Consider the following 286,517-nt stretch of genomic DNA (forward strand, 5'->3'; position numbering starts at 1 on the left):
CAGGTGATGTGGCTCAGGTTCTTGGGTCCCTGCCCCGGCTATCGCAGGCATTTGGGGAGTGAATCTCTCTCTCTCTCAAATAAATGTTTACAGATATGTATATATACATATACACGTGTGTGTGTATGTGCAAACTTGTTTAGGTATTCTGAAATATCAGACATCAAACTTAACAATGACTACCTTTTGAGAGGAACATATATTTAGACTTTTTATTTTATATTCTTCCATAACCTTTGAAATTTCATACCTTGCATATCTTTTTTTAAAAAATTATTTATTTAGAGCCGGCACCGCGGCTCACTAGGCTAATCCTCCGCCTTGCAGCGCCGGCACACTGGGTTCTAGTCCCGGTCGGGGCGCCGGATTCTGTCCCGGTTGCCCCTCTTCCAGTCCAGCTCTCTGCTGTGGCCAGGGAGTGCAGTGGAGGATGGCCCAGGTGCTTGGGCCCTGCACCCCATGGGAGACCAGGATAAGTACCTGGCTCCTGCCATCGGATCAACGCGGTGTGCTGGTTGCAGCGTGCCGGCCACGGCAGCCATTGGAGGGTGAACCAACGGCAAAAAAAGGAAGACCTTTCTCTCTGTCTCTCTCTCTCACTGTCCACTCTGCCTGTCAAAAAAAAAAATATTTATTTAGTTGAAAGTCAGAGTTACAGAGAGAGAGGGAGGGATACACACACACACACACACACATACACACGGATCTTCAATCTGCTGGTTCACTCCCCAGATGGTTACATCAGCCAGGGCTGGGCCGGGCCAAAGCCCATGATCTCCCATGAGAACACAGGGGCCCAAGAACTTGGACCATCTTCTGTTGCTTTTCCCAGGTGCATTAGCAGGGAGCTGGATTGGAAGCGGAGCAGCTGGGACTGTAACCAGCGCCCATATGAGATGCCGGCATCACAAGTGGCAGCTTTATCTGCTACATCACAATGCCTGCCGTCATATCTTACTTTTATAATAACAAAAAATAGTTTTAAGAAATTAACTCTCAGGGGCCAGTCCCATGGCTCACTTGGTTAATCCTCTGCCTGCAGTGCCAGCATCCCAGATGGACGCCGGTTCTGGTCCCGGTTGCTCCTCTTCCAGTCCAGCTCTCTGCTGTGGCCCGGGGAAGGCAGTGGAGGATGGGCAGGTGCTTGGGCCTTGCACCCACGTGGGAGACCAGGAGGAAGCACCCGGTTCCTGGCTTTGGATCGCCGTAGCAGCCATTTGGGGGGTGAACCAACGGAGGAAAGACCTTTCCCTCTGTCTCTCTCTCTCTCTCACTGTCTAACTCTATCTGTCAAATAAATTTTTAAAAAAATTAACTCTCAACACTGGCTAAGAGGATGCAGCTAAGTCCCCGTCACTCTCCTTTCACAGCCAAGCCTCCAGCTGCCTCCTCCTGAGCCTCCTGGTCTTCTCCATTTCCTTCACAACCAAACGCACTCTGATTTTAAAGTTCGCCTTCCTCTACAATGGCTCTCCCTAAGACGGCCTGTGACTTCCTCCAGCCTCAGCGCACACTCCTCTCCTCGGCTCTTTCTCTCCCTGACCCCTCTGCGGCACTGGATGCTGCTCACGGCTCCTCTGAAACCCTTCGCCCTTTCGTTTTCCATCCTGCCCTCTGTTTCTGTTTTAATGTTCTTTTGAGAGGCAGAGGGACAGAGAACGAGCTCCCGTCAACGCCCCGAATGCCTGCAATGGCTGGGGCTGTGCCTGGGCTGACGTCTGGAGCTGGGATTTCAATCCAGATCTCCCACACACGTGGCAGGAACCCACTTACTTCCCCGTGTGGGCTGCAAGTGTCCACTGGTGTCTTAACCGCTAGGTTAAATGGCCCGGCCCACCTGGGCGTCCTTTGACCTCATTGAGTGTTCTTTGGTTCTTTCTCGGGGTCCTTTCGCTGTCTGGAATCTCCCAGTTAGCCGGGCCTACAGCCCTGGGCTGCTTCTGCTCCTTTGCTTCTGTGTGCCACACGCACTCCTTCATACGGGCTCATTCACACCATGCGTCCTGGCCCCAGATCTTCGTTTCCGGCTCTTTCGCCTGAGCTCCAATCCAATTTCTCTAACTTCTCAGTAGCCAGCTCCACCTGCAGAACTCACAGGCATCTCAAATGCTTCTGTCCCAAACCCAAACTCATCTCTAAGCGAAAACACTTCTTCCTATTCTCCTTGGTCTAGCAGACCTAGCTTGGTCTGTCACGTGGACCCCAGCTGGCAACCTGAGAAAAGCCCCTGTTTTCTATCCCCCACAACTAAATGGACACCAGAAGTCATTCTATTTGCTAAAAATCTCAGCAATCTGTCCACACGCCGGCATCTTCCCGCCTTCATCATTCTTTTTTTTTTTTTTTTTTTTTTTTTTTTTGACAGGTAGAGTTGTAGACAGAGAGAGAGACAGAGAGAAAGATCCCCCCCGCAACTGGTCCACCCCCCAAACCGCTGCCACAGCTAGCGCACTGCGCTGATCCGAAGCCAGGAGCCAGGTGCTTCCTCCTGGTCTCCCATGCGGGTGCAGGGCCCAAGCACTTGGGCCATCCTCCACTGCACTCCCCGGCCACATCAGAGAGCTGGACTGGAAGAGGAGCAACCGGGACCAGAACCCGGTGCCCATATGAGATGCCAGTGCTGCAGGCGGAGGACTAACCTAGTGAGCCATGGCGCTGGCCCCGCTTTCATCATTCTTGACCCGGACTACAGCACACGGATCTGAGTCTGACGCCCTGCAAAACGGTCGGAAATATCCTCACTGCTCTTTCTCACTTCAAGCCCGAATTCTTCTTTTTTAAAAGATTTATTCTTATTTGTTTATTTGAAAGGCAAAGTGACAGAGAGAGAGAGACAGAGATCATCCATGCTCTGGTTTATTTCCGAAATGACCACAAGGGCTGAGGGGCTGGGATAGACTGAAACCAGGAGCCAGGAACTCCGTATGTGTCTCCCACTCGGGTGGCAGATGCACTACAGTTTGGGTTACCCTAATCACCAGCGCTGGCTTCCCCCACCGTGCCACAACACTGGCCCCGAGTCTGTCTTCTTCTACTCAGTTGACACAGCAATGTAACACAAATTCTAATCACTCAGTCTCTGCTCAAAATCTCAATTTTTTTTCCTTACCGTTGTAAGATAAAATCCAAACTCCTTGGCCAGCACCGTGGCTCACTAGGCTAATCCTCCGCCTTCAGCGCCGGCACCCCGAGTTCTAGTCCCGGTCAGGACGCCGGATTCTGTCCCGGTTGCTCCTCTTCCAGTCCAGCTCTCTGCTGTGGCCCGGGAGGCCAGTGGAGGATGGCCCAAGTGCTTGGGCCCTGCACCCACATGGGAGACCAGGGGGAGGCACCTGGCTCCTGGCTTCGGATCAGCGCAGCGCACCAACCATAGCGGCCATTTGGGGGGTGAGCCAACGGAAGGAAGACCTTTCTCTCTGTCTCTCTCTCTCTGTTTAACTCTGCCTGTCAAAAAAAAAAAAAAAAAAAAAACCAAACCCTCAGTTTTTTTCCTTACCATTCAAAGTCCAAACTCCTTAATATGACCTAGCCAGTCACCTTCCGACACCTATCCACACGTACTGTACATTCTAATAACACTGAAGTACTTCTTTGCTTCTCAAGACTCCAGGCTTTTTTGTGTTTCTGGGAAAGTTTGTGGCATAGCACCTTTGGATCTCCAGCTCTAAGGGAGCATCTGTTACAAAGTAGGTGCTGGCTAAACGATTAAAGGACAAAAACATCCAAAAGCGTGGAGGTTGCATGTAAGGACACCAGCCAGAAGACTACTATGAGAGCACAGCTTAGAGGTAATGAGAAGAGAAGGAAAGAAAATCTTTTAGTGCAATATTTCCTCCAAGCTTTACTAGTGGAAACAATGGCAACCAGATAATAATTATCCCCGTCAGTTTTTTTCTCTTTGAAAAATATGAACTTTTGGTCACTGGTACAATTTCAAATGGAGACAACTGATTTTAACTAAAGTGTTATAAAATAAAATAAAAGCCCTGCACATAGCATTGTCAGAATCCCCTGACATACTAAACCCGGTGGGTAGGAATCCCAAGGTTCAACAGTGCAGCCAGGAAGGGTCATTTATTCTTCAAACATCCCCTGGGCTGGTGTGCATACTGCTGGCCCAGAGGACTCAGAGATAAGTGATCCTCAGTTCCTGTCCTCAAAGAGCCCATGGTCCAAAAAGCATCCACCACTTGCCCTTGAGCAGAACTACACCAAAGCCTTTATTGAAAGCCTATGCTAGGGTTAGTATTTAAAGTGCTTGCAGGAGCCCACGCTGTGGCATAACAGATTAAGGCTCCACTTGTGACGCCTGCATCCCATACCGGCAACGTTCAAGTCCCAGCTGCTCCTCTTCTGATCCAGCTCTCTGCTGATGCACCTGGAAAAAGCAGAGGAAGATGGCCTAAGTGCTTGGGTCCCTGCACTCCCCTGGGAGACCTGGAAGAAGCTTCTGGCTCCTGGCTTTGGCCTGGCCCAGCCCTGGCCGTTGTAGCCATTTGGGAAGTGAACTAACAGATGGAAGACCTCTCTCTCTCTCTGTAGTTCTGTAAGTAAGTAAGTAAGTACGTAAGTAAAGTGTTTGTAGTCACAGATCTGGCTCACAATACCGAATTCTTTTGAACACCATCACTCTTACTTTGAGGACACTGTTTTTTTTTTTGTTGTTTTGTTTTGTTTTGACAGGCAGAGTTAGACAGAGAGAGAGAAAAGTCTTCCTTCCATTGGTTTACCCCCCAAATGGCCGCTACGACTGGCACGCTGCGCCGATCCAAAGCCAGGAGCCAGGTGCTTCCTCCTGGTCTCCCATGCGGGTGCAGGGCCCAAGCACCTGGGCCATCCTCCACTGCCTTCCCAGGCCACAGCAGAGAGCTGGACGGGAAGAGGAGCAATTGCGACAGAATCCGGCGCCTCAACTGGGACTAGAACCCGGGGTGCCGGCGCTGCAGGCGGAGGATTAGCCAAGTGAGCCACGGCACCGGCTGAGGACACTGTTCTTTGGGACAGTGTTCTAATGCAGTATATCAATTTGGAGCCCCTTTTGGAGAAAGGAATTTGAGAGGTGGCATTTTTGCCTACTGAATAAGGGAATTCCTGGGCAGAAAATGCTTCCATCAGAATGAGAGAGAAGACACTTAATTTAGATCATGTATTCTTCATAATAATTCTACAAAGCTGCAATTAATATCTTTATATTAAAATTTGTTTATTTGAGGAGCTGGTGTTGTGGCATAGAGGGTTAAGTCGACACCTGCAATGCCAGCATCCCATATGGGAGCCAGTTTGTGCCCTGCTGCTCCACTTCAGATCAAGGTCCCTGCTAATGGCCTGGGGAAAAGCAGCGGAAGATGGCCCAAGTGCTTGGGGCTGACTCCTGGCTTTGGCCTGGCCCAGCCTGGCTGTTGCAGCCATCTGGGGAGTGAACCAGTGGATAGAAGATCTCTCTCTTTCTCAGCACTTTCAAGTAAATAAGTAAATCTTTTTAAAAATTATTTATTTGAATTGCAGAGAGAGAGACAGAAAGAGAGAGAGAAAGCTGCCATTTACTGGTTTACTCCCTAAATGCCTGCAATACCCAAGGTACTGTGTGATAGGCTAAAGCTAGGACCCTGGAACTCAGTCTGGGTCTCCCACATGGGTGGCAGGGACCCAAGTAATTGAGTTATCACCTGCTGCCTCCCAGGGTGCACATAAGCAGGAAGCTGGAATGGAAAGTGAAGCCAGGACTTGAACCCAGGTGCTCCGCACAAGATAGAGGCATCCCAAGTAGCATCTTAACCACAGCACCAAATGCCCACCCCTAATTTCCTTATTTTGGCAAATTAGGGAACTGAGGCATAATGGGGCGAGGTGTCTGATTCAAAGTCAGATAGCTAAAATTATTGGACCTGCAAATCAAGCCCATGTATGTTCCACCACAATGTTGGTTTGCAACAAGGAATCTTTCCAGAGGAGAGGAAAAGGGAGCAAACACCTAGAGGTCTCTTTACATTAGAAATGATATATGAATTTGCAGAAATGGGCAAAACTTAAGGTTCCCTTCTTCAAAGTTTCCTGTGTCATTTGGAAAAAAAATAAAATATGTGCAATTTTTATTAGGTTGGCCAAGTTCAAGAAAGTTAAAAACTCCTCTTTGGAAAGGTGTGCAGAAAAAGGCACTCTGGCCACACTGGGCACAGTTCGGCAACATGTATCATAACTACAAACGTGCGTGTACGTACCTTTTGACTCAGCAATTCCACTTCTAGAAATCTATACTACAGATATATTTGCACTTTTGCAAAATGATATGCATTCAAGGTTATGCATCGCAGCATTATTTGAAACACAATAGGCTGGGAGCAAATCAAGTGCCTACCAAGAGAGAACTAGTTAAATTCCACCACACTTGTTCCATACAGACCCAAGAATAAGGAAACCATCTACCAAAAGGAGTGTACTCCAAGGTGCACTAAGTGAAACAAGAGAGCGATCCGGGAAATGGGTTTGATGTGCCTTCACTCATGGGAAAACTCCTAGATGACTTTCTTGCTTAGCCATGGACTGTCCTTGGAAACACACACAACATACCTCAGGCCCCTCTTTAGGAAAAGGGAAGGTACAACTTGGGGAGAGTCATATTAGACACTCAGGAAAAACACACTGAAGTAAAAAGTAAAACCTAAAAACCCAAAATAAAGAGATTGCATGCAGTTTCATGAGTACCGGTCGGATAGTGGAAGTTCACCAGCATGGTCAGTGGATCCCCGTGGCAGACCCTAATGAGTTCTGGTCCTGCTCAGTACTGGCTGTGAGGACCTGGACATTACTCTCAGCCTCAGTTTCCCCATCCACACAATCAGAATGATCCCAGAGGACTGGTGGAAATTGAGTGCGCACAAGGCCCTTAGGCTCACAGAAAGCACTCGGCAAATGTCAGTTGTGATGGCTATTCCTGCCCTAAAAGCTCCCACGATAAGCCAAACTCTGACTTGCGGCTCTGGATCCGGTTGAAGGCAAAGGAACAAACCCGAGGATGACTCAAGTTGTTTTTCTACCCACGAGACTGCACCTGGGGACTGCGACAGCCTCCAAAGACATTCTGCCTCTTCGCTGCTGCCCCCCGACCTGCTCCCACCTGTGCTCAACAAAGTGTGCTTGAAGTGAGGGGTTACTCCGAACCCGGCCGCTGTCCTCTGGAGTGGAGGGCGGGAAGAAATTCTGTTGACACAGTTACATAAAGCCTGTCACTCAGTCCCCTGCCCATTACCTCCGCAGACCGTTATGCATATTAAAAGGGGAGGGGGCGGCAAATACAAAAGAAAAATAGCCGAGAGAGAGTGAGAGAGGGAGCAAATCACGATGCTGGAGGGAATCCACGTGGTCGCCAATCTGTAACTGATCAGGGCAGCTACACTGGAGTCCAAGCCCCAGCGCCTCGCGCTCCGTACGCTGCAATGGAGAAATCGCCCACATCGAGGTGCCTCTGGCCTTCGCGGGGTCTCGGGGCTGCCGACACTCCCACCCTTTCTGCACCTAGTAAACCACGCCACGTAACAACGGAATCTGGTTCTTGTGCGCGTCGTGCGTGCGCTTTGCAAGCCATCTGGGCCCCATCCTGCGCGGTTGGAACGATGATCGATCCGGGACGAGTTGGGGGAGTTGGGGCTGGCTTGCCTGCGTCTCCTCCCTTCCTCCGCTGCCCTCCACCTCCCACCCCACCGTCCGCCCTGCCCGAATGTTTCGCCGGTGGAGAGACGCAGGCTTTCAGCACCCGGAGGCCGTGGACCTTCTCTGGAGGCGTGCAGTGCCCCCTCCGGAGGGCCAGAGCCGAGTGCAACCTGCTCACCACGACCCTCCCCCCTCCTTCGCAAACTCGCCGCCCCGGGGCTGTAACAACACAGGCAGTGCGTTGTACCGGTGCGGGAGTCCGGGGAGGCTGCGTGACCTTCCAGCGAACTCCACCTCGGCTGGAGGGGGGCGGGGGTGGGGAGGGGGACGAAGGCTGCCCCGGGGCCTGCAGGCTGAGTATCGATCCCCCAGCCTCAGTCAACCCAAGTTCTCCTGGCACAAACGCCTCCCTCCCCTCGCCGCTCTCCCAGCCTTGCAGGCTTCCAGCGCCTCGCTGGAGGAGCCCTCCCCTCTCTCCCGCAATAAAGTAAACCCGGTGGATATTCAGTCCCCTCCCGAGCCCTCCTCCTTGCTTCCCCCTCCCCCTCCCTCCGCGGGCTAACCCCGCGCGCAGAGCTCGCCGCCGGCGGGCCTCTTCCACCCAGTGTATCATAATGCCCAGCGCGCTCCTCCCTCCCCCTCTCTTAATCAGAAACGTGCTCGCGAGCCCCCTCCCTCTGCGCGCATACATTAGGGTCTGCTTTGCATGCAGCGGCAGGCCGCGACCGGAGGCAGAAGGGGCGGGGGCGCTTTTGCCCGCCTCTTCCCTCCAGGCCCCGTTAGCCACCCAGCTTCAGCTTCGTTGTAACGCCGCGTCGTTAGCGGAGCACGCCGCGGCCCCTGTGCCCGGGCCGGAGACGCGCAACCCACCTCTCCGCAGAAGGGCACGAAAGCCAGAGGCCCCTCGGCCCCGAGCGCACAGTAGGGCGAGGAGGTGGCGGGAGACCTGCCACTCGGGGTGTGCGTTTCGGAGGAGAGCTCCAGCATGAAAATGGGAGGGGCCCCTCCTTTATTTTTTAAAGCGCGTTCCTTGAGGGCCTTTCTATTTTGCATATAGTAAACTGGGCAACGCTTCTGTTTTGCATGTAGTACAATAAGGGCTCTTTTATTCTAGAGGCGTTCGATCCGGGCTAGACCCGCTCGTATCCGCGCCCCGAGGCGGAGGAGAAGGCTCGCTCCTCCCCGACCCAGCAGCCGCCTCATACTGGAAGCCGCTCTCCTGGGCGGTTCGATTCCCAGCGCGTCCCGGGAACGTGTGTAATCGGCCTCCGGGCTCTCGAGGTTGCAGGCGGCCCGGCTCCCTCCGCCTCCATCCTCCCCGTAGCCCTCGCCCCCTCCCCCTCTCCCCGGAACCCGCGCTCCTCTCCCGGCTCCTGGGCTTCCTTCCCCCCTCCTTTTCCCTAGCAATGCCGCTCCCGGAGGGCGGGGCATGCAGTTATCCAGGTTGCGGGGCGGGCGAGCGGGCGGGCGGCCGCGGCCCGGGCCTCTGGATGCAGTAGCAGCGGCCCGGCGTCAGAGGCGTAGGCCCGAGGCCTGTATACAGATTGCGGGGCCGGCGGGCGCGGCCCGGCGCTCTGCATAGCGGCCGGCCGGGCGCAGGCCGCCGGGCGGCGCCGAGCGGGTTAGGCAGGTTCCGGGGCCCTCCGCCCCCCCTCCGCCTCCCCGCCCCCCTGTGTTGTCGCCTCTCCCTCTCGCTGCTTCACTTCACGGGGCGAACATGGCGCACAGCTGTCGGTGGCGCTTCCCCGCCCGACCCGGGACCACCGGGGGCGGCGGCGGCGGGGGGCGCCGGGGCCTAGGGGGCGCCCCGCGGCAACGCGTCCCGGCCCTGCTGCTTCCCCCCGGGCCCCCGGTCGGCGGCGGCGGCCCCGGGGCGCCCCCCTCCCCCCCGGCTGTGGCGGCCGCGGCGGCGGCGGCGGCGGCGGCGGCGGGAAGCAGCGGGGCTGGGGTTCCAGGGGGAGCGGCCGCCGCCTCAGCAGCCTCCTCGTCGTCCGCCTCGTCTTCGTCTTCGTCATCGTCTTCAGCCTCCTCAGGGCCGGCCCTGCTCCGGGTGGGCCCGGGCTTCGACGCGGCGCTGCAGGTCTCGGCCGCCATCGGCACCAACCTGCGCCGGTTCCGGGCGGTGTTTGGGGAGAGCGGCGGGGGAGGCGGCAGCGGAGAGGTAAGGGGGCGAGGAACCCCCAGGTCCGGGGTCTCGACCCTCCGCGGAGCCCCCTCCCCTCCCCCATCCGGGCTTGAGGAGCATCCCGATTCTGGGACCATCCTGAGGTCCCTGACCCGGGGCGAATGGCCCTCCCATCTTGGGACCCTCCTCCCCCCCCCACCCCTCCGTACGGGGCTGCAGACCTCCCCCCCCCCGGGCGACCCCTCCCCGGGGTTTGGACCCATCTGGCGAAGGGCGTTTGGACCCCCTCCCCCTGACCCTTCCCCAGACCCCTTGGCACAGACCCCCTCGCCGGGGTTTCCCATCCCGGGACTGAACCCCTCCTCCCTTTCACAGATTACCTCATCCGAGCAAGATTCCTCCCTCCCTCCCTGCTAGAGACCTGATCCCGCCACATCCCCGCCTCCCTCCCTGGGCAGATGTGTTACTCCTGGGGCAGTTTCCCTGTCGGGCATCCCTCGGGTGATGGCCTCTTCCAGGGCCACGTTCTTGGCCTGGCCCTTGGGGACCGATGTCCTTTCTGGTACCTTGCTGGCGCACACCTGACGACCCCTCCGCGGCCCGTCCCCGGGGCCGGGTCCCTACCTTGCCGGCCACTCCCCCTTCCTCCACCCCCGCCCCCAGCCCACCCCGCACCCCGGCCCGCCCTGCCCCACCGGGGGAAGTCGCCTTTCCGCTCCACCTGGCCTCCCCTCACCTCCTCTCCCTCTCAAGATAACGGCGATCTCGCACAGCAGTCTCCCCCCCACCCCACCCCTGGCCTGCAGGGCTGCAGTTCCTAGCCTGTGGGTAGCAGGACTTCTGTACCTTCGCTCCAGCCTGTCCCTCTTTAGAGAGAAGGGTTAGTGGCTTCTCGGAGGGGGGAACAGCCCACGGTCCCCGAGGTGTAGAGGAGAGCAGTTTTCCACCCGTGCCCTGGAGGGGAGGCAGGCGTCCCCGCCAGCCCTGGGGAGGGGACCCCTGAGCGGGGAGGTGTTTGTGGGGGGACCTGGGCAGGGTCCTCCCAGGGGAAGCAGCTGCTCTGCTACCCCACCCACTGCGCCGGAGAGCACGCAGTGTCCAACCCCGGCTCCCTCCTTCTCCTCTCGTCATTTCTCTATTGATCCACCTTTTCCTAGGCCAATCCTGGGGCGGGGGGCGGGAGGGGAAGCTGGGTTGGGGGTGAGGAGTAGATAGGGACAGTTTTACTTTAGTGTGGCGGTGGCGGCGGCGGCGGCGGCGGCGGCAGCGGCGGCGGCGGTGGTGGTGGTGGTGGTGGCATTGGCGGCGGCGGCGGTGGTGGTTGCTTTGGGTTGGAAGCAAAAGGAGGATTATGAGGCAAAGTTATTCCTTAGAAGGAGGAGCTGGGGTTCTCGCCCTGATTCTCACAAGGGGACCCAAGGTGGGTGAAGGGTCAGAGCTTTGCCCTTCCCCACTAGTACTGGGGCGACAACCGGGATGCTTTGATGAGCACCCTTCAGCCCCCTTCAGCCAAAAGCAAAGTTGCCCTGGGAAGGGAAGTTGAGTTCAGGTTCAGCCGTGGCGTTGCGCATTTGTTTTCCATTGGATGCAGAAGGGGGAGTCTGAATCCTGGGGGCGGGGGTGAGGCTGGAATGGGGGGATGCTAGGAGGAGGAAGAGCAGCTGCTAGGGGCTGAAGCGGAGGGGGGTAAGGGGTTGCAGCTCTGGAGTGCTCTTGATTGAAACAGAAAGGGAAAGATAACAACCAGCCGTTTCCTGCGTGCTCTGCCGTTGGTGCACACAAAATATCCTGGGCAAACCCCTTGTCCCCTGTTGTGCCCCACACCCCTTTAGATTTACCCAAAGATCCTGGGAAGATGGGGAGGGAGGAGATCCCAGGGACCCTGGCCCCTCCTCTCAAGGAGCTGGCATTTTTGAGTTGTTAGTCTTCCTGCCTCCCCCCCACCTCCCTTTTTTTTAAATGGTTTCTAAGACAGCCTGATCAGGAGACTGACGACAACCCGCCTTCTGACAGAGCAAGGAGGACGCGATGGGGGCGTGTTCCCTGCTAGATAGCTAGCTGCAGCGGCCCCTTTCCCTGCCTCTCTGCTCTCTCTCCACCTCCTTTTCCCAGCCTTCAGAAGGCAGCTGCAGTCAGCAGGGTTGTTTGAGACTATTTTGTTGGTTGCTGTAGATTGTTATTTTTTTTTGAAAGGCCAATTCTGTATTTTTTAAGCTAACAACACAGATCCCATGTAGTTGGAGAACCAAAGGCCTCATACATGACAAAAAGACTGAACCGTTCAGGTTACTTGCATGGAGTTGGTGCTTAAATGTGAGTTGATTTTGCTTTTTTAAAAGATACAGCAGCAAAAAAAATAATAAAATAAAATAAGTAGACTTACTGACATTTCATTTACCTGCTTATTTTCAAAATTGAGACTTGCCTGGTTATATGTAGAATTTTGGTCCCATGTATATTTGAGTATGATAAAGTCTATTAGGAGAAGTTCGTCTATGTTAAGGGGATTCTAAGAAGCATTCTCTTCCTGTTCAGCATGCTTATGTGTTTTGTATTAAAGGACCCCAAGGGTTCATGTGTCAAATGTTGTTATCACATATTCAGAAGCAAAGTTTTATCCTGAGAGCTTCCAATCACAGCTTTTCAAGAGACTGGTTAGAAAGAGAGCCACCTGGGTTCAGGGACCTAATGTCTGGGCACCAGAATATTTAATCTGTTGGTCTTTGACAAATCACCTTTAACGTTGCAATCAGGTGCTAACATTTTCTTACCCACTGGCACTATGAGAGGATTGTAAATTAGTGTTTTATTTTGCTCAACAGTAATCTATAATGTCAGGGAGTTGCAGTTATTTGAAATAAGACCACATTAATAATAAGAGTTAGCTTTTTTTTCTTTAAAACTTCTGCCTAAACACTAATTGCTATTTCATTATGAGAAGAGTAGTTGACGCCTTCCTTTTTTTTTTTTTTTGAACTGGGCTTGAATCAGTTGTTGTTCCTTTGGTAACTTTCTAGTCCGTGGTAGTTTGAAGCAGTCTAGTATGGATTGATGGTATGCTATTGTTAGTGCTAATCCAGAGCAATAATCTCATCTAACTTGGTTGTTTTCAGTGTAGAAACCAAGCATTTTTGTTACCTAAGGTTACAAATCAGTGATAAAGTTTCAAGAGGAAGTTTAGGGCTCACCCCAAGCAGACACAGAATTCTAGGGGTTGCTTCTTAGAACTCGCAGTTCTGTATCAGGTCTTGTCTGGATCCACGGAGAAGGCTTTGATGACCCAGAGTGATTCTGACCTTTTGGAATTCTGGCTTCCTTTAAGTGAATGACAATCAGTTCTCCATAGCAGAAACCCAACTTAATCCTTTTAAAACTAGGTGACAGGACTTCCAGATCACGTCCGTTTGAGCTCGGTTATCCATAGGAAGATTTTCATTACTGTTGGTTCCTAACTTCACTTGTCTGAGTAAAAACTACATGTAAGAGTTCATCATGACTTTCTAGGGATGGGACTATTTTAGAACATACGTAGGAGTTGGTGGTCTCTCATTTGGGCTTTCTGTTGGACAAGAAGAATTGAAGCTTTGTTGTGTTGCACTCTATCAGGAATCACAGCAGCGCAGTTCTTACCTACCTCTGGCCTTCACTCCTGAGTTGTCAGTTTCCCATTTTTCTGGGGATTGCCGTGAAGAATTTCATGTTGCTGTACTTTGTGCTCTAAACATAACAGAGCAGCATCTTTGTTGACTAGAATCTGGACTATTTTAGCATAAACCCCAGAAGCAGTTCATTTATCTGTTTATTAATTCATTATCCAGTTACCTTCCCTATTCCCTCACAAAATGTTAAAAGCAAAATTTCCATCCCAATCCTAACATAGCAGACTTCAATTAGGTCTAGACTGAAGCTGAATTAAAACATTGATGTGTGTGTGTTTTCATTTGAAATTGCAGTGTTGTTCATGGGGACTGAGGCAAGCATTTGAGTTGGGTTTAGAAAAGATATTAGTCCTGAAGCCAAAAGGAAGGTGGACAATGTCTGTGATCTTTTTTTTCCCCAGTGCTCACTGGGCAGCCTGATCAGGAGACTGATCAGACTGATCCAGAGAGTGGGAGTTGCTCCTTCACTGTCTTCACAGCTAATCCTCAGCTTGGCAGGAGGAGAGTGCGGTGGAGTGTAAGAAGCCTTGGAGTAGAAGTCTACAGGCATGGGCTCTTAGCTTTGTCACTTAGGAGACATTGGGCAATTCACTTTTTTCTTTTTTTATTAAGATTTATTTATTTGAAAGGCAGAGTTACAGAGAGGCAAAAGCAGAGAGAAAGAGAGGTCCTCCATCCACTAGTTCACTCTATAAGTGGCTGCAACAGTGAAGTTGGGCAGATCCGAAGCCAGGAGCTTCTTCCAGGTCTCCCACGTGGGTGCAGGGGCCCAAGCACTTGGGCCATCTTCTACTGCTTCCCCAGGCCACAGCAGAGAGCTGGATCGGAAGTGGAGAATCCAGGACTCAAACCAGCTCCCACATGGGATGATGCCGGCATACAGGTGGCAGCTTAACCGCTACGCAACAGTGCCGGCCCAGGCAATTCGCTTTTAACCTTACATTTCTGATCTGTAAAACACAGAGTGAACTAAATAGCTCATGTATCTTTTCTGTCCTAGTACTCCTGATTTCTGTCTATGACATTAATATTTTGGTTGGGGTCATAATTTCTTATTCTTAGTTCAAGAGTCAGGGTCAGTGAACCTACTTGGTGGTTGAGAGTTGGTGGGGAAGAAGCAGAGAGACCCAATGAGAGAGACACAGAGAGAGTTCCCATCCTTTGAGTCACTCCCCAGGTAACTACAACACCCCATCTGGCTCTAACTGGAAACCAGAAACTCAGTCCAGGTCTCCCACAGAGATAGCAGGAACCCAATCACGTGGCCATCCCTGCTGCATTAGCAGGAAGCTAGAGTCAGGAGGGGAGCCAGGTGTCAAACCCAGGCCAGCCAGTGTGGGATGCAGCTCTCTGACAGTCATGCTAAATGCTGCTGCCTAATGATTTTTAATATCAAATTGTATATTTGCCCAATTAACTATATTATTATTAGGAGGAGGATTTTTAACTTGGTGGGAAAGTTTTCATTGTATGTGGGGGGGGGGGCAAAAGGAGTTTATTGAGATAATTCATTTGTAAGAAAAATGGAGATAAAATTGTAAACATACTTCTGAGAACTTGTAGAACCCAAGCATTATCTGGTGTTCAGAGGCTGTCTTTTTTTTCTTTGTTTAAGATTTATTTACTTATTTGAAAGGCAGAGTTACAGAGAGAGCAAGCGAGCGAGGGAGCGCACAAGCATGTCCATCTTCTGGTTCACTCCCCAAATGGCAAGAGCTGAGTCAGTCCAAAGCCAGGAGCTTCTTCCGGGTCTCTCACATGGGTGCAGGGGCCCAAGCATTTTTGGCCATCTACTACTGTTTTCCTACTGCTTTTTCCTAGGCACAGTAGCAGGGAGCTGGGTTAGAAGTAGAGCAGCCAGGACTCCAAGGGATGCCCGTATGGGATGCCAGCAGCAAAGGCAGCAACTTAGCCCGCTATGCCACAGCGCTGGGCCCCCAGAGGTTGTCTTGTTTGGATAAATTTGTTTTCATTGTAGTGGATTCCTGATTATCTAAAAGTCAGTATAGGTGGTATATTCCTTTAGGTGTGTGAGCTTATAAGTGAGAAGAAAAATTCAATATACCAGTGTATCTGTAAGTCCAAAGTGATAGTACCCACTTTGCAGGAAATAGTATGTTCTGACATGAATTTTGGTTTGTGCTGAGCATTAGAAATCCAATCTCCAGAACTTTTTTGATTTCTCACTGGAAATCATTGACATGTCTCCTCCATCTTCCTCTTCATTTAATTATCTTAAGGCACTTGTTCTTGGAAGAAGTCATCATTCACAGAATAGTGGTTTACCTTCTGATTGAAACTTGAAAGAAAATACTCCCTTCTTGACTTAATTCCCATCCCTTTGCTCCTTGGCACTGCCCTTCCATTGAGCAGCTGTGCAGACTCTATACGGATTGCGTCTCTTGCCCTGTGGCTGGAGGGGGTGGCAACGGAGCTTTGCTTGCTCTGAGGCATAACAGGCTGCAATGCCTCTTTTGGAGACTGGCTGTGTCTTAATTGTAGGTCTCCTAATTAAGATCTCTTTGTGCCTGCCCACATTCCACTAGTGTTGGCACAGAACTTCAGCTTCCTTCTAGCACTTAACTGAAGGCCTTCAGTCAGGCCTTTTGTGAATATCTTGTCTCTTTCCATTCTTCCTCTGCCAAGGTAGAGAGCCCAGTGGCACGGTCCTTTGAGCAACTGGGAAGCTTTGTGACTATCATTACTTTGGGAGGAATTTACTTGAGGGTTGCCTGCATGGGACCTTCCTTTGTTTGCATATGTTATTTTCAGGGATTAAGAAAGGTTAAATTACTAATGAGCCTGGCATGATGTACCTACATTTTAATCAGATTCTTAACCCTGTAGGCACTACTAGGAAAGAGGATGCTAAAGAGTTCACTGTTACAAGGCGTTTGGTTGGATCTTATCTAGACTGGCTTATGAAGCTTGATGAGTACCATCTTATCTTGGAGTAAATCACAGTCGTGATTTTTGTGCACTGATAGGTTGCAAAGATAAAAAATCAAGTGGAATTATTGATTATTCCTAAATTGTCTCAGATTTCCAAGCCAACGGAATGAAATTTAGTTTTGGGATTAGAATTTCTTGATTAGAAAAGACTTCAGAAGTTTCTAGAAATTGTTAATTAAGAATACTCTTGTAGGCTCCAGTATTTCTCGAGAAGTTCAGGAATTGGTTAGGCTTCTACAGTAGTGTCAGAACAAGATAGGATAATTTTTCAGGCAAAAGTAGTTAGCTTTAGTTTCCACTGTGTAAGTCCTCAGAAGGTAGCCTGGCCTTTAACAGGGCTCCAGGTGGCCTCTGAGAAGGAATTTGGGCTTTTATGAAGAAGAACCTTCACCTGGTCCCCGATGGTTTCATTGATCACATCAGTGTGAGGCAGGCCGACAAAGGGCTATTTTTGGTTGTTGTTATTGTCATTTCATTGTTGTGAAGAAGGCCTGAAAGAAGGAAGTACAGGATCTTTTATGGCACGCATTAAATAAAGCTGCAGGCCTGCGCTCTCATACCTGAGTGGGTGGTTTTATGGCCTAATTCTCTAATTGCTGGCATTTATGACAGTGTGGATGCTACTGGCCCTGTGGCTGAGTTAGATGATGCTGGGAATAGAGAGAGAGAAAGAGAGTCCTTTTGTTAGCCTTTTCATTTTCCCCCTCAATAAGGTCTCTGGGAAAGCCCTAAAGAAAAGCACAGACACTTGGACGACAGGAATGGCTTCCCATAAAGTGGTTCTTTATGTTTTTAAAAAAGAGGAGCTCCTTTTCTTGACCTGTCCAAAGAAATCCATACCACCACTGTTAAATATTTCAATGAGCTTTTTACCTTGTCAGGTTACACACCAGGGGAAGCCAGCCATGAGGCTATAGCTGCTGCCAGATGCTTCTAAAGACCAAGACACTGGAAAGAAGAATTTTGTTGTGTGATTTGTAGTCGTTGTGGATGACATAAATCCCCTTGAAGGATTAGTATGAAACCGGGAGGCGCAACTTGATCTGACTTTTTAGATGTTGAATATTCCACCCCGATGAGTGTTAGGTTTAAGGAAACAATTAACAAAGATATAAATGTAAGAGTTAGTTGGCAATTTTCTGTGCAGCATATCAAAATTCCCCTTTCTTTGAAATGAGTAGTTGTTTTTCTATTTGACAAAAAGACTGAAGGGATTTCCCCAGCTGTCTTACCTTTAATTATCACCACAGCAATACCTTGTGAGGTACCAGTGGGTAGGATATATTCCATTGGCATTTATTTCAGGAGCTGGAGTTTCTTACATATATTTTATGTATTTTCTTGTGTTTCTGTCTTTGTGTTTTGTTGGAATGTTTGAGTGTAGATGTTTTGATGTCATTCAGCTGTGACCCTTTCTAACATTCACACTGCTAGAGAAAGAGAGAAAGATCCAACCCTTATTATCCATGCTTTGTTGAAGCTTCGTTGTTTCATTCTCGTTTTACAACATCAAAGTAATTGTGGCTTTCTGTCTTGAATTAGAAGAGTAATATTCCTTGTGAGGGGTGCTTTTGGAGATTTTTTATTAGACTCTCCTTTATACTATTTCAGTTCTGAAAACTAGGGAGAAGTTAAGCACTTGTCCATGGTAAATATCTTATTCCTAGATGAAGAAATATTTACATCTGCCTATTTTCAACTATTTGTTGTTCATCCATGAGTATTGACTGATTTTTAGATCAAGCACAACATTGTCCCTAGATTATTGCCTTTAATTATAAGCAGTAAAACCTTGTGAGTAACATCTCTTTAAAGCTTAGCTAATGAGGAAATCCTCTTGTAATCTCTCCAGCTAGGCTCTTTTATTTGTGCATATATAAATGCCTTCACAGACGAGAAGGAGAGTCTCGTAATCTAATATGTGATAGTGTGAGATGGTAGAGCAGGGCAATGAAGGGCTGTAAGACCATGAGCTCTGAATTTAGACTGTTTGGGTTTAGTTCTTAGCTCAGCCATTTATTAGCTAACTGGTTTTAGAAAAGTTTTTTAACCTCTCCATGCCTCAGGTTCTTCATTTGTAAATTAAGGGTAATCATGCTTCAAAAGATTATTGTGGGGCCGGGGTTGTGGCATAGCTGGGGTAAAGCCAGTATCCCATTTGAGCTCAGGTTCAAGTCCTGGCCACTCCACTTCCAATCCAACTTTCTATTAATGCTCCTGGGAAAGCAGTGGGAGATGGCCCAAGGACATGGGCCTCTGCTACCCATGTAGGAGACCCAGATGAAGTTCCTGGCTCCTGGCTTCAGTTTGGCCCAGGCCAGGACCTTGTGGCCATTTTGGGTGTGAACCAGAAGATGGCAGATCTCTGTCCCTTTCTCTCTCTCTCTCTCTCTCTCTCTCTCTCTCTATATATATATATATATATATATAACTCTTTCTTTCAAATAAACAAACAAATCTTTAAAAAGATTATTGTGAGGCTTGAGATCATGCATGCATAGTGCTTAACACTTAGCCTGGCACACGGGTAGAAGCCTTGATTGCTATTAGAACTGAGAAATTGAAAGGGCACATGTACTGTAATCTTTTCTTTCTCATCACTAAGATAACAGTGTTTTTTTTTTATTATTACTTTGAGATATGTGTGTATACTTTTGCACATGTATTTTAGAATGTTCTTGATTTTGGTCTGGGCATCAAGTTCATCAATAGGCTAAATGGAACCAAACTGAAGGCCAAATACCTATTTTGGTAACTATGGATACCAGTGGCATCCAACTAAAACATGATTAGAGGTGAGGCAAAAAAGGGCTAAAAAGCTCCTTAAACAGGACAATAAATAGGCAGGTAGGGAACCAAGAAATCCAGTGCCACCATGAGTCAGATAATTATCAGGCTAAGGCAGTTAGCTATATTGGGGTTACTACCCTTGGTCTCTATGCCTAATGGTCCTAATCTTTTTATTTTAATCTTTACATTTTTAAAAAAGGTTTATTTATTTATTTGAAAGGCAGAGTTATATAGAGAGAAGGAGAAGGAGAGGCAGAGGCAGAAGCAGAGAAAGAGAGAGAGAGAGAGGTCTTCCATCTGCTGGTTCACTCCCCAATTGGCCACAATGGCTAGAGCTGTGCTGATCCGCAGCCAGGAGCCAGGAGCTTCCTCTAGGTCTTCCCACGCTGGTGCAGGGGCCCAAGCACTTGGGCCATCTTCTGCTGTTTTCCCAGGTCATAGCAGAGAGCTGGATTGGAAGCAGAGCAGCCGGGATTTGAACCTGTACCCATATGGGATGCCAGCACTGCAGGTGGCAGCTTTACCTGCTGCGCCACAGTGCTGGCCCCTAACCTTTACATTTTTAAAAAAATCATTTTGATTTTACTCGAGAGACAAATGGAGAGAGAGAGTCCACATCCACTAGTTTACTCCCCCAAAACCAGGAGCCCGGAACAATCTGGTCTACCACCTGGATGGCAGGGACTCAAGTACTGGAGCCATCATCTGCTGCCTCCCGGGATGGGCACCAGCAGAAGGCTGGATGGGAAGCAGACCAGCTGGGACTCTGGCATTCTGAAATGGGATACGGGCATCCCAAGGGGCAACGTAACCACTGTGCCAAGTGCCCACCCCTCTGATTTGTGTAAGTGTTAAGTACTTGGTGATGCCTTAAAGCAACTTGGAGGCTCTTCAGGATTCTTGGCCTCCAGGTTCAGATCCATTCATCTATACTTGGTAACCATTTGACATTTGTTCTCAAGTTTCAGCTTGGACTGAATAAGTGTTGGTCTACAGAAACCAGTGCAATTAACAATATAATTATAGAAGAAATACTAAGTTGCACGCTGCAAGTTCTGGGGTTTTGAACTTAACTTGAAAAATAAAATAACCACAAGTAGAATGGTCACAGACAGAAATTTAAGAATAACTAATAGAGGGCAGTATGCTTAAGGAGGAAAAATACTGCTTACATTTAAAAAAAAGATTTATTTATTTATTTTAAAAGCAGAGTTACAAAGAGAGAGAGGAAGAGACACACACAGAGAGAGGTCTTCCATCTACTGGTTTACTCCCCAAATGGCCAGGGCAGCTGCAGCTGGGCCAGTCTGAAGCCAGGAGCCAGAAGCTTCTTCTGGGTCTTTTTAAAAACAAGGTTTGTTGCTGCCAGCATTGTGGCATAGCAGGTAAAGCTGCTGCCTTCAATGCCAGCGTACTACGTGGGTGCCAGTTTGAGTCCCGGCTGCTTCCTGCTAATGTACCTGGGAAAGCAGTGGAAGATGGCCTAAGTGATTGGGCCCCTGCACCCACGTAGGAGACCCGGATAAAGCTCCTGGCTCTTGGCTTCAGACTGGCCCAGCCCTGGCTGTTGTGCCCAACTAGGGAGTGAAACAGTGGATGGAGGATCTTTCTCTCTCCCTTCTCTCTCTAGCTCTGCCTTTCAAATAAATAAATAAATCTTTAAAAAATAAATTAAAAGCAAGGTTTGTTAAAATACTCAACACACCATGTTTTGCAGATGAAAAAACTGAGACATGGACAAGTTAGTTTTCCCTAAGCCATACGGCTATTGAGTGGTAGAGCTAGTATTCAAATCTGAACCTCCATCTGTTGGAAAATTCATTCTTACCCTCTGTATTGTGTTATCTTTTTTTTTTTGACAGGCAGGGTGGACAGTGAGAGAGAGAGAGAGAAAGGTCTTCCTTTTTTCCGTTGGTTCACCCTCCAATGGCTGCTGCGGCCATCGCGCTATGGCCGGCGCACCGCGCTGACCCAAAGCCAGGAGCCAGGTGTTTCTTCTGGTCTCCCATGCGGGTGCAAGGCCCAAGGACTTGGGCCATCCTCCACTGCACTCCCGGGCCACAGCAGAGAGCTGGCCTGGAAGAGGAGCAACCGGAACAGAATCCGGCGCCCTGACCGGGACTAGAACCCGGGGTGCCGGTGCCGCAGGCGGAGGATTAGCCTAGTGAGCCGCGGCCTGTGTTATCTTTCAATCCTTTCTCCTCCTACTCCAATCCAGTTGATTTCTGAGTCTCATCCACTATACTGTTGTAACGTGTCTTTAATCTTTCCCTGCTTTTCTGTTTCTACCATCCAAGTTTAAATGTTCATTGCCTTTGCATGTATTCTTACAGTAATCTGCTAATAGATCTCTTTACCTTCCTCTTCACCCTACAGTGTTGCCAATGGCTTTCTTACATGTAGATGTGATTCTGTGACTGTATATTCCTGAAACCCTTTGTTTTCTCACTGATATGAAGACATAAAATTCTCAGTTCTTCATAATCTAGCGGGCCTACATTTCTATGTTTTGAACCTTATCTCCTGAATGCATGGTCTAACTTACGTTATTTAGCCACATTGGACTATTGAACTGTTAGGTATTCTCCATAGTCTTTGTGGACCTGCCTTTTTTACCTTTGCTAGCACTTCCCCTTTGTCTTTAACATCTTCCCATCTTTACCTGGCTCAGGCTTTCTCATTTTTTATAGCTCATTTCAGATCCCCAGCTCTCAACTCTTCACGAATCTTTCACAGATAACTACTATTATTTGAAACTCAACTTCTCTCCTGTTTCTTACTGTACTTTATACTTTATCCTTAAAGAACTTACCCCAGGATACCTTTTGCTGTATTTTTAATATCTCTCCCTCATTTGGTTCTGTTTCCCTAAAGACATGGGCTGTTTCTAAGTCATCTCTCTTTTTTTTTTTTTTTAACAAAAAAGATTATTTATTTATTTGAAAGACAGATTTAGAGAGAGAAGAAAAGACAGAGAAATCTTCCATCTGCTGATTCACTCCACAAATGGCCAGGGGCCAGGAACCCCATCCGGGTTTCCCACGTGGATGGCAGGAGCCAAAGCACTTGTGCCATCTTCTGTTGCTTTTCCAGGCACGTTAGCAGGGAGCTGGGTTGAAAGTTGAGCAGTTGGGACCCTCAAATCTGTGCTCGTGAGATTTTGGCATGCAAGGCAGTGGCTTAACCCCCTGTGCCAAAACAGTGGTCCCCACCATTTATTTTTTGTTTTTAAGGATTTATTTGTTTGTTTGAAAGGCAGAGTTACTGAGAAACAGAGGCAGGGGATGGGGCATCTTCCATCCAGTGGCTGACTCCCCAGATGCCACAACAGCTGGAGCCGCACAATCTGGAGCCAGGAGCTTCTTCCAGGTCTCCCATGTGGGTGCAGGAGCCCAAGAACTTGGGCCATCCTCCACTGCTTTCCCAGGCCATAGCAGAGAGCTGGATCCAAAGTGGAACCACTGGGACCAGAATCGGCACCCACATGGGATGCTGGCACTTCAGGCAGTGGCTTTACCTGCTATGTCACAGCACCAGCTCCGTCACCATTTATTGTTACATGGACTTTTCTTATAGAAGGGGATTAGTGAATGGTGAATTGAAAATTTGATATATATATACCCCTTTTAGGAATAGTCTGCAAAAACATTGTGTAAGTTATGAGAACCTATACAATACTAATAGCAGGGTAATTTTAACAATTATTTTTCTTTTAATTTTGAGAGGCAAGGAGAGAGAACAAGAGTAAGAGAGAGAGAGCTCCCATCCACTGGTTCAATTTCAAAATACCTATAACAGCTAGGGCTGGGTCCAGCTAAAGCTGGGAGTCAAGAGCTCAATCTAGGTCTCTGCTGTGGTAGCAGGGGACCCAGCCACTTAAGCCTTTACCTGCTGTCCCCCAGAATGCACATTACCAGGACATTGGAATTGGAAGCAGAGCCAGGACTTGAATCCAACCACTATGATGTAATACACAGGCATTTTACTTATTTATTATTTAGTTTTATTTATTTATTTGAAAGGCAGAGTTACAGAGACAGAGAGATCTTCCATCTGCTGGTTCACTCCCCAGATGGCTACCATGGCCACTTCTGAGCCAATGCAAAACCAGGAGTCAGGAGCTTCTTTCAAGTCTCCACATGAGTGCAGGGGCCCAGATACTTGGGCCATCTTCTGCTGCTTTCCCAGGCGCGTTAGCAAGGAGCTGGATTGGAAGTAAAGCAGCTGGGACTTGAACCACTGCCCATATGGGCTGTGGCACTGGCTTTACTCTTCAAATGCCTGCAATAGCTAGGACTAGACCAGAATGAAACCAGGAGCCAGTGACTTCATCTGGATTTCCCACATAGATGGCAGGGGCCCAGTCCCTTGAGCTGCCTCCCACGATGCAGGTTAGCAGGAAGTTGGAATCAGGAGCAGAACTGGCGCTTGAACCAGGCACTCAGTTATGGAATATAGGCAGTATCTTCACTCGCCACCCTAATTCATTTTTTAAAAATACTAAGCTAAATTAAGTGTGGCAAAGGAGCCACACCAGGAGCTTAAGGGCCAGCACCAGGAGTTTTTGTAAAGGTACTGATTATGGTTGTGAAAGTGACATTAAGAGAGATCCTGATGGGATTATCTTTTGTGTGGGTAATGTTTAGCTCTGATCATCCCCTTCCTTGAGTGTTGTTTCCATTTCCAGGTTCCTCAGCTTAAAAGGGATGAGGAGGCCCTGGAGGCAGTTCTGAGGAGATTGAAAAGATGGTTGTATGACTGGAAGTCAGTCCCATGAGGAAAGGTTGGGAATGAAAGATTAAGAGACAACTTAGAACTCTTCAGAAACCGTGAATGGATCCATGATTAGGAATGGTGACGAGCTGTTCTCCAAAGCACCACTGATAACTGGAGTAAGAGCAGACAGGTTTAAACTGCAGTATGGGGTAGTTGTGTAAGGAACTTGTTGCTACTGATGGTTGTCATTATAGTAATGGTATAGTTACCAAAGTAATTTTATCATCTTCTGTGGATGTGAATTTTTGAAGTCCAGTCCTGCCTGTGTATGTATAAAGTTACCTCTCAAGCTGCCCTCCCCTTCCTAATCAATAAACACAGTCTTACCCAGTTCCTTCAGGGTGTAGATCATCTCTTGTACTTTTTACTATTTCCCAAGGGATCCTAGGGCCACACTGGCTCCTTAAGAAGTATGTGGTTTTAATTTTCAATTTATGGCAATCATTAATTTTTAGTAGTAAGCTTCCAGAGAAGTGTCTATGAAATCATCATTTTTGTAGTGGTTTTATAGGAGAATAAAAATGTAAGTGGAGCTAAGAGAGAAATCTTAAATAGCAAAACAAGGGAAAACAGTAGATGTGGTTTCAATATAGGAAGCAAATCAATATAGATAGCTTTTATGCTCATTTCCAGTTGTAAAGATGTACACTTCAGAATGTCCCTTACATGTGCATGCGCTATAATAAATGCTTATAATTTCACAATCTAAGTTTGCTTCATGTGAATTAGTATTAGGAAGGCTCTGACCCTTGGCTTTTGAGGCTGTGTGGAGGGCTTGCATCACTCAGAATGAAACTTTTTTAGATATGTTGGGTTGCAGAAAGCATTTCCTGTACAGTCATAATGAAAACTGTGAATTGGGATTATTCATATAGATTACCAAAAGTCTGGGCAGAGTTGATACTAACATCAGCCAGTTTTCCTACCAGCTCTTAGCTCCAAAACCTTGATTGGGTTATTCTGTTCAAGTTAGGACTTGAATTCAGTACTAGAATTTTGAATTCACTCTTTTGAATCAGTAAGTATGTTTATTTAAGGTTGGTTACATATATTGAATACTTTCTGAGTTTCATATAGTAAGTGGTGTCCACTTTTAACCAAACAGTCTCAGAAAATGACTGGAGTTCTTCAGTGGAGCTGGATGGCTGATGAATTCTGCTGGTGGTGGCAAAGTGAAGGGCAGTTTGACTCCCCGATTGTAAAATTGGTGTCATTTGAGAAACTGAGAATTGGACATAGAACAGACTCATACTTTTCCTGTAACTTTTAATTGCTAGTAATTGAGGTATAAATTCATAAAGCAGGAGATTATAAAAGTAAAGAATAATTATCTTATGATTCTTTATTCTACTTGAGAGACTCTAATGATAGAGTAATAAAAAAATACCAGGGACTTTTTTAAAAAACAAAATAGGTTAATGCCACCTAATGTGGGCTTCTCAGAATGTGATGGCAAACTTCCAGATATGATGTGATAGTCAGAAGAGACCAATTAGTTTTTCAGAACATTAGCATAAAATTTCCCAACTCATGTGTCTGGAAATTAATCCCTAAAAAATAATAGGTGAGAATTGTGTAGGTTGAGTTGGTAACTGTTGTTTTTGTCAAGGAGAATGTTTGCTTTTGTCACCTAACTTTATGTTGCTCCTTCAGAAAACTTACAATATGGAGAGGTAACCCTGGTTACTTTTTGAGGGCAGAAGCTGGATTCCTCAGTGTTGCTGCAGTTGCTGTTGGTCATTCAGCAGCCCAGCTCCCCAGAAGGAAGGACACGGACTGACTTTTGCACCAGGATGAGAACAAGCTGGAAGAGAAAAATCAAAGTTTCCTGTAGAAATTTGTAGTTGAAAGAGTACATAGCTCAGAATTAAGTTGTCTGCTTAAAGTTGGCATCCAGGGGGCCAAAACCTCTTGTAATAAAAAGAATCATCTCTGAAAACAAAGTGAACGTTTCATTTTTCTAGCCTAGTCAAATAGACCTGGTCATCTTGTGATCCTTCCTTGTTAGGCAAAGAATAAACCCTGTGATTGCTGTGATTAACTTAGTTTTCTACACTTGTATCAGTTAAATGGGCTTATTTCTCCTGCGTCAGCAAGTAGATAATCCAGGCCACACTTGGAATCTGAGCAGTCTGGAAATACACCTTTCCTGATTTTTTTTTTTTTAAGATTTTCTTTTATTTGGGGAACTGCCAAGAATCTGAGCGGCTTGCTATCAGATGTAGTACACTTGGTTTGGCTGTTTTGTTTTCTTTTAAAGACACATGAGCTGCCTCATGTTTTGACCTCTTTTTCTGAAGCAGGATGGGTGGAGCTCACCTGTCTCACTTGTTTAATTGTTTTGCGAATCTTTAGCTTCTTGCTCTTTTGACGCAGAGTGGGGATGAGGGACACTACATGTAATTACAGAGTGGGTAGCATTTGTGTTTCTTAGGTGACAGTTGCTAGGGAGAATTGACTTAAATATTTGAAAACTGTACTTCATTCTTTGAGTGAAAACTTTCTGTTGGTATTCGGGAACATTGTGTTATTTATTGTCTTTGCACACTTTAATCCTAGGTGACCTTTTTCTGTTAACATTTCTCAATATCACACAGGGCTCATATTTTTTTTTTAAGATTTTTATTTTTTATTTATTTGAAAGGCAGAGTGAGAGAGAGAGAGAGAGAGAGAGAGAGGTCTTTCATCTACTGATTCACTCCCCAGATGGCCACAATGGCTGGAACTGCACTGATCCAAAGCCAGGAGCCAGGAGCTTCCTCTGGGTCTCCCATGAGGGTGGGACTTGGGCCATCTTCCACTGCTTTCCCAGGTCACAGCAGAGAGCTGGATCAGAAGTGGAGCAGCCAGGACTCAAACCGGCACCCATATAGGATGCTGGCACTGCAGACAGTGGCCTTACCCACTATGCCACAGCACCAGCCCTAGAGGGCTTAAATCTCTTCCTATCTGTTATACACTCAAACAACCATTGTTCTCGTCAATGCACCAGTAACCAAAGAGAATCTGCCCTTGCCCTTGTCCTGACAAACAGTTCACAAGAGAATATGATATCAGTTCAATAACTGAATACATCTCTTTTATTTTTTTTAAAAGATTTATTTGAAAGTCAGAGTTATACAGAGAGTGAAGGAGAGGCAGAGAGAGAGAAAGAGAGAGAGACAGAGAAGTCTTCCATCTGCTGGTTCACTCCCCCAATTGGCCGCAACAACTTGAGTTGTGCCCATCCAGGGCCAGGAGCTTCATCTGTGTCTCCCACATGGGTTGTCTTTCCCAGACCATAGGAGAGAGCCGGATCTGAAGTGGAGAGGTTGGGACTTGAACTGGCACTAGAGGTGGCGGCTTTACCTGCTGCTCCACTGCGTCGGCCCCGATATATCTCCTTTTTTAAAAAGGATTTTATTGTTACTATATTCTCCATATTGAACTCTTTTTTATATGTTTACTTTAATTTTCACCTACTTTAAAGGCAGAGTAATAGAGAGGAGAAAAGAGAAAGATCTTAAACATCCACAGTGGTCAGGGCTGGGCCGAGCTAAAGCCAGGAGCCAGGAACTCCATCCATGTTTCCTGTGTGGGTGGCAGGGGTCCAAACACTTGAGTCATCAACTGCTGCCTCCCAGAATGCATTAGCGGGAAGCTGGATCAGATGCAGAGTAGCCAGGACTCAATCCCAGGCACTCCAGCATGCAGGTGTCCCAAATGCTGGCTTAGCCCACTGTGCCACAATGTCCAGCCCTTAATACTTTTCTGGACTGACTGACTGGATTTCAGTAGTCCTCTTGGCTTAAGTTTGCCTGTTGGTGTCTTTTATTTGGCTATGCTTGAATATGTTTTTTTTCTTATTGATACTACAACATCATGTGTTTTTAAAGATTTATTTATTTATTTGAAAGGCTTAGAGAAATCTTTCATCTGCTGGTTCACTTCCCCAAATGACCATAACAGCCAGATCTGGGCTAGGCGGAGACCTAGAGCCTGGAACTCCATCCTGGTTTCCAACATGGGTGGCAGAGGCACAAGCACTTGGACCATCTTCCACTCATTCCCAGGCTCATTAGGACTCCAGCTGGCACTCTGAGATGGGAACCTGCTGAGCCACAATACCGGCCCCCAACAGCATTATTTTCATATTCCACTTTTAGAAACGATTTACAGATATTGCTATGCTCTCTTTTATTACAAATGATGAAAAAGTGCCTGCGAAGAGGCTCATCTTCCTAAATGGTAATGATAAATATAGCACTCTATAAAGTAAGAGATCAACAGAGATTATGAAATCTTAATTCATTTCTCAAAGAATATCTTTTATGTTCCAGGCTGATGTCCAAGTGCTGGAGCTTTAGCATTGGACACATACCTTCCCTCTTGGTACTTACTATCTAATTTCTTTTTAATGAGCTTAGCTTAAATTGTAACGTGAGTAAAAGAACTACAATTATAGTACTTTGCAAGACACTTTGGAAATTGATAATTTGAAGTTTGAAACTATCAAAACTAATATTAACAGAATCATCCTTGGGAATAATTCAGCTACTATTCTTCATTTACTGATACACAAATTCTTGAGAGTCAATTGTATTATACCAAGTATAATAAATGATTCAGGAGGATTTAAATATGCTCCAAGTACTTAATAGCTTTTCCCTTCCTGTTAAAAGGGAATTTGGGTACTATTACATCCTGTGCCATATTCTACAGTCAAGGAAGTGCCCCTCTCCTGTTTAAGGCTGGCCTCTATCTGAGCTCTGGTACTCATCCCTCTTCTACTCAAGACTGTACCTGCGGTTATCCGCTCTCTCATACCTGCTGGGTCAGCAGATTCCCACACTGGATTGGCCTTTCATATAAAACTGTCTATCTTCATATGACCTTTTTTTTTTAAATAAAGATGTTTTGTGTTTTTTAAAGATTTATTTATTTGAAAGGCAGAGTTATAGAGAAAGTGAGAAAAGGAGAAACACGTCTTCTATCTACTGATTCATTCCCCAAATGGCCACAACAGCCAGGAGGTGGGCCAAGCCAACGCCAGGAGCCAGGAACTTCGTCTGGGTCTCCCGCATGGGTGGCATGCACTTGGGTCATCTTCCACTGCTTTCCTAGGCACACCAGAAGGGAGCTGGATTGGAAGTGGAGTAGCCAGAACTTGAACTGCTGCCCATATGGGATGCTGAAATTGAAGGTGGCAGTTTTACCCAGTATGCCACAATGCTGGCTTCATAAAGTTTTTTTTTTTTAATATTTTTTTCAAGATTACTTTTTTATTTATTTGAAAGGCAGAGTTACGGAGAAAGAGGGATCTTCAATCCAGTGGTTCACTCCTCAAATGTCCGCAAACAGCCAGGGCTGTGCCAGGCCAAAGCCAGGAGACTAGAGCTTCTTCCAAGTCTCCGACATGGGTGGCAGGGACCTGAGCACTTGGACCATCCTCCACTGCTTTCCCAGGTGCATTAGTAGGGACCTGGATCTGAAGTGGAGCAGCTGGGTCTCGAACTGGTACCCATGTGGGATACCAGCATTACAGCCGGCAGTGTAACCTGCTTTGCCACCAGTACTAGCCCCATGAACTTCCTTTTATAAAACCCTTGACCCCATGTCCTCCTCCAGCTAACTGATATGTTGCTCTCTTTCACAACAAAACCCCTTGAAGGTGCTGTATGTAATTGCTGCCTCTACTTTCTAACTTCTCCTCTCCTCAACCACTCCAATTGGGCTTTTATCCTGAGAACCCCACTGAAATAGCTCTCATCAAGGTCTTCAAGGAGCTCTGTCTTGCCAGGGTGAATACATAATTCTCAATCTTCATCCTCTTAAACTGTTTGACAGCATTTCAACTAGATGACCACTCCCTTCCTAGGCACTCTTTCCTTGGATTCTCTAACACTGCTCACCTGTTTTTCTTAAATCATTGGTTATTAATTTTCAGTATTCCATATGACCTCCCTCTGCATAACTCCCCTAAATGTAGGGGCCACTCAGGATGGCTGCCTTCTCTGTCCATGTACTACTCTTCCGAGGTGATCTCATCTAGGTCACGTCTGTATGCTGGGGACTACATTTTTGACTGTTACAAAACCCTTCTTGGGGTTCTAGATTTCTGTAACTAACTGCCTACCTGACGTTTCCATTTGGATAGTCCTGAAAGTGGCTAACATTTGTTGGATGTTATTGAGGGCCAGGCTGTTTTGAGCACTTCATATATATATTTTCTCACCTAATCTTCATGACCACCTTTTGAGGTATCACTACGATTCCTATTCTATAGGCAAGGAAATAGATATGCATTGAAGCAGTTGGCTAACCAATAAATACCCCACATTTAACCATGTCCAAAAAGTCTAGATTTTCCCCCTCAATCCTTTTCTATTCCTGGCTTATTTCAGAATGATTCTACTATGTTTCCAGTTGTTCAGGGATACAATTTAAGAGTTACCCTTCATTTTTTTTTCCCCACATCCCAAATCATATCCATCAGCAAATTATGTCTGTGTCTGATCCAAAATATGCCCTAAATCCAACTTCCTCTCAATAACTGCTCCATCAAAACCCCTCAGTAATCCATTATAATCTCGTGGCTGGACTACTCTCATCCCTTTCGCTGTGCTCTTACCTCACTAAAGTTTCTTCTTCACACGGCAACTCTGAATTCTTCACTTTATGCCATCAGTGTCTGCCCCTCCTGCTGGAGCACGTCCAGACCCCTTATTGTGGCCCACAAAGCCAGCGTGGCCCCTGGTCATACCTGCTTTTTTAGCATCACCTCTTCCCATTTTCGTTCATTCTGCTGCAGAGCTAAGCTGGCCTTGTTCTGTCGCACACACTGTGCTTGTGGTATCTCTAGGCCTGTGCACTCATTGTCAGGCTAGGACACTAGTCCACCATGGTCTTTATATATATATGGCTTTTTCTCAGTTAAGTCTAGCCATGTTTATCAAGTTTTTTTCTACAAGGGGCCAGATGGTCTCTGTTGCAGCTGCTTGACTCTGGAGTGCAAAGCAAGCAGGGATAATAGGCAAACTAATGAGTGCGGCTGTGTTCCAATAAAACTTTATTCTGGATGCTGAGTTTTGAATTCCATATACTTTTAAAAATATTATTTATTTATTTGAAAGTGAAATAGAATGCTCCCATCCTCTGGCCCACTCCCCAAGTACATACAGTACTCCACAGCTGGATCCAAAGCCAGAGTTGTGAAGTCAATCCAGGTCTCCCTGTGTGGCAGAAACCCAGTTACTCAAGGCATCACTGCTGCCTCGCAGTGTCTACGTCAGCAGGAAGCTGGAGTCGGGAAGGGAGCCAAGCATCAAATCCAGGTACTCTAGAGTGGGACATAGGCATCTAAACTGCTAACCAATTTTTCAATCATTTAAAAATGGCAAGAACTATTTTTATCTTAATTCATGAACCAAACAAAACAGGTGATGGACCAGATTTGTCCTGTGGCCCTAAGTTTGCCAATACTTGGTAAACTGTCTCCTCAGAGAAGCCTTTCCTGACCCTAATGAATGCACCCCCACAGCTAACCCCCAGGGGCCCTTACTGGCCGTGTGACTTTTTATCATGTGTTCATTTTCTAGTCTCTTTTCACTAGATTCCTCATGGGTCAGAAATTTTGTCAGTTCTTTTTTTTTTTTTAAAGATTTATTTTATTTTTTTGGAAGTCAAGAGTTAAAGAGAGAGAGAGAGAGAGAGAGAGAGGTCTTCTATTTGCTGGTTCACTCTCCAATTGGCCGCAATGGCCAAAGCTGCGCTGATCTGAAGCCAGGACTCAGGAGCTTCTTCCAGGTCTCCCACACGGGTGTAAGGGTCCAAGGACCTGGGCCATCTTCTGCTGTTTTCCCAGGCCCTAGCAGAGAGCTGGTTTGGAAGTAGAGCAGCCCGGTCTCAAACCAGCATCCATATGGATGTCGGCATTGCAAGCGGCAGCTTTACCTGTTATGCCACAACACCAGCCCCTCTGCTGTCCACTTTTTCAGTCTCTTTCCTATATGCTATTTCCAGGATAAACTTCAAACATAATTATGCCTTATCCACATTTGAGAATCAATGGTAGCTACCTGTTGTTGATTAAATCAGCTTTGGGGTAGATGTTGGCTTCACCTGGGAACACCCACATCCCATATCAGAGTGCCTGGTTTGAGTCCTGGCTACTCCACTTTCCATCCAGCTTCCTGCTAATGCATCCTGAGAGGCAGCAGGTGATTGTTCGAGTGTTTGAGTCCCTGCCGCCCAAGTGGGAGACCTGGACTGACTTCTAGACTTCTGGCCCAGCCCCAGCTGTTGTGGGCGTTTGGGGTTTGAGCCAGTAGAAGGATGATATCTTTCCATCTTTCAGATAAAGTGAAAATAAATAAATAAATACTTGTGAAATATTAACAAGGTTCTGATATTGCATCTGTCTTTTGTTTTTGTCCTGCTGTGGTTACCCCTTTTCTATTAAATCAGTTCTTACTAAACCTAGCGGCTGATTTTGAGAGGCAGAAAGAACTGTCTTCCTGTGGCTCACTCCTCAAATGCCTGTGACAGCTGGTACTATGCCAAACTGAAGCCAGGATCTAGAACCCAGTCTAGATCTCTTACCCAACCACTTGAGCCATCATCTGTTGCCTCCCAAGGTTCGCATTAGCAAGAAGATAGAAACAGCAGTGGAGCCAGGACTCAAATCCAGGCACTCCTCTATGTGATGCTGGCATCCCAAGTGATGTCTTAACATGTGTGCCAAATGCCTTCCCAGGGAGCCAGTGTTGTGGCATACTGGGTAAAGCTGCTGCCTGTGATGCTGGCATGCCATATGGGCACTGGTGCAAGTCCCGGCTGCTCCACTTCTGATCCAGCTCCTTGCTAATGGCCTGGGAAAAGCAGCAGAAGATGGCCCAAGTACTTGGGCCCCTGCCACCATGTGGGAAATCCAGAAGAAGCTCCTGGCTCCTGGATATAGCCTGGCCCAGCCCTGGCCATTATGACCATCTGGGAAATGAACCAGCAGTTGGAAGATATCTTTCTCTGTATCTCCCTCTCTGTGTAATTCTGACTTGAAAAATAAACAAACGAATCTTTAAAAAATGCATTCCCTGTGTTTCTCCTCATTCTTAATGAGCCACTGTTCATCGCCTTCTTCATTATTATTTCCTTCAGAGCTCTGTTCTTTTATTTAAAAAATGTTTTAAGCTTTATTTATTGGAAAGAAGAGAGAAAGAGAGAATTCCTCCATTCACTAGTTCACTCCCAAAATGCCTGTAAGCTGGGGCTGGGCATGGCCAATGCCAGGATCCAAGAACTCTGTGGGTGACAAGAGGCCCAGCACCCATGAGCCATCCCCTGCTGCCTCCCAGGGTGTGCACAGCAGGAAGCTGGAATTGGGAGCAGAGCTGGTACTTGAAGCCAGGCCCTCCAATACGGAATGCGGGTGTTTCAAGTTTCATCTTAACTGCTGCATCAATTGCCCATTCCCAGAGAAATTTCTGAGCCTACTCTGCCTGTAAGCTTTTCTACAGCTAAATCTGTGCTTAGCCCCTTTTGCCCAGAGAATTCCTTTCCATTGTGCTTTGTTTCATTTCCTCCCAATGCAGTCCTCACCACCACCACCACCCCATCCCTTTTCCATTTATTTTTTTTTTATTTTTATTTTATTTTTTTGACAGGCAGAGTGGACAGTGAGAAAGAGAGAGACAGAGAGAAAGGTCTTCCTTTGCCATTGGTTCACCCTCCAATGGCCACCGTGGCCGGCGCACCGTGCTGATCCGAAGGCAGGAGCCAGGTGCTTCTCCAGGTCTCCCGTGGGGTGCAGGGCCCAAGCACTTGGGCCATCCTCCACTGTACTCCCTGGCCACAGCAGAGAGCTGGCCTGGAAGAGGGGCAACCGGGACAGAATCCGGTGCCCTGACCGGGACTAGAACCCGGTGTGCCGGCGCCGCAAGGCAGAGGATTAGCCTAGTGAGCTGCAGCGCCGGCTTTTTTTTTTTTTTTTTTTTCCCTTTTCCATTTATTACCCCTTTGATTTTTAGGAGTTTTAGTTTCTTCTACTCTGCTGTTATATTCCCCTTCAGCATAAAAAAAGTCAACTCCAAAAATAATCCTTCCAAACTGGTATTTTCCTGCCTTGTGCCCTATATCTCCTTCCTCGTATAACTTTTTCTGAAGAGTACTCTAAACATATATTTTCATTTTCCCACTTTTTAAAAAAGATGTATTTATTTATTTGAAAGTCAGAGATACACAGAGAAGGAGAGGTAGAGAGAGGAGGTCTTCCATCCACTGGTTCACTACCCAATTGGCCACAACTGCCAGAGCTGCTCCGATCCAAAGCCAAGAGCCAGGAACTTCTTCTGGGTCTCCCACATGGGTGCAGGGGTCCAAGGACTCGGGCCATTTTCTACTGCTTTCCCAGGCCATAGCAGAGAGCTGGATTGGAAGTAGAACAGCCAGGACTTCAACCTGCGGCCATATGGGATGCCGGTACTGCAGGCGACGGCTTCACCCTCTACCCCACAGTGCCAGCCCCCCTTTTCCCACTTTCTAATCACACCTCAGTTTGGCTCCTCCTGCGTCTAACACTGGATTGAAATTAGCCTTGGTAATGGCATAGGTGGCTAAGTTAGAGGCCACTCTTGGATGTTTCGTCTTCCCTTGACTGTTTTGTGCTGTCCATGCGTGATCTTGCTCTGGCCGCTCCACCGCCAGCTCCTCCTTGGCTTCTCTTCCCCTGTACTTTGCTAAGTGTAGGTATTCCTCAGCGCAGTGCCATTAGCCTTCCTGTTTTATTTGTATTCTCTCCCAGGGTGATTGCGTTCATATATTCACAGAATCAGATGTGTTTTCTCCAGATCATTCTATGGACAACTTGGATAGACATTTTCAATTGAAATGTCTAAAGTGATTTCCCTTCCTATTCCTACAAACCTGTGTGTTTTCTGTATCCCCAGTCTTGGTAAATACCATCATGAACGAAATCAGCCCAAGCTGGATACCTGCAAGTATTTGATTGGATCCACTCACTTAACCCTCAATATCCAAACCTTGTCTGTGTTGTTCCCTAAGTATCTGTGGAATCTACCCCTTTCCCTCATTCCCTACAGCCACTGGAGTCATTTTACGATGTTCTAATTTTAAAGGCAGTCTCTGCTTCACTGCTGTCACAGGGATCTTTAGAAAAGCCCAATCTAGTCATGCCTGTCTCCCACCCTCCAAGGGTCGTCATTGTGCGGTAGCCTTCGGGATCAGGTCTGCACTTCCCTAGGGATGAACTTCCAACCTAGGAAGGCATGGTGGTCTTTTGTGATTACCGCCTGCCTCCTTTCCCAAGCAGCCGGGGCCTCGGCCCTTCAGAACTGTGTGTAGTCTCCCTCCGTGCCGTGTCCTGTGCCTGTGTTCTCTCTGCTTGCACCCTGACACCCAGCTTTACCATCCTTCAAAAGCCAGGTCCAGTTTTCAGGCCGTCTGCAGTGGCTCTCCTGGCTATCTCTTTGACTGTGATAGTTGCCTTTCCACATTCCTCACGTGTGTTCCCCCGGGTACTCTCATTCTACTCATCTGTTTTGACAGACCAGCAGCCATTGAAGAAAGACATTGCTTTTTGTATCTGTCTTCATCTCTTAACCTGGTAATAGCCTCACTTGTATTTTAATGAATGAGTGAATTGGTTTAGTCTGAATCTCTCAACCTGTAGCATTCTCCTGAAGCACTTTTCTGAAATCTTTTTAAGAAGTATTTTTGGTGGCGCTGTGGCTCACTTGGCTAATCCTCTGCCTGTGGCGCCAGCACCCCGGCTTCTAGTCCCAGTTGGGGCGCTGGATTCTGTCCCGGTTGCTCCTCTTCCAGTCCAGCTCTCTGCTGTGGTCCGGAAGGGCAGAGGAGGAAGGCTCAAGTTCTTGGGCTCCTACACCTGCATGGGAGACCTGGAGGAAGTACCTGGCTCCTGGCTTCAGATTGGCGCAGCACTGGCCGTAGCGGCCATTAGGGGAGTGAACCTACAGAAGGAAGACCTTTCTCTCTCTCTCTCACTGTCTATAACTCTGTTTCTCTCTCTCTCTCTCTCTCACTGTCTGACTGCCTGGCAAAAAAATTAAAAAAAAAAATAAGTATTTTTAATTGACAGATTATAATTGTGCATATTCCTGGGACTTAATGTGATGTTTTGGTGTATATACTGTAGAAGGATTCAATCAAGCTAATTAACATATCTATCACCTTGCCAACTTATCATTTTTTGGTGCTGAGAATGTTAAAAATTTATTTTTAGCAGTTTTATTTCAGTTTTTAAGAAGATTTATTTTTTTATTTGAAAGAGTTACACAGAGAGAAGGAGAGGCAGAGAGAAGTCTCATCTGCTGGTTTACTCCTCAACTGGCTGCAATAGCCAGAGCCATGCTGATCCAAAACCAGGAGCCAGGAGCTTCCTCCAGGTCTCCCACATGGGTACAGGGTCCCAAGGACTTGGGCCATCTTCTACTGCTTTCCCAGGCCATAGCAGAGAGCTGGATAGGAAGTGGAGCAGCTGGGACTCTAACTGGCGCCCATATGGGATGCCAGCACCACAAGTGGCCGCTTTACCAGCTACACCAGGCCCCCAGTTTTTTTTTTTTAAGATTTTTTTTTTGAAAGGCAGAGTTACAAAAAGAGGAGGAGGAGAGAGAGTAAGAGAGATCTTCCATCTGCTAGTTCACTCCCCAGATGGCCACAATGGCCAGGATTAGGCTAGGCTGAAGCCAGGAACCAGGAGCTTCATCTGGGTCTCCTACATGGGTGAAGGGGTCCAAGCACTTGGGCCTTCTTCCACTGCTTTCCCAGGTGCATTAGCAGGGAGCTGGATTGGAATTAGAACAGCCAGGACATGAACCAGTGCCCATGTGGGATGCTGGCATTGCAGGCATCAGCGTCACCCACTAGGTCACAACGATGGCCCCAGCATTCAAGTTTTTGATGATAGCCATTCTTTTTTTATTTTTATTTTTTTAAGATTTATTTATTTATTTGAAAGTCAGAGTTACACAGAGAGGAGAGGCAGAAAGAGAGGTCCTCCATCTGATGATTGACTCCCCAGTTGGCCACAACAGCCAGAGTTGCGCCGATCTGAAGCCAGGAGCCAGGAGCTTCTTCCAGTCTACTACATGGGTGCAGGAGCCCAAACCCTTGGGCCATCTTCTACTGCTTTCCCAGGCCATAGCAAAGAGCTGGATTGGAAGTGGAGCAGCCAGGTCTCAAATCGGCACCCTTATGGCATGCCAGCGCTTCAGGCCAGGGCGTTAACCCACTGTGCCATAGCTTTTTTTTTTTTTTTAATATTTATTTATTTGAAAGGCAGAGTCAGAGAGAGAGAGAGGTCTTTCATCTACTGGTTCACTCCCCAAATAGCTGCAACAGCCGTAGCTGCGCTGATCAGAAGCCAGGCACTAGGAACTTCCTCCAGGTCTCCCACGTGGGTGCAGGGGCATCTTCCACTGCTTTTCCAGGCTTATTAGCAGGGAATTGGATCAGAAGCAGAGCAGCTGGGACTTGAACCTGCATGTGTATGGGATGCCAGCACTGCAGGCGGCGGCTTTATGGTGGCTATACCACAGCGCTGACCACTGATAATAGTATTCTAACAGGTGTAAGGTGTTATCCCGTAGTGGTTTTAGTTTGCTCTCTCTAAGTGTTCTTAAAAGGAAGAATCATTTTGCCTCATTCTTTGGAGTCTACTAGTATTTGCTACTACAATGCTATTACAATAGGTATTTAATATTTTTAAGTAGTTAGTGTATTACATTCCCTTTATTTTCATTATACGGACATTTATTGCATGCCAATTTATGCCAGATACTAGGAATACAAATATGAATAAGGGAACTGTCTCTATCTTCAAACAGTACACATGTAAGGAAGGAAACAACCGTGTAAATACATTTTTTAAAAAATCTCTTAGCCAAATTATGTGTGCCTGTCTTTAAAATGCAACATCAAGACCTTGGTATCTTAGACTTTGTTGCAGTAGACACAAGGGAAATGTGCCAGCAGAAGTGATGGTGATGGATAACTGGAATAAATTCCCAAAGGGGATGTGTCACGTTTTTTTAACTCTAGTTGCCAAGGTGCACAATTTGCTTCCTGGCTGTTTCTTTGACTTTAGTTGTTCTTAGTAGTTGATTCATTGAAATTAGTGTTATGATTGAAAGAATCTGAATTTTTTAACTCTCAAGACTTCAGGTTTTAGAGGCAGAAGCATGCTAAGATACGGTTGCTAAAGGGTATTCTTGAGTTACCTACCACTTAATTAAGTACTCCGAGGAGCTTTGAAGTCTCTTACTAGAAGAGAAAAGAGAAGGACCTGAGCAGTCATCCTGGGCTTGTTCATCTAAGGCCAGCAGTGGCCGGGCTTGTTAATAGAGGCAGCTTCGAAGTAGTTTTGAACTCCCACCTTGGCCTGGCAGTTGAAGAACGCTAGGTGGGTGAGTTTTCCTCTGACTATGATAAATTAGGAAGGATCTAAGGGAGGAACTAAAAGCTGTGCATCTCATTTATTTATTGTTTCTTTGAAAAGCTGAGAGACAGGCCGGCGCCATGGCTCACTTGGTTAAACCTATGGCGCCGGGATCCCATATGGGCGCCAGGTTCTAGTCCCAGTTGCTCCTCTTCCAGTCCAGCTCTCTGCTGTGGCCCAGGAAGGCAGTGGAGGATGGCCCGGATGCTTGGGACCCTGCACCCACATGGGAGACCAGGAGGAAGCACCTGGCTCCTGGCTTCAGATTGGTGCAGCGCGCCGGCTGTAGCAGCCATTTGTGGGGGTGTACCAACGGAAGGAAGACCTTTCTCTCTGTCTCTCACTAACTCTGTCAAATAAATTAAAAAAAAAAAAAAAAGCTGAGAGACAAAGAGAGAAAGATATGCCATCCACTGGCTCACTCCTCAAATACCTGGAACAGCTGGGGCTAGGCCAAGCCAAAGCCAGAAGCCAGGAACTCAATTCAGATCTTCCATGTGGGTAGCAGGGATCCAAATACTGAGCCATCACTTGTTGCCTCCCAAAGTGCACACTGGCAGGAAGCTTGAATTGGGAGTAGAGCCAGGACTTGAACCTAGACACTCCAATATGGGATGTGGGTGTCTTAACCCCTATGCCCAACGCCAGTCCTGTGTATTTTAGCTGAAATAGGGAGGAAAGAGTGCTGAGGTTTATCAGCTGAAAATTTATCAGATCAGTGGCATAGGAACTGTTGGCACATCTAATCACTGCAGATGAGTTAGATCTCAGGTACCTAAATTAACCCTGGAATGGTATCTGATGACAATAATGAGGGATGGAAAAATATATTGCCATCCTTTGGAGCTTGGAAATTTTTTGAATATTTCTCCATTAATCAAATAATAATGTAGGAAGAAAAAGGAACTATTCTAAAATTTAAGCAAATTTTTAATTGCAAATTATGAATTACATAGTATTTTATCCTTTAGTGACATTTTCATGAGAGTGTTGGTTTTTGAAAGGAGAACTGGGGGCTGGCAGTATGGCACAGTGGGTTAACACCTGGCCTGAAGCACCGGCATCCTACATGGACGCCGGTTCTAGCCCTGGCTGCTCCACTTCCCGTCCAGCTCCCTGCTATGGCCTGAGAAAGCAGTAGAAGATGGCCCAAGTCCTTGGGCCCCTGCACCCATGTGGGAGACCTGGAGGAAGCTCCTGGCTCCTGGCTTCGGATGGGCACAGCTCTGGCCAAGTGGGGAGTGAGCCATCAGATGGAGGACCTCTCTCTCTCTCTCTCTCTCTCTCTCTCTCTCTCTCTCTCTTTCTCTCTCTCTCTGCCTCTCCTCTCTGTGTAACTCTGACTTTCAAATAAATAAATAAATCTTTAAAAAAAAAAAGCCAGTTTCACAGCCCTTGTCTTTTCTCTTGAAGGACAGTACTTTAAAAAAAAGAAAGAAAGAAAGAAAAAGAAAGAAAGGAAGGCTGAAGTTGTGCACCTGCCTGCCTTTGCCTTAGACTCTTAGGAGCAGAAATCATATCTTTCTCTATTTTGCATCTGAACCATATAGCCCTGGACAAGCATGTGAATGTTTTTAGAATGAACAACTAAATGAAACATTGCTGTGTTTAAAAAGTTGTTGTAGCACATAGTTTGCAATATAGAATTTCATATTTTTTCTAAAATGTTTTCATTATCTTTTATTTGTAACATTATTGTTTTTAATGCTTATTTTGGGTTCATTTAGTTCTCTTGTGAGAAAATATTCCTATTGCTTCAACACTTACAAATATAATTAGCCACCAAGAAAATAAAATTCTTCCACTAAAATAAAAATTCAGGGGGCCCGTGTTGAGGTGCAGCAGGATAAACCAGCACTTGTGCCAGCACCTGTGTTGGAGTACTGCTGCTCCATTTCCGATCTAGCTCCTCCTGGTGCAGCTGGGAGGACAGTGAATGATGCCACAAGTGCTTGGACCCCTGCCACCCACATAGTTCAGCCCTGACCCAGCCTCTGCTGTTGTGACCATCTGGGGAGTGAGCCAGCAGATGGAAGACCTCTCTCTCTCTCTTTCTTTGTCATTCTTTCAGATAAATAAGTAAACAAATATTTTAAAAATAAAACAAATTCTATATGTTAAGATATTTATGAATAAAGTAAATTTACTAAAGGTATGCTTCAAAGTTTTCAAAATATTTGTTACCCTAGAGTTATGGGTAGGGGTAATAAAGAAATTCTACATGTTTATTATTTTGTAATTAGATTTCACTTAGGAATTGACATTAGGTAGCTTAATTTGCTCTCTTTATCACTGGAAGCCAAATATAATTTAAAACTGTTTTACAGAGCTTCACTTGGCAAAGGCATTTTCTTATCTTTGGAGGTAAGAAAATGCTCAAATCTTGGCATTCTAGTCTCCAGGACATCGTTGTGTGGAAGGAGCAGCCTTCATGGCTCTTGCCCATGCTCTGCCTTGGAATGCTGCGCTCACCAGAGAAGGCCATGTGATGAATGTCTATCTGGGCCCAGTTCCCAGGAGCCTTGGGTCATGTGTGTCATGTCTTCTGTACCGCCTCTCTTCAGGGCTGTCCAGGCTTATGATGCCACGGTGCCAAACATGGATTTAATTGCAGTTCCTTTTGTTGTCTTTTTGTAGATATATTGCTTCCATCTTTTGATTTCGAGGCAAGTCTGAATCCTTGTGAAGTCAACACGGTCACCCTGTTTGCATCCTCTAAGGACCCCATGTGTTTAAAGAGCTGATGGGGCCAGCTGAGGAGCCTGTGGCTGATGATGGTGCAGTGTGTAGATGACAGTGCAGTGTGTAGATGACAGTGCAGTGTGTAGATGACGGTGCAGTGTGTAGATGGCAGTGCAGTGTGTAGATGACAAGGCAGTGTGTAGATGATGGTGCAGTGTGTAGATGACAGTGCAGTGTGTAGATGACGGTTCAGTGTGTAGATGATGGTGCAGTGTGTAGATGACAGTGCAGTGTGTAGATGATGGTGTAGTGTGTAGATGACGGTGCAGTGTGTAGATGACGGTGCAGTGTGTAGATGACAGTGCAGTGTGTAGATGACGGTGCAGTGTGTAGACGGTAGTGTAGTGTGTAGATGACGGTGCAGTGTGTAGATGACGGTGCAGTGTGTAGATGATGGTGCAGTGTGTAGATGACGGTGCAGTGTGTAGATGACAGTGCAGTGTGTAAAACAAGCAGCACTTTTTCTGCAGCTCACTCTTGCAGTATTCTCTTCCAGTGCTTTCTCGACTTGGCTTCCTTTAGATTTTTTTTTTCTACATCGCTTTCATAGAATTAGAAATTCAGAGTTAGAAGACTAGAGCCGTGTAATAGAACAATGACATCTTTTGTTTCTGGCTAAGCTGTCTGGGTCTTTAAACAATGGGAACTTATATTTTAAAGTGTGCTTCAATAAGTCAACCCATATCTCAAGTGTAAAGAAACACGTTGGGTGGAAGTGTAATCCTTGTTGACCGCCAATTGTTTTTCTTTCTTTATTCCAAAAAAAAAAAAAAAAAAAACAAAAAAAAAAACACACACACACAAAAAAAACAAAAAACCACACACACAGAAGAAAAGCAAGAAGAAAAGCAAGTTCGTACTTCCTGTCCCCTGGGAAAGTACTTGGACTCTTTACGTTGTTGCTGGACAGCTCGGTGCTGCTGTGCTGTTTTGAAGTATACTGCAGGAAGGAGTGTATGCACAGTGATGTTCTGTGAAAGTCTGAGAGTAGAAAGAAACCCATTAAGGTTGCTGATAATGAACAAAGTGGTGTGGGTCTCTTATATTTCTTTTGAAGATCAATAACTTTTCTTCATCTATTGGTTACCTGTTAGTTATTGTAAGTATAGTTGGTTTGAACTGTCTGTTACTACAACACCTGGAGTACAAGTTCCTGCATTTAATAATGTAGTCCCCTGGTAAGTGCTGGAAAATCTCCAGATGTCTTCAAAAAAGTATAGATTAGCCAGTTGTTCAGTGCAGATAATACAAGAAGAGAATGAATTAGAAACTTGAGGCCGGCGCCGCGGCTCAATAGGCTAATCCTCCACCTAGCAGCGCCGGCACACTGGGTTCTAGTCCCGGTTGGGGCGCCCGATTCTGTCCCAGTTGCCCCTCTTCCAGGCCAGCTCTCTGCTGTGGCCCGGGAGTGCAGTGGAGGATGGCCCAAGTGCTTGGGCCCTGCACCCCATGAGAGACCAGGATAAGTACCTGGCTCCTGCCTTCGGATCAGCGTGGTACGCCGGCCGCAGCGCGCCGGCTGCGGTGGCCATTGGAGGGTGAACCAACGGCAAAAGGAAGACCTTTCTCTCTGTCTCTCTCTCTCTCACTGTCCACTCTGCCTGTCAAAAAACAAAAACAAAAACAAAACAAAACTTGAAGGATCTGAAAATGGCTATCATGTTGCCTTAATAGTGGCTGAAAGAATGGCAATTTTTCTACGATAAATGATTTATTTGGTTCTTTCAGGTATTTCTTTATAGTTTTAAGTTACAGCTATTAAGATAGGAAGATCATTTGGCCTTTCGGAGCTCAGTCTCTTCAACCACAATAAGATCCACTGTATGTGTGTTGCCTAATAGTTTTCCAAGTGATTCTGCATAAATCATTTCATTTACTCTTCACGATGTTCCAGTAAATAAACAGAGAAATAAATGACCCAAGTTACGTAGCCTGAGAGTGCTGGGCAGAACTGAAACCCTACATGAGCTCTTCTACCCGCTGCTGGTGTCACTGACATCACAACTGACAAATGACAGGAATGGACCGCGCCCACCCCCCCCAATTCTAAAATTCTATGATTTGGGGGATTTGAGTGTTTTGTTTTTCTTTCAGCACTTGAGGTAATTAGGCAATGGCCTAATTTATTTCTCAAAATATGTTTTTGAGTTACTTTTTTAAACATTTTTTTGGCTGAAAGTATATTTTTTAAAATTTACAATATGGAATTTCCATTATTGTGTAAGATTTGGGATTAATTTGGCTCTTGTAAGTTTTGGTTTCTTTTTTGGTAATGTTGCAGTCTACAAGTGTCAACCTTGAGAGTCATTTCAGAAATGTATTTTGGGTCAAGTTTCACAATGTCCTAGGCTATGTCCTGACTTAAGAAGAAGAGAAAAGTTTTTCTTTTCTTTTTAAGAACTACTTATTTATTTGAAAGGCAGAGTGACAGAAGAGACAGAGAGATCTTCCATCTGCTGGTTCACTTCCCAAATGGCCCCAGCAACTGGGGCTGGGCCAGGCTGAAGCCAGAAGCCAGGAACTCCATCCAGGTCTCCACATGGGCAATAGGGGCCAAGCTTTTGAGCCACCTTCTGCTGCTTTCTCAGACACATTAACTGGATCAGAAGCAGAGCACCCAGGACTCGAACCACACTCCAGTAATGCCAGCTTTGCAAGCAGAGGCTTAAACTACTGTACCAAAATGCTATGCCTCCCCCCTTTTAAATGTTTTAATTTATTTTATTTATTTGATAGGCTGAGCAACAGATAGTTATGTTCACAATAAGGATTTTAATTTTTTAAGGTAAAATAATTTAAAGTTTTATTTTAAACGTGGTGATGATGGAGCCGGTACTGTGGCACACAGCAGGTTAAGCTACCAACTGCAACACCAGCATCCCATATGGGCGCCAGATCGTGTCCCAGCTGCTCCATTTCTGATCCAGCTCCCTGCTAATGTGCCTGGGAAAATAGTGGAAGGTTGCCCAAATACTTGGGCCCCTGCACACTCATGTGGGAGACCTGGAAGAAGCTCCTGGCTCCTGACTTCGGCCTAGCCATTGGGGAGTGAACCAGTAGGTGGAATATCTCTTGCTCTCTGTCTCTTTCTCTCTCTGTAACTCTGCCTTTCCAATAAAATAACTAAATCTTTTAAAAAATAGTAAATTTAGTGTTGAAAGAAGAAACTGTAAAAAATTTACATCCTTTAGTTTATATTCCTTAAACTTAGATTTAACACATTCTTAGCATTGTAATCCATTTTTTAATAAATCTCTTTAAAGTGAATTTCAGCTTTTTCTTAAGTAGTTCAACATTTCAATCTTAATAATGTCAGAACAGAAATTTTTTTAGATTTTAGTAAGAAGTATCAGTTGCATAGCTTGCCAAGGCTTGAACCCAAAATTGTGCTCCTTAAAGACATTCACATTTAGGAGATGATGTTACCAATTTGTCTACATCATGACATGTATCATTTAATATATTCCTGGTTGAAAGTGGTTAAACATTTGACAGCCAACTGACTGGGCAGACGGCTGTGTAGCAGAGAAGCCACCATTTTGTCCGCTCCATGCACTGTTAGATCCTGAGTGGAAAGTTAATGGACTGTGATCATGGGACCTTAGTTCGAGACTTTTCAGTGGAAGCTGGAGGTACAGGAAGGTCTGTTCATCACTCCTTGATTTGTTTTTGTTTTCTGTGGAGTTTGTTTCTGACATCTGAAATTCTCTCGCTGTCTCTCTGGGAAGAACTCAGCCTCAGGAATCAGTGAATGTCTCATAGTCAGTCTGTTTCCGTAGGTGGTCTAGCTTGAGAACTTGAGCAACGTAGATTCAGTGACTCCTTAGCATATTTTTAAAGGGCAGGTTAAAAGTTAGAGGTAAGGAAAAGTCTGGCTTTTTGTCTCTTGCAAGTATAAATGAAAATGAGATGTTGCTGTAAGTTCCTAGTGACAGGATTTCCCCCTGCATGTGGTCAGTCCTTGGTCCCTCTCACAAATGCTGCTGCCCACCATTAAGTCTCTTATCACAGGGCGTTTTAAAACAGTGCCATAAAATGCACGTTGAGAATCTCTGGATCTCAAATGTACAGAAATCACACCTAAATGTCAATTCCTGAGTTAAGGAACTGACGATTATGGCACTTTCAGTCTCTGTTAATATTTAGTAGGTAAGAGATTATGATGTTATTTATGTTATTCCTTATGTGTCTGTAGAGTGAAATACTTACTGAAAAGTGTTTGTTTTGTTTTATTGGGGCTGTATATTTCTATCATTATACTGATTGCTTACCTGAATTAAAGTCACCCTTTAATTGTTTTGGGCTGTATCTATCGTTTGAGATTCAGGACTGTCCCCTGGGTGTTATGCACCGAAGATGACTTTTCAGTGCATTGTCCAGTGACTGCCAGCTCCTGTTTGTCTGAAATGAAGCTGCATGGCTGGGCCCATTTCATTTAATTATTGGTTATTTTCTAGTATCCATTTGAATGATTAATAAAATAGAGGTTAATTTTCAAAATTCGTTTGTGCCTCCTCTGGGTGTTTCTTTGGGATATGTTCACATTCATGTTTTTGCTTCTGATTTTAAAATAATTTTCCTTTGTTGTAGGATGAGCAGTTCTTAGGTTTTGGCTCAGATGAAGAAGTCAGAGTGCGAAGCCCCACAAGGTCTCCTTCAGGTATGGCCGATTAAGCACACGGTGCCTTTCAGTTTTGTTTGTTAGGAGAGTGTGGCTTCCCCGTGCCGTCTTTGCATGTCAAGGGTGACCTACAATACTGGAGATAGGACATGGCTTGTGACCTAGATGTCTTTATGTGACACTTCTCTGTCAGGCCACATTTGCTTTATTCTTTAGTATGCTTCTTCTGGGAGGTACCTGGGGCATGGGAGGTAAGTTTCCAAGGAATGATTTGGAAACCAGGCAGGCAAACTAAAGACCACCTGTTTGGAGCATCCTCAGATTCATGTATGCCTTTGGGAATAATTTAGCTTTTGTTTCTCACAGATGAAATTTAATCTACTGTTATCAAAGAACTAAAGATAAAGTATTAGCACTATATGAAACCGTTTCACCTGATCCTTGAAAGGCTGTGCTAAAGAACAAAAAACATTACATGACATGTTTCCATTTATTAGCAGTAGTTGTCATTGTTCCCACAACAGAATATCTAAAAATTCTAGATTTTTAAGGAAGATTTATTTATTTATTTGAAAGTCAGAGTTTTTTGAGGGGGATCTTCCTCCTACTGTTTTACTCCCCAGATGGCCGCAATGGCCAGGGCTGGGCCAGGCAGGAGCCAAGAGCCAGGAACTTTATCTGAGTCTCCCACACAGATGGCAGGGACCTACATATACTTGAGCTATAGTCTATTGCTTTTCCCAAGCCATTAGCAAGGAGCTGGATCAGAAGTTTGAAGCAGCAGGACATGAACCATTGTCCCTGTGGGACACTAGCATCAGTGGTGGCAGCTTTACTCATTATGTCAGAGCGCCAGCCCTTAGAAATTTTAGACTTACAAGCAGTTTCCTAAGAGAAGGTTCTTGGGACTGGCACTGTGGCATAGCTGACAAAGCTGCCAGCTGCTGTGCCAGCATCCCATAAGGGTGCCAGTTTGAGTCCTGACTGCTCCACTTCACATCCAGCAGCCTGCTAATGTGCCTGGGAAAACAGCAGAAGATGGCCCAAGTCCTTGGGCCCCTACACTCATGTAGGGGACCCTGAAGCTCCAGGCTCCTAGCTTTGGATCAGCTCACCTCTGGCCATTGTGGCCATTTGGGGAGTGAACCTATATGGATGAAAGATCTCTCTCTCTACCTCTCTGTAACTCTGCTTTTCAAATAAATAAATAATCTTCTTTTTTAAAGAGAAGATTCTCAGCAGAAATAATATTTAGTGGCTTGCAGAAATCAGTACTCTGTAGGAGAAAGCTGAAGACCCTTGGATGAGAAATACATTCCCCAACTTCACTGCCATCCTGACTTCTGATACAGTTTTTGGCTTCATGTGGATAGACACTGTAGTTAAATGTGATGTTAGCATCTGGGTCTCATTTAAGAGTCAGCATATGTTGTACAGTAATCTAATTCAAACAACCAAGTTGATAGTTTTCTCAAGTGCTGGTGGCATTGCCATTTCAGTGGGAAGGTAGTATCCAGTGGTTAGCCAGTTATCAGTATTATTTACACAGTAGCAATATTTTCTCTTTCTCTCTCTTTTTAAAATTATGTATTTGAAAGTCAGAGTTACAGAGAGAGAGAGTGAGTGAGAGAGAGAGAGAGAGAGATCTTACATCCGCTGGTTCACTCCCCAGGTGGATGCAACAGCCAAGATTAGGCCAGGCCAAAGCCAGGAGCTTTATCCGCATGTCCCACATGGATGGTAGAGGTCCAAGCACTTGGGCCATATCCTGCTGCTTTTCTCAGGTCATTAACAGGAAGCTGGATCACAAGTGGAGAAGCTAGGAAGCAAATCAGCACCCATGTGGGATGCTGGTGCCGTAGGAAGTAGCTTCACATGCTATACCACAACGCCAGCCCCAGGAGCAATATTCTCTTTAAGATGTGATGAAATGTTAAAAATTCATATTAGGAAAGGGATTTGTGGCATCATCTGGCCTAGTCCTTCATTTACAGTTGACAGAGTAGGCCTAGAAAGTACATGATGAACAACTATTTATAACCAGTTGGTGAGTCCTTTGGATGTGCTGTGGATTAGGGAAGTCAGCAGCAGAGCGGACAGTACTCTCTGCTGAGCTGTTTCTATTTTTCTACTTATCTATGTAAAGCTTCTTTGGAAAGTAAGATAGACGAGAGTTTCAGAATTGATAAAGCTTTCTGAGTGGTCAGGTTCAAGTCTACCACATTTATATAGAATCTTATGTACTTCTGGGCAGGAGTTTTATTTTGTTAATCCACAACTCTTTCATGATGGTTTCCTCTTTTCTCTTGGCTGTCAGTCTACCTTGAATGTTGTCTTGTTTTCTAAAAAGCTATCTGGATATGACTCATTATTTAGGAAATGAAACAGTTTCTCTCATGTCTGTTAATCCATTATCTTTGTTTTGGTTAACATGCTTGTATATTGAGAATGGACTTGTGAATCCTTAACTTAAGGGAAATCTCATAAGTTAATTTGTGAGGAATGCATTTATATTTAGAAAACTCAACAGTAAGACCTTTGTTGATTTCTGTTCTGTTAGAAAGTGGTTCTATAGTGAAAGTGTTCATTATAATGGCATAAATCTCTTTTGGTGCCTATTATGGGAGGTTTTAGACTTAGAAGAATGTTGTCATATAAAACATGCAAAGTCAAGAAGGAAGAGGAGATATGATAAAATTGGCAACTCTTAATACATTTTTAAGAATACAGGTTTATGTAAGTATTAGAGATATTCTCTTTCTCATATCCCTTGGTAAGTAGCAAATTGAGCTAATTTATGAATCAGCAAATTCCTTTTATTCAGAATGAAAGAAATCTGATTTAATAAGTTGTTGGTTTGCTGTTGACGTTATTTAAGGTTAAATCTTTTTGTAACTTGTGACTAACTAGTTAAAGAACTCCAAATAGGAGAGTAGATTAATAGACACCTCCTTATGTCTCTTCACTGGTTTGTTTTCAAATGCCTCAGAGTTCAGACCTTATTCTGACATCTCATGAGTGAATGTTTTTTATTCAGTAAAACTTTATTGGTTTACCTTGGCAAAATAGACAGCAAATATAGGACTCTGAGTACCCAGGGGCTTTTTCCTATGAAAGTGCATTGTTGATTGACGAACACCTTCTTCAAATTCATTTGAAACCAAAATTCTGAATTGAAAACATGGTGTGACTTCTTTGAAACGTGTTCTTTAATGTTGGGCTTAGTGGCTAGGACATGGAGAGGTGTTACAAATTTCTTTTTTCCTTACAATTCTTTTAAATTTAGGGAAAAATATTTCTTGCTCTCCTAAAGTTGTAGGAAAATCAGTTTTATAGATTAATTGTTCAGTTGAAAACCTCTCATTATTATCTTGATGTTTGCATCAAAAAATAATTAAATGTTCTTTCAGGTGAAATTTTTTTTTTTTACTTCTTTGAGGCAGCTTTTTTTGGTGAAAAGAAACTAAGCACAATTAAGGTATTTGATTGGCTCAATAGACCCAAGTTGAGTTCAGTACAAAATGGCCTGTACTAAATGATATTCAGCTTAGTTAAGACCTGCACTGCACGGCTAAATATATGCTCTTCATTGTTTAATTTCTATACGCAGTTAAAACTAGTCCTCGAAAACCTCGCGGGAGACCTAGAAGTGGCTCTGACCGAAATTCAGCTATCCTCTCAGACTCATCTGTGTTTTCCCCTCTCAATAAACCAGAGACCAAATCTGGAGATAAGATCAAGAAGAAAGATTCCAAAAGCATAGAAAAGAAGCGAGGAAGACCTCCCACTTTCACTGGAGTAAAAATCAAAATAACACACGGAAAGGACATTGCAGAGTTACCAAAGGAAAGCAAAGAAGAGAGCCTGAAAACAATCAAACGGACGCCTTCTGCCACATTTCAGCAAGCCACAAAGATAAAAAAATTAAGAGCAGGTAAACTCTCTCCTCTCAAGTCTAAGTTTAAGACAGGGAAGCTTCAAATAGGAAGGAAGGGGGTCCAAATTGTCCGGCGGCGAGGAAGGCCCCCGTCAACAGAAAGGATAAAGACCCCTTCGGGTCTCCTCATTAATTCTGAACTGGAAAAGCCCCAGAAGGTCCGCAAAGACAAAGAAGGAACACCTCCGCTCGCCAGAGAGGACAAGGCGGTGGTCAGGCAGAGCCCTCGAAGGATTAAGCCAGTCAGGATTATTCCTTCTTCCAAAAGGACAGATGCAACAATTGCTAAGCAACTCCTGCAGAGGGCAAAAAAAGGGGCTCAAAAGAAAATTGAAAAAGAAGCAGCTCAGCTGCAAGGAAGAAAGGTGAAGACGCAGGTCAAGAACATTCGGCAGTTCATCATGCCAGTCGTCAGCGCCATCTCCTCACGCATCATCAAAACGCCTCGGCGGTTCATCGAGGATGAGGATTACGACCCTCCAATTAAAATCGCCCGACTGGAGTCTACACCCAACAGCAGGTTCAGCGCCACGTCCTGTGGATCTTCTGAGAAATCCAGCGCAGCTTCTCAGCACTCCTCTCAGGTGTCTTCAGACTCCTCCCGATCCAGCAGCCCCAGCGTCGATACCTCCACGGATTCTCAGGCCTCTGAGGAGATCCAGGGTCTTCCCGAAGAGCGGAGTGAGACCCCTGAAGTCCATACTCCACTGCCCATTTCCCAGTCCCCAGAAACCGAGAGCAACGACAGGAGGAGCCGAAGGTATTCGGTCTCGGAGAGGAGCTTCGGATCTAGAGCCACTAAAAAGCTGTCAACTCTACAAAGTGCCCCCCAGCAGCAGACCTCCTCCTCGCCCCCTCCCCCGCTGCTTACTCCACCCCCGCCACTGCAGCCGGCCCCCAGCATCTCTGACCACACACCGTGGCTCATGCCTCCAACAATCCCCTTAGCCTCACCGTTTTTGCCTGCTTCTGCTGCGCCCATGCAAGGGAAGCGAAAATCTATTTTGCGAGAACCAACATTTAGGTGGACTTCTTTGAAGCATTCTAGGTCAGAGCCGCAGTACTTTTCCTCAGCAAAGTATGCCAAAGAAGGGCTTATCCGCAAACCAATATTTGATAACTTCCGACCCCCTCCACTCACTCCCGAGGATGTCGGCTTCGCGTCTGGTTTTTCTGCATCTGGTACTGCTGCCTCAGCCCGACTGTTTTCGCCACTCCATTCCGGAACAAGGTTTGATATGCACAAAAGGAGCCCTCTTCTGAGAGCTCCAAGATTTACTCCAAGCGAGGCTCACTCTAGAATATTTGAGTCTGTAACCTTGCCTAGTAATCGAACTTCTGCTGGAACATCTTCTTCAGGAGTATCTAATAGAAAAAGGAAAAGAAAAGTGTTTAGTCCTATTCGATCTGAACCAAGATCTCCTTCTCACTCCATGAGGACAAGAAGTGGAAGGCTTAGCACTTCTGAGCTGTCACCTCTCACTCCCCCATCTTCTGTCTCTTCCTCGTTGAGCATTTCTGTTAGTCCTCTTGCCACTAGTGCCTTAAACCCGACTTTTACTTTTCCTTCTCATTCCCTGACTCAGTCTGGGGAATCTGCAGAGAAAAACCAGAGACCAAGGAAGCAGACTAGTGCTCCAGCAGAGCCATTCTCGTCAAGTAGTCCCACTCCTCTCTTCCCTTGGTTCACCCCAGGCTCTCAGACTGAAAGAGGGAGGAATAAAGACAAGGCCCCCGAGGAGCTGTCCAAAGATCGAGATGCTGACAAGAGCGTGGAGAAGGACAAGAGTAGAGAGAGAGACCGGGAGAGAGAAAAAGAGAATAAGCGGGAGTCAAGGAAAGAGAAGAGGAAGAAGGGGTCCGAGATTCAGAGTAGCTCTGCTTTGTATGCAGTGGGCAGGGTTTCCAAAGAGAAGGCTGCTGGTGAAGATGTTGGCACCTCCTCTTCTGCCAAAAAGGCCACAGGGCGGAAGAAGTCTTCATCACTCGATTCTGGGACTGATATTGCTGCTGTGACTCTTGGGGATACAACAGCTGTCAAAACCAAAATACTTATAAAGAAAGGGAGAGGAAATCTGGAAAAAAACAACTTGGACCTCGGCCCAACTGCCCCATCCCTGGAGAAGGAGAAAACCCTCTGCCTTTCCACTCCTTCCTCTAGCACTGTTAAACATTCCACTTCCTCCATAGGCTCCATGTTGGCTCAGGCAGACAAGCTTCCAATGACTGACAAGAGGGTTGCCAGCCTGCTAAAAAAGGCCAAAGCCCAGCTCTGCAAGATCGAGAAGAGTAAGAGTCTTAAGCAAACTGACCAGCCCAAAGCACAGGTACTCTCTTCCAACTTGCCTGTTAAAATCAACAGCTTATCAGACTCCTTCGATGAGCAAGTTTTAGGCTAAGCGTTTCAGTTACACTCAGTTATGGGAATCAGGAGAAGCCTGGTGAGGTGGTGCTATTAGCAGTGAGCCCTCAAGGACCGCTAGGGTTTTAGTGGATACATGTGAGTAAAGGGACAGGTGTGGCTGGAGCTGGGAAAGCATGAGCGTATGTGAGGAACAGTAGATAGCTGGACTGACCCACATGAGAGTGGTGAACCAAGGCCAAAAGGTGCACTGGGACCTTACTTACAGAGAATGCCAAGTAGTTTGAACCTCATGGCTTTGGAGTAGTGGAATCCAACTTCATTTTGAAGATACATTTTTATAGTCAAATCGTTTTTCTATCCCTGGTGAAACAGAAAACTGGAGGGGAGCATTCTCTTCCTCCTCTGAGTAGTGAGTGATCAGAGAGCAACCGATGCTAGTTGTTTGAAGAATACAGATGAGAAGCACTTAACCTTAAGCAGAACAGAAAAGCTATAAAATTGAGTTTGTTACAATGATGCCGGAGAGTTACAGAGAGAGAGAGAAACAGACAGAGATCTTCCATCCCCTGGTTTACTCCCCAGATGGCTGCAATGGCTGGTGCTGGGCCAAGCCGAAGCCAGGAGTCAGGAGCTTCTTCCAGGTCTCCCGCGTGGGTGGCAGGGGCCCACATACTCGGGCTATCATCCACTGCTTTCCCAGGTGCATTAGCAAGGAGCTGGATTGGACAGCAGCCAGGATGCAAACCTGTGCCCATATGGGATGCTGGCATTTCAAGCAGTGGCTTTACCTACTACTCCATGACAATGGCCCCTTGAATTTTTTAAAAAGATTCATTTATTTACTTGAAAGGCAGCATTACAGAGAGAGGGAGAGACAGACAGACAAATCTTCCATCTGCTGATTCACTCCCCAAGTGGCCGCAACTGCCAAGGCTGAGATAGGACGAATCCAGGAGCCAGTAGCTTCACACGGGCCTCCCACGTAGGTGCAGGGGCCGAAGTACTTGGACCGTCCTTCACTACTTTCCCAGGCACATTAGCAGGGAGCTGGATCAGAAGTAGGCAGCTGGGACTCTGACCGATGCCTATATGGGATGCTGGTGTTGGAGACAGTAGCTTAACCTGCTATGCCACAACACAGGCCCCTGCAGCTTGAATTTTGAGGGGAATTTTAAAGAAGTAGTGTAATTAAGAATAGAAGTTTAGTTGATTCTGTTTTTTGACTAGAGGGCTTTTTTGCTGCCAATTTTAAGACACAGAAGTAATTGACTTCTGTGTTATCGATCTGACTTATGATTCTATATCATGAGAATTGACCAAGCACACCTTGGTTTCATTCAATCGTATTTCTAACATATGTGGTTGTTATTGTTTGCTTTTTGGCTTGCCTGGTATGCAGGGTCAAGAAAGTGATTCATCAGAGACCTCTGTACGAGGTCCCCGTATTAAACACGTATGCAGAAGAGCTGCTGTTGCCCTTGGCCGAAAACGAGCTGTGTTTCCTGACGACATGCCCACCCTGAGTGCCTTACCTTGGGAAGAACGGGAGAAGATTTTGTCTTCCATGGGGAATGATGGTAAGTCGGGGGTCAGCCTTGGAGTCTGAGCAGACCTCTGGTTTGTTTGCTGATCATTCTGGAGGTGCCAACTAGGCACTTCATGGTTCGTCCAGGTCTTCCATAAAACATGGTGAGAGAGGATTAAATGCCTGAGGATTTTATTAGAGGAAGTGCCTGAGAATGAAAACGGGGACATGGCCAGGAAAGACTGGGGAGCTGTGGGACTGTGGTGTGAGTCTGGTTACTCCCGTGAAGGGGAGTAGGAAGGAAGGTTGGGGGAAGCCTTCCTTAGACTGCCATGAGGTGTATTGGAGGAGCCTTGTGTCTCCTGGGGTCGGCCTACCTTACTGTCCCTGCCGCACTGACTCGCTGCCCTAAAACAGCCCGTGGTAAGAATGGCCTGTCTGCATTGCTGGGTTTCAGAGCACAGCAGCAAGATCCTTGGTCAGTTGCACTTCCTGGAGTTGGACTGCTGTGAGGCACATTTTCATGGCTGCCATGTAGTTCTTTTTCTTTTTTCTTTTCTTTATCTCTCTCTCTCTCTCTCTCTCTTTTTTAAGATTTATCTTATTTATTTGAAAGGCAGAGTTACAGAGAGAGAGGGGGAGAGACAGTTAGAGAGACAGTGACCCATCTGTTGGTTCACTCCCCAGATGGTTGCAATGGCAAGGGCTGGGCCAGGCTGAAGCCTAGAGCTTCTTCCAGGTCTTCCACATGGGTTAACAGGGGCCCAAGCACTTGGGCCATCCTACACTGCTTTCTCAGGCACGTTAGCAAGGAGCTGGATCAGAAGTGGGGCAGCCAGGCCTCCAGCCAGTATCCATATGGGATGCCAGCATTACAGATGGAAGCTTAACCTGTTTTGCCACAGCGCTGGCCCCTGCCATGTAGTTCTTAAATGCTAGGTCGCTACTCGTGATGAATTGAGAGATTTACAAGCTTTAAATTCATATTCTTGAACTTGGTTTATACTGTTTGGTTTTCAAATTTGGATTTGAGCTTTCGTCATGACTGAGGTTATAGGCATTTTTAAACATTTAAATAGTTCTTTGAAACATATGCTGAATTCAACATATAAATATTTTCATTATAATGTATTCCATTTTTGGAGTCCCAATTAAAATGAGGTTTGAATGAATCTAGTGATGTGAAGGGATTAGCTGCTCCTTCAGAACTAATGGCACCTTTCCCTAACAGACAAGTCATCGATTGCTGGCTCAGAAGATGCTGAACCTCTTGCTCCCCCCATCAAACCGATTAAGCCTGTCACCAGAAACAAGGCACCTCAGGAACCTCCGGTAAAGAAAGGACGGCGATCGAGGCGGTGTGGGCAGTGTCCTGGCTGCCAGGTGCCTGAGGACTGTGGTGTTTGCACTAATTGCTTAGACAAGCCCAAGTTTGGTGGCCGTAACATAAAGAAGCAGTGCTGCAAGTGAGTGGTGTTGACCTCTCAACCTGGAGGTTGCTTATTTACCCCTGGTTTGTTGCAGAGATGCATCAGGAAGCTGAATGTGGTCATATCAGATCGCCTTTGAGTTGCACGATCAGCTGTAGGGTTGGATTCCATGATGTGACTGGATGTGGGTTGTGCTGAAGTAAGAATTGCTCTTGGGCAACACTTTCTAATTGAACATTCTGTGATCATGAACATGCACTATGTATGCCCAGTTTAGTATGGCAGCCGTTAGCCACATGTGGCACATGGTTAGTGCAACTAAGGAACTACGCCCTGTGTTTAATTTTAATTAACTTAAATAGCCACAGGTGACTAGTGACTACCATGTCAGTGCCATTCTAGAGCAGTTCTCCCTAAAACTTGACCATTGTGGGCATAACATTTCTTTACTCCTGCCTTTATGGCACTCAGGAGTCATTTGAGCCTGTCTTATGTAAATCTCCATGTTCTCTGACTTCTTAGACTATTTTCATGCTTATGGAATTTTTTGATATGAAATTTTTTTATTGCTCTACATTTCCCCCTTTTTAAATCAGTATTTGAGCAGGATTTTTTAAAGATTTATTTATTTGAAAGGCAGAGAGACAGAGAGAGAGATCTTCTATCCGCTGGGTCACTCCTCAAATGGCCACAATAGCCAGAGCTGGGCAGACGCAAAGCCAGGAACCAGGAGCTTCCTGCAGGTCTTCCACTTGGGTGGCAGGGGTCCAAGCACTTGAGCCATCTTCTGCTGCTTTCCCAGGCCATTAGCAGGGAGCTGGATTAGTAGTGGAGCAGCTGGGACTCAAACTGGTGCCCATATGGGATGCCCACATTGAAGGTGGCAGCTTTACCCACTATGCCATAGTGCTGGCTCCAAACATGCTTTTTTTAAAAAAAAAAAAAAAAAGTTTATGAATTTTTTTATTTGAAATACAGAGAGAGCAAAAGAGAGAAAAGAGAGACATATAGACAGACAGAGATCTTCCATCTGTTGGTTCATTTCCCAAATGTCTGCAAGAGCTGGGGCCGGGCCAAACCAAAGCCAGGAGCCTGGAATTCAGTCTGGGTCTTCCATATGGTGACAGTGACCCAAGTACACAGGTCTTTATCTGCAGCCTCCCGAGGTGCACATTTGTAGGAAACTAGAATCAGAAGTGGAGCCAGGACTTGAACTAGACACTCCAGTTTGGGATGTTGGTGTCCCAAGTGGCGTCTTAACCACTGCCTCAAACACTTACCCGCTATGGGTGTAGTTTCTGCCACATGGAAAGATTTGTATAAAATGGATCAGGAGAGTTACAGAAACAGAAATTTTGGTGGGTGAGCATTTCGCAAAGTGCTGGCACAAGGAATAGATATTATCCATGGATATCTGCTGAATGAATGAATGAATAAATGATGCTCGTTAATAAAAAGCTTAATTGGGAGAAGTACTGCATTATTTACTTCAGTGGAGACAATTTCCAGGAGATGATAAGTAGTTCTGTGCTTTGTTTTGACTGGGCCTTAAGCAAGAATCTTATTATCCCATATAGGTACGTGATGGCAAGCTAAAATTGCATTAAATGTAAGGGTTGATGTGGTGAAATTTTAGACTTCAAATTAAATTTGAGTTTCACTAAATTTAAATTAAGGGGTGAAGTATTCGTGTATCAGAGCCATGAGACCCACCTACCTGTAGCATTATATTGATAGACAAATGCCTTACTGGCTAATTGTAGTCTATTTTATGATTATAAATGTTATAAGGACCACAAGATTTATTGAGTGATCATTTTGTGTGCAGTGCTAGTCAGTATTAGGTTATAAGAAATTTGAGTCCCATTTCAAAATAATTTGATATTTGTTCCTTCTAGATCCTCAGGGTGGGTAAAATTGCTGCTTTCAGGATCTGAAGGTTCAGATTTAACCTGAGTAATGAGCAGACTTTTTCAGCTGTCAAAATGAACCTGAATAAAAAATTCACTGATTCTTGCAGACAAATGACCACTTGTTTCAATTGCTTCTCTTGCAAATGTAACTTACATGGCTTATTCTTTGTTGTCATAGGATGAGGAAATGTCAGAATCTACAATGGATGCCTTCCAAAGCCTACCTTCAAAAGCAAGCTAAAGGTAGTGTTGCTAAAAAGGGTCTCACTCCAAATGCTCCCTGTGTTAATGCAGTATAGTCACAAACATAGTAAAGAAGAATACTAGTTTTTTAAGTATTGCTGTTTCCGGCGAGTTTGTGGTGGTTGAAGCTGGGTGATGGGTGCATAAGGGTTCATTTGACTACTCCCTGTATTTTGGGTTATGTTTTAAAATTTATGTAGTAATTAAAATGTATTTAAGAATTATAGTCTATGGTCCACTCCCCAGAGCAATAGAAGTGTGCGTGTTTCCTCTGACCAACTTAACATTAACTGTTTTGAGCCTTTCAATGCCAGCTTTAACTGCAGGGAACTGAGAATAAGGTTATGTTACATTTCTATGCATCTATTTTATTTTACTTTTTAAAGATTTATTTATTTGTTTGAAAGGCAGAGTGCTTTCAGCTGGTTCACTCCCTAAATAGCCACAGTAGCCAGGATTGGGCCAGGCTGAAGCAAGGAACTCCATCTGGGTCCCCCAAGTACTGGAGCCATCATCCGCTGCCTTCCCAGGCGCGTTAGCGAGAAGCTGGATCAGAAGTGGTGTAGCTGCAACTCGACCTGGTGCTCCAAACAGGATGTCACTGTTGTAGGTGGCAGCTTACCTCACTGCGCCACAATGCCAGCCCCAAACATCTATTTTATTTTTTTAAAATATTTATTTATTTATTTGAAAGTCAGAGTTACACAGAGAGAGGAGAGGCAGAGAGAGAGAGAGGTATTCCACCCGATGGTTCACTCCCCAGATGGCCACAACGGCTGGAGCTGCGCCGATCCGAAGCCAGGAGCCAGGAGTTTTCTTCTGGGTCTCCCAAGTGGGTGCAGGGGCCTAAGGGCTTGGGCCATCTTCTACTGCTTTCCCAGGCCGTAGCAGAGAGCTGGATAGGAAGTGGAGCAGCCAGGACCCAAACCATTGCCCATATGGGATGCTGACGCTTCAGGCCAAGGCGTTAACCCGCTGTGCCACAGCGCCGGCCCCCAAAAATCTATTTTAAATTAAAAAAAAATTGTCCTCCCTAATAGAAGACCTTGTTTTTTTCCTCCTAGCTGTGAAAAAGAAAGAGAAAAAGTCCAAGACCAGTGAAAAGAAAGAGAGCAAAGAGAGCAGTGTTGTGAAGAGCGTGGTGGACTCTAGTCAGAAGCCTACCCCACCAGCAAGAGAGGATCCTGCCCCAAAGAAAAGCAGCAGTGAGCCCGCTCCACGGAAGCCGGTCGAGGAGAAGAGTGAAGAAGGGAATGCCTCGGCGCCAGGGCCCGAATCCAAACAAGGCACCACTCCAGCTTCCAGAAAGTCCAGCAAACAGGTCTCCCAGCCAGCACCCGTCATCCCTCCTCAGCCACCCAGCACAGGACCACCGAGAAAAGAAGTTCCCAAGACCACTCCAAGCGAGCCCAAGAAGAAGCAGCCTCCACCACCAGAATCAGGTGAGTAGCAAGGAAGACACGGAGGAGCGGCTGAGCCACAAGTGCTAGCAAAGAGGCGCTGATGGCTCGGATGGCGTTTGGAAACCAGAACTGGGGGATCTTAAGTCTTCGGCTCCAGAAATTAGCTGCCTTTTGTATAATAATAAAGAAATGGAAGATTTTTTTTAGAACCAGTTACATTGGAGAGATTGTCTTCATTTTTCCTTTGAAATCCAGGGTGTCTCTCATAGGCTCGTCACTCATAACGTAGCTGTTGCCAGCATCTGACCGCAATCTGCTTTGAATTCTTTAGGTCCAGAGCAAAGCAAGCAGAAAAAAGTGGCTCCCCGCCCTAGTATCCCTGTGAAACAGAAACCAAAAGAAAAGGTGAGGACAGATTTGTTTCTCTGCCACCTCTTGGGCACGTGTGCTATTCCATCCTTGACATGGATGTGACTGAGCAAAACTGCATTCCTTCTTCTACGTAGATAGCAGTGGGATTTCTTGAAATGAATAAACTTTAGGGTTAGCCTTTAGCCCTTGTCTTTTTTTGGTCTCTTTCCCTTGTTGCCCCACAGGTTCTAGCCTAGGAATCTGCTTGTTCTGCAGGCCCCTTGGCATAGTTGGGTTTTGTTTTACTTCACAGTATTTGTAAAAATTGCCTTTCCCTGTGTCCACTATTTTTATTTGTTATGGATAGAAGGAGAGAGCTGATGTAAGGATCTTCTGAAGATGACTGTTCTGTTTCTATGGGCCACTTACGTTGGAAACAAGGTTTTCGGGTCTATTAATGAGATTTGTCCTTTGCATTACACATTGCAAATGTGATGGCCTGTCGGCTGTGCTTTGTTCTGTAACCGTCTTATGTCTCCTTAGGAAAAACCGCCTCCCATCAGTAAGCAGGAGAATGCCAGCACTTTGAACATCCTCAACACTCTGTCCAATGGCACTAGTTCTAAGCAGAAAGTCCCAGCAGATGGAGTCCACAGGATCAGGGTGGATTTTAAGGTAAATGTGTTCAGTGATCAATCACACGGTGCGAGGGAAAATGGAATCAAAAGATGAGCTCATTTTACCACAAATACACTTTGAAATCCTCCCATAGTTTTTCCATAATATAAACTTTCCATGAACTTTTTGAAGACCCTTTGTACATGGACTTTAAATAACGAAAATGCTGTGACCAAAGGTGTTGAAGGAAGAAGTCAGCACCAGCCGGGTCGTGTCTGAGGGTGATGGCAGCAGGTGGGTTCAGGCCAGGAGAGCCTCTGCCAGGGCTGTGAAGTCAGTGAGTGTGAGTGGCTGGAGCCGCAGCTCTGCCGGCCACCGCGTGCACGATCTGAGGAAATTATTCTTTCACATGGGAGCAATCAAACCAGGATGTCGGGAAACTCAATCTCAGTATCTCTGCAATACATGTAATAGGAATTGAACCTGTCTGTGAATCTCTCCATAGTTTGTGTCTGAGTTTAAAATTTTTAGAAGCAGTTATTTCTGGTTTCATTGAATACTCCTCTTGACGTTCTGGTGTTACTCTAATTTTATACTTTCCATCCTTATTTTCAATCCAAGGTTGTATCATTTTAAAACTTGCCTGAGTGACCTTTCTCTCTCCCTGCAGGAGGATTGTGAAGCAGACAACGTGTGGGAGATGGGAGGCTTGGGAATCCTGACCTCTGTTCCTATAACACCCAGGGTGGTTTGCTTTCTCTGTGCCAGTAGTGGGCATGTAGAGGTAAGGCATCCTGCATCTTCGTACCCAAGGAGGGCTGGTGATAGATTCCTTTGTTGAGGAAGAAATAAATTATTATGTTCTGTTGGTATTTAGCAGGTACTATCCCGTTTAAACCAGCTAAGGAAATGTTTTTGATGTTTTAGAGATTTCAGGAAGAAGTCTGCTTATTTGAGTAGCAAAGCTATTGCATGAGGAAAGGGTGATAGTCTGGGGCTGTGTTGAGGTGCAGCAGGTTAAGCCACCACCTACACATGGGCATCCACATGAGTGCTGTGGGAGTCCTGACTGCTCCACTTCCGATCCAGCTCCCTGCTATGGCCTGGGAAAGCAGCAGAGGAGCCCAAGTGCTTGGGCCCCTGCACCCATGTGGGAGACCCAGATGGAGTTCCTGGCTCCTGGCTTCAGCCTGGCCCAGTCCCAACCAATGTGGCCATTTGGGGAGTGAACCAGGAGATGGAAGATCTCTCTCTTTCTCTGTCTCTCCCTTTCTGTCTGTAACTCTACCTTTCAAATAAGTCAAATACACCTTTAAAAAAAGAAAGGTTTAATAGTTTTACCTCTTAAGGTCAGTCTTTATTAAAGACGTGATTTTTCTGTTAGCTGTCTGGTCACAGGAGGAGTGAGAGTGGTCTGCAATAAGAGACGCCATGCATGGCCCCTGGTCTGTAAAGAGCTCTTGGCAATTAATGAGAAAGAAAGAAATGATTGGCAGTAAAAAATTTTAAAAAGCAGAGGACAGAAGTAGATAATCCACAGAATGAGAAATAAAAGCATAGCAGTGGGGGCAGGGGCTATAAAGCCCGCAATTGACAGAAAACTAGAAATTAAATCATGATAAAAGGGATTATTCAGAAATGAGGACTTTCTGTTGGCTGAAATATCGATTAGTTACAATCTTTCTTTCTGAGGGGGTGGTTTGAAAATATGTGCTTCCCTTTAACATGCGTATAACCCCTACCTCACCAGTGACACTCCAGGTGTTTATTTAAGTATATTATTGGATACATTGGTATATATTTGTATCTAAAAAAGGTTTATTTCCATATTGTTCATGATAATATAAAATAGGAAACAACAAAAAAGTCCAATCAGAAGAGGTCTTGCTTAAAATAATACAAGAAATAACTATAATGACAAATATGAAGTCCTAAATATAATATACATGATATCAACATGGAGCGATATCTGTAATAAAGCACTGAGTGAAAAAGCAGGTTGCAAAGTAGTCTGTAGAGGTAAGCGTTGAAGCAGCAGGTGAAGCCCCTCCTTGGGATGCTCACATCCCTTTGAGTCCCTGAGTTCAGGTGCCCCCTTCGCCTCGTCCTCACGCACACTCTGGAAGGCAGCAGATCATAGTTCAAGTACTTGAGTCCTTGCCATCCATGTGGGAGACCCTGAATGAGTTCTGGGCTCCTGTCTTCTGCCTGGCCCCACTCTGGCTGTCGGGGGTGTTTGGGGAGTGATCTCTGTCTCTCTCTTTCTTTCTCTATCATTCTATCTTTCAAATAAAAGTAAATAAATAAACATTTAAAAATATTTTATAAAGCCAAAATAATATATAAAACAGAATCTCATTTTTTGTTTAAATACATGTTTTAAAATGTAATGTAGAGAAAACATGGAAGGAGTCACAGTAAAATATGAAGAGTGTGATTAGAATATGAGTGACTTTTGTTTTCTCTGTTTATCTTTTCTATTTTTTGAAGTATGGGCCACCTTATCAATGAGGAAAAAAAAAGGTAGCACAATTTTAAATAGGAAGCAGCGATTTGCCATTCATGAGGAATGCATCCAAAGACCTTTGTAATTCTCAAATTCCTGAGTACTTCCTTAGCTTATTATTTATATGGAGAATACCCAAGGTTGGGTTGAAATCATGTTGTTAATCAGTGAGACTCACATACTTGTTGATTTAAATTATGCATTAGCAAAATTACAAATTACTACTTGGTATTTATTCTTTGAGCAACTATTTTCCATTTTAAAATGTTTGTTTATTTAAGAGATGACAGATCTCCCATCCAGTGACCCACTCCCCAAATGCCTGAATGTCCAGGGCTGGCCCAGGCCAAAGCCGGGAGCCCTGAACACAAGCCAGGTCTCTCACAAGTGTCAGGAAATCAGCCACTTGAGCTGTCATCATTGCCTCCTGGGGTCTGCACATCAGCAGGAAACTGGAGTCAGGAGCTGGAGTAGTCATTGATCCCAGGCATTCCGATATGGGACAGGGGCATCCCAACCAGTCACCCAACACTAGGCTAAACACTCACCACACAAGTATGTTCTTAGTGCCTTAAAGTTGATATGCTAGTATTTTGATACATTATTATTATCTGAGTGAAAAGAGCAGGTTACAAAAAGGTATCTAGGGGCAAGTATTGTGAAGCAGCAGGTTAAACCGTGACTTGGGATGCTCGCATCCTTTATCAGAGTACCCGGGTTCAAGTCCCACCTCCGTTTCCAATCCTTATGGAGCTTTCTTAGGATTGGCCAGTTGTCCCAGTGATATCTTTATGGCATAAGAAATCTCTGGGTTGTCTTCTTGTGTCTTTGAAAATCCTGTATCAACATGAAAATATTTTTAAAACCAGCACTTACAGGGATTGACATTTGGTGCAGCAGTTAAGACACTGCTTAGGCTCTCCACACCCCCTGTCGTAGGCCAGGGTTTGAGTACCGGCCCTGCATCCAGTTCCAGCCTCCTGCTAATGCTGCCCTGGGAGGCAGCAGGTGATTACGCAGCTGTATGGGTCTCTGACATCCACATGGGAGACCCAGATTGAGTTCCAGACTCTTGGCTTTGGCCTGACCCAGCCCTGGATATCACAGGTATTTGGGGGTAAGCCAGAAGATGAAAAAAATCTCAATCTGTCTCCCTTTCAAATAGGTGAAAGGCAAATAAATTTAAAAAATTTTTTTAAATCAGAGCTTAGAATTGTTTAGCAAATTGTAGAAAACTTTCACAGTTCTCCCTTATTTGCATCTTCTGTTTCACTCCCCAAATGCCCACAATAGCTGGGTTTTGACCAGGCTGAAACCAGGACTTAATCCAGGCCTCCCACATGGGTCTCCATAGGGTGACTGGGACCTAAGGATTTGAGCTATCACCTCCTGCCTCCCCGTATGTACATCAGCAAGAACCTGGAACTGGAAGCAGAACTGGGAGACCAACCCAAGCACTCTGATAGGAGAGGCAGGTGTTCCAAGTGGCATCCTAACCTCTCACTAAACGCCTGCCTTCCTGGATATCTAGTGAATTAAATGTGTACCTGCGAACTCCTAAAACACAAGGTGTATAACTAGGGTAGAGTTGATCGTTCTTCCTACACATCATGTGATGCCCTTCTCCACTCCCATCTTTTCACTTCAGTTTGTGTATTGCCAAGTCTGTTGTGAGCCCTTCCACAAGTTCTGTTTAGAGGAGAACGAGCGCCCTCTGGAGGACCAGCTGGAAAATTGGTGTTGTCGCCGCTGCAAGTTCTGTCACGTCTGTGGGAGGCAGCATCAGGCTACCAAGGTACCAGCCACCTGGCGCGTTAGTCTCCATCTCCATTTCTGACTGCAGTGTAGAGTTTTGCATCTCTGTTCTTTTCTCTATTGACTTAGTCTCTTTTCACTACTTGCGTGTAATCAGCTGCCTACTTTTGTGCTTTAATTTTGGTTATACAAGCAGAAAATATGACATGAGACAAAATTGCAGGTCTGGGTGGTAAGAATACTTCCCACTGAGTGCCTTGCCTTTGGAGGCTCTGTGCTTTGACTGGGGCTGCACAGCCTAACAGGAAATGTGAACTGCTTTAGGGGTTGCTGTTCTTTCTTGAAGAGAAACATGAGATGCGTACAAAGTAGCTGGTGTGGAGCAGGGTGAAGTGGTGCCAACCTGTATGCCATTGTATTTTCTTGCAGCAGCTGCTGGAGTGTAATAAGTGCCGAAACAGCTATCACCCTGAGTGCCTGGGACCAAACTACCCCACCAAACCCACCAAGAAAAAGAAAGTTTGGGTGAGTGCCCGGTTATGCTGACTTGAAGAGAATGGTCCTGAGACGGCTGGGCTGGTGTATGTGGCAATAGGGATAGCCTTGCTTTCTGACGTCAGAGTAACAACTTTGTCTCATTGTGAGGAAAATTCACCACATTAAAGAAGTCAAATCCAGAACTGCATTGTGGTTGAGACTTTTTTAAAAATAAGAGAAGATACCAAAAGCAGATTCCTATTGAGTTTTTCTCCTCTCCCAGATCTGTACCAAATGTGTGCGCTGCAAGAGCTGTGGATCCACAACTCCAGGCAAAGGGTGGGACGCACAGTGGTCTCATGATTTCTCACTGTGCCACGACTGTGCCAAACTCTTCGCTAAAGGTATTCCCCAAAGCCACTTGGATCGGTTGACAGAGGTTGCCGTGGTACTGCGAGGGTGAACTGTGCAGTGCAGTAGAATGAAGGAGAAAGACTCACTCACTGTCCAAGAACGCCGTTTCAACGCGTTTACTATGTGCCTGCCCTGCCCTTTTCTTTGCACAGAAAACTTTGCAAATAGAAATAAAGATTTGTTTTTATTAGCTTGTGGGAAGAATTAAGGGAACTTCTTTAGTATGGCTCCCTGCAAAGAAATGCCGTAGGCGAGTAGAAGCGGAGTGTGGCACACACACATTTGGCTGTTCCAGGAATGATTTCACATGCTACTCGAGCTTCTTACGTTATGCTAGAAAAAGGATGATAGCTAATACATTAAACCGCTATTTTATTGACATAAGATACAATCATATCTTAAGATTTTTAAAAATTTCTTTTGAATGTTCTCAAAGATAGAGTTCGCTCTTCCGTCCTTTTCCCATTATGTTTATAATCTGCTTCGTGACCTTTTCTAAGTGGGTCTGAAGAGGAGAACTAGTGGCCCAGCAGAATCTCTTCGGGGAGGATGCTAGGAGCTTGGCACAATCTTTATACTTGGCTGCACCGCTGTGAACACTCCTTAGTAGACTGGTGCTGGCGTTCATGAGTCCAGGAGAGTGTAGATGCTGGATCAGACTGGCGCATGCACGGAAGTCAGGGGTTCGGAAAGCATTGGTGTGTGAGCCAAGCGCTGCTGCAAGCTTTGCTTTGCTTCCAGGAAACTTCTGCCCGCTCTGTGACAAGTGCTACGATGACGATGACTATGAGAGTAAGATGATGCAATGTGGCAAGTGTGATCGCTGGGTCCATTCCAAATGTGAGAATCTTTCAGGTACAGAAGGTTGGAGTCTTTTTATTACAGTTTCTTTCTCCCTTGCTACTCCTGCTTTGATAGCCCCTAGAGCACTAGAAACCTAAAATGATGGAAGTCTTTTCAAATGTTTTCTTGGCCTGTAGAATAAGTGACATTGAGTTATGTGCATGCTCACTTATCCAGAATACATCCTTTTATTTAAATTGGTACTGTAACCTATCAGTTCTCCAATAGCCAAATCCTGCATTAGTGTTTAATAGTGTCCCTTTTGGAGATGAGTATGTGTGATATCCTGCAGGATATTAGAAGCTTAATATGGTTCTTAGCATGCAGCTTCTTATAGTGATTGAATGGAGTAGTTACCTCCTCTCCTACCCCACCCCACCCCCCCTTCTTGGAGGCCCTCCTCATGGTAGATTTTTCTTTTCTTAGATGAGATGTATGAGATTCTATCCAACCTGCCAGAAAGCGTGGCCTACACTTGCGTGAACTGTACCGAGCGGCACCCTGCAGAGTGGCGGCTGGCCCTGGAGAAGGAGCTGCAGCTCTCTTTGAAGCAGGTTCTGACGGCCTTGTTGAACTCTCGGACCACCAGTCACTTGCTGCGCTATCGGCAGGTAGGCCGCGGCGCACCTTGTTTCCTGAGAGCTTGTCCCTGGGTGTTTTTACCAGGTGATGGGGTTGGGGAGAGAAGCGTTTGTTTCATTTTGCGTCCTTCTTCGTTAAGTTTCGTAGAGTCATTTTGGCCATAACCACTAGGAAAATATTTACAGGCAAGAATGGGACCTTCTTTGGAATAAGAAAGCTAAGAAAGGAAGGGCCAGTGTCTTTAAAGGCCCAGCTGTTACAAGAAACTTGGACTTTATGTTCTGAAGGTGAGGGGAGCCAGTGCAGAGAATAAGATGGTCCGAATTGCCTTTTTTGGCCCCCCCAAAAAAATTATTCTGATCTCAGTGGAGGGGAAGGTTCAGAAAGACTTGAGCCTAGAAGCCAGCGCAATAGTGAGGAGGCCATTACAGTAACCAACTTGAAACCACTGGTTGCTGTCTGTAAGTTGTGAGCTGTGCACCCCTGAAGTACACACTGGGGAATATGAAGTATGGTGTTGGAATGGCCGCTTGATAGCTTAATCCCAAAGCCAGGCTGCTGTTTTATCTTCGCAGAGCTGCATTTTTTGAATAGGAAAACTAGCTGCTATCTCTGTTGTACTCAAAAGCAACCGGACACAGTGCCGATTCCCTCACATCAGGTTTGGAAGTCAGCAAACAGAACTCCTAAGTTAGCCTGGCCAAGCTACTAGAGGACAGACTTGTTGGACTCTCCTTTTCTATTGGACAAATGTTTATTTTCATACTCTTTGAGTGTTATGCATTGAATACTTCACATTAATTTTCATAGAATTTGCATGGAATCCTCATTTTCAGTGTTAGATAAAAGAAACATATCTTTCCTGGCGACAGGCTGCCAAGCCTCCGGACTTAAATCCTGAGACGGAGGAGAGTATTCCTTCCCGCAGCTCCCCTGAAGGACCTGACCCACCAGTTCTCACGGAGGTCAGCAAGCAGGATGAGCAGCAGCCTTTAGATCTGGAAGGGGTCAAGAGGAAAATGGACCAGGGCAACTACATGTCTGTGGTATGTCCCCGTAGTGTATGCCAGCGTTTTGAGCACCAAGTTAGCTTCCTTGGATCTTTGGAGAATGAAGTTGGGTAGAAGTCAGCTGAGAAATCATTTGCATGGAATGCCGTGTGCCTTCAGATACCTAGAAATATGTGTTATGTTAGCTCCGTGTTTCAGAAGAAGGGTTATGATATGGTAATTTCTTAAAGTGGTTCTTTTATTTAGATTTCATCTGAGTTCTCTGAAAATTATTTTATATTAAGAGGAAGTACAGAAAAATTGCTTATGGGTTAATTGGTTTTCCCCTTCTGCAATCAGATCTGAATAATTATTCATAGGCAAATGGATGCCTTTTAATCTTATGATTTTGAGAATGTAAAGGAAATGCTCCTATATTAATGCTCTCATGGTCCATAGTTGCTATTTAGTTGTTTATTCATTTTAATTCAAATAAAAAATTGTGAGCCTAATTGGGTAGCTTACCATGATACAGCTAATTTGTTTGCATTCTTGCCTTGTTAGCCTAGCATCTCTTGATTGCCACAAGTTAATTGTGAACTGAATCCCAAAGGCCTCAGCCAAAAAGAAATTATACTGTATTAAAATAGAGTGTAAGTTTTCTATTAGATCTGTGTGCTGAATGATTGAGGAAGAAAGAGGAAGTAGTTTTGAGAGCATTCTGTTTCATGAATAATTAATGTTTTGTTTTTTATATAGTTGGAGTTCAGTGATGATATTGTGAAGATCATTCAAGCAGCCATTAATTCAGATGGAGGGCAGCCAGAGATTAAAAAAGCCAACAGCATGGTCAAGTCCTTCTTTATTCGGGTGAATACTATTAATAGCTCATGTCTTTAATGCTTACCTGTGGATAGTTAACCTCTGAATGCAACAGATTTGTTCTCTTCTGCTTTTGCTTTGCCCTATGTATAACAAACACATGATTAATTTGTTCCTCCAGTTTTTTAGCAGGAAGTTGATGAGGTTGCCAGAGTGGATTTCTATGTGGTTTCCAAATGAGTGTTCACATGTTGACATTTTATTTTTTTGTTTGTTTGTTTTTCTTTTAGCAAATGGAACGTGTTTTCCCTTGGTTCAGTGTCAAAAAGTCCAGGTTTTGGGAGCCAAATAAAGTATCAAGCAAGTAAGTAAATTCAGTATTATTATTTTTTCCTTCTTGTTGACTGGAAATATGAGAGGTTTCCTATTCTAGATGGAGATTTCCTAAGAGATTTTAATATAAAAAATGAATCCATTGAAACTCCTTTTCAGTGCTAGTTTAGACACAACATGTAGTGTTGCTGAAGGCTGTTGCCTTTTTTCCCCTTATCTGTTTGCTATGTTTCAGAGAACCTGGTTTTAACAAGTGTGTAAGACTTGTGATGTAGCTATGTGGCAGCCTTTTTGTAGTTGTTTTATATTTTACTTAGTTCAAATGATGCTTTCTCCTGCTCTTGATTCTCCATATTTAACCTTTAATTTATCTCCCAGTAAATTCTTTTGAGTTTTAATAGAGTTATTTTTTGTTTCTGGAAGTTTAACCTAGACTCATATGAGATTATATATTTTTTAAATATTAAAGTCCTGTGTACTTAAGCAGTTTTCAAATTTTGTGATTTGTTCTTACATTCTGTGAATGGCCTGTGCATGGGATCCAGAATGATGACATCAAGAATTTGATTGTTTTGTGCAGTTCTAGGTATATTGTAGGAGTCCAATAAATACTTGTTGAATCGATTGTTTCCAGCAGTGGGATGTTACCAAACGCAGTGCTTCCACCTTCACTTGACCATAATTATGCTCAGTGGCAGGAGCGAGAGGAGAACAGCCACACTGAGCAGCCTCCTTTAATGAAGAAAATCATTCCAGCTCCTAAACCCAAAGGGCCTGGAGAGCCAGACTCACCGACGCCGCTACATCCTCCGACACCTCCGACTCTGAGTAAGGCACCGAGCTGAAAGACTCGTTCTCCATTTTCCTCTAGATGCAAATGACTGGCCTTGTGGATCTAAAATACACTTAGACATTGAAAAGAAATTTTCAGGTCATCCTAAAATGTAATGAAGTCATTATTTTTGCTTCCCTGGGGATATTAAGAAAGACTTGATATAAGTACCCCTGAGGATTGTTACATAGATGGTGAGATAACTTTGAGCACTTTTTGCAAGAGTTTGTCTTATAGGCTATAGGCTATTTCCTCTTGGAAATGAGACATAATACTGCCAGTTTTAACTGTATATCTTTTGGGTTCCAAGGTGCCGATAGGAGTCGAGAAGATAGTCCAGAGCTGAACCCACCCCCAGGCATAGAAGATAATAGACAGTGTGCGTTATGTTTGATGTATGGTGATGACAGTGCTAATGTAAGTACTTGGGGATACAGGACCCAGTTACCAGATGTCTCAGCTGAACTGTTTTGTCCTTTGTGTCTCTGCATGATGACTGGTGGCCGTTTATTTAACAAATTGTCACTTCGTTAATGACGCTTGAAGGTTATTATAAGCGGTTTAATTTATTTAAAAGGTGACCTGTTGGGAGCAGGTATTTAGCCTAGCAGGTAAGACGTTCTCATCCCACATCAGAAACATGAGAGTTTCTCAGGCATGGAAAGCCAGACATTGTGGCAAAAAAAAAAAAACAAAAAAAAAAAAACAAACACCTAAATGAAAGATCTCTGTGAGTGAGATCCCAGCGGAAAGAAGGGGGCATCAAAGAAGGAGGTTCCTTTCTCTGAAGGGAGGACAGAACTTCCACTTTGATTATGGCCTTGTCTAAATCCGGTCGGAGTTTGTGAACTCAAGAGGTTTCCATAGCCTTGGCAGCTCATGACAAGAGCCTTGGGTGATCACTGATGTCATAAATAAGAGTGTCAATTGTTAAATCAACAACAGGAGTCACTGTGCACTTACTTCCCATGTAGGATCTCTGTCCTTAATGTGTTGTACAATACGAATTAACAGTAAAACTAGTCTTCAAACAGTGCTTTATACTTCGTGTATCTGTGTGGGTTCAAACTGTTGAAATGTTTACTCAGTATATACTAAGTTGATCTTCTATATTTAAAGATACTTAAAAGTGAATCTTGATGAAGAATGGGATGGGAGAGGGAGTAGAAGATGGGATGGTTTGTGGGTGGGAGGGAGGTTATGGGGGGAAAACCGCTATAATCCAAAAGTTGTACTTTTGAAATTTATATTTATTAAATAAAAGTTTAAAAAAATAGCTGGGGTTGAGTCCCAGGTCCAACTTCCTGCTAATGCAGATCCTGAGAGGCAGCAGGTAATGGCCCAAATAATTGTGTTCCTGATTGCATTCCTGACTCCCAGCACTGGCCATTGTGAGCATTTGGGGAGTGAACCAGTGGATAGAGGTATTTCTCTGTCTCTCAAATGATAAGGAAAAAAAAATTTTAAGTGATATATCTGAAATTAACCTAGTGATATGTAACAATTTTTACTGGAAGTTCCTCTAAAAAATTTGGTGAAAGTCAGCAAAATAAGCCGTGTATTAGGTAGCTTGTGTTTCATGGAGGATAGCAGAATGGTTAGAAGCCACAGTTGTGACAGGCTGCCTGGATTCATTTCTCTGCTTTACTGCCTACTCATTGACCTTGGCAAGTAACTTCACCTCCCTGACCCACAGTCTAACCTTTGAAATGAAGATACTACTTCAGGATGGTATGAAAATTAAATGAAATGATGCATGTAAAGCTTTGGGTTAGTGCCTGGCACATAGTAAGCTCACAATGTTTTTTTTAAAGTTTCTGAATGAACCTGACAGAGTTAGCTTTGAAATACAGTTTTGAGGAAGCAAGTATGCATTTTTAGGAACTTAACACATATTTTTTATTGCCTAGACTTATAAAATATTCCTAGTTAATGGAAAAAGTAATCAAGAAAAGATGGAAGTGGAAACTAAAGTTAAAAATGAATTGTGCTTTGTATGTGTATTGCTAAATCAAAGATCATGGTTGCTTTCTTGCGGTCTTTTTTTCCCAAAGTAATGTGGTTTTACTGGGGATAGAGCAAATGTCAGAACAGAAGGGACAGATAGAGAGCACCCAGTCACTTGGACTGGGGAAAGCAAGGTTCATGGTTAAATGGAGAGAACCCACCTGGCTGGCCCGGCGGGCGGCTCAGTGGAGAGCCGAGAGCTGAGTGCCCTGAAGTTGTTTTGACTGAGGTAAACTAATACTGAGGAAAACCTCCTTTGGTGTTAAATTCTGTCAAGAAACAGAATTTCCTTATTGCCTAGGATGCTGGCCGTTTGCTATACATTGGCCAAAATGAGTGGACACACGTCAATTGTGCTCTGTGGTCGGCGGAAGTGTTTGAAGATGATGATGGATCCTTAAAGAATGTGCACATGGCTGTGATCAGGGGCAAGCAGCTGGTAAGCACCCAGGGCTGGTGTGAGAGCGAGACGCACTCCGTGCTTGGGCACAGAGTCAGCGCCACTCACAGGCAGATGGCCCTTCTGACTCTCAGAGGAGGGTTGCACAAGAAACAGAAAGCAAGGTGTTATGTGATCTGTGAGCTAACTCATGTGTGTGAGAACAGTGTTTGCTTATTCAGGGACTTGGAGTGTGCCGTCTCAGAGGTCTTGGTGTAGTCCACACCCTGAGGTTCCCCAGGGTGAACACATGTGGTTCTGTACCTGAAGAGGGAGCGTGGAGAGTGGCAGCTGAGAGGAATCAGGAAAGGCAGGAAAGAGAATTTTGAGAACTACAAAGCAGGGGAAAGCGATAGCACAAGCAAACGAAAAAGTGGCACAGACTGAGCAATGGAAGGGAGTTGTATGGAGAGCAGTCATGCAGGGGTAACTGAGGGAGACGTGAATCGCGACAGGTGTGTCATCAGTCGAGTCTAATAACTCGAGAACCTCGCCATTTCAGCTAGAACAGAGTTGTTTCTGGATGTGACAACTTCCTCTCAAGGCGATATTTTTAACCATTGACCTTCAGAGTTTCATCATTTCTAGATTGTACAGCTTAAGGAAAAAATGTTTGGTACAAGTTTTAGATCAACTTGTAATACTTCAGTTTGATAGTTCCAGGGCCCTGTGGATAATGGGAAATTCCGGAGGCTTTGGGGCTCCAAGCATTTCTCTGGAATTCAGCAGATTACCAATTAACAAATGAACTGCAAGAAACCAAAGTGGGGTGATTCTGTAGAGGAAGAGGTGCATGTCTTACAGCACATAAAAGTCTGAATGGAACTCTGCTCTCTCTGGGTTTTTAGAGATGTGAATTCTGCCAGAAGCCAGGAGCCACCGTGGGTTGCTGTCTCACATCTTGCACCAGCAACTATCATTTCATGTGCTCCCGAGCCAAGAACTGTGTCTTTCTGGATGATAAAAAAGTGTATTGCCAACGACATCGGGATCTGATCAAAGGCGAGGTAAGAGCTTTAGTTGTCTTTTTTTTTTCCCTTAATAATAGACTTTAATTTTTTTAGAGCAATTTTAGGTTCACAGCAAAATTAAGAGGGAAGGTATAGAGATTTCCCATTTACCCCCCTCCCCAGCATGTACACAACCTTCCCCCATATCAGCATCCCCTTCTGGTAACAACCACATTGGTGCATCCTTATCACCAGAGTCTATGGTGTAGATTAGGGTTCACTCTTGCGGTTGTGTATTGTTGTGTTGTGTAACAGCCTGTGTCCGCCATGGCAGCATCCTTATGAGTATTTTCATTGCCCTGGATGTCCTCGGTGTGGACAGAAGGCATCTCTCGGTGTTCTACCCATTCATTCTCCCCAACCCTGGGCAACTGCTGGTCTCGTTGCTGTCTTCACAGTCTTGCCACCTCCAAGATTTCTGAGTACTTGAAGTCATACAGTACATAGTCTTTTTGGACTTGCTTCACCTACCCAGAAATACACATTTACGTTTACCTCCAAGTCTTTCCATGCTTTGTTTATTAGCCTTTTGAGTTTTCTGGGAATTTAGGAGACAAAAGACTGAATAATAGCAAGATGGTAAACTGTGTTTTGCCTTCCTACTAGGTGTCCCTAGAATCACTTCCTCTAGTGAGAAATTAAAACAGAATGGTAATTTTAAGATATGCCTTGTGCTTTTCCTCTGAGAGCCAGTACCGTGAACATAAAGTACAAAGCGACAGCCTGTTGACAGCTGTCTTGGGTTTTTATTTAAGGTGGTTCCTGAGAATGGATTTGAAGTTTTTAGAAGAGTGTTTGTGGACTTTGAAGGAATCAGCTTGAGAAGGAAGTTTCTCAATGGCTTGGAACCAGAAAATATCCACATGATGATTGGTATGCCGTAGGCGCGGGGCATGGGGCAGGCTGTCTGCGTCACCGGGCCCCTCTCTAGCCCTCGGCTATCAAACAACCTTCCTCGTAGTCTCCTCTGATCACTTCTTCTTTCCTTGGTCAGGCTCTATGACGATTGACTGCTTGGGACTTCTGAATGATCTCTCTGACTGTGAAGATAAGCTCTTTCCTATTGGATATCAGTAAGTAGCAAGACGCAGCCCCTGCTGCGTGCGCACCCTAAAGCAATGTGCAGATCAGTAATGTAGAGGCACCCTTGTTAGCTACTTTTAACTGCTAAAAAGTAGTCAAATAAAAGTAATAAGCAGTAGTTTTTTGCTAGTTCCCTGGTTCATTAGCTTGTAGATTGGGACTAAATCAGCATTTCTGTATCAAGTAAATCCTGTTATAAAAGAAAAGTGTATCTGGCATAATTTCAGAATCATTTCCAAATAAAATCTAAATAGAAAACACACTCTCTTAAGATGCCTTTCAATTCCATTCATCTGGATACAAAAGTCCAGATTTCTTTTCTTTTCTCTTCTTTTAAGATTTATTGATTGATTTGAAAAGCAGAGTTGCAGAGAGAGAGACAGAATCTTCCATCCACCCATTCACTCCTAGATGGCTGTAATGGCCAAGGCTGGGATGGGAAAGAGCTAGGAGTCTGGAAATACATCCAGCTCTCCCATGTGGGTGACAGGGAGGGGCCCAGGTACTTCCACTGCTTTCACAGACACATTAGCAGGAGGGGTAGATCTGAAGTGGAACAACCAGGACTCGAACCAGTGCTCATACGGTTCTCCGGCATTGCAGGTGGCAACTTAACTTGCTGTCCCACCGCACCAGCCTCCAAATTGTTTTTATGGCTCAAACACCTCGTGCCCTGTCCTAAGTTTTATATCTTAAAGCTACTTCTGAAAATATGAATCTCCATAAAAACTTTAAAATGTCAAATACATGGGCCAGCATTGTGGCATAGCAGGTTAAATCACTGCCTGCAATGTCAGCATCTCATGGGTGCTGGTTTGAGACCAGGCTGCTCCACTTCTGATCCAGCTGCCTACTGATGCACCTGGGAAAGCAGCGGAAGATGGCCCAAGTACTTGGGCCCCTGCACGCACATGGGAGACCTGGAAGAAGCTCTAGATTCCTGGCTTCGGCCTGGCATTGCCCTGGTCATTGTGGCTATTTGGGGAGTGAACCAGCAGATAGAAGACCTCTCTCTCTCTCTCTCTCTCTTTCTCTCCTTCTCTCCTTCTCTCTCTGTAACTGCCTTTCAAATAAAAGTAAATCCTTTTTAAAAAAAAAATCTAAAAAGCTGACAATAAAAGTAAAAATTCTCCTCCCTCTCCCCCTTTGCAGTATATACCCTGAGTATTTCTGCACGCCATCTTTGATGTGGCAGTCTGTGCTGCGCATTTAACCAGTCGCCCTTTGCACGCCATGGGTTCCACAGCATTTGGCAGAGTCGAAGCAGTTACACTTCCCTTGTCTCCTGGGGCTTTCCTCCCAAAGGAAACAGCTCAGGTTTGCCCTTTCCTTTATGTTAGGGCCTCATTTTGTACATGGTAGTCCCTGTCTGAAGGCCAATTTCTTGTAGCAGTTAGTATCTTTTTTTCTCTAGGTTTTAGGATATTTTGCTATTTTTTGCATTTTACTCTGTTTGCATATGATGCAGGATTGCAGGATTTTTTTTAAAGGCTAGGAAACACCAAGGACTTCAGAAAGGTTGGAGCACATTCTCTAAATCAAGGAGACCAGGGAACCCAGGATGAGACCAGATTTTGGTGAACTTTAGTTTCTGTGTCCTCTCACTTGTAGTGATGTTGTCCGATCTGTGTGCAGGTGTTCCAGGGTGTACTGGAGCACCACGGATGCCCGCAAGCGCTGTGTGTACACGTGCAAGATAGTGGAGTGCCGCCCCCCGCTCGTGGAACCAGACATCAACAGCACCGTTGAGCACGATGAAAACAGGACCATAGCCCACAGCCCCGCGTCGTCTACAGGTTAGTCTGCACTAGGGTGGGACCGGAACTCAATCTTTGGAAGGACACTGGATTGAAAGATGGGAGAGAAGTCATTTACTTGAAAGGTTTTGTTTGAGTCTAGTTTGGCATTTACCTAATAGCTGGCTTGTTATTGGTTCTTTGGTTTGATTTTAATTGGACTTTTTTGGTGAAGAGTTTTTATTCCCTACCACAGAAAGTTCATCTAAAGAGAGTCAAAACACAGTGGAAAATATAAGTCCTCCGTCACCAGACCGACCTGCACACTCGCAAGCCTCTGGCTCCTGTTACTATCATGTAATCTCCAAAGTCCCCAGGATTCGAGCACCCAGTTACTCTCCAACACAGAGATCCCCCGGCTGCCGGCCGTTGCCTTCTGCAGGTAAAGGACGTCATTCACCTACTTGACCCAAGAAAGGCAGCCTAAAGGTTAATATGTAATTCTTTCAGTCAACTTTATCTCTTGCTAACTTGAAAGCATAGATTTTCAGTTATCTGTGAATATCTGTAGTTAAGACATTGAAACCAATGACTTCCACGCATTTGTTTCATCTGCGATAGACTTGATTCTGTTCTCTCTCGTTCAGGAAGTCCTACCCCAACAACTCATGAAATCGTCACGGTGGGTGATCCTTTACTCTCCTCTGGACTTCGAAGCATTGGCTCCAGGCGTCACAGTACTTCCTCCTTGTCACCCCAGCGATCCAAACTCCGCATCATGTCTCCCATGCGAGCCGGGAACACTTACTCCAGGAATAGTGCTTCCTCGGTCTCCAGCACGGGGACCGCTGCAGACCTCGGGTCCAGTGCCAAGGCAGCTGACCATGTCTTAGGGTCACTGAACTCAAGCACTAATTTGGGGCCAAACACGCCCTCTTCAAATTTGCAAAGGACAGTAGTTACTGTGGGTACTAAAACCAGTCCCTTGGATGGAGCTTCACCGTTAGAAGTGAAGCATCCCAGTGCTTCAGACGTGACGTCCAAGAGCTCCTCTTTAAAAGGAGAGAAGACCAAAGTGCTGAGTTCCAAGAATTCAGAGGGATGTGCACACAACATGGCTTACCCAGGGATTCCTAAACTGGCCCCGCAGGTTCATAACACCATATCTGGAGAACTGAATGTTAACAAAGTCAGCACTTTTGCCGAACCCTCTTCAGTGCCATTTTCTTCTAAAGAGGCCCTCTCCTTCTCACAGCTACATTCAAGAGGGCAAAGGAATGATAGAGACCAACACACAGATTCTACTCAGTCAGCAAACCCCTCCCCAGATGACAGTAATGATGTCAAAACCTTGAAGCTTTCTGGAATGGGCAACAGATCATCTGTTTCCAGTGAACATGTGGGGTCCAGTTCCAGAGACAGGAGACAGAAAGGGAAAAAATCTTGCAAAGAAACTTTCAAAGAAAAGCACTCCAGTAAGTCGTTTTTGGAACCTGGTCAGGTGACAACTGATGAGGAAGGAAATCTAAAGCCAGAGTTTGCTGATGAGGTTTTGACTCCTGAGTTTATGGGGCCTCGGCCATGTAACAATGTTTCTGCTGAGAAAATTGGAGAGAAAGTCCTTTCTATCCCAGGAGTTCCCAAAGCTTCATCCATGCAAGTAGAAGGACCTGCCAAAGAGTTACAGGCACCCCGGAAACGCACAGTCAAAGTAACACTGACACCTCTGAAAATGGAAAGTGAGAATCAGTCCAAAAACACCTTGAAAGACGGTAGTCCTGCTTCCCCTTTGCAAAGAGAGTCAGCATCTCCCACAGAGCCACTTGCAGCCTCTGAAAGTCCAGGAGATGGCCCAGTGGCCCAGCCAAGCCCCAACAATACCTTATCTCAGGATTCTCAGAGTAACAACTATCAGAATCTTCCAGTACAGGACAGAAACCTCATGCTTCCAGACGGTCCCAAGCCTCAGGAGGATGGCTCCTTCAAGAGGAGGTACCCCCGCCGCAGTGCCCGCGCCCGATCTAACATGTTCTTTGGGCTCACTCCACTCTATGGAGTAAGATCCTATGGCGAGGAAGACATTCCGTTCTACAGCAGCTCGGTGGGGAAGAAACGAGGCAAGAGATCAGCCGAAGGACAGGTGGACGGGGCCGATGACCTAAGCACTTCAGATGAGGACGACTTATACTATTACAACTTCACCAGGACGGTGATTTCATCAGGTGGAGAGGAGCGGCTGGCGTCCCATAATTTATTCCGAGAGGAGGAGCAGTGCGATCTTCCAAAGATTTCACAGTTGGATGGTGTTGATGACGGGACGGAGAGTGATACTAGTGTTACAGCTACGACAAGGAAAAGCAGCCAGATTCCGAAAAGAAGCGGGAAAGAAAATGGAACCGAGAACTTAAAGATTGACCAACCCGAAGATGCTGGAGAAAAAGAACATGTCATCAAGGGTTCCGTTGGCCACAAAAATGAGCCCAAGATGGATAACTGCCACTCAGTCAGTCGAGTTAAAACCCAGGGCCAGGATTCCTTGGAAGCCCAGCTCAGCTCACTGGAGTCAAGCCGCAGAGTCCACACAAGCACCCCATCAGACAAAAATTTACTGGACACCTATAATACTGAGCTGCTCAAGTCCGACTCGGACAATAACAATAGCGACGACTGCGGCAACATCCTGCCTTCAGACATCATGGACTTTGTGCTGAAGAACACTCCGTCCATGCAGGCTCTGGGGGAGAGCCCAGAGTCGTCTTCGTCAGAACTCCTGAATCTTGGCGAAGGGCTGGGCCTCGACAGTAATCGCGAAAAGGACATGGGTCTTTTTGAAGTCTTTTCCCAGCAGCTGCCAACGACGGAACCCGTGGACAGTAGTGTCTCCTCCTCCATCTCGGCGGAGGAGCAGTTTGAGTTGCCTTTGGAGTTACCATCTGACCTCTCTGTCCTGACCACCCGGAGTCCCACTGTCCCTAGCCAGAATCCCAGCAGGCTAGCGGTAATGTCAGACTCAGGGGAGAAGAGAGTGACCATCACAGAAAAGTCCGTAGCCTCCTCTGAAGGTGAGCCGGCACTGCTGAGCCCAGGGGTGGAGCCTACTCCCGAAGGCCACATGACTCCTGATCACTTTATCCAAGGACACATGGATGCAGACCACATCTCCAGCCCCCCTTGCGGTTCTGTGGAGCAAGGTCATGGCAACAATCAGGATTTAACTAGAAACAGTAGCACCCCTGGCCTACAGGTACCTGTTTCCCCTACTGTTCCCATCCAGAACCAGAAGTATGTGCCCAATTCTACTGATAGTCCTGGCCCATCTCAGATTTCTAACGCAGCTGTCCAGACCACTCCACCCCACCTGAAACCAGCCACTGAGAAACTCATTGTTGTTAACCAGAACATGCAACCACTTTATGTTCTCCAAACTCTTCCAAATGGAGTGACCCAAAAGATTCAGTTGACCTCTTCTGTTAGCTCTACACCCAGTGTGATGGAGACAAATACTTCAGTACTGGGGCCCATGGGAAGTGGTCTCACCCTAACCACAGGACTAAATCCAAGCTTGTCAACTTCTCAATCTCTGTTCCCTCCTCCTAGCAAAGGATTGCTCCCCATGCCTCATCACCAGCACTTACATTCCTTCCCTGCAGCTACCCAAAGTAGCTTCCCACCCAGCATCAGCAGTTCTCCTTCAGGCCTCCTCATTGGGGTTCAGCCTCCTCCAGATCCCCAACTTTTGGTTTCAGAAGCCAGCCAGAGGACAGACCTCAGTACCACAGTAGCCACTCCATCCTCTGGACTCAAGAAAAGACCCATATCTCGTCTGCAGACCCGAAAGAATAAAAAACTTGCACCCTCTAGTACCCCTTCAAACATTGCCCCCTCCGATGTGGTTTCTAATATGACACTGATTAACTTCACACCCTCCCAGCTTTCAAATCATCCCAACCTGGTAGATTTGGGCTCACTTAATACTTCATCTCACCGAACCGTCCCCAACATCATAAAAAGGTCTAAATCTGGCATCATGTATTTTGAACAGGCACCCCTGTTACCACAGAGTGTGGGAGGAACTGCTGCCACGGCGGCGGGCACATCAACCATAAGCCAGGATGCCGGCCACCTCACGTCGGGGCCTGCCTCTGGCTTGGCCTCCAGTTCCTCCGTCTTGAACGTTGTATCCATGCAAACCACAACTGCCCCTACCAGTAGCACATCAGTTCCAGGACATGTCACCTTAACCAATCCCAGGTTGCTTGGGACCCCCGATATTGGCTCAATAAGCAATCTTTTAATCAAAGCTAGCCAGCAGAACCTGGGAAGTCAGGACCAGCCTATGACTTTAGCACCGAATTCAGGAGTATTTTCCCAGCTGGGGACGTCGCAGACTCCCTCCAGTGCTGCCGTGCCAGCAGCATCGAGCATCTGTGTGCTCCCCTCGACGCAGACCGCAGGCGCAACAGCTGCTTCACCCTCTGGGGACGCCGAAGAACACTATCGGCTTCAGCACGTGAACCAGCTCCTTGCCGGCAAAGCAGGGCTTCTCTCTTCCCAGCGTGACCTTGATTCTGCTTCAGGGACCCAGGCGTCCAGCTTCACCCAGACAGCGGATGCTCCCAACAGTGTGGGACTGGAGCAGAACAAGGCTCTGTCCTCAGCTATGCAAGCCAGCTCAGCCAGCTCAGCCTCTCCCGGAGGCTCTCCACCCTCTGGACAGCAGTCAGCAAGCCCCTCAGGGCCAGCTCCCACTAAACCCAAACCAAAAATCAAACGGATTCAGCTGCCTCTGGACAAAGGGACTGGCAAGAAGCACAAAGTTTCCCATTTGCGGACCAGTTCTTCTGAAGCACACATTCCAGACCAAGAAGCCAACACAGCACCCCTGGCCTCTGTCACAGGGTGAGCAAGGCAGACGGTAGCTCTGCTGGGGCAGGGGGCTGCAGGCTCTGCTTGAGAGGCTGCTGTCCTTTTTGGGAGGGACCATCCTCTGTTCAATTTGCATTTAGGGAATTTGGGGGGGTTGACTTTGATTTTTCTTTTTTTTCCTCCCAGTGGTGATCTATGAAGCAAAATTTAGTTCCATCCATGAGCAGGTTATCTCAGATAGAACCACACTTTAAAAAAAAAAAAAAGATCTATTCACTTGAAAGAATTACAGAGAGAGAGAGAGATCTTCCATCTCTTGGTTCCCTCCCCAAATGGCCACAATGGCTAGGGCTGGACCAGGCCAAAACAGGCGCCTGGAACTCCATCCAGGTCTCCCACATGGGCTGTAGGGGCCCAAGGACTTGGAGCCATTCTCCGCTTCTTTCCCAGATGCATTAGCAAGGAGCTGGATTGGAAGTAGATTGACCAGGACTTGAACCAGCGCTCATATGGATGCTGGCATTGCAGGCAGCAGCTTAACCCACTGTGCCACAACACTGGCCCCAGAACCACACTTCTAATTACTCTTTGCTCTGATTTCAAATGGTGCTGCTGTTTGCTCCTTTTGTTTATTTGTGGAGGTTTTGTTGTTGAGCCTCAGGATCCCAGGGAGTGACTGTTTCCATTTGGAGGGCAAAGCTCCTTGTTGTGAATCCCTTTGAGTCCTTTTTAAACACTTTGACACTGAAGTATAACATGCATGAAGTATAACACTTAAAACACACCAGTGAATCTTTGCAGATATATGCACTCATGTAACCACTGTTCGGACCAAAATACAGGAACATTTCTGGCAGTACAGTAGGCTCCTTGTGCTTTCTACCATTATTCTGGCTTTTATGACTGTTGGTTAGTTTGACAGCTCGCGGATTTGATCAGGTCCTGGCAGAGTCCTGTAGGCCGACCTGCGCGTGCACGTGGCAGTGAGTTTCTGTTGAAACGACACAAATGACTGTGTTGCAGGACTCCAGGAGCCGAGGCCGAGCAGCAGGGCACAGCCAGTGTGGAGGAGCCATCACAAAAGGAGTGTGGGCAGCCCACAGGGTAAGCTGGAGGATTAGCTCTCCGAGAGGAAGCCCTCACTTGCATCCACCTGATTTACAAAACCCTTCCTGACTTGCAGTGATTTTTGTTGTATTGCCAAAGCTTTCTAAATGGAAGTCATACAGGCTTTGGGGGGAGCTAGCACAGAGCTCTTTAAATAATAGGTAACGGCTCCCCGTTGGTGTCGCTCTGCTCCCCACAGGTGACTTGCTCAGAGTGTATTGGATCTGTACAGATAGACATTAAGAGAAACACTGCTGCATGCACTGTCTGCACTTGGCTTTTTCACCTATCGTGTGCTCTCGGGAGCGTCTTCCTATGCCAGTGCCTGGAGACGCCCTGCACTTTCAATGGCTGCCTGCAGGATTAGGCGTGGGTCTGTAGGAATTTATTTAACTAGTTGGTTTGATGTCAGTCGGTACACATTTGGGTTGTTTTAGCATTTAAGTGAAAGTTGATGGTGACTTTACAGGTTCAAGCAATTTACTTTTATTTAATAAAACCACCTCACTTCCATAGGAACTGTGTAGAACTGCTTTTGACAAGTGTCCTTTCATTCTCTCCTAATACTAAGAGTATGAGGGCACAGTCTACAGCTTCAGGAGCAGAAACTTAAATGTCACTTTTTCGGGAAAGAATCGCATAAAGATGGCTTTATTTTATGCGCCATAGTACAGTAGTGTGGTGGTGGCCGTCCAGCAGGTGCTGCACAAAGCACCGTGTGGCCGCAGTCTGGCGCTGGCTTTATGTAAGTGGCACAGCTGCGTGGCAGATCCCAGGGAGGTTCAAGGTCTGAGTGGGAGAACCAGCTGGTGCCGCGTCTCACGCTTGGGTTTTTGTTTGTTTCATTCAGGCAAGTGGCTGCTCTTCCAGAGGCTCAGGCCGCACAAAATCCAGCAGCAAACGAGCAAGAAAATACAGGTATGTGAGTGAGTAACGGGTTCGAATCAGAGAATTTCAAAGCTAAAAGTGCTATCAGAATCACCAACTTCACCTCCTGATTTTCTAGATTACACACACACGCACACACACACTCGTGCATGCACACACACACACACAGTCTGAGCTCCAAGGTTGTTGAGACTCAGGGCACCTCTCTGCTGGTGTGGGGCTTGCCCACTGTGTGCTCGGGGACCGGCTGCCAGTTGAAGGACAGAACAGTGCGTTAGATACTCTGCTGTTCTAATGGCAGCGAGACTGAAATAGCCAGTGACAGCCTGGCTTCATCCGTCAGTTTTACTAAAAGAAACCAAGAATCGTTTTCATTTTCATCAGGTACTCAGATTTTGGTTACAACACCAAAATCTGCAGGGCACTTTCTGTCTCTCCTAATAAATCTGATCAGGAAACAGCTGATGACTTCAAAATTAAGAGAGCTCTGGATAAAAGCCTTGCCCAGCTCTGTAGAGGGGACATCCCAAAAGAGAGTAATCGGGTAAAGAAATGCTTCGGCCCAGGATCTGGGATGTTCCCATAGGTGCTGAGCTGCCAGCTCCTCGGAGGGGTGGCATGTCTGCTTATGTAAGACAGCAGTGAGGGACGGTGATTGGTAGTGCCGGCTCCGGAGCCAGATGGCTTGGAACCCTCTAGCATCACATGTATTGGCTGAATGAACTTGGCCTGAGTTACCTCTGTCTGTCTCAGTTTCCTCATCTTTAAAACAGAGATTACGGGGCAGGCATTTGGCCTAGTTGTTAAGTCACCAGTTAGGATGGATGCCTGTGTCCCAGCTGCTAACTCTGGCTTCCTGCTAATGCAGACCCTGGGAGCCAGTGGTGATGGCTCAAGTAATTGGGTTCCTGCCACCCGTGTGGGAGACCTGGATTGAGTTCCCAGCTCCTGGCTTCAGCCTGGCCGATTCCTGGCCATTGCAATATTTGGGGAGTAAACCAGTGGATGGGAGTTCTCTCCGTCTCTCTCCCTCTGCCTTTCAAATAAGTAAAGCATTTGAAAAATAAATTATGCTAATCCACGGTTCAGCCAACTTAAAAATTTTTAATAAATAAAATGGAGATAATAACTACTACACTGGCTTGTTGTAAGGTTTATAGGAGTTAATTTATCTGAAGTTCCTATGAGAGTGTCTCATAGACATACTAAGTGCTTCATACAAATTACTACTTCTCTCCCACCCACCCACCCACCCACCCTGTTGAGGGCCTTTATTTATTGAAAAACTACCAAATTGTTACAACAGAAACTGCCATAGACACAGCCTAACTTTGTGTGCAAGGAAATGCCCTATGAGCCTCTCCAGCTATGGCTTAGAGCAGGCTCTGTGAGCCTCAGTTTTGCTCTCTGTCAGTGGAATAAAAACGCCAACTACAGAATGGCCTGGGGCCTGGTGATGGTAAGCACAGAGGACTCTGCACACAGGTGCGCAAGAAGCTGTGTTAGTGCAACCACTTTGGCGCTGGTCTTCCCCCTTACAGAGCCTAAGACAGCGGAAGACGAGGAAAGCAATTTCAGCTCTCCACTGATGCTGTGGCTGCAGCAGGAACAAAAGCGGAAGGAAAGCATTGCTGAGAAAAAGCCCAAGAAAGGCCTCGTTTTTGAAATTTCCAGTGATGATGGCTTTCAGATCTGTGCAGAGAGTATAGAAGGTGAGTGGGTTCGCGGAGGCCCCGCTCCAGCTCCACGGCGCTCTCCCTCAGGCTGATCGAGCTGGCCAGTTTTCTGAAGCTGGACACACGGAGGGTACTTGGGAAGAATATACATTTTCCTATCCCTGAGACATTTGTCTTGTTGGAGAACCATCCATCACTTGTGTGAAAGGTTAGTCATAAGCATCGTAGGTTTTAGATGGTTTTAGAACTCTGCTAAGTTCTCCCTCCAGCCTTGTCTCTGCCACTTCCTTGTGTCCCATCAAGTCCGTGCTCTCCCTCCTGGGTGCCTTCACCCACATTCCTCCCTCTGCCTGGAGTCCTCTCCCTGCCTCCTGCCCGCACCTCCAACCTGGGAAACTCCAGCTGCCCCTTCAAGATCCAGCTCAGAGAGGCCGCTGCTGTGGCGCAGTAGGTTAAGCCTCCACCTGCAGCGCTGACATTCCATTTGGGCACCAGTTTGAGTCCTGGGTGCTCAAAGGCCAATCCAGCTCCCTGCTAATGGCCTGGGAAGGCAGTGGAAGATGACCCAAATACTTAGACCCGTGTGGGAGACCCGGAAGAAGTTCCTGGCTTCTGGTTCTGGATCACCCCAGCTCTGGCCGTTGTGGCCGTTTTGGGGATGAACCAGAAGATGGAAGATTCTCTGTCTCTCTCTCTCCCTCTATCTGTAACTCTGCTTCGCAAGTTAAAAAATAAATCTTAAAAAAAAAAAAAAAAAGGCAGCCCAGAAGAATTTCTTGACCTTCTGAGGCAGAGGAGCACTCCCCTCCCCTCTTTCAAATCTTCCTTCTTTCAGGTGTTCTGCATAGCCCACAATTTGCTTTAGGAATGTTTTGACTTCTGTGTCCCATTCAATAGTGAACTCTTTAAGGGCTGGCATTGTACTCTCTTGTTCATCTCTATCCCAAGCTTGCTGGTGTTCATTAATCCTTGAAGGACTAGTCCATGTTCTCCAGGCTGTAGTTACTGTACAGTTCAGCAGAGAGAAAGGTCACTGTGGCTGCATTATGGATGTCCAAAAAACCTCCGAAGGTTAATAGTGTAGACATCCTATCAAAGGAGATATGAGAATTTGAGTTGGGCAGAGAGGAATAGGGAAGGCTTTCTAAAAAGAAGGAATAAGCAAGGTTGGAAAGACTGGATTGCATTGCTGAGGTTTGGAATAATGTCAGGTGGGAAGGTGAAATCCTCATCAGACAGTAATGAAAGAAAAAATTGGAAAGGTGGATTAGGCATAGATTTTGAAGGGCTTTCAGGGCCAAGCCACAAGGCCTCTCAAAATTTGGAGGAGTAGAATAAAAGCAGGATTTTAAGGGCCGCATTCTGGTGCAACAGGTTAGGCTGCAGCTTGTGACCCCAGCGTCCCATACGTGTGCCAGTTCAAGTTCCAGCTGCCACACTTCCAGTGGAAGATGGCCCTAGAGCTTGGGACCTGCTCCCCTGTGGGAGACTTGAATGGAGTTCCAGGCTCCTGGCTTCAACCTGGCCCAGCTCCAGCTGTTGCAGCCATATGAGGAATCAACCAGTCAGTGGAAGATCTCTCTTTTTCTCTCTCCATGTCCCCCTCTCTCTGTAACTCTGCCTTTCAAATAAATAAATAAAATCTTAAAAAAAAAAAAACAAACAGAATTTCAGGAAGCTTAATGTAGTAGTACCCTTTAAGAAAAATTGAACTAGGGCCAGTTCTGTGGCGTAGTGGGCTAAGCCTCTGCCTGCAGTACCGGCATCCCATGTGGGCTCTGGTTCTTGTCCCAGCTACTCGTCTTCTGATCCAGCTCCCTGCTAATGCAGCTGGGAAAGCAGTAGAAGATATCCGAACTGCTTGGGCACCTGCATCCATGTAGAAGACCCAAAAGAAGCTCCTGACTCCTGGCTTTTACCCGGCCAAGCTCCAGCCATTGTGGCCACTTAGGGAGTGAACCAGCGGATGGAAGATGTCTCTCTGTCTCTCCTTCCCTCTCTTTGTAACTCTGCCTTTCAAATAAATAAATATTTTTAATGAAAATTTATTTATTTATTTGAAAGGCAGAATTAGAGAAGGAAAGAGATTTTTATCTGCTGATCACTTCCCAAGTGGGCACAACAGCTGGGACCGGGCCAGGCCAGAGCCAGGATCCAGGAGCTTCATCTGGACCTCCCATGCGGGTGGCAGGGCCCAGGACTTGGGCCGTCTTTGCTGCTTTCCCAGGTGCATTAGCAGAGAGCTGGATAGGAAGTGGAGCAGCTGGGACTCAAACAGGTGCCCAGATGGGATGTGGTGTTGCAGGCAGCAATTCAACCTGCTGCCCACAATTCCAGTCACGTGTCTTCCTCTCTTTTAAAGGGACTATAAAAATCTCCTAGCCCCGCTCCTTACTTTTACGATCTCCCCCAGAGTCCTGGCTAAATCGATAACACAAGTACCGTTTGGGTTAGGAGTACAGGGTGTAGGTTTGCGGCCCAGACCCCCAGCAGGGGATGGGAGTGCTTCAGGGTTTCAGCGGCACAAATCTCCTTATTGCTCCTGTCTCCTCCAACAGCCTTGTGCCTTCCAGACTCTCGCTTATGCCCTGAATTGATGAAACTGAGGAAAACAACACAGCCTTGTCGTAGGAGGGTGTGTGTTTGCGCATGGGGATTCCAAACACAGTGCTTCCGCACACCGGGTTTGAGAGATATCTGCACGAATGTTTTCCTGCCCACAGTTTTCTCTTCTCCCCTTACAGATGCCTGGAAGTCACTGACAGATAAAGTCCAGGAAGCGCGATCCAATGCCCGCCTCAAGCAGCTCTCGTTTGCAGGTAAAGGCTGGAGCTGTGATTTTGCGCCGCCTCGGGATGTTAGGGTAACTTGTTAGTCTAAGCCACAGAGAAGACTCTACCAAAAAAAGTTCTTTCTAAAAATAATAGTATTATCAGAGCTTTGATTCATAATTCATATACCATATAGTCCATGGTTTGAAACACACAATTCAGGGGTTTTTAATATCTTCGCAGAGTTGTGCCACCCACCTTTTAATTCCAGAGCAGTTTTTGTATTTGTTACCCCTAACAGAAGCCCACACGCATTACCAGTCATTCCCCATCCCTAGCTCCTTGCAACCACAAATCTACTTTCTTTGTCTGTGGGTTTGCCTATCCTGGACATTCCTTATAAATCATACAATATGTGGCCTTTTGTAACTGGCTTTTTTCACTCAACCTAATGTTTTCAAGGTTACTTGAAAATTGTAAAATTGCATTAATTCTTTTTCCTTTTTATTGCCAAACATTACTCCATTGTGTCAACATATCACGTACTGCTTGTGCATTCACCAGCTGATCAGTATTTTGTTTTTTTTCTAGTCTTTGTTACAAATAATTGCTGTGAAGTTTTGATGTAGACATGGGTTCATTGCTCTCGGGTGTATGTCTAGGAGTGCAAGTGCTGTGTCGCTTGGTAACTCTGTTCAACCTTTCCAGGAACTGCCAGAGTGTTTTTAGTTCAAAGTGGCTGCTCCCTTTCACATTCCCAGCAATGTATGAAGGTTCCAGTTTCTCCGTATTCTTGCCAACACTTCTTACTGGCTTTTTTACTACGGACATCTTAGTGAATGTGAAATAGTGTCTCACTGCGGTTTTGTTATACCTTCTTTTTCTATTTTTACTTATTTATTTGAGAGACAGAGAGCTCCCATCTAGGGGTTCACTCCCCACGTACTCTCAAGGGCTGGAGGTCAGGCAGGTACATATATTACTACTACAGCCGTCTCGGAGAGCAATGGAGCTGTAGCTCTCGGAATTTTCAGATCACATGCCTTTCCGTTCAACAGTTACACTTTTAAAATATTATCCTAGAGGTAGTCACAAAGTCATACATTGAACAAAAGTTCATTACCACATGTGGTAACAAAACACCTGGAAGCAACCCAAATGCTCCTCACTGGGGGAACTTAGAGAGAAGTGCGGAGTGAAGTCATTGAGAAGGCACGTTACAGCCACGTGCATCTGATGTGACCATGAGTCCCCGCGGTGTTTCTGCACCACAACCGTAATGATGGCTGCCTCTGAGAAGTGGACCTGGGCGTTAGAATGGGCAGCTTTTGTTTATTGATGTGTATTTGTCTATATTTATGGGGCACAGTACAGTAATTTGAAACATGTATACAATGTATAACCAGGATAATTAGCATTTCCGGCTACCCGAGCATTAATCTTTTCTATGTGTTGAGAACCTTTGGATTCTTTTAGTTACTTTGAAATATATCCTAGATTATTGTAGACTATCGTTACTTTACCAGGCTGTAGAACACCAGAACCAATTCCTTCTATCTAACTATACAGAATAGGCGACTTTTACTTTACTTCTCTGTAGTGTTTCTGCGAGTATGTATTTATTTCATTTATAAGTTTAAAAGAACTAATTCAAATATATTCTTTTTTAAAAAAAGTTATTTATTTATTTATTTATTTGAGAGGCAGAGTTACAGAGAGAGACAGAGAAAAGGGTCTTCCATCTGCTGGTTCCTCCTCAGATGGCCCCAATGCCCAGAGCTGGATCAGTACGAAGCCAGGAGCTTCTTCCAGTCTCCCATGCAGGTGCAGGGGCCCAAGCACTTGGGCCATTTTCTACTGCTTTCCCAAGCCATAGGCAAAGTGCTGGATCGGAAGAAGAGCAGCCGGGACATGAATCAGCACCCATATGGGATGCCGGCACTGCAGGCAGAGGCTTAGCCTACTACACCACAGCACCAGCCTCAATATATTCAATTTTTAGCAGAACAGTTGGCAAATGCATTTTTTTCTAAAGCTAGTGGCTAGTGTTCTCTGGGCTTCCCTGCCTCTTCCCCTCTCGTGCTGCCCAATCCCTGGGCTTGCACAGCCCCCCTCCCATGTGCTCACATCACACACAGTGGTTCATCCCCAACTGCTCTCCTACCAGAGTCCAGAGCAAACCAACTCCAGAACCCTCATCCTTCACATCCTATTGATTCGACACCCAAAGTATGAGTTCTATCCCTTTCTCCTCTTTTCTTCCTCAGGCCTAGCCCTGTAATATTAAAAAGCCACTTAAGTAGTCCTAGCATATCTCCTGGGTCGCCAGAGATACCCAAGAGCTTCTTACTATTGCCTACTAGTTGTGGAAGAAAGTCTCAACCCTTAAGTGTTTGTTGTTGGTAAATGTTTATTGAACACCTGTAATATGCCTGACACCATGTTAAACACTCAGCATGGAGTGGGCATTGGCACGGTGGTTAAGACATAGCTTGGGATGTCTGGGTTCAAGTCCCAGTTTCACTTCTGATTCCAACTTTCTGCTAATATGAACCCTGGGAGGCAGCAAATGATGGCTTAAATACTTGGATCCCTGCCACCTGTGTGGAAGACTGAGCTTGAGTTCCTGGCTTCTGGATTTAGCCTGGCACAACCTGGCCTTTGTGGGCATTTTGGGAGTGAATCAGTGGATGGAAGATACCTCCCTCCCTCTCTTTCTCTGTGTGTGTGTGTGTCTCCGTCTCTCCCTCTGTCTGCCTTTCAAAATAACAAAGCACTCAGGATGTAATCACTGAGTAGAAGCAGACTGGACCCTGCATCTCTGAGGTTTCCAGTAGGTGGATCTTTTTCCAGGACCAGATCATATTTAGCCTGACTTCATCTATCTGGCCCCAGCGCTCACCACTTTCCTCAAGATTGCTTTTTCTGCAGCTGCAGCGCACTATTTATTATTCCAGATCCAAGTCCTAAAGTGCAGCCCACAGATATGAACTGAGATCTCTGGGTTCAGAAGAAGAAAGGTGAATTTTTCACGTGCACCGCCGAGTAAGCATCTTCGCTTATTTCACACGTGTGTCCACATTAGCATCCCGTGGTTCACACAGGAACTGTGTCTTCTCTCAGAATCCTGAATTCCTTTCTAGACCCTGCTCAACATCACCTCTTTTCTTTAGTGCTTTTGACTGAAATTCTCCCCTGTGTCTACAGAAACCCCAAGCTTAACAGGTTTAAACAGTGAGATAATTCATCATTTAGCATGACAGGAAGTCCAGAGGTAGGACAGACACCTGGATTGATTTATGTGGGAATTCTCAGTGTCCTCAAAGACCTGAATTCTTTCCCTCTTTTCCCTCTGTTCTCCAGGAGATAGCTTCACGTTCAAGCTAATAGCAAATGGCTGCCATACTCCCCAGGGTCACATTCTGCCACCGCGTTGTTCAGAGAACAGGCAGGGCTTTTATCAGGCACAATTGGACGCCTCACATATCGTAGACCAGATGAAGCCCCATGTCCGTTTTAAGCTAGTCACCAGCAAGGGGACCAGAATCCCCAGGAATGGCTGAGACTGATCTGGGATGGAAGGGATGCTGGAGGTTCATGACAACGACCTCCCTGTTCCCCAGTCCAAAGCGGGTCAGTGTCCATCTCCAGTGCTTCCTTGTCCTTGCCCACGCACCCTTGTGTTCATATGGGTATTATGAGGAAGGTAACACGGGGAAGTGACACAGAGAGTGATAATGGTAGGTTGTTCATGGCGGGGAACCTCTTTTAGACGAGGCAGTCCAGAAGAGGAGCCTCCTGATGCCATGACATCGGAGCTTCGACTTGAGTGATGGTGAGAAGAAGCCTCGTGTACAGACCTAGAGCGGAAGTTCCCCCTGCAGAGGAAACAGTCCCAAGTGGGAATGCCTTTGTTGTGCTGGCTTAGTCTGTCTCTTCCATGGAACGGAAATTCCGTAAACACAGGAGCCCTGGGGTGGGTGCTGTGAGCTCAGCTTTGTGAGCTTTGCCTTCCTGTTAGCAACACAATACCTCATCTCACTGTCAGCCCTTCAGTGAATGTAGAACATTCAGCCTGCATATTGAGATGAACCGAGAGAATGTACGTGAAAATTCCTATGTTTTGCAGTGTTTTTCTACCCAAGAATCCACAACAGTGTAGAAAAATTCTTGGAGAAAAATCACTGTTCTTTAGAAAAAAAAGTTACTGCTATTGCCTTACGTAGCTTCAGCTCTTGCATTGTAGACTGATGTTAAGACTTTAGTGTTCTGATTGTACCAGAAGTTATGCTCCTAAGAATGTTGCCTATGTAAAGACTTAACCTTACTGTTTGCCATTGAAACCAAATTAACTCTTAGAAATTCTCTAAATGAAACAAAAACTCGGCATCTAATTGCAACTTTTCTCCTTTAACAAAAAAATTAGCCAAGACAAACAAAAACTTAAAATATGGACAAGCCGCCACCACCACCGTGGAGCAGCAGGAGTCCCACCCCCTCGAGGCAGCTGCTGTTGATGCTGAAGCGCAGCACTGCGCCACTCCCCGCTGGCGGCCACGCCTCACTACCCAGGTGCCTTTGCTCCCACAGGTGTCAATGGTTTGAGGATGCTGGGGATTCTCCACGATGCAGTTGTGTTCCTGATTGAGCAGCTCTCTGGTGCCAAGCACTGTCGGAATTACAAATTCCGTTTCCACAAACCAGAGGAGGCCAATGAACCTCCCTTGAACCCTCATGGCTCAGCCAGGGCTGAAGTCCACCTGAGGCAAGTTGCATTCTTTTCTGTAAGGAGTTCGGGGCTCTGGTTTTATTATTTAATGTTACAGTTATTTTCCCACATAACCATTGAGATTTCTAATGCTAATGCCATCATTCTTTACTGCCTTAAAGCATTTCGCTAAATGGGTTTTAATCTTTTGGCTCCAGGAAGTCAGCATTTGACATGTTTAACTTCCTGGCTTCCAAACATCGGCAGCCTCCTGAATACAACCCCAATGATGAGGAAGAGGAGGAAGTGCAGCTGAAGTCAGCCCGGTGAGTCTGCCGTGGGTGGGACCATTTCCTCCTGAACCAGGCTTTCCTAACACTTTGCAAGACCAACATACAGTCTAAGTAAGCAGCAGTGGCCAGCTGGTAAAGAGAGGAATAGAAGTTAGAGAGGAAAAGTTCAAGTAACTGGAAAATGCATATTTTCTTTAATAGTCTGTGGGCTTTGGGCATCCACCAGAGTCATCACAGGCAGAGAGCACTAGACAGGTAAATTCGCATATTAAAACTGGGCCGTGGGGCCAGTGCTGTGGCGCAATGGGTTAACGCCCTGGCCTGAAGCACCGGCATCCCATATGGGCGCCAGCTCAAGACCTGGCTGCTCCGCTTCCAATCCAGCTCTCTGCTATGGCCTGGGAAGGCAGTAGAGGGTGGCCTAAGTCCATGGGACCCTGCACCCGCGTGGGAGACCCGGAGGAAGCTCCTGGCTCCTGGCTTCGGATCAGCGCTACTCCAGCCGTTGTGGCTAATTGGGGTGTGAACCAGCAGATGGAAGACCTCTCTCTCTCTCTCTTTTTCTCTGCCTCTCTCTGTGTAACTCTAACTTTCAAATAAACAAATAAATCTTAAAAAAAAAAAAATGAAAGAAAAGAAAAGAAAAACTGGGCCGTGCAGCAGGCATCGTGGCACAGCAGCAAGTTAAGCCACTGTTTGGGATGCCTGGGGCCAAGCTCCACCTCCACTTGCAATCCAACTTCCTCCTATTGTGCCTGGGAGGTAGCAGATGATGGCCTAAGTCCTTGGGTCCCTGTTGTCCGTGTGGAGACCCGGGTTGAATTCTTGGTTCCTAGCTTGGGAGTGGACTAGCAGATAGAAGATCTCTCTCTCTCTTTCTCTGTGTATTCCCATTTCTCTGTCACTGCCTCTCAAATAAGTAATAATTAATGAATAAAACTTTTTAAAATGGGCCTCACTGTATAAGGCACTTGTTATGATTGGAATTGAACAAAGAGTGTATTCATATTCCCTGGAAGCCTTCAATCCAAGACTCAAAGCTTTATTTCCTGAATGGAATTCATCAATACTATGTTTCGTCTCTTAGGAGGGCAACTAGCATGGATCTGCCAATGCCCATGCGTTTCCGGCACTTAAAAAAGACTTCTAAGGAAGCGGTTGGTGTCTACAGGTATGGCTAAAATTCTAGAAAGAATTCTAGAAAGTTAATGCATTTCCAAAATAATATGGAACCATATGCTGGAGTGACCTCCGTCAGTCACTCAGGTTTTTATAGAAGTTACTCCTTAAACCTGATATCTCGGGACTCTTCCAACTCCTTATGTTGAACAAGTAAACATTAAATATTGGTAATTCTTGTGAGCTACAGAGGGAAGAAATCTTCTGTCTTTGGCCATTTGTTAGAACAATGAATATATACAAGCCAGGTGTGTCCAAATTTTTTTTCCCCTCAGTAGTCTGTCCATCTGGGAAAACAGCAGACTTGGGGAATGTGTCACTTATTCTGTATTCACACAGTTGCACTTGCCAAGTTTATGCCTCATCCCGCTTCCGTCTTTACGTCCCAGGTCTCCCATTCACGGCCGCGGGCTTTTCTGTAAGAGAAACATTGATGCAGGAGAGATGGTGATTGAGTATGCCGGCAACGTCATCCGCTCCATCCAGACCGACAAGCGAGAGAAGTATTACGACAGCAAGGTGGGCCTCCCACTGCCGCCCTCCCAGCTCTTCTGTTCGCTGTAGAAAGGGGCCATCAACCCTCAGTATGAGTCCCAGATCCGAAAGAAATAGCCTGTGCATCGATGCAAAGACTTCCTGGCTTTTTTTTTACATTTTCACCTCTTTGACATTTTTAATGGGACCAGTGAAAGTCTGGAATCCAGTCGGAGGATTAGTACACAAAGATGCCCTTGGAAGGTTTGTCTGAGTGATTCCCAGGATCGGAAGTGCACAGCTCCCATGTTTTAGGTGTCTCTTTCCTGCAGAGCCATTAAGGAACTACAGTCTAGTGCTTGTACTCTGGGCATTCCTCATGGAGACGTCCTGAGAGATGGGAATTGGGAGACACCTGGAGGTTTTACTGGAAGAAACTGTGTTCACCCGTGGTCAGAGGTGACATCAGGAGGAGGCTGGGACTCGGGCTCACTAGGCCTGGGCTCTGAGAAGTAACCAGTTCTTGTTTCTGTGCAGGGCATCGGCTGCTACATGTTCCGCATCGACGACTCGGAGGTGGTGGACGCCACCATGCACGGAAACGCTGCCCGCTTCATCAACCACTCGTGCGAGCCCAACTGCTACTCTCGGGTCATCAACATCGACGGGCAGAAGCACATTGTCATCTTCGCCATGCGCAAGATCTACCGAGGGGAGGAGCTCACCTACGACTACAAGTTCCCCATTGAGGACGCCAGCAACAAGCTGCCCTGCAACTGTGGCGCCAAGAAATGCCGCAAGTTCCTCAACTGAGGCTGCTCCGGCCCCCGGCGCCAGAGCGCCAGGACCTACAGCCAGCCACGGCAGCGAGGAGCTCCAGGATGGACTGAGTGGGCACCACCGAGGGGCCTGAGCGCCCTGCCGCCCCATAGTCGCGCTGTACGAGAGCTGGCAGTCCTGGAGAGAGAGGAGGTGTCGAAGAAAAGATCCACGATCAGCCTTCTCCTGGGGCCCCTCTGGGAGATGGGGTCCTGAGCAGACTCGCCTGGGAGGAGCCTAGGGAGGGGTAGTTACGTGGGGAGCCTGGGCCCACGCTCTCCCCGGAGAGAAATGGCTAGCCTCGCCTCAGCCCTTTCCCGCGCTGCAGGGGGCTAGGCTCTGTTGGACGCCTGCTGGGCCGCCAGCCAGGCGCCGCCCTGGGCCGCCTGGGAGCAAGCAGAGAAGCTCTGGCGGTTTTCCCTGCCCTCCTCCACGTGGTTGGGAAGCAGAATTCCCAGCACCTCTGGTGTCCAAAGGCTGTCTTGGGGTTGTTGCCAATTCCTTTGCAAATACTGAGCCCTGGGCTGTAAGGGGGAGTGTCACCCCAGCGCCTTGTCTCAGCCAATCCTCTCCCTGACAGTAGGAGCCGCTGCCCTCTCTCGGTCCTCCCTTCACTCGGCCTCCTTCCTCTGCCCTGTCCTCCATCCCACTGCTTTCCCATTCTTCTTTCTGGGCGGTAGGGGGTGGGCTCCCTGCTCAAGGGCACTGCCTGCTGGGCATAGGATGTGCCGTCAGAAAGTCCCCTGACCTTGGGAGCACTCCAGGTGGGGAGGTGGACAGGAGCCAGTGGCCATAACCAGACAGAATTTGGAGTCATGTCCGTGAAGCTCCTGTGAGAGTTCTGGGGAAGTATATGTAGCATGATTTTTTTTAGAAGAAGAAAAAGATTATTTAAATAGGATTTGAATCATGCCACACCCAGAATATCACCACCGGGATGCGCCCTGGGCCCCGTTCCTAGGCCAGGTTCCTTTCTTTGCCCCTTGCCAAGACATAGGAAGACTCCATTCATAAACGGTCAGTGTCCGGTTGAAGGCAGAACACTAATCTGATTTCAAGGCCCTAAACTTGGGGACTAGACCACCCTGTGTGGAGGGGACTCTGCCGCCTGTGCGCGATCCATGGATAAAGTCAATTCCATGACACTACTGCCCTGGTGACTCCCTGGGACGCGGTCAGAACAGCAGCAAACGTTTCTTCTCTCCCTTCCCCCGAGACAGTGTCCTGAACCTGTTAAATTAAGTCATTGGATTTTACTCTGTTCTGTTTACAGTTTACTATTTAAGGTTTTATAAATGTAAATATATTTTGTATATTTTTCTATGAGAAGCACTTCATAGGGAGAAGCACTTATGACAAGGCTATTTTTTAAAACCGCGGTATTATCCTAATTTAAAAGAAGATCGGTTTTTAATAATTTTTTATTTTCATAGGATGAAGTTAGAGAAAATACTCAGCTGTACACACAAAGTCTGGTTTCCCTGCCCGACCCCTCCCCCTGGAAGGTGTCCTCTCCGTCGTTTCACGTGTAGCTAGTCTGTGCCCGTCCGCTCTTTGACAATACACGGAGAAGGAAGGCCACCCAGCTGCACTGGGCCACTCCCCTCCTTCCCCGTGGAGGCTCCTCCCAAGGCTGCAGTATAGGACCCGGCTACAGCACTTCCTGCTCCTCCTCCCTCTCCTCCTCCTCCTCCTCCCAGAACTGTCTCCCTCCTCTCCTGCTCGGCCCCAGAGCGGCGGGAGGTGATGCGCACCTTCCTCAGCTCTCCTCCGGCAGAGTCCGCAGCCGCCCCGTGGACGGCACCTGCCAGCCTCCATCGCCATCTGCCTCTTTAGGTCGCCTCCTTTCCGTCCCCTCCGCCCACCACGCCCTCCTTCCTGCAAAGCACCCGCTGATCCCCGCGTGCCCTCTTTGGGGCAGCCCGTTGAAACTGAAGCACAGTCTGACCACTCACGATAAAGCAGATCTGCCTCCGCCTCCGCCACAGGGCTCAGAGCAGTGTAGTCCAAGGAGAGGGTGGGGCGCCCTTTCCTCGCCGCGGGAAGTCATGCCTAGGGAAGTCTAGCAAAGCAATACGACTCGGCCCAGCACTCTCTGCCCCCAGGACTCGTGGCTCTGCTGTGCCTTCCATCCTGGGCTCCTTTGCTTCTGTGACCTTAAGAACTTTCGCCTGGTGGCTTTGCTGGAACATTGTCACTGTGTCCACTGTCATGCAGGGAGCCCAGCACTGTGGCCAGGATGGCAGAGGCTTCCTCGTCACCATGGAGAAGTGCCAGCAGGGGACTGGGGAAAGCACTCGACCCAGACCTCCCCTCCCCGTCCTGTTGCCCGTGAACAAGACGCAGTGGCCCGAGGGGCTCCACTCGTGTCTGCTTTCCTTTATTATTGCACTGTGTGAGGTTTTTTTGTAAATCCTTGTATTCCTATTTTTTTTAAAGAAAAAAAAAACTTAAGCTGCGTTTGTTACTGAAACGATTAATGCACTGATGGGTCATGAATTCACCTTGAGAAAGACCCAAGGCCAGTCAGGGGTGGGGGGAACTCAGCTAAATAGACCTAGTGACTGCCCTCCTAGGCCGCGCTGTACTGTGAGCCCCCCCTCGTTCTCTTCCTCCAACCCCGAACCCCGAGGACAGGGGAGGAACCACATCTGTCCTTCTCCTGCCAGCAGCAGCTGGTTTGCCTTGCCTTTCCACCCCCGACCATCAACCACAGAAATGAGAAATTGCTCTTTCAGCTCAGCCTTGAGTCCATTGCCAAAAATTTCAGCACACCTGCCAGCAACTTGGGGGATGAGCTAAGGCTTCCCCCCGCAGAGGGGAAGAAGGCAAGGATGGCGTAGCTGTCTCCAGAACGTGTCTGAGTCTGTTTGGAAAGTGACCGAGGAATCCCCGCACAAAAGTGCAGACGGAGGAATCGCGGTGGGTCGTTCCCAAGAATCCCCCAAGGGGCATCCCAGATCCCTAAGGAGTAACAGCTGCAAACCTGGTCAGTTCTCAGTGAGAGCCAGCTCACGTTCGCTTTGCTGCTAGAACCTGTTGTGGCTGCATTTCCTGGTGGCCAGTGACAACTGCGTGACCAGAAGAGCTGCGTGGCGCCGCCGCCCCTTCGGCCGGAACCCGGTCCCTTGGCTCCCTCCGTGGCTGCCCACCACCCCAGCACAGCCCCTCCTGTTTTTAGACCAATAACAAGAGTTAAGGGGGAAGCCTTGGCAGCTAGAAGTTCTCAACCAAGACTCCTTGGCCGGGACCCAGTCCACCACCCTGCTCACCTCCGTCTCACCCCCGGCCAATGCAGTGAGCACCATGCAGCAACCTTGATTCAAAAACAAACAAACAAACAAAAACAAAAAAAGAAAAAAAAAGAAAAAATGCAACAACACACGAAAAACAAAAAAAAAATCTTTTAATGAATGTATCTTTCTAAAGGACTGGCGTTCAATCAAATATCTGAAAATACTAAAGGTCAAAACCTTGTCAGATGTTAACTTTTAAGTTTGATTTGGGATTTTTCTTTTTAATCGAGATCAAGTTGTCCTTGTTTTTGTTTTAAAGGAAAAGCGGGTCATCGCAAAGGGCTGGGTGTCATTCTGTGTTTCATTCCCTTCATTTTAAAGCAATACAAGGGTATTGAGCAGATGGTTCTGATACCAGTCAAGTCTCTCACTCTGAAAACTTGCAACCTTTTCTGTTTGTTTTGGTTTTCAAATAAATATAAATATGATATATATAGGAACTAATATAGTAATGTACCATGTAACAAAGCCTAGTTCAGTCCATGGCTTCTAATTCTCTTAACACTATAGATAAGGATTGTGTTCCAGTTGCTAGTAGCGGCAGGAAAATGTCAGGCTAGCCTTCCTCTGGTCCCCGAGACGGGGGACTCAGACCACAGGGGGATGGGAAGCGAGGCCGTCCCCGGGACCAGAGAGAGATGCAGAAATGGTGTCACCTGGATTTTTTTCTGCCCTTGAATGTTGCCAGTCGGTACCTGTATCCTTGTTTCTGTTTCTGCCATGAATGTCGGGGTTTCCACCTGCACTTAGGGGACAGTTGTGTTCTGTGCTTTCCTGGTGTCCTGCTCTGAGGTAACTCTAGTTCTGTCTCTCAACCAAGAAAACAGACTCGTGCTGTTTCTTTCCTTGAACTTTACCAGTCTCTCTAGTAAACACAGGTAGCTGAATAATCGTTTCAAGAGCTCAACAGATGACAAGCTTCTTTTCTAGAAATAAGACATTTCTTGACAACTTTATCATGTATAACAGATCTTTTGTTTTGTTATTTTTTTCCTTGTGTTCTTCCAAGCTTCTGGTTAGAGAAAAAGAGAAAAAAAAAAAAGGGCAAATGTGTCTAAAGTCCATCAGTGTTAACTCCCTGTGACAGGGACGAAGGAGAATACTTTAATAGTTCAAAAAATAATAATGCTGAAAGCTCTCTACGAAAGACTGAATGTAAAAGTAAACGTGTACATACTTGTAAAAAAAAGGAGTTTTTAAACATGTTTATTTTCTATGCACTTTTTTTTATTTAAGTGATAGTTTAATTAATAAACATGTCAAGTTTATTGCTGCACAAGGTTGAGCTTCCTTTTGGCTTGGGGGGGGCGTGGCCTGTGGCCTGGTTACTCAAGCACCTTCCCATTCTTTTAAGATGGTAACTCCAGGCTGGCTGTTCTAGCCGCATTCTGTCCCCTTACCCACTGGAGACGGATGCCCAGGACCTAACGAGTTTAGTGTTCTCAACTGTGAATACTTAATGCATAATCAAACCAAATCATTCCGGCTGGGTGACAGGCCGCAGCGCGCTGTGCTCTGCCCCACCTTAAGGCTGGAGCGGATTTGTTTGTTCTGTGTTGGGAAAGGAGGGCAGTGGGGAAAGAACTGTAAATATTCTGCCTAGCCAGGGTCGCTGACCCCAGGCCGGAGGGGTTGAGCTCAAGCCACAAAGAGGTTGTCCCAGGAAAGCGGCTGCCTGCTGCCTGCTGCCTGCTGCCGGCTCCGCCCCAGCCCGGCTTCTCTCCCCTCCTGGGAGTTTGGAGTTGAGCACCATGGCGACTCCGAATGATCGCGCCGTGCTGCAGGCCATCTTCAACCCCAACACCCCGTTTGGAGATGTTGTGGGGTTGGACCCGGAAGAAGACGCAGAGGAGGAGGAAGCCGATGAAGGTGAGCATTTGGCCTTGGACAGTGGCTCTGCACATGGGCTAGTGCACACAGAGCTTGTTCCATGACCCCGGGATTACGGCTGAGCTTGGAACCTGAGGGCTCGGCTGATCCTTAGTATGCCTGGTGACAAGGATGTGACAAAGACCGCCAGTCTGTCCGGCCTGCTCCATGGACTGTGCTAATACCTCTGCTGTAACAGAGAACATGACCCCCTGCAGAACGGCCGATGGAAACAGGGCAGGGGGTGGCTGAGCGGGCATGCGGGCAGACGCATCTGCCACGCACTGAGCGGACTTGGCTCACTGGCTTTTCCACTGCCCCTCATGGAGGTGTTTTTTTGTTTGTTTTGTTTTTGACAGGAGAGTAGACAATGACAGAGAGAGAGACAGAGAAAAAGGTCTTCCTTTGCCATTGGTTCACCCTCCAATGGCCGCCACGGCTGGCGCGCTGCCGCCTGCGCACCGCGCTGATCCGATGGCAGGAGCCAGGTGCTTTTCCTGGTCTCCCATGGGGTGCAGGACCCAAGCACCTGGGCCATCCTCCACTGCACTCCTGGCCACAGCAGAGAGCTAGCCTGGAAGAGGGGCAACCAGGACAGAATCCGGTGCCCCGACTGGGACTAGAACCCGGTGTGCCAGCGCTGCTAGGCGGAGGATTAGCCTAGTGAGCCACGGCGCCGGCCCCCTCATGGAGTTTTGATGCCCTTTGTTTCTGGTTAGGAAGCCCAAGCTTTATGGGGACTTTAGGCTGAAAGGCTCAGGGGTAGATCCGAGCTGATCCTTAGGCTCTGGTCAGGGCGGTCACAGTGCCCCCCCTTTAATATTTTGTTTATTTATTTATTTGAGAGGTAGAGTGCAGAGAGAGAGAGAGAGAGATCTTCCATCTGCTGGCTCACTCCCCAAATGGCCGCCAATGGTTGAGGCTGGGTCAGGCCAAAGCCAGGAGCTTCTTCTGGGTCTCCCACGTGTTGGGCAGAAGCTTTGTGTAGGACAAGTAGGAGAGTGAAACAAGCTAAAGAGCCACAGACCTGTGTTCAAACCCAAGCTCTGCAACTTAGGGGCTGTGCGACCTTGAGTGCTTAAACTACAAGTTAAGGAACTGGGGATGGGAGCCCCTTGGCAATGAATCGGGGGCCAACCAAGACCTGCCCCCAGGTTTCTTTGGAACTCGGGCAATGCCAGCTCCCAACCATGATGACCTCAGCTCCCCAAACTGCAACTGACCCCTTCTGTGACCCACACCCAGACAGCCTTGGCTCAGGTCGCCCTGAGATGCGTTTTCTTCTTGGTCCTGATCGCACCTGTCCCCTCTGGGCAGACAGAGGTTTCCCTCAAGCACAGCTGGAGCAGTCCAAGGCCCTGGAGCTGCAGGGGGTGATGGCAGCCGAGGCTGGGGACCTGGGCACAGCCCTGGAGAGGTTTGACCAAGCCATCCACCTGCTGCCTGAGCGAGCCTCAGCCTACAACAACCGAGCCCAGGCCCGGCGACTCCAAGGAGACGTGGCAGGTGAGCAGCGGTGAAGCCCGGAGCTCCTGCAGAAGGGGTTCCCAGAGGGCACTGCCCAGAGACCGGGGGGGGGGGGCTGGGCTTGGGGGCGTGGGGAGCTCAGGCAGCAGGTGGCAGGCCAGCGGGCAGAGCGGGCACTGGGACAGCGGCGTAGCAGGCTTGAGAGGGGTCAGCAGGGGCCCTGTCCCTGAAAGGCAGGTTTGGAAGGATGAGGAGTTGGCTGGGTCAGCAGGAGAAAGTAGAGTCTGCGGAGGACCAGAAGGCAGGCACAGGGGCAGGGTGGCTGGAGCAGGCAGTGTGGACAGACGCCCAAGCTACGCCTGCAGAAAGACTAGGGAGTGCCAGCCCGTGACTGCCCTGTGTCTTGTTGAAACCATGGGGGATCACGAGGGTTTTACAAGGAGTAGCTGGATTGCACCTGCTGTTCTCAGGTCACTCGGGCTGAAGTGGGGACACGGAGACACAGGGGACTGTGCTGGGGACCAGAGTCCAGGCTGATGCAAGGTGTTACCACAGAAGCCTGGGAGGGAACAGCAGAATGGGTAGGACTAGCAGTGGTGGTGGGACTCCAGGCTGGAGTTCACGCTCCTTTCTGGGAATAATGGAGACCTGAGGCCCTTCTGCAGGCGCCACTGTTCCAGGCAGCCGGGGACAAGCCGCTGACTGAAACCCCGTAGAGAAGCAAGGTGATTCCTCCGGGAGGCCCTGGGCTCCTCCAGTCCAGCAATCCCGGAGCTTCTGGGCAGTGTGGGTGGGGCGGGGAGCACAGCTCCTGCTGGGGGAAGGCGGCCTTGCTCCAGGATAGTGCTGGAGCGCCCCAAGGGATCCAGACCGGAAGTGAACTGAGGCGAAGACAGGGAGGAAGCTGTCGGGGATCTTACTGAAGACCTCCGCAGAGGCCCACCTCAAGTACTGTACAGGAAACACGGAAGATCCAGGAGACAATGGAAGAATGAGGAGAGGCCATCAGTGCAGACCATAGGGAACAGAGAACTTCTAAGGCATGGAAGGGGGGAAAAAAAAAAAAAACCCTGAAAAGGAAAAGAATGAAAAGCTGACTTTACTGCATTTGCAAGGACTGTGCAGCTAAGCATAATTTTAAAAAAATTACTTATTTATTTGAAAGGCAGAGTTGGAGTGAGAGATCTTTCATCTGCCGTTTCAGCTCCCCGGATGGCCTTAATCAGAGTCAGGAACACCACCAGAGTTTCCACGTGGGTGCAGGGTCACAAGCCCTTGGTTCATCCTCTCCTGCTTTCCTAGGCGCATTGGCAGGCAGCTGGATCGGAAGAGGGGCAGGCAGGACCAGTGCCCATAGAGGCTACTGGCGACCCAAGCAGCGGCTTAACCCGCTGTGCCCCAGCCCTACGTATAACCTGGTTAACTGAGATTCAGGATGAGTCACGTGGAACACAGTAAAAGCATAACTATTAAGGGGAATGGCCTGCCGCCACCTGCAGGGGCAGCGGGGCAGGGTCTTTCCCGCAACGTGCGTGTCTCGGTGTGTTCGTGGTGGACAGTCAGCGGAGCGCGGCGAGGCCTGACCTTTGGTCCCAGCTCCGCCTCTAAGCGGCTGTGCAGCCCAGTCTGCATCCGTGAAAGGGGAACCACGGCCCGCACCTCCATGGGCAAACCCGCGCGTGCAAATGGCCCGGCTCGGCGCCTCAGGGACCCGCACGGCCTGCGGCGCCGGGCTTAGCCGCGGAGGCGCGGGGGACCGGGCACCGGGCATCCCCGCGCGCCGCTGACCCCGCCCGCCCGGCCTCTCCCGCAGGCGCCCTGGACGACCTGGAGCGCGCCTTGGCGCTGAGCGGCGGCCGGGGCCGCGCCGCCCGCCAGGGCTTCGTGCAGCGTGGGCTGCTGGCGCGACTGCAGGGCCGGGACGACGACGCCCGCGGGGACTTCGAGCGGGCGGCGCGGCTGGGCAGCCCCTTCGCGCGGCGCCAGCTGGTGCTGCTCAACCCCTACGCCGCTCTGTGCAACCGCATGCTGGCCGACATGATGGGGCAGCTGCGCGGCGCCCCGAACCAATAAAGCTGCCGGGCTCACCGACTCCGCCTGCTTCTGCGTCGAGCCCACGCGCCACGCACAGGGGCAGGGACGCTCGGGGGAGCGCGGCAAGGAGGCCCGCCCGGGGCCGGCCACCACCTGCCTGGGGAGGGAGGGCCCGTGGCGCCCGCGGTCGGGCATTGATTGGCCCTGCCTGGCCGGCCCCCGCCCTTGCCGCGGACTGCGGCGCCCTTCAGACCTGAGCAGTCGCTCGGGCTGCGCTCGGGGCGGCAGCCAGGTGAGCGGTCCGGGAGTGGGCGGGGCGGAGGGAGCACGCTGCGGCGACCCCCGCGCCTGCGATTTTCCCGGCTCGGCTCCAATCCACCCCAGGAACCAGGATTGGGAAAGGTGGGATGGGGAATGGGGCAGGAGGGAGGTCCGGGCCGGGGGGAAGGCGAGTCCTCTGGGGGTGACGTTCGTGTGCGCTTGTGTGCGTCCGATTGCTCTCGCTGCTTCTGTAAGCTTGCAGGTGTGTGCGGTTTGTACCCCTGGAGTCAGTGCTGGATCCTGCTCCCACGCGCGTCCGGGCACCTGCTGGGTGTGTGTTTGTGCGTGTGTGAGTGCATTGTGGCTTCGGGCTCTATTGTGGGCTATTCTGCATTTGTGTTTCCATGCCTGGTTCCTGGAGAGTGAATTCCTGGAGGAACTGCTGGGCCCGTCAGCTCCCACCTGGCTCACAGCGCGGCTCGCCCCTTCTCTCAGCAGTCCGGGGCCCTGGCAGGGCCATGGCGCTGCCCCCAGGCCCAGCTGCCCTCCTGCACTCACTGCTGCTCGTGCCGGGCCTCCTGAGCTCAGGTACTCACCCTTTTCGTTCTTTGGCAGAGCGCTTCTGGGGGCCAGAGCCCCCTCGCTGCGTGCACGATGCCCTGGGTGCCCACTCCAAGCCCTGGGCTCCGGGCTAGGTTTCCCTCTCTCACCTGCCATGGGTCCAGCCAGTCCCTTGAGAGAACCCCGGTGCCCTGTCCCCCAGCCTGCAGTCCCTCTGCAACTGGACTCGGCCTGGTCAAAGAACAGTATGGAGCCTCCCTAGAGGCCCCCTGCTTTGTTCCAGGTCAGGGGGAGTTGGCACCACAGATCGATGGTCAGACCTGGGCGGAGCGGGCACTTCGGGAGAATGAGCGCCACTCCTTCACCTGCCGGGTGGCAGGGGGCCCTGGCACCCCCCAGCTGGCTTGGTACCTGGATGGGCAGCTGCAGGAGGCCAGCACGTCAAGGCTGCTGAGCGTGGGTGGGGAGGCCTTCTCCGGAGGGACCAGCACTTTCACTGTCACTGCCCAGCGGGCCCAGCACGAGCTCAACTGCTCCCTGCAGGACCCAGGCAGCGGCCGGCCAGCCAACGCCTCTGTCATCCTCAACGTGCAGTGTGAGTGCCCCCGGGGTGGGGTGCGTCCTCTGCCCGGGGACCCCCAGCAGCCCCCAGCAAGACACTTAACAAACGTTGCAGCACTTTGCAAGGATTAACTCACTTTGTCCTCGTGGTCGTCTGAGAAGTGAGGCACCAAGGGGTTGAGCAGTGAGTCCAAGTCATACCCCTGGTGAGAAGCAGAGCCACCATTCAAATCCAGACTCTTGTAATCACGCTGGACACCACTAGGAAATGCTGCTTCCCCAGCACACTTGGGCCCCTGCTTCTGTGTCCCCTGAGGAGAGTCTAGGGCCCTGGACTTGGGAAGAAAGGGCTGGGAAGATGAGGGGCCGTGGTGACACCATATTGTTCTCTGCTTCACCCAGTTAAGCCAGAGATCACCCAGGTTGGGGCCAAGTACCCGGAAAATGAGGGCTCAGGCCTCTTAGTTGTCCTGTTTGCCCTGGTGCGTGCCAACCCACCTGCCAATGTCACCTGGATCGACCAGGATGGGCCGGTGACTGTCAACACCTCCGACTTCCTGGTGCTAGACGCCCAGAACTACCCCTGGCTCACCAACCACACCGTGCAGCTGCAGCTCCGCAGCCTGCCGCACAACCTCTCGGTGGTGGCCAGCAACGATGTGGGAGTCACCAGTGCCTCGCTCCCGGCGCCCGGTGAGCATTGCCAGCAACTGGCCCAGCGTAGCCTCAGGTGGGCGCAGGGACCATAGCACAGACATGGGAGGACTTGTTGCTTTGGGGAGGTTAGGGGGTGAGCTGTCCCTGGCCACCTTGGGCAAGGAGGGGGCAGAGAAATATTGAGGGCATCCTGGGGGTGGGGGCACTGCCTACTTGGAACCTAACCAGGACACAACCTGCAGGGCTCCTGGCCACCCGGGTGGAAGTGCCACTGCTGGGCATCGTCGTGGCTGGGGGGCTTGCCCTGGGCACCCTAGTGGGGTTCAGCACCTTGGTGGCGTGCCTGGTCTGCAGGAAAGAGAAGACCAAAGGTAGGGCCGGGGGCACTGGTGGCCGAGGGTGGCTGTGGGTAGCAGCCAGAGCTGCGAGTGGGGCTGGGCAGGGCTCTTCCAGAGTGTGGCCGGGGTAAGACAGCGTGCACCCCTGCACACCAGGTGGCAGGGGCAGGCACTGGGAGCCCCATCTCTGCTGGGCATTTGAGGCCTCTGTTCTGAGGTCCCGGCTCTGAAAGGGCAGGGGTGGAGCCCGGCGTGGGGGGGTGCACTGGCAGTCACGGCCTGGTTTCTTTCTCCTCAGGCCCCTCCCGGCGCCCATCTCTGATCTCTAGGTAACTCTCCCTGGGGCTGGGTGGACGGATGGTTTGGACCTGGAGGCAGGTGGGGACCGGAGCCCGGGCTGCTGGTGCCAGCACGCACTGAAGCCTCCGTCTGCCCTGTAGTGACTCCAACAACCTGAAACTCAACAACGTGCGCCTGCCGCGGGAGAACATGTCCCTCCCGTCCAACCTGCAGCTCAACGACCTCACTCCGGATTGCAGAGGTACGCCCAGCCCTCCTCTCCCCCTGCCCCTGCTGCTCCTGCTTTAAAAGCATCAGAAGTGCTTGGGAGACAGAGGGAGAGCTTGCTACCCAGTGGGGCTCGGCCCCATCAGGCACGCACCTCATCCTGGCACCACCCTCTCTGTCATCCAGCAGGGAAACCAGCAGACCAGCAGATGGCTCAGAATAGCAGCCGGCCAGAGCTTCTGGACCCAGAGCCCGGCGGCCTCCTCACCAGCCGAGGTACTGGGGAGGGAGGGGCCTGCTGCTGCCTCTCTGCTCCCCTCCCGTGCTTATCCTGAGTACCAGGGGCAGAGAGGCCCCCAAGGATCGAGGGTCCCTGATTGTCCCCCCTCCCCAGGCTTCATCCGCCTCCCAATGCTGGGCTACATCTATCGAGTGTCCAGCGTGAGCAGCGATGAGATCTGGCTCTGAGCTGAGGATGGGACAAGTGCCCTCCTGGCCCCGCTGCACCCTCCCACTCCTGCTCCAAGGCATCCCGGGCCTGGCCACGCCACCGCCACTTGGCTGCCTCCTGGCTGCTGTGCCCTCTGATGCGTTTCACTGGGCCCTGACACACAGGGGCACAGATGTCCTCTTGCCTGAGCCCTTGTGCTCACTCAGGCTGGGGACTGCACGAGATGGCTGGGCCCAGGCAGGGGGGGCTCTTCCGTCAGGTGGGTTCCCTCGTCACTCGGCATCCAGGTGTGGCGTGGCCTGCAAGGCCCCCGTCCCGTTCCTCCTCTGCACCTGTACAGTAGGCATGGGGCTGCCTGCGTGGGGGGACAGGGAGGGCCCTGCACGTTCTGGACCTTCCTGTGCTATGTAGCTTTGTTCCCTCAGGGAAATGTAGGACCCCCCCCCCCCCAGCTGCCCAGCCCATCTGCCCTCCACACAGGAGCCGGCCCCTGGCCCCGGGGCCCTGGCCAAGCACAGCCTGGTCCCTTTTGCTGCACACCTCTCTGTCCTCTGTCCCCTTGCCCTGCCTCCTCCCGGGCATCAAAGATTATACACTGGACTTACTCCACGGGGCCCTAGACGACCCCAAAGGCCTGGCCCCTGGCAGTGCCAGTGCCTGGTGTTAGCACAAGTCAGGGTAGAAGGAGGAGGTGACAAGTCCGTGGCACTCAGGACAGCATGTAGCTATGCATCACTTTTACAGTGTTGGCACTTTAAGCACAGCCCCCAGGGAAGGGGGTGAGCGAGGGCCCCAGAGCCCCGAGTTTGACCTCTCTGGCATTCACTGTGAGCGACTGAGGCTCAGGATCGATGGTGGCTTTCTCTCTCTGCATGTCTTCCCCTTGGTGGGACCCTGGCCCCGGCCACGCCCTGGCTGCCCCACCCTCTGCACTTTAGGGGCTGGTCCCCACAGGCACAGAACGCAGTGGTGCCAGCAGTTCCGGGGGTTGTGGAGAGAGAGGGAGCCCACAAACCCCCCAAAGCAACCTAAGAATGCTGTAAAAAGCAACGTGGTGACGACAGGAGAGCACCAGGTGCAGTGTGTTTCTCCCCTGTTGAGGTCTTATTTTATAATTTTTCCCATGTTACTGCCTAGGACAGTGCGAAGCACAAAGTAAATTCAATAAACTTGACTGAACGGAGTTCCATGTCTTTGCTTCATTTCTTCAAATGCCTTCTAAATGAAATCTCTGAATCACACAGTGGAGAAAATAGCGAGCACCCACGCACCCACGCTCGGCTCTGTTCCATCAACCTGCGCCCACGTGGGAGGCCGTCGCCGCGGGCGGAGCATCAGCCTACTGCACAGCGCCGGCCCCACAATCCTTATTTTAAATACGGCCCCTTCCTTCTGTCCTCAGAGGTGCTCCTGCCCAGAGCCTCCGCGGTCAGAGCTGTCCATCTTCTGTTGGGGCAAGGAGGTAGGTGGGGAAGTTTCTGGGACCCCACTCCGTCCACAGAATCACCAGGCCTGCTCTCAGCCGCGCACGGCACACCTGCCGTCAGAAACGCCTGGCACTTTCCATTCCTGGCACTTTCTAGGGTTCCGGTGTCCAGCAGCTTCCGTTCTGGGCTCTCTCCTCCACGGTTTCAGAGTTCTTCTCTGCTTCCCCAACTGCCCACCCCAAATCAGTTACTCTTGTCCACATTCCAAAATTATGTTGCTTATATAGTCGGTGGTCATTTTCTTCTGTCATCTGTCCTAACTGGTTTATGGTTTTTTTAAAACAAAAATTCTTGAGACAGGCATAATGGCACAGCAGGTTAAGCTGCTGCTTGAAATGTTGGCATTTAATATCTGAGTGCCAGTTCAAGTCCCAGCTGCTCTGATTCCAATCCACTTCCCTGCTAACGTGCCTGGAAAAGCAGCAGAGGATGGCCCAAGTGCTTGGATCCCTGCCACCCACTTGGGAGACTTTAGCCAAGTTCCATGTCCCTGGCTTTGGCCTGACCCAGCCCTGGCTGTTGCAGTCACTTGGGGAATAAACCAGCAGATGAAAAAGCTTTCTCTATTTTAAAATATTTATTTATTCTCAAAAGAGTCACAGAGATAGAGGGAGAGACCCTTCATCCTCTAGTTCACTCCTCAGATGGCCACAGCAGCCAGCCATGGGCCAGGCCGAAGCCAGGAGCCTCTTCCAGGTCTCCCACATAGATGCAGGGGCCCAAGCGCTTGGGCTGTTTTACACTGCTTTCCCAGGCACATTAGCAGGGAGCTGGATCGGAAGTGGAGCAGCCGGGACTTGAACTGGTGCCCATGTGGGATGCCAGCGTCGCAGGTGGTGTATGCCACAGTGCCAGCCCCGGGACAGCTCTTAAACTCTCCCTCTCTGTTACTCTGCCTTTCAAAAAATTAAAACTCTTACGTGTCATTTTTTTTTTTAGTAAGATTAAAGGAAGGCGTAAAGATGTAACTACTTGGGCTTGACTTTTGTTGTAGAAGTGTTAAGGACCTCGGATCAGCAGAGACGGGGAGGGACATTTCCAACACGAAAAACAGCCTCCATAAAGGCTGAGTCAGAAGAGAACTCCCAAGCCCTGTTTGGAGTGTGGCAAGCAGCTGGGTTTTGCGGTCCACATCTGGGAACTGTGGACGTGAGGGTCTTGGGGTGGAGACAGAGCAGCCAAATGGAAAATCTAAAGAGCCACGCTGCAGATTTACGCTTGGTGGCACTTCATCTTCTCACGTATCTGTTACCCTCGGAAGAGCCGAAGAGGTGAGCTGGTGTTCATTCTGTTTGACAGCTGGGTTAAGGAGGCAGAGAAGGTAACTGACCTCTCCCAGGGCGCAGGGCAGGCAGCCAGGAGGGAGCAGCTGGAGCTGGGGGACAGCGGAGACTGGAAGCAGTGGCTCAGGCCAGGGTGGAGAGCAGAAGGGATACTCAAAAGCCCAGGCACAGCCAGGAGCTCAGACAGGAAGTGCAGCTCACCCGCGCTATTCGCAGTCTCTGGGCGTGGATTCAGCCACGTAACACTTCGTGTAATCCCCAGGTCACCCCTCGCAGGGTTTGGGATGTGCTTCAGAGCAGGGAGAACCTGGAGTCACTAGGGCCGGCACTGTGGTGGGGCAGGTACAGCCACTGCCTGTGACGCTGGCACCCAGATGGGGGTCGGTTCAGTCCCTAGCTCTCCCTCCCTCTCTCTGTAACTGTACTTTTCAAATAAATAAACTCTAAAAAAAATCAAAGAAGAAGCAGTGCAGTTTCAGGTTTCCTGACCAGAGTTTGCTTTAACTCCAAAACATGCCCCAAATCCGTCGGTCTCTCCAACTTCCGCCCTGACCCCAGCCACAGCCACCTGCCTGGATTCCTGCAACAGCGAGGCGGGGAGCGCACAGCCAGACGGGGCCTGCCGGAGGCCGGCATTCTCTGGACAGGGACCCCGAGCAAAACGGGTCCCTCCACGCCCGCTCTGGGGTGGCCTCCGTGGGCAAAGCTGGTTGATGACACTGCCTGCACGTGACCTCATTATTACCAGGCCACCTTCTTTGCCTCCGCCTTCTGCTCCAACAGCCTTTTCTCTTTCATTTCAAAGAAAAGCAGGAAACAACAACAGGTAGGGTATTTTATTTAGAAAATCTTTGTCAGTGAACTTGAAGGTAATTGCATTCCTATCCCAGACAAAGTATCTTTTTAAGCTTTCCTCCCAGCCCGAGCTCCACGGATCCCTCAGCAAATTCCAGTTCTTCTCGTCCCGTCTCCGCAGCGGTGAAGCTGCGCACCGCCCCAGGAAGGCAGCCTGTGGGCCGGCCGTGCCCTCGCTGCCCGGGAAGCGGCTCAGCTGAAGGCCGGTGTCTCGGCATCCCCGGCTTGGGAGGTGGAGTTGGAGGGAGGGGTGAATGCTTTCTTGCCCTCAGCGAGAGCCTTAAAATGCTGTGAGGAAAGAGAGGGAAGTTAGGGTACGCACATAGTTGCTGCATTTTAGCAAGAACCAACCTCTCGCAAACCCGTCAGCTCCTATTGTCTCCTAATTCTGCTTCCAAAACAGCATCCTGCTGGTGGCTGTGTAAAGCGCCCCGAGGGCTGAGCGTCTGGCCCAGCAGCTGTTCAGCCACAGTCTGGGACATGCGCACCCCACATCAGGGAGTCTGCGGTCCAGTCCCAGCTTCCTGCTGGTGAGCCCTGCGGGCAGCAATGATGGCTCAAGTGCTTAGGTCCCCGCCACCGCCATGGGAGACCTGGATGGGACTGAGTTCCTGGCTTCGGCCTGGCCCATCCCTGACCGGTGTGGGTATGTGGGGAGTGAACCAGCAGATGGAAGATCTCCATCAGTGAATCTGTCGCTCGGCTTCTCCAATGAAAATAAATAAATACAGATTCACAGACGAGGCCTCTTTTACCTCCTCCCTGCTTCCACTCAGGAGGCCCTTGGTTCTGCTGTGAGAACACAGTCCTCCAGAGACCCTCCCCCAGCTTCCCGAGGCGCACACCCTCCACCCTCCCCCTCCCCCACTGCTCTCGGAAGGGCAGTGGGAACTGCAGACAGAGCCCTGGGACACGGCCGCAGTGATCGCAGGGGACCACGGTGGGCTCCATGCCTGGCCCACCTGTGAATTCTTGAACTCCGAGTAGAGGGAAAAGAGCAGGTGCAGGGACTGAATCCGGCTCTTGTAGACAGGGATGTCCAGGATGGCTAAAACAGACAAAGAAACAAATAAACACACTTCCTAGAAACAGAAGCAAACAAACTCGGGGGTGACAGGCATGTGCGTGTGTCCCCAGCCAGCAGCCACGTGCACCCAGGCATCACCCTTGAGTGCTGGCTCAACTGGAGGCAGTACCCACGCCCACGGCCTATCAAAAGCCTGGCCAGGATCTGTGCAGGGGCGGGGAGCGGGAGAGCACTCACCACAGATCATGTCGATGTACTCCGCCAGGCTGCAGTCGATCTCGGCCGTGGGCAGGCTCACCTGCACGGGGCGAGGGTTCAATCAGAAGTCAAAAGGCTCAAGTCCCAGGGCTCCTAGCCTGAACCGTGTCCCCCAACCCCGGCCCCCCGATTCTGTGTTGATTGCATCACAGAATGTGAGTGTATGCGGAGAGATCACTGAGTGACCCTGAGACCATCAGTGCCGTCCGAACGGTGGTCTCACCGCAAGCGGCGTCCAGGGCAGACACACACTGAGGACGACCACGTGAAGAAGGGAAATGGCCAAGCAGAGAGGCCTCAGGGAACCAGCCCTGCCCACAACTTGACCTTGCACTCCTGGCCTGCGGCACTTCACACAGCAGCCATGGCCAACTCATTCCACACGCTTCCCCTGCCCCCAGGGAGGCAGAACTGGTCACACTCAGTGACTACCGGAGTGGCGGGTGACCCGTCAGACCAAAGGGTTTGGTAACTAAACTAGACGGCCGTGTTGTCTTCCTGTGTGGATCTGTGAAGAAGTGGCTGGCTATGGCCAAGGAATTACTTGATGTTGTAATCCCTAATGGTCCTGAGACCCCCGTGGGGACAGAGAAAACAGACATGGCGTCGTACCCCGGTGACAGGCAAAACAAGTCACATGGCAAGTTTAAAACTGCAGCCTTCATAAAACTTTTTCTCTCTCCACCAAAAACAGTGCATACAGTTCTGAAATTTGCTTACCTGCTTTTTTCCCAATTTAACCATGTACCACTGCTGTCTGTTAATACTGCCAAAATAATCCCTGCCATGGTTCCCTGGCACAGTATTCACTGAGGGATGTCCTGTAATCTAGCTGTCCAGTCCCCTAGTCACACTTTTAAAGTGTCATGAAGAAAGCCATTGTTTCTTCAAGAAACTACTAAAAACTGTCTTCATGGAGCCTACATTTTAGCAGGGAGAAAAAAGCCACCGAGGTATAGATAGCATAGTAGAACATAAGGTTTGGGGCCAGCACTGTGGCGTAGGGGGTAAAGCTGCCACCTATGGTGCCAGCATCCCATATGGGCACTGGTTCTAGTCCCATCTGCTCCACTTCCAATCCAGCTCTCTGCTATGGCCTGGGAAAGCAGTGGAGGATGGCCCAAGTCCTTGAGCCCTGCACCCACATGGGAGACCTGGGGGAGGCTCCTGGCTTTGGATCAGCCCAGCTCCGGTCATTGTGGCATTTGGGGAGTGAACCAACAGATGGTTCTGCCTCTGCCTCTGCCTCTCTGTAACTCTACCTAAATAAATAAATCTTTAAAAAATAAAAAAATAAAATATAAATAAATTAATAAAATAAAAGAAGTACATATGTTCACCAAAAGATATGTTAGAATGTTCCTGGGACTGGTGCTGTGGCGTAGCAGGTAAAGCCGCCAGCTGCAGTGTCGGCATCCCATATGGGCACCAGTTCAAGTCCCGGCTGCTCCACTTCCGATCCAGCTCTCTGCTATGACCTGGGAAAGCAGTAGAAGATGGCCCAAGCCCTTGGGCCCCTGCACCCACGTGGGAGACCCGGAAGAAGCTCCTGGCTCCTGCCTTCAGATCGGCGCAGCTACAGCCATTGCAACTAATTGGAAAGTGAACCAGCGGATGGAAGACCCCTCTCTCTCTCTCTCTCTCTCTTTGCCTCTCCTCTCCGTGTGTAACTCTTTCAAGTAAATAAATAAATCTTAAAAAACAAAAAATGAATGTCCTAGTTGCACTATTGTTACAACCAAAAACTAGAAACTTCCCACATGCCATCATAGTATGGGTAAATTGTTAAGTATTCATATGATAAAATGCTATATAGAAACAAGAACAAATGAACAATCACACAGAAAAATATAGACAAATATCCCAAAATACTGGGCTAAAGAGGACACCAAAGCGTGATTAAGTTGAAATAATATAGGGGTTGGCATTGTGGCACAGCAAGTTAAACTGTCACTGCAATGCCTGCAGACCATATAGGAGCCCGGGTTCAAATCTCAGCTGCTCCACTTCTGAGCCACTTCCCTGCTGATATCCATGGGAAGGCAGCAGAAGATTGTCTGAGGGCTTGGGCCCCTGCACCCACGTGGGAGAGCAGAATGGAGTTCCTGGCTCCTGGTTTCAGCCAGCACTGGTTGTTGTGGGCATCTGGGGAGTGGGCCAGTGTGGGGAGCAGCCCGGACTGGACTGAGTTACTAGAATTAAGACTTATTCTATGCATCTGCTCTCCCACAATATGGCGTTGGGAGAGAAGTAAACAGCTTCCGCACAGCTGCCTCCAGTTCAACCAATAAACTGTAGGACTTGCTCCTGATTGGAGAGCAGCGTACTCGGCGTGTGGGCAGCCGAGTTGGGATTGGCGGAGGAGGACTATAAAGGAGGAGAGAGACGGCATGCACCAGGAACATCTAAGGGGAACATCTGAGGGAACACCCGTGCAGCCCCCGAGAGAGCCGGCCGGCGGTGTGCCGCTCCCCTGCGGAAGTGGGGAATGTGGCCAGGGGGAACTGCCCTTCCACGGAGGTGGAAGGGATAGTAGCCAACCCGGGAGGAACCAGCAGCAAACCCGGGGAGGGCCGAGCAGACAGAAAGAACAGCGCAGGGTCCTGTGTCGTTCCTCCACGAAGAGGGGGAGCGACATAATGGTGCCGTGACTCGGATATGAAGCCTAGGCAGGGTTCAGTGTTGCTCCTCCACGAAGAGGGGGAGCGACATAATGGTGCCGTGACTCGGATATGAAGCCTAGGCAGGGTTCAGTGTTGCTCCTCCACGAAGAGGGGGAGCGACATAATGGTGCCGTGACTCGGATAGGAAACTTAGGACGGATATGAAACTTAGGAGGGAAGAAACGGGAAGAAGTGGAAAATATCGGAGAGAGAGACTAGCAAACAGCCTAGGGAAAAGCCGGACGAAAGAGGTGCCGGAAGAAGCTATTGAAAGCCTAGGCATAGACTCAGTTACGGACTACGGGGGGAAGCTGGGAGAAATCTCTAAGGTCGAAAGCGAAAGTGAAAGCTAGAACAAACAGACTCGGACGCGGACTGTGGGGAGAGGCCAGGAGAAATGAGGGAGGAATATTGTTGGAAGAAAGCTTGGGGAAACATACCGGGTAGAGAAAAATGTTAGGGAAATTGAAGCCGCGGGGGGCAGGCCAAGGCGGAAACGAAAGCCACTTTGGGATTCTCAAGTTAGCCCGGGAATAGGGGGCGAAAAGTTGAAACTAGAAGCTGAAACGTAAGCCAGATTGGGATCCGTCTGATTAGCCCGGGGAGCAAAGGACGGGAAGCCAAACCGTGGGGCGGAGATGTAAGCTGGGTTGAATTCGCCAGGCTAGCCCGGGGAACTTGGATTGAATGTTAGTGGTGGAGACGCAAGCTACGCTGTGTGACTCGCGGAAGCCGCCGCGTGCAGAGAGAGCACGGGGCGTGAATAGATAGGGAACGGGGCTGGCGCGAGGCCGTGGTTCAGACGCGAAAGGGCTAGTGAGAGACCGCGGAGTGTGCACGCAAAGCCGAGCCGCGCAGATGAGAGAGGCGCGGCCTGAAGCGGCTCAGAGCCGGCGAGGCGCCGAGAAGCAGCCTCGGGGCGGAGCCCGCCGGCGGGGCGAGGCGCTGGGAAGCCGCGCGGAGCCGTGAAGCTGCCGGCAGGGCGAGGCGCCGGGAAGCTGCAGGGATAAGAGAAATAGAAGTTTAGAAGTAAAGTGAGAGAAATAGGAATGCTGGAAGATAGAAGTGGAATGGGAGAAATAGGAATGCCCGGAGATAGAGAAATAGAGAAATAGAAACGCCTCCCTACAACACTGCAATGTGAGAGCTTGGATTCGGTCTGCCTGATTAAGTGAGGCGATGAGCACCTGCGGGCGGCTAGCAGCTTATGCGCCGCAGGTCACCGAAGACAGGCACGAATTAACATCAGTAAGGCCTCCCCACAATACAGCAATTAGGAGGCTTGGATTCGGTCTGGCTGATTAAGGCGGTAAGCACCAGCAAGCAGCTCGACCAGAGTATGAGCTGCAGGTCACCGAAGATAGGCACGAACCAACACTAATAAGTCTCCCCCACAATACGGCAATGAGAAAGCTTGGATTCGGTTTGCCTGTTTGTTAGGGCTTGTAAGCCCCTGCAGGCAGAGCAGAGCATGCGCTGCAGGGCACCGAACACAGGCACGTATCAGCGCCTAAAAACCTCCTCACAATGGCGAAGAGAGGACCCGGATTCGGTTTGCCTGATTGATAGGACTTGTAAGAACCTGTGGCAACTCTAGTGAGTAGAGCAGAGTGTGTGCCGCGGGACACCGAAGACAGGCACGTATCAACGCCAAAAAATAAAAAGAAAGGGGGATCTGTGGGGAGCAGCCCGGACTGGACTGAGTTACTAGAATTAAGACTTATTCTATGCATCTGCTCTCCCACAATATGGCGTTGGGAGAGAAGTAAACAGCTTCCGCACAGCTGCCTCCAGTTCAACCAATAAACTGTAGGACTTGCTCCTGATTGGAGAGCAGCGTACTCGGCGTGTGGGCAGCCGAGTTGGGATTGGCGGAGGAGGACTATAAAGGAGGAGAGAGACGGCATGCACCAGGAACATCTAAGGGGAACATCTGAGGGAACACCCGTGCAGCCCCCGAGAGAGCCGGCCGGCGGTGTGCCGCTCCCCTGCGGAAGTGGGGAATGTGGCCAGGGGGAACTGCCCTTCCACGGAGGTGGAAGGGATAGTAGCCAACCCGGGAGGAACCAGCAGCAAACCCGGGGAGGGCCGAGCAGACAGAAAGAACAGCGCAGGGTCCTGTGTCGTTCCTCCACGAAGAGGGGGAGCGACATAATGGTGCCGTGACTCGGATATGAAGCCTAGGCAGGGTTCAGTGTTGCTCCTCCACGAAGAGGGGGAGCGACATAATGGTGCCGTGACTCGGATATGAAGCCTAGGCAGGGTTCAGTGTTGCTCCTCCACGAAGAGGGGGAGCGACATAATGGTGCCGTGACTCGGATAGGAAACTTAGGACGGATATGAAACTTAGGAGGGAAGAAACGGGAAGAAGTGGAAAATATCGGAGAGAGAGACTAGCAAACAGCCTAGGGAAAAGCCGGACGAAAGAGGTGCCGGAAGAAGCTATTGAAAGCCTAGGCATAGACTCAGTTACGGACTACGGGGGGAAGCTGGGAGAAATCTCTAAGGTCGAAAGCGAAAGTGAAAGCTAGAACAAACAGACTCGGACGCGGACTGTGGGGAGAGGCCAGGAGAAATGAGGGAGGAATATTGTTGGAAGAAAGCTTGGGGAAACATACCGGGTAGAGAAAAATGTTAGGGAAATTGAAGCCGCGGGGGGCAGGCCAAGGCGGAAACGAAAGCCACTTTGGGATTCTCAAGTTAGCCCGGGAATAGGGGGCGAAAAGTTGAAACTAGAAGCTGAAACGTAAGCCAGATTGGGATCCGTCTGATTAGCCCGGGGAGCAAAGGACGGGAAGCCAAACCGTGGGGCGGAGATGTAAGCTGGGTTGAATTCGCCAGGCTAGCCCGGGGAACTTGGATTGAATGTTAGTGGTGGAGACGCAAGCTACGCTGTGTGACTCGCGGAAGCCGCCGCGTGCAGAGAGAGCACGGGGCGTGAATAGATAGGGAACGGGGCTGGCGCGAGGCCGTGGTTCAGACGCGAAAGGGCTAGTGAGAGACCGCGGAGTGTGCACGCAAAGCCGAGCCGCGCAGATGAGAGAGGCGCGGCCTGAAGCGGCTCAGAGCCGGCGAGGCGCCGAGAAGCAGCCTCGGGGCGGAGCCCGCCGGCGGGGCGAGGCGCTGGGAAGCCGCGCGGAGCCGTGAAGCTGCCGGCAGGGCGAGGCGCCGGGAAGCTGCAGGGATAAGAGAAATAGAAGTTTAGAAGTAAAGTGAGAGAAATAGGAATGCTGGAAGATAGAAGTGGAATGGGAGAAATAGGAATGCCCGGAGATAGAGAAATAGAGAAATAGAAACGCCTCCCTACAACACTGCAATGTGAGAGCTTGGATTCGGTCTGCCTGATTAAGTGAGGCGATGAGCACCTGCGGGCGGCTAGCAGCTTATGCGCCGCAGGTCACCGAAGACAGGCACGAATTAACATCAGTAAGGCCTCCCCACAATACAGCAATTAGGAGGCTTGGATTCGGTCTGGCTGATTAAGGCGGTAAGCACCAGCAAGCAGCTCGACCAGAGTATGAGCTGCAGGTCACCGAAGATAGGCACGAACCAACACTAATAAGTCTCCCCCACAATACGGCAATGAGAAAGCTTGGATTCGGTTTGCCTGTTTGTTAGGGCTTGTAAGCCCCTGCAGGCAGAGCAGAGCATGCGCTGCAGGGCACCGAACACAGGCACGTATCAGCGCCTAAAAACCTCCTCACAATGGCGAAGAGAGGACCCGGATTCGGTTTGCCTGATTGATAGGACTTGTAAGAACCTGTGGCAACTCTAGTGAGTAGAGCAGAGTGTGTGCCGCGGGACACCGAAGACAGGCACGTATCAACGCCAAAAAATAAAAAGAAAGGGGGATCTGTGGGGAGCAGCCCGGACTGGACTGAGTTACTAGAATTAAGACTTATTCTATGCATCTGCTCTCCCACAATATGGCGTTGGGAGAGAAGTAAACAGCTTCCGCACAGCTGCCTCCAGTTCAACCAATAAACTGTAGGACTTGCTCCTGATTGGAGAGCAGCGTACTCGGCGTGTGGGCAGCCGAGTTGGGATTGGCGGAGGAGGACTATAAAGGAGGAGAGAGACGGCATGCACCAGGAACATCTAAGGGGAACATCTGAGGGAACACCCGTGCAGCCCCCGAGAGAGCCGGCCGGCGGTGTGCCGCTCCCCTGCGGAAGTGGGGAATGTGGCCAGGGGGAACTGCCCTTCCACGGAGGTGGAAGGGATAGTAGCCAACCCGGGAGGAACCAGCAGCAAACCCGGGGAGGGCCGAGCAGACAGAAAGAACAGCGCAGGGTCCTGTGTCGTTCCTCCACGAAGAGGGGGAGCGACATAATGGTGCCGTGACTCGGATATGAAGCCTAGGCAGGGTTCAGTGTTGCTCCTCCACGAAGAGGGGGAGCGACATAATGGTGCCGTGACTCGGATATGAAGCCTAGGCAGGGTTCAGTGTTGCTCCTCCACGAAGAGGGGGAGCGACATAATGGTGCCGTGACTCGGATAGGAAACTTAGGACGGATATGAAACTTAGGAGGGAAGAAACGGGAAGAAGTGGAAAATATCGGAGAGAGAGACTAGCAAACAGCCTAGGGAAAAGCCGGACGAAAGAGGTGCCGGAAGAAGCTATTGAAAGCCTAGGCATAGACTCAGTTACGGACTACGGGGGGAAGCTGGGAGAAATCTCTAAGGTCGAAAGCGAAAGTGAAAGCTAGAACAAACAGACTCGGACGCGGACTGTGGGGAGAGGCCAGGAGAAATGAGGGAGGAATATTGTTGGAAGAAAGCTTGGGGAAACATACCGGGTAGAGAAAAATGTTAGGGAAATTGAAGCCGCGGGGGGCAGGCCAAGGCGGAAACGAAAGCCACTTTGGGATTCTCAAGTTAGCCCGGGAATAGGGGGCGAAAAGTTGAAACTAGAAGCTGAAACGTAAGCCAGATTGGGATCCGTCTGATTAGCCCGGGGAGCAAAGGACGGGAAGCCAAACCGTGGGGCGGAGATGTAAGCTGGGTTGAATTCGCCAGGCTAGCCCGGGGAACTTGGATTGAATGTTAGTGGTGGAGACGCAAGCTACGCTGTGTGACTCGCGGAAGCCGCCGCGTGCAGAGAGAGCACGGGGCGTGAATAGATAGGGAACGGGGCTGGCGCGAGGCCGTGGTTCAGACGCGAAAGGGCTAGTGAGAGACCGCGGAGTGTGCACGCAAAGCCGAGCCGCGCAGATGAGAGAGGCGCGGCCTGAAGCGGCTCAGAGCCGGCGAGGCGCCGAGAAGCAGCCTCGGGGCGGAGCCCGCCGGCGGGGCGAGGCGCTGGGAAGCCGCGCGGAGCCGTGAAGCTGCCGGCAGGGCGAGGCGCCGGGAAGCTGCAGGGATAAGAGAAATAGAAGTTTAGAAGTAAAGTGAGAGAAATAGGAATGCTGGAAGATAGAAGTGGAATGGGAGAAATAGGAATGCCCGGAGATAGAGAAATAGAGAAATAGAAACGCCTCCCTACAACACTGCAATGTGAGAGCTTGGATTCGGTCTGCCTGATTAAGTGAGGCGATGAGCACCTGCGGGCGGCTAGCAGCTTATGCGCCGCAGGTCACCGAAGACAGGCACGAATTAACATCAGTAAGGCCTCCCCACAATACAGCAATTAGGAGGCTTGGATTCGGTCTGGCTGATTAAGGCGGTAAGCACCAGCAAGCAGCTCGACCAGAGTATGAGCTGCAGGTCACCGAAGATAGGCACGAACCAACACTAATAAGTCTCCCCCACAATACGGCAATGAGAAAGCTTGGATTCGGTTTGCCTGTTTGTTAGGGCTTGTAAGCCCCTGCAGGCAGAGCAGAGCATGCGCTGCAGGGCACCGAACACAGGCACGTATCAGCGCCTAAAAACCTCCTCACAATGGCGAAGAGAGGACCCGGATTCGGTTTGCCTGATTGATAGGACTTGTAAGAACCTGTGGCAACTCTAGTGAGTAGAGCAGAGTGTGTGCCGCGGGACACCGAAGACAGGCACGTATCAACGCCAAAAAATAAAAAGAAAGGGGGATCTGTGGGGAGCAGCCCGGACTGGACTGAGTTACTAGAATTAAGACTTATTCTATGCATCTGCTCTCCCACAATATGGCGTTGGGAGAGAAGTAAACAGCTTCCGCACAGCTGCCTCCAGTTCAACCAATAAACTGTAGGACTTGCTCCTGATTGGAGAGCAGCGTACTCGGCGTGTGGGCAGCCGAGTTGGGATTGGCGGAGGAGGACTATAAAGGAGGAGAGAGACGGCATGCACCAGGAACATCTAAGGGGAACATCTGAGGGAACACCCGTGCAGCCCCCGAGAGAGCCGGCCGGCGGTGTGCCGCTCCCCTGCGGAAGTGGGGAATGTGGCCAGGGGGAACTGCACTTCCACGGAGGTGGAAGGGATAGTAGCCAACCCGGGAGGAACCAGCAGCAAACCCGGGGAGGGCCGAGCAGACAGAAAGAACAGCGCAGGGTCCTGTGTCGTTCCTCCACGAAGAGGGGGAGCGACAGGCCAGTAGATGGAAGATTTCCTTCCCTCCCTCTCTGTTACTCTGCCTTACATATAAACAAATAAATCCTTAAAAACAAAACCAAAAACAACAAAAATCCTGAAGAAATTTAGAAAAAGTACAAAACACCTGCAGGCAAAGCTCATGTATGCCATCAGAAGTCAGGATGGTGGCTGCCTTGGGAGGTGGGGGCCTGAGGCCTTCCAAGGAAGCTGGCAGCGTTCTGCACACTGACCTAACGCGCACAGCGGGCTCAGTGGCCAAAGCAGCACCACTACTCACCGCATGTGCACACTTCTGACTGGGTGGTGTACTTCAATTTTTCTTTTATTTTTTAAAAATGATTTATTTGAAAGTCAGAGTTGCAGAGAGAGATCTTCCATCTGTTGGCCACAATGGCTGGGGCTGCGCTGGGCCAGGCCAATGCCAGGAGCCAGGAGCCAGGAGCTTCATCCCGGTCTCCCACACAGGTCACAGGGGCCCAAGCACTTGGGCCATCTTCTGCTGCTTTCCCCAGGTCATTAGCAGAGAGCTGGATTGGAAGTGGAGCAGCCAGAACGGGAACTGGCTTTACCTGCTAAGCCACAATGCCAGCCGCCATACTTCCATTTCTAAAATGTTAATAATACCGTAAGGGACAAAACAATGGACTGTGGCATGAGGGCCACATCTAGCTTTTTTTTTTTTTTTTTTTTTTTTTTTTTTGATAGGCAGAGTGGATAGTGAGAGAGAGAGAAAAAGAGAGAAAGGTCTTCCTTTTGCTGTTGGTTCACCCTCCAATGGCCGCCACGGCTGGCGCGCTGCGGCCGGCGCACCACGCTGATCTGAAGCCAGGAGCCAGGTACTTCTCCTGGTCTCCCATGGGGTGCAGGGCCCAAGCACTTGGGCCATCCTCCACTGCACTCCCGAGCCACAGCAGAGAGCTGGCCTGGAAGAGGGGCAACTGGGACAGAATCCGGCGCCCCGACCGGGACTAGAACCTGGTGTGCTGGCGCCGCTAGGTGCAGTATTAGCCTAGTGAGCTGCGGCGCCGGCCGCCACATCTCTCTTACTTCTTGGTCCTTTCCACTCACCTTGCCCAAAAGTTCCTCAAATTCTGGGGACCATTCCTGCATCAAGGTGTCGATGTCGGGCATGGGCCTGGAAATACAGAGGTAACAGTGATGAGAAAGCTAGATCGAGGGCAGCAGCAGCCCCCGGACTGGGATGTGCCTAGAGGGAGGAGAGGGCCTCACTCTGGCCTATGAGGAATGCAGGAGAACCTAGGCTGTGCCAACCAAATTCCCCCAGGGCCTGGGGCTCAGAGGAGCTGGCCCCATAATGACACCAGAGAAATCAGCATCCTTCTGTCTGCAATCCCAGCCAGCAGCTGACCAAACTGGTCCCCAGGCTTTGGGCCTCTTCTCGGGAGCAGTGGGGCAAAGGTGGCAAAGGTGGCGAGGGTGACTGAGGCATGCCACAGCGCGCGCACTCTCACCTGGTGTAGTGCACAGTGGCAGGAGGCTTGGACCGGTGCAACTCGCAGATACTCTCGATCCACGTGTCAATGGCTTTGGGATTCTTTTCCGCGTCTTCCACGCTCTTTACTTTCACATGTTGCTGGGAAAACAAGGAGAGACCCTGGCTGACAGTCCTGAAGCGGCGCTCTGGTTTGTAACGGGGCGACTCACCACATACAAGGGAGTCGAGGAAAAGGGCAGCCTAACCACGGCCCAGCGAAGGCTCTGGGCAAGTCCACGGGCAGGACTGACCACAGTGAGACACCACTTCTGACCCACAGGAGAGCCAGAACTACAAGACTGCTGAAAGCCGGTGCCGTGGCTCACTAGGCTATTCCTCCACCTTGCGGTGCCGGCACACCGGGTTTTAGTCCCGGTCGGGGAGCCGGATTCTGTCCGCGGCGGCCATTGGAGGGTGAACCAACGGCAAAGGAAGACCTTTCTCTCTGTCTCTCTCTCACTGTCCACTCTGCCTGTCCAAAAAAAAAAAAAAAATACTGCTGAGAGCAAGTGCTGGTGAGGCTGTGGAGAAACCGAGACCCTCCGTTACTGCTGTGGGACTGCACGGCGGTGCGGCCACTGCGGACAACGTTAGCGACAGCCTGTGGCCCGGCAGTCCCACTCTTACCCAGGGATCTAAGAGAAAGAACAGTATGCCCATGCAAAACTGCTATCCTGACAGTCACCACAGCATCGCTCATCAATGTGGAAACGAGTGGTGAGTGAGTGAACAAAACGTGGTGAACACAAACAACTAAACACTAGGCGGCCCCAGAAGAGGCTGAAGTGGTTGCCGGCGTCTGGGCAGGAGGGGGAGAGAATGAGGAGTGACTCCGTATGTGCGTGGTGTTTCTATTTGGAACGATGAGAATGTGTCTAAATTAGAAGGTGACCATGGCTGTACAACTCTGTGAACCCACCAAGCACCAATGAGTGGGGCAGTGTAAAGGGTCAACTACACGATATGTGGATTATGTCCCGAGTAAACTGTCTGCGAAAGCAGAGCTGGCCCAAAGCCACAGCTACTCCTTTCGACAGGAAGCACGGTACAAATGGCACCGCTGGCCCTCTGCAGCGGGGCCTGGGATGGGCCAGTCTCTTACCGTGACGTTGTGCTGCTTGGAATTCTCCGTCAGCCACAGGGAGAGCACTGTAGGGTCAGACTGCTTTGTAGAAGGTTCATCCAACACCAACAGGCCAAGGTTGTCAGGCTTTCCGTCAGGACGTGGGACCTGGTTAAGAACAAGGGAAGGAGGCAGAGAGGAAAGTGGGAGGGCCGCAACAGATCACACCTGCTGCGTCAATCAGCTGAAAAGGAAGAACTCTCTGGCTCACCTTGTTCCCAGTATTAGAAAGCATGCTGGGACGGGGCCAGAGTCCTCGTGGGGGGAGGGGTTTAAGCCGCTGCCTACGATGCCAGCATCCCATCTGGGAACTGCTCCACTTCCAATCTAGCTCCCTGCTAATGCACCTGGGAAGGCAGTGGAAGGCTGTCCAAGTATTTGGGCCCTGCATCCACGTGGGAGTTCCAGATGAAGCTCTGGGCTCCTGGCTTTGGCCTGAACAGCCCCTGCTATTGAGACCATTTGGGGAGTGAACCAGCGCATGGAAGATCTCTGTCTCTCTGTGTCTCTCCCTCTTCTCTGTAACTTTGCCTTTCAAGTAAAATAAAATAAATCTTAAAAAAAAAAAAAAAAATAAAGCATGCTGGGGCCGGCATTTTGGTGCAGTGAACTGAGCCGCCACTTGTGACACCAGCATCCCCTATCATCGCATCCGGGAGCGCTGGTTGGAATCTTGGTTGCTCCATTTGTAATCAGCTCCCTGCAAATGCATCTTGGAAAGCAATGGATGGTGGCCCAGGTAGTTGGGCCCCTGCCACCCACGTAGGAGATTCAGATGTAGTTCTACTCTCCTGGCTTCAGCCTGGCCCTGCCCTAGCTGTTGTGGCCATTTGGGGAGTGAACCAGCAAATGGAAGATATTTCTTTCTCTCTCTCTCTCCCTTTCTCTCTCTCTGATACTCTGCCTTTCAAATAAATATATCTTAAAAAAAAAAAAAAGCATGATTGTTATCATGATGGACTAAATACTACCTAGACAAAAATATATTATCAGAGTCGGTGCTGTAGTATAGCAGGTAAAGCCACAGCCTACAGCGCCAGCATCCCATATGGGCACCATTTTGAGTCCCGGCTGCTCCAATTACAATCCAGCTCCTTGTTAATTGGCCTGGGAAAGCAGAGGAAGATGGCCCAAGTGCTTGGGCTCCTGCCACCCACGTTGGAGACCCAGAAGAAGCCCCTGGCTTTGGTCTGACCCAGCTCTGGCTGTTGTGGCTATGTGGGGAGTGAACCAGTGGATAGCAGTTCTCTGTCTCTCCCTCTTTCTCTGTAAACTCTGCCTTTCAAATAAAAATAAATACATCTTTTAAAAAGAAAAGAAAACATATATGATCAATAGGACCCTAAATATAAATCTTGGATTCATAATTAGGATGACAAATATATGACAAAGTTTTCATTTATAATGAGATAATAAAATATTACTTAATAGCAATGAGTATAATTTGGAACAGAGAGCAAGGTTAAGGGTTCTGGTGAAATGAATATGTTATCACTGTAGCCAATGCAGTCTAGGAAATTACTGGAATTGTTAGAGGGAGGGCAGGCAGTCGGGAGAATCATCTAAGGAGCCAGTTGTAGGATGGACTGCCTGTACCTTTAAGAATGCATCGATGTCGCCGACAGCTGGGATGAAATCCGGAATGAAGGGTTTCAGTTTGTGATCCAGCTCGATCAACTGAGGTGTGTACCTAGGGGATTGTCAAGGCCAAGTGGAGACAGTCAGAGAAAGCCACTCTACTGTTCAGGCTTGAGACACAGAAGGAGACGGCCCTCTTGCAGACTAGAGGTAGGCAAGGTCCGGGTGAGGCAGCCAGGGCGGGTGGAGGGCGAGGTCCTAGCGCTCACCTGCTGATGTACTGGAAGAGCTCCTTAATCTCGGCAGAAACGGGCAGGTGCTCATAGTCCGCAGGATCGTAGGCCCTGGGGAAGGGGACACCACTTGGTCAGGTGCCCGGAGAAGAGCGAGGCGGCAGAGCGTGTGTCCCCTGACCCGGGGACGGGCCCTGATCCAGGGCTGTGAAAGGCAGCTTTAAAGCTGGTGATAATTCCTTCTCCATCATCTGACAGTGAAGGAGGACGCAACTGCAGGAAATCCAAAACAGAATTCTTTTTATGTCAAACCGTAACAAAAATCGCCTTCCGTTTTTGTGAATGGAAGGAATTATGAGAGAATGTGGAATAAGAGATTTTGATTTCTGACATGGAAATACTTCACGCCAAGAAAAAAATGTTTTAGAGATGATGTTTTGACGATGTTTATGAAAGCAAAATCATTGGAACCAAATGAAATATCCAAACTTCGGAAGATGGTTGGGTTTGTCAGACTGCATTTTACACAGTTAATACAAAGTCCTCGTGTGGGGCAGGCGTTTGGCCTAATGGCACCGTGGCTCACTAGACTAATCCTCCACCTGCGGCGCCGGCACCCTGGGTTCTAGTCCCGATTGGGGCACCGGATTCTGTCCCAGTTGCTCCTCTTCCAGGCCAGCTCTCTGCTGTGGCCAGGGAGTGCAGTGGAGGATGGCCCAAGTGCTTGTTGGTCCCTGCACCCCATGGGAGACCAGGAGAGGCAGCGGGCTCCTGGCTTCGGATCACCACAGCGCACCGGCCGTAGCAGCCTTTTGGAGGGTTAACCAATGGAAAAGGAAGACCTTTTTCTCTGTCTCTCTCACTGTCTAACTGCCTGTCAAAAAAAAAAAAAAAAAAAAAAAAAAAAAGACGGGTTTGGGCGCTGCATTCTGTGTCAGAGTGCCCGGGCTCCTGTCCCAGCTCCACTGCTGATTCCAGTTTCCTGCCGAGTGTACACCCTGGGGGGCGGCGGGTGGTGGTCTAAATACTCGAGTCTCCGCCACCCCTTGGCTCCCAGCTTCAGCCTGGCCCAGCCCTGGTCATCGTGGACATTTGAAGGATGAACTAGTAGATGAAGATTCTCTGTTTCACTGCCTCTCAAATATATTAATTAAAAAAAGAAAGTACTGATTTATGACAATGTATATAGTAAAAAACAGTAGCGCATATGTATTAACCATAATAAAGTAAAACGAAATAAACATTGCCAAATATTAAGTGGGTTATAAGGTTGTTAATAAGGTGTTTCTGGTGAGACTTACTCTAAAAAATTAAATATATCAATGAATTAAAATTTACATTTCCCAGGGCTAGTGCTGTGGCACAGCAGGTTCCGCTGCCACTTGCAACCCACATCAGAGTGTCGGTTCACGCCCTGGCTGCTCCACTTCTGATCCAGCGTCCTACTGGAATGCAGCAGCAGAAGGCCCAAGTACTTGGGCTCCAGGCTCCCAGCTTTGGCCTGGCCCAGCCCAGGGCCAAAGTGAACCAGCGGATGGGAAATCTCTCTCCCTCTCTCCCTCTTTCCCTCTCTCTCTGTAACTCTGCCCTTCAAATAAATAGATCTCTTTTTAAGTTTACATTCCCTAGAATATGACTTATAGAATATGATCACGAAGCACAGTGAGAACCATGGACGTCAGTGCGGGGTTAAACATGCAGGTGGAAAACCCAGGGTTCACTGTTTTTATAGTTACTAAACTACGTTACTATGATACATGCACTTGGTAAAAAATACAAAATAAATACAGTGAAGAGTTACGGCTTACTCCTACCTGTCCCCTTGCCACCAGCGGTTCCTCACCCCAACTGACCATTATTACCAGTTCCTGGTGTGTCCTCCAAAGACAGTCCGTGTGACATTCGCGTTAGACACAGGATAGCACAGCAGAAACACGCTTTCATATCTTTTAAAAATTGCGCAGCGCCTCCTGGCAACTGCTCCTTGCCGGTGCATGGAAAGTGGCCACCTAGCTTCTAACGGCTAGGCAGAATGCCACTGACTGACTGTGCCATCATTTATTGAACCCGTAATTGCACTGTCAATCGATGGGACTTAGAATCCACTTTGAATAAAACCCCTGGGGGTGAGTCATGACTAATGTGGCACCAGGCGGCAGCAGGAATGGGGGGCTCCTAAATGACAGGGGCTGATGCACAGGGCCCGTTTCGCTCCGCGCACACATGCATTTTCTCGGGCTCAGAACGTGAGCTACCTGAAGAACAGCATCTAACCCTCGAGTCTCAGAGAGAGCAAGGGAGAGCACGGGGCTGGGAGAGGCAGTGCTGGGTTGGAGACATCTGAGAACCCTAAACACAAGCGCTCAGGAGAGCCGCTGGAACACTGCTGCCCCCAAAGCCCTCCCAGCCCGGGTCTGGACAGGGAGTCTCCTCCTGCCTGAGCGCGCGTGCCAGGCGGCCTCCCTCACCCTTCCGGAGGGGGCCCGTGCTCTTCGTCCTCATCGGTGTCAGAGTCGGTCTCGGAGGAGTCGTCGTCGTCCTCGTCGTCCTCGTCGTCGTTTTCACTGAAGCCCCGCTGGGGGGTCATCTGGGAGGTCTTCTTCCTCTCCTGAGACAGGGCAGGGTGGGCGGAGGGGGCCATGTGAGAGAGGGGCAGCACACCAGCCTGGGCCCGCACTGCTCCCCGCCCCGCCCAGAGCGGCCTGCACGCCGCCTCCTGCTCCTGTCCAGCCACAGACCGGGCACGTGCCAGTCCTCCGCCCGAGGCTGCTCTGTCCTCCCTCCTGTACCCGGGGCCACCCTGAGAGCTCTGCGTGGACGTGACCCCGACTGCGTCAACCCCAAAGCTGAGCGGCACCTCTCTCAGTAATGACTCGGGGAGGAAGCGGGGCAAGGTGGAGCAGGGAACTTTCGAGGATCTTAAGACTCAAAGATCAGCTAGTCTCCCATCTGCAAGGCTGCCCAGGGCAAGGTGCTTGCAACCATCGAGAGAAGAGAGCTCGGGATGCAGCCCGCGCCTGACTTCCGGCCAGTGGTTCCAGAAGATGGGTTTTCCGTCTGCATTCACTGACATTTCTCCTCCTCCCTGGCCCCCCAAGGTAGATGCAAGGCGTAGCTTCCGCCTCACGAGGGTCTTGTGTTCTTGGCATTACAACCTACCTTTCTGAGTTTCTGGCTCTCTAGGTACCACCCCACTCTCTCCAGTCCATGAGAAGAGCTCTGGTGGCGCTTGGGACTTGCAGGGGCAGTAGGGATGGGGTCCATGTCTTTGCCTCTGTGGCCTGGAGCCTGTGTCATGCCCTCCCTTAGGACCTGAGGAATGACCAATTGGCCCCCTTTAAGAGGTTTTGAAAGCTTACAGCATATGGCTTATATTGACAGATGCTTGGCTCCAGTTCTTAAAAATCATTTTAATGCTTCTCTTATGGTAAAGCCACTACTGGCACGTAACATTGTGACACATTACAGGATATCAAAAACTGGTTTTGGTTGCATTTTCCTCTAAGCATATCAGATTCATTATCTAGAGATAGAGATATATTCTAGCTTATCTATAATTTATGACAGATATGATATACACTTGCACAATTTATTCTGGGACTATGCCTTATTGCTGTACAATTGATAACCTTTTATTCTTTCTCAAGACATGCCAAAATTACCCCTTGGTCACCTAGGAAACAGCTTTCACAAATGGGACTTTTAAGAAAATATATTGTCAACTTGAAGATTATTCAAAAGTCAATCATTTCTGCTGATTCTCGATGCTTTACAAATTGGAAAGATACATAAGCCCTGATCCTGAGTAGACATTGAAACTAGAAGGATTTAGTGTAGACACAAAATTCAGAGGTCAACTTAGGAAAATTGCACTTTTATTTTGTCCACTGCTTCAAAGTTGTGCTTTGCAAAAGCTTTGGTATAAACGCAGAGGGTTTATAGACCAGAGACAAACACCTACAAGATGACCTTGTATATAAGATATTAAAACAGCACCCTAGTCACAGAGTGAGGCCACCTAGAAATGTCCCCTTAGGCACAGTGTGGAATCAGTGCACATCACTACAGCTTTCCGTCTCTGTCACTTAGATATTCTTCTTCACTGAGTTTCCAAGGCTCCTGTCCTTAAAGGCCAACGAAACGTAGCCCCTGGATCACGTGCTGGGGTGGAACACATGTGGCTGTGGCGCGAAGCACACGCGTGGCCCAAGCTCCACCTGGTCAGGCAGGCAGGCATCTCGCCGACTTTCTTTCAAAATGGCATGACTCTCCAGACTCACAGAACCACAGCAAAGGGACACCTGTGTCTTAGAGACTTCAACATTGAAATCTCTCTCCTAGGCAGTATTGTAAGTGCCGACACTGAAAAAAAATGCCTAGACCAATTAGTCCCAAACTCACTTCAGCTGGACTGGACTGCGTGCTGAACCTATACATTCCCCTGCTTTTTCTTCTAGATTCTGGGTGGGGAGTGGGGATATGTAATTTTTAAAATAAGTAGCCCAGGTAATTCTTATGATCAGTAAAGTCTGGGAAACACTGACCCACATTACATGAAACTCATCACCAAATGTCTGCTGAGGGACAGGCTTCATTCCTGAAGAGCAGTAGAAATCACAAAGCTCCACTCCCGCACGAGTTTCCTGCATGAGCTCAAAGGCACCCAACCACTGGAGACGAGCGCTCAAGAACACGTGCACTGTTGACCTGGTGCCATCTCAAACTAGCTACTAAGACCCCCAGGCAGAAATCCCACAGGAACCCGCAGGTTATATTGTACCTTGTTATTTTCCTCTTCGTACTCGTCACTGCTATTATCAGCCATAGTCTTGCTGCGAAGGCGGGCAGAATGAAGAAGTCCTTAGAAGAAAAGGTTTCCCTTTAGGTTGTCATGAAGATGACTTGTAAGGAGGACTACTTCTGGTTTATAATATTTTATGCCCCAGCCATTTTATGGAACAGCGTTTATAAGTCCATCTAGCTAAAGGACCGCAGACTGACTTCTAGCCATGGCTGCCACCTGTGAAGCCAACGTCCCATATGAGCTCATTTTTTAATCCCAGCTGCTCTACTTCCATGCTTCTGATCCGGCTTCCTGCTAACGTGCTGGGAGACAGCAAATGATGGCCCACATATTTGGGTTCTTGCTACCCATATGGGAGAGCTGGTTGAATTTTCTGGCTCCTGGCTTCAGCCCGGCCCAGCCCCAGCTGTTACAGGCATTTGGAGTGTAACAGCAGATGGAAGACACCTCTCCGTGTCGCTCCCTCTCTGGCACTCTGCCTGTCGAATAAATAAATGTTTTGTTTTGTTTTGTTTTTTACTTGTTTTATTTATTTGAAAGACAGAGTTACAGAGAGAGGTAGGGACAGAGAGAGGTCTTCCATCTGCTGGTTCACTCCCCAGAAGGCTGCAACAGCCGGAGCTGCGCTGATCTGAAGCCAGGAGCCAGGAGCTTCTTCTGGGTCTCCCACACGGGTGCAGGGGCCCAAGGAGTTGGGCCATCTTCCACTGCTTTCCCAGGCCATAGCAGAGAGCTGGATCGGAAGAGGAGCAGCCAGGACTCGAACCAGTGCCCATATGAGATGCCAGCGCTTCAGGCCAGGGCGTTAACCCGCTGCGCCACAGTGCCAGCCCCATCGAGTAAATAAACGTTTAAAGAAACCATATCTAGTAGCGAGGTGTACACGCCAAAGAACTGAAACCAGGGACTCAGACGCTCGTACACCTGTTTACAGCAGCACTATTCACGGCAGCCAAGAGGTGCAAACAACCCAAGCGTCCACCAAGCAATGAGTGGCGAGGGGCTGGCATTGTGGTGCAGCAGGTTAAGCTGCCGCCTGCGACACCAGCATCCCATACGAAGCCTCACCATTCTATCAAAAATAGGTCTCCCTCCCCACCATTGTTTTCCATAACAGCAAACAATTTTTGTCTCTATCAAAGCACTGATCACATTTGCCATTATCTTTGTTTTTGTTTTTTTCATTTGTCATCTGTCTCCCATGATTCCAAGCAACAGGACGGCAGGGACAATGTGTCTTTTGTCTAAGATATTGTATTCCCAGTGGCAGGCAAAAGGCTGGGACACAGCAGACATCCAAAGATGCCTGTTGAATAAGCGAACCGTATCACGTCCTCTAAGACATCCATTGAGCTCTTGGTTGGGGATGCAGGTTAATGGCAAGCTCTGAAGTATCTTCAAAGCTGAGCAAAGCACAGTTTTGGTAAAAATAAAAACAGCAACAATAACTACTAAGAGAGTGAACTCCTGGCCGACGCTGAACACAGCAGCTACACCAAGTAACTGGTGATGGGGAGGTGAGCACTGTAGCTGCTTGGGATGCCCACCTCCCATATCAGATTGCCAGTTCAAGTCCTGGCTGCTCCACTGAGGCGCCAGCTCCCTGCTCGTGCAACCTGGGAGACAGATGACGCCTCAAGTGCTAGGGCTCCTGTCACCCATGTGGGAGACCTGAATGGAGTTCTGGGCTCCCGGCTTCAGCCTAGCTCAGCCCTGGCTGCTGCTGGCATTGGGAGAGTGAACCAGTGGGTAGAAGGGGGTGCTCTCTCTCTCTCTCTCTGCCTTTCAAGTAGTAGTAGGTGAAAATACATAAAACCATTAAGAATTTTTTTTTTGGTAAAAAATGGTGATAGGGTTGGGTTGGAAGAAGAATCTGCCATGATTTCTCTTTCTTAACTACTGAGAAAACACACAGTGGCAAGTGGAGTAGCGTAACTCTGAAAGTCAGAATTTGCATTACAAAATAGGAACTTTTTTTAAAAGATGTATTTATTAGAGAGGCAGAGGCAGAGAGAGAGGTCTTCTATCCACTGGTTCACCCCCCAGATGGCCACAACAGCCGGAGCTGGGCCATTCCGAAGCCAGGAGCCAGGAGCTTCTTCCGGGTCTCCCATGTGGGTGCAGGGGCCCAAGGACTTGGGCGATCTCCCACTGCTTTCCCAGGTCATAGCAGAGAGCTGGGTCGGAAGTGGAGCAGCTGGGATTCGAGCTTCTTGAAGATAACCATGAATCCATCTCGCTCTTTGAAGATCATTTGTTTTCTTTCCTCTTACCTTGGTATCTTGCGGTTGGAGCATAAACACTTGCGACCTCTTCCGAGTCGTTAATCTCTAGCCGCTCATCGTACGACTGGTTCTCAACGATCTCGGTCTAAGCAAAAGGAGACCTGCTCACCCGACTCATCGTGGGACACGGGGCGCACTCGGCCCGCCTTCCTACCCAGGACGCCAAACCTCTCCTCCGCCCACCCCGCGGTTAACGCAGTCACTCTGCTGCAGGGACTGTCGGCAGCGAGAGGGCACGGCGTTGAGGCAGTCAGCTTCGGGGGCAGCTTCCCCAGCGCCGTCAGTCCGCACAAGGACACAGCAGGATTCGTCCGCAGCTTCCCCGAGGCTGCTGGGGTTTCTCGGGAAGACCTCAGAGGCTCTGGGAAAGCTCCGTCCCGGCGGCAGCCCTGGGGCGGCGCCCCGCAGAGGGGGCGAACCCCAGTCTCCAGGTCCCACCCGGGAGTCCCCAGGAGCACCAGCCCCTGTCCACCCCGTCCGCAGGCCGGATGTCAGTTGAGGGGAGTAACGGGGGGAAGGGGCGCAGAAACGGCCCGCTGTCGTGGAGATGGGAGCAGCGGGAAGGGCGACCCCTCAAACGCCTCTCGGGAGGGAGGAAGGCTGTGCCCTTCCTCGACGAGCACGAATTACCTGTAGCCCCTCTGAATCCGTCTCCTCTACGGGAGAAGAACCCCCGCCCAGGGCTAGGGGCTCACTCCAACCAGCTCTGGCCACTTAACGGATTCTACTTGGAGCAACCAGCGGGTTCGTCGCTAGGCAAAAAGGAAACGAGTCGCGAGATCTGCTTTCATTCTCGTGAGACCTCCACTCGCCCGGATCTCTGGGCGCAGGAAGGAGGGCCCGAGGAGTCAGTGAAAGCCTCTCTGGGCCGCCGAGCCGCTGGTTTGTCTATGATTTAAATAAATGCAGCTGTTGCGCCCTCTAGCGGCCGTGTCTGGCAACGCGGACTGATTCATGTCGGCTCCAGGAGAGTTAGCCCTCCAACTTAGAAGCAAGGCTATAGGTATGCCTTTCCACCCTCCCAGAACAAGGATTGCCGGGCGTGCGAGTCCTCCTAGGTCGGTCTAATCAGAATTCACACGTGCTCTCCAGAGAATATTCCACAATGCCTTGTATGTCCTTCTGTAGGAGTTATATCACATTATATAAATATATATAACCCCCTCCACAATGTCCCATCGCATGAGTCATACGATATCCCTGCTTATCTGAGATTCAACTTCACTTTGTGTCCTATATGTTTCTTTGCTAAAGACTGTGCGCTGGCCGGCGCCGCAGCTCACTAGGCTAATCCTCCGCCTTGCGGCGCCGGCACACCGGGTTCTAGTCCCGGTCGGGGTGCCGGATTCTGTCCCGGTTGCCCCTCTTCCAGGCCAGCTCTCTGCTGTGGCCAGGGAGTGCAGTGGAGGATGGCCCAAGTCCTTGGGCCCTGCACCCCATGGGAGACCAGGATAAGTACCTGGCTCCTGCCATCAGATCAGCGTGGTGCGCCGGCCGCGGCAGCCATTGGAGGGTGAACCAACAGCAAAAGGAAGACCTTTCTCTCTGTCTCTCTCTCTCTCACTGTCCACTCTGCCTGTCAAAAAAAAAAAAAAAAAAAAAGAAGACTGCGCCCTTCCTTAAGGCAGAGTATGTGTCTAATTTTCTCTAGGCATGCTAGCATGTTTCCTAAATTAGGCATTTTAAAAATGGTCATTGAGGGGCAAGCGTGAAGCCTAGTGGTTAAGATGCCTGCGTTCCGCCTAGAAGTATCTGGGTTTGTGTGCCCTGGGGAGCAGCAGTGATGGCTTAAGTAGCTGTGCTCTTGGCCACACTTGGGTGACCACGTTGGGTTCCTGGCTACTGACACCAGCAAGGCATCTGCAGAGTGAACCAGCAGCTGGGAGCTCTCTCTGTCTCTCAAATAAATTTTTTAAAAAGTGGACCCTGAGTGGATGAATCATGAAATGAGTAAGAGGCAAGTATTTTACTTTTTAAATGCTTGTTCATTTCATTTTAATTGAAAGGCAGAACTATATATAAAGATCCATTAGTTCACGCCCCAAATTCTCACCATAGCCAGGGCTGGGCCAGACAAGTCAGGAGCCTAGAACTCTGTCCAGATCCCCCATGCGGGTGGCAGAGGCCCAAGTTCTTGAGCCATCATCTTCCTCTTCCCAGGAAGCTTATTGGCAGGAAGTGGAGTAGCCGGAACAAGAACCAGGCACTCCCATATGCGATGTGGGTGTCCCGAGCAGCAGTTAAACCTGCTGAGCTACAATGCCCACCCCGTCCCTGCCTTCAACCATACTGACACATGGCCTCTAAGGCACTCCTCTCGCAGCATGCTTGCAGGAATGCGGCTTCTTTTGCAGTTTAATTCAGGCAATGTCCTATTTTCAAGGAATCAGTATCAGTTGATATTTGTGAGTTTCTGAGGACCAGACTGGAGACCCTGGAAGCTGGCACAAGAAAGCAATAATTCCAAACAGAATTTCTACCTTGTAGAAAAAAAAAAAAACTGTTCTTCTTTCATAAAGTCTTTGTGCTTTTTATTAACAAAAATAAAAATTACAGTTTGACATATATCCTTTCAGACATGAAAATCTGTATGCTTTCTAAAGATTCTATTAGGAAGCCACTGGAAATGGAATTGATATGGGTAAGAACGAGATGTCTGCAATGAAGTGCTCAAGGCAATAGGTTCTGAAGTTGGGAGAAGGCTTTCTTTGATGACTGGCTTTTCCACTTTCTAGCCAGGAGACCTTTGATAGAATAGGTCTACTCTCTGTTGCTTGATTTCCTCATGGGTGGAATGAAGATAATCATTGTCCCTGCCTCTGAGGATTCTTTTGCAGATTAAATGAGATACTTGGTGTGAAGAAGTGACAGCAATGCCGGGGACATCGTAAGTATTCAGTACATGTTAAGGAACACACAGGCCATAAGGAGAGGCATTGCCTTGTAATGGGAAAAGCTGGGTCTGAGTCCTGGCTCTCCCACTTACTGACTGTGAGTTTGGGCAGGTGCTTAATTTCTTTGATCCTTAGTGCCCTTCTCTGGATTGCTGTAAAGGATTAGAGTTAACATGTAAGACACCAGACACAAAATGAGTGCTGCATAAGAAAAACAGTTGTTATCTTTTATCACAGACATGTAGGGTTTTTTTTAATTAAGATTTATTTATTTGAAAGGTAGAGTTATAGAGAGAGAGGAGAGAAAGAAAGAGAAAGAGAGAGAGAGAGATCTTCCATCCACTCATTCATTCCCCAAATGGCTACAATAGCCAGGACTAGGCCAGGCTGAAGCCAGGAGCCAGATGCTTCTTCTGGGTCTCCCACGTGGGTACAGGGGCCCAAGCATTGGGGCCATCCTCCACTGCTTTCCCAGGTGCATTAGCAGAGAGCTGGATTGGAAGTGGAGCAGCCGGGACTAGGACTGACGCCCATATGGGACACCAGCGCTCCAGGCCAGGGCATTAACCCGCTGCACCACAGCACCAGCCCCCTTGGGTTCATCTCTTAAACTTGCCATCATTCCACTCATGCACCACAAATGGACCTAAACTCAATAACTGCTCTGCCTCCTGCACATGGGCTTTTCTAAAAGAGACTAAAAATGCGCTCCTTGAAAGTACACAGTTCAGTTCTTCTGGAGCATTTGAAAAAAATGATTTATTCATTTGAAAGGCAGAGTGACAGAGAGAGAGGGAGAGAATGATCTTCCATCTTCTGCTTCACTCCCAGATGGCTGCAGCAGCCAGGGCTGGGCCAGGACAAAGCCAGGAGCCTAGAACTCCAACAGGATCTCCCACTTAGGTGGCGGGGCCCAAGCACGCGGGCTGCCTTCTGTCGCCTTTCCAAGAGCACTGGCAGGGAGCTGGCTCAGAAGCTGAGTAGCAGGGATTCACACGGGCACTCCAATATGGGATGCCAGCGTCGCAAGCAGCAGCTTAGCCTGCTGCCCCACAATGCAGCCCCCCAACCCCAAGCATTTTCATTACTTCAAAAACATGCCTCACACCCGTTAGCAGTCACTCACAATCCTCACCTTCCTGACCCCCAGAAACCACTAATATTCCTTCTGCCTCTATGGATTTGCCTATTTGGGACATTTCATACCAGTGGGGTCATAAGCTATGGCCTGCTGCATTTGGCTTCCTTTACCTAATATGATATTCCCAAGGCTCATCCATGCTGTAGCATGTACCAGCTCTTTTTTCCTTTATATATCTTGTTTCTTTGGGTTGCTTCCACTTTTTGGCTACTATAAATAATGCTGCTATGAACACTAGGTTATAAATTTTTGTGTTAGATTTTCTTTTTTTAAAAAAAGATTTATTTATTTTACTTGCAAGTCATAGTTACACAGAGAGAGAAGGAGAGGCAGCGAGAGAGAGAGAGAGAGAGAGAGTTCTCCCATTTGCTGGTTCACTCTCCAGATGGCTGCAACCGTTGGAGCTGTGCAGATCCAAAGCCAGGAGCCAGGAGCTTCTTCCAGGTCTCCCAAGTGGGTGCAGGGACCCAAGGAGTTGGGCCATCTTGTACTGCTTTCCCAGGCCACAGCAGGGAGCTGGATTGGAAGTGGAGCAGCTGGGACTCAAACCATTGCCCATATGGGATGCCGGCACTGCAGGCAGTGGCTTCACCCGCTACGCCACAGCGATGGCCCCAGATTTTCTTTTAGGAAATTATTTGTCTATTTAAGAGACAGAAAGAGAGAAACACAGACAGAAGAGAAACCCCATCTCCCCAGCTTCCAGTTCATTCCCCACACGCTTGCGAAGGCTGGGGCTGGGCCAGGTGGAAGCAAGGAGCCGGGAATGCAATCCAGGTCTCCTGTGTGAATGCTGCCGATACAACTACTTGAGCCACCACGCGCTACCTCCAGGGTGCCCAATAGCAGGAAGCTGGGGTCAGGAGCAGAGGCGGATCCGAACTCAGGCACTCAAACATGGATGTCCTTGTCTTAACTGCTAAGCCCAATGCCACCCCGCATATATTTCCAGTTCTCTTGAGTGTGTACCTAGGAGTGGAACTGCTGGGTCATATGCTAACTTCGTTTAACTTTTTGAGAATCGCAAGCTTTTCAAAAGGAGCTGCACTATTGTGCATTCCCACTACCGGCAAAGCATGAGGCTTTACATTCTCCACATCCTCACACTGATTACTTTTCTTAATCTCAAACATTTATTTATTCTTACTTACTTGAAGGGCAGAGAGACAGAGACAAATGGAGAGAGATCGTCCATCGAGTATTTCGGAACCAAATGCCTGCCTGCAGCAGCCAGAGCTGGACCAGGCTGAAGCCAGGAGCCTGGAGCCCCCCCTCCCCCGCCCCGCCCCATCTGCCAAGTGGGTTAGAGGATCCGCGAACTTGAGCCATCAGCAGCTGCCTCCCAGGATGTGTGTGAGCAGGAAGCCTGTTTGGAAGTGGAGGAGCCGGGACTCAAACCCAGGCACCCCAATATGGGACGCAGGTGCCCCACGCGGTGTCTTAGCTGTTGAGCCAAAGGCACGGCCAACTGGCTGTTTTATAGCCGCCACCCTAGCGGGGGTGTACAAGTGCACTGTAGTATCGACTCACATTTCCCTAAGTCTACACATTTTGTAACGTTCTCATCAGCCGTCTTTATGTCTTCTTTGGAGAAATGTCTACTCCTATCCTTTCCTTTGTCAATTTTTAGATTGGAATATGTGTGCACTACCGAGTTGTGACAGTTCTTTCCCGCACAGGTTATTTAAAAATATTGAACGACCCAGGGGTTGTGAGAGGGGCTTTATGTACTGCAAAGCTGGACGCAGCATACACAAAAGAAGGCGGTGCGGGGAGTAAAAGGACTGCACTCCGAGGTTCCCCAGCCGGGCAGAGCCCCCTCCCCGTCCAGCGCAAAGCCAGTGCCCAGCCCCGCACCCACAATTCCGGCCCCCCACGGCCCTGCCCTGTATAAGCTTAAGACATTGGTCTTAGTTTGTGTAATGTTTTTGGATATTACCCCTTTACAGCATATTCCCTAGATGATAGAAATGTCCAAATGAGATGAAGTTGTGATCTAACGGTTGTATCCAAACTCCTAAAAGTTGGGACAGGTGTTAGGCCTAGCGTTAGGATGATACTTAGGGTCCTGACTTGCATATCTGAGTGTTGGGTTCGAGTTCTGCCTCTGCTCCCAGTCCCAGTTCCTGCTAATGTGCACGTTAGTAGGCAGCACATGATGGCTCAAGTAGTTGGGTGCCTGCCGTCCGTGCCACTACGTGGGAACCCAGACTAAGTTCCCTGCTTCAGCCTAGCCCCACCCAGCTGTTGCAGGCTTTTGGGGAGTGAGCTAGCAGATGGGAAGTCTCTCTGCCTTTCAAAGAAATAAATTAATTAAAATTTTTTAAATCCTGGAAAGTCGATTAATTTTTCCTCAACATTTTATTGCAGAATTTTCAAATGTCTGAAAAAATTGAAAATACACTGAATACCCATAGAACTACTAGCTAGATTAACATTTTACTTTGATACTTAAAGTATCATCCCTCTAATCATCCATCTTTGTCTTCATCTCTTTCTCTCTCTCTCTCTTTTTTTTTTTAAAGATTTATTTATTTATTTTAAAGCCAGAGTTACACAGAGAGAAGGAAAGGCAGAGAGAGAGAGAGGTCTTCCATCTGCTGGTTCACCCCCTGACTGGCTGTAACGGCTGAAGCTGCGCTGATCCGAAGCCAGGAGCCAGGAGCTTTCTCCAGGTCTCCCATGCGGGTGCAGGGGCCCAAGGACTTGGGCCATCTTCTGCTATCCCAGACCATAGCAGAGAGCTGAAGTGGAGCAGCCAGGACTTGAACCGGCGCCCATATAGGATCCACAGGCAGCGGCTTTACCCGCTACGCCACAGCCCTGGCCCCAAATGTTTGTCTTTTTTCATCTACTTGAAAGGCAGAGCAACAAAAGATCTTCCATCTGCTGGTTCACACCCAAATGCCCACAACAGCCAGGGCTGGGCCGGCTGAAGCCGGGGACTGGGAACTCAATTCTGGTCTTTCGTGTGGATAGCAGGGCCCCAAGCACCTGAGTTATCATCTGCTGGCTTCCAGGAAGCTTTAGCAGGAAGCTGACTTGGAAGTAGAATAGCCACTCAATGGACACTCTTGATATGTGGACATCCTGGGTGACAGTTTTTTGTTTGTTTTATTTGAAAGGCAGAGTTAAAGAGGAGGAGACACACACACACAGAGAGATCTTCCATCTACTGGTTCACTTCCTAAATGGCCACAATGGCTAGGTCTGGGCCAGGCTGAAACCAGGAGCCAGGAGCTTCTTCCGGATCTCCCACTTAGGTTCAGGAACCCAAGCACTTGGGCCATCCTGCACTGCTTTCTCAGGTGCAGTAGCAGGGAGTTGGATCAGAAATGGAGCAGCCAGCCAGGTCTCGAACTGACTCCCACATAGCGTGCTGGTGTCACAGACAAAGGCCACAATGCCTGCCGCTGTCAGAGTAATTGCAGATATCAGTACATAAATGAAGGATTTTTTAGAAATTTATTTAGTTGAAAGGCAGAGCAATGAGAGAAAGCAAAAATAAGTTCTTCCATCCATTGGTTCACTTCCTAAATGCCCACAACAGCCAGCCAGTTCCAGAAGCTGGGAACCCGGAACTTGATCCAGGTCTCCCATGTGGGTAGCAGGGACCCAAGTACTTGAGCTACCACTTCCTCCTGGGATGTGCATCATCAAGCAGTTCAATTAGAATCGGAGTGGGGGGCCTCCTGCAACACCAGGATCCTATGTGGGCACCAGTATCCGGGTTACTCCAGCTCCCTGCGGATGGCCTGGGAAAAGCAACGGGGGTTGGTCCAGTTGTTTGGGCCCCTGCCACCTATGTGGGAGACCTGAATGAGGCTTCTGGCTCCTGGCTTTAGTCCTGACTGTTGCAGCCTTCTGTGGAGTAAACCAGTGGATGGACCATCTCTGTCTCTCCTTCTATTTTTGTAACTCTGACTTTACATACTTTACTTTAAATAAGATAAATACATCTTAAAAAAATTGGAGCAGGGACTCAAATCCAGGTACTCTTTGAAAAGTAAATTTGGCTTTAATTTGTAAAATAAATGCAGAATGTTCTAGACTGCAAAGTCTCAATAGATAAATTAATGATCAAATGTAAAAATGAATGACTTATGATGACTTCTTTATAAAATTAGTTAAAAAAGGCATCTTTTTTTAAAAAAAATTTTATTTATTTATTTATTTATGTATTTGAAAGATACAGTGACAGAGACTTCATTTGCTGGTTCACTTCCCAAATGGTGGCAACAGCCAGGTCTGGGTCAGGCCAAAACCAAGAGTCTTGCACTCTCTCCAGCTCTCCCATGTGGGTAGCAGGGTCCCAACCACTTGGGCCATCTTCCATTGCCTCTCCAGGCACATTACAGGAAACTGCATTGGAAGCAGACCAGTCAGGACTCAAACTTTCACAGCAGCTTAACCTGCTACACCACAATTCGCACCCTCAAAAAAGGGCATCTTTTGGTTTGTTCCTTTTTCTAGTTTTTGCAAGTAAATGGGAACATGTTCTTATTTTATTAACATTTGTCAGATATAGTTAATTCTTTTACTTGTTAAGCTTACATTTGAATACACTTGATATTATCGAGTCTCATGATAGTACCCTTCTGTAAAATCTTTTATTATCTATAGAATGCTGTTCTTTTATTTTCTAAGATAATTGGTTAGTAAACTTACTGTGAATGAATGATAAATGTACATAAGTTCAATTCCTGAAAGTCTTTAGTTATTAGAAATTACATTTAGGGGCTGGTGTTGTAGCATAGCTGCCTGCAACTCTGGCATCCCATATGGATGCCAGTTTGAGACTCTGCTGTTCCACTGCCAATCCAGCTCCCTGCTGATGTAGCTAGGAAAGCAGCAGAAGATGGCCCAAATGCTTGGGCTCCTGCCACCCATGTGGGAAACCCAAATGAAGCTCCTACTTTCAGCCTTCCCAGCCCCGGCTGTTGGGACCAGCGAATGGAAAATCTCTCTCTCCCTCTTTAACTCTACCTTTCAAATAAAATGAATAAGTAAGTCGTTTTTTAGAAAAAGCTAATTTGGGGTTGTGTGGCTAATCTATGCATGATAGAAGATAACTGCAATCAATAATAACACCTTTCAATTAGGATCTTACCAATTTTTTCATACACAAAATTATTTTCTTGAGTTTCCATTTATTTGCCATCTACTTATTCTTCATAATGGAAGTTCAATGCAGAAACTGATGTCTCTTTTTAAAAATTCTCTGCAAGTTTTTGTTCTAAAAAAACGTGATAGACTTGAAACCCTGAGTAAATTATTTTCGAAGTTTTAGGTTTTGTATGTGGTCTGGATTTTATTGCAGTTTTCCCTAGGATTTTATCTGTAATTGTAATTATCTATAAATAGAGAAGGCAACATAATATTATATAGCAGCTATAGAAATTAATCTTCATTTAACCATAAATCATAAATATGAGAGTACTTCAAAGAGTGTAGAAAAAGGGACTGGGGGCTGGCGCTGTGGCTCAACAGGCGCGGCGCCGGCACACCAGGCTCTAGTCCCGGTCGGGGCACCAGATTCTGTCCCAATTGCCCCTCTTCCAGGCCAGCTCTCTGCTGTGGCCCAGGAGTGCAGTGGAGGATGGCCCAAGTCCTTGGGCCCTGCACCCCATGGGAGACCAGGAGAAGCACCTGGCTTCTGCCTTCTTCGGATCAGCACGGTGCGCCGGCCGCGGCGGCCATTGGAGGGTGAACCAACGGCAAAGGAAGACCTTTCTCTCTGTCTCTCTCTCTCACTGTCCACTCTGCCTGTCAAAATAAACAAAGAAAAAAGAAAAAGAAAAAGGGACTGGGGTTGTGGCACAGTGGGCTAAGCCTCTGCCTGCAATGCTGGCATCCCATATTAGCACACCAGTTCTGTTCCTGGCTGCTCAGCTTCCTATCCAGCTCCCTGTTAATGTACCTGGGAAAGCTGTGGAAGATATATTTGTGCCCCAGCCACCCATATAGGAGACTCAGATGGAGTTCCAGGTTCTTGGCTATAGCCTGGCCCAGCCCCAGCCATTTGTAGTCATCTGGGAAGTGCACCAGCAGATGGAAGATCTCTGTCTCTCCCTCTCTCTGTGTCACTCTGCCTTTCAAACAAATAAAATAATAAAATCTGGGGCTGGCATTGTGGCGTAGTAGGTAAAGTCACAGCCTTTGATGCCAACATCCCAAACGAACGCCACTTCCAATCCAGCTCCCTGCCCCCAACACAGATTTTTTGTAATACACATTTCCCATTAACTTTTTTTTTTTTTTAAGATTTATTTTGTTTGTCTGAAAGGCAGAGCTACAGAGAGAGAGAGAGAGAGAGAGAGACCTTTTATCTGCTACTTCACTTCCCAAGTGGCCACAATGGCTAGGGCTGGCTAAGACAGAAGTAGGAACCAGGGGCTCTTTCTGGGTTTCCCACATGGGTGGCAGGGACCCAAGCACTTGGGCCATCTTCTGCTGCTTTCCCAGGCATGTTAGCAGGGAGCTGGATCAGACCCATGTTTGTGTAGGTGTGAAGTTTTTATCTTTTCTAGATATCTGTTTGATTTATTTCTACTTACTCCTCTAAGTTCCAAAAATTCAATATAGGGGATCATAACTTTTTTTTTTTTAAGATTTATGTATTTATTTGAAAGGCAGAGTTACAGAGAAGCTGAGGCAGAGAGAGAGAGGTCTTTCATCTACTGGTTCACTTCCCAAGTGGCTTCAAGGGCTGGAGCTGGGCTGGTACGAAGCCAGGAGAGAGGAGCTTCTTCCAGGTCTCTCACATGGGTGCAGGGGCCTAAGGATTTGGGCCATCTTCTACTGCTTTCCCAGGCCACAGCAGAGAGCTGGATCGGAAGTGGAGCAGCTGGGACTCGAACCAGCGCCCATACGGGATGCTGGCAGTGCGAGCAGCAGCTTTACCTGCTATGCCACAGCACTGACCCCAAGGGGATCATAACTTTTCAGGGATATGATTTTCAACGTCTTGTTGGGGGATGGACTCTACAGGAATTACAGTTACCATATACTCCTACTTGTTAGTATTATTTTCAGGGCATGAAGTGATTCTCTGTGGGCCATTTGAGAATTGTTGCTGTAGAGGATCTATGAATTTCTTTAAATTATTAGTAAAATTTTTTAGAGAGTTGATACCATTTGAAAGCCAAATATTGATGGACTCGGGTCAACATGTAGCATAGTGGCTAAGTTGCAGCTTGGGACACCCACCAACATCCCTTATTGGAGTGCCTGGGCTTAAGTCCTGCTCTCCCTGCTTCCAGTCCAGCTTCCTGCTAACGCATGCACTGGGAAGCGGCATATGGCTCAAGTACTTGGGTCCCTGCTACTCATGTGAGTTTCTGGCTTTGGCCTGGTCCAGGCCTAGCTGTTGCTTTCCTTTAGGGAGTGAACTAGCCTTTCTGTGTGTGTGTGTGTGTGTGTGTGTCTGCCTTTCAAATAAAAATGAAAAAAAATTTAAGTTTTTAATATGAAGAAAATTGACAAACCCATAAGGCTAAAATCCATTACCTTGAAATGACATAAATTTTTTTTATGAAATGCATTAATACTGATATTGTTTTTTACATATCGAATATATGTGGCATAAATCCCATAGTATTTTGGCTTACTGTTTCACGATAGTCATTTGGCCCTCATAGTAGCTTGTGAGGTAATTAAATGATGGTCCATTTGATAGGAAAAGAAACTGAGGCTAAGCAAAGTTGAGTAACTTAAATTCAGACATATAGTAAATAGAAGGACAGTAGGTAGAATACGGATTTTTTTTAAAGATTTATTTATTTATTTGAAAGGCAGAGTTATCTCAGAGAGGGGGAGAAAGGGGGGGGGTCTTCCATCTGCTGGTTCACTCCCCAGTTGGCCGCAACAGCCAGAGCTGTGCTGATCCCAAGGCAGGAGCCAGGAGCTTCTCCCGGGTCTCCCACGCGGGTGCAGGGGCCCAAGGAGTTGGGCCATCTTCCATTGCTTTCCCAGGCCATAGCAGAGAGCTAGATCGGAATTGGAGCAGCCAGGACACAAACTGGTGCCCTTTGGGATACTGGCATGCAGGCAGTGGCTTTACCTGCTACACCACAGCGCCAGCCTCGGAATACAGATTGTCTTGCTCTCAGTTAATTGTTTTTCTGGTATATCTACTTGGTTGTTTGCAAATTTATGGCACTATTTCTTAGTCTTTGGGAAAAGGAGAAATCAGTGTGAAGTGGTCCAAATAGAAGAACATTTCCCATTTTTCTTGATGAGAATATTAAGAAGAAAAGTTTTGTGTCAACCGGGATATGTATCAACTTTTTTAAAAGATTTATCATTTTGCCAGCATTGTAGTGTGGGTTAGCCACTGCCTGCAGTACTGGCTTCCTATATGGAAGCCAGTTTAAGTCCCAGCTGGTCCCTATCCAATCCAGCTCCCTGCTAATGCCCCTGTGGAAGCAGTGGAAGAGGGCCCAACTGCTTCAGCCCCTGCACTCATATTGGAGACCAGGATGAAACTCCTGCCTTCTGGCTTCAGCCTGACCCAACCCCAGCCATTGTGACCATTTGGGGAGTGAACCAGCAGATGGAAGATCTTTCTTCCTCTCTCCTTCTCTCCCTCTATATTGGTGCCTTTCTTTTTAAAATTTTTTATTTATTTATTTGAAAGGCAAAATTACAAAGAGACAGAGAGAGAGACACAGAGAAAGATCTTCCATCCACTGGTTTATATCCCTAACGGCCAGAGCAGACCAAGCCAAAGCCAGGAGCCAGGAATTCCATCCTGGTCTCCCGTGTGGGTGCAGGGACCCGAGCACTTGGGCCATCTCCTGCTGCTTTCCCAGGCTCATTTACAGGGAACTGAATTGAAAGTGGAGGAGTCCGGAAACAAACCAGCACCCATATGGGATGCAGGTGCTACAGAAGGTAACACAACACCTGCCTAGAATATATAAACATTTACGAATGTAACAGAAATGTTCAAATGTGTTCTTAAAATACTTAATCATTTATATATAGGTGTTTAGAGTTACAGAACTAAGATTTTAATGGAGAAATAACTTTTTTCCATTCTTACATTCATGAAATAATTTTATCCAGATTCTTCACAAATATCATCATCACTAGAGTTACTTTATTTTTGCTGTTTAACACTTTTGAGTCTGTGTGTAGTATTGGTGCTTTTGGAAAGTTTTTCCAGCTTATAAAAACCCATTTATATACCATAAGACAGTTGATTTTAAAAGGGGTATTTATAACTGACATCTGACACGTGAAATGTGAGATCTGATCCCCAGAATAATTACTAAATAAGATGACCTTTTATAAGTAAAGACTGAACTAGCATAGTTGGAGATTGAAGATAATGTCTACCCCAGACAACTCGTTTGGTTGTTCGATATAAAGTAATCAAGGGACACCTTTATTATGGGGGATCGCAGAAGGATTAGAATCTCTATAACTTTAAAAAAAAAGTAGTCTCTGGGCTGGCGCTGTGTCGAGTGGTGCAGCAGGTTAACACCCTGGCCTGAAGCGCCGGCATCCCTTGTGGGTGCTGGTTCGAGACCCGGCTGCTCCACTTCCGATCCAGTTTTCTGCTGTGGCCTGGGAAAGCAGTGGAAGATGACCAGAGTCCTTGGGCCCCTGTACCCGCATGGGAGTCCTGGAGGAAACTCCTGGCTCCTGGCTTCAGATCAGCCCAGCTCCAGCCGTTGCGGCCAATTGGGAAATGAACCATCGGATGGAAGACCTCTCTCTCTCTCTCTCTCTCTCTCTGCCTCTCCTCTCTCTCTCTGTAACTCTTTCAAATAAAAAATAAAATAAAGTAGTCTCTATTATAAAAATGTTTAGATGATGCATTATCATATTTTTACATCTAAAAATTACCAGTAACTCCTTAATATCAGCGGTTCTTAACTGTTCACATTTGATTAATACATTGTGGTTGGTTCATATGTCCAAGTCTCATTTAATATATGGACTTGTTCTCCATTCCTTTTTAAAATTATTATTGAGATATAATTAACATAGCACAAAACATAGCCTTTTAAAGTACACAATTAAGTGACTTTTAGTATCCACAGTGTTGTGCAACCAACCACATTCTAAACTTAGGACACTGCATCACCCTAAAAAGAAACTTCATGCACTACCAAATTCCCCTCTTCCCAGCCCCTGGCAACCACAAGTCTGCTTCTGACTCCGGATCTGTCTGTTCTAGATATTTCATACAAATAGACTCATGTAAGATATCTGGTTTGTTTTAAAAAATTTTTATTTATATTAAAGGCAGAGTTATAGAGAGAGGAGGAGAGACAGATCTTTCATCTGCTGGTTCACTCTCCAGACAGCCACAATGGTGAGGGCTGGGCCGGGCCAAAGCCAGGAGCCTGGAACTCCATTTAAGTCCCCTGTGTGGGCGCAGGTGCCCAAAGACTTGGGCAGTCCTTTGCCATCAGCAAGGAGTTGGATCAGAAGTGTAGCAAATGGGACTCAAACCAGTACCCATATGAGTGCAGGCAGCTCAGGTGGAAGCTTTACCCTCCGTGCCAACCTGCTGGCCCCAACCTCTGGTTTATTTCATTCAGTATTTTCATCATATATCAGTACTTCATTCCTTCTTGCAATTAAATATTCCATTGTATGGTATACCACATTTTGTTATCCAATCTTCAGTTGATGTTAGACGGTTGAGTTTTCAGTTTTTAGCTATTATGAATAATGCTACTATGACCTTTCATGTACAAGTTTTATGTGGCGTACTTTTTCTGAGGGATAATCTTGAGGCAGAAGTCTTCTCATATCATCTTACCCTATGATCAGACAGATACGGCATGCAGTGAATCATCAAAAAGTTACCTGCTTGTCATTGGTAATTGGAAAACTGAATTGTCGCTCCCCCTCTTCACGGAGGAATGACACAGGACCCTGCGCTGTTCTTTTGTCTGCTCGTCCCTTCCCGGGTTTGCTGCCGGTCCTTCCCGGGTTGGCTGCCAACCCCTCCACCTCCGTGGTGGGGCGGCTCCCCCTGCCACTTTCCCCACTTCCGTGGGGGAGCGGCACACCACCGGCCGGCTCTCTCGGGGGCTGCTCAGATGTTATCCGGATGTTCCTGGTGCATGTTGTCTCTCTCCTCCTTTATAGTCCTCTTCCACCAATCCCAACTCTGCTACCCACACGCCGAGCACGCTGCTCTCCTCCAATCAGGAGCAAGACCAGCCCCTGCAGCTCATCAGTCAAACCGGCGAGAGGCAGCTGTGTAGAAGTTGTTTACTCCTCTCCCAGCGCCATATTGTGGGAGAGCAGATGCATAGAATAAGTCTTAATTCCAGTAACTTAGTCTAGTCCGAGTTGCTCCCCACACGAATCAGCAACAACACTTAAACCTTTTTCCTTTTTTTTTTCTTTTATTGTTGTTGGACGCATGTAGATGATAGAAACATGAACCTCCTATGATAAAAATTTGTGAAAACAAGTTTCTTAGTGGTTAATATGCTAATTAGGACACCTATATCCATATTTGAGTGCCTGGGTTTGAGCCCGGCTTTGCTCCCAATTCCAGCTTCCTGCTACTGGGTACCCTGGGAGATAGCAGTTGATGGCTCAAGTACTTGAATCCCTGCCGCCCACTTAGGAGACCTGCACTGAGTTCCTGGCTTTGGCTTGGCCCATCTCTGGTCATTGCAGCCATTTGAGGAGTGTGCCAGTGAATGGGTGCTCTCTTTATGTGTCCCTCTGTCTTTCTCTTTCTGCCTGTCAGAAATAAATAAAATTTTAAATACTTCGGGGCCAGTGCTGTGGCATAGCGGGTTAAACCGCCACCTGCAGTGCCAGCATCCCCTATGGGCACCGGTTCGTCCCGGCTGTTCCACTTCCGATCCAGTTCTCTGCTGTGGCCTAGGAAAGCAGTAGAAAATGGCCCAAGTCCTTAGGCCCCTGCACCCACATGGGAGACCTGGAAGAAGCTCCTGGCTCCTGGCTTCAGATCAGCACAGCTCCAGCCATTACGGCCAATTGGGGAGTGAACCAGTGGATGGAAGGCCTCTCTCTCTCTCTCTCTGCCTCTCCTTCTCTCTCTGTGTAACTCTGACTTTTAATTAAATAAATAAACCTTTATAAAATTTTAAAAATACATCTAGGTCAATTTCTTCTCCTGGGGGATTAAGGTATTATTATTTGTGTACCAAAAACTATAGGGCCCCTTGACTTTATGTAAATAAATGTCTCACACTGTTAATTCAGGCTAAACAGCTGGAATAGATATAAATCATGACTTTTTTATACTTTTATTGTTTTCCTTGGGTCATTTGTTGCCCTCAATATATACCTTCTTGCTTCATACCTGGGTAATAGCAGAAACCTCTAAATAGTGAGGATACAAGAAAATATTTCTCAAATACTAAAATTTTATTTATTTAAAGAATTATAAATATATAAAAGAAGTGCTTGTTTTAATTATGTGCTACTCTTTAAAGTAACCAACTGGTAATTTTATTTTTTATAAAGAAGGAAAATCCCCCTTTTTTCATTTTCTTTTTAAAGATTTATTTATTTGAAAGGCAGAATGACACAGAGAGATCTTTCATCTACTGGCTTACTCCCCAAATGTCCATAATAGTGAGGGTTATGCCAGTTTGAAACCAGGAGCCAATAACTCTATCCAGGTCTCCATGCCAGTGGCAGGAACCCAAGCACTTAGGCCATCATCCACTGCCTTCCAGGCACATTAGTAAGAAGCTGGGTTGGAAGCAGAGGTGAGACTCAGTCCTAGGCACTCCCGTATAGGATATAGATATCCCAAGTAGCAGCTTAACATGCTGTACCACAATGTTGACCACTCTCCTCACTCTTTTTTTTTTTTTTTTTTTGACAGGCAGAGTTAGACAATGAAAGAGAAAGAGAGAAAGGTCTTCCTTTTTCCACTGGTTCACCCCCCAAAATGGCAGCCACGGCTGGTGTGCTGTGCCGATCCAAAGCCAGGAGCCAGGTGCTTCCTCCTGGTCTCCCATGCGGGTGTAGGGCCGGGCCACAGCAGAGAGCTGGACTGGAAGAGGAGCAACCGGGACAGAACTGGCGCCCCAACTGGGACTAGAACCTGGGGTGCCGGTGCCTCAGGTGGAGGATTAGCTAAGTGAGCCACAGCGCCAACCTACTCTCCTCACTTTTTAAAAATATGCATGTATTTGAGAGTCAGACAGAGAGAGCTCCTATCCACTGGTTCATGCCCCAAATACTGCTATAGATGGGGCTGGGCTAGGTTAAGTTCAAGACCTGGGAACTCAGTCCGGTCTCCCACAAAGGTGGGAAGAACCCAGTTATTTGACAGTGGTGCTATTGCTTCCTGTGTTAGTAGGAAGTCTTAACATCTGGAGTCTTGGCCGGCGCCGCAGCTCACTTGGTTAATCCTCCGCCTGGGGCGCCGGCACCCTGGGTTCTAGTCCCGGTCGGGGCGCTGGATTCTGTCCCGGTTGCTCCTCTTCCTCTCCAGCTCTCTGCTGTGGCCCTGGAAGGCAGTGGAGGATGGCCCAGGTCCTTGGGCCCTGCACCCACAGGGGAGACCAGAAGGAAGCACCTGGCTCCTGGCTTCAGATCGGTGCAGTGTGCCGTCGTCCCCAGCGTGCTGGCCGTGGCGGCCATTTGTGGGGGTGAACCAATGGAAAAAGGAAGACCTTTCTCTCTCTCTCTCTCTCTCACTGTCTAACTCTGCCTGTCAAAATAAATAAATAAATAAAAAATAAAAACATCTGGAGTCTTAACTCCAACCCAGGCATTCCAGTGTGGGATATAGGCATCTTAACTGGTGTCTTAATAATTAGAATTGGTGAGCCGGCGCCGTGGCTCAATAGGCTAATCCTCCACCTTGCGGCGCCGGCACACCGGGTTCTAGTCCCGGTCGGGGCACCGGATTCTGTCCCGGTTGCCCCTCTTCCAGGCCAGCTCTCTGCTATGGCCAGGGAGTGCAGTGGAGGATGGCCCAGGTGCTTGGGCCCTGCACCCCATGGGAGACCAGGAGAAGCACCTGGCTCCTGGCTCCTGCCATCGGATCAGCGCGGTGCGCCGGCTGCAGCGGCGGCCATTGGAGGGTGAACCAACGGCAAAGGAAGACCTTTCTCTCTCTGTCTCTCTCTCTCACTGTCCACTCTGCCTATCAAAAAAAAAAAAATAATTAGAATTGGTAATTTTTTTTGTTCTGTTCCTCTCTATATGCCTAATATATGTTCTTATCTTTCATTTTTTTTTTTCAAAGATTTATTTATCTGAAAGTCAGAGTTACACAGAGAGGCAGAGAGAGAGAGGTCTTCCATCCGCTGGTTCACTCCCCACATGACCACAACAGCCAGAGCTGAGCTGATCTGAAGCCAGAAGCTAGGAGCTTCTTTTGGGTCTCCCACATGAGTTGGGCCATCTTGTACTGCTTTCCCAGGCCATAACACAGAGCTGGATCAGAACTAGAGCATCTGGAACTCGAACCAGCACCCATATGGGATGCTGGCGCTGCAGGCTGGGGCTTTAACCCGCTGTGCCACAGCACTGCCACCACTCCCCCGTATGCCTTTAATTTGTATAATCAGACCTCTGTAGATACAGACTTGGAACAAAAACTACAAACTTTTCTTTAGGTACATTTTTGAAAAATAGGAAGAACAGATTTATTTTCCTCTACTTCTGCTTTGTTTTATGAACTGAAATGAAAAGTGATGGAGTCTGAGTCAGCACTCTGCTAGTAGTCATGTCACTAACGATTGTGTCATTCTGTGGAAGATGATGAGAAGTTGAGAAAGCAAATGTGAAGAAATAATTAACTAGTACTTATTTATATATGTGTTCCTGGCAGGTGCTGTTGGCAGCAGCAGTCTGCACAAAAGCAGGAAAAGCTATTGTTTCTCGACAGTTTGTGGAAATGACTCGAACTCGGATTGAGGGTTTATTAGCAGCTTTTCCAAAGTTGATGAACACTGGAAAACAACATACATTTGTTGAGACCGAGAGTGTGAGATATGTCTACCAGCCTATGGAGAAACAGTACATGGTACTGATCACTACCAAAAACAGCAACATTCTGGAAGATTTGGAGACTTTAAGGCTCTTCTCGAGAGTGGTAAGAGTCCTGTAATTTTCATTTCCACTTTTTATCTGACAGTTTTTGAGTGAAACTTTCTTCCCCTAAAATGGATTATTTTTATGAATTTGCAGCTTTCTTTAGCAGCTCCTTATTCATTTAGCAGACATTTATTGCATATCCTCTAGTCTGTAAGTATCCCAGAAGAGAATATGGGAGCTACTGCTTCTTTTCTCCCTTCTTAAGAAGTTATCTTAATCTGACACATTTGGCATAGTTTTTAATGTTTTTTAGATACAACTTACTGATATACACAGAAACACAAAGACTTTATGCCAAAATCTTGCTTTAAATAAAGACTAGAAAGGAGCTAAGAAAGGAACTCAGGTTTATTAGAATTTATATATTTAAAGGGATAAGACTTGGAAACACAGATGCTGATAAATTGTAATTCTTTTCCATTGCTGTCCATGATTAGATCCCTGAATATTGCCGAGCCTTAGAAGAGAATGAAATATCTGAACACTGTTTTGATTTGATTTTTGCTTTTGATGAAATTGTTGCTCTGGGATATCGGGAGAATGTTAACCTGGCACAGATCAGAACCTTCACAGAAATGGATTCTCATGAGGAGAAGGTTTTCAGAGCAGTCAGAGAGGTAAATCTTGGGGCTGCTGGGTAGAATGTCTATCTCAGTCTTCTCTAATCTGGGTTTCTTGTTTTTACTTGCTAATACAGATTGTGCTCAAAACTACATCTGTGTATGTCCCTTTCCATAGACTCAAGAACGTGAAGCTAAGGCTGAGATGCGGCGTAAAGCAAAGGAATTACAACAGGCCCGGAGAGATGCAGAGCGACTGGGCAAAAAAGCTCCAGGATTTGGGGGATTTGGCAGCTCTGCAGTGTCTGGAGGCAGCACAGCTGCCATGATCACAGAGACCATCATTGAAACTGATAAACCAAAGGTGGCACCTGCACCAGCCAGGTATAACCCCGTATATTACCAGTATCCCTAGATGCCGGGTGAAGGCCGTATGTGTGTGTCTGGAGTGATACCTGATTTCTAAGCAAGCTGTAAATAATGAGACTTGATGAAATCAGATGCAGTGTTAAATTTGACTACACAAAATATAAGGAGAAAAGAGAAATATAAATCATGTTTTTCCTTTTGTGTAAAAGAATCCTGTGACCTCAATTTCCTATGAGACATATCTTATTTTGGAAAGGGAAAGGTATTTAACTTGTTTCTGGGATGAGTTTTAATTTTGATGTTCAAGGATTGATTATAGGGGGAATGTGTGAACTACTTAAAATTATATGCATAATTTTGTTTGTGCACAGGTACATTTATCTGGATGGAAGGTAAAGAATTTTCTTCAGATCCTATGTAATTATAAAAATATGCCATTGGTCCTTGAGTACTCAAAGCTTGAATGTTAATAGTGCCTGTCAGCTGGCAGTTTGGACAGATTTATAAGTCAGAACATGAATAGGCTAGTTCCCTACCAACACTAAAAGCTTGGGTTTTTCCCTTGAGATGTTTACATTCCTCTTAAAGTAGAGAAATTCACTGATATGGGTTGTTAATGTTTTGGGTTTTTAAAAAAATTTTTTTTTTTGTATTCTTCCACTTAGGCCTTCAGGCCCCAGCAAAGCTTTGAAACTTGGAGCCAAAGGAAAGGAAGTAGATAATTTTGTGGACAAATTAAAATCTGAAGGGGAAACTATCATGTCCTCCAATATGGGCAAACGTACCTCTGAAGCAGCCAAAGTGCATGTTCCACTCCACCTATTAATATGGAAAGGTAAGCAGTAACTTTTTCAGTAAGGACAGACCATGTTATTTTATTTTTTAAAGACTTATTTATTTGAAAGAGTTAGAGGGAGAGGCAGAGAGAGACAGAGACATTACCCATCTGCTGGTTCACTCCCCAAATGTCTGTAACAGCCTATGTTGGGCCAGACCAAAGCCAGGAGCCAAGAGCTTCATCTGAGTCTCCCACGTGGGTGCAGGGGCCCAAGCACTTGGGCCATCCTCTGCTGCCTTCCTAGGCACATTACCAGGGAGTTGGGTCAGAAATGGAACAACCAGTACTCGAATTGGTACCCATATGGGATGCCGGCATCCCAGCTGGAGGCTTAACCTCCTGTACCACAAGCCCCAGTGGCTTATCCTAAGATGGACTTGAATCAGGGAGCTAAAGCTGTGTTCACTCCATACTATATTTTGGTGTGTTTTTCTCTTTTCTTTGTGTGTGTTTTTCTCTTTTTAGTGAATGTGTTTATTTGAAAGACAGAACAACGTAGAAGGAGAGATAGAAAGAGAGAGAGAGAGAGAGAGAGAGAGAGACTGACTGCTTCTATAGCCGCAACAGCCAGATCTGGTTCAGGCTGTAGCCAGGAACCAGGAACTCCATCCTGGTCTTTGATATTGGTGGCAAGGTCCCAAGAACTTGGACTATGACGCACTGCCTTTCCGGGGTATTAGCAGGAAGACTGGAAGCAGAGAAACCAGGACTTGAACTGGCACTCCAACATGGAATGTCACTAACCCCTAGCATATCTTTTTTTTTTTTAAGTTTTTTTTTTTTTTTTTGAAAGAGTTACAGAGAAGGGTAGTGACAGAGAGAGGTCTTCCATCTGCTGGTTCACTCCCAAGGTGGCCGCAACAGCCGGAACTGTGCTGATCCAAAGCCAGGAATCGGGAGCTTCTTCCAGGTCTCCCACATAGGTGCAGAGGCCCAAGGACTTGGGCCATCTTCTGCTGCTTTCCCAGGCCATAGCAGAGAGCGGAATTGGAAGAGGAGCAGCTAGGACTAGAACCGGTGCCCATTTGGAATGCTGGCGCTTAAGGCTAGGACTTTAACCTGCTGTGCCACAGCACCGGCCCCAAGCATATCTTTTTTTACTTAAACTATAAGGAGTTCAAATTAAGCCTTTAATCTAAAATTTATAAATGTCTTGAACCAAAAATTAACATATTAGGCTTTCCTTTTTAAATATTTGAACTTGGTATGGAATAGTTTGTCTTTTATCTCTGGACTGTGGTATTGACTGGTGACATTTTTAGGTGGTAGTTATCAAGTTCACATATGCATGACTCAGATTTGTTTATTTTTTTTAAGATTTATTTATTTACTTGAAAGCCAGAGTTATAGCAAGAGAGAGAGAGAGAGAGAGAGAGAGAGAGAGATCTTTCATTGATTCATTCCCCAAATTCCATAACGGCCTGAGTTGGGCCAGGCTGAAGCCAGGAGCCAAGAGCTTCATCTGAGTCTCCCACATGGGTGCAGGGGCCTAAGCACTAGGACCATCCTTTGCTGCTTTCCTGGGCACATTAGCAGAGAGTTGGATCAGAAGTGGAACAGCCAGGACTCGAACCAATACCCATAAGGGATGTTGGTGCTGCAAGGGGTGGCTTAACCTGCTGCACCACACCCCCCACCCCAGTGACTCAGATTTCTTGACTTAAAGCCCAGACGTTCTACTGTGGTTGTTGGTTTTGAGGTCAAGTGAAAGATGAGTCTGGAAAGATACCTTTACCAGGTGTGCATAAAAGAGGAGTTATTTACATGTCCTGCTCTTCATGAAATGAACAGGGTTACATCACGAAAAGTCTCTTGATTCGCTAAAGCTCTGTGCTATTCTGCGTATGCACTGAATGAAACAAAGCCTTCACACTTTTTTAAAAAGATGTTGGAGACCATTGTGTATTAGAGTTGGGACTCTTCTGAATAATGAAATACCTCTTGTGCATAGTAAACTGGAGTGAGAGTAAAATGGGACCTTGTGTTGTCTTGTGATACAGTCCTCTGTGTTTTTTTTTTGTTCGTTTGTTTTAAAGAATTATTTATTTGAAGAAATTATGGGATATGTACTCTTTAGAATACTATACTGCAGTAAGAAACAACGAAATCCAGTCATTTGCAACAAAATGGAGAAATCTGGAACACATCATGCTGAGTGAAATAAGCCAGTCCCAAAGGGACAAATACCATATGTTCTCCCTGATCGGTGCCAACTGACTGAACACCAAAAAGGAAACCTGTTGAAGTGAAATGGACACTATGGGAAACGGTGACTTGATCAGCATAGCCCTGACTGTTAATGAACAACTTAATACATTATCCCTCTTAGTAGTTTTTTCATCTGTTTTACTTAATATGACTGGTTTAATTCTGTAATTAATACACAGTTATTCTTAAGTGTTAAAAATTAACTGAAATGTGATCCCTGTTAAACATAAGAGTGGGAATAAGAGAGGGAAGAGATGTATAATTTGGGACATGCTCAAGCTGACTTGCCCCAAATGGTAGAGTTAAAAACATACCAGGGGATTCCAATTCAATCCCATCAAGGTGGCATGTACCAATGCCATCTCACTATTCCAAGTGATCAATTTCAGTTCACAATTGATCATAATGAAAGGACTAAGAGTCAAAGGGAGCACATAAACATAACACTAACCGATAGAATAAATAAAGGGGAGAGTGATCCATCATGGGGAGTGAGATACTCAGCAGTCTCATAGAATGGCAGATGTCCTAACTAGCACTCTGGCCTCAGAATCAGCCCTAAAGGCATTCGGATTTGGCTGAAAAGCCCATGAGAGTATTTCAGGCATGGAAAGCCAAGATACTCTGGCAAAAGATCTCTGCGAGTGAGATCCCAGTGGAAAGAACAGGTCTTCAAAGAAGGAGGTACCTTTCTCTGAAGGGAGGAGAGAACCTCCACTTTGACTATGACCTTGTCTAAACAAGATAAGAGTCAGAGAACTCAGAGGGCTTCCATAGCCTTGGAAACTCATGATCGGAGCATAGGGAGACTACTGATGCCATAGACAGGAGTGTCAATTGGTAAAGTCAACAACAGGAGTCACTGTGCACTTACTCCTCATGTAGGATCTCTGTCCTTAATGTGCTGTGTATTGAGATTTAATGCTATAACGAGTACTCAAACAATATATTTCACTTTGTGTTTTTATGGGGGTGCAAACTGTTGAAATCTTTACTTAATGTATACTAAACTGATCCTCTGTAAAAAAAAAAAAAAAGAAAAGAAATTATCAATTCCCAACTTGACTCTCACTGGGATTAAACATGACAATAGGTCTGATCTGATTTCATCATCATTTAAAAAAAATCATCTATTATTTTTCACTTTATGTTTCTGTGTGGGAGCAAACTGTTGAAATCCTTACTTAATGTATACTAAGCTGATCTTCTGTATATTAAGATAATCGAAAATGAATCTTGATGTGAATGGAAGGGGAGAGGGAGTGGGAAAGGGGAGGGTAGTGGGTGGGAGGGACGGTATGTGGGGGAAGCCATTGTAATCCATAAATCGTACTTTGGAAATTTATATTCATTAAATAAAAGTTAAAAAAAATATTTGTATTAAAATAACATTTTCCAATAAAAAAAAAGAATTATTTATTTGAAAGACAGAGTTATAAAGAAAAGCAGAGCTAGAGGGAGAGAGGTCTTCCATTCCGTTGGTTCGCTCTCGAAATGACCACAACGGCCAGAGCTGAACTGAGCTGAAGCCAGGAGCCAGGTGCTTCTTCCTGGTCTCCCATGCAGGTGCAGAGGGCTCAAGGACTTGGGCCATCTTCTACTGCTTTCCCAGGCCCTAGCAGAGAGCTGGATCAGAAGAGGAACAGGCGGAACTTGAACCGGCACCCATGTGGGATGCAGGTGCAGCAGGCTGGGGCTTTAACCCACTGCGCCACAGTGCTGGTCCTCCCCTACCCCTTTTTAAAGAACTGTTTGGTTCCTTTGTTTCTAGTTTTTTTACACTGAATTATTTTGGAGATAAAGATTTCCTTATTTGAAGCTGTAGAGATGATATCTAAATGCAGTGCCCTACCCTAGCTGGATCTATCCTGTACTACCATAAAAGAGTAGGTCAGCTGATAAAATTGGCATATGGATGGTAGATTAGCTAAAAGTATTACATCAATGTAAATTTATGAAGGTGAAGATGTACTGTGGTTGTTTTTTTTTTTTTAACTTTATGTTCTCCTGTTATTTTGTTCATCTTCCTTTAGCTATAGTTTCTTTCTTGTTTGAAAGGCAGAGTTGCAGAGAGGCAGAGGCAGAGAGAGAGAGAGAATCTTCCATCCACTGGTTCATTCCCCAAAGGCTGTAACGGCCAGAGCTGAGCTAATCCAGAGTCAGGAGCTTCTTCTTCTGGGTCTCCCACGTGGGTGCAGGGGCCCAAGGACTTGGACCATCTTCTACTGCTTTCCCAGGCCATAGCAGAGAGCTAGATTGGAAGTGGAGCAGCAGGGACTCGAACTGGTGCCCATATGGGATGCTGGCACTGCAGCGCTGGCCCCTGTGGTTGTTATTAAGAAGTATCTTTATTATTACTAATATACACTGAAATATTTAAGTATAAAGGGACAGGGCCAGCGCTGTGGCACAGCAGGTAATGCTGCCTCCTGCAGTGCCGGCATCCCATATGAGTTCCAGTTCAAGTCCTGGTTGCTCCTCTTCCGATCCAGCTCTCTGCTATGGCCTGGGAAAACAATGAAAGAGGGCCCAAGTCCTAGGGCCCCTGTACCCACATGGGAGACCCAGAAGAAGAAGCTCCTGGCTCCTGACTTTGGATCAGCTCAGCTCTGTCTGTTGCAGCCTTTGGGGAGTAAACCAGCGGATAGAAGATTCTCATTCTCTCTCTCTCTCTCTGCCTCTGCCTCTGCCTCTCTAATAAATAAATAAACCTTAAAAAAAAAAGAATAAAGGGATATGATTTACAAGTATATAACCTGCATCTTAATGGTTCTGGGAGAGGGAAACAGTCAGATATATGCATATGTATGTAATGTTTAGAGAGAATATACAGATGCGAATAATAAAACAAATGGGTAACTGGTAAATTCTAGGAAAGGATATGTGTGGAAAGTTTATATTTTTTAAAGTTTGAAAAGTTTGAAGTTGTCTTCAAATAGAAGGTTGTTTTAACTATCTTTCCTCACAATTCTCTACTATTCATTGTATGGATATACCTTTTTTTTTTTTTTGGACAGGCAGAGTTAGTGAGAGACAGAGAGAAAGGTCTTCCTTCTGTTGGTTCACCCCCCAAATGGCTGCTATGGCCAGCGCACTGCGCTGATCCGAAGCCAGGAGCCAGGTGCTTCCTCCTGGTCTCCCATGCGGGTGTAGGGCCCATGTGCTTGGGCCACAGCAGAGAGCTGGACTTGGAAGAGGAGCAACCGGGACAGAACCGGTGCCCCAACTGGGACTAGAACCCCCTGTGCCGGCGCCGCAGGTGGAGGATTAGCCTAGTGAGCCGCGCCGCCAGCCTGGATATACCCTTTTTTTTAAAAAAAAAAAAAAGATTTATTTATTTATTTGAAAGTCAGAGTTACACAGAGAGAGAAGGAGAGGCAGAGAGAGAGGTCTTCCGTCTGCTGGTTCAGTCCTTGGATGGCCACAATGGCCGGAGCTGTGCCCATCTGAAGCCAGGAGCCAGGAGCTTCTTCTGGGTCCCCCAGGAGGGTGCAGGGGCCCAAGGACTTGGGCCATCTTCTACTGCTTTCCCAGGCCACAGCAGAGAGCTGGATCAGTAATGGAGCACTGCTGGCAGTGGCTTTACCCGCTATACCACAGTGCTGATCTCGGATATACCTTCATTAATTTAAGCAGCCCTCATTAATGGGTACTGAAGTTGTTTCTAAACTTTTGCTATTACAAAACAATTATTCAGTGAATAATCTAGTACAGTGTTGTACATAGGTGAGAAGTGATTCATAGGATAAATTCTAGAGAAGAACCACTGGATCAAAGGGTGTAATGTTTTTGATTTGGATAGATATAATAGCATTTAAAATTGAAAGTTGTGGGAGTGGGCATTTGGCCTAGTGGTTAAGCTGCAGGTTTGAATGCCTTTGTTCCATGTTTGGAATGCCTTGGTTCAGTTCCTATCTCTGGCTCCTGACTTCAGCTTCCTGGTAATACAGACCCTGGGGAGCAACTGTGATGGCTCAAGTAGTTGGGTTTTGCCACCCATGTGGGACACCTGGATTGAGTTCCTGGCTCCTGGCTTTGAACCTGGCCTAGCTCTGGCTGTTTTGGAAATTTGGGAAGTAAACTAACAGAAGGGAGCTTTCTCTCTTTCTGTCTCTCTGCCTCTTGAATAAATAAAATTTAAAAAGTTTTTAGGGACAGGTGTTTCACCTATCAGTTAAAGCTTTAGCAGGAATGCCCACATCCCATTTCAAGTGCCTGAGTTCAAGTCTTTGCTGAACTCTGAACTCTAGCTTCCTTTTGATGGGCACCTCAGGAGGCAACAGGTGATGGGATCCCTGTCACCCCTATAGAAGGCCTGGATTGAGTTCCTTGCTCCCAGATTTTACCTGGCCCAGCCCTGGCTGATGTGAATATTAGAGACTGAACCAGCAAATGAGAACTCTTTTTATGTCTCTCTTTCTTTGTCTCCCTGCCTGTCAAACAAAAAGAAGATAAATATTGAGACCTTACCCCTTCACATGCCCCTGAAATTCATAACCAAAAAAATGTTTTAAAATTCTGATACATGTGTGGTGCAGCAGTTGGGTTGCCATTTGGGATTCCTGCATCTCATGTTACAGTGCTTGGTTTGAGTCCCAGCTAACCCACTTTCCATCCAGCTTTCTGCTGTTACACACCCTGGGAGGCAGTAAATGATGACTCAAGTGGTTGAGTCCCTGCCATCCATGTTGGAGACCCGGATGGAGTTGTAGCTCTTTGCTTTGGCCTGGCCCAGCCCTGGCTATTGCAGGCATTTGGTGAATGAACCAGCAAATGCAAGATCACTCTCCCATCTGTCCCTGCCTTCCAAATTAGAAAAAAAAAATTTTTTTTTGATGGCTATTGACTGTTAATCCTTGAAGAAAGGGAGTTTGTTGTGACTTCTACCTTTCTGAACAAATTTATCACTTTGTCTTTATAGTGTACATATGAAGATTGAAGAAAAGATCACACTAACCTGTGGACGAGATGGAGGATTACAGAATATGGAGTTGCATGGAATGATCATGCTTAGGATCTCAGATGACAAATTTGGCCGAATTCGTCTTCATGTAGAAAACGAAGATAAGAGAGGGGTACAACTGCAGGTGAAAGACCTAGCACAGTCTCAACTAGCATTCCTTATATTTACCACAGAACACATAAAATTATTTGTGTGATGTAACTGGTGCCATTCTGCCGCCCACTTGGGAGACTCAGATGAAGTCTGGCCCAGCCCTGGCCATCTCAGCCATTGGGGGAGTGAATTAGTGGATAGACGATCCCTCTCCCTCTCCCTCCCCCTCCCCCTCCCCCTCCCCCTCCCTCCCTGCCTTTCAAATAAATTAATAAATTTAAGATAAAAAGTTGGAGTAGGTGCTGTGGTGCAGCAAATTAAACCATCACTTGGGATGTCTGTATCTGATTTCAGTGTGCCTGATTCAAGTCATGGTTACTGTGTGCCTTTTTTTTTTTTGACAGGCAGAGTGGATAGTGAGAGACAGAAAGGTCTTCCTTTTGCCGTTGGTTCACCCTCCAATGGCTGCCACTGCTGGCACGCTGCAGCCGGCGCACCGCGCTGATCCAAAGGCAGGAGCCAGGTGCTTCTCCTGGTCTCCCATGGGGTGCAGGGCCCAAGCACTTGGGCCATCCTCCACTGCCTTCCCAGGCCACAGCAGAGAGCTGGCCTGGAAGAGGGGCAACCGAGAAAGAATCCGGCGCCCCAACCAGGACTAGAACCCAGTGTGCCGGCGCCGCAAGGCAGAGGATTAGCCTAGTAAGCTGCGGCACCTGACTACTGTGTGCTTGATTGAGCTTCCTGCTAATGTACCTGGGAGGCAGCAGGTACTGCCCCAGGTACTAGGGTCCCTGCCACCTGGATGGAGTTCCTGGCTCCTGGCTTTGGCCTGGCCCAACTCTAGCTGTTGCAGTCTCCAAGCAGCATTTTTTTTTTTCAATTTAATTTTAGTGCACGGAGGCCAGGACAGGGGTGCGGGCGCCAGGTCTGCCCATCTCCCCCCGCCCCCCGCCCCCTGCCCCCAGGAGCCCACGTGATGGGGGAAGGTGGAGCCAGGGCCTGGTCCCACAGTTCTGGCAACAAGGCCTCAGCCCGGGGCGACCCTGACAGCAGGGCGAGCTGGGCCTGGCGCTGGGGTGGGGACACACAGGCTCCCAGCTCCCCAGCCTGCCTGGGGCCCAGCCCCACGGGCGCCCCGTCTGCACCCGAGGCTCAGCGCCGGGCCCGTGCAGGCTGCAGCTTGGGGACACGGCTGGGAAGCGCCAGGCACCAGGAAGGGGGCCTGTGTGGTGCTTGGAGCCCACTGTGTCGGCTTCAGATGTCGAGCGCCCAGCCTGGCTGGCCCAGAGCCGAGGGTGGACACGGCTGGAGGGACAGTCCCACATGTGGAGCCAAAGTCCAGGGTCCCCTGGAAGCCAGGGCTCCAAAGACCCCCAAGACAGGGGTCAGCATGCTGGTGCCTGTGGGAGCCACAGCCTGACTCCTGCTGACGCCCCTGAAGGCACAGCCATGCCCCCCCACCCCACCCCGGGCCTGGAGGCCACCCTGCCCCCACCCCGCCCCGCTCTTCTCCCCGGCGCTTCTATCTTTTCTTCTTCTTCTTCTTCTTCTTCTTCTTCTTCTTCTTCTTCTTCTTCTTCTTCTTCTTCTTCTTCTTCTTCTTCTTCTTCTTTTTTTAAGATTTATTTATTTATTTGAAAGAGTTACACAGAGAGAAGAGAGGAAGAAAGAGAGAGGTCCTCCATCCGCTGGTCCACTCCACTCCCCAGTTGGCCACAATGGCCAGAGCTGTGCTGATCCGAAGCCAGGAGCCAGATGCCTCCTCTGGGTCTCCCATGAGGGTATAGGGGTCCAAAAACCTGGGCCATCCTCTACTGCTTTCCCAGGCCATAGCAGAGAGCTGGATTGGAAGCGGAGCAGCCAGGTCTCCAACCAGTGCCCATATGGGATGCCGGTGCTTCAGGCCAGGGCCTTAACCTGCTGCGCCACAGCGCTGGTCCCCCCAACCAGCATTTTAACTGCTGTCCCCAGAGTTTGTTTCCTGTCTACTGTGTCTGAACCTCAGTTTGCCTTGTCATTCCAGACCCATCCAAATGTGGATAAAAAACTTTTCACTGCAGAGTCTCTAATTGGCTTGAAGAATCCAGAGAAGTCATTTCCAGTCAACAGTGATGTAGGGGTGCTAAAGTGGAGACTACAAACCACAGAAGAATCTTTTATTCCACTGACAAGTAAGCGCCTCTGGCCTGTTTGACTAAGCTACTCTGCACTGAGATCTAAAAAAAGCTCTGGCTTATACCCTCTTATCTTCATTGTCATAGTGAAGTTCTTTTTGACAAAATGATCTTTTATCAAAATCAAAAGAATTGGGATCTCATTAGGTAGGGTCAGGCATTGTGGCATAGCAGGTAAAGCCGCCATCCGTGTCACCAGCATCCCGTATGGTTCATGTCCCAGCTGCTCTACTTCCATCAACCCAACTCCCTGCTAATGGCCTAGGATATGACCTAAGGGTTTGGGCCCCTGCCACCCATGTGGGAGAGCTCCTGGCTTCAGCCTGGCTCAGTGCTGGCCATTGCAGCCATCAGGGAAGTGAACCAGAGATTGGAAGATATCTCTCTCTCCCTCTCTCTGTAATTCTGACTTTGAAAATAAATGATGAAATTCAGTACCCTATTTTAAGTTTAGATTGTGGGCCATGGAAGCCTTGAAGGATTTTGAAAATGGATTTGGTGTTTAATCATAGTCTCTAATTTTTAATTTTAGAACTTGTTTTAAATATAATTTACATTAAAATTTTGTAGATGTGAGCCTGTCGATAAGATTTCATTTGCTTTCTTTTCTATACTCTTTGTAATAATTATGGAATGATGGCTTTGCTTTTCTCCTCAGCTAATTGCTGGCCTTCAGAAAGTGGAAGTGGCTGTGATGTCAATATAGAATATGAACTACAAGAAGATAATTTAGAACTGAATGACGTGGTTATCACCATCCCACTTCCGTAAGTGGTGTCTTCAGTGTAGTTGTGTTCCCTACAGTGGGCTTACAGAACTGGTTTTGAAACTCCTTTTGCCTCTTAAAAATGCCAATTGTGAAAGAAGGCAGACGCAAAAGGCTACCCACTATGTGATTCTCTCCCTATGACTAACAGAAGTCAGGTGGTAGAGAGGAAGGTACTTGATTGCCACAGGACGCAGGGATGATGGAAATGTTTTATGACTTGATTTTGATAATGTCTGCAAGACTGCACACCCTAGTCACAATGCACTGGGCTGTACACTTTGGAAAGGCCAAGTTTTTATTGACTTTCAAGCCAAACCAAAAAGCCTATTTTTTTTTAAACAGGCAGAGTGGACAGTGAGAGAGAGAGACAGAGAGAAAAGTCTTCCTTTTGCCGTTGGTTCACCCTCCAGTGGCCACCGTGGCTGGCGCGCTGTGGCCGGTGCACCGCGCTGATCCAAAGGCAGGAGCCAGGTGCTTCTCCTGGTCTCCCATGGGGTGCAGGGCCCAAGCACCTGGGCCATCCTCCACTGCACTCCCGGGCCACAGCAGAGAGCTGGCCTGGAAGAGGGGCAACCGGGACAGAATCCGGCGCCCTGACCGGGACTAGAACCCGGTGTGCCGGTGCTGCAAGGCAGAGGATTAGCCTAGTGAGCAGTGGCGCCGGCCCCAAAAAGCCTATTTTAAGTTCTGCATCTCTGTTTTCAGATTTTGCTCCTCAGCATGTTTGTGTAGTAATGAAGATGTCCAGAAGGAGGAGCCACTTGTCAGTCAAACTTGCTCTATTTTGTTGAGCAACTTTCAGAGAAATGAAGTCTGTTAGATTGAATTTCCCTTTTTAGTTATTCTGTAAACTTTCACTAAAGATGAGCGTATGTGGTTAAGGGAACTGTTGATTCTTACGGGAACAAGATATTTACATTTGTTTCAGTAAATTTCCTAACAGCTTTATTGAAGTATAATTGACATAGAGTAAACGACACAAATTGTATCTTGGTAAGTATTGACATACATAGATCTGTAAAACCATCAGTACAATCATGCTAACAAAAATGTCTATCATCCTAAAAAATGTAGTGCCATAAGTTCTGTTGTACACGTAACTGGCCTGCTGTCTAGGATCACAGGGAATCTCCCTGTGTTGGGTTTATCTGCTCAGTACTGTTTCCAGTAAGTGTACACTGTTCATCAGTGAGTTCCCAGCTCCACTCATCATCTCCCAGCCCCCACAAGATTGAGCAGTTGTGGGTACCTGCAAGTGTACTCTTAGTGCACCTTTACTGTCACATTGCTCTGCAGAAAAAAATTATGTTGCAGGACCAAAAAGGGTAATAATTTAATTTGTAGTTTTGTTCCCTTAAAATTTAAGAAGTTTTTTTTTTTTTTTAAGATTTAATTATTTGGTGCCGGTGCTGTGGCATAGTAGGCTAAGCCTTTACCTATGGCACCGACATCCCATATGGGCATCAGTTTGAGTCCAGATGCTCCTTTTCCGAATCAGCTCTCTACTATTGCCTGGGGAAGCAGTATACGATAGCCCAGGTGTGTGGGCCCCTGAACCCATGTGGGAGACCTGGAAGAAGCACCTGGCTTCTGGCTTCGGGTCACCTCAGCTTTGGCTGTTGGTGGCCATTTAGGGAGTAAACCAGAGGATGGAAAACCATTCTCTCTGTCTCTTCCTCTCTCTGTCTATGTAACTCTGCCTCTCAAATAAATAAAGGGCCAGCACCGTGGCATAGTGGGTAAAGCCGCTGCTTGCACTGCCAGCATCCCGTATGGGCATGGGTTCGAGACCCGGCTGCTCCACTTCTGATCCAGCTCTCTGCTATGGCCTGGGAAAGCAGTGGAGGATGGCCCAAGTGCTTGGGCCCCTGTACCTGCATGGGAGACCCGGAAGAAGCTGGCTCCAACCATTGCAGCCATTTGGGGAGTAAACCAGTGGATGGAAGACTTCTCTATATCTCTTCCTCCGCCTCTTTTTAACTCTACCTTTCAAATAAATAAGTCTTTAAAAATAAATAAATACATAAAATATTTTTTTAAAACGGGATTTGATTATTTGAGGGCATGCACTGTGGCACAGGGGGTTAAGATGCCATCTGCAGTGCCAGCATCCTATACGGGCACCAGTTTGAGTCCCAGCTGCTCCAGTTCCAATCTAGCTCCCTGCTAGTGGCCTGGGAGAGCAGTGTAGAATGGCCCGTGTCCTTGGCCCCCTGCCCACGTGACAGATCCAGAAGCAGCTTCTGGTTCCTGGTTTTGGCCTGGCTGAGCCTCAACCATTGCAGCCATTTGGGAAGTGAACTAGCAGATAGAGAATATCTCTCTATGTCCCTCCCTCTCTATAAAAATTAAAAAATGAAAGATTTCATTATTTGAAAAGCAGAATGACAGAGAGGAAAAAACAGAGAAAGAGATTTCCATCCACTGGTTCACTCCCAAATGGCCACAAAGGAAGCCAGGAACCTGGAACTCTTCCAGATCTCCCTTGTGAGCTGGCAGGAGGCCAGGTACCTGGGTCATCTTCCACTATCTTCCCAGGTGCATTAGCATGATATTGGATTGGAAGCAGAGTAGCCAGGACTCAGACTGGCACTGTGATAAGCAGTGACTTACCCCACCATGCCACAACGCTGGACCCTTAAATTTCAAAAATAATTAATCTGAAAGCAGAGTGACTAAGAGTGAGGGACAGACCTTCCATCTATAGGTTCACTCCCCAAATGCCCGCAATAGCCACAGCTGGGCCAGGCCCAAGCCAGGAACCAACAACTCCATCCGGGTCTCCCACATGAATGGCAGGGGCCCAAGTACTTGCGCCATCTTCTGCTGTCTCCCAGGGGTAATAGCAGGAGACTGGATTGAAGCAGAGTATCTGAGACTGGATCCCAAGAACTTCATGAGATGTGGGTGTCCCAAGCAGTGGCTTGACCTGCTGTACAAGATGTCTGCCCCTTTCTTCCCTTTTTAATAATTCAAGGCTTTACATTGTCAGATCTGGTTTTAGTCACTGTTACTTCTGTTTTTAAAAATGTGCTTTATTACTAGTTTTCCTTTCTTTTTTTTTAAAGATTTTATTTATTTGAGAGGTAGAGTTACAGACAGAGGGAGGGAGAGACAGAGAGAAAGGTCTTCCATCCACTGGCTCACTCCCCAAATGGCCGCAACGGCCGGAGCTGAGCCAACCCAAGCCAGGAGCCAACAGCTTCCTCCGGGTCTCTCACATGAGGGCAGGGGCCCAAGTACTTGTGCCATCTTCTCTTTCCTAGGCCATAGCAGAGAGCTGGATCAGAAGAAGAGCAGCCAGGACATGAACTGGTGCCCATATGGGATTCTGGCAGGCAGAGGCCTAACCTCCTGTGCCACAACGCTGCCCCCTTTTTGTTTTAATAAGCACATTTATTTATTTGTGTGAAAGGCAGAGTTACACACAGAGAGAGATATCTGCCGTTCAGGGATTCTGGCCACAACGGCCAGAGCTGGGCCAATCCAGAGCCAGGAGCCAGGAGCTTCTTCTGGGTCTTGCACTTGGGGGCATCTTCCAATGCTTTTCCAATGCTTTTCCAGGCGTATTAGCAGGGAATTGCATCAGAAGTGGTGCAGCCAGGACTTGAACTGGGCCCATATGGAATTCTGGCGCTGTAGGCAATAGCTTCACCCACATATGCCACAGCACCGGCTCCACCAGTTTTCCTTTAATGGAGTAACCATCTTAGTCTGCGCAGCTCAGTTGTTCTTTCGGAACAACAGAAGGCTGCCTTGAACTATTGTAGGATTTGGGTGTTGGTGACAGGTGGGGTTTTGTTTGTCAAGATTTATTTTACCAGGCTATTTTTAGGATTCCACAATTTTTAGGCTTCTCCATCTACCCCATAATTGTGGTTATGGTGGTTTCCTGTGTCTTAGTTAAATTTTGCAGTAGTCACCAGAAGAGACTGTAAGACGTTTACTATTGTCTAAGACTGACGTATCAGAATGAGAAATTTGAGCAAGGACAGAAAGGACCATAAAAAAAAAAGGACATTAAAATCTGTAAGGAAGAGTTAATATTCTTATGCCAACCTTAACGTTTTGTCTCCCTTATTTACTCTGCCCCTAAACAAGCATTGAGTGTCGCTAGTGAATTAAAAGTTGGTAAATTTAGAATGTGTAGGAGTAGGTGACACTGCCTCTCAGCCCCACGTGGGGGTGCAAAGTACATCTTAACTAGCCCTGGTTCTCTTGCAGATTGAGGACAACTTATGTATCTCTCTCCCGACATGTTTCTATTTTGCCCAGGGGTAATTAATTGTGCTTTCATTTACTGCAGTCCACTTACTAGATTGTAAATCACATAAGCCCACTGGCGTGGACTTCATTCAGTCAGTTTGAAAACATTTTAAAATCTTTTGAAAACACATCCTCTTAAAGACATAAATTGATCTTTATTGGTACTTAAGTTTTCCCTTAATATTATCAACCTGCTTTTTCTTCAACCGTCTTTATGAAATGAACTGAATTTCTTAAAAAGGCGGCAAACTGTTAATGCAGGGTTTTTGGAAATATACCCCAGTTCACACATTTGTCAACCTCAGTCCCCTGCCAACTCCCAGATCTAGTCTAAATTGGAACAACCCACAAGCATACCTGCTAAGTACCTGTGTTTGCCTGTATCTGCTGTCTACAAAGGGAATTGAGTGGAACCCTTAGTCAAAGTGCCAGGTCTTTGATCTTTGAAGTTATTAGGAAGCCTATTTTTTTCTAGAACTGCACAAAAATTGCAGTTCCAGAGGACAGAATTTCAGGAGCATAATCAAATTTGGGATTGATTTTCCTTGGTGTGGAGTTCTAGCTCCGGACGGTTAACTCGATGTTTCTTGTGACAGGTCTGGTGTTGGTGCACCTGTGATTGGTGAGATCGATGGGGAATACTGACATGACAGTCGACGAAATACCTTGGAGTGGTGTCTGCCAGTGATTGATGCCAAAAATAAGAGTGGCAGCCTGGAGTTTAGCATTGCTGGACAGCCCAATGACTTCTTCCCTGTTCAAGTTTCCTTCATTTCCAAAAAAAATTACTGCAATATACAGGTAACCCATTTTAATAGAGTGCATATATGGGGAAAGCACTAAGGTAGATGCTGGATAGATAGCATGGCTTAGCAGTACAAAATCATATGCATATATCCCCAGCGTATGCTGTTTCTGACTTGTATGATCGTGTTCAATTCCCTGCTTACCTCAGTTTTCCTCTCAAAGAATTCAATATGCATATGTATAAAAGTACTTATGGATTATATAATGTTCAAGATTTATTTTATTTATTTGAAAGGCAGAGTTACTAAGGAGAGATCTTGGGCTGGCACCGTGGCTCACTTGGTTAATCCTCTGCCTGTGGCACCGGCATCCCATGTGGGTGCCGGGTTCTAGTCCCAGTTGCTCCTCTTCCAGTCCAGCTCTCTGCTGTGGCCCAGGAAAGCAGTGGAGGATGGTCCAAGTGCTTGGGCCCTGCACCCGCGTGGGAGACCAGGAGGAAGCACCTGGCTCCTGGCTTCGGATCGGCGCAGCACGCTGGCCGTAGAAGCCATTTGTGGGGGTGAACCAACAGAAGGAAGACCTTTATCTCTGTCTCTCTCTCACTGTCTCTGTCAAATAAATTTTTAAAAAAATTAAAGAAAAAAAAAGAGATCTTCCATTCACTGGTTCACTTTTCAAATGCCCACAATAGCCCAGGCTGGGCCAGGCTGAAGCTAGGAGCCTTGAACTCCTGGTTGCCACATGGAGTTAGGGGGTCAAGGACTTGGACCAGCTTTTGCTACTTTCCCAGGTGCTTAACAGGGAACTGGATCAGACTCAAAATGGTACTCATTTGGGATGCTGGCATTGCAGGTAACCGCTGAACCCACTGCCACAAATACCAGCCCCAGTTGCCTATTTTTTTTAACCTTTTCTTTTTTTTTTTTTTTTTTAAGATTTATTTATTTGAAAGAGCTACACAGAGAGAGGAGAGACAGATCTTCCATCCACTGATTCACTCCCCAAATGGCTGCAATAGTTGGGGCTGGGCCAGGCTGAAACCAGGAGAGCCAGGAGCTTCTTCCAGGTCTCCCAAGTGGGCAGGGGGCCAAGGACTTGGGCCATCCTCCACTGCTCTCCCAGGCTACTAGCAGGGAGCTGAATTGGAAGTGGAACAGCTGGGACTCAAACTGGCACCCATTTGGGATGCCAGTGCTACAAACAGTGGCTTAACCTGCTGCATAACAGCGTGGCCACAACTTCTGATATTTTAAAATTCTTTTGCCAAAACACTTGGTTTGTTCACAAGAAATGAACAAAAGTTTTTTATTTAGAAGGTGAATTATTATAAAAGGTAAATATAAGTAAGTAGAAGCGATATGTTCAATTAATTATATCAATTACGTCACAGTTCCCTTCATTATTTCAAATAACCATGAGCTGGTTCTGTCATAGACGCTGCCGTTCAGGTGGGCAAGCATGAAGTAAATGTGTGAACTGTTCCTTTAGATAATTTTTAACTCAGTATTCCTCTAGGTTTTTTTCTCATTTTAATTTATTTGAAAGGCAGAAAAAAAGAAATCTCCCATCTGCTGGTGTATTCTCCAAATACCTACAACAACCAGGGCTGGGCTAGACCAAACTCAGAAACCTGGAATTCAGTTTGGGTCTCCCATATGAGTAGCAGGGATCCAGCTGTGTAAGCCATCATGCCATCCACAGTGTGCTTTAGCAGGAAGCTGGAATTGGGAACGGAGTCAGGTCTCAAACTCAGGCAGCCATCTGATATGGGATGCGGGCATACTATCAGTGTTGTAACTGCTGTGCCAAACACCTGCCTCTGTTCCTCCAGTTTTTGGAATTGTGTTACTGGAACCCATTTTTTGTTACTGTCTTCCCCTCTTTTTTTTTTTTTTTAAAGATTTATTTATTGGGGCCAGCACTGTGCACAGTGGGTTAAAGCCATTCATTGCCTGTAGTGCCAGTATCCATATCAGTGCCAGTTGAGTACTGGCTGTTCCACTTCCAGTCCAGCTCCCTGCTAATGCGCCTGGGAAGGCAGTGAAAGATAGCCCAACTGCTTGGGTCTCTGCACCCATGTGGGAGACACAGAAGAAGCTCCTGGCTCCTGGCTTTTACCTGGCCCAGCTCCAGCCATTGTGGCCATTTAGGGAGTGAACCAGAGGATAGAAGATGTTTCTTTCTGTATCTCTTTCTCTCTCTGTGTAACTCTGCCTGTCAAATTAATATATAAATCTTTTTTTTTTAAAGAATGAAGATTTATTTATTTATTTGACAGGCAGAGTTAGAGAAGGAGAGACAAAGAGATTTTCTCTCTGCTGATCACTGCCCAAATGGGCAAACAGCTGGGGCTGGGCCAGGCCAAATCCAGGAACCACAAGCTTCATCCAGGTCTCCCCTATGGAGGGCAGGGGCCCAAGGACTTGGACCATCTTCTGTTGCTATCCCAGGTGCATTAACAGGGAGCTGGATAGGAAGTGGAACAGCTGGGACTCGGACAGGTGCCCAAATGGGATCAGGTGTTGTAGGCAGCAGCTTAACTTGCTGCATCACAATGCCAGTCTTATGTCCCCCCTCCTCCTTTTTTTTTAAAGATTTATTTATTTTAAGATTTATTTATTTATTTGAAAGTCAGAGTTAGAAAGAGAGGGGGGTGGTCTTCCATCCGCTGGTTCACTCACCAGATAGCCGCAACAGCTGGAGCTGCGCTAATCTTGGAGCCAGGAGCTTCTTCCAGGTCTCCCACGTGGGTGCAGGGGCCCAAGCACTTGGGCCATCTTCCACTGCTTTCCCAGGTCATAGCAGAGAACTGGATTGGAAGTGGAGCAGCCAGGTCTCGAACTAGCGCCCATATGGGATGCTGGCACTTCAGGCCAGGGCGTTAACCCGCTGCACCACAGCACCGGCCCCTAAAGATTTATTTATTTTATTTGAAAGTTAGAGTTACACAGAGAGAGGAGAGCTGGAGAGAGAGAAAGAGGTCTTCCATCCATCCCCAGTTGACCGCAGTTACCAGAGCTGTGCTGATCTGAAGCCAGGAGCTTCCTGTGGCTCTCCCACACTGGTTCAGGGGCCCAAGGACTTGGGCCATCTTCTACTGCTTTCCCGGGCCATAGCAGAGAGCTGGATCGGAAGTAGAGCAGCCGGGACTCGAACCAGTGTCCATATGGGATGCCAGCACTGCAGGCGGCAGCTTGGAAGTTATAGCTTCAGAGGAAGCTATTGGAAGCTATTAGAGGATTCCAAAGAACAGTTCTCTCTCTGTTAGTGGCATGACACCATCAGTATTGGGACCCATTTATCAAACTTATGACATTAGATAGAAACGGGTACATTTTTTCTGTTTGGGAACATTCAAAGATTAAGATAACACAATTGCTCTCTCAAAACCTCATTAGAGGGGCCAGCACAGTGGTGTAGTGGGTAAAGCCACCACCTCAGTGCCAGCATCCCATATGGGTGCTAGTTTGAGTCCCAGCTGCTCCACTTCCAATCCAGCTCTCTGCCATGGCCTGGAAAAGTAGTAGAAGATGGCCCAAGGCCTTGGGCCCCTGCACCCACGTGGTTTGACTCAGAGGAGGCTCCTGGCTCCTGGCTTCATATCAGTGCAGCTCCAGTCTTTGTGGCTAATTGGAGAGTGAACCGGCAGGTGGAAGACCTCTCTCTCTCTCTCTCTCTCTGCCTCTGCCTCTGCTTCTCTCTCTGTGTAACTTTGACTTTCAAATAAATAAATAAATCTTAAAAATAAAATTAAAAAAAACTCATTAGGAATGCAGCATTTGGGGCCGCTATTGTGCTGCAGGTTAAGCCACTGCCTGTGACACTGGCATCCTGTATCAGAGTACTGGTTCAAACCCCAGCTGATCTGCTTCTGATCTGACTTCCTGCTAAAGTGCCTAGAAAACAGTAGAAGATAGCCCAAATACGTGGACCCCTGCCACCCATGTAGGACACTCAGATGGAACTCCTGGCTTTGGCCTAGCCCAGCTCTGATCATAATGGCCATTTGGGGAGTAAACCAGTAGATGAAAGAGAGTTCTGTTACTTGCCTTTCATAAACATAAATTTAAGAAAGAAGGGCAGGCATTTGGTCTAGCAGTGAAGACACCTACATCACATGTTTGAGTAACTGAGTTTGCTGTTTGGCTCCACTTTTTTTTTTTTTTAAAGATTTTTTTTTTATTTATTTGAAAGGTAGAGTTATAGAGAGATAGTGAAGGACACAGAGAGAGAGTGAAACTATCCAAAGCCAGGAGCTTCTTCTAGTCTCCCACATGGGTTCAGGAGTCCTTGGGCTATCCTCTGATGCATTAGCAGAGAGCTGGATGAGAAGTGGAGCAGCCAGGATTCAAACCAGCACCTATATGGGATGCCAGCAGTAGAAGATGGCCCAGGTCCTTGGGGTCCTGCATGCACACAGAAGACCCGGAAAAAGCTCCTGGCTTTGGCCTGGCCCAGCCCCTGTCCTTGTGGCCATAAGTTGGTTCACTCCCCAGATGGCCTCAAAGGCTGGAGCTGGACAGAATGAAGCCAAGAGCCAGGAGCTTCTTCTGGGTCTCCCACATGGGTAGCAGGGACCCAAGTACTTGGGCAATCTTCAGCTGCTTTTTATAAGCCATTAGCAGGGAGCTGGATCAGAAGTGGAGCAGCCAAGACAGAAACCAACGACCATATGAGATGTCAGCATTGCAGATGGAGGCTTTAGCCACTACACAATAACACAGGCCCCTCTGCTTTTGTAAAAAGAAAGAAAAAAAAAATCCTCATTAGAAAATATGAAGTAATGATTTTCCTTTTTTAATATTTTATTTGAGTGGTAGAGTTAAAGAGAGAGGGAGAGACAAGGAGAGCACCAGGTGCAGTGTGTTTCTCCCCTGTTGAGGTCTTATTTTATAATTTTTCTCATGTTACTGCCTAGGACAGTGCGAAGCACAAAGTAAATTCAATAAACTTGACTGAATGGAGTTCCATGTCTTTGCTTCATTTCTTCAAATGCCTTCTAAATGAAATCTCTGAATCACACAGTGGAGAAAATAAATAGCGAGCACCCACGCACCCACGCTCGGCTCTGTTCCATCAACCCGCGCCCACGTGGGACGCCGTCGCCGCGGGCGGAGCATCAGCCTACTGCACAGCGCCGGCCCCACAATCCTTATTTTAAATACGGCCCCTTCCTTCTGTCCTCAGAGGTGCTCCTGCCCAGAGCCTCCGCGGTCAGAGCTGTCCATCTTCTGCTGGGGCAAGGAGGTAGGTGGGGAAGTTTCTGGGACCCCACTCCGTCCACAGCCCTTCACCAGGCCTGCTCTCAGCCGCACCCGGCACACCTGCCGTCAGAAACGCCTGGCACTTTCCATTCCTGGCACTTTCTAGGGTTCCAGTGTCCAACAGCTTCCGTTCTGGGCTCTCTCCTCCACGGTTTCAGAGTTCTTCTCTGCCTGCCCACCCCAAATCAGTTACTCTTGTCCACATTCCAAAATTATGTTGCTTATATAGTCGGTGGTCATTTTCTTCTGTCATCTGTCCTAACTGGTTTATGGTTTTTTTAAAACAAAAATTCTTGAGACAGGCATAATGGCACAGCAGGTTAAGCTGCTGCTTGAAATGTTGGCATTTAATATCTGAGTGCCAGTTCAAGTCCCAGCTGCTCTGATTCCAATCCACTTCCCTGCTAACGTGCCTGGAAAAGCAGCAGAGGATGGCCCAAGTGCTTGGATCCCTGCCACCCACTTGGGAGACTTTAGCCAAGTTCCATGTCCCTGGCTTTGGCCTGACCCAGCCCTGGCTGTTGCAGTCACTTGGGGAATAAACCAGCAGATGAAAAAGCTTTCTCTATTTTAAAATATTTATTTATTCTCAAAAGAGTCACAGAGATAGAGGGAGAGACCCTTCATCCTCTAGTTCACTCCTCAGATGGCCACAGCAGCCAGCCATGGGCCAGGCCGAAGCCAGGAGCCTCTTCCAGGTCTCCCACATAGATGCAGGGGCCCAAGCGCTTGGGCTGTTTTACACTGCTTTCCCAGGCACATTAGCAGGGAGCTGGATCGGAAGTGGAGCAGCCGGGACTTGAACTGGTGCCCATGTGGGATGCCAGCGTCGCAGGTGGTGTATGCCACAGTGCCAGCCCCGGGACAGCTCTTAAACTCTCCCTCTCTGTTACTCTGCCTTTCAAAAAATTAAAACTCTTACGTGTCATTTTTTTTTTTTTAGTAAGATTAAAGGAAGGCGTAAAGATGTAACTACTTGGGCTTGACTTTTGTTGTAGAAGTGTTAAGGACCTCGGATCAGCAGAGACGGGGAGGGACATTTCCAACACGAAAAACAGCCTCCGTAAAGGCTGAGTCAGAAGAGAACTCCCAAGCCCTGTTTGGAGTGTGGCAAGCAGCTGGGTTTTGCGGTCCACATCTGGGAACTGTGGACGTGAGGGTCTTAGGGTGGAGACAGAGCAGCCAAGTGGAAAATCTAAAGAGCCACGCTGCAGATTTACGCTTGGTGGCACTTCATCTTCTCACGTATCTGTTACCCTCGGAAGAGCCGAAGAGGTGAGCTGGTGTTCATTCTGTTTGACAGCTGGGTTAAGGAGGCAGAGAAGGTAACTGACCTCTCCCAGGGCGCAGGGCAGGCAGCCAGGAGGGAGCAGCTGGAGCTGGGGGACAGCGGAGACTGGAAGCAGTGGCTCGGGCCAGGGTGGAGAGCAGAAGGGATACTCAAAAGCCCAGGCACAGCCAGGAGCTCAGACAGGAAGTGCAGCTCACCCACGCTATTCGCAGTCTCTGGGTGTGGATTCAGCCACGTAACACTTCGTGTAATCCCCAGGTCACCCCTCGCAGGGTTTGGGATGTGCTTCAGAGCAGGGAGAACCTGGAGTCACTAGGGCCGGCACTGTGGTGGGGCAGGTACAGCCACTGCCTGTGACGCTGGCACCCAGATGGGGGTCGGTTCAGTCCCTAGCTCTCCCTCCCTCCCTCTCTCTGTAACTGTACTTTTCAAATAAATAAACTTAAAAAAAAATTAAAGAAGCAGTGCAGTTTCAGGTTTCCTGACCAGAGTTTGCTTTAACTCCAAAACATGCCCCAAATCCGTCGGTCTCTCCAACTTCCGCCCTGACCCCAGCCACAGTCACCTGCCTGGATTCCTGCAACAGCGAGGCGGGGAGCGCACAGCCAGACGGGGCCTGCCGGAGGCCGGCATTCTCTGGACAGGGACCCCGAGCAAAACGGGTCCCTCCACGCCCGCTCTGGGGTGGCCTCCGTGGGCAAAGCTGGTTGATCACACTGCCTGCACGTGACCTCATTATTACCAGGCCACCTTCTTTGCCTCCGCCTTCTGCTCCAACAGCCTTTTCTCTTTCATTTCAAAGAAAAGCAGGAAACAACAACAGGTAGGGTATTTTATTTAGAACATCTTTGTCAATGAACTTGAAGGTAATTGCATTCCTATCCCAGACAAAATCTCTTTTTAAGCTTTCCTCCCAGCCCGAGCTCCATGGATCCCTCAGCAAATTCCAGTTCTTCTCGTCCCGTCTCCGCAGCGGTGAAGCTGCGCACCGCCCCAGGAAGGCAGCCTGCGGGCCGGCCGTGCCCTCGCTGCCCGGGAAGCGGCTCAGCTGAAGGCCGGTGTCTCGGCATCCCCGGCTTGGGAGGTGGAGTTGGATGGAGGGGTGAATGCTTTCTTGCCCTTAGCGAGAGCCTTAAAATGCTGTGAGGAAAGAGATGTTAGACCCTTGGAGTGAGGATGCTAACACGTCGAGAGGCACACCCCAAAGACTCAGAGTCCAGACCAGCTGATGCAAAAGCAAGAGGATTTATTCGGCGTCTGCGCAGATGGGCCTCCTGAACTCGGGAGTCCAGAGAGCGCCCCCAGCACAAAGCCACACGGTTTATATACCTGCAGTGACCAATCAAAAGCACTATAGTGTCCATGCACACAGCAGTCCAATCCGCGAGCTGATCATGTGAAGGGTATGCGTCTTCTGTCCAATCAGCTATGGGATCACATGGGAGGCCATGCACACAGCAGCCCAGTCCGTGAGCTGATCATGTGAAGGGCATGCATATTCTATGCAATCAGCTGCGGGATCACATGGGAGGCATGCACCTCGTCACCATTTTGTTGTTTACTTCTTTAGTAGTTCCTTTCCCTGCCAGCACCATCTTGTTCACCCTGAGGGGAACGACGTCTCGCTCCCTTTGTTCCCCTGGTGGGAGAGCGGCTTCCCGCTTCCCACACCATTATTTGAGTATTAGGAGGCATACAAACTGAGTTAGGTCTTAGCACAGCCAGGCACAAGTGTCGCAGCTAGCTAAGCATAGGGTCCCTTATTTTTATAGCTGCACCTAATTTTAGTTTTGGGGGAAAAAGTTTAGGGCTATAATTTTTAAACTTTAATTTTATTTGGGGCAAAGGTAACTTCTTGTTTTTAATGGTATTGGCTTAGGTCACTCGATCTTGGTTTGATTTTTAAGGTTCTTCAGAGCGGGAAGTTAGGGTACGCATATAATTGCTGCATTTTAGCAAGAACCAACCTCTCGCAAACCCGTCAGCTCCTATTGTCTCCTAATTCTGCTTCCAAAACAGCATCCTGCTGGTGGCTGTGTGAAGCGCCTCGAGGGCTGAGCGTCTGGCCCAGCAGTGTTCAGCCACAGTCTGGGACATGCGCACCCCACATCAGGGAGTCTGCAGTCCAGCCCCAGCTTCCTGCTGGTGAGCCCTGCGGGCAGCAATGATGGCTCAAGTGCTTAGGTCCCCGCCACCGCCATGGGAGACCTGGATGGGACTGAGTTCCTGGCTTCGGCCTGGCCCATCCCTGACCGGTGTGGGTATGTGGGGAGTGAACCAGCAGATGGAAGATCTCCATCAGTGAATCTGTCGCTCGGCTTCTCCAATGAAAATAAATACAGATTCACAGACGAGGCCTCTTTTACCTCCTCCCTGCTTCCACTCAGGAGGCCCTTGGTTCTGCTGTGAGAACACAGTCCTCCAGAGACCCTCCCCCAGCTTCCCGAGGCACGCACCCCCCCACCCTCCCCCTCCCCCGCTGCTCTCAGAAGGGCAGTGGGAACTGCAGACAGAGCCCTGGGACACGGCCACAGTGAGCCCAGGGGGACCACGGTGAGCTCCATGCCTGGCCCACCTGTGAATTCTTGAACTCCGAGTAGAGGGAAAAGAGCAGGTGCAGGGACTGAATCCGGCTCTTGTAGACAGGGATGTCCAGGATGGCTAAAACAAACACACACACACACTTCCTAGAAACAGAAGCAAACAAACTCGGGGATGACAAGGCACGTGCGTGTGTCCCCAGCCAGCAGCCACGTGCACCCAGGCATCACCCTTGAGTGCTGGCTCAACTGGAGGCGGTACCCACACCCATGGCCTTTCAAAAGCCTGGCCGGGATCTGTGCAGGGGCGGGGAGCAGGAGAGCACTCACCACAGATCATGTCGATGTACTCCGCCAGGCTGCAGTCGATCTCGGCCGTGGGCAGGCTCACCTGCATGGGGCGCGGGTTCAATCAGAAGTCAAAAGGCTCAAGCCCCAGGGCTCCCAGCCTGAAGTGTGCCCCCCCACCCCGGCCCCCCGATTCTGTGTTGATTGCACCGCAGAATGTGAGTGTATGTGGAGAGATCACTGAGTGACCCTGAGACCGTCAGTGCTGTCCGAGCGGTGGTCTCACCGCAAGCGGCGTCCAGGGAAGACACACACTGAGGACGGCCACGTAAAGAAGGGAAATGGCCAAGCAGAGAGGCTTCAGGGAACCAGCCCTGCCCACAACTTGACCTTGCACTCCTGGCCTGCGGCACTTCACACAGCAGCCATGGCCAACTCATTCCACACGCTTCCCCTGCCCCCAGGGAGGCAGACTGGTCACACTCAGTGACTACCGGAGTGGCGGGTGACCCGTCAGACCAAAGGGTTTGGTAACTAAACTAGACGGCCGTGTTGTCTTCCTGTGTGGATCTGTGAAGAAGTGGCTGGCTATGGCCAAGGAATTACTTGATGTTGTAATCCCTAAAGGTCCTGAGACCCCCATGGGGACAGAGAAAACGGACATGGCGTCGTACCCCGGTGACAGGCGCTGGATCAAAACAAGTCACATGGCAAGTTTAAAACTGCAGCCTTCATAAAACTTTTTCTGTCTCCACCAAAAACAGTGCATACAGTTCTGAAATTTGCTTACCTGCTTTTTCCCAATTTAACCATGTACCACTGCTGTCTGTTAATACTGCCAAAATAATCCCTGCCATGGTTCCCTGGCACAGTATTCACTGAGGGATGTCCTGTAATCTAGCTGTCCAGTCCCCTAGTCACACTTTTAAAGTGTCATGAAGAAAGACATTGTTTCTTTAAGAAACTACTAAAAACTGTCTCCATGGAGCCTACATTTTAGCAGGGAGAAAAAAGCCACCGAGGTATAGATAGCATAGTAGAACATAAGGATTGGGGCCAGCACTGTGGCGTAGGGGGTAAAGCTGCCACCTATGGTGCCAGCATCCCATATGGGCACTGGTTCTAGTCCCAGCTGCTCCACTTCCAATCCAGCTCTCTGCTATGGCCTGGGAAAGCAGTGGAAGATGGCCCAAGTCCTTGAGCCCTGCACCCACATGGGAGACCTGGGGGAGGCTCCCGGCTTTGGATCAGCCCAGCTCCGGTCATTGTGGCATTTGGGGAGTGAACCAACAGATGGTTCTGCCTCTGCCTCTGCCTCTCTGTAACTCTACCTAAATAAATAAATCTTTAAAAAATAAAAAAATAAAATATAAATAAATTAATAAAATAAAAGAAGTGCATATGTTCACCAAAAGATATGTTAGAATGTTCTTGGGACTTCAGTGATCAATTTCTGTTCACAATTGATCGTAATGATAGGACTAAGAACCAAAGGGATCACATAAACAAGAATAGCGTCTGCAAATACTAGCTGATAGAATCAAAAAGGGAGAGAATTATCCAACATGGGAAGTGAGATACACAGCAGACCCATAGAATGGCAAATGTCCTAACAGCACTCTGGCCTCATAATCAGCCCTTAAGGCATGTGGATCCGGCTGAAATGCCCATGAGAGTATTTCAGGCATGGAAAGCCAAGACACTCTGGGGGAAAAAAAACCTAAATGAAAGATCTCCACGAGTGAGATCCCAGTGGAAAGAACGGGTCATCAAAGAAGGAGGTACTTTCTCTGAAGGGAGGAGAGAACTTCCACTTTGACCATGGCCTTGTCTAAATATGATCAGAGTCAATGAACTCAGGGGGCTTCCATAGCCTTGGCAGCTCATGACAAGAGCCTAGGGTGATTACTGATGCCATAAACAAGAGTGTCAATTTGTTAAGTCAACAACAGGAGTCACTGTGCACTTACTCCTCATGTAGGATCTTTGTCCTTAGTGTGCTGTACATTGAGATTTAATGCTATAACTAGTACTCAAACAGTATTTTTCACTTTGTGTTTCTGTGTGGGAGCAAACTGTTGAAATCTGTACTTAATATATGCTAAACTGATCTTCTGTATATAAAGAGAATCGCAAATGAATCTTGATGTAAATGGAAGGGGAGAGGGAGTGGATAAGGGGAGGGTTGCGGGTTGGAGGGACATTATGGGGGGGAAGCCATTGTAATCCATATTCTGTACTTTGGAAATTTATATTCATTAAATAAAAGTTAAAAAAAAAAAAAAAAGAATGTTCCTGGGACTGCTGCTGTGGCGTAGCAGGTAAAGCCGCCACCTGCAGTGCCGGCATCCCATATGGGCACCAGTTCAAGTCCCGGCCGCTCCACTTCCGATCCTGCTCTCTGCTATGATCTGGGAAAGCAGTAGAAGATGGCCCAAGCCCTTGGGTCCCTGCACCCACATGGGAGACCCGGAAGAAGTTCCTGGCTCCTGCCTTCAGATCGGCGCAGCTACAGCCATTGCAACTAATTGGAAAGTGAACCAGCAGATGGAAGACCCCCCCCGCCTCTTTGCCTCTCCTTCTCTCTGTGTGTAACTCTTTCAAGTAAATAAATAAATCTTAAAAAACAAAAAACGAATGTCCTAGTTGCACTATTGTTACAACCAAAAACTAGAAACTTCCCACATGCCATCATAGTATGGATAAATTGTTAAGTATTCAAATGATAAAATGCTATATAGAAACAAGAACAAATGAACAATTACACAGAAAAATATAGACAAATATCCCAAAACACTGGGCTAAAGAAGACACCAAAGCGTGTTTAAGTTGAAATAATATAGGGGTTCGCATTGTGGCACAGCAAGCTAAACTGTCACTGCAATGCCTGCAGACCATATAGGAGCCCTGGTTCAAATCTCAGCTGCTCCACTTCTGAGCTCCACTTCTGAGCCACTTCCCTGCTGATATCCATGGGAAGGCAGCAGATGGTCCGAGGGCTTGGGCCCCTGCACCCACGTGGGAGAGCAGAATGGAGTTCCTGGCTCCTGGTTTCAGCCAGCACTGGTTGTTGTGGGCATCTGGGGAGTGGGCCAGTAGATGGAAGATTTCCTTCCCTCTCTGTTACTCTGCCTTACATATAAACACATAAATCCTTAAAAACAAAACCAAAAACAACAAAAATCCTGAAGAAATTTAGAAAAAGTACAAAACACCTGCAGGCAAAGCTCATGTATGCCATCAGAAGTCAGGATGGTGGCTGCCTTGTGAAGTGGGGGCCTGAGGCCTTCCAAGGAAGCTGGCAGCATTCTGCACACTGACCTAACGCGCACAACGGGCTCAGTGGCTAAAGCAGCACCACTACTCACCGCATGTGCACACTTCTGCCTGGGTGGTGTGCTTCAATTTTTCTTTTATTTTTTAAAAATGATTTATTTGAAAGTCAGAGTTGCAGAGAGAGATCTTCCATCTGTTGGCCACAATGGCTGAGGCTGCGCTGGGCCAGGCCAACGCCAGGAGCCAGGAGCTTCATCCTGGTCTCCCACACAGGTCGCAGGGGCCCAAGCACTTGGGCCATCTTCCGCTGCTTTCCCCAGGTCATTAGCAGAAAGCTGGATTGGAAGTGGAGCAGCCAGAACAGGAACTGGCTTTACCTGCTAAGCCACAACGCCAGCCCCCATACTTCAATTTCTAAAACGTTAATAATACAATAAGGGACAAAACACTGGACCGTAGCATGAAAGCCACATCTCTTCTTGATCCTTTCCACTCACCTTGCCCAAAAGTTCCTCAAATTCTGGGGACCATTCCTGCATCAGGGTGTCGATGTTGGGCATGGGCCTGGAAATACAGAGGTAACAGTGATGAGAAAGCTGGATCCAGGGCAGCAGCAGGCCCTGGACTGGGATGTGCCTAGAGGGAGGAGAGGGCCTCACTCTGGCCCATGAGGAATGCAGGAGAACCTAGGCTGTGCCAACCAAATTCCCCCAGGGCCTGGGGCTCAGAGAAGCTGACCCGTAATGACACCAGAGAAATCAGCATCCTTCTGTCTGCAATCCCAGCCAGCAGCTGACCAAACTGGTCCCCAGGCTTTGGGCCTCTTCTCGGGAGCAGTGGGGCAAAGGTGGCAAAGGTGGCGAGGGTGAGGCATGCCACAGCGCGTGCACTCTCACCTGGTGTAGTGCACAGTGGCAGGAGGCTTGGACCGGTGCAACTCGCAGATACTCTCGATCCACGTGTCAATGGCTTTGGGATTCTTTTCCGCGTCTTCCACGCTCTTTACTTTCACATGTTGCTGGGAAAACAAGGAGAGACCCTGGCTGACAGTCCTGAAGCGGCGCTCTGGTTTGTAACGGGGCGACTCACCACATACAAGGGAGTCGAGGAAAAGGGCAGCCTAACCACGGCCCAGCGAAGGCTCTGGGCAAGTCCACGGGCAGGACTGACCACAGTGAGACACCACTTCTGACCCACAGGAGGGCCAGAACTACAAGACTGCTGAGAACAAGTGCTGGTGAGGCTATGGAGAAACCGAGACCCTCCGTTACTGCTGTGGGACTGCACGGCGCTGCGGCCACTGCGGACAACGTTAGCGACAGCCTGTGGCCCGGCAGTCCCACTCTTACCCAGGGATCTAAGAGAATGAACAGTACCTGCCCATGCAAAACTGCTCCCCGGACAGTCACCGCAGCATCGCTCAAAGTGGAAACGAGTGGGGAGTGAGTGAACAAAACGTGGTGAACACAAACAACTAAACACTAGGCAGCCCCAGAAGAGGCTGAAGTGGTTGCCGGCGTCTGGGCAGGAGGGGGAGAGAATGAGGAGTGACTCCGTATGTGCGTGGTGTTTCTATTTGGAACGATGAGAATGTGTCTAAATTAGAAGGTGACCATGGCTGTACAACTCTGTGAACCCACCAAGCACCAATGAGTGGGGCAGTGTAAAGGGTCAACTACACGATATGTAGATTATGTCCCGAGTAAACTGTCTGCGAAAGCAGAGCTGGCCCAAAGCCACAGCTACTCCTTTCGACAGGAAGCACGGTACAAATGGCCCCGCTGGCCCTCTGCAGCGGGGCCTGGGATGGGCCAGTCTCTTACCGTGACGTTGTGCTGCTTGGAATTCTCCGTCAGCCACAGGGAGAGCACTGTAGGGTCAGACTGCTTTGTAGAAGGTTCATCCAACACCAACAGGCCAAGGTTGTCAGGCTTTCCGTCAGGACGTGGGACCTGGTTAAGAACAAGGGAAGGAGGCAGAGAGGAAAGTGGGAGGGCCGCACAGCGTCACACCTGCTGCGTCCATCAGCTGAAAAGGAAGAACTCTCTGGCTCACCATTGTTCCCAGTATTAGAAAGCATGCTGGGATGGGGCCAGAGTCCTCGTGGGGGGATGGGTTTAAGCCGCTGCCTACGATGCCAGCATCCCATCTGGGAACTGCTCCACTTCCAATCTTGCTCCCTGCTAATGCACCTGGGAAGGCAGTGGAAGACTCTCCAAGTATTTGGGCCCTGCATCCACGTGGGAGTTACAGATGAAGCTCTGGGCTCCTAGCTTTGGCCTGGAACAGCCCCTGCTATTGAGACCATTTGGGGAGTGAACCAGCGCATGGAAGATCTCTGTCTCTCTGTGTCTCTCCCTCTTCTCTCTAACTTTGCCTTTCAAGTAAAATAAAAATAAATCTTTTTTTTTTTTGCATTATCATCAACATCGCATTTCTTTTTTTTTTTAATTTTAATAGATAAGTTTATTTTGCTGCAAAACATTTTTTTAACTTCTATTTAATGAATATAAATTTCCAAAGTACAGAATATGGATTACAATGGCTTCCCCCCCATACCTTCCCTCCCACCCGCAACCCTCCCCTTTCCCACTCCCTCTCCCCTTCCATTCACATCAAGATTCATTTTCAATTCTTTTTATATACAGAAGATCAGTTTAGCATATATTAAGTAAAGATTTCAACAGTTTGCACCCACATAGAAACACAAAGTGAAAAATACTGTTTGAGTACTAGTTATAGCATTAAATCACACTGTACAGCACATTAAGGACAGAGATCCTACATGAGGAGTCAGTGCACAGTGACTCCTGTTGTTGACTTAACAAATTGACACTCTTGTTTATGGTATCACTAATCACCCTAGGCTCTTGTCATGAGCTGCCAAGGCTATGGAAGCCCCCTGAGTTCACCGACTCTGATCATATTTAGACAAGGCCATAGTCAGAATGGAAGTTCTCTCCTCCCTTCAGAGAAAGGTAGCTCCTTCTTTGATGACCTGTTCTTTCCACTGGGATCTCACTCACGGAGATCTTTCATTTAGGTGTTTGTTTGTTTGTTTGTTTGTTTTTGCCAGAGTGTCTTGGCTTTCCATGCCTGAAATACTCTCATGGGCTTTTCAGCCGGATCCGCATGCCTTAAGGGCTGATTCTGAGGCCAGAGTGCTATTTAGGACATCTGCCATTCTATGGGTCTGCTGTGTATCTCGCTTCCCATGTTGGATCATTCTCTCCCTTTTTGATTCTATCAGTTAATATTTGCAGACACTAGTCTTGTTTATGTGATTCCTTTGGCTCTTAGTCCTATCATTATGATTAATTGTGAATAGAAATTGATCACTGGGACTAGTGAGATGGCATTGGTACATGCCACCTTGATGGGATTGAATTGGAATCCCCTGGTATGTTTCTAACTCTACCGTTCGAGGTAAGTCAGCTTGAGCATGTCCCAAATTGCACATCTCTTCCCTCTCTTATTCCCACTCTTATATTTACCAGCAATCACTTTTCAGTTAAGTTTCAACACTTAAGAATAACTGTGTATTGATTACAGTATTCAACCAAAATATTAAGTAGAACAAACATAAAAAATACTAAGAGGGATAACGTATTAAGTTGTTCATCAACAGTCAGGGCAAGGGCTGATCAAGTCACCGTTTCTCCTAGTGTTCATTTCACTGTAACAGGTCTCCTTTTTGGTGCTCAGTTAGTTGTCACTGATCAGGGAGAACATATGATATTTGTCCCTTTGGGACTGGCTTATTTCACTCAGCATAATGTTTTCCAAATTCCTAACAGGGATCACTTTTCAGTTAAAAAAAATTTTTTTTTTGCAGCTTACGATACTCATATATTTCTTTTTTTTTTAAACTTTTATTTAATGCATATAAATTTCCAAAGTACGACTTATGGATTACAATGGCTTCCCCCCCATACCGTCCCTCCCACCCACAACCCTCCCCTTTCCCACTCCCTCTCCCCTTCCATTCACATCAAGATTCATTTTTGATTATCTTAATATACAGAAGATCAGCTTAGTATACATCAAGTATGGATTTCAACAGTTTGTTCCCACACAGAAACATAAAGTGAAAAATAATAGATGATTTTTTTTAAATGATGATGAAATCAGAGCAGACCTATTGTCATGTTTAATCCCAGTGAGAGTCAAGTTGGGAATTGATAATTTCTTTTTTTTTTTTTTTTACAGAGGATCAGTTTAGTATGCATTAAGTAAGGATTTGCACCCCCATAGAAACACAAAGTGAAATATATTGTTTGAGTACTCGTTATAGCATTAAATCTCAATGTACAGCACATTAAGGATAGAGATCCTACATGAGGAGTAAGTGCACAGTGACTCCTGTTGTTGACTTTACCAATTGACACTCCTGTCTATGGCATCAGTAATCTCCCTATGCTCCAGTCATGAGTTTCCAAGGCTATGGAAGCCCTCTGAGTTCTCCGACTCTTATCTTGTTTAGACAAGGTCATAGTCAAAGTGGAGGTTCTCTCCTCCCTTCAGAGAAAGTACCTCCTTCTTTGATGACCTGTTCTTTCCACTGGGATCTCACTCACAGAGATCTTTTGCCAGAGTGTCTTGGCTTTCCATGCCTGAAATACTCTCATGAGCTTTTCAGCCAGCTCCGAATGCCTTTAGGGCTGATTCTGAGGCCAGAGTGCTATTTAGGACATCTGCCATTCTATGAGTCTGCTGAGTATCTCACTTCCCATGTTGGATCACTCTCCCCTTTATTTACTCCATCGGTTAGCGTTAGCAGGTACTAGACTTGTCTATGTGCTCCCTTTGACTCCCAGTCCCTCCACCATGACCAACTGTGAACTGAAACTGATCACCTGGAACAGTGAGATGGCATTGGTACATGCCACCTCGATGGGATTGAATTGGAATCCCCTGGTATGCTTCCAACTCCACCACTTGGGGCAAGTCAGCCTGAGCATGTCCCAAATTATACATCTCTTCCCTCTCCCATTCCCACCACCATGTTCAACAGGGATCACATTTCAGTTAATTTTCAACACTTAAGAATAACTGTGCATCAATTACAGATCTAAACCAGTCATATTAAGTAGAACAGATAAAAAAACTACTAAGAGGGATAATGTATTAAGTTGTTCATTAACAGTCAGGGCTATGCTGATCAAGCCACCGTTTCCCATAGTGTCCACCTCACTCCAACAGGTTTCCCTCTTGGTGTTCAGTCAGTCGTCACCGATCAGGGAGAACATATGGTATTTGTCCCTTTGGGACTGGCTTATTTCACTCAGCATGATGTGTTCCAGATTCCTCCATTTTGTTGCAAATGACTGGATTTCGTTGTTTCTTACTGCGGTATAGTATTCTAAAGAGTACATATCCCATAATTTCTTTATCCAGTCTATCGTTGATGGGCATTTAGGTTGGTTCCAGGTCTTAGCTATTGTGAATTGAGCTGCAATAAACATTAGGGTGCAGACCTCTTTTTTGTTTGCCAATTTAAATTCCTTTGGGTAAATTCCAAGGAGTGGGATGGCTGGGTCGAACGGTAGGGTTATCTTCAGGTTTCTGAGGAATCTCCAGACTGACTTCCATAGTGGCTTGACCAGTTTGCATTCCCACCAACAGTGGGTTAGTGTCCCTTTTTCCCCAGATCCTCGCCAGCATCTGTTGTTGGTAGATTTCTGAATGTGAGCCATTCTAACCGGGGTGAGGTGAAACCTCATTGTGGTTTTGATTTGCATTTCCCTGATTGCTAATGACCTTGAACATTTTTTCATGTGCCTGTTGGCCATTTGGATTTCCTCTTTTGAAAAATGTCTATTGAGGTCCTTGGCCCATCTCTTAAGTGGGTTGTTGGTTTTGTTTTTGTGGAGTTTCTTGATCTCTTTGTAGATTCTGGTTATTAACCCTTTATCTGTTGCATAGTTTGCAAATATGTTTTCCCATTCTGTCGGTTGTCTCTTCACTCTCCTGACTGTTTCTTTTGCAGTACAGAAACTTCTCAATTTGATGCAATCCCAATAGTTGATTTTGGCTTTGACTGCCTGTGCCTCCCGGGTCTTTTCCAGAAACTCTTTGCCTGTGCCAATATCTTGAAGGGTTTCTCCAATGTTCTCTAGTAACTTGATGGTGTCAGGTCGTAGATTTAGGTCTTTAATCCATGTTGAGTGGATTTTTGTGTAAGGTGTAAGGTAGGGGTCTTGCTTCATGCTTCTGCACGTGGAAATCCAATTTTCCCAGCAACATTTATTGAATAGACTGTCCTTGCTCAAGGAATTAGTTTTAGATCCTTGATCAAATATAAGTTGGCTGTAGATGTTTGGGTTGATTTCTGGTGTTTCAATTCTGTTCCATTGGTCTATCCATCTGTTTCTGTACCAGTACCATGCTGTCTTAATTACAACTGCCCTGTAGTATGTCCTGAAATCTGGTATTGTGATGCCTCCGGCTTTGTTTTTGTTGTACAAGATTGCTTTAGCTATTCGAGGTCTCTTGTGCCTCCATATAAATTTCAGCACCATTTTTTCCAGATCTGAGAAGAAGGTCTTCGGTATCTTGATTGGTATTGCATTGAATCTGTAAATTGCTTTTGGGAGAATGGACATTTTGATGATATTGATTCTTCCAATCCATGAGCATGGAAGATTTTTCCATTTCTTGGTATCCTCTTCTATTTCTTTCTTTAAGGTTTTGTAATTTTCATCGTAGAGATCTTTAACGTCCTTGGTTAAGTTTATTCCAAGGTATTTGATTGTTTTTGTAGCTATTGTGAATGGGATTGATCTTAGAAGTTCTTCCTCAGCCATGGCATTGTCTGTGTATACAAAGGCTGTTGATTTTTGTGCATTGATTTTATACCCTGCTACTTTGCCAAACTCTTCTATGAGTTCCAATAGTCTCTTAGTAGAGTTCTTTGGGTCCCCTAAATACAGAATCATGTCATCTGCAAAGAGGGATAGTTTGAGTTCTTCCTTCCCAATTTGTATCCCTTTAATTTCGTTTTCTTGCCTAATAGCTCTGGCTAGAACCTCCAGAACTATATTGAATAGCAGTGGTGAGAGTGGGCATCCCTGTCTGGTTCCAGATCTCAGTGGAAATGCTTCCAACTTTTCCCCATTCAATAGGATGTTGGCTGTGGGTTTTTCATAGATTGCTTTGATTGTATTGAGGAATGTTCCTTCCATACCCAGTTTGATTAGAGTTTTCATCATGAACAGGTGTTGTATTTTATCAAATGCTTTCTCGGCATCTATTGAGATAATCATATGGTTTTTCTTCTGCAGTCTGTTAATGTGGTGTATCACATTGATTGTCTTGCGCACATTAAACCATCCCTGCATACCAGGGATAAATCCCACTTGGTCTGGGTGGATGATCTTTCTGATGTGTTGTTGCATTCTATTGGCGAGAATTTTATTGAGGATTTGTGCATCTATGTTCATCAGGGATATTGGTCTGTAATTCTCTTTCAGTGCTGCATCTTTTTCAGGCTTAGGAATTAAGGTGATGCTGGCTTCATAGAAAGAATTTGGGAGGACTCCCTCTTCTTCGATTGTTCTGAATAGTTTGAGAAGAATTGGAGTTAGTTCTTCTTTAAACGTCTGGTAGAATTCAGCAGTGAATCCATCTGGTCCTGGGCTTTTCTTTGTTGGGAGGGCCTTTATTACTGCTTCAATTTCTGTCTCAGTTATGGGTCTGTTTAGGTTTTCGATGTCTTCCTGGTTCAATTTAGGCAGGTTGCATGTGTCCAGGAATCTATCCATTTCTGATAGGTTTCCCTGTTTGCTGGCATACAAGTCCTTGTAGTAATTTCTGATGATTCTTTTTATTTCTGTGGTGTCTGTTGTTACGTTTCCTTTTTCATCTCTGATTTTATTGATTTGGGTCTTTTCTCTTCTTTTTTTAGTTAGTTGTCTGTGTCTCTCCCTCTTCTCTCTAACTTTGCCTTTCAAGTAAAATAAAAATAAATCTTTAAAAAAATAAAGCATGCTGGGGCCAGCATTGTGGTGCAGTGAACTGAGCCGCCACTTGTGACACCAGCATCCCCCATCGTCCCATGCGGGAGCGCCGGTTGGAATCTTGGTTGCTCCATTTGTAATCAGCTCCCTGCAAATGCATCTTGGAAAGCACTGGATGATGGCCCAGGTACTTGGGCCCCTGCCACCCACGTAGGAGATTCAGATGTAGTTCTACACTCCTGGCTTCAGCCTGGCCCTGCCCTAGTTGTTGTGGCCATTTGAGGAGTGAACCAGCAAATGGAAGATATTTCTTTCTCTCTCTCTCTCCCTTTCTCTCTCTTTCTCTGATGCTCTGCCTTTCAAATAAATATATCTTTAAAAAAAAGCATGATTGTTATCATGATGTACTAAATACTACCTAGACAAAAATATATTATCAGAGTCGGTCCTGTAGTATAGCAGGTAAAGCCACAGCCTGCAGCGCCAGCATCCCATATGGGCACCATTTTGAATCCCAGCTGCTCCAATTACAATCCAGCTCCTTGTTAATTGGCCTGGGAAAGCAGAGGAAGATGGCCCAAGTGCTTGGGCTCCTGCCACCCACGTTGGAGACCTAGAAGAAGCTCCTGGCTTTGGTCTGACCCAGCTCTGGCTGTTGTGGCTATGTGGGGAGTGAACCAGTGGATAGAAGTTCTCTGTCTCTCCCTCTTTCTCTGTAAACTCTGCTTTTCATATAAAAATAAATACATCTTTAGGGTGTGAGGCAAGGTGGCGGAATAGGAAGGGAGCACACTGATAGTCCGGGGAGAGATAGTTTAATAAAAGTGGAGATACTGCAGGTTCAAGGAAGAGTAAGGGAGGAAACAGCAGAAGAAACTCTTCCGGAACACGTGATTCACAGCGGACCTGCGTGGAGAGCATGGGAGCCCACAGTTCGGGACACCAGCGGCAGACTCAACAAACCAGCACTGGAACGCGAGGTGAGCCGAACCTCAATAGCCTGAGACACCGGCAGGCAAGTGGAGAGAGGAGACTAGAGGGAACGACCCCCGGGGAGGGGGGGGAGTTCACCAGGCTAACTGGAAGAGAGAGAGAGAGAGAAAAAAAAAGTGACTGGTACGGACACGGGTTTCTCTCTCTCCGCTCACCTCTCAAGGGTGAGCAAGACAAAGAGCAGGCGCCATCTTGGACATACGTCATAAGCAGAGCGACCTCAGGTCTGCACCGGCCCTGAGCCTAGCAGAAAAACCTGACTCTGGGCGGGGCGAATTAACAGGAGATTAGGACCTAGTGAATTTGTGGTGCTACTGAACTGAGACTGTGAAAAAAGAGAGGGTGGGGGAGAAAACTCACAGAATTCACGTGAGCACTCTCCAGAGATGCTACAATTCCGTAACTTTGGCAGTGGGAGACTGAAGGAGAATTTGAGCCCACTCTGAGGGCCGAACAGATTCCCTGTGAGGTCCATGGTAAAGAGCTTCCGATCTCTGGCTCCTGTGGGTATATCATTTGCCTGCTAACTACCTCCAACTTCGTTCAGCTGTGTGGAATTTCTTCCCTTTTGAATCAAAAAAAAAAAAAAAAAGAAAGAGAGAGAGAGAGAGAGAGAGATTTACCACGCCTAACCTGGGAGTGTCACCTTTGGCACACCAAACAGAGCTCTCAGGCCACACCCATCTCAAGCCCTAAGGCTCCATCAAAAACAGATAGTCCACTTAATCTAGAGTCATAGTATAACAAGAAAAAGCACCACAGTGAAGAAACCAAATATCTCCAATATGCCAAATAACAAACGCAAAAACCGAGGTAATAAAAACAAGGAAGTTACCATGACGCCCTCAAATGAAAAAGACACCCCAATTCAAGATTATGAAGATGATGAGATAGAAGAAATGCAAGAAGCAGATCTCCAAAAATTGATAAGAACATTAAGAAGTTCTCAAAAACAAATTCTTGAACTACAGAAATCCTTAATGGACAAGATAGAAAATCTCTCTCGTGAAAATGAAATATTAAGGAGGAATCAAAATGAAACAAAACAACTAGTACAACAGGAAACTGTGATAGTGACTGAAGTGAAGAATTCAATAGATCAAATGAAAAACACAATAGAGAGCCTTACAAACAGAATGGGTGAAGCAGAAGAGAGAATATCGGACTTAGAAGACAGAGAACAGGAAAGGATACAGTCAGACCAAAGAAAAGAAGAGGAAATTAGAAATCTAAAACATATTATCAGGAATCTTCAGGATACTATTAAAAAACCCAACATTCGGGTTCTAGGAGTTCCTGAAGGCATGGAGAGGGAGAAAGGATTAGAAGGCCTTTTTAGTGAGATATTAGCAGAAAATTTCCCAGGTTTGGAGAAGGACAGAGAAATCCTAGTACAGGAAGCTCATAGAACCCCTAATAAACACGACCAAAAGAGATCCTCACCACGACACGTTGTAATTAAACTCTCCACAGTGAAACATAAAGAAAAGATCCTAAAATGTGCAAGAGAGAAACGTCAGATTACTCTCAGAGGATCTCCAATCAGACTCACAGCTGACTTCGATCAGAAACCCTACAAGCTAGGAGGGAATGGCGAGATATAGCCCAGGTACTAAGAGACAAAAACTGCCAGCCCAGAATATTATATCCTGCAAAGCTATCATTTGTGAATGAAGGTGAAATAAAGACTTTTCATAGCAAACAGATATTGAAAGACTTTGTGGCCACTCGTCCAGCCCTGCAAAAGATACTTAAAGATGTGTTGCACACAGAAACACAGAAACACGGTCATCAATATGAAAGAAGGTAAAGGAAGGAAACCTCACAGCAAAAGATCACAGGGAATTCAAAGCATATATTAGAATTTATCTTTGGCAAATGGCAGGGCAAAGTTACCACTTATCATTAGTCACATTGAACGTGAATGGCCTGAACTGTCCAGTTAAAAGACACAGATTGGCTGATTGGGTTAAGGAACAAAACCCATCTATTTGCTGCTTACAAGAAACACATCTTTCCAACAAAGATCCATACAGACTGAAAGTGAAAGGCTGGAAAAAGATATACCATGCCAACAGAAATGAAAAAAGAGCGGGCGTAGCCATCTTAATATTGGACAACATAAACTTTACCACAAAAACTGTTAAGAGAGACAAAGAGGGACACTATATAATGATTAAGGGATCAATACAACAAGAAGATATAACAATTATGAATGTATATGCACCTAACTACGGGGCACCAGTTTATCTAAAAGATTTATTAACGGACTTAAAGGGAGACTTAGACTCCAATACAATAGTACTGGGGGACTTCAATACTCCACTCTCAGAAATAGACAGATCAATAGGACAGAAGATCAACAAGGATACAGTAGATTTAAATGACACTATAGCCCAAATGGATCTAACAGATATATACAGAACTTTCAATCCTACAGCTAAAGATTTTACATTCTTCTCAGCAGTACATGGAACCTTCTCCAGGACTGACCACATACTAGGCAATAAAGCAAGTCTCAGCAAATTCAAAAGAATTAGAATCATACCATGCAGCTTCTCAGACCATAAAGGAATGAAGTTGGAAATTAGCAACTCAGGAATCCCTAGAGCATACGCAAACACATGGAGATTGAACAACATGCTCCTGAATGAACAATGGGTCATAGAAGAAATCAAAAGAGAAATCAAAAAGTTTCTGGAAGTAAATGAGGATAACAGCACAACATACCAAATCTTATGGGACGCAGCAAAAGCAGTGTTAAGAGGAAAGTTTATATCAATAGGTGCCTACATCAAGAAATTGGAAAGGCACCAAATAGATGAGCTTTCAATTCACCTCAAGGATCTAGAAAACCTACAGCAAACCAGACCCAAATCTAGTAGGAGAAGAGAAATAATTAAAATCAGAGAAGAAATCAACAGGATTGAATCAATAAAAACATTACAAAAAATCAGCCAAACGAGGAGCTGGTTTTTTGAAAAAATAAACAAAATTGACACCCCATTGGCCCAACTAACTAAAAAAAGAAGAGAAAAGACCCAAATCAATAAAATCAGAGATGAAAAAGGAAACGTAACAACAGACACCACAGAAATAAAAAGAATCATCAGAAATTACTACAAGGACTTGTATGCCAGCAAACAGGGAAACCTATCAGAAATGGATAGATTCCTGGACACATGCAACCTGCCTAAATTGAACCAGGAAGACATCGAAAACCTAAACAGACCCATAACTGAGACAGAAATTGAAGCAGTAATAAAGGCCCTCCCAACAAAGAAAAGCCCAGGACCAGATGGATTCACTGCTGAATTCTACCAGACGTTTAAAGAAGAACTAACTCCAATTCTTCTCAAACTATTCAGAACAATCGAAGAAGAGGGAGTCCTCCCAAATTCTTTCTATGAAGCCAGCATCACCTTAATTCCTAAGCCTGAAAAAGATGCAGCACTGAAAGAGAATTACAGACCAATATCCCTGATGAACATAGATGCACAAATCCTCAATAAAATTCTCGCCAATAGAATGCAACAACACATCAGAAAGATCATCCACCCAGACCAAGTGGGATTTATCCCTGGTATGCAGGGATGGTTTAATGTGCGCAAGACAATCAATGTGATACACCACATTAACAGACTGCAGAAGAAAAACCATGATTATCTCAATAGATGCCGAGAAAGCATTTGATAAAATACAACACCTGTTCATGATGAAAACTCTAATCAAACTGGGTATGGAAGGAACATTCCTCAATACAATCAAAGCAATCTATGAAAAACCCACAGCCAACATCCTATTGAATGGGGAAAAGTTGGAAGCATTTCCACTGAGATCTGGAACCAGACAGGGATGCCCACTCTCACCACTGCTATTCAATATAGTTCTGGAGGTTCTAGCCAGAGCTATTAGGCAAGAAAACGAAATTAAAGGGATACAAATTGGGAAGGAAGAACTCAAACTATCCCTCTTTGCAGATGACATGATTCTGTATTTAGGGGACCCAAAGAACTCTACTAAGAGACTATTGGAACTCATAGAAGAGTTTGGCAAAGTAGCAGGGTATAAAATCAATGCACAAAAATCAACAGCCTTTGTATACACAGACAATGCCATGGCTGAGGAAGAACTTCTAAGATCAATCCCATTCACAATAGCTACAAAAACAATCAAATACCTTGGAATAAACTTAACCAAGGACGTTAAAGATCTCTACAATGAAAATTACAAAACCTTAAAGAAAGAAATAGAAGAATGTCGCTCCCCCTCTTCGTGGAGGAGCAACACAGGACCCTGCGCTGTTCTTTCGTCTGCTCGGCCCTCCCTGGGTTTGCTGCTGGTTCTTCCCGGGTTGGCTACTATCCCTTCCACCTCCGTGGAAAGGCAGTTCCCCCTGGCCACATTCCCCACTTCCGCAGGGGAGTGGCACACCGCCGGCCGGCTCTCTCGGGGGCTGCACAGGCGTTCCTTCAGATGTTCCCCTTAGATGTTCCTGGTGCATGCCGTCTCTCTCCTCCTTTATAGTCCTTTGCCAATCCCAACTCGGCTGCCCACACGCCGAGTACGCTGCTCTCCTCCAATCAGGAGCAAGTCCTACAGTTTATTGGTTGAACTGGAGGCAGCTGTGCAGAAGCTGTTTACTTCTCTCCCAGCGCCATATTGTGGGAGAGCAGATGCATAGAATAAGTCTTAATTCCAGTAACTCAGTCAAGTCCGGATTGCTCCCCACAGAAGAGGATACCAAGAAATGGAAAAATCTTCCATGCTCATGGATTGGAAGAATCAATATCATCAAAATGTCCATTCTCCCAAAAGCAATCTATAGATTCAATGCAATACCAATCAAGATACCAAAGACCTTCTTCTCAGATCTGGAAAAAATGGTGCTGAAATTCATATGGAGGCACAAGAGACCTCGAATAGCTAAAGCAATCTTGTACAACAAAAACAAAGCCGGAGGCATCACAATACCAGATTTCAGGACATACTACAGGGCAGTTGTAATTAAGACAGCATGGTACTGGTACAGAAACAGATGGATAGACCAATGGAACAGAATTGAAACACCAGAAATCAACCCAAACATCTACAGCCAACTTATATTTGATCAAGGATCTAAAACTAATTCCTGGAGCAAGGACAGTCTATTCAATATATGGTGCTGGGAAAATTGGATTTCCACGTGCAGAAGCATGAAGCAAGACCCCTACCTTACACCTTACACAAAAATCCACTCAACATGGATTAAAGACCTAAATCTACGACCTGACACCATCAAGTTATTAGAGAACATTGGAGAAACCCTTCAAGATATTGGCACAGGCAAAGAATTTCTGGTAAAGACCCGGGAAGCACAGGCAGTCAAAGCCAAAATCAACTATTGGGATTGCATCAAATTGAGAAGTTTCTGTACTGCAAAAGAAACAGTCAGGAGAGTGAAGAGACAACCGACAGAATGGGAAAACATATTTGCAAACTATGCAACAGATAAAGGGTTAATAACCAGAATCTACAAAGAGATCAAGAAACTCCACAAAAACAAAACCAACAACCCACTTAAGAGATGGGCCAAGGACCTCAATAGACATTTTTCAAAAGAGGAAATCCAAATGGCCAACAGACACATGAAAAAATGTTCAAAGTCACTAGCAATCAGGGAAATGCAAATCAAAACCACAATGAGGTTTCACCTCACCCCGGTTAGAATGGCTCACATGCAGAAATCTACCAACAACAGATGCTGGCGAGGATGTGGGGAAAAAGGGACACTAACCCACTGTTGGTGGGAATGCAAACTGGTCAAGCCACTATGGAAGTCAGTCTGGAGATTCCTCAGAAACCTGAAGATAACCCTACCGTTCAACCCAGCCATCCCACTCCTTGGAATTTACCCAAAGGAATTTAAATTGGCAAACAAAAAAGAGGTCTGCACCCTAATGTTTATTGCAGCTCAATTCACAATAGCTAAGACCTGGAACCAACCTAAATGCCCATCAACGGTAGACTGGATAAAGAAATTATGGGATATGTACTCTTTAGAATACTATACCACAGTAAGAAACAACGAAATCCAGTCATTTGCAACAAAATGGAGGAATCTGGAACACATCATGCTGAGTGAAATAAGCCAGTCCCAAAGGGACAAATACCATATGTTCTCCCTGATCGGTGCCAACTGACTGAACACCAAAAAGGAAACCTGTTGAAGTGAAATGGACACTATGGGAAACGGTGACTTGATCAGCATAGCCCTGACTGTTAATGAACAACTTAATACATTATCCCTCTTAGTAGTTTTTTCATCTGTTCTACTTAATATGACTGGTTTAATTCTGTAATTAATACACAGTTATTCTTAAGTGTTGAAAATTAACTGAAATGTGATCCCTGTTAAACATAAGAGTAGGAATAAGAGGGGGAAGAGATGTATAATTTGGGACATGCTCAAGCTGACTTACCTCGAACGGTAGAGTTAGAAACATACCAGGGGATTCCAATTCAATCCCATCAAGGTGGCATGTACCAATGCCATCTCACTAGTCCAAGTGATCAATTTCAGTTCACAATTGATCATAATGAAAGGACTAAGAGTCAAAGGGATCACATAAACAAGTCTAGTACCTGCTAACACTAACCGATAGAATAAATAAAGGGGAGAGTGATCCAACATGGGAAGTGAGATACTCAGCAGACTCATAGAATGGCAGATGTCCTAAATAGCACTCTGGCCTCAGAATCAGCCCTAAAGGCATTCGGATCTGTCTGAAAAGCCCATGAGAGTATTTCAGGCATGGAAAGCCAAGACACTCTGGCAAAAGATCTCTGTGAGTGAGATCCCAGTGGAAAGAACAGGTCATCAAAGAAAGAGGTACCTTTCTCTGAAGGGAGGAGAGAACCTCCACTTTGACTATGACCTTGTCTAAACAAGATAAGAGTCAGAGAACTCAGAGGGCTTCCATAGCCTTGGAAACTCATGACTGGAGCATAGGGAGATTACTGATGCCATAGACAGGAGTGTCAATTGGTAAAGTCAACAACAGGAGTCACTGTGCACTTACTCCTCATGTAGGATCTCTGTCCTTAATGTGCTGTGCATTGAGATTTAATGCTATAACTAGTACTCAAACAATATATTTCACTTTGTGTTTCTATGGGGGTTAAACTGTTGAAATCTTTACTTAATGTATACTAAACTGATCCTCTGTAAAAAAAAAAAAAAAAAGAAATTATCAATTCCCAACTTGACCCTCACTGGGATTAAACATGACAATAGGTCTGCTCTGATTTCATCATCATTTAAAAAAATCATCTATTATTTTTCACTTTATGTTTCTGTGTGGGAGCAAACTGTTGAAATCCTTACTTAATGTATACTAAGCTGATCTTCTGTGTATTAAGATAATCGAAAATGAATCTTGATGTGAATGGAAGGGGAGAGGGAGTGGGAAAGGGGAGGGTTGTGGGTGGGAGGGACGGTATGGGGGGGAAGCCATTGTAATCCATAAGTCGTACTTTGGAAATTTATATTCATTAAATAAAAGTTTAAAAAAAATACATCTTTAAAAAAGAAAAGAAAAAATATATGATCAATAGGACCCCAAATATAAATCTTGGATTCATAATTAGGATGACAAATATATGACTTTCATTTATAATGAGATAATAAAGGATTACTTACTAGCAATGAGTATAATTTGGAACAGAGAGCAAGGTTAAGGGTTCTGGTGAAATGAATATGTTATCACAGTAGCCAATGCAGTCTAGGAAATTACTGGAATTGTTAGAGGGAGGGCAGGCAGTCGGGAGAAACATCTAAGGAGCCAGTTGTAGGATGGACTGCCTAAGAGAATGCATCGATGTCGCCGACAGCTGGGATGAAATCCGGAATGAAGGGTTTCAGTTTGTGATGCAGCTCGATCAACTGAGGTGTGTACCTAGGGGATTGTCAAGGCCAAGTGGAGACAGTCAGAGAAAGCCACTCTACTGTTCAGGCTTGAGACACAGAAGGAGAAGGCCTTCTTGCAGACTAGAGGTAGGCAAGGTCCGGGTGAGGCAGCCAGGGCGGGTGGAGGGCGAGGTCCTAGCGCTCACCTGCTGATGTACTGGAAGAGCTCCTTAATCTCGGCAGAAACGGGCAGGTGCTCATAGTCCGCAGGATCGTAGGCCCTGGGGAAGGGGACACCACTTGGTCAGGTGCCCGGAGAAGAGCGAGGCGGCACAGCGTGTGTCCCCTGACCCGGGGACGGGCCCTGATCCAGGGCTGTGAAAGGCAGCTTTAAAGCTGATGATAATTCCTTCTCCATCATCTGACAGTGAAGGAGGACGCAACTGCAGGAAATCCAAAACAGAATTCTTTTTATGGCAAACCCTAACAAAAATCGTCTTCCCTTTTTGTGAATGGAAGGAATTATGAGAGAATGTGGAATAAGAGATTTTGATTTCTGACATGGAAATACTTCACGCCAAGAAAAAAATGTTTTAGAGATGATGTTTTGACGATGTTTATGAAAGCAAAGTCATTGGAACCAAATGAAATATCCAAACTTCAGAAGATGGTTGGGTTTGTCAGACTGCATTTTACACAGTTAATACCAAGTCCTCGTGTGGGGCAGGCGTTTGGCCTAATGGTTAAGACCTGTTTGGGCTGGCACCGTGGCTCACTAGGCTAATCCTCCACCTGCGGCGCCAGCACCCCGAGTTCTAGTCCGGGTCAGGGCGCCGGATTCTGTCCTGGTTGCTCCTCTTCCAGGCCAGCTCTCTGCTGTGGCCCGGGAGTGCAGTGGAGGATGGCCCAAGTGCTTGGGCCCTGCACCCCATGGGAGACCAGGAGAAGCAGTGGGCTCCTGGCTTCGGATCACCACAGTGCGCCGGCTGTAGTGGCCATTTGGAGGGTGAACCAAGGGAAAAGGAAGACCTTTCTGTCTTGTTTCTCTCACTGTCTAATTCTGCCTGTCAAAAAAAAAAAAAAAAAAAAAAAAAAAAAAAGATGGGTTTGGGTGCCTGAGTTCCCGGGCTCCTGTCCCAGCTCCACTGCTGATTCCAGTTTCCTGCCGAGTGTACACCCTGGGGGGCAAAAAGCAATTGGGGTATTTAATTTTATTTCCTTTATTTTGACTTTAACAGTTAGCCGCTGTTTCTGATTAAGAAACTTCTGAGTGGGAACAAGGGCCTTTAAAGAGAAACACGTTGAGTTTTGGCAGAAAACCTTAATGACTTAGAACATAAACCTTTGTGAGAGGAGCAGAAGGCCTGGTGTCCGGGAGAGGCCAGGCTGAATGAGGCAGTAACTCACGGTGGACCTCTTCATCTTGTTCTCTCTGTCTCTTCCAAGAAGCAGGGGCCAGGAATCTCCTCCTCATATAAATTAGCTGGCTCTACAGTGTCTAAGGAGAGGCCTAGTGATTTTCCTAGACTCAAGCCAATCCCAAACCTTACGAGAGCCTGGGGCAGGTGTACAGGGAAGGAGAGAGCAGTGGCCTCTGTTTATCAGGTGACTTGCTCTTACAGCCTTGGAGAACAAAGCCATAGGATGGAGGGCAATGCAGGTACCAGTGTGGTGCTTGGAGTTCATCGTTGCCATTCATGCACCCTTCACGTTTGCAATACTTATTGAGAATTTTCCTCACTGCACACATGATGCCAGGGGCTTAGGGTACTGTGACCAAAAGGACTGTTAGGAGACGTGCCGTCTTTGGGAGCAGACAATCCTACAGCAGATAACCAGAGCGCAGTGTGATAGGTAACCCTTTTGGGGGGTTCTGTAGGACTACAGGGGAGACACAAATTCATTCTGCCACAGCTGGGATGGGGGTGGAGGCAATGAAAGTCTTTACAGCAGCCGTGCAGAGCATGAGAGAAGGGTAGCAGGTGGAGAGGCAGTGGGAAGAGGGAGACAGGCACTTGTAAAAGACGCAGGTGTGGAACGCAACGGGTTCGCTGCACAGGGCGGGCTGGAGAGTAAACCAGGAGGGGTGGGTGCCCGTGTGACGTGGGAGGTGGGAGTGTCCTGTGTCCAGTGCAGTCCTGAGTCTGCCTCCTGGGAGGGCTGGAAGCAGGGTACTCAGGCGCTCACCCCAGGGCTGCTGTGTAGAGGCGGATGGAAGTCATAGTGGTTGTCGGCATGAGATAGGGTGAGGTTCTGAAGGAAGGCAGTGGTGTGACCAGGGAGAGGAAGCACGTGGGTTCCGAAACGCAGCTCTGGGAATTCACTAGGTGTTGAGAATGAAAGAGGAGGAGCCGTTCGGGTGGTGGCCTCGTCCCTTTGACTTGGAGACCTCGCTGTGTGCTGTGGTTGCTCCTCTCCCTGTCTTCCCTTGCCCCTTCCTCTCCTTCTTTCTCCGCCTCCTCCTGCTTCCTGTCGCTCTGCTATGGTGGACCATGGAAGTGCCCTGAGAGGGCCGGCTGGGTTCTACTCCTAGCCGTGCTGCAGAGGTGTCCGGTCCAGTCTGCATCTCATTTTCCGGAGACGTCTGACCCCCTCCCCCCCCCCCCCCCCGAGTGATGAGGAGCGACATTCCCAGGTCTGAAGGACCTCTCCTCTTCCTCCTCTGCATGTGACGCTGATAGAGTCAAAGTGAGGGCCATGGGCTCAGCTCCCCAGAGGCTCCTGTGCTCCCCAGGTGGGTGGTGACGCGGTGCACACTCTGCACTTGCTGGAGGGTGGTGTTTACACTTACGCAGCTCCAACAGCATCCACCAAGAACCAAAGACGAGGGGGCTACCAACAACGGAAACATGTTGTCTCACTGTTCTGAAGGCTGGAAGCCGAGGTCAGGGTGTTGGCAGGGCCATGCTCTCTCTGACGTCTCCAGAGAAGTCGCCCTGGCCCAGGTCAGGGCTGCTGTAGGCACCCCCTGGTGTGTGGCTGTCTCATTCCAGTCTCGGTCTTCATTGTCCCTTAGCCGGCTTCTACCTGGATGTCTCCTCTCCTGTAAGGATACTTCCATACTAGGGGTGGTATATCATGGTCTACTACAGGAGCACTGTGGGTTGAGTTGTGCCCTTAACAGGCTATGTTGAGGACCTAACCTCCAGTATCTCAAAACGTGACCTAACTTGGAAATCAATTTGTTGCAGATACAATGAGTTAAGATGGGGTCCTGCTGGAGTAGAATGGGCCTTAATCCAACATGACAAGTATCCTTACAGGATAAAGGACTGACCAAAGTCACTTGACTTCATCCACCCAACGAAAGGCACTGAACACATCCAATGTGGCAGTGATTACGCCACATAGAGGGGACTCCCCCCCACCCCCAACAGGACAGAAGAAGGCTCCAGGTCTCCTCTTGCGAGTGTGCAGGTTTTGCCTTGCCCAAGAGCAGAGATCAAAACATCTAATGTGTACGAGTGAAACTGACATCTTGAGATCTGATCATTGTTTGTAGCCCTGTCTATACTTCTGTTGGACAGTGGTCTTTCTATTTTTACCTGTTGAACTCTTCATTTAGTGGAGCATTAAGCCTGTTACCATAAAGTAAATTGAAAATGTGTTGGGCCCGGCACTGTGGCACAGTAGTTTAATTCTCCACCTGTGGTGTTGGCATCCCATATGGGCACTGGTTCTAGTCCCGGCTGCTCCTCTTCTGATCCAGTTCTCTGCTGTGGCCTGGGAAAGCAGTAGAAGATGGTTCAAGTCCTTGGGCCCCTGCACCCATGTGGGAGACCTGGAAGAAGCTCCTCGGCTCAGCTCTGGCCATTGTGGCCAATTGAGGAGTGAACCAGCAGATGGAAGACATTTCTCTGTCTCTCCCTCTCACTGTCTATAACTCTACCTTTCAAATAAATAAATAAACTCTTTAAAAAAAAATATCACAGAAATTTAAAAAGAAGGGAAGGGGAGGAGGAAGAGAGGAAGAGAAGGAGGCAACTATTATATTCTTAGGACTGTGTCTATGAACTACATGAAGTTTGTTCTCTTTATATTAATAAAAATTTTAAAAAGAATTTGTTATGATCTCATGTAACTTCATCTATACCTGAATAGATAGAGCACATCTGATAAGGGGGCTGAGTGAGGAGCTATGCTTCCCCGGAGCCCTGCCTGTCCGGTCTCGCACCTGAGATGCCGTGGCCACCTGGGAACAGTGAGCAGCGTGCCACGCGATAATTCTTGCTCTGCCTCTTATGGGCCCTTGGAGATCATGCAGGTGATTTCTGCCCTCGTGGAGGGGGTCTCAGATCACACACAAGGGAACATCTTAAAAATCAGGATGCCGTGAGCACTGTAGGCGACACCTCTGTTCAGTCTGTGTGAGTGCATGAGAGATGATTCTTTAAGAACTTGCCTGCAGAACCCACTTCTGTCTGCTCCCTGTGTCTCCAGCATTCTGCCGCCAGCCTTTCCCAGACACCTCTCAGGAGCTCCTTTGCCAGCAGCCGACCACAGTGGGGATCGCTCATGCTTCCAGGAGAAACCTCAGCTAGCAGGCACACTGGGAATTGGTGGACGTGCGCCCCAGCCATGTGCTGGGCTGTGATCAGAGCTCTAGTCATCATCCCGGGAGTCTGAGTGGAGCCAAGGCCGCTTTGCCTGCAGCAGGGGCTGTGATGGTACACATGTGGTTGGTTTCTTCTCTTTTCCCCTTCCTCACTCCTAGGTCCCAGGAACACCTGCCAGAAAGAACTGTCTACACCCAGATGAACACCACTGCCCTCTGCTTTGTTTCTGTTGGGGAGATCACGTGGCAGTAACTTACAGGATTGGGCTCGTCCTACCCAATGTCAGTGTCACGCAGTGGCCAATGGTCTCACTGACAACTGTAGCAGCTGCTAACGGGGACCTGTGCTTCCCTGGCTGGACAAAGAGTAAGACCGGTCCCTTTGATTGTCCCTGCTGAGGGGTGTCAGTGGCAAGCGCATCCTGGGGGCCAGCAAGGGAAGTCCCATGATAGGACCTTGTATTCCTCATCCAGGAGTCTGCTTCCACAAACGACTTGAGCCTCTAACAATAAGAAAGGCTGGGAAGGTGGGTCTGAGCTGGCAGCATGGCTGATTCAACAAGATGGAAGCGAAAGCTTTTAGGCCCTCAGGAAGTTGGGAAAACTTGGGTGTTGACACAGAGGAAGGAAACACCACACAGAGTGACCCCTATCCAAGGCCCCAGTGGGTGCCCCGAATCACAAATAATAATACCAACCCCAGTATCTACTCCGTTTTCCCCTATACCACATAATTATGGTCAACTTTAATTTATAAATTGGGCACAGTAAGAGATGAACACTAATAACTAAGAATGAAATAGACCAAGGACAATGATATACTATCGTAGAAGTTATATGGATGTGGTCTCTGTCTTAAAATATCTAATTACACCTCCACCTTTTTATTTAAAGGGAGCATTTTTCAATTTCTCTTATCAGAATTGCCAGCATCACTACTCTGGCTCTTTGGGGCCATGAATAAGCAAGCTAAGGGTGACTTGAACACAAGCACTACCGTACTGTGACAGTGGCTCTGGTAACCCACATAGCTTCAAAGTGACCAAGGAGCAGGTGTAGAACAGAGCACAGATGCTCTAGGGAAGGGACTGATGCGTGGGCCAGGTGAGACAGAGCCAGTTGGCCCAAGACTCCACCTTGCAACTCAGAACAGGGCATCCTTTAAAATGGACAAATGGTTTATTTCTAGAATTTTCCATGTCATCTTTTCAGACTGTGATGGCCAGGGGTAACTGTAACTCCAGAAAGCAAACCTGTGGCTAAGCCGGGAAGAGGGGAACTCCTGTCTATGTCTTTGTGACCCCAGAGATGAACCGGCCACCAGGTCCCACTCTGCTCTTCATCGGGGCTGGGTTGATATTTCAGAGCCCGCCCACAGGCAAACGGCTTCCTAGCAGCAATGTCCTTCCACTTCACCATTCTTTTTTTTTTCCTTTTAAAAATTATTTATTTATTTATTTATTTTTGACAGGCAGAGTGGACAGTGAGAGAGAGAGACATGTCTTCCTTTTCCGTTGCTTCACCCCACAATGGCCGCTGCGGCCGGCGCGCTGTGCCAATCTGAAGCCAGGAGCCAGGTGCTTCTCCTGGTCTCCCATGCGGGTGCAGGGCCCAAGCACTTGGGCCATCCTCCACTGCACTCCCGGGCCACAGCAGAGAGCTGGCCTGGAAGAAGAGCAACCAGGACAGAATCCGGCGCCCCGGCCTGGACTAGAACCCAGGGTGCCAGCACCGCAGGTGGAGGATTAGCCTAGTGAACCATGGCATCGGCCCACTTTACCATTCTTAACTCTTCGCAGCCAATGACCATATGGCTGCCACGCATGTTAGCAAGGCCAGAGCATTAACTTACTCTAGACTGGGACTTGAGTCAGCCAGGGCCAGCTTCCACCCACCTTCCCTGTGCCCTGGAACAGGCAGGCCTTGGAAAATAGGTCTGTCGCGGGGCCTTGAAATTAACTTTGCATGCCGCTGTGCTTTTCCGTTTGTGGTCCAACATGCTCACCCGCCATTTCCGGTGACCTTGCTCTTTCTGCCTCAGCTTTGCAACTGTGTAGCCTGTGATGAATGATCTCCTCCCAGACAAATCAGAAGGGGCATGTACAGAAGTCAAGCAAGTGCGGCTATAGCTCATTGCCTGCAGTAAGTCGTTTTCCACGCATTGCCCATAAATTACTTCTCGCCCGTGGCTTTCTCTTTGGAGGAGGAGCACACTGTGCCAGTCTAGCCGATGTCTCAGCATTTGGTAACATGGCCCCCAAATCTTGCACATGCTCACTTCCCTGCCATGCTCCAGCCCTTTAATGCTGTATACAAATACATAAATGAAGCCCAGGGAATCTTTTAAAATGTACACATGGTTTATTTCTAGAATTTTCCATTTCATGAAGAGGATCATTTGTGATGGGAAAACCCTTCTACAAACCATACAACATCGCCCACATCCCTCAGTTTTGTGACCTCTCCATGGCATGCAACATTACTGCACATGTCTGCTTCTGTGGTACCCAACTCTATTCCCCACCGTCTGACCTCCGGTTATGGCTCCAACAGCACCAGGTTCTTTGCTGCAGGTTTTTTCTACCTGGAGCACTGCCCGATCTTGGGGCGTTCACACACTGATTTCTCATAAAGTGGTGTTAGACCCTCTGAGTGAGGATGCTAACACATAGAGAGGCACACCCCAAAGACTCAGAGTCCTGACTGGCTGATGCAAAAGCAAGAGGATTTATTCGGCGTCTGTGCAGACGGGCCTCCTGAACTCGGGAGTCCAGAGAGCGCCCCCAGCACAGAGCCACACGGTTTATATACCCGCAGCGACCAATCCGTGAGCTGATCATGTGAAAGGCATGCACCTTCTGTCCAATCCGTGAGCTGATCATGTGAAAGGCATGTGTCCTCTATCCAATCAGTGAGCTGATCATGTGAAAGGCATGCGTCCTTTATCCAATCAGTGAGCTGATCATGTGAAAGGCATGCGTCCTCTATCCAATCCGTGAGCTGATCATGTGAAAGGCATGCGTCCTCTATCCAATCAGTGAGCTGATCATGTGAAAGGCATGCGTCCTCTATCCAATCAGTGAGTTGATCATGTGAAAGGCATGCGTCCTCTATCCAATCAGTGAGCTGATCATGTGAAAGGCATGCGTCCTCTATCCAATCAGTGAGTTGATCATGTGAAAGGCATGCCCCTCGTCGCCATTTTGTTGTTTACTTCTTCAGCAGTTCCTTTCCCTGTCAGCGTCATCTTGTTCACCCTGAGGGGGACGACGTCTCGCTCCCTTCATTCCCCTGGAGGGAGAGCGGCTTCCCGCTTCCCACACCGTTATCTGAGTATTAGGAGGCATACAAACTGAGTTAGGTCTTAGCATAGCCAGGCGCAAGTGTCTCAGCTAGCTAAGAATAGGGTCCCTTATTTTTATAGCTGCACCTAATTTTAGCTTTGGGGGAAAAAGTTTAGGGCTATAATTTTTAAACTTTAATTTTATTTGGGGCAAAGGTGACTTCTTGTTTTTAATAGCGTTAGCTTAAGTCACTCCATCTTGGTTTGATTTTAAGGTTCTTCAGTGGGACTCATTTATGTTGTGATATTTACTTTGGCCGGAGTATTCTTTCGTATATTCTAGACATTTGCGAGAGGTCCATGTTTTAAGCTGGGGGAGTTTGGGAAGTAGGTTTGCTTAATTCGGCCTCCCCACTTCTTTTCATGTATTTTATTTTAAAATTGGTTTTTAATATAAAAATAACTCCTGGACACGATAAAAATTCCACCCCCTGGAGCTAACTACCCAGAGGTTCCTCCTGTTAATTCTCTATGTATCCTTCCAGAGTTAAGTAAATTAATTGAAGTAAACACACATAGCTAAGGTAAATTGGAATGTATTACGCACTCTTTTCTGCAACTGGACTTTCCTCATTAAACCATGCATCTTTTCACCTTCGTGAACACAGATGCTCTGGGAAGTTGAATCTTTTTTTCCTATTGCCACTTCTTTTGTGAAAATCTCCAGTGGCTACTTAGTAGGTATGTGCATGGATAGATTTGGAAGGAGCAGGGTTAAGTGTGCAGTTGCAGAGTTGGGGAACATATTTGGAACTGAGATGGACTCAAGGCTGGGATGTCTGAACTCACTGGAAGCCGGCAATGATTACAGAAGGGCCCATTCTAATTTTTTTTTTTAAATTTATTTGACGGGTAGAGTTACAGACAGTGAGAGGGAGACACAGAAAGAGGTGTCTTCTTTCCATTGGTTCACTCCCCGAATGGCCACTAGGGCCGAAATTAAGAGAATCTTAATTAGCCATGCTAATAAAAGAGGAAAAGCCCCAGTAGAAGGAAAGAGAAGTCAGTTGAGCTTGTAACATTTTGATTAAGCTTTGAAGCCCTCACATCCTGCCTGCTGCCTTTTAAGGAGCACCATCCACAACCTAAAACCGAAAGCCAGAGAGCCCTATTATACGAGTCCACTGCACCCAGAGCAGTGCGTCTGGGAGCCAAGCAAACGGCCCTCATATGTGGAGTTTCAGCGTCTGTTCGGAAGTCTGGGGCTGTTTTTATTTTCCCACTTAATGGAAGATTCTTGTGTCACGCTTAAGATTAAAATGGAGATTGGTGAACACAAGAGCTCTATCCTCACAGCCAGGATGATGTGACATCCCCTGCCTGATTTTGATTTATCAGATTCCAGTGTGTTCCTAGCATTTAACTGCCTTGAGTTGTTTGTCAAGGGAATGTGGCCGTATTTTAATTTCTACGAGAAATATATACTGCTTTAATGTCATAACTCACGAAACAGCCCAGAAGATTATTCTTAAAAAGGGAAAAAAAGAAAAAACGGAAATACCTGCAGACGGTGCAGAATCTATGTGGACAGGCTGACGGCATGCCAGCGCGCACACCTTGCGGCCGAGACAGAGCGCCTCGGCTTTGGCTGAGGAGCGGCTCCGCTTCCCGGGGCACCAGCAGGGATGGAGGGGAGCCCCGACAGTCTCTGTCATTGCATGGAGTGCTGAGATGAGAGCCACGCAGTCAAAGCAAAGGGCCAAGCGCCCGGCTGGAGCCCACGCGGAAGCTGACGCTTCTCAGCAGCTCCGCTATGATAATGGCCAAGCGCAGCAGTGACTAACCTAATCAAGCCATTAAAGGCAGCAGAAGCCCTCTGCCCTGTTTGATTTCTTCCCATAATGATATAAAGTGCAGTTTAATGAAGTCAAAGGAGTCCCGGGCCTCTTCGACGGGTCCGGGCCTTCGGCGGCGGCACCAGGCACCGCCGTGGAGTCAGCTGCCCATGTCCTTTGCAGCCTGCCGCGGCCCCGCGCACGGAGGCTGCATTGTAGCTGGGGCTTGCTGGGGGCAGTTTGCGGGTGGCTGCAGCCCCGCCTGCATTTTGTCTACATAAATTAGACCTTGTGCAGCATATTGGCCTGTCAGGGGACTAGGAAGAAACTGTATATTGTTTCTGGCATCCCTGAGCCCTTCTGCCCTGACATCTGCTGTGCCTGTGACAGGGAATACCTTCTTGACTCATTATCCGAGCAAGTGGAATCCCACCCTGACAGGACCATTAATCAGAATCAAGCAGACCGGCAAATAGAAAGAGAAAGAGAAAGAGAAGGGGAGAGAGGGGGAGAGAGCGAGCGAGCATGTGAGTGAGCGAGGCTAAAGAAAAAGAAAAGAGAGACTTTCTAACTTTGGCTTTGGTGTCATTTGAGGGTCTGGACAACTACCAATCTATCTTCCTGAGTGACAGTCCTGATGGATGGCATTATTTATGCTTTTGTGTATTCAAATACAGCTCTGACACTGGCTTGTCATTTTCACAGAGGTTTACAAAAAGTTGAAATTTAATTTGGAGGAAAGGGAGGGCAGAGATCAGAGAGGGCTGGGGAGTTGACAGTCTACAAAGCTGCGGGAGGGGGCGGAGGGCATCGGAGTGCAATGCTTCCCTGGACAGACAGAGGGGGTTGGGGGGTGCTGCCGTGTGGGAGGTGTGCAGAGGTGCACTGGGCTGTGGCTCTGTGGGTTGGCTCAGCTTTGGCTCTCTGGGGCTTTGGAATTCAAATCGGCATGTGTTAATCATTGTCCTGAGATGAGTGTTTGGGTTTTCGCGGAGAAGAGATGCAAATGGAAAACACACTCAGGCGTTCAGGAATGCGTTTTAACACGTACATGTAGAGAAACAATAGTTATCTTCATAAGGAGAACGTAGCCTGAAGCTGGAACTTCCCAGACAGAGCTGGTAACCCCCTTACCCAGTACACACCAAGCACTGGATGAAACTGGTCTAAGCCCATAGGTTAAACCACGATGGTGGGTCTCTGCTTGTGATGGGAATGATAAGAGCATGGGGTGGAGTGGAGACAGACGAGAGATGCGTCGGGATGAAGTAGTGCAGCCTGCGGTGCACGTTTCGCGTGCTCTGTCGTCTCTCAGACCTAGAGTGGTGCCCAGGAAGGAGCAGAGTGAAGGATATAACCGGGAGAGTACGGCGAGGTTTATTTATAACCCTGTGCTCGTGAATGGCCTTACGCTTCCACAGACATCTGCTTGGGGATGCAACAGCTGGAATGCCTTGTTTGCTTTAAGTTAATAACATAGACTTCTTCCACCCTTGGTTTATTGTCTTTTTCTATCCCTGCCATTCTGGTACCTTCATCCCTTCTCCCTGAGGGCCCCACAGGCTGTGCGGCTCCAGCACCCTTGCGTGCTCTGGCAAGGAGGCAAAGTCTGGCCCCTCTGTCTTGAGTTATGGAGGGGTGGAAGCCTGTAGCTCCAGTAGGCCCAATCATCTTCCTCTCCCTGAGTCTTCCTCCTTCCCCGAAAGGAGGTAAATGGGGCCCTGCTCATCAGTTCGGCTTTGGCCAGAAGCTCATAGGTATTGACAAGCCTTGACCCTAGAAGATCATGGGAAGGCTAGAGGATCATGGGTAATACCTAAGAATATCTAGATGGCATGGCAGCAGTGGGCAACAGTTAGATTTGGTTTTCAAGGGATGGTTAAGATCCAGATAAAGGCCTGATATTAATAATTACACAACAACAGTGTTCACCATTTAGGATGTGGTCCCATGCTCTTAACCTGAAAGAACAGGCTGCTTGGCGATACCAAAGTCTGGTGTCTGGATTAACAGGCATTGGACCAATAGCCAACCAGATAAGATTTGGTGTCAACCACCAAGCCAAGTGGGAGAAGTGACAAAGAATTTTCTTCGGAGGAGGAGCTGCTAAAGTACTTGTGACAAGAATGTAGACTTCCCGGGCGACCTCAGCTACTTACTGGCATTGTTGTCAGGTACTCCCAGTTCCAATACTGTCTTCATCACTTGTAGCCTTCCAAGTCTAAGTGTCTTTAACAACAAAGTCAAAATAATTATAATTAGTCCTTTGAGTTGTGGCTATTAAATGTGATAACTTATGTAAATTACATCACAAAAACACTGGCACATGGTAGGTACTCAAAGAATATGTCAAATTTAAAGCAATCCATGGCTTTCAAAGAACCCACTTCCCTCCTAGGGTTTTCAATGCCTACCTGGGAAGCCATTCCTTTCAAAGAATAGCTTGATCTCTGATTTGCCATTAGGAAGTGTCATGTCTTGTTATGGACTATGTCTTGGTTTGAAACAAGAAGATCAAGGATTGGAAGAGCTGAGAAAAGAGAAGATACGTGCAAAATGCAACCACACAGTTGAGGGCTGTCTAAAGAGGCATTTCCTCTGTCAAAAAGCACCTGATAATGTCATCCTTTAGGTCACATAAAGCAGGGGTGGCATGCAGCAGGCCCAGAGTGATAGACTGTGGGGCATGGCCCATGGTGGCCCTGTATAGTCGCTGAAGTCTTGCAACTCTTAGAGAGGGGCTGTTCCCAGGGATTCCGAGCAGCAGTTGGGGGATGTCTGGTCTATGCATGCCAGCACGCCTCCAGCTCTCTGGTGTGAACAGTTGGTTCATCGACAGAGTAAAGAGACGAGAACAGTCTCCAACGGGATCACTTTCAGGTGGGTCAGCTCTCACTGATGGGCCTCACTTTCTTCTTTGGCAACATGGAGAAGACAAGACCATATTTTTATTTTAATGATGAAGGAGTCATGACGTGACAGACGTTGCATGGAAAGAACCCAGCTCAGCTCAGTGCTTGCAGCACAGGTTGGGGTGTTCAGTACATGGGTCTATCATTCTGGCTCTAGTCTACCCCCCAGAGGGTAGGTTTGCACAAATGGAGCTGGGCATGACCCAGGGAAAGAAGCTGGATGTGGTGACTCTTCCCAAGCACAAGCAGCCTCTGGGCAAAGCCTTGTGCCGACGGGCTTCTATCTTTATTCTCTTCCAACTGAGCATATCAGTCTGTGTATACTGAAAGTTGGAGTCACTCTTTTTTTTTTTTTTTTTGACAGACAGAGTGGACAGTGAGAGACAGAGAGACAGAGAGAAAGGTCTTCCTTTGCCATTGGTTCACCCTCCAATGGCCGCCGTGGCCGGTGCACTGCTCTGATCCGATGGCAGGAGCCAGGTGCTTATCCTGGTCTCCCATGGGGTGCAGGGCCCAAGTACTTGGGCCATCCTCCACTGCACTCCCGGGCCACAGCAGAGAGCTGGCCTGGAAGAGGGGCAACCGGGACAGAATCTGGTGCCCCGACCGGGACTAGAACCCGGTGTGCCGGCGCCGCAAGGCAGAGGATTAGCCTAGTGAGCCGTGGTGCCACCCCTGGAGTCACTCTTAACAAAGAAAAACAGGGAACTCTGGGGGGAAGAGAGAAGGGACATACTGTGGAACAAAACAAAGGCATCGAGACTTCTGCAGCACTGCTTCAGGAGACAAACCAGCCGTGGCTATTGCACACATTCTTGTGCTCACAGTCAGGCGGGAGCTGAGCCTGGAGTAAGCAAATGTGCAGAGTGGGGTCAGAGTGTTCTGTTGTGGTCTGGTAGGAAGTTGTCAAGGGTGGGGCAAAGCTCCAGCTTGGGGGGGGGGTGCGAGTGTTGATAAAGCTTTACTTTTTCCAGGGCGGGAGTCCAAGTTCTGCTTCATCCCTGGGTGCATGGTGGACTCAGAAGAAGGGAGGGCCCTGGGGTGAGAGAGCCAGTAACTGAGTCAGCCTCAACAAGATTCTGAACAGCTGGATGAGGAGCAACCACGGGAGGAGGACTGCTCTTGGCGTCCATAAGAAAAGTCATTTCTGTGCGTCTCTCCAGAGAGGGAGCGTAGAGCTGCAAACATTTAGTATGAGGGGGAGGGATAGAGGAAATGGAAACCAACTGTAGGGTTAACAGCTAAATACCTGAAAATTGTTTTTTTGATCATCTCCTTAGTATTGTGTTCCTAATTGTAGCAAATCCCAAAATACTCTTAAGAGGCTTCCACCTCTCCTCCTTGGTCCTCCTGTTCTACTGTTACAGTATTGAAGCTTCTCATTTACAAATTCTTCAATCATTGTGATTTTATTGCATAGGGAGGAAATACTACAGACATTGTCCCTGCTTTTTTTTTTCCTAGGTGGGTGACCTGATTGCTAGTGGGATGGACAGATGTGTCACCAACTGGCCCTGATTCCCATCCTGAATCTTCTCTGGGCTAGCTCTACCACACTAAGCAAACCTTTTAAGCCTCTCTCCACCTTCCCCCCAATCCTTAGTCATTCATTTAAAAGTCCTGATATACTGCTTTCATGGGTTGTTCAAAAATGCATGCAGATCTCTTACCACAGTGTCTGGCCCTTGCTATAAATGGTTTCTATTCTTATCACATTCCTATGAGAGCAGTGATCATGTAGAAATGGAAAATCTAGAGCTACTATATTTCACTTGGTGGAGAGTGAGAGAAAAGCCACCTGGAACTGGGAGATGAAGAAAACCATCTCAGGGAGACATTCTATTAGAATTTATCTCCAGACAAGAAGCCAGCGATCTCTACCAGGTGCCTGGGACACACAGTAAATAACATAGTCTTCACCCCCACAGAACAGGGAGGAAAACAAACACACGAACACATAAGTCAAGTTAATGTGATAGTTACAGAAGAACAAGACCTGCAAAGGAACAGTCTCTAGGAAGCCCCTTGGTGTTGTTAGCTGCTGCTGAGTGGCCAGCTCTTTGGGCCCCAAGGAATGGTGGAGACATTTGCTATCCAGAGACAGAGACTCATTCTTGCTTTCAGCTCAGAAGTTCTAAACCCAAGAGAGCTTCCCAGGACAAATCTCTATTAGGCAGGCAGTTTGCTTCTGAGGCCCTAAAGTCCATTTGGTGGACTCAGCTGTTTGTGGAACCCAAGGGAGTTATTCATTAACATCAGGAAGAAATGCTTGACTAACATCTGGCTTGTTGGGGGCTGGGCTTGGTTAATTCCACTTGGAACAACACCAACATTAGTTCTGCTTGGATTAACACCAGCACTAATGATGACATAAGACTCTTACTTCATTAGCCTGATGAAGGGAAAATCTTGCATGTTCAGCCTGAGCCAAAGAATAGAGCCCAGGTCCAAGACTCCGGAGCTGAGCCTAATGAGTGAATCGACTTAAGTGGACAGAGGAAGTGATCCTCGCAGACAGGGAGCGTTGCCATGGTGCAGTACAAGGGATACCCTGAACTGAGACAGACAAGATGGGAACACTTAAATATTGAAAAGTTGCCGGCTTTGGGGGTCTGTTGGCTGAGTCTTATCTTTAGAGATATTTAAAAGCAGAGAGATGCTCTGGAGTTTGATATCTCAAGCATTCAAATGCCTACTGATAAGGGAGACATGGCACATGGGCTGTGTTCAGGGAATGCAGCCATCTGTCTTTTGTTTTGGAGGCCTTTCCCTGCCTCCCACTCCATCCCCATTGGCCTCAAGCGTGTAATATGTGCAGGCACAAAGCTTCTCCATTGTCCATTCAGCCTGTAAACCTTTACTGAGCATGTGCCACGGATCTTGCAAGTTGCCAGGGAGACAGCCATAGACGAGGTAGTCATGGCCACCACCATCAGGCCCCACGGGTTGGAATGTCGAGAGGGCAGGGACATTGGAGATCATGGCACTGCAGGTGCACCAGGACTTCACTCAGGCCTGGACAGGGGGGAGAGAGTGGACAGGGAAACCCACGAGGCTGGATACAGAGGAGATAATGGGGGCAAAGAACTAGAGGACATGTACTCTGATAGAATACTACCCAAGATCTGTCCAAAGAGGGCCCGAGAGACTACCAGGGAGCTCTGAAATAGAACTGGAAGTGGTAAGAGTGAGCATGGAGCCACAGGCCAGCACCTGCCACCAGGGAAGGAATTTGTCAACATCTCTCTCTCAGCTGACACCTTTCACTCTCCATCCTTGAGGTCCAGATCAGAACGTCACTTCTGAGAAGAGCTGTGAAGTCCTGTCGGTCCACACACTCCCACAGTGCTCTGTGAGGTTCAAGATCGTGCATGCAGCTTGTCAAGGCTCCCCGGTTTGAGTTCAGGTTCCTCAAACTCCCTTGTTTCTTCCAATCAGGAAATACCAACTGTGGCAATCAGTGGTTGAGTTCCTGCTGTCAGTCTCATGCAAACATGCCAAGGGCACTCACCAATGGCTGACAGTCCATAAAGGCACCAGCCTGGAGAACATTCTTGAATCAGGTTCTCCTGGAAGAAACCAGGAGAAACATAAAAGCAAGAAACACCGCCTTTGGGGTTAGGCTGCCTTCAGTGACACCAGCTGCCCAGAGCTACCAAATACTTGGTTCAACGTAATAAAGTCTTACTCATCTCAACTGTTGGAATAACACTTAAGCTCATTTGCATGTGTATGCAAATATAATTGGGCTGCTGTTTAAAGATGGATTCAACAAACCTGCTGTGAGTGCCCTGTCAGATGCTATTAAGGTACTTCCAATGCCTCACAGGGTATTTCTCCTTTTGTTCACATATTGCATTAAAGAGAGTCGCTAGTGTTAAACGAATCAAATAGCTCCACAAGCTCAGCATTGGTTGCAGGCCTTGAGCAGCCAGCAAATTCATTAGAGCAGTGAGAGGCTATAGTCTTACTCCAAAACCAAATACCTAGTGAAGACAGGATTTGAAGACTACAACTTAATTTCCCTGAACAAACAGAAAGCAGTTTGCCAGTGCAACTTAGTTGAGTTTATTACAATTGACAATATTAAAATTAAAAGAAAAAACTGGCTTTTGCTTGGTTCTGCTTTTCACTGACCTAAAGAAATGGAAAGGGGCAGTAGCTAAAAGATGGTGGGTTGGTTGTGTTTTTTCCTTTGCAACACAGCCCTGAGGTTCAAGGTCTCTAGTGTTGGTTAGCTTTGTGCGCTCCCTGGGCAGCAAGAAAGCTTGGAGAGAGGGAAGGGAGAGAAACTACAGGGTGAAATTCTGGCCCTGGTTTGCTGGTAGTTGCTGGACAGGAGGTGTTGACTGCTCCGTGCCAACCCCTGGCAGTAAGAGCAAATGATGAGTGGACTTCCAGCAAAGTGAAATTTGCGATGAAGACATCAGATGGAAGAGTAGAAAGTCCACTTTTAAATCTGGTATTTCTTGGGAATGAGGAAAAAAATGTGTTCAATGAAGTCCAGTTTGGGAGGTGAACATATAAGTTTAGATTTGCATCAGGAGCTGGAGATTTGAAGAAAGATATTGTTGTTGCTTGGAAAGAACTGAGTCAGTTCTGGGTTCCCACTTAAAGAAGGCTACCTGGGGTACCAGCTGGATTTGCAGGATACTGAAGGCAAGACATATCTCAGAAGCATCTAAGGGTGCTTGTCCCTGTGTTAAATGAATTAAGTACGCCATTCATTTAGTTCTGAGACTCAGTGGAGGAGATGCTGGCTTTTCTTATGGAAGATGGAAGTTGGACTCAGATTGAGTAAGTTGCCTGATATACAACCAAGTATTGGAGCTGAGACTCACGTTGTGCGGTTCCAATGCTTATTCCTTTCTACATCACCTACCAAAGGGTATGGAAAAATATGAAGGAGTTTAAAGAATAATCAACGCCAAGGTCTTTTCCACTGGATGGTCCATTCTGAGTAGACAGTCCCCCTCCATCCCTCCCACCCCAGCTCCTTCGGTTGCAGAGGGGTTGATGCACTCCCTGTTCCAGATGCTGTCTCGGCCACACTTCTACAAAAGGGGACACACACACATGTTACATCCAGAATGAGATTCAAGCAAGTTTTCATTCAGAGGTTCTGGTAATAAGTTCATATTGCACAGAGGTGGGCCTGGCACTGGACAGAGTTCAGAGCCCAGTGTGTCATGTCACTGTCAGTGTAGGAAAGAGCAGGGCCTCACTATGCATGTCAGGTATCCCATGTGAACATGCCTTGAACTTCCAGAATACTCCATGCTTCCTCCTTCCCCAAGGAGTCTACATCTTCTTAAACCCTGCTCACCCTGTAAGTCATTGTTCCCACCCAACTTTTCTGACATATTACCCTTTCTCCAGAAATAATTTGCATTAGTTAACTTTTCCTTACTGATTATAACCTAAACCCTAACATAGGCTACTTATGAAGGAAGATGGTTTATTGAAGCTCATGGTTTTGGAGGTTCACAGTCCAAGGTTGGGAGGGCCCATAGTTCAGGGCCTGACACAGAAGACATGCAGAGGAAGGATCACATGGTGAGCCAGGAGAGAGAGAGAGAGAGAGCGAGCAGCTGGGTCGGACTCAACTTTTAAACAGATCCTCTTGTAGAATCACTTTCTGAAGGCATGCTCCAAGTGACCTAAGGACTTCCCATTGGACCTACTCCTAGACACCACCCCTGGGTTGACTTCCCACCCTCTTAGTCCCATTTACCTAGGACTTTGGGGTTTGATTAGCTGCATGACAATGAAGTCCCAGTGTGTGATGTGTAAATTGTCTTGTCTCTGGCGCTTATTGGGACTCCAGTGTCTTTCCTCTTCTGCTCAGTTTTGTTGCTCATAGAAGGAAAACATGAGCTGTGGGGACTCAGCAGGTAAGAGCTGGGAGAAGCTCACACACAGAGTGTATAGACTGCAGTTACCTAGTCCTTAGCTATACAAAAATTAGTTACTCTTACTCTGCAGGAGTGAATTTGGTGCTCCCCCAAAACTTCATTGTGCCTGCATAAAATCACACTTTTCTTCCTACTAACAGAACTTTGACCTTGTTATCTAAAAGAACAATTCATTGCAAGCCGTGCCTACATACACTGTGGATTGCACTTTGAATTTCATTTCCACTAGTCTGACTTCTCTCAAATGCCTGGACTTCTCCCTTAGCTGCAGAGGGGGATGGCAAAGAGGAGTGTGTGTGTGTGTGTGTGTGTGTGTGTTAGTTCTGGAGGTGCATGAAGATCATGATCACATCTGTTAACTGTCTAGACTGCCTAAGTAACCTAGAATTACAATCTCATTCTCTACTGTGAATCTATGTCTGCATTGTAGTTTCACAATAGAACCAGTTGGGGATTATCTTCTGGGCCAACTAGCATCAGTCTGACGTCTTTGTGGTCTTGCCTTTGGATGCCCTTGCTGCCTGAGTGTCTGGATTTAGGCAAGGGTTACATTTTTACCTCTCCACAGACTTCCAGCTCCTGCCTCCAAATGGTGATGTAACCTCTGCGCTTAGTTTCCCAGATTTGCTGAGCAAAGGACCACAGTCTCGGTGACTTGAAACAACAGCGATGAGTTCTTGCACACTCTGGAGGCCACATGCTGGGAGCCAGGGTGTCAGAGGACCGTCCCACCACAGGGGCTGCAAGAGAGATCCACACCTTGGCTCTTCTGACTCGGGGAGGCTACTGGCATGCCTCGGCTTGATGTGACTGTGCTGCATCTTCTTACCACCTTCTCCTCTGTGCCTCTGTCTCAAAACTCCCTCTGCCTCTCTCTTGTGAGGATGCTCTTGATTGCATTTAGGACCCATCCAAATAACCCAGGAGAATCCCTCTTTTCCAGATCTTTCACTGATTCACACCTTTGGTTATATAAGGGAATATTCTCAGGTTCTGGGAGTTAGCAGTGGTGGAAGCCCCTGTCAGCCACTGCCCCATCTCTGCTAACCTGCCTTATCCACACCTCATCTATCACTCCTGGTAATATGACATGCCCATTCCTTCTTTTTTTTTAAACAAAGATTTATTTATTTGAAAGGCAGAGTGAGACATACACACACAAACACACACACACATACGGAGAGAGAGAGAGAGAGAGAGAGAGAGAGAGAGAGAGACTGAGAATCTCTTAGAATCTGGACTTAGAATCTGCAGACACAAACATGAAGGCTGCCTTTACTCTTAATGTGTCTGAGATTCTGGGTCAATCATGCTATATTTATTCATTTATTTGAAAGTTAGAGTTGAGAGAGAGAGGGAGAAAGAGAGAGAGAGAGTGTGTGCTTCCATCAACTATTTCACTCTCCAAGTGGCAACGATGGTCAAGGCTGAGCCAGACCAAAGCCAGGAGCCAGGAGCTTCTTCTGGGTCTCCCATGTGGGTGGCAGGGGTCCATCTCCCGCTGCTTTCCCCAGGCCATTAGCAGGGAGCTGGAGCAGAAGTGGAGTGGCTGGGACCCAAACTGGTGCCCATAAGTGGCTGCGGCCTCACCTGCTCCGCCATAGCACCGGCCCAAATCCTGCTAAGTTTAAACCTCAACTTCTTAATCAGTAGAATGGGATCACCTGTCCCTATCAATTTAATCAAATGCAGTAATGAACTGAGAAAGCCCTTACGGAAATCACAAAGCACGATACAAAGTGGAGGTCCTGTTACTCAGGTGATTGATTCTGGTGTCCCATCTCTTCTGAGGCCCATGCTGTCGGGACAAGCTACGTGACATAGAGCTCTCTCCCACTCCCACTCCCACTCCCACTCCCACTCCCAGGGCCCACTCCAGGGGCTGATGGTTGGGACCGTAGCCCTTCTTTCTTCCGTATGACAGTGGAGACGGCATGGGTGTGGAAAGCAGGTCTTGGGTTCGTTCCCCTCTACGCGTCTCCCCAGCTAAGCTGATGTATTAGATGGAAGAACCGCTCTAAGAAGCAGCTCACGGTATCCTTCTGTGCCCCTAAGGTTTTAAGAGTCTCCCACCTCATCCTATCCACCCGACCTGTGGACAAGCAGGTGGCGAGAGCCTAGAGGAGTACATGGGGGTTTCAGAGGCTTGTCCCAGGAGCGAGGTGCAGCACATCTACCCACACCCCAATGGCCAGAACTCAACACATGGCTCCACTGAATGTTGCGGCCAACGGGAAACACAGCCCAGTGGCATAGCCGGTGTAACAATGAGAAATGCACATGTTGGTGAGCTCTGGAAATCTCTGCCAGAGTGGAACCCTTTAAGATGATTTAGAGACATTTAAATTAGGATCAATTTTCCTTGCTTCACAGCCAAGAAAATCAACTGTATCTAAAAGATATTAGGTATTACTCAAAGCAAGTGCGTGTGTGTGTGTGTTTGTGTGCCTGTGTGCCCATGCACATTCCATATCATATGGATGAGTGATGTTCTTAAAATGTGTGTCTAAGTCAGTTGTGTAAAATATAAATGCAGAAGAATTCAGCATCGGGAGGAGGCAAGATGGCAGAATAGAAAGGGAGCATACTGATAGTCCGGGGAGAGACAGTTCATAAAAGTGGAGATACTGCAGGTTCAAGGAAGAGTAGGGGAAGAAACAGCAGAAGAAACTCTTACGGAACGCGTGATTCACAGCGGACCTGCGTGGAGGGCGTGGGAGCCCACAGTTCGGGACACCAGCGGCAGACTCAACACACCAGCGCTGGAACGCGAGGTGAGCTGAACCTCAATAGCCCGAGACACTGGCAGGCAAGCGGAGAGAGGAGACTAGAGGGAACGACCCCCGGGGGGAAAAGTTCACCAGGCTAACTGGAAGAGAGAGAGAGAGAAAAAAAAAAGGTGACTGGTACGGACACGGGTTTCTCTCTCTCCGCTCACCTCTCAAGGGTGAGCAAGACAAAGAGCAGGTGCCATCTTGGACATACACCATAAGCAGAGCGACCTCAGGTCTGCACCAGCCCTGAGCCTAGCAGAAAAACCTGACTCTGGGCAGGGCGAATTAACAGGAGATTAGGACCTAGTGAATTTGTGGTGCTACTGAATTAAGACTGTGAAAAAAGAGAGGGTGGGGGAGAGAACTCACAGAATTCACGTGAGTACTCTCCAGAGACGCTACAATTCCGTAACTTTGGCAACCCAGTGGGAGACTGAAAGAGAATTTGAGCCCACTCTGAGGGCAGAACAGATTCCCTGCGTGGTCCTTGGGAAAGAGCTTCCGATCTCTGGCTCCTGTGGGTATATCATTTGCCTGCTAACTACCTCCAACTTTGTTCAGCTGTGCGGAATTACTTCCCTTTTGAATCAAACAAAGAAAGAAAGAGAGAGAGAGATCTACCACGCCTAACCTGGGAGTGTCACCTTTGGCACACCAAACAGAGCTCTCAGGCCACACCCATCTCAAGCCTCTAAGGCTCCATCAAAAACAGACAGTCCACTTAATCTAGAGTCATAGTATAACAAGAAAAAGCACCACAGTGAAGAAACCAAATATCTCCAATATGACAAATAACAAACGCAAAAACCGAGGTAATAAAAACAAGGAAGTCACCATGAAGCCCTCAAATGAAAAAGACACCCCAATTCAAGATTATGAGGATGATGACATAGAAGAAATGCAAGAAGCAGATCTCAAAAAATTGATAAGAACATTAAGAAGTTCTCAAAAACAAATTCTTGAACTACAGAAATCCTTAATGGACAAGATAGAAAATCTCTCTCGTGAAAATGAAATATTAAGGAGGAATCAAAATGAAACGAAACAACTAGTACAACAGGAAACTGGGATAGTGACGAGAAATCATAATGAAGTGAAGAATTCAATAGATCAAATGAAAAACACAATAGAGAGCCTTACAAACAGAATGGGTGAAGCAGAAGAGAGAATATCGGACTTAGAAGACAGAGAACAGGAAAGGATACAGTCAGACCAAAGAAAAGAAGAGGAAATTAGAAATCTAAAATATATTGTCAGGAATCTTCAGGATACTATTAAAAAACCCAACATTCGGGTTCTAGGAGTTCCTGAAGGCATGGAGAGGGAGAAAGGATTAGAAGGCCTTTTTAGTGAGATATTAGCAGAAAATTTCCCAGGTTTGGAGAAGGACAGAGAAATCCTAGTACAGGAAGCTCACAGAACCCCTAATAAACACGACCAAAAGAGATCCTCACCATGACACGTTGTAATTAAATTCTCCACAGTGAAACATAAAGAAAAGGTCCTAAAATGTGCAAGAGAGAAACGTCAGATTACTCTCAGAGGATCTCCAATCAGACTCACAGCTGACTTCTCATCAGAAACCCTACAAGCTAGGAGGGAATGGCGAGATATAGCCGAGGTACTAAGAAAGAAAAACTGCCAGCCCAGAATATTATATCCTGCAAAGCTCTCATTTGTGAATGAAGGTGAAATAAAGACCTTTCACAGCAAACAGAAATTGAAAGACTTTGTGGCCACTCGTCCAGCCCTGCAAAAGATGCTTAAAGATGTGTTACACACAGAAACACAGAAACACGGTCATCAATATGAAAGAAGGTAAAGGAAGGAAAGCTCACAGCAAAAGATCACAGGGAATTCAAAGCATATATTAGAACTTATCTTTGGCAAATGGCAGGGCAAAGTTACCACTTATCATTAGTCACACTGAACGTGAATGGCCTGAACTGTCCAGTTAAAAGACACTGATTGGCTGATTGGGTTAAGGAACAAAACCCATCTATTTGCTGCTTACAAGAAACACATCTTTCCAACAAAGATCCATACAGACTGAAAGCGAAAGGCTGGAAAAAGATATACCATGCCAACAGAAATGAAAAAAGAGCGGGCGTAGCCATCTTAATATCCGACAACATAAACTTTACCACAAAAACTGTTAAGAGAGACAAAGAGGGACACTATATAATGATTAAGGGATCAATTCAACAGGAAGATATAACAATGATCAATGTATTTGCACCTAATTACAGGGCACCGGTTTATTTAAAAGATTTGTTAACGGACTTAAAGGGAGACTTAGACCCCAATACAATAGTACTGGGGGACTTCAATACTCCACTCTCAGAAATAGACAGATCAACAGGACAGAAGATCAACAGGGATACAGTAGATTTAAATGACACTATTGCCCAAATGGATCTAACAGATATCTACAGAACTTTCAATCCTACAGCTAAAGATTTTACATTCTTCTCTGCAGTACATGGAACCTTCTCTAGGATTGACCATATACTAGGCCATAAAGCAAGTCTCAGCAAATTCAAAAGAATTAGAATCATACCATGCAGCTTCTCAGACCATAAAGGAATGAAGTTGGAAATTAGCAACTCAGGAATCCCTAGAACATACACAAACACATGGAGATTGAACAACATGCTCCTGAATGAACAATGGGTCATAGAAGAAATTAAAAGAGAAATCAAAAACTTTCTGGAAGTAAATGAGGATAACAGCACAACATACCAAAATTTATGGACGCAGCAAAAGCAGTGTTAAGAGGAAAGTTTATATCAATAGGTGCCTACATCAAGAAATTGGAAAGGCACCAAATAGATGAACTTTCAATTCACCTCAAGGATCTAGAAAACCTACAACAAACCAGACCCAAATCTAGTAGGAGAAGAGAAATAATTAAAATCAGAATAAATCAACAGGATTGAATCCAAAAAACATTACAAAAAAATCAGCCAAACGAGGAGCTGGTTTTTTGAAAAAATAAACAAAATTGACACCCCATTGGCCCAACTAACTAAAAAAAGAAGAGAAAAGACCCAAATCAATAAAATCAGAGATGAAAAAGGAAACGTAACAACAGACACCACAGAAATAAAAAGAATCATCAGAAATTATTTAAAATAGCTGTACTCTAACAAGGTGGAAAACCTAGAAGAAATGGATAGGTTTCTGCACAAACAGACAATATACCAAATTTGAGGCACAAAGACATTGAAAACCAAAAAAACCAATAACCAAGATGGAGAGTGAATGGGAAGTATAGATTCTCCCAAAGATTAGATGGCTTCCCTGCTGCATTCTATCAAACTTTCAAAGAAGAAATAAACTCAACCCTTTGTAAAGTATTCAAAACAATTTTTAAGGAAGGGAATCTACCCAAACTCCTTCTTTGAGGCCAGCATTATCTTATTTCTAAAACCAGGAAAAGTTACAATAAAGAAAGAGCACTACAGACTAATATACCTGATGTACATAGGTGAAAAAATTCTCAAGAAAATCCTAGCCAATTGATTTCAACAACACATCAAAAAGATGATTCACCTGGACAAAGTCAGATTTACCCCAGAGATGCAGGTATGTTTCAACATAAGCAGATTAATAAACATGATATATCACATTAACAAATTGAGGAATGAAAACTATTTGGTTATCTCAATAGATGCAGAAAAAGCACTTGAGAAAATACAACATCCTATCATGATAACAACCTTAAAAATGGGTAGAGAAGGAACATACATCAACACAGTCAAGGCAATATATGACAAACCCAGCATTATTTTGAATGGGGGAAAACTTGAGTTATTTCCTCAAAGATCCAGAATCAAATAAAGATTCCCAATCTGACTATTAATATGCAATATAGTTCTGGAAGTATTTTTTTTTTTAAAGTGAAAAATAATAGATGATTTTTTTTAATGATGATGAAATCAGATCAGACCTATTGTCATGTTTAATCCCAGTGAGAGTCAAGTTGGGAGTTGATAGTTTCTTTTCTTTTCTTTTCTTTCTTTTTTTTTTTTTTTTTTTTTACAGAGGATCAGTTTAGTATGCATTAAGTGAAGATTTCAACAGTTTGCACCCCCATAGAAACACAAAGTGAAATATATTATTTGAGTACTCGTTATAGCATTAAATCTCAATGCACAGCACATTAAGGACAGAGATCCTACATGAGGAGTAAGTGCACAGTGACTCCTGTTGTTGACTTTACCAATTGACACTCCTGTCTATGGCATCAGTAATCTCCCTATGCTCCAGTCATGAGTTTCCAAGGCTATGGAAGCCCCTTGAGTTCTCCGACTCTTATCTTGTTTAGACAAGGTCATAGTCAAAGTGGAGGTTCTCTCCTCCCTTCAGAGAAAGGTACCTCCTTCTTTGAAGACCTGTTCTTTCCACTGAGATCTCACTCACAGAGATCTTTTGCCAGAGTGTCTTGGCTTTCCATGCCTGAACTACTCTCATGGGCTTTTCAGCCAGATCTGAATGCCTTTAGGGCTGATTCTGAGGCCAGAGTGCTATTTAGGGCATCTGCCATTCTATGAGTCCGCTGAGTATCTCACTTCCCATGTTGGATCACTCTCCCCTTTATTTATTCTATCGGTTAGTGTTAGCAGGTACTAGACTTGCTTATGTGCTCCCTTTGACTCTTAGTCCTTTCATTATGATCAATTGCGAACTGAAATTGATCACTTGGACTAGTGAGATGGCATTGGTACATGCCACCTTGATGGGATTCAATTGGAGTCCCCTGGTATGTTTCTAACTCTACCATTTGGGGCAAGTCAGCTTGAGCATGTCCCAAATTATATATCTCTTCCCTCTCTTATTCCTACTCTTATGTTTAACAGGGATCACATTTCAGTTAAATTTCAACACTTAAGAATAACTGTGTATTAATTACAGAATTAAATCAGTCATATTAAGTAGAACAGACAAAAAAACTACTAAGAGGGATAATGTATTAAGTTGTTCATTAACAGTCAGGGCTATGCTGATCAAGTCACCGTTTCCCATAGTGTCCCTTTCACTTCAACAAGTTTCCTTTTTGGTGTTCAGTCAGTTGTCACCGATCAGGGAGAACATATGGTATTTGTCCCTTTGGGACTGGCTTATTTCACTCAGCATGATGTGTTCCAGATTCCTCCATTTTGTTGCAAATGACTGGATTTCGTTGTTTCTTACTGCAGTATAGTATTCTAAAGAGTACATATCCCATAATTTCTTTATCCAGTCTACCGTTGATGGGCATTTAGGTTGGTTCCAGGTCTTAGCTATTGTGAATTGTGCTGCAATAAACATTAGGCTGCAGACCGCTTTTTTGTTTGCCAATTTAAATTCCTTTGGGTACATTCCAAGGAGTGGGATGGCTGGGTCGAACGGTAGGGTTATATTCAGGTTTCTGAGGAATCTCCAGACTGATTTCCATAGTGGCTTGACCAGTTTGCATTCCCACCAACAGTGGGTTAGTGTCCCTTTTTCCCCACATCCTCGCCAGCATCTGTTGTTGGTAGATTTCTGAATGTGAGCCATTCTAACCGGGGTGAGGTGGAACCTCATTGTGCTTTTGATTTGCATTTCTCTGATTGCTAATGACCTTGAACATTTTTTCATGTGCCTGTTGGCCATTTGGATTTCCTCTTTTGAAAAATGTCTATTGAGGTCCTTGGCCCATCTCTTAATTGGGTTGTTGGTTTTGTTTTTGTGGAGTTTCTTGATCTCTTTGTAGATTCTGGTTATTAACCCTTTATCTGTTGCATAGTTTGCAAATATTTTTTCCCATTCTGTCGGTTGTCTCTTCACTCTCCTGACTGTTTCTTTTGCAGTACAGAAACTTCTCAATTTGATGCAATCCCAATAGTTAATTTTGGCTTTGACTGCCTGTGCCTCCCGGGTCTTTTCCAGAAATTCTTTGCCTGTCCCAATATCTTGAAGGGTTTCTCCAATGTTCTCTAGTAACTTGATGGTGTCAGGTCGTAGATTTAGGTCTTTAATCCATGTTGAGTGGATTTTTGTGTAAGGTGTAAGGTAGGGGTCTTGCTTCATGATTCTGCACGTGGAAATCCAATTTTCCCAGCACCATTTATTGAATAGACTGTCCTTGCTCAAGGAATTAGTTTTAGATCCTTGATCAAATATAAGTTGGCTGTAGATGTTTGGGTTGATTTCTGGTATTTCAATTCTGTTCCATTGGTCTATCCTTCTGTTTCTGTACCAGTACCATGCTGTTTTGATTACAACTGCCCTGTAGTATGTCCTGAATTCTGGTATTGTGATGCCTCCGGCTTTGTTTTTGTTGTACAAGATTGCTTTAGCTATTCGAGGTCTCTTGTGCCTCCATATGAATTTCAGCACCAATTTTTCCAGATCTGAGAAGAAGGTCTTCGGTATCTTGATTGGTATTGCATTGAATCTATAAATTGCTTTTGGGAGAATGGACATTTTGATGATATTGATTCTTCCAATCCATGAGCATGGAAGATTTTTCCATTTCTTGGTATCCTCTTCTATTTCTTTCTTTAAGGTTTTGTAATTTTCATCGTAGAGATCTTTAACGTCCTTGGTTAAGTTTATTCCAAGGTATTTGATTATTTTTGTAGCTATTGTGAATGGGATTGATCTTAGAAGTTCTTCCTCAGCCATGGCATTGTCTGTGTATACAAAGGCTGTTGATTTTTGTGCATTGATTTTATACCCTGCTACTTTGCCAAACTCTTCTATGAGTTCCAATAGTCTCTTGGTAGAGTTCTTTGGGTCCCCTAAATAAAGAATCATGTCATCTGCAAAGAGGGATAGTTTGAGTTCTTCCTTCCCAATTTGTATCCCTTTAATTTCTTTTTCTTGCCTAATAGCTCTGGATAGAACCTCCAGAACTATATTGAATAGCAGTGGTGAGAGTGGACATCCCTGTCTGGTCCCAGATCTCAGTGGAAATGCTTCCAACTTTTCCCCATTCAATAGGATGTTGGCTGTGGGTTTTTCATAGATTGCTTTGATTGTATTGAGGAATGTTCCTTCCATACCCAGTTTGATTAGAGTTTTCATCATGAACGGGTGTTGTATTTTATCAAATGCTTTCTCGGCATCTATTGAGAGAATCATATGGTTTTTCTTCTGCAGTCTGTTAATGTGGTGTATCACATTGATTGTCTTGCGCACATTAAACCATCCCTGCATACCAGGGATAAATCCCACTTGGTCTGGGTGGATGATCTTTCTGATGTGTTGTTGCATTCTATTGGCGAGAATTTTATTGAGGATTTTTGCATCTATGTTCATCAGGGATATTGGTCTGTAATTCTCTTTCAGTGCTGCATCTTTTCCCGGCTTAGGAATTAAGGTGATGCTGGCTTCATAGAAAGAATTTGGGAGGATTCCCTCTTCTTCAATTGTTCTGAATAGTTTGAGAAGAATTGGAGTTAGTTCTTCTTTAAATGTCTGGTAGAATTCAGCAGTGAATCCATCTGGTCCTGGGCTTTTCTTTGTTGGGAGGGCCTTTATTACTGTTTCAATTTCTGTCTCAGTTATGGGTCTGTTTAGGTTTTCGATGTCTTCCTGGTTCAATTTAGGTAGGTTGCATGTGTCCAGGAATCTATCCATTTCTGATAGGTTTCCCTGTTTGCTGGCATACAAGTCCTTGTAGTAATTTCTGATGATTCTTTTTATTTCTGTGGTGTCTGTTGTTACATTTCCTTTTTCATCTCTGATTTTATTGATTTGGGTCTTTTCTCTTCTTTTTTTAGTTAGTTGGGCCAATGGGGTGTCAATTTTGTTTATTTTTTCAAAAAACCAGCTCCTCGTTTGGCTGATTTTTTGTAATGTTTTTCTTGATTCAATCCTGTTGATTTCTTCTCTGATTTTAATTATTTCTCTTCTCCTACTAGATTTGGGTCTGGTTTGCTGTAGGTTTTCTAGATCCTTGAGGTGAATAGAAAGCTCATCTATTTGGTGCCTTTCCAATTTCTTGATGTAGGCACCTATTGATATAAACTTTCCTCTTAACACTGCTTTTGCTGCATCCCATAAGTTTTGGTATGTTGTGCTGTTATCCTCATTTACTTCCAGAAAGTTTTTGATTTCTCTTTTAATTTCTTCTATGACCCATTGTTCATTCAGGAGCATGTTGTTCAATCTCCATGTGTTTGTGTATGTTCTAGGGATTCCTGAGTTGTTCATTTCCAACTTCATTCCTTTATGGTCTGAGAAGCTGCATGGTATGATTCTAATTCTTTTGAATTTGCTGAGACTTGCTTTATGGCCTAGTATGTGGTCAATCCTAGAGAAGGTTCCATGTACTGCTGAGAAGAATGTATAATCTTTAGCTGTATGATTGAAAGTTCTGTATATATCTGTTAGATCCATTTGGGCTATAGTGTCGTTTAAATCTACTGTATCCTTGTTGATCTTCTGTCCTGTTGATCTGTCTATTTCTGAGAGTGGAGTATTGAAGTCCCCCAGTACTATTGTATTGGGGTCTAAGTCTCCCTTTAAGTCCGTTAACAACTCTTTTAGATAAACCGGTGCCCTGTAGTTAGGTGCATATACATTGATAATTGTTATATCTTCCTGTTGAATTGATCCCTTAATCATTATGTAGTGTCCCTCTTTGTCTCTCTTAATGGTTTTTGTGGTAAAGTTTATGGTGTCTGATATTAAGATGGCTACGCCCGCTCTTTTTTTCATTTCTGTTGGCATGGTATATCTTTTTCCAGCCTTTCACTTTCAGTCTGTATGGATCTTTGTTGGAAAGATGTGTTTCTTGTAAGCAGCAAATAGATGGGTTTTGTTTTTTAACCCAATCAGCCAAACGGTGTCTTTTAACTGGACAGTTCAGGCCATTCACGTTCAATGTGATTAATGATAAGTGGTAACTTTGCCCTGCCATTTGCCAAAGATAAGTTCTAATATATGCTTTGAATTCCCTGTGATCTTTTGCTGTGAGCTTTCCTTCCTTGGTTTCCTTCCTTTACCTTCTTTCATATTGATGACCGTGTTTCTTTGTTTCTGTGTGTAACACATCTTTAAGCATCTTTTGCAGGGCTGGACGAGTGGCAACAAATTCTTTCAATTTCTGTTTGTTATGAAAAGTCTTTATTTCACCTTCATTCACAAATGATAGCTTTGCAGGATATAATATTCTGGGCTGGCAGTTGTTCTCTCTTAGTACCTGGGCTATATCTTGCCATTCCCTCCTAGCTTGTAGAGTTTCTGATGAGAAGTCAGCTGTGAGTCTGATTGGAGATCCTCTGAGAGTAATCTGACGTTTCTCTCTTGCACATTTTAGGATCTTTTCTTTATGTTTCACTGTGGAGAGTTTAATTACAACGTGCCGTGGTGAGGGTCTCTTTTGGTCGTGTTTATTAGGGGTTCTGTGAGCTTCCTGTACTAGGATTTCTCTGTCCTTCTCCAAACCTGGGAAATTTTCTGCTAATATCTCACTAAAAAGGCCTTCTAATCCTTTCTCCCTCTCCATGCCTTCAGGAACTCCTAGAACCCGAATGTTGGGTTTTTTAATAGTATCCTGAAGATTCCCGACAATATGTTTTAGATTCCTAATTTCCTCTTCTTTTCTTTGGTCTGACTGTATCCTTTCCTGTTCTCTGTCTTCTAAGTCCGATATTCTCTCTTCTGCTTCTCCCATTCTGTTTGTAAGGCTCTCTATTGTGTTTTTCATTTGATCTATTGAATTCTTCACTTCAGTCACTATCCCAGTTTCCTGTTGTACTAGTTGTTTCGTTTCATTTTGATTCCTCCTTAATATTTCATTTTCACGAGAGAGATTTTCTATCTTGTCCATTAAGGATTTCTGTAGTTCAAGAATTTGTTTTTGAGAACTTCTTAATGTTCTTATCAATTTTTTGAGATCTGCTTCTTGCATTTCTTCTATGTCATCATCCTCATAATCTTGAATTGGGGTGTCTTTTTCATTTGAGGGCTTCATGGTGACTTCCTTGTTTTTATTACCTTGGTTTTTGCGTTTGTTATTTGTCATATTGGAGATATTTGGTTTCTTCACTGTGGTGCTTTTTCTTGTTATACTATGACTCTAGATTAAGTGGACTATCTGTTTTTGATGGAGCCTTAGGGCTTGAGATGGGTGTGGCCTGAGAGCTCTGTTTGGTGTGCCAAAGGTGACACTCCCAGGTTAGGCGTGGTAAACCTCTCTCTCTCTCTCTCTCTCTTTTTTTTTTTTGATTCAACAGGGAAGTTATTCTGCACAGCTGAACAAAGTTGGAGGTAGTTAGCAGGCAAATGATATACCCACAGGAGCCAGAGATCAGAAGCTCTTTCCCAAGGACCACACAGGGAATCTGTTCGGCCCTTAGAGTGGGCTCAAATTCTCCTTCAGTCTCCCACTGGGTTGCCAAAGTTACGGAATTGTAGCGTCTCTGGAGAGTGCTCACGTGAATTCCGTGAGTTCTCTTCCCCACCGTCTCTTTTTTCACAGTCTTAATTCAGTAGCACCACAAATTTACTAAGTCCTAATCTCCTGTTAATTCGCCCCACCCAGAGTCAGGTTTTACTGCTAGGCTCAGGGCCGGTGCAGACCTGAGGTCGCTCTGCTTATGACGTATGTCCAAGATGGCGCCTGCTCTTTGTCTTGCTCGCCCTTGAGAGGTGAGCGGAGAGAGAGAAACCCGTGTCCGTACCAGTCACCTTTTTTTTTTTCCCTCTCTCTCTCTTCCAGTTAGCTTGGTGAAGTCCCCTCCGCCCCGGGGGTCATTCCCTCTAGTCTTCTCTCTCCGCTTGCCTGCCGGTGTCTCGGGTTATTGAGGTTCGGCTCACCTCGCGTTCCAGCGCTGGTGTGTTGAGTCTGCCGCTGGTGTCCCGAACTGTGGGCTCCCACGCTCTCCACGCAGGTCTGCTCCCCTTCCAGCGCCGATGTGTGGACTCGGAGCCCTGGACTTCCCAAGTCTCCCCACTGTTGCACTCCCCTTCGAGCACTTGCGCGCAGCCCCTGCAGCTTGCGCAGCTCAGTCCCGCGGCTCGGCTTCCGCGGCTCCGTCCCGCGGCTCGGTCCTGCGGTTCGGCTTTCGCGCGCGGTGGGCGACCTTGTTCTCCCAGTAGGTCCTCCGATTCACGCCCACTGGATCCAGAAGAGTTTTGTCTGCAATATTTTCCTGGTTCTTTTTTCTGAGGCTACCGTAACTCCCCTTTTATTAAACTAAATTTTCCCGGACTATCGGTGCGCGCCCTCACTATTCCGCCATCTTGGCTCCGCTCTAGTTCTGGAAGTATTAACCAGGGCCATTAGTAAGAAAAGGAAATCTAAGGGATACAAATTTCAAAAGAAGAAGTCAAATTATCCATTTGTTGATGCCATGATCATATATATAGTAGAAACAAAAGACTATGTTAAGACTTTTGGAACTCATAAGAGAATTTAGCAAAGTTGCAGGATATAAAATTAACACACAAGGCAATAACATTTGTATACTGAAATAATGCCATGGCTGAGAATGAACTGCTAAGATTAGTCCTATTAACAATAGCCAGAAAAATATTTAAATACGATGAGATAAATATAACCAATGATTTGAAATTTTGGTACAATGAAAATGACAATACAAAAAGGAAAGAAATAGGAGAAAACACACAAAAATGGAAAAATCTCCAACGTTTGTGGATTTGAGAAATTAGTATCATCAAAATGTCCATACTACCCAAAGCAATTCACACATTCACTGTGGTTCCAATCAAAATACCAAGTAAATTTTTCTCAGGTCTAAAAAAGAATCCTAAAATTCATATGGAAATATTTGAGATGCCGAATAGCTAAAGCAATCCTAAATAATAAAAAATAAGCTGAATGTGTCACAATACCAGATTTCAAGACATATTACAAGGCAGTTTTAAGCAAAACAGCCTGTGACTTGCACAAAAATATTCAAAGAAACAAGCAACAAAATAAAGAGGCAAATGACAGAACAAGATGGAAAATTTGCAAACTATGCATTTGAAAATGGATTAATATCCAGAATACGTAAGGAGCCCAAAAGACTGAACAACAACAAAACAAACAATTGAGTTAAGAAATGGGCAAAGGACATGAACAGATCTTTTTCAAAGGGTGAAGTACAAATAAATTTTCAACAGACATATGAATAAATGTTTAGTATTACTAGCCATCAGGGAATCAAAAATTAAAAACACAGTGAGGTGTCACCTCACCTCTTTTAGAATGACTATCATTCAAAAACCAAAAAATCACAAATACTGGTGAGGATGCAGAGAAAAAATGCCCTGATTCACTATTGGTGGTAATGTAAACTGGTAAAACCATTATGGAAGACAGTATGAAGTTTCTCAGAAATCTAAAAACACATCTATTATATGGCCCAGCCATATCAGTCCTGGGAATACGCACAAAGGAAATGAAATCAAAATGTGAAAGACTTACGAGTACTCCTACATTTATAACAGTTCTATCCATAATATCTAAGATATGAAATCAACCTGATGTCCATCAATATATAAAGAAAATATGGTATATATATACACGATGGAATACTACTCATCCATAAAATTAAATTCTGTGCTTTGCAACAAAAGGGCTACAATTGGAGACCACTATGCCTGGTGAAATATGCCAGATCCAAAAAGTCAAATATCATGTTTTGTCTGATTTATGGTAGCTGATATATGAAGGGAAAAAAAACCTTAATATATGTGAAGGAAACTGACATTGGGACTTGAACGTGGCTTATAGCCATTGTCCATATGCCTGTTGAATAGTGGTATTTCTGTGTTTAATTTGTTAACCTGTTTGTTTATTGGAACATTAGGCCTATGATCATAAACTAAAATATTATAAAAATATAAAAAATTTTTTTGCTAAAGTTACAAAAAAGAAAGGAAGGAGGAAGAAGTGAGAGACAGAGGGGAGGAGGAAAGTATTATTAAAGTCTTAGAATTGAATCTATGAACTATTTGTAGTCTATTCTTATTTTTAATAAAAAAAATTAAATACTGTATCAGGCTGCCTCTGTGGCATAGCAGGTTAAGTCACTGCCTGCGGTGCTGGCATCCCACATGGGTGCCAATTCAAGTCCTGGCTGCTCCACTTCTGATCCAGCTCCCTACTAATGTGCCTGGGAGAGCAGCGAAAAGTGGCCCAAGTGCATGCTCCCCTGTACCCATGTGGGAGACCCAGCTGAAACTCCTGGTGCCGGGCTTCGATTTGGCCAAGACCTGTTCATTTTGGTCATTTGGGGAGTGAACCAGTGGATAGGAAACCTCCCTCCCTTTCTCTCTGCCTCTCTCTAACACTGCCTTTCAAAATAAAGAAATAGATCTTTTAAAAAAAGAAATAAAAATCCTGTGACTGACATTGTAGTCAGCAGGTTAATCTGCTGTTTGTAACACTGGCGTCCCATTTCTGAATGCCCATGCAAGTTTGCTACTCTGCTTCTGATACAGATCCCTACTAATATGAATGAGAAGGCTGCATAAGATGGTCAAAGAGACAAAATTGTAGTTCCTGGCTCCTAGCTTCAGGCTGGCCCAAACTCATCTGTTGCAGCCATCTGGAGAGAGAATCAGTGGATGGAAGATTCTCTTTCTCTTCAAGTAAATAATAAATTTTCCAAATTTGAACATTCTTTGGTAATATTGTACCTTTGATCTAATACAGGCATTTTAATACAAACCCATCTTCCTACTTCCCAGGAAGACCTAACATGATACTTTTTAGAATGCATTTTTCTGAAGTCTTACTATTTGTAAATGACATAATATTGTTCTTTTTACTTTTCATTAAATTCCAAATCAGAAAAGATACACTAGATACTATTTAATAAAAAACAAATTGAAAGTTACTGTAACACCCAAAAGAGTTGGAGATATTTTCTCATCTATGTTCAAAAATGAATAATTTTGTTGAAGATAAAGATGAGCTAGGCACTTAGTTTTGTTAACATATAATCTGCCATTTGTAATGCCTGATAACAATCTCTTGTTCTTGATCTTTAAACAATGATTTATAAGACACATGAAACTACATTAATCTCTCCTACTCTGGTACATATAAAATCTTATTACCCTGAGATCAATTTGATGTTCTAATTTTATATTTCAAATAGTTTTTGGTAGCTTTAGTGGGATAAAGTAAAATGACTATAACAGGAAATTTTGACCAGAGAATTAGATATATAACTTTTAGATTGTCAAAGACATGGTATTTTTGGTGATTCCAAGGTCCAAGTTGTTATCATGGGAAAGTTCAATTGAACACGAGTAGAAGTTGATGACCAGGAGGTGACAGCCAAACCAAACATGGTCTTCACCCTCAAGGATCTTATAACCTTTTCAGGCCATGGGAAAAGGTCAAATAATTACATCAAGAGTGGCATTATGATAAAATTCTTCATAGGGCATTATTGAAGCACAAAGTTGGGACAAGTAAATCAGATGGAAGTTAACATAGGAGTTTATCTATTACAGGGAAATGGCTCTCACTCTGAGCTTTTCTAAAATACTGGTCAGATTTTTTCTTCCTGGCTAAGAATTCATGTCTCCATGTATGCTAAATATGTGGTGCTAAACTCTTGTCTATTCTCTGATTTGAGAGACAAAGTATTGGAGTGGCCCAGGCCTTGCAAAGATGTAGTAGAGGTCTGTCTTCTCAAGACTTTTGAAACCAAGGGGCCCTGTCCAACAACAGATGAGGTAAGAGCCTCCTTGGCTTTGTTCATTCAAGGGGTCACCTTGATTGAATTAAGGAATAGCTAGAGGCCTGGTAAAATACCATTCAGGGATGCATCTGTGTGAGGGTGTTTCCAGAGGAGGTTGTTGTGTGAATCCAATCCATGGATTTAGTGGGGTAGAACATCCTGAACCTGGGTAGGCATCATCCAATTGTCTGGGGACTTGGATACAAAACAAAGGCAGAGGAAAAACAAAGCTCGCTCTCTCTCTCTCCCTCCTCTCCCCCCATCTCCCTCACTCCCTCCCTCCTGCCCTTTCTCCCCTTCCTCTCCCCCTCTCTTCTTCCCACCAACATCCTGGAGTTGGTTCCTCCTTCTTCCGCCCTGGGACAGGACTTTTGATTCTGGGACTTACAGTAGCATCCCCTGAGGTTTTCAGGCTTTTGGTCTTGGACTGAAAGTCACACTGTTAGATTCTCCAGTGCTGAGTCTTTTGTACTGGGCTGAGCATCGCTGCCAGAATGCAAGCGTTTCTAGTTTGCACACTGCCTGCTATGAAATTTCTTAGCCTCTATAATCATGCATGCTGTTTCTCGAATATATTCTCTGACTGTCTGCCTATATGCTCTATCTATCTGGATAACCTTGACTAATATAGGCCTTTAAGTTATATAAACCCTTTTTAAAATTGCAAGACCCAGCCTTTAATCAACCATGCATAAGAGCAGCATATTAGGCATCATTTCAACAAAAGAAAATCACTCTGTAAGCAGACTACAAAGTGACACTTGTCAAAGATTCACTGAAGACACCAATTGAAATAAGACTCCCTCTCAACACCCTAACTAGTCATTAAGCATTATTCTCCAGACTTTTTGCACACTGTCAAATCTTCAAAATAATGTACCTGGATAATATTTTCCTAGCAACTTGATAAAGAGAGTTGAACATTTTTTCAGAGAGTAAAAATTTAATGTTGCTTCTTGGCTTTTATGCAGTGATTATTTAAGTAATGCCCAACTGATAAAAGTTTCAGTGATTTTTTTTTTGTTTCAGTGAATTTTTTTTTTTTTTGGTGAAACCAAATGTCTAACATGCCAGAGGTAAATCTAGAGAAATCATCTTGTTGGCAGTAAGAAAATGGCATTACTCTTCCTAATAGCAGCTAATTTGGAGCAATACTCAATATGTAAGGTGAAATTAGTATTTAAAAATATATTTCTGGGGCAGGCACTTAGCAAAAAAATTAAGATGCCACTCGGGATACCAGCATCCCATATCAGAGTGCCTGGTTCAAGTTACAACATCTCTACCTCATATCCAACTTTCTGTTAACACACACTCTGCGAGGCAGCAGATCATAGCTCGAGTACCAAAGTCCTTGCCACCCACATGGGAAATTGAATGGAGTGTGCTCTGAGATTGTGGTTTTGGCCTGGCTCAGCCTGGTTGTCATTGTCATTTGGGGAGATCTCTCTCTGTGTCCACCTGTCTGCTTAAAAGGAAAAAAACGGAGATGAAGGAGCACTGTGGCATAGCAGGTAAAGCCACTGCCTGCAGTGCAGGAAACCCATGTAGATGCCACTCCCAATCCAGCTCTCTGCTATGGCCTGGAAAAGCAGTAGAAGATAGTCCAAGTTCTTGGGCCCTTGCACACACATGGGAGATGAGCTATTGTCTCCTGGCTTTGGCTCAGCTCAGCTCTGGCCGTTGTAGCCATCTGGGGAGTGAACCAGTGGCTGAAAAGCCTCTCTCTCTCTGCCTCTGCTCCTCTGTAACTCTGCCTTTACAATAAGCAAATACATCTTTAAAGAAATGGAGATGGAGTTGGGAACATTCAAGGTAATAAAAATAGTTTAAATATTAAATAATATACCCTATATGGTATGTTCTAATAATTATATGTATATATTTGGCATACACAGGGTTATCTAGGCTTTATTGTTAATATTATTGGGTAAGAAAACTCAGGACTTAGCTTATAACATCAAGTCCTGTGTTGTATTATACTTGTTCTAAGTGAAATTTATGTGTTATATAGACAATTTTTCAGTATTTGGATTCTCATTTCATTGAACAAGTCCTGGACTCTGCACTGGTCCTAATTTTGCCCTCTACCTGGTAAAAGTATTGCTCCAAATTAGCTGCTATTAGGAAGAGTAATACCATTTTCTTACTGTCAACAAGATGATTTCTCTAGATTTACCTCTGGCATGTTAGACATTTGGTTGTATCTGCCCCTGCCCCGCGTTCGCTTTTGAGTTGCAGTGTTACAAAGTGAGGCTATTTGGGCATAGAGCCGCCCATCTGCAATCCGCACAAATGGAAGTGCAATTTCTGGGATGGCAGGTGCCATGTAGTATCATCATGAGTTATCCAGGTTCAGTCACTTCCATCTGACACCTGACATGTCTAGGGTCACCATTTAAATTGTGCAATTATTTACTTAACTGCCTAATGCAGTGTTCTGTCTTAAATATCACAAAAGGAAAGTACCATCTTCCATTGTTGGAAGGGTGGTGAGTGTAAGTGCCTTCTTAAAAAAAGGTTGTTTTTAACATATTCAATTGTTTTTCTTTAACCTAGTTTGAATGACAGTTTAATTTTTGTAAACAGAACACTAAATTATCCAGTCAAGCACCTCATATTTAACTAGTATCTCAGTTTAGCTATAATGGTTTCATGAATTGATGACAATGGCTATTAACTTATTAAGTTAAATGCTAAAAAATGGTCAGTTTTTTGGTTATCTTTTTTTTTTTTTTTGACAGGCAGAGTGGACAGTGAGAGAGACAGAGAGAAAGGTCTTCCTTTGCCGTTGGTTCACCCTCCAATGGCCACTGCGGCCGGTGCACCGCGCTGATCCGAAGGCAGGAGCCAGGTGCTTCTCCTGGTCTCCCATGGGGTGCAGGGCCCAAGCACTTGGGCCATCCTCCACTGCACTCCTTGGCCACAGCAGAGAGCTGGCCTGGAAGAGGGGCAACCGGGACAGAATCCGGCGCCCCGACGGGGACTAGAACCCGGTGTGCCGGCGCCGCAAGGCGGAGGATTAGCCTAGTGAGCCGCAGCACCGGCCTTGGTTATCTTTAAAATTACTCTTTCATTACAGAGTGGCATTAGAATTGGTGGAAATCATTTTAGCTTCATCTGTCACTGGAAATACACTGTAGAAATAACAAATAATTCAGGAAACAAAAATGCATAATACAATTTTCTTCACTAGAATGTTCACAGTTTAATTTTTTTTCTACCCGCTGGACTAATCAACATTGGGAAAATTTTCTATGATGTTTCTATTTATTTTTATAGCAGTTCTTTCTTTACTTTGCCAAAGTTTCACTAGCATATATAAAATGCTCAGTCTGAGTGTTCTGTTTACATGGTGGCATCCTACTGGGAAATGAAGGTAGATGACAAACAATGTGTTGATGCCACAAAAGAATTCGTTATGCTAAGGTCGATATTTCAAGAAGATGTCTCTGCAGCTACCACTGTCACCCATTTTATTATGGATTCACGGGTGGCAGAGAGTACTTGTCTTTTTACCAAACTTCACCCCACCTTCCATGAGGATAATTCTTGCCAGGCAGTTTTGAGTAGGTTTGATCATGTAATTACTTTGAAAGTAAATGGGCTGGTAGCTGTGGTGAGCAGAGTACTACTTATCCTACAAAGGTTTCTTTCCCAAATAAGGCAGAAAATGCTGCCCTCTATTTATACGCAGTGGGATGCTCTGTTACTGCTTCCTTCCTACAAGGAGAAAATGAAGCTGATTAAATCCAATCAACTTTCATTTACTACAAAGGTTTAAACGCCCATATTCAGTGCACTTCTTACTAACCATGTTTAGCTTAAGATAATAAAAACCCTTTTTTGAGCTCCATTAAGATAGGAGTTTTCCAGTCAACCAATCAGCTCTGCACAAAGTTTCATGGGCTGCAGTTCCATGCTGATTTCAGTGGAGGGCAGATAACTTAAAGACACATATATAATTAACATGATTAACTAACATTTAAACATTTGTATTTCATTTATTTTATGGCATTAATTGCATTGATTTCAAGCAAAAATCTAAAGGCATAAGATGGGCATCCCATGATAACTTAGGAACCAGTGCTGAGCTGAAATTACTTTAACTAGCTCTGATTGAAAGGTATAGAGAGTAAGTATGGAAGGACAAAAGAAAAAAAAAGACAGAAATAAAGAACTGATTTTTTCCAATGACATTAATAACCCAAAGATGCAAATAAACATTGAGATACCATTCTTATCAAATTGTCAAAGTAATTTTTTTTTGACAGGCAGAGTTAGTGAGAGAGAGAGAGAGAGAGAGAGAGAGAGAGAGAGAAAGGTCTTCCTGCTGCACTGATTCCAAGCCAGGAGCCAGGTGCTACTTCCTCTTGGTCTCCCATGGGGTGCAGGGCCCAAGCACTTGGGCCATCCTCCACTGCCCTCCCGGGCCACAGCAGAGAGCTGGATTGGAAGAGGAACAACCAGGACAAAATCCAGTGCCCCAACCGGGACTAGAACCCGGGATGCCGGTGCCGCAGGCAGAGGATCAGCCTAGTGAGCCATGGCGCCGGCCCAAAGTAATGTTTGAACACATTCATGGTTAGCAATTGTAAGGAGTCAGGCACTATTTTTTATCAGTCATTGGCAGGAAAATTATTACAATCTCTTTTAAAATAGCTACCAGCATTTAATTACATTAAAACTTGTTTTTCTATTTGTTATGTGCAGAAAATGATTTTTAAAAATTGACACTGGGGACTGGCACTATGGCACAGTGGGTTAAAGCCACAGCCAGAAGTGCCGGCATCCCATATGGGCATTGGTTTGAGCCCTGGCTGCTCCATTTCAAATCCAGCTCTATGCTGTGGCCTGGGAAGGCAGTAGAGGATGGCCCAAGTCCTTGGGCCCCTGCACTGGAATGGGAGGCCCAGAGGAAGCTCCTGGATCCTGGCTTCAGATCAGCTCAGCTCTGTCTGTAGGGGCCTTTTGAAGAGTGAACCAGCAGAATGGAAGACTTCTCTTCTCTCTCTCTCTTGCTCTGCCTCTATCTGTAACTCTTTCAAATACATAAAATGATTCTTAAAAAAAAAAATTGACACAGACTGGGAATTTGTCCCAAACAAATCATCTTGAATTCACATCAAGTGCTAAGTACAAGTATGCGGGTCTCAGCACTATTTATTATAATAGCAAATTTGGAGGAGGGAGAGTATGTTTCCCTGAAAATAGGAAGTGCATAAGAATTTAGAGAATATGCAAATAATGAAATACCATGGGAATATTAAATGGCTTTGAAGAATGTTTGGTAAGAGGATATGTTCATAATATACAAGGTAAGAGGTTTTATCAGCAAGTCATGCTCAGTATATCTTTCTGGTAAATATATCTATATGACATATATTTAAAGAAAAGGAGTGATGGTTATCTACCACTATGTCTGCAGCGAGTAATGAGAACATGGTTCAAAGTTACGTCAGGATTTACATTTTCCTGAATTCTATGCTCTCATACAATATGGTTCAATTAAGTAGAATATGATTATCTCATTTTATCTTGTGAATTAATCAGATAAGAAATATTAATTTCAAAGGAAATGTATTAGACATATCTTTTTTTTTTGAGAGGCAGAGTGGACAGTGAGAGAGAGAGACAGAAGACAGAGAGAAAGGTCTTCCTTTGCCGTTGGTTCACCCTCCAATGGCCGCCGCGGCCAGCGCACTGCGGCCGGCGCACCGCGCTGATCCGATGGCAGGAGCCAGGAGCCAGGTGCTTCTCCTGGTCTCCCATGGGGTGCAGGGCCCAAGCACCTGGGCCATCCTCCACTTCACTCCCTGGCCACAGCAGAGAGCTGGCCTGGAAGAGGGGCAACCGGGACAGAATCCGGCGCCCCAACCGGGACTAGAACCCGGTGTGCCGGCGCCGCTAGGCGGAGGATTAGCCTAGTGAGCCGCGGCGCCGGCTAGACATATCTTTTTTGTATAAGATGTGTCCACTATATTCTCAAGGTTGTAGAACCTCCCCAATGCTTTGAAATAATTTTTATTATTAATATCACATTTTGGAAACATCATCACCATTTCCCCAGGACATCAGATTCACGCCTTGTACTAAACCTTAGTTATTCCCTTATTGGTCCATATGAAAATATAATCATGTAATGCACCTTTTTCTCAGTTATTTGTCATATATATATATTGATTTACTTTGTTGTAATTGCAAGTCAGGCATTGTTTAAGATTTATGTATTTATTTGAAAGGCAGAATTACAGAGAGAGGAGGAGAAATAGAGGCAGAAAAAGATCTTCCATTCCCTGGTTCACTCCCTAAATGGCCAGAATCCAGAAGATTTCTCTGGGTCTCCCATGTGAGTGCAGGGGCCCAAGTACTCAGGTCATCTCCCACGGCTTTCCGCAGAATTAGCAGGGAACTGGGGCAGCCAGGACTGGAACCAGCACTTATAGGGGATGCTGGCACATTAGGCAGCAGCTTAACCTACTGTGCCACAGGGCTGGCACAAAATGTTGGTCTTTTAATTGCCACCACTTAAATTACTGCATAATCACTGTGTGCATGGACTATTGCAATAACCAATAACTGTTTGTGCTCTATGCGCTATTTCTTTTTTTTTATCTTTTATTTAATGAATATAAATTTCCAAAGTACGTCTCATGGGTTACAATGGCTTTCCCCCCCATACCGTCCCTCCCACCCACAACCCTCCCCTTTCCCACTCCCTCTCCCCTTCCATTCACATCAAGATTCATTTTCGATTATCTTAATATACAGAAGATCAGCTTAGTATACCTTAAGTAAGGATTTCAACAGTTTGTTCCCACACAGAAACATAAAGTGAAAAATAATAGATGATTTTTTTTTAAATGATGATGAAATCAGATCAGACCTATTGTCATGTTTAATCCCAGTGAGAGTCAAGTTGGGAGTTGATAATTTCTTTTTTTTTTTTTAACAGAAGATCAGTTTAGTGTACATTAAGTAAAGATTTCAATCGTTTGCACCCCCATAGAAACACAAAGTGAAATATACTGTTTGAGTACTCGTTATAGCATTAAGCCTCAGTGTACAGCACATTAAGGACAGAGATCCTACATGAGGAGTAAGTGCACAGTGACTCCTGTTGTTGACTTTACAAATTGACACTCCTGTTTATGGCATCAGTAATCTCCCTATGCACCAGTCATGAGTTTCCAAGGCTATGGAAGCCCCTTGAGTTCTCCGACTCTTATCTTGTTTAGACACAGTCATAGTCAAAGTGGAGGTTCTCTCCTCCCTTCAGAGAAAGGCACCTCCCTCTTTGAAGACCTGTTCTTTCCACTGGGATCTCACTCACAGAGATCTTTTTGCCAGAGTGTCTTGGCTTTCCATGCCTGAAATACTCTCATGGGCTTTTCAGCCAGATCCGAGTGCCTTTAGGGCTGATTCTGAGGCCAGAGTGCTATTTAGGACATCCGCCATTCTATGAGTCTTATGCGCTATTTCTTACCAGTCCAACCTCATCCAAGATTGTATTTGACAAGAACTTTCAGATTTGAACAGAATGAATCCCAACTCAACCCACGTTATCAACAACAAAACAAACTCAGTAGGAATACTTTCATTCCTCTCCAAGGGAGTGTGTCAGTTATCCATCTACTGTCTGTGAGCTCTAAATCCATGCTTTTGCCTGCTCTATGAAAATGGTCTTGGATGTGTTAACGATCTTCCTCTGCCAGCTGGCGTGATGTTCTGTTTGGTCAGCAGAGGGTGCCAGAGGGACACTGCAGGAGTACAGGGTGTGTGGCTTGCAGGGTCTGGGTGTCGGAGCTCTCCTGCGGTGTCCAGCTCCTGCAGCGTGGCTGTCCTCTCCGGGATTCTCTCATCTCTCGCAGCTTCTCAGTATCAGGACACTGCAGCACCCAGAGGCCAGCGGCTTCCCCTGACAACCGAAATTATTTGTTTCTTCTAATGATTGTGCAGCGAAGGCCAAGTGAGGCATCTCTGTGAACAGACTTCCCCAACGCCTACCCTAAAGGACAGATTTTCGGCAAGATCAAGAGAACAGATCTGCAGACAGCAGCACTGGAGTAGAAAGCAGGGCGGTGATTTATCTGCCGTTCCGTGAGCCGCACTGTGTCCTGTCCAACCAGCCTGGGTCTCAGCCCTGGGGTGGCGGCATGGGAGGCTCTTCCGTGAGTGGTCTATCTCAGTTCCAAGATGACTGCTCTTCGTATAAAGAAGGATTTTCAAAAAGTTCACAGAAAAGACGTACTATGAAAAAGATCTAAGGGCCGGTTCCGCAGCTCAATAGGCTAATCCTCCACCTTGCGGCGCTGGAACACCGGGTTCTAGTCCCAGTCGGGGCACCAGGTTCTGTCCCAGTTGCTCCTCTTCCTGTCCAGCTCTCTGCTATGGCCCGGGAGTGCAGTGGAGGATGGCCCAGGTCCTTGGGCCCTGCACCCGCATGGGAGACCAGGAAGAAGCACCTGGCTCCTGGCTTCGGATCAGCGCGGATCAGCGCGGTGCAGCAGCTGCAGTGCACCGGCCACAGTGGCCATTGGGGGGTGAACCAACGGAAAAGGAAGACCTTTCTCTCTGTCTCTCTCTCTCACTGTCCACTCTGCCTGTCCAAAAAAAAAAAAAAAAGAAAAGAAAAGAAAAAGATCTATGCATGGCTTTCCAAAGATTTTCATACCAAAATATATTTATCTTCTAATTCTACTTTCCCACAGTGTTTTTGAAATATATTCAGTATTCTCTTTACTTAAAAGTCAAGTCTGCCCATCCTCAATTCTACAACAGAAGGTGATTCCAAATGAGCATCTCCCAGCCCTTCACAGATAGCGAAAGCTGATCCGGAACTGACTTGTCCCCTGGAAGCAGAAGGTGACACATGCAGTGGTGCTTTCCTGCCGGTACCAGCAGAGATTATTGGAGAGTCCGAGAGATAAAGCAAGTGAAAAGTCCCTGCCCAAGGGGTCGAGCGTCTCCATCCCCGCACCTGTGAAGCTGGATGACAATAAAATAATTTCTTTCTTGGGTGACAACTGTCGGCACAAAGCAGGTAAATTAGCAGCAAAGCAGAAAGAAAAAGGAAGGGGGGGGGAGGGAGGAAGAGGAGAGGAAAAGTGGGAGGAAGAGGAAGAGAGAAGAGGGAAAGGGAAGGGAAGAGGAGAGAAAGAGGAAGAGAGAAGAGGGAAAGGGAAGGGAAGAGAGAGAGGGAAAGAAAATGCAAGAAAGAGCACGCCAGAAGCAACTTGCACAGACCAAGAACACTGAATTATTGGAAACATATTCCACAACACAGGCCAGAAACTGCGCGCTGTGCCTCCAAGGGTGATTTCCCGCTAACTAGAAGGTACGGGTAGGACCAAGATGATTCCTTTAAGGCGATGTCCATATGTTCAGGAGGCAACTGGAAATTCTTCATCAATCAAGAAGCAGACAAAGCCAGATGTGAATGAGGACAGGCATCCACTGACGCAAGTATTCAGAGAATCAGATGTTGGAAATAACGGGCAAGCAGTTTAAAGTCGCTATAATAAAATTGCTTCTCAAACAACTGAACATTCCCGTAAAACAAATTAAATATAAAAACACAGGCAACAATAGAAGATTTAAAAAAGAACCAAATGAAACTACTGAACTGGAAAATGTTGAAATGGTTGTAAAATTTTACTGGAAGGGCTCATTAACAGAGCAGAGATGACAGAAGATATGACCAGAAAACTTCAGGACAGATTAATAGAATTACTTAGAAAAACGGAAATTGCATTTTTAAGTGAAAAACTTAAAATATTCTGTGGGACTGTGGGATAATCAAAAGAATTAGCATTTGTGGCATCACAGTTCTAGAAAGAGAGAAGAAACTGTGGAGAGCTGAAAAATTATTCAGAGAAATATTGGATGAAATATTCCCAGATCTGATAAAAGAAAGGAAAAAGTCAAGTATCTAAAATAGAGTAAACTCAAAGAAATACAAAATGCAGATGCAAAGTCAACTTATGAAAACTAAAGATATCTCGGAAGAAAGCAGAAAAGAAAGACTACGACTGGGGAACCCAGTTCCTATGACAGCCAGTTTTTTGCTTGAAACCGTGGGGATCAGAAACAAGAGGCACATTTTGAAAGTACTGAAAAAAAGATCTAGATCTGTGAATTTCAGATTCTGTATCTTGTGAAACAGTGTTAAGTAATGAAGGGTAAATCAATACATTCTTAAACCAAAGGAGGAGGAGACAGAGGAGGAACAGAAATGACTGTAACAACTAAGACAAGTTGTGACAGGCAGATCTGATGTAAGGAGTAAAGGAAGTTTTTGAAGTAGGTTATGCTATCAGAAGGGGGTTTGGAGCTTCATACAAAAATGTAAAACAAACAACAGATGCTAAGGAATAGAATAAATATGAAAGCACTTCAAAAAGTCCCTGGAAAATGGAACCAATAAGATGTACTATAGTGCAAAACCTTATCCAAATCCATGCTTAGTAATTTCATAAGATGCATTTTGCTAATCTTTTTGAAGATCCTGCATATGCTTGGGCTTGAATTATTTTTTAACCAAGACAAACTAATCTTTTAATTTCATTTTCTATGAGCATTCTGACACACTTTCATAAAATAGACTAGTATCAGGAACTCCTAAATTGTATTTAATGGATAAAAAAACTTATAACATAATTAGATGCTATTTATAAGAAATGAGGGGATGAAAGACCAAAATGGAAGATTTCAAAATTTCATTTGAAATGTTAAAAAGGTTGAAATCAGTAAATTTCCTAAAGAGAGAGAGAGAGAGAGAGAGAGAGAGAGAGAAATAGAAATCCGTAAGAAAGCAAAGAAAGAGGATAGACAGCAAGAAACAGGTAACAAAGTAAATGAACAAATGGTTCACTAAAACCCTAGTAGATTAGTAATTAATCAAACATAAATGGCGTAAATAAACCAATCAAAAGACAGACACTGGGTTATCTGTAAAATGCAATATTATTGAGTGATGAAAAGAAATGAATGACTAAACTGTGAAAAGACATGAATGAATCTAAAATGTGTAAGTATATTCTAGGTGAAGGAAGTCAGCCTGAAAAAGCTATATTATGTATATTACAATTATAGATTCTGAAAAGAGACAAAACTATGGACATGGTAAACAGCTAAATGCTTGCTAAGAATTCAAGGGGAAGGGGCAGGGCTGAATTGTAAACAAACAAAAAATAGGGGATTTGCTTTTTTTTGGCTGTGAGAATATTTTGTATGATACAATAAAAACACAAGAAATTAAATTTTTGTCAAACTTCATAGAAATTCATCGTGAAGCAAGAAATCTCAATATTGAGAACTAAAAATCATCATTTTTAACAATTTAAGGAAATATCACTACAAATTTAAAATAATAAAACAAACAAATTTCAATACTTTTAAAAACTCCTCTAAAACCATATACTAACAAAATCAAACCAAGGTGAAATAGAGAGCTAGTCCAATAACCCTACATGGAGATAAATCAGTAATTTAAAAAGTCCCAAAAGGGAAACACCTCAGCCCAGATGTTTTTGTAGAATCCCCTCCAGAAAACAGAAGGAACACTTCCCAACCTGATCATTAGGTCCCTGGTACCCTGAAATCAAATCAAATAAGACAATGCAAACGAGAGAGAGCGTAACTAAACCAACACACAACCTACTTTCCAATGTCCCTCATAAAATTAATCTGATAAGTTCTCAACAAAATATTAGAATCAAAATCTAACAACATATAAAGAGAATTATGCTCCATGACTAAGAGGGATTTAGTCCAGGTTTGCAAAAATGGCTCAACTTTCAAAAGTCAGTCACAGGGTAATCCAACAATAATTTAAAAAATCACATCATATTAATTGAGGCAGAAAAGATATTTGAGAAAGCCCAACTTGTATCCATGATAAAAACTCTCAGCAAACTAAAAGTACAAAATATTTAACTTAAAGAGTCATCTACATCTTATATCAGAATGGTGAAAGATGAAATGTTCTCTGCATGAGATCAGTAACAAGCCAAGTACGTCTGGCTCTCACCAATGCTAATCATCATAGTCCTATAAGTTCTAGTCATCCGATAAAACAATACAACAGGGGGTGGCATGAAATAGGCGGTACAAGAAGACCTTGTGAAGGAACATCCGTTTCTTGTGGCATGTGTGAAAATGGATAGAACCACACACACACACACACACACGCACACACACATGACTCTCTATATGGTTGATGAAATAGGAATCAACTATGAACTTTGACAATGCCCTGGCTTTGATGTTGTACCATACGGTTATAAAAGATTTGGTATTGGTAGAGCTGGGCTGAGAGATGTATGTGACATTCTTGTATACTTTTATGCCACTTTCTGTGAACTTATAATTATTTTAAAACTATAGTTATTTAAAAAATAAAAGTCTGCCTAACATAGAAAAGATAATTGAAATTTAATAAGTAATCTAAGGAGATGGAGCTTATGAAATATAGAGTGCTGGAGCCTGGAAGGGAGAAAAAAAAAAACAATAAATGAAGATACAAATTTCTTTTAAAGATTCAAAATGTAGATAAAGTATAGAGTCAATATCTTAAGTGTATGTACATATGTGTGTATAAAACTAGGAAAAAGTGACGGTTTACTTCTAAAAAATGGTAATTCTGAACTGGGAATGTATATGTTGGAAGAAAATCTACAAATTGTTAAATGGTCCCTTTGCCCTTATCACATCAGCTTATTAGGTTCTAATTGTATTCTTTTTGCATTAATCCATGTAATTCCCACTAGAGACATTTTCATTCACCATGCTCATCTATTCCTAGTACAGAATCTGATAAATATTGCTTCTAATAAATATGAAGTCAACAAAATATTGAAATAATTCACTGAAATAAAAAAAAACAGTACTAGGTGACTTAGAGTGGCTTCTATCTCATGGGTGCCACGCTTCACATGCACTGAATTAACTTCCATGACACCATCTGGATGTAGTTCCACTTATGATAGCTCAGATTTCAATAAGAGGGGCAGCGGTGACTCAAACCCAGAAGAGAGTGGGGGGAAAATAAGGAAGTCCTCAGAGAGGCCGATAGGACTATCAGAAGAAGCCCTCTTTAGAATCTCAATGAGATGGACTTAAGTGGCTATCAAGTTCACTGCAGTTTGGCTACGTGGGTATCCAGCTTCAGAAGAATTTTGCCCTTGATTCATGTCAGTCAATGACATTTTCTTCTGCAGTTTGTGACCTGCAGTATGTACACACATAGGATGAGAAAACTCTCCTAATAGGATTTTTTATTGTTTATTGTTTTGAATTTAAACAAATCTTAACTTTATGGTCAAAGTATGATTTTATCATGTAAAAATCTTGAGTTTTAATTTTGGTTCTAAACTGTGAATTGTTTCAACTTTGTTTAATAAGCAGTTTCTTCTCTCATTCACCATGGTGTCAACGGACATCTTTAGTATATTGAATTATTGAAAATACAAGGTGTCTTTATGGGTTTTATATCTGTTTTAGTCATCTTGACCTATCTATACCTATACTAATCCCATACTTTATTAATTATTGAGTTTATAATATTGTATGTACACAATTTTCTATTTAAGTGATATTATCTTGGAGACATTTTATCATTAGTATTTCCCTTTGAATTGCTTTATGTCTGTAAGTTAATTTGGCAGAGAACTGACAATTTTAATAAGCAAAGGTGTATATCATAGAGTATAGATTGCCTTTTTTTTTTTTTTTATCTTTTATTTAATGAATATAAATTTCCAAAGTACGTCTCATGGGTTACAATGGCTTTCCCCCCCATACCGTCCCTCCCACCCACCACCCTCCCCTTTCCCACTCCCTCTCCCCTTCCATTCACATCAAGATTCATTTTTGATTATCTTAGTATACAGAAGATCAGCTTATTATACCTTAAGTAAGGATTTCAACAGTTTGTTCCCACACAGAAACATAAAGTGAAAAATAATAGATGATTTTTTTAAATGATGATGAAATCAGAGCAGACCTATTGTCATGTTTAATCCCAGTGAGAGTCAAGTTGGGAATTGATAGTTTCTTTCTTTTTTTTTTTTTTTTAACAGAAGATCAGTTTAGTGTACATTAAGTAAAGATTTCAACAGTTTGCACCCCCATAGAAACACAAAGTGAAATATACTGTTTGAGTACTCGTTATAGCATTAAGCCTCAGTGTACAGCACATTAAGGACAGAGATCCTACATGAGGAGTAAGTGCACAGTGACTCCTGTTGTTGACTTTACAAATTGACACTCCTGTTTATGGCATCAGTAATCTCCCTATGCACCAGTCATGAGTTTCCAAGGCTATGGAAGCCCCTTGAGTTCTCCGACTCTTATCTTGTTTAGACAAGGTCATAGTCAAAGTGGAGGTTCTCTCCTCCCTTCAGAGAAAGGCACCTCCCTCTTTGAAGACCTGTTCTTTCCACTGGGATCTCACTCACAGAGATCTTTTTGCCAGAGTGACTTGGCTTTCCATGCCTGAAATACTCTCATGGGCTTTTCAGCCAGATCCGAGTGCCTTTAGGGCTGATTCTGAGGCCAGAGTGCTATTTAGGACATCCGCCATTCTATGAGTCTGCTGAGTATCTCACTTCCCATGTTGGATCACTCTCCCCTTTATTTATTCTATCGGTTAGTGTCAGCAGATACTAGACTTGTTTATGTGCTCCCTTTGACTCTTAGTCCTTTCATTATGATCAATTGTGAACTGAAATTGATCACTTGGAATAGTGAGATGGCATTGGCACATGCCACCTTGATGGGATTGAATTGGAATCCCCTAGTATGTTTCCAACTCTACCAATTGGGGCAAGTCAGCCCGAGCATGCCCCAAATTATACATCTCTTCCCTCTCTTATTCCCACTTTTATGTTTAACAGGGATCACATTTCAGTTAATTTTCAACACTTAAGAATAACTGTGTGATAATTACAGAATTAAACCAGTCATATTAAGTAGAACAGACAAAAAAAAAATACTATGAGGGATAATGTATTAAGTTGTCCATTAGCAGTCAGGGCTATGCTGATCAAGTCACCATTTCTCATAGTGTCCATTTCACTTCAGGAGGTTTCCTTTTTGGTGTTCAGTCAGTTGTCACCGATCAGGGAGAACATATGGTATTTGTCCCTTTGGGACTGGCTTACTTCACTCAGCATGATGTGTTCCAGATTCCTCCATTTTGTTGCAAATGACTGGATTTCGTTGTTTCTTACTGCGGTATAGTATTCTAAAGAATACATATCCCATAATTTCTTTATCCAGTCTACCATTGATGGGCATTTAGGTTGGTTCCAGGTCTTGGCTATTGTGAATTGTGCTGCAATAAACATTAGGGTGCAGACCTCTTTTTTGTTTGCCAATTTAAACTCCTTTGGGTAAATTCCAAGGAGTGGGATGGCTGGGTCGAACGGTAGGGTTATATTCAGGTTTCTGAGGAATCTCCAGACTGATTTCCATAGTGGCTTGACCAGTTTGCATTCCCACCAACAGTGGGTTAGTGTCCCTTTTTCCCCACATCCTCGCCAGCATCTGTTGTTGGAAGATTTCTGTATGTGAGCCATTCTAACCGGGGTGAGGTGAAACCTCATTGTGCTTTTGATTTGCATTTCCCTGATTGCTAGTGACCTTGAACATTTTTTCATGTGCCTGTTGGCCATTTGGATTTCCTCTTTTGAAAAATGTCTATTGAAGTCCTTGGCCCATCTCTTAAGTGGGTTGTTGGTTTTGTTTTTGTGGAGTTTCTTGATCTCTTTGTAGATTCTGGTTATTAACCCTTTATCTGTTGCATAGTTTGCAAATATTTTTTCCCATTCTGTCGGTTGTCTCTTCACTCTCCTGACTGTTTCTTTTGCAGTACAGAAACTTCTCAATTTGATGCAATCCCAATAGTTGATTTTGGCTTTGACTGTCTGTGCCTCCCGGGTCTTTTCCAGAAATTCTTTGCCTGTGCCAATATCTTGAAGGGTTTCTCCAATGTTCTCTAATAACTTAATGGTGTCAGGACGTAGATTTAGGTCTTTAATCCACGTTGAGTGGATTTTTGTGTAAGGTGTAAGGTAGGGGTCTTGCTTCATGCTTCTGCACGTGGAAATCCAGTTTTCCCAGCACCATTTATTGAATAGACTGTCCTTGCTCCAGGAATTAGTTTTAGATCCTTGATCAAATATAAGTTGGCTGTAGATGTTTGGGTTGATTTCTGGTGTTTCAATTCTGTTCCATTGGTCTATCCATCTGTTTCTGTACCAGTACCATGCTGTTTTGATTACAACTGCCCTGTAGTATGTCCTGAAATCTGGTATTGTGATGCCTCCGGCTTTGTTTTTGTTGTACAAGATTGCTTTAGCTATTCGAGGTCTCTTGTGCCTCCATATGAATTTCAGCATCATTTTTTCTAGATCTGCGAAGAATGTCTTTGGTATCTTGATTGGGATTGCATTGAATCTATAAATTGCTTTTGGGAGAATGGACATTTTGATGATGTTGATTCTTCCAATCCATGAGCATGGAAGATTTTTCCATTTTTTGGTATCCTCTTCTATTTCTTTCTTTAAGGTTTTGTAATTTTCATCGTAGAGATCTTTAACGTCCTTGGTTAAGTTTATTCCAAGGTATTTGATTGTTTTTGTAGCTATTGTGAATGGGATTGATCTTAGCAGTTCTTTCTCAGTCATGGCATTACTTGTGTATACAAAGGCTGTTGATTTTTGTGCATTGATTTTATATCCTGCCACTTTGCCAAACTCCTCTATGAGTTCCAATAGTCTCTTAGTAGAGTTCTTTGGATCCTCTAAGTACAGAATCATATCGTCTGCAAAGAGGGATAGTTTGACTTCTTCCTTCTTGATTTGTATTCCTTTGATTTCTTTTTCTTGTCTGATGGCTCTGGCTAAAACTTCCAGAACTATGTTAATTAGCAGTGGTGAGAGTGGGCATCCCTGCCTGGTGCCAGATTTCAGTGGAAATGCTTCCAACTTTTCCCCATTCAATAGGATGCTGGCTGTGGGTTTTTTATAAATTGCTTTGATTATATTGAGGAATGTTCCTTCTATACCCAATTTGCTTAGAGTTTTCATCATGAAAGGGTGTTGAATTTTATCAAATGCTTTCTCTGCATCAATTGAGATAATCATATGGTTTTTCTTCTGCAGTCTGTTAATGTGGTGAATCACATTGATTGATTTGCGAGTGTTGAACCATCCCTGCATACCAGGGATGAATCCCACTTGGTCTGGGTGGATGATTTTCCTGATGTGTTGTTGTATTCTATTGGCCAGAATTTTATTGAGGATTTTTGCATCTATGTTCATCAGGGATATTGGTCTGTAATTTTCTTTCAGTGCTGCATCTTTCTCTGGCTTAGGGATTAAGGTGATGCTGGCTTCATAGAAAGAATTTGGGAGGATTCCCTCTTCTTCGATTGTTCTGAATAGTTTGAGAAGAAATGGGATTAGTTCTTCTTTAAATGTCTGGTAGAATTCAGCAGTGAATCCATCTGGTCCTGGGCTTTTCTTTGTTGGGAGGGCCTTTATTACTGTTTCAATTTCTGTTTCAGTTATGGGTCTATTTAGGTTTTCGATGTCTTCATGGTTCAATTTTGGTAGATTGCATGTGTCCAGGAATCTATCCATTTCTGATAGGTTTTCCTGTTTGCTGGCATACAGGTCCTTGTAGTAATTTCTGATGATTCTTTTTATTTCTGTGGTGTCTGTTGTTACGTTTCCTTTTTCATCTCTGATTTTATTGATTTGGGTCTTTTCTCTTCTTTTTTTAGTTAGTTGGGCCAATGGGGTGTCAATTTTGTTTATTTTTTCAAAAAACCAGCTTCTCGCTTGGCTGATTTTTTGTAATGTTTTTTTGGATTCAATCCTGTTAATTTCTTCTCTGGTTTTAATTATTTCTCTTCTCCTACTAGATTTGGGTTTGGTTTGCTGCAGTTTTTCTAGGTCCTTGAGGTGCGCTGAAAGCTCATTTATTTGGTATCTTTCCAATTTCTTGATATAGGCACCTATTGCTATAAATTTGCCTCTCAATACTGCTTTTGCTGTATCCCATAAGTTTTGATATGTTGTGTTGTTGTCTTCATTTACTTCCAGAAAGTTTTTGATTTCTCTTTTGATTTCTTGAATGACCCAGTGTTCATTCAGGAGCATGTTGTTCAGTCTCCATGTGTTTGCATACTTTCTGGGGTTTCCTGAGTTGCTAATTTCCAGCTTCATCCCGCTGTGGTCTGAGAAGCTGCATGGTATGATTCTAATTCTTTTAAATTTGCTGAGATTTGCTTTATGTCCTAGTATGTGATCAATCCTAGAGAAGGTTCCATGCGCTGCTGAGAAGAATGTGAAGTCTGTAGATGTAGGGTTGAAAGTTCTGTAGATATCTGTTAGATCCATTTGGGCAATAGTGTCAATTAAATCTGCTGTTTCCTTGTTGATCTTCTGTCCGGATGATCTGTCTATTTCTGAGAGTGGAGTATTGAAGTGCCCCAGTACTATTGTATTGGAATCTAAATCTCCCTTTAAGTCCCTTAACATATCTTTTAAATAGACCGGTGCCCTGTAATTAGGTGCATATACATTTATAATAGTTACATCTTCCTGTTGAATTGAACCCTTAATCATTATATAGTGTCCCTCTTTGTCTCTCTTAACAGTTTTTGTATTAAAGTTTATTTTGTCTGATATTAATATGGCTACACCTGCTTTTTTTTGGTTTCTGTTGGCATGGAATATCTTTTTCCAACCTTTCACTTTCAGTCTGCATGCCTCTTTGTTAGAGAGATGTGTTTCTTGTAGGCAACAAATAGTTGGGTTGTGTTCTGTGAGCCAGTCAGCTAAACGGTGTCTTTTAACTGAAGAATTCAGACCATTAATGTTCAATGTGACAATTGATACGTAGTGACTTTGCCCTGCCATTTTCCCGGAAATATTTTCTAGTATATGCTTTGAGCTTCCCATGCTCTTTTACTGGTAGGTGTTCTTCCTTTCCCTTCTTTCATATTGATGGCCGTGTTTCTGTGTTTCTGAGTGTAGCACATCTTTAAGTATCTTTTGCAGGGCCGGACGAGTGGCCACAAAGTCTTTCAATTTCTGTTTGCTATGAAAGGTCTTTATTTCACCTTCATTCACAAATGAGAGCTTGGCAGGATATAATATTCTGGGCTGGCAATTTTTGTCTCTTACCACCTGTGCTATGTCTCGCCATTCCCTCCTAGCTTGTAGGGTTTCTGATGAGAAGTCAGCTGTGAGTCTGATTGGAGATCCTCTGAGAGTAATCTGACGTTTCTCTCTTGCACATTTTAGGATCTTTTCTTTATGTTTCACTGTGGTAAGTTTAATTACCACGTGTCGTGGTGAGGATCTCTTTTGGTCATGTTTATTGGGGGTTCTATGAGCTTCCTGTACTAGGATATCTCTGTCCTTCTCCAAACCTGGAAAGTTCTCTGCTAGTATCTCACTAAAAAGGCCTTCCAATCCTTTCTCTCTCTCCATGCCTTCAGGAACTCCTAGAACTCGAATGTTGTTTTTTTTAATAGTATCCTGTAGATTCCCAACAATATTTTTCAGGTTTCTAATTTCCTCTTCTTTTCTTTGGTTTGACTGTATGTTTTCCTGTGCTCTATCTTCTAAGTCCGATATTCTCTCTTCTGCTTCACCCATTCTGTTTTTAAGGCTTTCTAATGTGTTTGTCATTTGATCTATTGAGCTCTTCATTTCATTTTGATTTCTCTTGACTATTACACTTTCCTGTTCTACTAGTTTCTGAGTTTCATTTTGACTCTTCCTTAAAATTTCATTTTCACGAGAAAGATTTTCAATCTTGTCCATTAAGGATTTCTGTAGTTCAAGGATTTGCTTTTGAAAACTTCTAAATGTTCTTATCATAAATTTTTTGAAATCCGTATCTTGCATTTCTTCTATCTCATCATCTTCATACTCTTGGCTTGGGGTGTTTTGCTTATTTGGAGGCATCATAGTGTCATCGTTGATCTTGCTCCCTCTATTTCTGTGTTTGTTACTCGGCATAGTTAATTCTTCTTGCGTCACTGTGCGCTTTTTTTTTTTCTTTTTTTTTTTTTTTTATACTGTGTCCGTGTTAAGTGGACTGCCTGCTGTTGGAGGAGCCTTGGAGGCTTGAGATGGGTGCGGCCTGAGAGCTCTGCCTGGTTCTTCCAGGTTAAGGGTGTGCAAAGGTGACACCCTCAGGTTATGCGTGGTAAATCTCTCTCTTTTTATTTATTTATTTATTTTATTTATTCAGGGGGTAAGTAACACTGCAGGGCAGGGCTGTGCAGAATTGATGGTATTTAGCTTCCAGTCTTTGGCTCCTCTGGACTCCCACTGGGTTGCCTAGGCTACTGAATTGTAGTGACTCAGTTCCTTAACTCTCCCCCACTGATATGTAAATCCAAAGAGGAGGCCTGCTCTTTGTCTCTTGGGAATTCTTCAAGTCTTGCAGCCTTGTAACCTTTGCAAGGTTAGGGGGAAGAGAAACCCCGAAGCTTTTTTTTTTCCTTCTTTCCGGTAGTGAGTTTGCTGCACTTTCCGGCCCCCCTCTAGATTCTGACCCCCGTTTCCCCACCAATGTCTCGGGTTATTGAGCTCACCTCCCCTTCCAGCGCCGATGTGTGGACTCGGAGCCCTGAGCGTCTCAAGTCTCCCCGCTGTTTTCTGTGTGGCGTGCACTCTCCTTGGAGCTCTGTCGCGCAGACCCTGGGGCTTCTGCGGCTGGGTCCCGCGACTTTGCTTCCGTGCGGTGGGCGACCTTGTTCTCCCAGTAGGTCGTCCGATTCACGCCTGCTCCATTCAGAAGGGTTTCCCCTGCAATTTTTGTTTGGTTCTATTTTCTGCGGCTACCGTAACTCCCCTTTTATTAAACTAAATTTTCCCGGACTATCGGTGCGCGCCCTCACTATTCCGCCATCTTGGCTCCGCCCCCTAGTAAAACCATATCGAGTATAGATTGCTTTTAATGTCTATTTTTAATAAATATTCATGTAAAAAATCTATTATTATGAAGGGTTCAATTTGCTATTCACTTGATGTTCATCTAAAGGAGTGTGTCTACAAGAATTGATGACATGCTAGAATGTCAGAAAACTAAAAGTTAATGCATATACAGAACCCGTCAGTGACTTGTTAAAGGGCCAGGTGATGCAGCTAATTTAACTATGCTTAGCACCCAGGAGAAATCCCGTGAATGTCATGACCTGTGGAAGCACTTGCCTTTGCTGATAAAGTGATAACCCATAATAAACCTGCAATGCTGGAATTAAATACTGCCTTGGATGTCCATCCATACTATCCAATGTAGATTTGTGTCTTCCGCTTGTTATCCTATGAAAAACACATACTACTATTGGGCCAGCTCTGTGGTGCAGAGAGTGAAGCCGCTGTCTGCAGCACCAACATCACATATGAGCATCTGTTGAGTCCCAGCTGCTCCATTTCTGATCCAGCTCTCTGCTAATGTGCTGGAGAAACCAGTAGAAGATGGCCCAAGTGCTTGATCCCTTGCAACCACGTGGGAGACCTGGATGAAGCTCCGGGCTCTGGGCTCCTGGCTTTGGTCTGGCCCAGCCCTGGACATTGTGTACATTTGGGGAGTGAATCAGTGAATGGAAGACTTCTCTCTCTCTCTGCCTCTGCCTCTCTCTCTCTAACTCTACCTTTCAAATAAATAAATAAATCTTTAAAAAAAGAAAAACACATACTACTGTAGCAGCTGACATTTCTGCAGCATGTAGTATGTTCAAAGTACTTCATTTACACTAATGCAACCATACAAATAACCCTATAGGGGCTGAAAATATGCCCATTTTACAGCAAGGAAACAGAGGCACCAAGAAGGTCATTAACTTAACAAAACCACAGAATTTGTGAGTGGCACTAAGAGATTTAACTAAGATAGTTTGGCTCCAGAACCCAAGTTCTGCACTGGTTTCTTATCTGCCTGCCACGCCACTGTGAACTCCTAGCAGCAGTTCGGTTCCTGAGCTCCTTCTCCTAGGATCAGCAGAGACCTGAACTGCGGACACAGAGGTCTCCCGCCTTACTGACCACCCCATCCAGTCTTCTGTCTTCTGTATTTATGAGCTCCTTATATGAACATCTCCCAAAAGCACTGTCTATATACTTGTGCAGAGTTCTCTATTTTGTTTCTGGGAAATCCAAACTAGGGCACATGTGAAGTGTGCCTTTGTCTTCTGGACACTCTCTACTTGCACCTACTTGTCAATTCATTTCTAAATTTACATCATCATGTGTGTCTTCATTATGCTCCCTTCCTTCCAAGTTCAAACTTATGAGGAGTTTTGAAATACTGTCCTGCTTGAGAGTCTAGTCATTAATTACATCACATAATATTCTTCCTTTTAAAGACTTATCAAATGCTGTTTAAAACCTGTTTGCTCTCTTTAATTTACACTGTGACCCTACTAACACTTATCTAAATCCCATAAATCTCCACACAGACAATTCTTTGGTTTATTTTGAAAAGTCATATTTAACGTTCTTCATTTCTGTGCTCAGTGACCCTATGAACTTGCTTGACACAAAATTTGTCTTGCAGCATTCCTTTTATATCCTAAAAATATTATCCTTTGAAACTACTTATTGCTAAGATTCATCAATTTTGTTCGCTGGCATGCATTTAATTTTCAGTAGTTTCACATAATGTATATTCATCTCCTTCCCTTAACTATCAATGTGATTTCAAGAGGTGATTGTGACAGATATTTTCTATTTTCACTGTGTTCTAAGGGGCACTGTACTCTAAAGCAGAGGTTGCCTACTTAGTGTTGCACTCAAAAAATGAGTTATTTTAAATGATGAGTTGCTTATGGGTAAGAGAAAAGAAGAAAGAGCTGCTTTTGAGGGAAGCTGATCAGAGTTTCATAAAATTAAAAACTCAATAAATACAAGTACTAGCATTTCAAGGAAACATAGCTACTACATTCTAAAATAAAAATATGTGTTAGAAATAGGTTATGCATCAGTTTCTTGGATGTGCTCATTAGTAGATTCAGGCTGAGTTTGAAACTAACATGGCTGTCTGTCAGGCAGACAATCAAAAATAGCCATCAGTTGATGCGCTGGGTTTTGTGCTTGAATAACAAAAGTAGCAAATCTGAAGGTACAGATTTGGAGATTATCCAAATATATACAAGTATCAAAAGACCATCCCACATAACCTAGATAAAGACATGATGGCAAAACAGGTGAGGCAAGCTTTGGTGATTACAACTCAATGAAATGCTTTTGCAAATAATTTTATCCATTTTAAGACTGATACAGAAGTAAGACTAGTATCAACTCAATCTCAGTAATGAGGATTTAGTGATATCATTAAAATGAATAATCACAGGCCAGCAAATAAATCCTTTATGCATCTTATGATAATTAAGGGTGAAATACAGGTAGATATATACCTTAGAATTTATAAACACTTCCCTAAGGAGACTTCACAATGTCTGAAATCAAGAATAGGAACCTTCAGTTAAAATTTGGCAACGATATAAAGACAATTGTAAACATCAAATCACCTTGAAAGAGACATGAGCCTTATCTAACAAAATCAGTATTACAGTATATAATCATTATGAAAGATTCATTTTTCATACATATGAAGTAAAAAGCAACCCAGTCAAAATACTATATGAATTAGTGGCACAAATTTCTGAAATTTGTCTCATGAGAACTAAAACCTAGGGTAAAAACAGACAAAACAACGAAATAAAACAAGTAGGTCTTGAGGGAAAGGTTTAAGATAAATTGATCACATTCCACATTCACTTAGGGGATATCATGTGTCAAAAATGATTATAATAGCAAGGCATAGAAGATAAATTTTCCACTATGCCTCAAGTAGAACATTTCCTTAAATAGAACACACAGAAAAAGTATTCAGGTTTGGAATGCTGGGCTGGTGTTGTAGTGTAGTGGGTTAACCTACTACCTATAATGCTAGCATCCCGTATGGGTGCTGGTTTAAGTTCTGGATGCTGTAGTTCCCATACAACTCCCTGATAAGGTGCCTTGGCTCAGGTGCTTGGGTCCCTGCCACCCATGTGGGAGAACCAGATGAAGCTTCTTGGCTTGGACCAGGGCCAGATCTGGCTGTTGCAGCCATCTGGGGAGTGAGCCAGTGGATCAAATCTCTTTCTCTCTCCCTACCTCTCTCCCTAACATGCCTTTCAAATAAATATTTTCAAAATATAAAGTTCAGAATATTTTTGTTATATATTAAAAACTGGTGCTATGTGATGTTAATAAACAAATGTAAAATGTTTTCTTTTGATTTTCATCTTGTATTTTTTTTTGACAGGCAGAGTTAGACAGTGAGACAGAGAGAGAGAGAGTGAGTTATGGACAGTGAGAAAGAGATAGAAAGGTCTTCCTTCTGTTGGTTCACTCTCCTAATAATCGCTACGGCTGGCACTGTGTCGATGTGAAGCCAGGATCCAGGTGCTTCCTCCCACTCTCCCATGTGGGTGCAGGGACCCAAGCATTTGGGCCATCCTCCACTGCTCTCCCGGGCCACAGCAGAGAGCTGGACTGGAAGAGGAGCAACCGGGACTAGAACCCGGGGTGCTGGCGCCGCAGGTGGAGGATTAGCCAAGTGAGCCACGGCGCTGGCCTCACCTTGTATTTTAAATTAATATATAGTACTTCCCCTCCCCTTACTTTTATGGTTTTATTTACCCACTGTTCACCCTATCAGAGAATATTAAACAGAAAATTCCAGAAACAGACAATTCACATTTGAAAATGCACATTGCTCTGAGTAGTGGGAAGACATCTTGCAAATGCCCTTTCTGGTCCAATCTGGGGTATGAATCATCTTTTTGTTCTGCCTGTCTATGCTGTTTACCCTACCTGTCTATAAATCATTCAGTAGCTCTCTTGGTTATGAGATCAACTGCGCAGTATCCCAGTGCTTATGTTCAAGTAACCTTTATTTTACTTAATGATCCAAGGGGCCAGTGCTGTGGCATAGTGGGTTAAGCCACCATCACCCATGTCAGCATCCAATATGGGTGCTGGTTTGAGACTTGGCTGCTCCACTTCTGATGCAGCTCCCTGTTGATGTGCTTGGGAAGCCATCAGAAGATGGCCCACATACTTGGTCCCCTGCACCCACATGGGAGACCAGGAAGAAACTATGGCTCCTGGCTTTAGCCTTGCCTAGCCTCAACATTTGTGGCCATTTGGGGAGTGTATCAATGGACAGAAAATCTGTTTCTCCCCTTCTCTCTGGATTTCAAATCTACAAATAAATCTAAAAAAATAATAACCTCAAAGAATAAGAATGGTGATGTTGTAAATTTGGGAATGTCAAAGAGATTAATAAGTGCTCCTTTTGTGTAGGAGGTAGATTAAGAGTTATATTCTTAATAAGGAAGGAAAAATAATATACTGAAGTTGCTAAGATCTATGATAAGAAGAATCTTCTTCTACCCATGAAAATTGTGAAGAAGAAAAAGAAATGATTGCTTCCACACCTCAAATTGCGGAAGTCAGAGCCACAGCGTATAAGTGCTTTAGTTAATACAGAAGAAAAAACATAGTTATTGAGGAAAATAATATTTTTACGTATATATAGGAAAAACATGAAGTTATTTAGGGTGTGGTCCTATGTGTAATTTCAGACCTCTACTGGGGGTCTTGGAAAATATTCCCTTTGGAAAATGGGGTGACTACTGTACAGTTTAACTTTTGGGCAAGTATTTCTATGAATTCTGCCACATGTTTATTGATGTGTAGCTACCACTATGGTCAAAGTATTAAACAGATTCACAGGTACACTCCCTGTGCCATCCTGCCAAAAGCCCTCCCTTGTGCTATCCCTTTGTAAACATTCTTCCTCCACACTACCCCCTGAAAGTACTGTAGAATCTCTTAGTGTAAAGTTGTCATGTGTGATTGCTATATAATTGCAATCCAGATAGCACATCCACTGTCAGACTGATCTATTTCATCCAGCCTAACGTCAACAGGCTTTGTCGTTGTTGCTGTTAGTTACTGGATACCACCCCACTGTACCTCCATTCAATATGCGAAGGATGTTTGAGTTGATTCTGACTTTTGCCAATTTTGGACAAAGCTGCTGTAGACATTCATATAAACTTTGCTGTATGTTCAAACATTTTCATTTTCCTTATGCATACACCTAGGAGTGTTTGGGTTTTTTTTTTTTGGGGGGGGGGTCTTATGGCTGTTGAATGTTGAACTTTATAGTAAACAGGCAAAGTGGTTTTCAAGGTTGTAGTTTTATTTTTGTTTTCAACAGCAGCCATGGCAGCCCAGAATTCCAGAAGCTTTGCAGCCATTCCAGAACTTGGAGCCATCAATATCTTTTTATTCACTATTAGTATTATGGTTTATGATCTTTCGAAGATTTTAATTTGAAATGTCTATGAATGACCACCTAGTGTATAATATTGAATCTCCTCCCTCTGCTCCCACCCAGGCATATTTCTCCACAATACTTAGTGTGACTTAAGTTTCTGACAAACATACTGGTTCAGTTAAAATTAGCTCACAAATTAGGTGAGCAATGAATCTTCAAATAAAAAGTTTCTACAGATCCAATCACAAGGATCTCTGGGCAAGGTATGGGAGAGAAAGCGGATTCTTTTGTAACTCCTCTTCTGTTCCCCTGCAATGGGGGCTTTTTAATTACCTTCAAGAATTTTGGCAGAAAGCTCAAGTATGGGAAAAGAAATGTCAGATTAGAAGAGAGAGGACTTTTTTTCCCTAAACTTCATAACATGAGAAAAGATGAATTATCCTATTTATGAGCTATTAACATGAATTAATTCTTTCAGGAGGAGGTAAAGGATTGTAGCACATTTGTTACACTTAAGACTGATAGGTTGGTTAACATTGAGAAAACAAAACAGCAGTTATGTGACCTCAATATGGGAGGATTCAAAATAAGCTATGACAAAAATGAATGAATTTTCTTTTTCTATGGAGTTACTGGATCGATACAGAAAGGAAACAGTCATGCTTCAGCATTCTTGATTTAGAAAAATATGTGATAAAATATCTAGAGGTAATACTATAGGAATAGGGTAAAGATATTTTCAGAGGGAATTAAATATTTTAACCCACAATGCTGACTATGGGATTGATTGCAATGTTTTTTGTTTTTTGGATTTTTAAAATTTTTATTAATTAATTTATTTTTATTTTTTGACAGGCAGAGTGGGCAGTGAGAGAGAGAGAGAGAGAGAGGTCTTCCTTTTTGCCGTTGGTTCACCCTCCAATGGCCGCCGCGGCCGGCATCGCACTGATCTGAAGCCAGGAGCCAGGTGCTTCTCCTGGTCTCCCATGGGGTGCAGGGCCCAAGCACTTGGGCCATCCTCCACTGCACTCCCTGGGCATAGCAGAGGGCTGGCCTGGAAGAGGGGCAACTGGGACAGAATCCGGCGCCCTGACCGGGACTAGAACCCAGTGTGCCAGCACCGCAGTCAGTGGATTAGCCTGTTGAGCCGTGGCGCCCGCCATTTTTTTTTTTTTTTTTTGACAGGCAGAGTGGACAGTGAGAGAGAGAGAGAGACAGAGAGAAAGGTCTTCCTTTGCCATTGGTTCACCCCCCAATGGCCACTGTGGCCGGCGCACCGCGCTGATTCGAAGCCAGGAGCCAGGTGCTTCTCCTGGTCTCCCATGGGGTGCAGGACCCAAGCACTTGGGCCATCCTCCACTGCACTCCCGGGCCACAGCAGAGAGCTGGCCTGGAAGAGGAGCAATGGGGACAGAATCCGGCGCCCCGACCGGGACTAGAACCTGGGGTGCAGCGCTGCAGGCAGAGGATTAGCCTATTGAGCCGTGGCACTGGCCAATAGCAATGTTAAAGTAAGTCTTAAGGGATTTTAGTAAAAATTGTTTCCTCATTACAAGGTGTATATTATCAGCAGTACATCAAACACTTGGAAATGAGAGAATTGTTGTTGTTTGTTTTCTTTCCTTTTTATCTTCAATTTTCCTTTCCTACTGTGCATTGTTTTTGGGTGTATGCATTATCCAACTTGGAACTCCTCCGAAACTACATATTAGACAGAAAACACAAACTGAAGCTTAAGTGAAAAAGGCCCTTGTGGTCAAGACCTAGAGCATCCTGAGTGATGGCTGTCTCCCATGTTTATCCCTCTCTACCTCTGGGCCGGGTCACTGGTGCTGTCCGGTGGTCCAAGCTTGACTGTGGTCTCATGTAGGGGCCCTGATACTGAAGTAAATGATCTTTGTATACATATAGACTCCTAAATTTTGTTTAGCTTTCTGCTTCCAGATGTTTTTGGGTAATTAGCCCATAACCTTACACTTGTGAACATTATGCCCCATTAACCAAATTTCCAAAGGCAAGTTTCTTATTAATGGCAACAAAAATATTGCATGTTCCATTAGCCAATGATACATGGAACTCATATACCAATAAATTCTCACATCCTACAAAAGGAGCTTTGCTAAAAACAAAGCTTGCCTAAGTATGTGAGCTACAGTCTCATTAATATCAGATATGTCTTGTAGCTATAAGTCCTAATTAATATCTGACATATGAAGTCTACTCTTTTACTAGTATACTTTTATCCCTGAATGAGTTCTGTAACACGTCATTTTTATTTCATATATTTTTCTAATATTAAAACACATGTTTTGAAATGGATATATGTTGAATAAACTTAAATAATCACAGAATTAATGTCCTGGCTATCTGTCTGCTTAGTGTTTTCCATTAAACACAGACATAATTAATGCTTGAATAATCTTTTCTTGAAATAATTTGCATTATTTACTTCAATTTATGTATAATGAGACAGCCTAACCTAGATAGTGTCATGAAGGAGGAGTATGGCCAGTTTTATGGCATGCTCCTGTTTATCATAAAATAGGTACAACTCCCCATTCTCTCCTGTCACCTTCACCCCTACATACGCAAGACAGATTTACTTCTTTGACAGCTGAATACATTATTACCAAAAGTCCATACTTTGAAATACCTGCAGGTGTACTGCCTGGGAGGAGGGAAATTTCACAGTTGTTTTCCTATCAATCAAAATCTTAGTAGCCATTGATATACAGGCATAGAACATGTTGGCAGATTAACTCCCCTTGGTCTTCAGAACCAAAGACTGATACCTTGCAGGGTCTGTCTTTGGGATCATAATGCCGAGCACTGTTGAGTGCAGCTGGCCTCACAGAACTGCAATGCTTGATCTTAGAATAAGGCATAGGGAAGCTGGGAAGCACTGGAACAAGCTGAAAATCAGGATCCAAATCATCTTTTCCAGGTTTTGGTCTACATTTTTCAAAAATAAAAATTTGCATTGCTCTTTGATTCTGCACTTTGATGGGTACAAATATCCGGGAATTTAATTCCATATTTGACATCATCCATGCTTTCTGTTATTAAGGCAAAATCTAGAGGGAAAGTAAAAAGTTAGTGTAAAGAGTGAGGATGTCGGGATATTGTACTACTGTAGTGCAGAAGGTTAATCTTCTGCCTGTAATGCAGACATCTCATATGAAAGCCAGTTCAGGTCCCGGATAATGCACCTGGGAAAGCAGCACAAGTTGGCCCTAGTGCTTGGGCCCCTGCGACTGATGTGAGATTCCCAAATAAAGCTGCTGACTTCCATCAGGCTCAGCCCCAGCTGTTGTTATCTGAGGCGTGAGCCAGCAGATGGAACATTTGTCTTCTCACTGCAATTCTGCCTAGTAAGTAAATAATCTTTAAATTCAGGATGTTAAAATAATTATACCACCATGATATAACTTTTCAAAACTACCCGTGGGTGTTTTTCCTTCAGATATGATTTAATTTTATCTGAGTTACCCAGTTCATTTTAAGAACTCTATTCTTCTCTTGATATCATAAGCATGTGTTCCAATATATACTTTTCCCAAACTGTTCAGTTAATGTTAGTTTAACTAATGTGAATGAATTAATGAACTAGTTGGTCAGAATCTCAAAGCAACAATGCATTTCTTCATTTTACATGTATATGTACTATTAAATCTAAATTTATGGTTCATGTATTACCCAAGATCAGCACAGCTCTTTTTGCATAAAACATCCATTCTTATTAAGTTGTCTGAGACAATTAGAATACCCTAAAAGTTTAAAAAATGAGTCATTGACCAAAAACATAAATTTGGTACATGAGATTAATCTGCAACCTTCTACTTTTTATATGTCCTGCACCATCTGCAGTCAGTTAAGAGATTCCCAGGTGTTCACAGTAATTGCCTTAATGCAACATTACATGTCACTTTAGGGGTCTTTAAATATTTATTATGAAACCCTCATCTACATTTTCCTCCATTCACTGAAGAAAGAAAAAAATCATGTTGATGTTTTATACTGACAAAAAATAAGCTTATTGGGCATGAATTATTCTGTGGACTAAATTTTATTTAAAAACCATTTGTAAGCTAATATATAATGAAAGACTAGAAACAATTGAGATGTTGACTTAGGTTTCCTTATTTATTTTATTTCAAATTTTAGTTCGAAAATATGTACCTCTAAATGTGTGGCTGAGGTGTCAAAAATCAAATCGGATTTTTTTTCAGGTCTACTGAATATTGTGGAATGCAATGAATTAGAAATTTTATCAACTTATTTCTTCCTCTACAAGTATTCAAGTCTAAAAGACTTGAAGCTGGAAATAACCATGGAGAAAATCTAGCAAAATACCCACATTTCATACATAAGGAAGTAAAGCCCCAAGGTTTGGTCAAGTATATGGAGTTACTGAAATGTCAGTCTACTAAAATTGACAATCCCTAATACACACCAAATACATGCTATACTCCAGGAAGGGCTTCCAAATACTGTATCAAGCTGTTTAATCCTCACATTTATTATGTACTCATATTATCCCATGGACACCTGGAGCAACCTGCAGAAGGTCACACAGCTGGTAAGAATCAGGAAAGGGATTTAGCTGGCTCATGAGTCCATGTCCTTTCTAAAACTAGTTCTGAGGAAATCATGATTTCCAGGTGAAAATCTTTTCTACATTTTGACTTTATAAATCTGATCTTTATCCTCATATCATTATTAGTAATATATGTATTCCTACATGTCAATAATTTTCATTGAGGTTATGCCTTGACTTTTTTTTGTTTTCTATTACAAGTATCACAAGTACTAATCAAAATACTTTCCTAGTAGACACATATTGCATCTGATATTGTGAAATCTTGGTATTTGTAAGACATTTTTACAACACTCACTGGTTTCAAAAATCAGAAAAGCATTTTTGTGTATCAATTTCGTAATAACAAGTTTTGTTTAATGTTAAATGATTTTACACTCTGTATACCCCAAGAAAGGTTTTGTTTTGCCATGACAGGAGGCTAAAAAAATAATTTTTAAATGCTTCCAGACTCACATTATCATGAACCATGTGGCCTGAAATAAAATTCTGATGCTATCATCAGTTCTATTTTTTTTAACTCACAAATACTTTTTCAAGCTTCACTGCTTTCTTTCCAGGGCCTTCCTTGTATCGATTCAGTAGGTAAGTGTGTGTGTATGTGGGTGTGTGTGTGTGTGTCTTAGATGTCAAGGGATGGCTCTATGGAGGTGGGCAGTTAAATGTCTGAGGATCTTCGATTGTATTAAAGATAATAATTTCATCAACAGTCCACATAATCTGAAATTAAAAGATTGTGCCAAAATCTATTACTAATGTTTTGGGCTCTCATCAGAAACTATTTTGTTTTAAATAAAATCGTGTGTTCTCTTAAAGTATAATTGAATGGATGATGTCATTGACTATATTTCCCTTTATGTCTTTCTTACTAGGAGAATCAGTGTATTTTATTCAATTATTCTCTAGGGTACAGAAGGCTTTCATAAGGATAAAAAAAACTCCTAAACTGTCTATTTCAGCACACTGATAGTATTATTCATGTACAATAGTATTATTAAGTGATGGTATTATTCATGTACAACAACAAAAAAAACCACATCAAATAAAATAGCTTCTTATGGAATCCCACTGCTCATTTTTATCTTATGAAACAAGTCTTTGTCATATTTTTTAAAAAATATATACTGTGAAGTGTGCAGTTATTGAAACCCTTGGAAAGTGCTCGCAGCCAATCCTGATGCTTCTTTGCAGATACATATGATGAAGATCACTTCTACCTCCTTGCTTTGAGCTCCCACATAAATCACGTTGGGTAAAGAAAGAGCATCTTACACATCCAAAGATACAGGAGTCAACTCTGCTGTAGATGCTGTTCACTACAATTCTCACTGTTGTGTGGTGTGTGACCTTCAAAAGATGGAATAAGGAAGCATGTACCAAATACAAATATTACTTTATTTTCTTGCAAATGACATTTTTCTTATTACTACATCATTGGCTGCATATTTAAGGCAGCCATGATGCCAACCATTGAAGAATTACTGAAGAAAAACAGAAAAATGAGGAAGTAAAGATAGACATTTTGGTATAATTTGGTTATGTCTCCAATTTTTGATAACAGAATGAGAATATTGAAGGGGGGGGCAGCAAATGATTCTGACAGTTAAGTGCCAACTGATCCTTCAAATTAATTCATTCAGATGTCATTCTCCTAAATTCACAGAGCTTTATAAGAGGAGAATTATTCTGAATTGTGAGGTCCTGTTTGAAACATAAGAATGTGGTTTTAAGCACAATTTAAAAGTAAATTTTCAGAACAATGACATTCCGTATTTTTAATACCCACTTAGCCTTTTGTTTTACTGGGATTTTGACAGAAACATGGTGATGTGTAACTTGTTACATTTACAATACAAGGCTACGTAACACTTTCTCAAAAGTCATCATTTGTGAAAATTTAAATGAGGGAGATTGCCCAAAAATTACAAAGATAAAAATAAATTAGCTCTAACCATTAAGCTTATTGCCTGCTCAATTTCTCGGTTCATTTTCCTAATTTTTTTCCTTGTAGCTACAGACTGAATACAAAGGTACACAAAAAGGGGAAATCATTAGATTTTATACTATGCTTTATCAAAAGTAAAATACCATAGTCGAGTAGGGTTAGGTTTATTAAAGAATAGCTATTTTGCTGAAATCAACATTTGTACTTTTAAACTATTTGTAAAAGTAGTTTCATTTTATTTTGCAAAGATAAATACACTGTTGTTAGTAAATAAATGATAGCTAGTTGTCCTTATGATGCTGTGTGAAAGAGCATTATATTTTTAGCAAGTTCAGTTTTAACAGCATTGATTATTATTCCTATAATTATTATGACCAATGTGTATATCAAAACTACATGACATTTTATTTGCACTTCCCTAAGTAAATAGTATTTATTTTATGTATCACATTGTAGCAGTTTCCAAAGAAGATAAGGTAGGCTTCACAAAGATGGTGCATAATTCATATCTTTATCAGCATTAATGAAAAGTCAAGAAAAATAGTGTCATGCTACAAGCACAAACCTAAAATCACACACCATTTTTGTCACCTATATAAAGAGGGAATGATATACTAACAAACATAGTACAATTTGGGACATGCTCAATCGGACTTGCCCCAAATGGTGGAGTGAGAATCGTGTCAGGGGATCCCAATACAATCCCATCAAGGTGGCATGTACCAATGCCATCTCACTAGTCCAAGTGATCAATTTCAGTTCACAATTGATCACACTGATAGGTCTAAGAGTCAGAGGGATCACACAAACAAGACTAGTGTCTGCTACTACTAACTGATAGAATCAAAAAGGGAGAGAATGATCCATCACAGGAAGCGGGATACACAGCAGACTCATAGAATGGCAGATGTCCTAAATAGCACTTTGGCCTCAGAATCAGCCCTTAAGACATTTGGATATGGCTGAAGAGCCCATGAGAGTATTTTAGGCATGGAAAGCCAAGACAACCTGGGAAAAAAAAGAAGAAGACCTAAATGAAAGATCTCTGTGAGTGAGATCCCAGTGGAAAGAATGGCGCCATCAAAGAAGGAGGTACCTTTCTCTGAAGGGAGGAGAGAACTTCCACTTTGACTATGACCCTGTCGGAATAAGATCGAAGTCGGCGAACTTAAAAGGCTTCCATAGCCTTGGCAACTCATGACTAGAGCCTAGGGAGATTACTGACACCATAAACAAGAGTGTCAAATTGTTAAGTCAACAACAGGAGTCACTATGTACTTACTCCTCATGTGGGATCTGTCCTTAGTGTTTTGACCAATGTGAAGTAATGCTATAACTAGTACTGAAACAATATTTTACACTTTGTGTTTCTGTGTGGGTGCAAACTGATGAAATCTTTACTTAATATATACTAAATCGATTTTCTGTGTATAAAGATAATTGAAAATGAATCTTGATGTGAATGGAATGGGAGAGGGAGCAGGAGATGGGAGGGGTGTGAGTGGGAGGGAAATTATGGGGGGGGGAGCCATTGTAATCCATTAACTGTACTCTGGAAATTTATATTTACTAAATAAAAAAAGACCAAACATAGTAATTATAGATCAAATAATAGAAAAATTTGACCTGTAGAATGATTCTGAGAGTTGTTTAAGAAAGTTCTTGCTCTCTCTTCAGGGAGTCTGACCTCTTGGGATGGTGTACTTTCTGTAACCAGTTCTCAACAACAATCTCATTCCTCTCTTTCAGCTTTATTCTAAGAAGAAAAATTTGGAGGAAGAAATCTTGAGTTCATTAATCTCCTCCAATATTATGAATGTCATGAAAAATTTGAATCTTAGTGGGGTGAAATCTGATTTTATTGTGTATTTAATATAAAGCTCGGAATTCTAAGTTCAAAAAATTTTCTCAAATTTATTTTTTAAATGCATTGTCTAAATAATATTTAGATGTAGTGTCAATTACGCCTAAGCTGATATGTATGTGGTGTGTTTGTGTGTGAGAAAAAGAGAGACATTTTCTTTGCATTGTTGGGGTAGAAACAATTGGCTTCACAATGTGAGAGAGGTTGCCTATTCCCTGTGTATACATATAGCCCTGTGTTTTTATTTAGTAGGAAGATAAGTCTGGTAGGTTTTAACAAAAAAAGAAAGGCAAGTTATAAGAATGCTGAAACTTGTTATATATAATTTTGAGGATGAAATGGTCCAAGTAAAGACTGATAGAATAGATTTTGTTTTTCCATATAAATTAGGATAAAAACATTGAAAAAACATTCCAAGTCTGTTACTTTGGTAGAATTGACAATATGCTTTCCTAATAGGAATTGATATATTGGCAGATATTAGAATTATTCTTCTTAGAAAATGAATAACTGTCGCTCCCCCTCTTCGTGGAGGAGCAACACTGAACCCTGCGCTGTTCTTTTTGTCTGCTCGGCCCTCCCCGGGTTTGCTGCTGGTTCTTCCCGGGTTGGCTACTATCCCTTCCACCTCCGTGGAAGGGCAGTTCCCCCTGGCCACATTCCCCACTTCCGCAGGGGAGCGGCACACCGCCGGCCGGCTCTTCTCGGGGGCTGCACAGGTGTTCCTTCAGCTAGATGTTCCCCATAGATGTTCCCGGTGCATGCCGTCTCTCTCCTCCTTTATAGTCCTCCTCCGCCAATCCCAACTCGGCTGCCCACACGCCGAGTACGCTGCTCTCCAATCAGGAGCAAGTCCTACAGTTAATTGGTTGAACTGGAGGCAGCTGTGCGAAAGCTGTTTACTTCTCTCCCAGCGCCATATTGTGGGAGAGCAGATGCATAGAATAAGTCCTAATTCGAGTAACTTAGTCTAGTCCGGATTGCTCCCCACAAATAACTAAAGTTTATTTTCTATATTTTTGTTCATATTTGGTAATTCTTAATGTTGTAAAATGGAACTGTATGGATATTATATCAAGGCCATGTCCCTAAACTAAAACTAGAGAAAGAGAGAGGGAGGGTGGGAGGCACAAAGGGAGTTAAGTTATTTTAAAAAGGAAGGCTATAGACCACACTGCTTGAAGTCACTCAATAATCTCTTCAAATTCTATGTAAATGTAATCTTATCCTCACACAATTCAAGTTTCCACACATGAGAGTCCCTTTCTATGGTGTTTTGTTAGAGTGCTCTGCAGTGGTAATATGTATATTACCAATATGTACACATTAACTACAGTAACAGAGATGCATTGAATAGAAAATCATCATGACATTTCTTACATTACAGTAATGAATTTGTAACTGAAGTGACACCAATAATTGTAATCGCCATCATCAAAATAATAACTTATTCAATATATAATTTAGAGATACTGAAAACACCCTCACTCATACAGAATTCAAAATAAGTGTCAATATTCCTATTTTAGGGATGAGAAAACTGAGTGTCTAGGAGATAAATTATTTTCTAAGAACCCCTCCCACCACTAAATAATCTACTGTGGATTGACTTCAAATATAATTGCAGGATCCCTCCAGCCTCACCTGCTGTGTAAATCTTTTGTTTTCTCTGTATTCAATGAAAATCGCAAAGCAGTGGAGATGTCCTCTGGGTTACTGACCAACAATACCCACAGAGGACCAGATTATTATAACATTTTCCATTCAAGCTCCACTGGAATAAGTGTACTTCTATCCCCTGAAATAGCCTGCTATATTCTAATTTATTGATTTGCAGCATTTACAACTAAGCTCAACTTTTCTCTATTTCTGCCTGTTTTCCCTCACTTGACTAATACTAACACTGCATTAAAATTCATTTGTGGCCGGCGCCGCGGCTCACTAGGCTAATCCTCCGCCTAGCGGCGCCGGCACACCGGGTTCTAGTCCCGGTCGGGGCGCCGGATTCTGTCCCGGTTGCCCCTCTTCCAGGCCAGCCCTCTGCTGTGGCCCGGGAGTGCAGTGGAGGATGGCCCAGGTGCTTGGGCCCTGCACCCCATGGGAGACCAGGAAAAGCACCTGGCTCCTGGCTCCTGCCATCGGATCGGTGCGGTGCGCCGGCCGCAGCGCGCCGGCCGCGGCGGCCATTGGAGGGTGAACCAACGGCAAAAGGAAGACCTTTCTCTCTGTCTCTCTCTCTCACTGTCCACTCTGCCTGTCAAAAAAAAAAAAAAAAATTCATTTGTAAGTGTGACTGAAAATATTTGCCCAACACATTCTTTCTATTTCTGCAGGACAGCACGTGGCAAAATGCAAATGGTATCCGATTTATACTCTCTGTCATCAAACAGTTGCTTTGTTGGGGAAACAGGAATTATGTAGCTGTTGTGTTTGACAGTAGATATTGACATATATTCTTTGTGTGCTTGATTTCTATTTTGACATTTTCACTAAGGGTTTCTTTGTACTTCAAAAACTGAATGCAAAGTAAAGTTCTATCTACCTAAAGAGTACACAATGTTAAGGAAATCATGAAACAGAAAATTTGCCAAGTTTCAGTCTGTTTCTGTAGGCCTGTTTGTGAGATTCTAATATCACACTCGTGAACTGACATAAACATTAAGGTTGAAGAACTGAGGTTTGGAACAATATCTGTTTTCACAGGCATATTTATTTAAGCCATTTTAAAATTTATTTGTTATTGATTAACAAGTCATAAGCATCTCTATTTTTGGGGTACAACGTGATGCTTCGATGTTTGTATACAATGTGCCCTGAAAAAAGCAAGGTTCACTAATACTTAATTCAGTTTCAAATAGCTCCATTTAGTAACTGAAATAACCCCACCCATTACAACATATTATCCAGGGATGATAACTAATATATATCTAATGACACTTTTACGATATAAAGAATATGTAAACTAAACCCTATTATTATAAATAAAATTTGGTCATATATAAAATGAATTTATGATAAAGTGTTTTCCTTTTGGCTTCAATAGAGTACATAACATAAAATGACTTATTAATCTACAAAGAAAGTAGACATAATGAAAATTCATGTTAACAAATACCACATTTGAAATAAAATATTTTTGCAAAGTTTAATTTGAAATATTGCAAACACATTTGCATTTTATGATGAAAATAAAATAACTTCATTAAAATAAAAAACCTCACTCCTCACAAATAATCATTTAGTTTTCTTTTGATAGATTATATAGGTGGATACTTAACTAGGTAGACAGAGATACAGATATATAAATACGTGATTTCAGTATCAGGTAATTTACCCATGGAGCCAACATAATAGGATGCAAATATTTAAATATCTATACTCAGGTTAAGCCTGTATTTAACACAGCAACAATTAATGTGTTATTTGAATTTCTTCTCATAAATATTGAGTCAAGTTTTGATACTCAGTATTTTGATATAATATGAATCTAAAAATTACATATTTTATAATGAAACAAAAATGTAATAATTTCAGTAGATTAAATTTATAACCTGTAAAGGCTATGCATCAAAACAATTTCAACATCAACTTCACATGTAATGAGTAAATTTTAAAATTATATTCAATGGCTGTGTAATTTATAAAAGCAGATGATATTCATTATAAAACGTTTTTCCTCAAAGGATGTATAATTTCATGATGTTTTATCATCTCACACTTCAAAACACTCACTTATTATGATGTAATTTATACTATGAAAATGTATGTAAAGAAAATGATTTATTTTATAGTCCCAAAGTAGTACCCAGCAAAATAATTGTAATTCAGTCCCATAACAACACATTGACAAAAGTAAAAGGAGGCCAGCACCGTGGCTCACTAGGCTAATCCTCCACCTAGCGGCGCCGGCACACGGGGTTCTAGTCCCGGTCGGGGCGCCGGATTCTGTCCCGGTTGCCCCTCTTCCAGGCCAGCTCTCTGCTGTGGCCAGGGAGTGCAGTGGAGGATGGCCCAGGTGCTTAGGCCCTGCACCCCATGGGAGACCAGGAAAAGCACCTGGCTCCTGGCTCCTGCCATCGGATCAGCGCGGTGCGCCGGCCGCGCCGGCCATTGGAGGGTGAACCAATGGCAAAGGAAGACCTTTCTCTCTGTCTCTCTCTCTCACTGTCCACTCTGCCTGTCAAAAAAAAAAAAAAAAAAAAGTAAAAGGAAAACTATAGCTATCTTTATGACATATCATCTCATGTGTAAAATCATTGGGCTATTATGGGATGTCTAGGTATGAATTACAGGAATACATACTTTCACGTTTTCCAATGTAAATGATCACAAAATTTAAATAGAGGAAGATTGTCGCTCCCCCTCTCACGGAGGAACGACACTGGACCCTGCACTGTTCTTTCTGCCCGGCTCTTCCCGGGTTAGCTGCCCCCCACCCCCCACCTCTGCTCCGCGGAGGGGCGGCACCCCTGCAGCTTTCCCTGCTTCCGTGGAGGAGCAGCACACCGCTGGCCGGCTCTCTCAGGGGTTGCTCAGATGGTCCTCAGATGTTCCTGGTGCATGTTGTCTCTCTCCTCCTTTATAGTCCTCTTCCATCAATCCATGCTCTGCTGCCCACACGCCGAGCACGCTGCTCTCCTCCAATCAGGAGCAGGATCAGCTCCTGCAGCTTATCAGTCAAATTGGCAAGGCAGCTGCGTAGAAGTTGTTTACTCCTCCCCAGCGCCATATTGTGGGAGATCAGATGCATAGAATTAGTCCTAGTTCCAGTAATTTAGTCTAGTCTCAGTTGCTCCCCACAGAAGATGATCTCAGCAATCTTCACTCCACTCACCTACTGTCAGTTGTCCAGTTAACTGTCCCATGTGATTTCTTGCATTCACTGTGACATTCCTGTCAGACTGTAAGACCAGCGGACTATCCTGGGAAACACGTATAAAAGAAAGAAATCAAATAGAAAATAAAAATGCAGTCAAAACATAAAATTATGCTATATTTGCTTGAGAACTATCAAATTGTATTTGTTTTATATCTTGCCATTATTTGAACATCCCAAATACTGGTTTGACAGTAAGACATATGGGTGTCTCTACAGAATAGGAATGTTTTCACCTCATGAGTGGGCAGTAACTACTAGATGGAAGAATTTTCAATTCTACTGATTACTGATTACTGTATGCCAAAAGCATTGTAATTGTTACCCTGCTCTCTCCCAGTGGTATATACACCTGCCCATGCAGTCGTTTTAGTTCTTATCCCAGTAGGGAAGTCCCTTTTTAAATTTGACTTGCAATTTTCAGAGGTCAGCTTAAATGATACTTCCTCAAAATTGCCTTATCTCATCACTGTGACTACTGATTCATTCAATACCCAAACTCCCAGTCTCTACTTACTTTGTTTAAAGCACTTCTATATTTCTCCCATAGATGTCTTTACTTTTTGTTATTATTTGTTATTTCCTTTTAACTTGATTGTGGTTATGTATACATAATATCATCCCCAAAACAGCTAACTGCTAAAGTATATATTGATTGTGTAAAACTCTTGCACAATAAAACTGATAGTATCTTGTTTATCTACCTCATGTTCAACAAATCATAGACTAGTTTGTATAGGAATATGTATAGAAATATAACACAAGGGCTGATATTGTGGGTGCATGTTAAGCCACCTCCTGAGATGCTGGCATCCAAGATGAGTGATGGTTAAAGTCCCAGCTGCTCCACTTCTGATCCTGCTCCCTGCTAATGAGCCTGAGAAAGCAGCAGAAGATGGCCCAAGTGCTTGGACACCTGTCACCCACATGGGAGATCCAGATGGAGTTCCAAAGTACTGGCTTAAGCCTGACCTAGCTCTGGCTGTTAGAACCATTTTGACAGTGATCCAGTGGATGAAACATTGATAAATTCTCTCTCATTCTCATTCTCTCTCTCCCCCTCCCTTTCTCCCCCTCCCTTCTCTAACTCTGCCTTTCAAATAAATAAATACCTTAGAAGTGGAACTATAAAAAGAGTAAAATATAATTACATAATTATACATATAAGAAGCGTAACCATTTAAATTATTCATTCATTCAACAAATATTTGAGTTCTCAGTACTGGCATTGTAGCGTACTAGAGTTTGGAACATTTCTGTGATCAAAGCATAGAACCTTACCTGTTCTTATAGAGTTTTCACTCTGGCTATTAAATTCCATGAAAATCTTTCCCAGCAGAACCCTCACCAACCAAGTATTATGTCACTTCTCTGTGACATAATATACAGGCATTTTCTTATATGGGCTATATACTATTCCTTTAAAGATAAGGACTTAGAATTTGTGATTTGGATACACAGAGAAAAGTTTTAAAGATTTTTCCATAAAGCTGTATTTGGCCCCTTTTGAGTAGGTGTAACACACACACATGCATTCAGACACACAACACATGCATAAAAACTTTCTTTTAAAAGCAGATTTTGCTGGTATGTCTAAATTAAGGCTTGACTTTTATAAATAACTTTCCACATTTTGAATCATATATTCATTCTATTGCAATGTGGCTGTACAAACACTACTTAATTAATTTCATTCTCTGCCAGCCTGTTAATATAACTCAGTTTTGTTCTGCATTAAAAAAATCTCTCTTTTAGGCATATCCATGCTTAAGACATTCATCTTTGAAACTATCTGAAATATTTAAAATTAAGTATGATTTTAAGTGCTATGTCTACATTCTATTTACAGAGTAGATTGTGGACTAATGACTGTTTGTAAGCAGTGATTTCTTATCAAAAAATGTTTCATAGAGAAACACACACATACACATGAAAAATATTGTTTCCAATGTTGGCAAAAGTTCAATCCAGGCATTTAATAGAGGAGTTCTGAACTAAATCAGGTTAATTTGAATGCAAGGAATAATAAGTCTACAAAGGTTAACAGAGCTATAGAAAAATTTTCATTTAAGTTACATTCACATCTGATAAAGCTCATAATTATTATTTATAACTTTTATAAATGACAAGACTGTTTCATTTGTTACTAGACATTAAATATAATATCTGTGAACTTTAGCACAACACAGCTTAAACATTAATATACATAATTTAGAGACTTTATATCATTGAGAATTATTGACTTAATATGTTAAAATGAAATAAAAGTTAATTTCAAATAGTAATACCTACTTATTTTGATTTAATAGACAAATATATGTGGAAGAATGAAAAGTTTTATCACTTTGCATCCTTGTTTACAGCATATGAATCTACTTTTACTCTAGCCATTATATCCTGTTCAAATTCTTTCACTGGCTTGCTTATCTTTAAATTATTCCACTAAATTTACCCTCAGAATTGAACTTTTATATTCACATGAAATTTTTACTGTAAAAGCAATAGCAATCCCTGTTCTTACTAAAACAGTATACACAGTTATCAGAAGAAAAGAACAATTCTCTACACTGTATTCACGTTGCTACCAATATATTAATATGCAATTCTGATTTGTTAAAATGTGGTAGGTGAACTATAGTAAAATCAAATAATTATTTTTGATAAACAAAATGCAATACACATGAGATAATTTTCACTTGAAAATCATATAATTATTTCTGCTTTATATCATTAGCACAGTAATGTCTTTGAGGATTAGAACCATTTATCATGTGTCCTAGTCCCAAAACATGATCTTTTACACATTATCTACTTAGTGATAATTAAAATATATGTGATATAAATGTATATGAATAATGAGAATAATATCAACTATTTTGATTACCAAAAAAATGCAATCCTAAGCTTTTAATAAATCTGATGTATAGGAGCTGGCACAGTGGCACAGTGGGTTAATCTTCTGCTTGTGGTGCCGGCATCCCATGTGGGTGCCAGCTCTAGTACCAGCTGCTCCTCTTCCAATCCAGCTCCCTGCTGTGTCCTGGGAAAGCAGTAGAAGATGGCCCAAGTGCTTGGACCCCTGCACCCATGTGGGAGACTAAGACTTGCCTATTTTTTACATCTTCTTTCTTGTCCAAAGTTCTCTATTTGAGAAAATAACTATCAATGTTTTATTGATCTTTTTTGCCTCTTTATGGTCTTCATATTTATTTATGTCATATGTCCATGCTGCAAAACGTTGAAGGCTAGGAAAAAGAGGCTTAGCAATAATAATTTTTGGTTTATTCTTGCTGAGAAAATAGAGGAGGAAAATTGTTTAGTATCATCTTATAAAGTAGGAATAAGACATGCAAGTTATACCAAGATAAGGAAGTATATGGGAGCCAGTATAAATACCTCTTTTTTGAGGAATTAACAACTGCATCTTTTATTCAAATATCTTTCCCCTAAAACAAAAATCCTCTATAATAAATATCAGAAACAGACCTGCATTCTGGCTCTGATTCTGGAAACTGCACCTGCACCTTGTGATATTCTTGAGAGAAAGTAGATAGGAGAACCAAATGAGAAATACAATGGAAGTCTACCTGGGCCTGAGAAGCCCTGCTTACAATTCTTTCATGCATTCATACTTTACACTATTGGCCTGGCTATAATTTTGCCAATGGTCATGCAAAAATATGGAAATATGTCCCCCTTAGATAGGCTGTGCCAGTGACTAAGGGTAAATGACCTGTTTTTCCTAAATCTATTGTTTCCATCTATCTTTATCAAAATATTTGTTAAGTACTTGTGGTAGGTCCTGTTTTCTGTTAGCTACTGGTTGTAAAAGTGAAACAAAAGAGACAGGTTTTCTTCTCTTATGTAATTCATGATCTGGTAGGCCAGACAGAAAATAAACCAGACAGTTAAACAAACAATATTACTAATGAAAGAGATTTCTACTTTAAGTATTACTTATAATGAGAATTTGTATTACAGGTATATAGGGAATCTGACTGCAAATCTTTATTCTCTTAAGTCTTAATAGAGAACATTTAGTGGCACTTAATCAATGCCAGAGATTGCTCTAAGTGCTGTACATATATGAGCTTATGCTCTGCAGACACTTAAAATAAAGCCACTCATGAGGAATCAAGATGATACAGTGGCTGTGAGATGCGTGCATCAGTACCTAGCCATTGCGGTGTGGCACTTCCAACGTCTTTTCTTATTAATGGATCCTCACTGCTATGGTGCTTTACTAATATTAGTGTTGGGTACGATCCATCTTGTTTTACAGATGAAGATGCTGCCAGCACAGAAAATTGAAGTCATATGCTCCAAATCACACAGTTAATAAATGACAGAGGCAATATTAGAACCCAGCAATTTGAATCCAGACTTTGCCCTGTCACCCACTATGTGGTACTGTCTCATTTAGAGGTCATTTCATTCTGGGCTTTCTAAAATGTCAATCCAAAATCTGAAAATGAATAACACATTCAATTGAACAAAATGCATTCAACTTCAACATTCTGGTTTCTAAAAGAAATCTCTGTGGGCTGGCATTGAGGTATAGAGGTGCCTCTGCTTGTACCGTGTGTGCTAATTCAAGTGCTACAACTTGGCTTCCAGCCAACGTGCCTAGGAAGGTAGTAGATCATAGCCCTAGTGTTTGGGCTCCTACTACCCATGTGGGAGACATGGATGAGAATGAGTCAGCAGAGGAAGATCTCTTCTTTCTCCCTCTCCCTCACTTTTTATCTCTCTCTCACACACTCTCTCAAAATAACAAATAAATCTTTAAAATAATAAAAGAAAAATGATAAATATGTTAAAATATACAACCTCCTGATTGACATAATTCAAGTTTTAGTGATATACTTTGGCTCGTTTCTGTTTCATAGATGTATGTGTTTTGCAGTGTCCTCTGTCCACATTTAGACAGTGCCACCTGTGCAAATCTCCCTCATTGTTACTCTGACAAACCATCATTGTTCATTTTGTTCAGTGTGAGTGGTGGGAATTTAATGTCATTTCCATTTACATAGTATTATCAGGTAAATTTTTTCCTCTTTGATAGAATTTGTAGAATTCTCTCAAAGCCTCTATTCTTCAATATTCATATAGGTCACTTCTACTTAATTTGTCTTTTCTTTATGTCTAAAAATTTTACCAACTTCTCCTTATCTAGAAAAATTGTATACCTTTTTAAAATTCCAAATCAAAGTTGGGTCCTCTGTGAAATTACCTCACTGAGATTCAATTCACCTTTCATGCCTCCCTCTTCAGTCCCCGTTGTCAATGGCAGTACCTGTCACAGGTGTTCTCTTGTTGAATTTCAGTCACCGAAGTCTTAGTACCCTACATCTGACTGGATTGTTCTAAGAATATAGTATGGAATTTTCTTTTCCTGTATACACTTTGGAAAGCACAGCCTGTATAATGCTTGACATACAGTTCATATTCAATAAGTACGCGTTCAGTGGGTAACCCTAACCGAGCACATTTACAACATTATGTGCCCGGGCTATTTCACATGTGCATCTGCTGGGTTTGCTTTCAGGTCACATGGAACTTAGAAAACTCTTGTTATTCCTCTCCTATCTCTCCCTCCCTTCCCACCCTCTGCCTCCCTGAACAAGGAATCTAAAAGTCCTTTAAGTAGAACAAGTTATGTCACATTGTGATTTGATTTATATTCATCATCTCTGTGCCCAAGGCAGCTAGTTTATTCCTCTCCTCAAGAATATGACCCACTTAGGAGTAGAAAAAAGAGAGGTGATTTTAAACATTCTTTAGTTAATAAAAGATTCCTTCAAATTTCATTTTCTTAAGAATGAAACATCATTTAATTATTGAGACTTTTATTTTAAAAGTGTTGATAATAAAAAGGAATATATCTAGAGCTGTTAGCCTGAATTCCTGTACTTCTCGGTGCTCACATTTTAGCTTGGATGTGAACTCATACGAGAAAGAGGTAGTGTGTGTTCACAATCAAACTCCATGCAGTTCTACTTTGATTTTTATGAGGCTTCCACACTTCGGTGCATTTTCTGTTACAAGTTATCTCCTCATGTAGGCAATGCTAGGGATATCTTACAAGGATGTTCTTGGAGTTTAGGCTGGCTTTCTGGCTCCTGCCTGCCTCTGGAAAGTGATACACGGCATGCTCCTCCCAGGGCCTTCTTTATTCCAGTTACTACTGATGGATATACATCCTGAATGGCACCACAGGGAGCAGCTTTACGTGGGGCAGTTGGCCATCTGTCATTTCCTGCATCATCTGACATGCAACAGCTCAACATTTAGCCTAGGAAACGAATGTTTCTAGAACCAGCATCTGAAGAGGGAAACATATTATCTCTATCTAAAATAATAAAGGTCCAGATAAGTAAGAGACTGCTATTATTTTAATCTGATGGTGCACCATTCCCAGAGATATCTCTCGTCCTTTGAGACACTATATGTAGCTTCCTCTTGTCAGGTGGGCTGCTTCCAACTCTCCTCTCCAGCTGCGTTTTTCTTCTTTTTTTTTTTTTAGGCTAATCTTGCCCTTATAGTAGTCCCAGGGTGCCAACTCTATTCACTCGGAACGCTGGTACTGTCTTCACAAGCTGACTGCTCACTACTGGAGCCTGGGTGAGGTATGCCCCTACTGATCAGGCACAGGAGACAGAAGGTCCAGATTACATCTTACCTGTGCTAGTGCAAAGAAACTTTACAGCACGTGAAACATTCTCAGCTTCATACAGTGGGCAAAAGTTAACAATTTTAAAACAAATGGCTAACAGAAAATGTGTGCTTTTCTGCCATTAGATGACCTGTTTATCCAATTTATATGTCCTAAAAAATCAAACTTCAAAGGGGTTAATTCCTTCAATAAGTTATGTATTTATATGGATGAAGGAAATGAGCCTTCTAGAATCGAACTAGTCAATAGTGAATTGGTAGACATCTCAGATTAAACACTATGCAAAGCCTTTTCCACTTGCTTCAAATGCCATTACATTCTGAGGTCACTGTAAAAGGTAATGGGTAAGGTTTATAAAAAGACTTGTACGAATTTTGAAACTATTTGCAACTATAATTCTAATTTAGATGATGATAATGAAGGGAGGCAGAAAGAGACAAGAAGGTCTCTCCTCCCTTCAGAGAAAGGTACCTCATTCTTTGATGACCTGTTCTTTCCACTGGGGTCTCACACACGGAGATCTTTCATTTAGGTGTTTTGGTTTTTTTTGTTTGTTTGTTTTTTTCCAGAGTGTCTTGGCTTTCCATGTCTGAAATACTCTCATGGGCTTTTCAGCCAGATCTGTGTGCCTTAAGGGCTGATTCTGCGGCCAGAGTGTTGTTTAGGACATCTGCCATTCTATGGGTCTGCTGTGTATTTCACGTCCCATGTTGGATCATTCTCTCCCTTTTTTATTCTATCAGCTAGTATTTGCAGACACTAGTCTTGTTTATGTGCTCCCTTTGGCTCTTAGTCCTATCATTATGATCAATTGTGAACAGAAATTGATCAACGGGACTAGTGAGATGGCATTGGTACATGCCACCTTGATGGGATTGAATTGGAATCCCCTGGTATGTTTCTAACTCTACCATTTGAGGTAAGTCAGCTTGAGCATGTCCCGAATTGCACATCTCTTCCCTCTCCTATTCCCACTCTTATATTTAACAGCAATCACTTTTCAGTTAAGTTTCTTTTTTTTTTGATAATGAAAACTTTCTTTTTTTAACTGCTCTTTTATTTAATGAATATAAATTTCCAAAGTACAGAATATTGATTACAATGGCTTCCCCCCCATAACGTCCCTCCCACCCGCAACCCTCCCCTTTCCCACTCCCTCTCCCCTTCCATTCACATCGATTCATTTTCGATTCTCTTTATATACAGAAGATCAGTTTAGCATACATTAAGTAAAGATTTCAACAGTTTGCTCCCACACAGAAACATAAAGTGAAAAATACTGTTTGAGTACTAGTTATAGCATTAAATCACAATGTACAGCACATTAAGGACAGAGATCCTACATGAGGAGTAAGTGCACAGTGACTCCTGTTGTTGACTTAACAAATTGACACTCTTGTTTATGGCATCAGTAATCACCCTAGGCTCTTGTCATGAGCTGCCAAGGCTATGGAAGCCCCCTGAGTTCACTGACTCTGATAATTTTTAGACAAAACCATGGTCAAAGTGGAAGTTCTCTCCTCCCTTCAGAGAAAGGTACCTCCTTCTTTGATGACCCATTCTTCCCACTGGGATCTCACTCGCGGAGATCTTTCATTTAGTTTTTTTTTTTTTTCTTCCAGAGTGTCTTGGCTTTCCATGCCTGAAATACTCTCATGGGCTTTTCAGCCAGTACCGCATGCCTTAAGGGCTGATTCTGAGGCCAGAGTGCTGTTTAGGACATCTGCCATTCTATGGGTCTGCTGTGTATCTCACTTCCCATGTTGGATCGTTCTCTCCCTTTTTTATTCTATCAGCTAGTATTTGCAGACACTAGTCTTGTTTATGTGCTTCCTTTGACTCTTATTCCTTTCATTATGATCAATTGTGAACAGAAATTGATCAACGGGACTAGTGAGATGGCATTGGTACATGCCACCTTGATGGGATTGAATTGAAATCCCCTGGTATGTTTCTAACTCTACCATTTGAGGTAAGTCAGCTTGAGCATGTCCCGAATTGCACATCTCTTCCCTCTCCTATTCCCACTCTTATATTTAACAGCGATCACTTTTCAGTTAATTTTCAGCACTTAAGAAGAATTGTGTATTGATTACAGTATTCAACCAAAAGTATTAAGTAGAACAAACAAAAAAAAATACTAAGAGGGATAACATATTAAGTTGCTCATCAACAGTCAGGGTGAGGGCTGATCAAGTCACCTTTTCTCCTAGTGTTCATTTCACTTTAACAGGTTTCCTTTTTGGTGCTCGGTTAGTTGTCACCTATCAGGGAGAACAAGTGGTATTTGTCCCTTTGGGATTGGCTTATTTCACTCAGCATAATGTTTTCCAAATTCCTAACAGGGATCACTTTTCAGTTAAAATTTAAACACCTAAGAATAATTGTGTGTTAATTACAGAGTTCAACCAATGGTACTAGAACAAAAAAAAATACTAAAGAGGATAAAGTATTACATTGTACATCAACTGTCAGGACAAGAGCTGATCAAGTCACTGTTTCTCGTAGTGTCCATTTCACTTCAACAAGTTTCCCCTTTGTTGCTCAGTTAGTTGTCACTAATCAGGGAGAACATATGCTATATGTCCCTTTGGGACTGGCTTAATTCACTCAGCATGATGTTTTCCAAATTCCTCCATCTTGTTGCAAATGACTGGGTTTCATTGTTTTTGACTGCTGTATAGTATTCGATAGAGTACATGTCCCATAATTTCTTTATCCAGTCTACTGTTGATGGGCATTTGGGTTGGTTCCACGTCTTAGCTATTGTGAATTGAGATGCAGTAAACATTAATGTGCAGACATCTTGTTTGTTTGCCAATTTCATTTCCTTTGGGTAAATTCCAAGGAGTGGGATGGCTGGGTTGAATGGTAGGGTTATATTCATGTTTCTGAGGAATCTCCAGACTGACTTCCATAGTGGCTTAACCAGTTTGCATTCCCACCAACAGTGGGTTAGTGTCCCTTTTTCCCCACATCCTCGCCAGCATCTATTGTTGGTAGATTTCTGAATGTGAGCCATTCTAACTGGGGTGAGGTGGAACCTCATTGTGGTTTTGATTTGCATTTCCCTGATTGCTAGTGATCTTGAACATTTTTTCATGTGCCTGTTGGCCATTTGGATTTCCGTTTTTGAAAAATGTCTATTGAGGTCCTTGGCCCATCTCTTAAGTGGGTTGTTTGTTTTGATCTTGTGGAGTTTCTTGATTTCTTTGTAGATTCTGGTTATCAACCCTTTATCAGTTGCATAGCTTGCAAATATATTTTCCCATTCTGTTGGTTGCCTCTTCACTTTCCTGACTGTTTCTTTTGCAGTACAGAAACTTCTCAATTTGATGCAATCCCAAATGTTAATTTTGGCTTTGACTGCCTGTGCTTCTGGGGTGTTTTCCAAGAAGGCATTGCCGGTACCTATATCTTGCAGGGTTTTTCCAATGCTCTCTAATAATTTGATGGTGTCAGGTTGTAGATTGAAGTCCTTAATCCATGTTGAGTGAATTTTTGTGTAAGGTGAAAGGTAGGGGTCTTGCTTCATGAATCTTCATGTGGAAATCCAATTTTCCCAGCACCATTTATTGAATAGACTGTCCTTGCTCCAGGAATTGGTTTTGTATCCTTGATCAAATATGAGTTGGCTGTAGATGTTTGGATTGATTTCTGGTGTTTCAATTCTGTTCCATTGGTCTATCCATCTGTTTCTGTACCAGTACCATGCTCTTTTGATTACAACTGCCCTGTAGTATGTCCTGAAATCTGGTATTGTGATGCCTCCAGCTTTGTTTTTGTTGTACAAGATTGCTTTAGCTATTCGAGGTCTCCTGTGTCTCCATATGAATTTCAGCATCATTTTTTCCAGATCTGAGAAGGTCTTCGGTATCTTGATTGGTTTTGCATTGAGTCTATAAATTGCTTTTGGGAGAATGGACATTTTGATGATATTGATTCTTCCAATCCATGAGCATGGAAGATTTTTCCATTTCTTGGTATGCTCTTCTATTTCTTTCTTTAAGGTTTTGTAATTTTCATCGTAGAGATCTTTAACGTCCTTGGTTAAGTTTATTCCAAGGTATTTGATTGTTTTTGTAGCTATTGTGAATGGGATTGATCTTAGAAGTTCTTCCTCAGCCATGGCATTGTCTGTGTATATAAAGGCTGTTGATTTTTGTGCATTGATTTTATACCCTGCTACTTTGCCAAACTCTTCTATGAGTTCCAATAGTCTCTTAGTAGAGTTCTTTGGGTCCCCTAAATAAAGAATCATATCATCTGCAAAGAGGGATAGTTTGAGTTCTTCCTTCCCAATTTGTATCCCTTTAATTTCTTTTTCTTGTGTAATAGCTCTGGCTAGAACTTCCAGAACTATATTGATTAGCAGTGGTGAGAGTGGGCATCCCTGTCTGGTACCAGATCTCAGTGGAAATGCTTTCAACTTTTCCCCATTCGATATGATGTTGGCCGTGGGTTTTTCATAGATTGCTTTGATTGTATTGAGGAATGTTCCTTCCATACCCAGTTTGCTTAGAGTTTTCATCATGAACGGGTGTTGTATTTTATCAAATGCTTTCTCGGTGTCTATTGAGATAATCATATGGTTTTTCTTCTGCAGTCTGTTAATGTGGTGTAGCATATTGATTGATTTGCACACATTAAACCATCCCTGCATACCAGGGATAAGTCCCACTTGGTCTGGGTGGATGATCTTTCTGATGTGTTGTTGCATTCTATTGGCGAGAATTTTATTGAGGATTTTTGCATCTATGTTCATCAGGGATATTGGTCTGTAATTCTCTTTCAGTGCTGCATCTTTTTCTGGCTTAGGAATTAAGGTGATGCTGGCTTCATAGGAAGAATTTGGGAGGATTCCCTCTTCTTCGATTGTTCTGAATAGTTTGAGAAGAAATGGGATTAGTTCTTCTTTAAATGTCTGGTAGAATTCAGCAGTGAATCCATCTGGTCCTGGGCTTTTCTTTGTTGGGAGGGCCTTTATTACTGTTTCAATTTCTGTCTCAGTTATGGGTCTGTTTAGGTTTTCGATGTCTTCCTGGTTCAATTTAGGTAGATTGCATGTGTCCAGGAATCTATCCATTTCTGATAGGTTTTCCTGTTTGCTGGCATACAGGTCCTTGTAGTAATTTCTGATGATTCTTTTTATTTCTGTGGTGTCTGTTGTTACGTTTCCTTTTTCATCTTTGATTTTATTGATTTGGGTCTTTTCTCTTCTTTTTTTAGTTAGTTGGGCCAAAGGGGTGTCAATTTTGTTTATTTTTTTCCAAAAACCAGCTCCTCGTTTGGCTGATTTTTTGGAATTTTTTTTGGATTCAATCCTGTTAATTTCTTCTCTGGTTTTAATTATTTCTCTTCTCCTACTAGATTTGGGTCTGGTTTGCTGTAGGTTTTCTAGATCCTTGAGGTGAATTGAAAGCTCATCTATTTGGTGCCTTTCCAATTTCTTGATGTAGGCACCTATTGATATAAACTTTCCTCTTAACACTGCTTTTGCTGCATCCCATAAGTTTTGGTATGTTGTGCTGTTATCCTCATTTACTTCCAGAAACTTTTTGATTTCTCTTTTAATTTCTTCTATGACCCATTGTTCATTCAGGAGCATGTTGTTCAACCTCCATGTGTTTGCATATGCTCTAGGGATTCCTGAGTTGCTAATTTCCAACTTCAATCCTTTATGGTCTGAGAAGCTGCATGGTATGATTCTAATTCTTTCGAATTTGCTGAGACTTGCTTTATGGCCTAGTATGTGGTCAATCCTAGAGTAGGTTCCATTTACTGCTGAGAAGAATGTAAAATCTTTAGCTGTAGGATGAAAAGTTCTGTATATATCTGTTAGATCCATTTGGGCTATAGTGTCGATTAAATCTGCTGTTTCCTTGTTGATCTTCTGTCCTGTTGGTCTGCCTATTTCTGAGAGTGGAATATTGAAGTCCCCCAGTACTATTGTATTGGGGTCTAAGTTTCCCTTTAAGTCCCTTAACAAATCTTTTAGATAAACCGGTGCCCTGTAGTTAGGTGCATATACATTGATAATTGTTATATCTTCTTGTTGAATTGATCCCTTCATCATTATATAGTGTCCCTCTTTGTCTCTCTTAACAGTTTTTCTGGTAAAGTTTATGTTGTCTGATATTAAGATGGCTACGCCTGCTCTTTTTTCATTTCTGTTGGCATGGTATATCTTTTTCCAGCCTTTCACTTTCAGTCTGTGTGCATCTTTGTTGGAAAGATGTGTTTCTTGTAAGCAGCAAATAGATGGGTTTTGTTCCTTAACCCAATCAGCCAATCTGTGTCTTTTAACTGGACAGTTCAGGGCATTCACGTTCAATGTGACTATTGATAAGTGGTAACTTTGCCCTGCCATTTGCCAAAGATAAGTTGTAATATATGCTTTGAATTCCCTGTGATCTTTTGCTGTGAGGTTTCCTTCCTTTATCTTCTTTCATACTGATGACCGTGTTTCTGTGTTTCTGTGTGCAACACATCTTTAATCATCTTTTGCAGGGCTGGACGAGTGGCAACAAATTCTTTCAATTTCTGTTTGCTATGAAAAGTCTTTATTTCACCTTCATTCACAAATGAGAGCTTTGCAGGATATAATATTCTGGGCTGGCAGTTGTTCTCTCTTAGTACCTGGGCTATATCTCGCCATTCCCTCCTAGCTTGTAGGGTTTCTGATGAGTAGTCAGCTGTGAGTCTGATTGGAGATCCTCTGAGAGTAATCTGACGTTTCCCTCTTGCACATTTTAGGATCTTTTCTTTATGTTTCACTGTGGAGAGTTTAATTACAACGTGTCGTGGTGAGGATCTCTTTTGGTCGTGTTTATTAGGGGTTCTATGAGCTTTCTGTACTAGGATTTCTCTGTCCTTCT

At 45.5% G+C, this 286,517-nt stretch overlaps 6 protein-coding genes across 51 annotated transcripts; 4 read left to right on the forward strand and 2 right to left on the reverse strand.

Annotated features, from left to right (window-relative positions):
* The first annotated feature begins 9,309 nt into the window (after window positions 1–9,309).
* Window positions 9,310–97,649, forward strand: KMT2A (lysine methyltransferase 2A). 11 transcript variants are annotated; one of them, XM_070078998.1, is made up of 38 exons: window positions 9,313–9,808; window positions 11,987–12,085; window positions 45,737–45,806; window positions 49,378–49,701; window positions 51,895–52,031; window positions 53,469–53,646; window positions 54,826–55,060; window positions 57,116–57,180; window positions 58,245–58,622; window positions 58,915–58,988; window positions 59,478–59,609; window positions 60,223–60,336; window positions 63,707–63,853; window positions 64,243–64,338; window positions 64,574–64,694; window positions 65,446–65,568; window positions 65,974–66,158; window positions 67,002–67,175; window positions 67,878–67,988; window positions 68,231–68,304; window positions 68,908–69,101; window positions 69,416–69,522; window positions 71,414–71,551; window positions 72,400–72,558; window positions 73,317–73,434; window positions 73,556–73,634; window positions 75,280–75,440; window positions 75,637–75,822; window positions 76,028–80,279; window positions 81,270–81,350; window positions 82,204–82,271; window positions 83,783–83,953; window positions 86,662–86,736; window positions 91,279–91,457; window positions 91,619–91,722; window positions 92,777–92,860; window positions 93,258–93,387; window positions 93,880–97,649. In XM_070078998.1, exons 1-38 carry the CDS (start codon window positions 9,365–9,367, stop codon window positions 94,153–94,155), a joined length of 9,843 nt encoding a protein of 3,280 aa, XP_069935099.1. In that variant the 5' UTR covers window positions 9,313–9,364; the 3' UTR covers window positions 94,156–97,649. The 11 variants fall into 11 exon arrangements, with proteins under 11 accessions (XP_069935059.1, XP_069935053.1, XP_069935069.1 ...); XM_070078958.1 differs by having other exon boundaries at window positions 9,310–9,808; window positions 49,378–52,031; window positions 91,279–91,453; window positions 91,615–91,722; XM_070078952.1 differs by having other exon boundaries at window positions 9,311–9,808; window positions 49,378–52,031.
* A 1,423-nt stretch (window positions 97,650–99,072) lies between these two features.
* LOC100356669 (tetratricopeptide repeat protein 36) lies at window positions 99,073–102,884 on the forward strand. Its single transcript, XM_070079151.1, has 3 exons — window positions 99,073–99,326; window positions 100,644–100,832; window positions 102,607–102,884. The coding sequence occupies exons 1-3, from the start codon at window positions 99,209–99,211 to the stop codon at window positions 102,864–102,866; spliced, it is 567 nt and encodes a 188-aa protein (XP_069935252.1). The 5' UTR covers window positions 99,073–99,208; the 3' UTR covers window positions 102,867–102,884.
* A 31-nt stretch (window positions 102,885–102,915) lies between these two features.
* On the forward strand, window positions 102,916–109,076 carry LOC100356929 (transmembrane protein 25). Of its 34 annotated transcripts, none has more exons than XM_070079049.1 (10): window positions 102,979–103,119; window positions 103,584–103,676; window positions 103,933–104,244; window positions 104,613–104,903; window positions 105,110–105,238; window positions 105,504–105,534; window positions 105,646–105,746; window positions 105,899–105,988; window positions 107,566–107,625; window positions 108,645–109,073. In XM_070079049.1, exons 2-10 carry the CDS (start codon window positions 103,607–103,609, stop codon window positions 108,923–108,925), a joined length of 1,365 nt encoding a protein of 454 aa, XP_069935150.1. In that variant the 5' UTR covers window positions 102,979–103,119; window positions 103,584–103,606; the 3' UTR covers window positions 108,926–109,073. The 34 variants fall into 34 exon arrangements, 30 of the variants coding, with proteins under 30 accessions (XP_069935155.1, XP_069935150.1, XP_017193614.3 ...); XM_070079047.1 differs by having other exon boundaries at window positions 103,083–103,229; window positions 103,587–103,676; window positions 108,645–109,072; XM_070079044.1 differs by having other exon boundaries at window positions 103,090–103,229; window positions 108,645–109,072.
* A 678-nt stretch (window positions 109,077–109,754) lies between these two features.
* On the reverse strand, window positions 109,755–132,678 carry LOC100353981 (intraflagellar transport protein 46 homolog). 3 transcript variants are annotated; one of them, XM_002722186.5, is made up of 13 exons: window positions 132,398–132,678; window positions 131,756–131,852; window positions 129,459–129,538; window positions 127,838–127,990; window positions 127,147–127,286; window positions 124,715–124,789; window positions 124,464–124,557; window positions 122,847–122,975; window positions 121,722–121,843; window positions 121,318–121,384; window positions 111,053–111,113; window positions 110,751–110,836; window positions 109,755–110,076 (listed from the first exon to the last, which is right to left on the reverse strand). In XM_002722186.5, the coding sequence occupies exons 3-13, from the start codon at window positions 129,501–129,503 to the stop codon at window positions 109,981–109,983; spliced, it is 1,068 nt and encodes a 355-aa protein (XP_002722232.2). In that variant the 5' UTR covers window positions 129,504–129,538; window positions 131,756–131,852; window positions 132,398–132,678; the 3' UTR covers window positions 109,755–109,980. The 3 variants fall into 3 exon arrangements, with proteins under 3 accessions (XP_002722232.2, XP_002722233.2, XP_069935232.1); XM_002722187.5 differs by lacking the exon at window positions 127,838–127,990 and having other exon boundaries at window positions 132,398–132,659; XM_070079131.1 differs by lacking the exons at window positions 124,464–124,557; window positions 124,715–124,789; window positions 127,147–127,286; ... (2 more) ...; window positions 131,756–131,852; window positions 132,398–132,678 and adding an exon at window positions 123,079–124,390.
* A 17,896-nt stretch (window positions 132,679–150,574) lies between these two features.
* Window positions 150,575–168,173, forward strand: LOC100357184 (coatomer subunit delta-like). Its single transcript, XM_070065173.1, is given in 9 exon segments — window positions 150,575–150,869; window positions 151,309–151,488; window positions 151,610–151,815; window positions 152,466–152,607; window positions 152,610–152,635; window positions 159,768–159,933; window positions 161,926–162,073; window positions 162,735–162,843; window positions 167,708–168,173. Coding segments are annotated over 9 exon segments (1,305 nt in total). The 5' UTR covers window positions 150,575–150,590; the 3' UTR covers window positions 167,757–168,173.
* A 7,058-nt stretch (window positions 168,174–175,231) lies between these two features.
* Window positions 175,232–199,042, reverse strand: LOC127486578 (intraflagellar transport protein 46 homolog). Its single transcript, XM_070060883.1, is given in 9 exon segments — window positions 175,232–175,553; window positions 176,989–177,074; window positions 177,284–177,344; window positions 181,015–181,081; window positions 181,414–181,535; window positions 182,341–182,469; window positions 197,312–197,405; window positions 197,563–197,660; window positions 198,977–199,042. Coding segments are annotated over 9 exon segments (819 nt in total). The 3' UTR covers window positions 175,232–175,457.
* Window positions 199,043–286,517: the final 87,475 nt, after the last annotated feature.

The sequence above is a fragment of the Oryctolagus cuniculus genome, chromosome 1 (genome assembly GCF_964237555.1).
Source record: "Oryctolagus cuniculus chromosome 1, mOryCun1.1, whole genome shotgun sequence".
In the NCBI taxonomy this organism is placed as follows: domain Eukaryota; kingdom Metazoa; phylum Chordata; class Mammalia; order Lagomorpha; family Leporidae; genus Oryctolagus; species Oryctolagus cuniculus.

Coding starts and splice junctions, on each gene's coding strand:
- LOC100356669 (XM_070079151.1), top strand. CDS start 99,209: ATGGCGACTCCGAATGATCGCGCCGTGCTGCAGGCCATCTTCAACCCC. Junction 99,327..100,643: donor GGAGGAGGAAGCCGATGAAG/GTGAGCATTTGG, acceptor CCCTCTGGGCAG/ACAGAGGTTTCCCTCAAGCA. Junction 100,833..102,606: donor ACTCCAAGGAGACGTGGCAG/GTGAGCAGCGGT, acceptor CCTCTCCCGCAG/GCGCCCTGGACGACCTGGAG.
- LOC100356929 (XM_051835991.2), top strand. CDS start 103,493: ATGCCTGGTTCCTGGAGAGTGAATTCCTGGAGGAACTGCTGGGCCCGT. Junction 103,677..103,932: donor GCCGGGCCTCCTGAGCTCAG/GTACTCACCCTT, acceptor GCTTTGTTCCAG/GTCAGGGGGAGTTGGCACCA. Junction 104,245..104,612: donor TGTCATCCTCAACGTGCAGT/GTGAGTGCCCCC, acceptor TGCTTCACCCAG/TTAAGCCAGAGATCACCCAG.
- LOC100353981 (XM_002722186.5), bottom strand. CDS start 129,503: ATGGCTGATAATAGCAGTGACGAGTACGAAGAGGAAAATAACAAG. Junction 124,558..124,714: donor CTCTTCCAGTACATCAGCAG/GTGAGCGCTAGG, acceptor ACAATCCCCTAG/GTACACACCTCAGTTGATCG. Junction 121,385..121,721: donor GCCACTGTGCACTACACCAG/GTGAGAGTGCGC, acceptor CTGTATTTCCAG/GCCCATGCCCGACATCGACA.
- KMT2A (XM_070078958.1), top strand. CDS start 9,365: ATGGCGCACAGCTGTCGGTGGCGCTTCCCCGCCCGACCCGGGACCACC. Junction 53,647..54,825: donor GTCTTCCATGGGGAATGATG/GTAAGTCGGGGG, acceptor TTTCCCTAACAG/ACAAGTCATCGATTGCTGGC. Junction 73,635..75,279: donor CTCTTTCCTATTGGATATCA/GTAAGTAGCAAG, acceptor ATCTGTGTGCAG/GTGTTCCAGGGTGTACTGGA.